The sequence below is a fragment of the Phocoena sinus genome, chromosome 21, assembly GCF_008692025.1.
Source record: "Phocoena sinus isolate mPhoSin1 chromosome 21, mPhoSin1.pri, whole genome shotgun sequence".
Lineage (NCBI taxonomy): Eukaryota > Metazoa > Chordata > Mammalia > Artiodactyla > Phocoenidae > Phocoena > Phocoena sinus.
In genome coordinates this window covers 22,111,329-22,367,661 of record NC_045783.1, presented here as the reverse complement: position 1 = coordinate 22,367,661, position 256,333 = coordinate 22,111,329, and the positions used below count along the sequence as shown (strand labels likewise).

General features: G+C 42.4%; 1 protein-coding gene and 1 non-coding gene across 3 annotated transcripts; one reads left to right on the top strand and one right to left on the bottom strand.

Annotated features, from left to right (window-relative positions):
* Positions 1–31,384: 31,384 nt before the first annotated feature.
* On the top strand, positions 31,385–151,363 carry MFHAS1 (malignant fibrous histiocytoma amplified sequence 1). 2 transcript variants are annotated; one of them, XM_032618376.1, is made up of 5 exons: positions 31,385–34,523; positions 129,427–129,553; positions 140,715–140,825; positions 145,589–145,787; positions 151,342–151,363. In XM_032618376.1, exons 1-3 carry the CDS (start codon positions 31,526–31,528, stop codon positions 140,740–140,742), a joined length of 3,153 nt encoding a protein of 1,050 aa, XP_032474267.1. In that variant the 5' UTR covers positions 31,385–31,525; the 3' UTR covers positions 140,743–140,825; positions 145,589–145,787; positions 151,342–151,363. The 2 variants fall into 2 exon arrangements, with proteins under 2 accessions (XP_032474267.1, XP_032474265.1); XM_032618374.1 differs by lacking the exons at positions 140,715–140,825; positions 151,342–151,363 and having other exon boundaries at positions 145,589–148,331.
* On the bottom strand, positions 45,894–46,028 carry LOC116746917. Its single transcript, XR_004347919.1, has one exon. It is a non-coding gene; the product is annotated as a small nucleolar RNA SNORA1 (small nucleolar RNA).
* Positions 151,364–256,333: the final 104,970 nt, after the last annotated feature.

The following is a 256,333-nucleotide window of genomic DNA, read 5'->3' as shown; positions in this document are numbered from 1 at the left end:
TTTATATTACATTATCTCACTTATGCTTCATCATAACCTTGTGAAATAGAAGCAGTTCTCTCCATTTGCTGATAGAAAAACAGACTAGTGGAGCTAACATGGTTTGTCTCGGATCACTCATGAAGTGTTCAACACATTGACCACAACAATTTAAAAACCATAGGCGTATAGATCAAGATTGGAAAGACCAGAAAACAAGTTGCAAATAGTTGCTCTGTTAAAACGGAGTGTTTTTCCTCTGTGAGTGTGTGTGTTGGGGGTGGGGGGGTTGCAGGTTTGTTTTGTTCGTTTGTTTGTTTTGGTAAAACTCCTTTAAACACTGAATACTTCTAAGATTATTTATCCTAATCATTGATGCCAAGTTCTTCATCTTCCTTATTAGACATCAGAAGCTTGAGATTACCTATGACGGGTTGTGTTTGCTTTTTGCAGATACACACTAAATCATATTCATGGCCTGCATTCTCATACAGACAGGAAGGTTCTCTGGGATGGCCAAACAAGTGGCTTTTACATCTCGCCCACCTACTACATCCCCAACTCCAATGCTGCCATGGCCACAGGGGAGCCCATTCCCATTGAATCTTGCTTGAGACATTCGCTTATATACCCACTAAAGTAGTTCCTCTCTGAAAATCAAGTCCTTGAGTCCTTCAGGGTTGGAAGTTTCCAGAGCTGCTTTCTGGAAAGGTGTCCTGTAGCCAGAGTGATTTGGTAGATACATGTGATCAAGCTTTCAGCTTGTGTCCCTGGTTTAATATGACAAATCTCTCATCCCCAATATTTTGTTCCCTTTGTTTCTCTTTGAGTCTCAGTGTCTTTTCCAGGACATAAACATTCTCCATTGGGAATGTTCATTCTAATTCAAACATCTCCAAAGCTGGAACAAGTAGCACATAAGACAGGATCAGGATTCTCCTTGTCAACACAGAAACGGACATCACTCCCATGGAGACCATCCCTAGAAACGGACGTCACTCCCATGGAGACCATCCCTTTTCTCGTACAGCAGGAACAATTTCTGGTGGAAAGTCATCTTTAAAGGATTACCGCCTGGCTGCAACTTGATTGTAAACACAAATATGACCAGAGGAACTGAAATCCCCAAATAGTTTTCAGTTATCAGTGGGCATCCAGGGGATACAGTGTGTACAGCATGTGTGTGTGTGTGTGTGTGTGTGTGTGTTTAAATTCTCAGATCTTAAGGACAGAGAGTACTTTCAGAGATCCAAGTTTGAAAACCATCGCTCTAACCCCGCAGCCTTTGGGGCTGTGGGGTTAGAGCCATGGATTCTCTCTCTCCTCCCTTTCAAGATCAAGCTTTCTGGAAGAATTGTCCAAACACATCATCTCCACTTCTTTCTCTGAAGCATTCTGGCTTCAGGCCCTGCCACTCCACTGACTCTGTCCTTCCAGAAACACCTTTGGAGGAATCAATGGGCACAGCCCTTACGTTGTCACGTACACTGTCCCTGGGGCATCCACCTGCAATGACAGATGGAAATTGGTGATAAGTAACTCACTCCCAGCTCTGAGGTGCATATTCTTCACTGTTTCTAGGATTCCTCCCCGCCTTGTCCCAAAAGATTAAACTTTAGTTGCCTGTAGGGTGACTTGCTTAACAATATACCCTCTTGTTTTCTTCTCTTCCTCATTTCCTTACCACTGTTTCTTAGGATCATCCCCCAAATAAACGGCTTGCATTCAAGTCCTTGTTTCAAGATCTGCTCTGGGACAAACCCCAAATAAGACTCAGTATTTCTTCTGGGAAGTAGTTACTTCTTTGGGATGCAGACATGTGGGGCTACCAGTCCTCCCATTGGCTGAACCCAAGCAGAAGGCAGGAAACCTGGGTGACACAGTGTGCATACGAGGCTCAGCCTCTAAAAGGATGGAGCAGCACAGAGGAGGTTGGGGGAATGCCTCTGGAGGAAATGGGGTGCAGGAAATAGGACATAACACAGCACTATTACAGGCAGACAGGCTAGCCTACCATGCTGCTTTGATGGAATTCCTTGTGGCCATTGGATTATGTGGAGCCCTAGGACTTATTAGGCCTACATGTATTTCCTGATTTTTCTATAATAGATACACTTTACTTTTGCAAGAGGGATAAAAACTTAAGACAATGTATATCAAAAGATAAAAATCATGCTTTTAAATGAGATACGTCTTTATAACAATTACACATCGTAAACATGTGACTCAGAAAAGCCTAAAAGTCTAATCTGGTCTTCATTTGGGGTCCATTGTGATTAACCCAGGGCACTGTAATTAGGATGGCAGTATCTCTATGTAATAGTTATCTCAGTGTTTCAGTTTTGGGCCCAGATAAGAAAACAAGCAAAACTAGTAGTATTGTCATTACATTGCTGAACAAGATCCATTACAAAAGCCATGTAGAGTATGTGAAAGTTCTGCTTAGGGGAAGCAACAGCAAAATATAATTTCAGTTCTAGTTCACTTTTAAATATATTTTGTTTAATTCTTCAGGAGAGACAAATTTAAATGTCTGGTCACTGAAGGAGAAAGAGCAAGGAGAAAACAACACGAAGGATATCTGTTAGGATACATGTTGTCAGCCCCTTCTCCCCTCAAAAGAGTCGTTCTTTCTTTCTTTCTATTTTTTTTTTTTTACTTTTCGTTCAGCCGATGTCAGAATTCCTAGCAAGAATCAGGTAGGATTTTACTCTTTCAATAACGTGGTTTATTCCTCTGTTCATGACATGATCCCCATAGTAGATTTTTATCTCGCTGTGATTATCTCCCATCAGGACACTGGAGCACAAGGAAAAATCAAGAGTATCATTAACATTGGTCTGGGCTAAAGAAATGCTTTTGGCTTTTTAAAAATTGTGGTAAAATATATACAAGTGAAATTTACCATTTTAAATTTAGCTGTACAGTTGACTAGCATTAACTACATTTACAAAGTTGTGCAACCATCACCACTATCCATCTCCAGAACTTTTTCATCTTCTCCAACTGAAACTCTGTACCCATCAAACAAAAACTCCCCATTCCCTGCCCCTACTGCCACCCCAGCCACTGGAAACCACCATTCTACTTTCTGTCTCTATGAATTTGACAGTTCTACGTACCTCATATAAGCGAAATCATACAATATTTATCCTTTTGTGTCTGGCTTATTTCACTTAGCGTCATGTCTTCAAGGTTCATCCCTATTGGAGCTTGTGTCAGAATTTTCTTCCTTTTTAGGGCTGAATACTATTCTATATTTTAATATATGCCACATTTTCTTTATCCATTCATCTGTCGATGGACACAGGTTTTCCACTTATTTTGAATAATGCTGCTGTGAACATTATTATGTACAAATATCTGTTTGTGTATATAAATATCCAAGTTCCTGCAGATTTGATTTTTAATAGATTCTTAACCCATAGAGCATGTGTGATGTGTATTTAAACCTTATCAAGAGGCTTTCCTTTTGAGAGATTATAGAGTTCCAGAGACTTTACAAAGAAATATTTTTCTAATTTTGAAATATAGTTAGAAAATAGGTGTAAACAAGGAGAGAGGCTTAACACAAAGGAAATAAAAGTGCAGCTTAATGACAGGATGTAAATATCAAATACCACAACCTCTGTAATACATCCTGCATTTCTCATTTTATAGATGTTTGTTTTAGTTTCCTGGAACCGAACATAAACAGATGAAAATGTGGGGGGCTGAGTTGGTTAGAGTGCTCTTAGAATGATACTTAACTCTAGTGAAAATTACTTAACACTGATTTAAACTCTTTGAAGTTACTTCTTTGCGTTTCAGGAAACTTAATTTTCTTGCTTAAAAATGGACTTAAAAAAAAATCTATTTAGGAACTCACATAGCTGCTACCTCTGGCATCTAGAAACTTTGAAAGAGATTTTGTTTTAGCTTCAAATACCACGAGATTTTTTTTTCTTCACAACCTGAGTGGTTTGCTATAAACACAGCAAGCACATTAACCCTGTCAGAGGGCGAGATAAGACAAAACAGATGGTCCATTGCACGTCAGCCCACATGACCCCAAAAGGTGATTCTTATTTTGAAAACCAGGCAGAGGAGATGTTTAGTGGAGGAAGTATGTAGCTCAAGCAAGCTTTTTAGCTGTAAGCTGCTGGCAATAGTCCTTGTAGCTACAAGCTCGGGCTGTTGCTAGGTAACCATTTTGAAATGGACATCTAGCAACTATTAACTGCCATCCTCCTTATCTGCTTCATTATTCCATGAACAGACTTGCAATTCCTAAATCCTGTTTAACATCAAAAGTCGGGGGTGGTGGTGGGGTGGGGAGAGAGATTTTAGACTGTTAGTGCCTATTTATGGAAATACCTGAAAGAAAAGCAACAATGCCAGTCATGAATGACTATTTTCTTAATAGTTCTACTGTTTTAGACCACATACTTACCACCTTCCAACCAACATGTTAGTGTTTTTATTTTGTGTTGCTTCACATTTTAATTTATTTTTATTTATTTATTTTTTTTAAATCTTTTTTCAGTTTTATTGAGGTATAACTGACAAATATTGTATATTTAAGGTGTACAATGTGATGGTTTCATGTGAATATACATTGTGAAATGATCACCACAATCAAGTTAATTAGCATTCATTACCTCACATAGTTACCTTTTTTTCACTTCTCCCCTCCCCCCTCCCCACCTCCACTCTGGCAACCACCTGTTTGTTTTCTGTATCTGAGTCTGTTTCTGTTTAGTTATGTTTGTTCATCTGTTTTGTTTTTTAGATTACACTTATAAGTCACATCATATGGTATTTGTCTTTGTCTGACTTATTTTACTTAGTGTAATACCCTCTAGGGCCATCCACGTTGTAGCAAATGGCAAGATTTCATTCTTTTTTGTAGCTGAGTAATGTTCCATTGTATATATATACCACATCTTCTTTATCCATTCATCTACCAATGGGCATTTAAGTTGCTTCCATGTCTTGGCTATTGTAAATAATGCTGCAATGAATATAGGCATGCATATGTCTTTTTGAATTACTCTTTCTGTTTTCCTTTGAAAAATACCCAGAAGTGGAATTGCTGGATCATATAGTAGTTCTATTTTTAGTTTTTTGAGGAACCTCCATACTGTTCTCCATAGTGGCTGCACCAGTTTACAGCCCCACCTCACTGTGGGGTGAGAGGATCAGAGTTAAGGTTGCTTTAATTTTTAAAGGTTATACTTCTTAACATTTCTCCCCAAATCCAGTAAGTGTGTAATTTTGATATAAAGGAAACAAAAGCTAAATTTATACTGTCATTCAGCTCATTTTAAAAACTCTTCTGTGAGGATAATGAGTTCATGTGAATTATGTTCCTGATCAATTATTGCTCCATTCAAGGGCATAATCTTTTTGTGAGCAAGAGTCCACTTTATTCCCCCCCCTTCATTGTCTAGAGTTAGGTGCTTAAGGAGACATCAGAGTGTCTTAGAAGGAGAGTTATATATTGAAAAGTTATGTGCCATCACTTTGTGAGGGATTCAGGGATTTGTGGAAGAGTAAAAGCCAGGGAGGAAAAGATACAAGTAAACTCTATATTAGTTGGGATTAGATTCCTTTGTGACAGGAAATTCAAAATAAGAGTGGGTTAAGCAAGGCAGAAGTTTCTTTTTCATTCCATGTAAATTTAGCTGGTATGGTGGCTCCAAAGTCATGAGAAGAAGATGGGTTTCTTCTTTTTGTTTCCATCATCATCAACCTTGTGGTCCAAAATCAGTGTTCCCACTGGGCATCGTGTCCTGTTCTACCCAGTAGGAAAGAAGAAAAGTGAGAAGGGCATCCCCTCCCTTTAAGGACACTCCTGGAAGTTTCACATCCCCCTTCCAACTAGACCACAATGTTCATGGACAGTTTCTTTTGCCTGTAGTCTGACAGACTCCACTCATTTCCAAAGTTACTTAGGTTAACACTTGATCCTCCCACCCCCCAGTGAGGTTGCTTCATACATTTATAATACAGATAAATTGTTTTGTCACATTCTGCATTCCATCTCAGGATCGCTCACCCTCCTAAATGATTTATAAATTTGCATATATTAAGATTCATTCTTTCTGCTATAAAATTCTATGGTTTTGTTACATATAATTTTAAATATTAATAAAATATATTGTTTAATGTTATTTTAAATATATCTAATAATTTAGTATTTTAATATCATTTGAATATAAACAATAGCAAATAGTTTGCCTAGGGTTGCACAGCTGTTAAGTGGCAGAGCTTGAAATCAAAGCCAGATGAGTGAACCTCCAAAGCCCCCATTCCTTCTGCCATGCCATTTTCTTCTTCTAAGAATCTTAACTCTGAATCTTCTCGTATGATAGGGAAAACTTTAGCTTTTCATGTGTAGAGTTTCTTGCTCTTTCCCGTATATTGGCTTAATACTTTCTAGATATCAGGTCAGGTCTGGAGAGTGACTATGGAAGGGTTTGTTTTTAGAATTGCCAAATGCCACTGGATGAAGATAGCACATTGACAACTGATTTGATAATAGATCAATGAAAGGGCACAGGCCAGTCAAAGCTGTGGATGGGGCCTCATTAATGGTCAACTGTAAAATTTCGTTCCATCACCCACCCATTTCCCCTTGTTGTTTTAATATTTTGGACCTGTCAGTACCTATTTGCAATCTCTGCTACCTCCAGCTGCCCAACAACTAGCTGATACTTCTGTTTATCCATCCCTCGCTGTCTCATTACCCTGCTGTGCCCTCTCACCTCGCACTTTGTAATATACTCGGTAAAGTTGCTCCCCTTCTGTTGATCATGGATGATGGCTGTGGAGGCTGAAAGAAGGTGGAACTGGTTCAGTGGCAAAGGAAGGACATGAGTGTTGTGTCAAAAGTTTGCAGTCCAAGGAGGAAAACAACTGCCCTTTTCGTAGAAACTCAGCTAAAATTCAAAATGAACCCACTGTATTTTTCTCTTCCCTGACCTGCCACTCCAATGTGCTATGTGGTGAGGACCATTCATTTTCCTCCCTTATTGATTCTGCCTTCTTCCTTGATAGAGAATCGTTGAATGATACCAGGCTAATGGCTGTCCAGAATAATGTTTTCCAGACTCTCTGGAAAACACTGTAGTTGATAAAGTTGCCTCCCACATGGGTGCAGGTTAACAACAATTCTGAAACTGCCCTGCATGTATACTGGAATTGAACAATTAAGTAAATAGATGTGGATGGTAGGAACCAGTTCTCTCACTGTTGAAGCAAGGGAAGTCAGCTATAATGATCAATATGGTAATGGATTTGAGTTGAAGATACCTGTATGAATTCATGTTTAGATTAATATAGATGCAAATGGTTACATAGAAATATTTATGGATATGTGTAAATACGTGGGTTAGTATATGTACATATAGTTTCTCTTTTAGCTGAGAAGCAAAAACATCCCAGTAACAGTCAGCATATTTATCATCCAGATCTTGATTTCTAATACCATCCTCCAATAAAAGGAACCGAGGCTTCTCAAGAAATGGCTAATCCGAGGACTGCGTCAGAAAATATGCAAGATGAGCCTGGAGCATCTTATAGAGCCAGAAATTAAAGAAGTGCTAAAAAAAAAAAAAAAAAATCCATAATGAAGGACTATGTAAAAGGGACAAGGACCCAACTGAAAGAGTCCCCAGTGGTCAAAGGTGGAAAAACTTGAGCAAGAAAAGAAATTAAAAAGTGTTGGATTATAACTCAAGTATATTTTAAAAACAAACTTTGAGTCCACACTGATATAGAAAATGACTGAATAAATAGAATCTTCAAATAATTAGTGCAGATAGTCTGCCCTCAAGGAGGTGGATCATAGCTCCCTACTCTTTAAGTGTGAGCTGTGCATAGTGACTTCCTTCTGAAGAGTACAGAATGGAAAAGGCGAAAAAGAAGGCAAAGTGACCGTAAAGTTACCATAGGGAAATCTGACACATGTTACCTCAGCCAGGTGATTAAGGTTAACATCAACAATGATAACTCATGTTGATGGTATATACCCTTGACGTGATATGATGAAAATGGCATTCTACCTCTGTGGTCTTTCTCTTAAGAATACTTAACCCCAGTCTAATGAGAAAAAAACTAGACACATCTCAGTGGAGGGACATTCTACAAAATATTTACCAGTATTCCTCAAAACTGTCAAGTTCATCAAAAAGAAAGTCTGAGGGCTTCCCTGGTGGCACAGTGGTTGAGAGTCCGCCTGCCGATGCAGGGGACACGGGTTCGTGCCCAGGTCCGGAAAGATCCCACATGCCGCGCAGCGGCTGGGCCCGTGAGCCATGGCCGCTGAGCCTGCGCGTCCGGAGCTTGTGCTCCGCAACGGGAGAGGCCACGACAGTGAGAGGCCCGTGTACCGCAAAAAAAAAAAAAGAAAAAAGTCTGAGAATCTGTCACAGTCAGCAGAGGCCTAAGAAGATACAATGACTAAATGGAATGTCCTATCTTGGATGGGATCTTGGGACAAAAAAGACAGTAGGTAAAAACTAAGGAAATCTGGAAATAAAATACGGATGTTAATAACAATGTATCAATATTGTAATGATAATGTAGCATTACATTATTGTAACAAATGTATCATACTAATGTAAGATAATAATAATAGGGAAGACTGGGTGTGGGATATATGGAAACTCTCTGTATTCTTTGTAATTTTTCTGTAAATCTAAAACTGTTCTAAGATAACACTGTTGATTTTTAAGATAATGATATATGAAAAGTACTTGGCACTCTGTAAACATTCAGTATGTGTGTGTTGACCTGAGCTCATTGTATTATTGGTACCGTTCCCCAGACTGAGGGAACAAATGTCTTCCCTGTCCTGGGAATTCTGTGTAGTGAGCTAGCGTTACGGGGATTTCTCCAAATTCCTGTGGAGTTAGTTCTTCTTAGAGGGTGTATAGAACATGCTTTTATAAATTAAACAAGCAGACTTTTTTTTTTTAAAGCATCTAGAGGCTGGAACAAATATGGTCTTGAACACCAGAGAGTAGGGAGTGACATATGAGCACAAAGCTTATGTTGAAACTGACTCACTTTGCAGAAAATAACAGAGTTGCAGTGAACTGACTGATTAGTCACACTCCCTGCTCTAATGGTGATTACAAAAGCCGAACTGTTTTTATGGGCAACACCCAATAAGCCAGACTAAACAGGAGGAATTAAGGGAGTATTTAAATAGGAGTGCTGAATGATGACACCAGCCTTGTAGCTTTACAGAACATATACCAAATGCAAGCCCAGCAGCCTGGAGCCAAGTAGACGAAAACAACTCTTTCAAAGAGCTTAGGTAATCAAGTGACAAGAGACCCAAGATCCACAGCCAGTGATGGGAGAGAGGGATGCAGGAGCACAGGGTTCTGGAAGCACCCAGCAAGATGAACCACTGATAGAGACAGGGTCTCTAGTCCTGGCTCTTATAGGTCTAAGCTCGTGTGTTTTTTTCGTGCTTTTTACAAAGCATTTCTTTTTCAGTAATTTTTTCCTCATTTACATCCATTTTTCTGTGTTGCCTTTGTTGCCATTCACAGTTAAGCAATCCACATAAGTACCAAGTATGAGAAGTTGATAGAAAACAAATGAAAACCATATATGGGTGTGACCCTTCATAATGCTTTCATGATGGAGAGGTCTGCGGTTGTTAAATGTAACAATGAGTGTGTTACCATAGGGTTCTGTTTTACTTGAAGCTGTAGGTATCAGGATGGGTAGAAAGATCAGGCATGAAAAACAAAATACATTTTTCTGCCAGTGAGAGTGATTGATGAAGAAGGCACAGCGTGTCCAAAATAAAAGTAGACACATTTTAAGTGGATTTTGTTTATTACTAAGAATGATTTTGGTGACAGTTTATATCATACAAATGGCCACTTTGGTCCTGTGTGGCTCATGTAGCATGTCAAAATTTTGATTACTATAATTGTATCTCACATTTTTATAGCTTGTTACAATTTTAAGAAGTGTTTCATACACTTCATCCCAGTTGTCACCTTGACATCGGTTTCATCTTAGTTCGAGGTAACTTAAATCTTAGATAAAGTAAAACTAGATCCTTCTAAGAAATAACCCCAGGATGAAGAATACTATAAGATATTTATAATAGTGTAATAATTTTAAATATCTAGAAATACATAGAAATCTAGAGACCATTACAAAGTCTTCTGGCTTTGCCTCCTTCCTGGAGTCCATTCTCGGGTCGTGTCAAGAGATCCGTGAACCAAGGCTCTTCTACAAAAGTCTCCATCTTGGGTGCACTTCAGAAGCTTCCATAAGAAATTACAAAGCCACACCTCAGATCAAATAAATCAGTATCTCTGAGGGTAGGATCCAGGTATCAGTATTTGTAAAGTTTCCAGGTGATTCTAAAATGCAGCCAGACTTGAGAACCACTGTCCCTATATAAAAAGGAACTTCCTGGGCTTCCCTGGTGGCGCAGTGGTTGAGAGTCCGCCTGCCGATGCAGGGGACATGGATTCGTGCCCCTGTCCGGGAAGATCCCACATGCCGCGCAGCGGCTGGGCCCGTGAGCCATGGCCGCTGAGCCTGCGCGTCCGGAGCCTGTGCTCTGCAACGGGAGAGGCCACAACAGTGAGAGGCCCGCGTACCGCAAAAAAAAAGGAACTTCCTGATGGAAAATGAGGTCATGTGATCCTTCTGGCATATGGAATTTTGAGGTCCCATTATTTCTAATAATGTTTGAAGAATCAAAAGCAAACTTAGACTTCGAGAAAATCTTTTACAGACACTGCATAAAGAATTTTCCCCATGTTTGCAATAGATTTGGGATGGTGGAAGCGTTTTATAATTAAATGAGGGATGGGCATAATTAAACTAATTAGTAGTTACTTACAGATCATGTATTTCTGCTAAGACAGCAACTTGCTTTGTGGGAATTACTGGCTACAGATTAAAGAACAAGATTTATTTATTTTTATCTATTTATTTTTGGCTGCGTTGGGTCTTTGTTGCTGTGCGCAGGCTTTCTCTAGTTGCGGTGAGCGGGGGCTACTCTTTGTTGCGGTGAGCGGGCTTCCGACTGTGGTGGCTTCTCTTGTTGTGGAGCACGGGCTCTCGGCGCACAGGCTTCAGTAGCTGTGGCACAGGGGCTCAGTAGTTGTGGCTCGCAGGCTCTAGAGCACAGACTCAGTAGTTGTGGCTCACGGGCTTAGTTGCTTCTCGGGACGTGGGATCTTCCCAAACCAGGGCTCGAACCCATGTCCCCTGCACGTGTAGGCGGATTCTTAACCACTGTGCCACCAGGGAAGCCCCAAAGAGAAAGATCCTGAAAGAACATTTACAGTAACTGAGTCACCTGCTGTCACAATAAACCAATTTCTTACCTGAGAGACTTTCAAATTCAGGAATAGTAAATGCTTTTAAATGAGTTGTAACAAGCAAGATATAGATAAATGACTCTGTAGAGTCAGGTGCGCAAGATTAAATATCCAAAATTCTTCTCTAAATCTGTCTCTGACATTGACTCACTCATTGATCTTTTGGGATTTCGTTTTTTGTGCTTTCATTTTCCCAACTATAAAACAGAGTATTAACATCTGTTTCATGGAGGTATTAAAGAATTATTTATAATGCACTTTGAAGGTGAAAAATACATGTAATTAAATTCCATGAGAGTTCCCATGGAAGTTGCTGAAGATATGACTGAAGCTCATTGTTCAAGCTGGAAGTTAGACTCTCTTAAATGGGTGCCTTTTCAACTCTTTGTCTATTCATTGATTCAACAAATATTCAATTGTGACCTACCATGTGCCAAGGCTTAGATTACTCAGTGGTGAAAAAAATCCCCTGTCCTCATGAAGTTATAGTCCTGCGTGGGGAAATAAACAAACAAGCAAACATATCCAGGTAGTGATAACTAGTGCTTGAGGAGTGGGTAGGAGGAGATGGGTGAAGAGATAGTTAAAAAGGCTAGGAGTGTGGAGCCAATTTAGTTGGGGTGGTTAGAGAAGGTCTCTAGGGAAGGTAAGAAGAAAAATTGCGGAAACGAATTTCATGCAAATGTCTTAGGAGAGAGATTTCCAAATAGAGGGATTCATAAGTGGACAGTGTTCCGGATCTTCAAGAATAATGCAAAGGCCGTCACAACTGGGATGGAGTGAGGAGATTTATTTTAAATTAATATCAATCTACGCATCGAGTCAAAGTAATACTATACTTCTTTTCCAAGTATGTGATGATGGTTTACAGATCAGCATAGGAACTCCACAAATATGGTTCCAAACATTCTTTTCTCTCCTTCCTTCCTTCTTTCCTCCCTCCCTCTTTCTTTCTTCCTTTCTTCCTTTCTTCCTTCCTTTCCTTTCTTTCTTTCATTTATTTCATTCTTTTTCTCTCCCAGTTTTATTGAGATATAACTGACAACAGCACTATGTAAGTTTAAGGTGTACAGCATAATGATTTGATATAGATACATCATGCAATGATTATCACAGTAGGTTTAGTGAACATCCATCATCTCAAATATATACAAAATAACAGAAAAAATAGGTTATTATAAAATATTGGGTAGAGTTCCGTGTGCTATACAGTAGGTCCCTGTTGGTTATTTTCTGTTTTAAAATAACAGAAAAAGAAAAAAATATTTTTTTCCTTGTGATGAGAACTCTTAGGAATTACTCCCTTTAACAACTTTCATATATAATGAACAGTAGTGTTAATTATATTTATCATGTTGTACATTATATCCCTAGTACTTATTTATCTTATAACTGGACATTCTTTTCTTAGTCAAATATTTTATTAGTACAAATATTCAGTTGTGACCAGTCTTATAACTGGACATTCTTTTCTTAGTCAAATATTTATTTTATTAAATAATAAAAGTATTTATCATTTTCTAGATTAAAAGAACAAACTTTGTACTCAAGAAGTATACAATTTAGAGAATTATATACCTCAGTTTGCTCTTAGATGAAACTAAATTAAATTAGTATTAAGTCTATGTTAGTGTTTAGGCAGATTCTATGGTGATACTACACCTTTTTTTTTTTTAAATTCTAGCCAAGTTGCATAATAAGAAAAAAGTGAGTCCTAAAAAATAATGACACTGGAATTAGACTCCAAAGGACTAATTTTTTTATTTTCTCTATGATCTCAAACAAGTCACTATGTTTTTTTGATTAGGCTGAAGGATTATTCAGAAGAACACAGTGAGTGCTTTCTAGAAGTTTGTATCTTGTAGAATATAGTACTGACAAACATATTAACATGTTTATAATCAGAATAATAAGAAAACATTTGAAAAGTATTGACTATTTTAGGCAAACCGAAAGGTATAGATAATAATGTAATGCATAACAGATTTTGGTTAAAAATAATCTAAATCTATATTTGATTTCATTTATGTAAAGTTAACAGCAATGCATGTTTTGTTTTTTGGGTTTTTTTGGAGTATTTTCACAGATTTTATTCTGTCAGCTTTCAACAGGGGTTCCACAAGCATTTTAAGTGGGAAAGTTCTTGGTGGGGAAGGACTGTCTGGCACATTGTAGGATATTAGATCCCCGGACCCTGCTCATTAAGTGCTAATTTGTAATAACCAAAAGCAGATAAGACATGGTCTCATACATTGTCAAACACCGCCTGGAGGGATGTACCGCCCCTGGTTGGAAACCCTTGACAGTTGATAGTGGCAAATACTGCCTTGGGGCTGGAGGTGAGGATGCAAACTCTCCCGCCTCCTCTGAAGTCTCCAAAAGCCAGACCCAGGGACCCAGGGCCTTCAGAGATGGCCTCCAACTAGTCAAGGTCCTCTCCTATGCTTTTTTTTTTTTTGAATTTTTGAATTTTATTTATTTTTTTAATAAGCAGGTTCTTATTTTTTTTAATTTTTATTTATATTTATTTTTGGCTGTGTTGGGTCTTCGTTTCTGTGCGAGGGCGTTCTCTAGTTGTGGCTAGCGGGGGCCACTCTTCATCGCGGTGCGTGGGCCTCTCACTGTCGCGGCCTCTCTTGTTGCGGAGCACAAGCTCCAGATGCGCAGGCTCAGTAGTTGTGGCTCATGGGCCTAGTTGCTCCGCGGCACGTGGGATCCTCCCAGACCAGGGCTCGAACCCGTGTCCCCTGCATTGGCAGGCAGATTCTCAACCACTGCGCCACCAGGGTAGCCCACAGGTTCTTACTAGTCATCCGTTTTATACACATCAGTGTACACATGTCAATCCCAATCTCCCAATTCATCACACCACTATCCCCACCTGCCGCTGCTTTCCCCCCTTGGTGTCCATACGTTTGTTCTCTACATCTGTGTCTCAATTTCTGCCTTGCAAACCGGTTCATCTGTACCATTTTTCTAGGTTCTACATATATGCATTAATATGAGATATTTGTTTTTCTCTTTCTGACTTCACTCTGTATGACAGTCTCTAGATTCGTCCACGTCAGCAATACATGTTTAAATAGCCTTGGTCTTCTTTTTTTCTTTTTTAAAAATTTAATCAACTCGTAGCCAAAACTGTATCCTCTATACCCAAATGACAGCTATCATATCATTTTTTAAAATTTATTTTATTATTTTTTTATTGTCTTCTCTTTTTATTTATTTATTTTATTTTTTGCTGCATTGGGTCTTCGTTGCTGCATGCAGGCTTTCTCTAGTTGCGGCGAGCGGGGGCTAGTCTTCATTGGGGTGCGTGGGCTTCTCATTGCCATGGCTTCTCTTGTGGAGCGCAGACTCTAGGTGCGCGGGCTTCAGTAGTTGTGGCGCACGGGCTTAGTTGCTCCGTGGCATGTGGGATCTTCCCGGAACAGGGCTTGAACCCGTGTCCCCTGCATTGGCAGGGAGATTCTTAACCACTGCACCACCAGGGAAGTCACTATCATATAATTTTATCTGTAAATATTTCATTATGTACCTTGAAAAGATAGTCTTAGAAAAAAAGCACTGAACAATGCTTCCTTTGTATATCTAGTCAGTGTTCAAATTTCCCTTATTGTTTCATAATTTTTAAAAATTCAATGGATTTTTAAAATTTGCGGTAAAATATGCATAACAAAATTTACCATTTTAATAATTTTTAAGTGTACAGTTCAGTGGTATTAGTCCGTTCACATTGTTATGTAATCATCACCACCATCCAACTCCAGAACTTTTTCATTTTCCCAAACTGAAATTACAAACCCAGTAAACAATAACCCCTAATTCCTCCCCCAGAAGTATGACAACCACCACCCCACCTTCTGTCTCTATGAGTCTGAATACTCTAGGTCTCTCATAGAATTGGAATCATACAGTATTTGTCCTTCTGTGACTGGGTTATTTCACTGAGCATAATGTCTTCAAGGTTCAGCCATGTTGTAGCATGTGTCAGAATTTCCTTTCTTTTTAAGGCTGAATAATATTTCATTGTATGTATAGATCACGTTTTGTTTATCTGGTTGTCTCATAATTCTTCTTAACTGTTTTATTTCCAGCTTTATTTACAAATTCACTGGATTCTTTGGGGGCAAAAGGACACATAGAATATGTGGTAGTGTTACTTTTCAAAACCCAAAGAGATGAGGAATCTAAGAATCAAATGACAGAATATAAAGCCTTTGTAAGACCTTTTTAGGAGCTCCAACAATCCAAAGTCAACCACTTCAAAAATAAAAACAAACTGCTTGGGAATTTGTTTTTCCTGCTTAGGACTTGGTGCTTTCAGTGCCGTGGGCTGGGGTTCAATCCCCGGTAGGGGAACTAAGATCCAGAGCGGCCAAAAAACAAAAAACCAACAAACAAAAACAAAAAACCCCTGCTTTCCACAGGGCCAGGCTGTTCTTTTGTTGTTTAGTGAATATGGTATCCGCCCCACAGTAAGACATCATTGTGGAGTGCTCTGAACCAGAGAGACTAGCTCTATGTGCCCAGCTTGGCTGGTCGGGAAAGAGGACTGTGCTCTGGCATGTTGATTCTGTGCCCCTGGCAGAGACGCTGCAGTGTTTGTTCCCGGACAGAATTTCCCAACACATCTGAAGTCAGCTTGTAGAGCAACAAGATGCTATGAGCCTGCACCGTCATTAAGTCACTTCTAATGCAGTCTCTTGAAAGACTATGTAAATGGCAGAGAGTTGAATGGGAATAGATATCTTCCATTATTGATGTCAAGCAGGGAATGAAAATCTGAAGATTCTGAACTCATTGTAGTTAATTATATGTTGTGGGGTTGGGATGTTGGAATCACAGTTCCAGGGCTTCCCAACTTCTTTGCAACCTACTCTTTAAAAATATTATCCTAAGGTCAACATCAGGATCATACAGAGATAACACTGTGTAAAAGTTTTCTTAACATGTATGAAATTTAAAATATTTTAATCACATCAACTAAACCAGCAAACTGTGTAATTGCAAAATTTCTACCATTGATGTGAAATATAATTGATGGTTAACTTTTTAAAATTGAAGTATAGCTGATTTACAACACTGTATTAGTTTCAGGTGTACAGCAAAGTGATTCAGTCATATATATATATTTTTTCTTTATATATTCTTTTTCAGATCTTTTACCTTATAGGTTATTATAAAATATTGGGTAGAGTTCCATGTGCTATACAGTAGGTCCCTGTTGGTTATCTATTTTATAAACAGTAGTATATATTTGTTAATCCCAAACTCCTAATTTATCTCTCCCCCCACTTTCCCCTTTGGTAACCATAAGTTTGTTTTCTCTGTCTGTGGGTTTATTTCTGTTTTGTATATAAGTTCATTTGTATCATTTTTTTGTTGTTTTAATAAGTTTTCTGCATTTTGTTCTCTTGCGGCTACATATATATACACACTCCTGTCACAAAATGCCTTACACGTGAGAGGAAATAATAATATTCACTTCATATTCCACTATTGGGGGAAATAATAATATTCACCAATTTGAAATCTAAGTAAACCAAGCATGGTATAAAATAAAGTTCTCTAATTAGGTGAAAGCACTATCTAAAATATGCATAAATGGAGAATCATGGAATATTAATGTTGAATGGAATTTAGAGATTGTATAACTCAGGGGGCTGTAATCTCTTTGGATACATGAATTGAGAATCCAATGAAAGCTATGGATCTTGTCTCTCAAAAAATGTATATAATTTTGCTTATAATTTCACATATTCATGGACCTTCTGATGCCTCAGTTAAGCATCTGATGTAATTCAAGTCCTTCCTTTTATGTTTAATGGAATTGAGAGTCATGGTGACTATGTGACTTGTAGCCAACAGCTACAGAGTGAGGGAGGGTAGAGAGTTCACTCTAGTTAAAAGCGATTTTTACTATCTTGGTTATGAAATTGCTAAGCAAGCGATTGATGTGAAATTCCTAAACAAAGCCCCATTGGCCCCAAGGTATCTCCTAACCAGCTTCTAACAGTGCCTTAAATTCTCGCACGTGTGGGTTTCAGGTAATATACAGTCAGCCCTTGGTATCCGAGGCGGAATTGGTTCCAGGACCCCCATGCATAACAAAATCTGCGGATGCTCAAGTCCCTTATATTAAATAGTGTAGTATTTGCAAATAACATACACGCATTCTCCACGCTACGTAAATAATAGCCTGCACATGACAAATTCAGGTTTTGCTTTTGGGAACTTACTGAAATATTTTTTCCTGAATATTGTCGATACGCATTTGGTTGAATCCTGAGATGTGGAACCTAAGGATAGGGAAAGCCTGACTGCACTTGTACTAACAAGGACAAGACATTAAGCACTGCCCTGCATTCAAATGCCAGGTGAAGGCACCCAGAGGATAACAGGGGTCACTAGCCCAGACTCCCTTTCTCTCATGCTGAATTCTCCTTTGAGACTCTTGGTCTCCTTATCTGCTGTTGACTTTGATGCCTTTATGCATTTGCCTACTTTTCCAACTGACCAGCTCTGCAGAACATGGAGGAGGAGGGGCTAGAGAAATATGGTGTCAAAAAAAAAAAAAGAAGAAGAAGAAGGGGGTGGGGCAGAAAACTCTTTATCAGGATTAAAGTTAAGCAAAGGCAGCATTTTCAGGAATACAACTGATTCAAAATTTTTTTGTAGCTAGAAGTGAGAGTTCTGGAAATGTTTTCTATTAAATTACTAGGCAACGTATTCTAAACATTGTTGAAATGTATTTAAAAATCCCCAGTTTTAGGAGTCTCGTGCAATTAACTTGGAGAAATTGCACATGCTGAATAAGGTTGCGTTAAGGGCAAGAAGGAAGCTTAGATCCATATTCCAGGAAAGAGGGGGATTTCCTTGTGAACATATTTGCTCTCAAACAAATCACAAATTGAAATATAGATATATAACCTTAACTGTAACTAAAATATAACAAGCACTTTTTGTGATTGCTTGAGCAAAATACATGTACTTTTTGGCATGACTTTCTTTTGAAATATAACTTATTCTGATGACAAAGATAATACCTATTATAGAAAATTCGGAAAACAAAAAAGAAAAGAAAAATTGTAATTCCAGCAAGTACAGAGAACAACTACTGACAACTTGATGTACTTTTTGTGATATTTTCAGGCTTTATTCTGTGAGGGTCCATTTATACCACTCCCCCCACCACACACACACACACACACACACACACACACACACACACACACATACATACAGGTATTGTAATCGAGCAGAGAAGAGCACTAAGGGGCCTTCCTGCCCCCTGCCCGCCCACCCTTGTTCTCCTCTGCCTGCCACTTGTTTGTGGAAGAACTTTAGCGTCCTAGGCCTTTGCCCAGTTCCAAAGAATAAATTTAATTACAGAAGTGAGAAAATGCAGAAACAAAGGAAAACAGTCAAGCAAGACAAAATAGTAATAGTTTAGCCATTAAAGTCAGTGACCTTTAGTTCCTCCTCAAGGGCTATAGATCATATTCTGAACCAAATCCTTTGAGCTGTTTTAGATACTGAAACCCCCACCAGGTGGAAGAAGTTAACTGCTTGTTGACCACAAGCACCTAGACCCCAGACCAGTTGGAACCAGAAAGTTGATAATGTTGACTCCAGATTACCTCATCACCAACCTATCAGAAGAATGTCCATGAGCTGATCACGTACCCCACAACCCTCTCCCTCACCCTGTCTTTTTCAGGGAAAAAACATTTCCCTGAAACCCATCAGCAAGTTCAGGCCTTCTGAGCACTAGCTGCCTGGACTGCTTGCTTGGCCCTGCAGTAAACGCTGCACTTTCCTTCACCTCAACGCGGTGTCAGTAGATTCGCTTTACTTGGGAGCAGACCCAAGTGTGGTTCGGTAATAGTATGTGTGTATGTATTTACATCAACGTGAGGTTATGCTTTATATGAAGAACTGTATATTTTCAACAAATGTTATGACATAGGTATTTTTTTAAGTTCTTAAATTTTCTTGGAAAGCAATTTTTAATGGCCACATAGATTCTATCATATAGGATGCCAACATTTACTTAACCATTACTCCACTGCTGTAAATCAGGATGTTTTTCGTTTTCCCCACTGAATATCCTTGGATAGATCTTTGGGGGCATGTCTATCTTTAGAACAATTCCCAGGAGTAGAACATTTCTTTAGGATTTTGCTGCATATTATTAAATGCCCTGCATGAAGCTGTACCGATACATTCTTAGCTGTAATACCTGAGGATGCCCCATTTCCTTATTCTTCTACTAATATCACATGTTAAAACATTTTTTCTTTTTTTGCTTTTACTTTTTATTGTATCTATATGAGAAGATGGATGCTAACTAAACTTATTAAACCTTAAACTTATAGAATTATGTATGTAAATTGTATCTCAACAAAACTGGAAAAAATAATGATATTCTATGCCAATTTTATAGGCTAAATATGGCATCCTATTTTAATTTGTATTACTTTGATTACTCTGGAGATTAAACTATTTTTAAAATATATTCATTACCTATTTGTATTTCTTCTAATGTAAACTGTTTTCTTTGCCTGTTTTTTTTTACATTATTCATGATTTGCAAACTGATTTGTAGGAACTCCTTATATATCTTGAATATAAACCCTATGTTGTATGCATTGAAACTATTTCCCATTTGTCATTTTCTTTAGCTTATGTTGGCACTTTTTTCCTCCAGTGTATAATATCATGAAATGTCACCTGTGCTCCCAAATTGATCTGAGCTGAACTGCTTTACAATGGGGACAGGCCTCACCACATTTACCTGTTGGGATAAATGGTGGGGTTGGAGCACATAGAGGATTTGGGGAGTTAAAGCTGGAGTTCGGGGATTGAAGTCCTTAGTGCATCTGGTTTTTCCCAGACATTCCCATTCTAATTGCCGAGATTATACATTTTCTCAATAAACACACCAATTTTAGTTTTAAAAACGATCACAATACGGAATCTAGTTGTATTGATCTATGTCTTTTTAGATGCTTTTTAGATGGACTTTGAGCAGTTAGATGTCTGGCTTTGGTAAGTAAAGGATCTTGGTACCCACTTGGATTCCAACTCTGCTTTTCTGTCTGCTTTTGGTTGGGTAGCCTTGGCCTCAAACCTCTCTCCTTCTTGCTCTCATTGTACTTCCTTGAAAGGCTGCAAGAACAGAACACAGTTTATCATCCTCTCTTTTGTTTCTAGGACTACCCACTTCTCACCCCATCTGCTTTGACAACCGTTTTCTTAGATGGTCTGTAACTTGCAAACTCACTTCCAGAAAACAGTTTCTATGCTAAGAGTGTTTTCCATTTCAAGGAAGAGAAGCCAATTCAAGGGTACTGTAGCAAAAGCAGGGGATTTATTATAAGTCTTTAGGGCAAGGAATGTAGCTAAGACTCAAGAATACCAGGCAAGAAACCAAAATGTTGGAAAACCAAGAAATATGATGTCTTGCTAAATCTGCAATCATTTCACATCTACCTTTTTCTTTCTTGGTGAATGGATTTCCTGTGCTCCCAAGTCCCTCTGATAGGCTAAGACAGCAGCTCACGATTTCCAATTTAACACCTGGATCCACAGAACGACTGACTTTTCTACTTTCAGTCCTGAAAGGTAGCAGAATATATCACCCCAGAATATGCCACTTTGGCATAGCAATTATTTTGAGCTGAAGGCAGTTGAGAAGAAATGGATACAAGAAAAGCTCCATCTTCCCCCTATTTGTCTAAAAGGAGGACATATATTTACAAAGGCGTCCCTCCCTTCTCTACCGGGAAGGACAAAGGTTAATCCCTGGAGACAACTTTAGACCCTTGTCAATGGAGAAGGCAATGACTTAAATGTTCATAACCCACTCCCCCATCACCCCCAAGACTGGTCTGCCCCATATCTCTCTTATGTCTTCAGTTGGAGATGTTATATAAGCCAGAGTTCTAAGACACCATTTTGAATAACTCATTTTCCGCTGGGTATCTCCCGTGTATACATGAGGTACACATGTTAATAAACTTCTGTTTGCTTTTCTCTTGTTACTCTGTCTTTTATTACAGGGGTCTCAGCTAAGAACTCAGAGTCAGAGGGGAAATTATTCTTCCTCCCCTACAAAGCTAAACTGCTAGGATAAAGCCCCAATAATCTTTTCGGTTTTACTTTGGGGCACACTGTCATTTAATTTGTACATCATGTTAAACTTGTTTAAACAAAAACTTATTTTTTAAAAAACCAAAGTAAGAAAAAAAAGAACAATAAGTTTAGTATTCTGCCCTAGAACATTACCCAAACACCTAATACAATATGTAAACTTAATACTCTTTGTTTTGAAAATGTAAATTAAGTGTTAATATAACTGTATTCAAGAACCACAAAACCATGGAACAGTGTCACCTTACAGAGGAAGGGAAAGGCGCTTTTGTGTATGTGTGTGGTACACGGGCCCACACTGTTGTGGCCTCTCCCGTTGCGGAGCACAGGCTCCGGACGCGCAGGCTCAGCGGCCATGGCTCATGGGCCCAGCTATTCCACGGCATGTGGGATCTTCCCGAACCGGGGCACGAACCCGTGTCTCCTGCATTGGCAGGCAGACTCTCAACCACTGCGCCACCAGGAAAGCCGAGAAAGGCTTTCTTAAATTCTTCTTTAGCATCTGAAGAGCCATTGTGGTGCGGGAACAAAGGAGCAAAACTCAGGCGTCTGCTAGACTTCCATCAAATCCTCTGAGAATTTTGAAATAGACAATATCTTTTTAACTGACGGGAGATCCACAGCTTTTGAAGACTGTCTTAGTCAACAGAAGACAATGTTTTATTTTTATACCTAGGCAAAGACAACAGAGAAAAGAAGCCTTCTCAAATTATCTTGTATCCAGGCACCGTGCACAGTCTTACATAAATATGTGTTGAATTAATAATGAAGTTATGACCAGCTGTGATGCTTGTGTTATGACACACCATTATTCCAAAGCATCTCACCATTTCATGGGATGAAGTGGAGCAGGTAGGGAGTCAGGTTTTATTGTTCTGTTCCACAGAAGAGTAAACAGAAACTCTTTTTTTAAAATACAAAAGTAATAAAGTATCAGGAAGAACATAAATGATAACTTTGGCTTTCTTGTCTTTTAATAAATACATGGCTTTATTATAATCATCATCAAAATTACAGTTCTTTGGGAGGACTTCACATTTGTGATGCTCTGCTGTGCTTTATGATATGTGTTATACTATGTCATGGTAGACTTTGTTTCTATCTTAGAAATACAGTGTTTCTCAAGGAGGAGGCAACATCCCAGGTGTCATTTATTTAAAAGCTAGCCGTTAAGTAAATTTGTTTTTTAAAATGGGAAATATTTTGTAAAACTGTGCAGACAAAAGCAAGATCTGAAACCATTTGTCTCACTGTCACCAAATCTCGTGAACAAACATTTCAGACCAGTAACTAAGACTCCACTGCCCGGGCTACACAGCTTGTACACTGCACACACCACCCTTGGAGGGAGGGACCAGAAGCTGAAACCACCTGATTCTCGCGGGTCTGCTGGAGGTGCTGCCTTGGTCCGCCTTTCACAAAGGCACACGTGGGCCCCTTTCACAAAAATGCACTCTATGGTGGCTCCCTGCCCATGGCTTACCTTCAACCTTAGGCACAAAAGTGCGGGTGGGTAGGGCTTCCCTGGTGACACAGTGGTTGAGAGTCCGCCTGCCGATGCAGGGGACACGGGTTCGTGCCCCGGTCCGGGAAGATCCCACATGCCGCGGAGCGGCTGCGCCCGTGAACCATGGCCGCTGAGCCTGCGCGTCCGGAGCCTGTGCTCCGCAACGGGAGAGGCCACAACAGTGAGAGGCCCACGTACCGCAAAAAGAAAATTAATAAATAAAAAAATCCAAGTGGGGAAACGACCTGTCTGCTCCCCAGCCTCCCTACCCCTTCCTCCTGCACAGGACCGCATCTCAAAGCGCCAAGTGAGCTATAGTTAGCTTCGTTTGTCCTAACTACCTCACAGATGTTTTTCATTTATCCTTCACTGGAATGATTTTCCTCCATTTTCTCATAAAGAGGATGTTTGCACCAGGATTGGGACTGAGAATGGTGGAGGGTGGCGTGAGGGGCTCGGGGAGAATGCTATTTACAGACCCTCAGGGCGAGTTCTGGAATTCTAGGTTGACACTGCTGCAAATCCTTTGGTTTTCAGTGAAATCGCCTAGATCCTGCAGAACATCTTCAGCTGAAAGTACTTCCAACGGATGCTAAAAATACAATGCAGTTTATTTTCCTCAGTAGGGAGCATATGTGTTCCCACTTGACCTGGAAACACAAAGAGATCCAATGTTAAATTTAATGCTGCCCATTCCAAGATAAATCTGTTTTCTGGAGAGAAAGGGAAAGAAAAAACAACAGACATATTGGTATGATTTTGCCTTTGCTCTCTGGGGGAGTCAGTGCCTTGAACACATTTTTTATGTTCCCTGTTGGTAGTTAAATGACCACTCTCAGACTTCTTAGCTATTGCTGATATAAACTGGTTTGCATTCAAATCAGATGGTGAGTCCAATGCAGATTTATTAAATTTGGGGAAAGCGGGGTGAGTTTGATTTTTTTTTTTTACCTAAACAAAAATGTCAGATTCTTTGTATCTAATCTTAGATTGATAATTTAGCCTTCCATCTTCTTCTTTCTTTCTTTTAATGCTCTTCTCAAAAGACAATCTGAAGTGCCCTCTAATTGAAGTATAGATTTTATGGACATTTGTATTAAATCCTTTCTCTCTAAAACAAAAAGCAAACAAACCAAATACAACTTATCTACAGATGGCATAGAAATTCTGTTTCCTGCTGTAACATTTAATAACAGATGTTCAATCCAGGTCTTGTAGTTTGGGGATACTGTTTGTTTAGAGCTTTTGGTTGCCCAATATGACATTCTTCAATATTGTAAGAGCAAAGTTCAATTTTTACTGAAGAGGAAGTCTCAGCCCTGCTCTCCAGCTGGTACCACACTCCGGAGCTTAAAATACACAGTCTGCTGACAGAGAACTAAGACTCATTCCCCTCCCCCCACACCCCCGTCCAACCCCCGCCCCCCTCAAGAAATAGCACAGCAATTAAACATGGACTCTGCCTTTTTTTGAGTCTGGATTCTGCCACTCAATAGTTCTGCCTTCACTTTTCTCCATCTGTAAAAGGAGGATAACGATGGGACCTGCTGTTCAAGGCTGTTGTGAAGGTTAAATGAAATACTGTGTGAAAAGCATACAGCACCTTGCCTGAGTGCGTAGAAAACCTTGAATCCATATTAGCTATTATTACCGGTGATGATTCTTAGATACCCTGGTTAGTCGTGCCCAATATCAAAGAGTTAACTGACACCACCTCGAAGATCCACTTCCTGAACTGTCCCTCATCAGTTCATTTTTTAAAAATTAATTAATTTATTTATTTTTATTTTTGGCTGCATTGGGTCTTTGTTGCTGCACTTGGGCTTTCTCTAGTTGCCGGGAGTGGGGGCTACTCTTCGTTGCGGTGCGTGGGCTTCTCGTTGTGGTGGCTTCTCTTGTTGCGGAGCACGGGCTCTAGGCACGCAGGCTTCCGTAGTTGTGGCATGTGGGCTCAGCAGTTGTGGCTCGCAGGCTTAGTTGCTCCGTGGCATGTGGGATTTTCCCAGACCAGGGCCTGAACCTGTGTCCCCTGCATTGGCAGGCGGATTCCTAACCACTGCGCCACCAGGGAAGCCACCCCCCGCCCCCCCGCATCAATTCTTAAGGCTTGATTTCTATCCAAGAAGGGTGTGGTCTGATGAAAATCATGGAGATGGATTTTCTCTTACTTACCTTTAACCACATAGTAAGGAGCATTTTTCTTATTTATTTAAAGCAAAATATTCACTGGATCTAAAATTATAAGGAAGGAGAAATATGAGAAGCCCTTTTATTATTTTCATGATAAAGGCAGCATATACTGAGCCTCTCCAAACTTCAAGGAGACAACTAAGTAAATTTTCTCATGAAATGTTGTAGCCCACCCTTGGGTCTCATTTACACTGCAGGCTTAAGGAATAGCCACATTTCCTTTTGATACTAGATGGGTAGTTTTGATACTCTAAAGTTAGTTAGAACCTCAAGCCCATGAATGTCCTCTCTGATAAGTTAGTAAGCATTTACAGGCATACCTCAGAGATGCTGTGGGTTCAGTTCCAGACCACGGCAATAAAGCGAATATCACACGCATTTTTTGGTTTCCCAACACATATAAAAGTTATGTTTACACGATACTGTAGTCTATTAAGTGTGCAATACCATTATGTATAAAAAACAATGTATGTACCATAATTAAAAAATACATTATTGCTAAAAATGCTAACCATCATCTGAGCCTTCAGCAAGTCTTAATCATTTTGCTGGTGGAGGGTCTTTCCTCGATGCTGATGCTGCTGACTGATCAGGGTGGTGGCTACTGAAGGCTGGGGTGGCCGTGACAATTTCTTTTTTTTTTTTTTTTTTTTTTTGTGGTACACGGGCCTCTCACTGCTGGGGCCTCTTCCGTTAAGGAGCACAGGCTTAGGACGCTCAGGCCCAGCGGGCATGGCTCACGGGCCCAGCCGCTCCGGGGCACGTGGGATCTTCCCGGTCCAGGGCACGAACCCGTGTCCCCTGCATCGGCAGGCGGACTCCCAACCACTGCGCCACCAGGGAAGCCCCGACAATTTCTTATAAGACAGTGATGAAGTTCATCATACCGATCGACTCTGTGTTTCACTTAAACACTTAGAGGCCATTTTAAGGCTAGTAACTGGCCTAATTTCAATATCACCGTGTTTCAGGGAGGCCTGAGGAGAGGGAGACAGGGGAAGGGCTGGTCATTGGAGCAGTCAGAACACAGACATTTATTGTTTACCATCATATATGAGCGCGGTTCATGCCCCCAAACACAAGAGTAACACCAAAGATCACTGATCACGGATCGCCATAACAAATATAATAATAAAAACGTTTGAAATAGTGCAAGAATTACCAAAATTTGACACACAGACATGAAGTGAACAAATGCTGTAGGAAAAATGGCGCTGATAGACTTGCTCAAGGCAAGGTTGCCACAAACCTTCAATCTGTAAAAGACACAATGTCTGCGATGCACCATAAAGTGAAGGTCAGCCTAAGTAAATACATAAGTAAATAAATCAGAACTATTTTGAAAGTCTAAAGTAGCTGAAGTAAGTAAAAGTCCTGCATTTCTGGGAAGCTATGTTTTCTGAACTCTTGAAAGGTAAAGGGAGAGTAAGATAAAGACCAAGTAGGTTAACTAACTGTACTAGTTTCCTAGGATTGCCCTGGTTTTAGGTGCAGAATGTCTCCTGTCCTGGGAAACCCCTCAGTCTTGTGCACGCTGGGACATTTGGTCACCCTAAAATAAAGACTTACGTTGTGGTTGATGAAATTAAAATTCAGTGGAAAGGTTACTTATATATTATTTTCCAAATTATATATCTTTAATATAAATGGAGTAATATAAATAAAAACAGAAAAAGCATAATGACTAAATACTCTCCTAAGAAACTATCCATATACAGGCAAATCCTGGACAGTTTGTCCATGCAGTTATAGAGGTTCATTTGGTAGCACTTATTCTAATTGCAAACTTTTTCCCTACAAGGAAATAATGAGCCTTTATAGGGTTCTTTTGGAAATCCCAAACTTTAGCATGACACCAGATATCCTACAGGCTGAGAAAGGAGAAAGTTTCCAAAGGAAATTGCTTAACATTTTCAACGATGGGAGGTCAAGCAAGGGAAAAGGATGCGGTGACCTTCCAGAGAACAGTGCTGTTGGCACAGTGGGGACAGAAGCCAGATTACTGGGCCCAAGGAGGGACCCAGCAGCGGAGAGGCTCCAGATGGCCTGAGACCACTTCTGTAAGATGTCAGGGAAAGGAAGTAAACCAATGAGCCAGTAGCTAGGGGGCAAGAAAAACGTCTGTCAAGGTGGAGGAAAGTCTAGTGTGCTGAAGACAGAACAAAAGAAACCAGGGATGGAAAGCTTGCTTGGAGCTTGTTGCTACCAAGAGCAGAGGACTCCTGCCACCTGGGCCATTCAGACTGTTATCGAGAAATATTTTAATGGAAGACTCTGGCCCACGTGTCCAGGATCCTCCCTTCTAGCTAGCCACATCTTTTAAGGCCCAGCTCAAGACCTGGCCTCTATACATGTGCTCTCCCACTCCTTTAAATGACTTGTGCCGTCGCAGAGGGTCTGGACTCTAGGAGCAAGCCAGTTGCAATCATACGGCAGCAGCTAAAATGAAAACAGTGTCAGAATAATAAAAATAGGATAAACGTAAAGGTTTTGGAAAGTTTATAGCTTGGGTCCATGACATTGAGTAAACATCCAAGACAAGAAAACCTTTTTTTATTTTTTAATAAAGAAAAGACTGACATTTTATTATATCAAAATTAAGAACTTTCTTTTTTTTTTAGAAAGACAAATTTATGTATTTTTATTGTCCTTCTTTTCTCAATAAAAGGTAGCCTTCTAAAAAAAATTAAGAACTTTCTTACATCAAAAAAATTTTTAGGGGGACTTCCCTGGTGGTCCAGTGGTTGAGTCTTCGCCTTCCAATGCAGGGGGTGTGGGTTCGATCCCTGGTTGGGGAGCTAAGATCCCGCATGCCCGGTGGCCAAAAAACCAAAACGTAAAACAGAAGCAATATTGTAACAAATTCAATAAAGACTTTAAAAATGGTCCACATCAAAAAATATCTTTAAAAAAAAAAATTTTTAGGGCTTCACTGGTGGCGCAGTGGTTGAGAGTCCGCCTGCCGATGCGGGGGACACGGGTTCGTGCCCCGGTCCGGGAAGATCCCACATGCCGCGGAGCGGCTGGGCCACTGAGCCTGCGCGACCGGAGCCTGTGCTCCGCAACGGGAGAGGCCACAGCAGCGAGAGGCCTGCGTACCGCAAAAAAAAAAAAATTTTTTTAAAGAAAATGAAAAGACACTCTTAGTAAAGATATTGGCATAAACACAGCAAGGGATTAATAACAAGAACACATAAAGAACTCTCATAAATCAATAATAAAAACAAAAGAAAAATGGGCAAAGATTTTTACAGAAGAATACGCACCAACAAAACTACAAAGAGATGTTCAACCTCATTAACGATGAGGGACATGCAAATGAGATACCATTTTATGGAATTCAACTGGCAAAAACTTAGAAGTCTAACGTGTTAGAAAGACTTCGAAGCAACAGTATCTTTTATACGTAAGACAAGAAAACCTTGAATAATCAGAGTCCCTATTCTCCAAACCGAGATTGTTTTTAGCTTTTAGGAAAACTCCAACACACGCAGGGCCACTTAACATTGGCAGGGTCTGGGGCAAGAGCACAAATGGAGGCCCATCTACCATACACCTAATCTTTAAATGTGCTACATCAGGCCAATAAGTGTGGCTCACCCACACCCCTTTCATCCTAACCTGGGCTCTGTGAGGAGCCTGTGGGCTCACAGGAGCAATCAAGCTCCAGCCACACCCTGGAGGCCCAGGGATGTCCACATCAGCAACTCCTGAATGACTATGAAATACTGCCCACCTTCTCCAAGCAGGCTTCAGGCTGTTTGCACTGGGAATTTAGGGTCCTTCATACCAAGTGTGTTCCAGAAGGCCGAGGGGGCATATCCATTAACCCCTTGGCCCATCAGAAACTTTACCACGAGGGGTGTGGTGTCGCAAGAGGAGGACCAGCTTGTGTGCCGAGGCCAGGGTCCTTCTCGCCTGAGTTTAACAAACATACTGGACACATTATCATTTTCCAGTTATGTTTTATCACTGCATTCTCCCAGTCTGACTTTCAAATAACTCTTGGACAAGACTTTACAATAAGGCTTCCCACAACATTGACTGTAACAGCTCAAGCAGGCTGAACAGCCCAGAAAGAATGTTCCTGCCGAGCACACTCAAACACAGCAGGCTTCGGCGCTCCAGTGAGAGGCCCCAAACGGGGTGTTCTCTGGTCCTATCCAGATAAAGCAAATTACAGATTATCTCCTGGCAAAGGAAAAGCAGAGTTTTTAAATACATTTGAGATGGAAATATAATCTTCTGACAGCTTCTGAAAGGGAGCAGTTTAGCCTGGGTTATTTAGATCAAACCCAAACCACTTCAGTTTACACTACGTGGGGTAGGGAGCTGATGCCTTCTCCAGTCTACTTCCCCAGGAACTAAAGCCTGGAGGAGGTGGCGTCTGACTCAAGAATACCTTGAAGGTGATGCTCTCAGGGGAATAACCCCACAAGGGGAGTTAGCACACCTGGCTCTTCTCTTCACCTGGCTGGTCAGTTGGGAGGTTGCTTCTTCTGGGCCTGTTGCCACCGCTGAGAATAAAACGGCCAGCCTAGATGATTTAGAATTTTCCTTGGGGCAGGAGGGTCTGGGGAACCCTTGAGCAACTTGATCTTCTAGGAAGCCCTGCAGGGTGAACACAGCTCACCTGTACCCTGTTAAGGTACTTGGAATATCTGGGATTCACCTGGCCCCGGGAGCGTCCTCCAGTTACAGGATGTACCATCCCAGGCTGGATAACCATCACTGGGGCATATTTCCAGCTTGAGGTGCTCAGTCACTCTTTGAAGAGGCAAACGATTACTACTGCACCGAATTTGGGTCCCCAAATGACAGCAATATCATGTGTAGGGGGAGAGCCACGACTGTTAACTGGTGCATTTCACCAGTTAAATTCGGCTTTGTGTCTCAAAACAATTTGCTTCATTATCAACCAAGCTGGAGTCAATGATGGAGGTGATATTCGGAGGCCTGATAGATTTCAAGGTTTGGGTAAATCTGAAGAAATTACTTGGTATAGATGTCATTTCAAAGAAACTTCCTCAACTAGTAAACAAACAAACAAATAAATAAAATAAACCTTCAAGTTGAGCACTGGGCTGCAAATTTTGCTTGAAATAGCTGCCATTTTCTTAAACCTACAGCATAACAAGTACCGTAGAGTTGGGGCTATGGTATTTGTTTTCCGGGGCTGTTGGGAGGATGAATGGGATACCCCAGATAAAAGGGTGCGTGGCCCCCCCTACCCCACCCCCAATCAGGCCGGTAAGGAGCCTGCTCAGAGCCTTCTGTCTCGGTCGGTCTGGCACAAAATAGGGCCTCAATAAATATTTACCAAGTGCATGAACGGTTGCCTGCTTTTCTCCTTTTGTTTAGTCACACTCTCCTTTTAAGCTCCTACAAAGAAACCCAGGGCCCTGCATGCTGCCAGTTCCACTAGGGTGTGGATGTAGAGCATGTAGAGGAAGGGGGATGAGGAATCAGTAAGGGAGGCCAGGGATCCGAAACGAGAGGGAGTAAGAGAAAGATATGATTAGAGGCGCAGGGCCAACAAAGAGCCAGACGCAAGCGAACCCAAGCGCTCTGCACCCGGGACGGGCCCCAGGCGCGCCTCCAGCCCAGCGCAGTCCACGCCGCCGGCGTGCACCGGGCGAGGCGCCCCCAGCCCGCACCCGGCGCGGGTCAGTGGCCCCCGCCCCCGGGGCGGTGCCGGGAACACGCGGCGCCTCCGGCGGTCACGTGGGGGCCGCTCCGCCGGGCGGCGCTGCTGCTTCCCGATCGCACCCTCCCAGTGCCGGGGACGCGGCGTTCGTGCTCCCGCCGGAGCGTGGGGAAGCGGAGAGCAGGAGGCGGCCCGGCCCTGCGTCCACAGGATGCCCGCCGCGGAGCCGGGCGCCGCCGTCCTCGTGGAGCAGGCGGAGGCGACGACGCTGCGGGCCGCGGGGCCGCGGCGGCAAGGGTAGCGGGGCTGGAGTTGGCCCCGAGGCGCCGAAGGCGGGCGGAGTGGGAGGAGGAGCGGCAGGCATCCTCCGCGGCGCGGCGGGCGGGCGGCGGCCCTGCTGCCCCGGCGCGCCCCTGGCCCGGGAGCCCGGAGAATGCGAGCTGCGCTCCCCGCCGGCCGCCGCCTCCCCCCGCGCCGTGCGCCCGGCGACCCCCGGAGCTGCTCGCGTCGCCGCCGCACCCCAGCTGCGGGCGCCCGGCCGCTGGCTGCGCTAGGACCCGCCGCCGCCGGTCGCCGAGGGCTGGTAGGAAGGGAGGAGCGGGAGCGAAAGGGCCCCGGAGACTGGCGCCCGCCGGGGCGCAGCGCGGCATGTAGCTGCGGGCTCCCGCGCGAGGGTGTCGGCCCGGCCCCGCCATGGCTGGGACGGACAGCGGGAACCTGAAGACGGTGAGGCTGTGGCGGGACGCCGCCCTGCGCGCCAGGAAGCTGCGGAGCAACCTGCGCCAGCTCAGCCTCAGCGCGGCCGGGGGCTGCCCGGGGACCGACCAGCTCGACTCTCCCGACGCGCCCCAGCTTGTGCTGCCGGCCAACATCGGGGACATTGAGGTGCTGAACCTGGGGAACAACGGCCTGGAGGAGGTGCCCGACGGGCTGGGCTCGGCGCTGGGCAGCCTCCGCGTCCTGGTCCTGCGCCGGAACCGCTTCGCCCGGCTGCCCCCAGCGGTGGCCGAGCTGGGCCATCACCTAACCGAGCTGGACGTGAGCCACAACCGGCTGAGCGTCCTAAGCGCCGAGGTGGTGAGCGCCCTGCGCGAGCTGAGGAAGCTCAACCTCAGCCACAACCAGCTGCCCGCCCTGCCCGCCCAGCTGGGTGCGCTGGTCCACCTGGAGGAGCTGGACGTCAGCTTTAACCGCCTGGCGCACCTGCCCGACTCCCTCTCCTGCCTCTCCCGCCTGCGCACCCTCGACGTGGACCACAACCAGCTCACGGCTTTTCCGTGGCAGCTGCTGCAGCTGGCGGCCCTGGAGGAGCTCGACGTGTCCAGCAACCGGCTGCGGGGCCTACCTGAGGATATCAGTGCCCTGCGTGCCCTCAAGATCCTCTGGCTGAGCGGGACCGAGCTTGGCACCCTGCCCAGCGGCTTCTGCGAGCTGGCCAGCCTGGAGAGCCTCATGCTGGACAACAACGGGCTGCAGGCTTTACCCGCCCAGTTCAGCCGCCTGCAGCGACTCAAGATGCTCAACCTCTCTTCCAACCTCTTGGAGGAGTTCCCTGCCGCGCTGCTGCCCCTGGCTGGTCTGGAGGAGCTCTACCTTAGTCGCAACCAGCTCACTTCTGTGCCGTCCCTGATCTCGGGCCTGGGCCGTCTTCTCACCCTGTGGCTGGATAATAACCGGCTCCGCTACCTGCCTGATTCCATCGTGGAGCTCACGGGCCTGGAGGAGCTGGTCCTGCAGGGGAACCAGATCGCTGTGCTGCCAGACAACTTTGGCCGGCTCTCCCGGGTGGGCCTGTGGAAGATCAGGGACAACCCGCTGATCCAGCCCCCCTACGAGGTCTGTATGAAGGGCATCCCCTACATCGCAGCTTACCAGAAGGAGCTGGCTCATTCCCAGCCGGCGGTCCAGCCCCGCCTCAAGCTGCTCCTGATGGGCCATAAAGCTGCGGGAAAGACCCTGCTCCGTCGCTGCCTGACCGAGGACAGAGTGGAGGGGAACCAAGGAGGAGGGGACAAGGAGAAGAGCCACCCGCCTTCACCTCCTCCCGCGAGCAAGGGCATCGAGGTGACCAGCTGGACAGCGGATGCCTCCCGGGGCCTGCGGTTCATCGTGTATGACTTAGCTGGGGATGACAGTTATGAGGTGATTCAGCCCTTCTTCCTCTCCCCGGGGGCCCTTTATGTGCTGGTGGTGAACTTGGCCACCTATGAGCCGCTCCGCTTTCCCACCACCGTGGGCTCCTTCCTGCATCGGGTAGGGGCCCGGGTGCCTCACGCCGTGGTGTGCGTTGTGGGCACGCACGCCGACCTCTGCGGGGAGCAGGAGCTGGAGGAGAAGTGTCTGGACATCCACCGCCAGATCGCCCTGCAGGAGAAGCATGACGCTGAGGGGCTGAGCCGGCTGGCCCAGGTGGTGGATGAGGCACTGGCCCGGGACTTTGAGCTCCGCTCCGCCAGCCCCCATGCAGCCTACTACGGTGTGTCCGACAAGAACCTTCGGCGGCGCAAGGCCCACTTTCAGTACCTGCTCAACCACCGGCTGCAGATCCTCTCCCCTGTGCTGCCCGTGAGCTGCAGGGACCCACGCCAGTTACAGCGCCTGCGGGACAAACTGCTCTCAGTGGCCGAGCACCGGGAAATCTTCCCCAACCTCCACAGAGTACTGCCTCGGTCCTGGCAGGTGCTGGAGGAGCTGCACTTCCAGCCCCCTCAGGCGCAGCGGCTCTGGCTCAGCTGGTGGGACTCGGCTCGCCTGGGCCTGCAGGCCGGCCTGACCGAGGACCGGCTGCAGAGCGCCCTCTCCTACCTGCACGAGAGCGGCAAGCTGCTCTACTTTGAGGACAGCCCGGCCCTCAAGGAGCACGTCTTCCACAACCTCTCCCGCCTCATCGACATCCTCAACGTCTTCTTCCAGAGGGATCCTTCCTTGCTGCTGCATAAGCTGCTCCTGGGGACCAGCGGCGAGGGCGAGGCTGAGAGCCGGGGTGAAAGCTCCCCGCTGATGGCGCCGCCCGCCCCAAGCCAGGATGCGCTCCGGGCCACCCAGCTCCATCATTATGTGGAAGGCTTTCTGCTGCATGGGCTCCTGCCGGCCCACGTCATCCGGCTGCTGCTGAAGCCTCACATCCAGGCTCAGCAGGACCTGCAGCTCCTGCTGGAGCTGCTGGAGAAGATGGGACTCTGTTACTGCCTCAACAAAGCCAAGGGCAAGCCTCTGAATGGGTCCACGGCCTGGTACAAGTTCCCGTGCTATGTGCAGAACGAGGTGCCCCACGCGGAGGCCTGGATTAACGGGACCAACCTGGCCGGGCAGTCCTTTGTGGCTGAGCAGTTGCAGATTGAATATAGTTTTCCCTTCACCTTTCCACCCAGCTTGTTTGCACGCTACAGCGTCCAGATCAACAGCCATGTGGTGCACAGGTCGGATGGCAAACTTCAGATCTTTGCATACAGAGGGAAAGTCCCTGTGGTGGTGAGTTACAGACCTGCCAAGGGGGTCCTGCAGCCGGATACCCTGTCCATTGCCAGCCACGCATCCTTACCGAACATATGGACGGCATGGCAAGCCATAACCCCCTTAGTAGAGGAACTGAATGTCCTACTTCAGGAATGGCCTGGACTGCACTACACTGTACACATTCTCTGTTCTAAGTGCCTTAAGAGAGGGTCACCCAATCCACACGCTTTCCCAGGTAAGAGGGGAGAGGGATGTGTCTCCCTTGCGGTATGTTTTAAGATGCATTTTGGGAAGATACTTGTTTCTCCTTTGGCAGACTGTTTGCTTAACCTCACTGGCTCCCCAGGAAAGCTTTTCAAGGAAAATAGAGGGGGATTTGGGGACAAGCAAAAGGCAGTAAGTATGTTAGCTATATGAACACAGTCCCCAGTATCATGTATCATACTCTTCTAATAGAAAGACTCAAACTTCCAAAGTGGGTTCCAGTCAGAACATTTCAGATCTCTGTTTTCCTCTTCCCAATTCAGCCCGCCTTTCCTGGAAGGAAATTTCAGATGGTTGAACAGATGAGTGGTGTCTGATGCCGAGCCCTGGGCTATAATGCTTATTAGACACATGTCGAAGGGGTGCTCTGAGTTTGAGATGTCTAGTCTCATATTCTTTTGTTTAAGTTCAGAGTGTGACCATAATGCAGAAATTATTGCTCCTTTTTCTTAAGAAATTCCACAGAAGAATGTTTTGTAATCGGGGTGAATGATGGATTAGTAAAGATAAAAGTGTCGGTCTGTAAGGCATGACTCAATCCTGGGATCACTGTTTCACCCACTGCACTCTAGGGCATGAAAGAGAGATTACTGAAATCTCTAAGGGGAGTTTTTTGGGTATTTCTTGGTGATTTTGTGCTTTACCAACATCTTAAGGCCTGGTTTTTGGTTAAGTGTTGGAGAGTGGAGCTTTATGGAGGTGCTTTGTAAGAGATGGAAGGGACAAGAAACTGACACGAGTTTTTGGGTTTTTGTTGTTTTTTTTTTCCTCTTTTGGGGAGTGTTTTCCAGCAGACTTTTTTTTTTTTAAACTGTTTCAGGTGAGTGGGAGAATTCCAGGACTGGTAGGATTTTTCAAGCCTGGTTAATTGGTATCTAAGTGTCTATTTGGGAACGGGTCCATTTCTTCACCCTTTGGAACTCTTCTCTAAACAGCTCTGATTTTTGTGAAGCAGGCTTAGTTAACATTCCAAGTGTCCTAAGGACAAACCCAATAATAGCATCACTGCTAGTTTCTCCCCTCGGTCCCCCACCTCTGGGTACATTGAGGGGGGTGATGAAATGGAAGACTGTACGCCACTGTCATCTTTGTCCTAGTCTGAATGCTGCTCGTAATAGTATCAGGAAGGAATTGGACACCAATATTTCCGAAGGTAACATCTCCCCGTTGCCCTAGATCTGGGCTGAGTTTAATTCATCAGCTGAAAAAAGCTACCATATCCAGTTACCAGTCAATTAAGCTGTCCATTCTGTATGATTATCTGGTGTCTCCTCACAGTTTGTGACTTGGTAGCCCTTTCAGTTTGTTTTATATTTGCCATTGTCTTTATTCATGAAAGCAAAATTCTTCTCTATTGTGCCACTAAATTGAAGAAAGTGGTTGAGAATTACATATTCACAGAGCATATTATTGAAGGAGCTACTTAAAGCCAGTTCTTAACACAAAGATGGAGCATTAATAAAACTGGTGTTATTAACAACAAAGGGGAACACACAGGTTATTGAACAAGTAAGGATCTGTGCAGAGGAATTCGAAGAACTTTGAAGAGTAAACAATGAGGCTGATTTTTTTTTCCTAATCTCAGCTCTTTATTTTTTAACAGTCATAAATTCCACAAACAAGCTGTCTCCAGATGCAGAGACAACCCCATTCTCTTGTTATTGTTTTGCCTTTTTGTCTTTCAAGGAGGTCACCTGGTTTGCGATCCAGGCTATAGGGAAGAGGTGGCTTTTTCAACGTAAAAAGCAATTAAATGATTGAAAATTGTCAAATTATCTTATGTAGTGAGTAGGAATAACTCATCAGCTGTTTTTATAATATGGACTGTAGGTTTCTGTCTTGTTCATGGTCAGAGAAAGTATCTTTTTTGCTTCGTTCAGGATTGATTTCTGTCAAAAGCAGCAGAGGGTACAGAGTAGCGGGAAAAGATGATTATAGTGTATTTATTACATTAAGAAGACAGAGAAAACCACATTTTCCTCTTTCATAATTTTCTGTGATAGCCATCATTTGTTAGTATTTGTCACAATTCTGAAAGATTTGAGAAGAGCTAAAATAATGAAAAGCTAGAAGGTGATGTAGGAACAAACATATAACGTTTGGTGTTGTTAGTGAGGGCATACATTTAAAAATATGCTCAATGAGTCCCTGGATTATTAAAATATATTGTAACTCAGCAGAAACCTTTGAATCTCTTGGTAGCCTTTTGTTTCTTTAAGAAGTCATTTTGCTTTTTAGAGACATGAAAAAAGTTGGTAGCCTTTTATTTCTTTAAGAAGTCATTTTGCTTTTTAGAGACATGAAAAAAGTTGGTTACTTAGTTTTACATTTTATTAAAGTGTCAGGTTATCTTGTAAATTAGCAATTTTATATACAATGGTGAAAAAACACTTAAATTTGTTTCAGCTTCAAGACATTAAGATTAAATAGGAAATTAAAGTGTCTCCTTTGATTTTATACGGAAGAAACAAAGTGGCATTATTATCTTAAAAAGTGTGTGTGGGGCTTCCCTGGTGGCGCAGTGGTTGAGAGTCCGCCTGCCAATGCAGGGGACGCGGGTTCGTGCCCCGGTCCGGGAAGATCCCACATGCCGCGGAGCGGCTGGGCCCGTGAGCCATGGCCGCTGGGCCTGCGCGTCCGGAGCCTGTGCTCCGCGGCGGGAGAGGCCGCAGCATTGAGAGGCCCGCGTAACGCAAAAAAAAAAAAAAAAAAAAAAAAAAAGTGTGTGTGTGTATGTGTCTGTGTAGCCCATTTTGGCCCTGTCCCTGTGGATGGGACATTGAATTTTCTGGCCTGAGCTGCACTGAGGTAGTTGACCCAGGGAAGTATAACGCTAGATTTCTCTTTTCTTATTTTGATTTACAAAAGAAATGCAATGTTTTGGAAAATCCTTAGTCACCAGGCCACTTGTTTCGAAAAGTTCTTGTAAAAAAGATCTAAGCACTGTGTCAGAGAGGTCACCTGTTTGTTTCATTTGAGAGAAATGTGTTGGGTGATAAGAGAGGCTTTCGGAAACTCAAAGAAGGCCCATGATGCAGCCTACATGTCAGGTGTGAGTCTTTATTACTTTCTGCAACTTTACTGCCTCCTCCTTAACGAGGGAACTCTGTGGAGTGTGATTGGCCTTGAGTAAGTTGCTTCTTGCGGGATATTTATCTATGTTCTCGTTCTTTTCCACCAACATGACATCTAAACCAGGAGAGCTGACTGCTCCTGAGGTTGGATAATGTGTGGCCTACGGATGTAAGATGTGGAGGTAAGGGCGGAGGTCCACAGCGAGATTCTGGTGCTTTGCTATTTCAGTATTTGAAAGGATGCTGTGTGTTTTTAAATTGGAAGAGTGCATCTTGGTGAGTTGAACTTAGGCCGCGTGTGATTTTTCATGAAATATCCTACTCTCCAAATTATTCAAGGTCACTCTTAAGAATAATTAGAAAGCAGCCCAGAGCAGTAGGCAGAGAACTGGTAGATGATCTTTTATGTATTTGATCCCTTTCATTCACTCAGTTGCTCAGCATCCTGCTGCTTCTCCCTAGTCAAGTGCCTTTTGTCCTTGTTTAATTTCTTACACACTCTGTACCTCTCTGAAGCCCTCAGTGAATTTTGCCTTGTTCTGTAGCTGTTTGTGTAGGTCATAATATCTCTTTGATTAGCTTGTTCACTTGCTTCCTCCAAGCAGGAAACATGCCTGAGGCTTTGTGGCTTCTGTAAGAGCCTCTCAACTGTCTGCTGGATGATTGGTCTTTGTGAGAAATCTCTTTTTTGTTTTCTTTGATAGTCACATACTCTGTCAGATTCCCAGGTGGTACTCTTGCAGTCATCTCGCTTTGTCCTGTGTCCCAGCTTCCCTCCCCCACACTTGTCCCTCTGGTGTTCTCATCGTCACTATATTACTGGCCTTGCCCTTGAATGGGCCCTTCACTTTGACCACTGAAGCAAAGCAAAATTCTTGCCTTGTTCTATCTCAGTTTTAGAGTTCCTGGAATTTGAGCATGACCTAGTTGCTTAGATTGAATTAGTCATTGTTTTTAATTTTGCAAAGGTTATTAAATATCTTTCTGGTTTGGCTTTATTAATACTGACGCTGCTCGGCTTTTGTTTTTGTGGAGAGTCCTCTTTGAACTCTCTTGGGCTTTGTTTCATAGAAACATCAAAACCTTCATCATGCAGTGGATGAAAGAAACTCCCTGCATAACAGAATTCAAAGACTTGAAAGGCCTTTGGAGTGTTCAAATTATTTTGAATATTAGGTGCCTCTTCTTTAAACTCTAGAATAAACTCTCAAGTCCATCCCTGCACAAGTTTAGAATTTCCTAGAGAAAGTATTTTTTAATTTGTTAACAGACATTTTGTGTCATCCTCTGCCACCTGCTCGTCTCATCCTCCAGGAAACCTCACCAATTTTAGTTCTTACTCATTTTCTTCATCTGAACACCTAGAACACGTATAGGGTGTACTTCACAGGGTTGTTTTGAGCATTAGGTGAGAGACTGTGTCGGGGAAAGCAGTTACCCCCCCCCCCCCCCCCCCCCCCCCCCCCCCCCCCGTGTCTGGAGGAAGTGAGGGTGGGGATGGCTGATATGGGAGTGAACATTTCTGGTTGATTTCTCCCTTCACCCACCAACTTGCTTCTCACCATGGGAGTCTGTTTTGATTAAGGATCTGACCATCCATCCATTAGGGAGCTTTTTTTTTTTTTTAAAACGCAGGGGACCAGTAGTGCTGGTCTCATCTCTTGCCCTCTCTTGTCTGCTGCAGCCGAGGCCCTTCGGGGCTGGAGAGGAGAGTTGTTTGTGTTTCAGGCTCTGCTTGGGGCAGGCCCAGCCAGGTCTCTGTTCCCGTGGTTCAACTGCTCTGATTGCAAAACCAGGTGTCAGGTTGCTGTCAGGTTTACTGTCCTCTGGGGGCCAGCTACCTTCACTTCAGTGGGGAGGGCTGTGGAGGCCTCATTTTGGCCTGCCTTCCACAAACCTGCTCTGGCACTCGTGAAGCTGACCCTCGGATCCCCATTTAGTGCCTCCAGTCTGCATGGCCTGTAGAACCCAGAGTGATTGACAGACATCTCAGACAGCCACAGCATACGTATGATGACATGTTTTTCTTGAACCACCAAGACCCTCTCTGTGAAGTGAGGTTGTACCCTCACTTCTCTGAGTTCTGATGTCTCATGTGACGGCACACCGCGCCCTGGACGGTGCCTGGCACAGGGCCGAGCAGGTAGAAGGGATTCAAAGCGGATTGGTTATTTTTCAAGAACTAAAAAAATTCTAGTGTTTCTTAATTGATTCCTTGGCAGAGTGGTGTTTTTTAGGTTGCTTGTGATGTTTTTTATCTCAAGTGTGTACTTCTTTTTTTTTTTTTTTTTTGTGGTACGCGGGCCTCTCACTGTTGTGGCCTCTCCCGTTGCGGAGCACAGGCTCCGGACGCGCAGGCTCAGTGGCCGTGGCTCACGGGCCTAGCCGCTCCACGGCATGTGGGATCTTCCCGGACAGGGGCATAAACCCGTGTCCCCTGCATCGGCAGGCGGACTCTCAACCACTGCGCCACCAGGGAAGCCCTCAAAGTGTGTACTTTAAGAGAAGAATGTATAATTTTCCCATGGGATTTTTCTGCCACATCAATCCCTGTCCTTTGTGTACATCCTCCTGACTCTTACAGAGATGGGGGAGGAGTGGGCGACGGGCAGCTTATCAGGATGAAGGTGAGTGAAGGGTGGAAATTGGCTACAGAAAGCTTCCACCACCTGACATCACAGTCGCTCTCCTTGAGGCAGTGGGCACTCCCCTCCCTCCTGTCTCATAGCTCTTTTTTTCTTTTATTTTTTTGGGAATTTTTGAATTTTTTTTATACAACAGGTTCTTATTTGTTATCCATTTTATACATATTAGTGTGTACATGTCAATCCCAATCTCCCAATTCATCACACCATACCCGCCTACCCCCTGCCCCCATTGTCCACTTTCCCCCCTTGGTGTGTCCATAGGTTTGTTCTCTATATCTGTGTCTCTATTTCTGGCCTGCAAACCGGTTCATCTGTACCATTTTTCTAGGTTCCACATATATGCATTAATATACGATATTTGTTTTTTCTGAGTTACTTCACTCTGTATGACAGTCTCTAGATCCATCCACGTCTCAACAAATGACCCAATTTTGTTCCTTTTTATGGCTGAGTAATATTCCATTGTATATATGTACCACATCTTCTTTATCCATTCATCTGTCGATGGGCATTTAGGTTGCTTCCATGACCTGGCTATTGTAAATAGTGCTTCAGTGAACATGGGCGTGCATGTGTCTTTTTGAATTATGGTTTTCTCAGGGTATATGCCCAGTAGTGGGATTGCTGGTAATTGTAGTTTTAGTTTTTTAAGAAACCTCCATACTCTTCTCCATAGTGGCTGTATCAATTTAGATTCCCCACCAACAATGCAAGAGGGTTCCCTTTTCTCCACACCCTCTCCAACATTTGTTGTGTGTAGATTTTGTGATGATGCCCAATAATAGTGGTGAGAGTGGACATCCTCGTCTTGTTCCTAATCTTAGAGGAAATGCATTCAGTTTTTTACCATTGAGAATGATGTTTGCTGTGGGTTTGTCGTATATGGCCTTTATTATGTTGAGGTAGGTTCCCTCTATGCTCACTTTCTGGAGAGTTTTTATCATAAATGGGTGTTGAATTTTGTCAAAAGCTTTTTCTGCATCTATTGAGATGATCACATGGTTTTTCTTCAATTTGTTAGTATGGTGTATCACATTGATTGATTTGCGTATATTGAAGAATCCTTGCATCCCTGGGATAAATCCCACTTGATTGTGGTGTATGATCTTTTTAATGTGTTGTTGGATTCTGTTTGCTAGTATTTTGTTGAGGATTTTTGCATCTATATTCATCAGTGATATTGGTCTGTAATTTTCTTTTTTTGTTGTATCTTTGTCTGGTTTTGGTATCAGGGTGATGGTGGCCTCATAGAATGAGTTTGGGAGTGTTCCTTCCTCTGCAATTTTTCGAAAGAGTTTAAGAAGGATGGGTGTTAGCTCTTCTCTAAATGTTTGATAGAATTCACCTGTGAAGCCATCTGGTCCTGGACTTTTGTTTGTTGGAAGATTTTTAATCACAGTTTCAATTTTATTACTTGTGACTGGTCTGTTCATATTTTCTATTTCTTCCTGGTTCAGTCTAGGAAAGTTATACCTTTCTAAGAATTTGTCCATTTCTTCCAGGTTGTCCATTTTGTTGGCATAGAGTTGCTTGTAGTAGTCTCTTAGGATGCTTTATACTTCTGCAGTGTCTGTTGTAACTTCTCCTTTTTCATTTCTAATTTTATTGAGTTGAGTCCTCTCCCTCTTTTCCTTGATGAGTCTGGCTAATGGTTTATCCATTTTGTTTATCTTCTCAAAGAACCAGCTTTTAGTTTTTTTGATCTTTGCTATCGTTTTCTTTGTTTCTGTTTCATTTATTTCTGCTCTGTTCTTTATGATTTCTTTCCTTCTACTAACTTTGGGTTTTGTTTGTTCTTCTTTCTCTAGTTCCTTTAGATGTAAGGTTAGATTGTGTATTTGAGATTTTTCTTGTTTCTTGAGGTAGGCTTGTATTGCTATAAAGTTCCCTCTTAGCACCGGTTTTGCTGCATCCCATAGGTTTTGGATCATGGTGTTTTCGTTGTAATTTGTCTCTAGGTATTTTTTGCTTTCCTCTTTGATTTCTTCATTGATCTCTTGGTTATTTAGTAACATATAGTTTAGCCTCCATGTGTTTGTGTTTTTTACGTGTTTTCCCCTGTAACTGATTTCTAATCGCATAGTGTTGTGGTCAGAAAAGATGTTTGAAATGATTTCAATTTTCTTAAATTTACCAAGGCTTGATTTGTGACCCAAGATGTGATCTATCCTGGAGAATGTTCTGTGTGCACTTGAGAAGAAAGTGTAATCTGCTATCTTTGGATGGAATGTCCTGTAAATATCAATTAAATCTATCTGGTCTACTGTGTCATTTAAAGCTTGTGTTTCCTTATTAATTTTCATTTTGGATGATCTGTCCATTGGTGTAAGTGAGGTGTTCAAGTCCCCCACTATTGTTGTGATTTCCTCTTTTATACCTGTTAGCAGTTGCCTTATGTATTGAGGTCCTCCTATGTTGGGTGCATATATATTTATAATTGTTATATCTTCTTCTTGAATTGATCCCTTGATCATTATGTAGTGTCCTCCCTTGTCTCTTTTTTTAATAAATTTATTTATTTATTTATTTTTTGGCTGTGTTGGGTCTTTGTTGCTGTGCGTGGGCTTTCTCTAGTTGCGGCGAACAGGGGCTATTCTTTTTTGCGGTGTGTGGGTTTCTCATTGCAGTGGCTTCTCGTTGCGGAGCATGGGCTCTAGGCGTATGGGCTTCAGTAGTTGTGGCACGTGGGCTCAGTAGTTGTGGCTGGTGGGCTCAAGAGCTCACGTTCAGTAGTTGTGGCACATGGGCTTAGTTGCTCCGTGGCATGTGGGATCTTCCCGAACCAGGGCTCGAACCCGTATCCCCTGTATTGGCAGGCAGATTCTTAACCACTGCACCACCAGGTAAGTCCCCTTCCTTGTCTCTTGTAACATCCTTTATTTTAAAGTCTATTTTACCTGATAGTATTGCAATTACAGCTTTCTTTTGATTTCCATTTTCATGGAATATCTTTTTCCATCCCCTCACTTTCAGTCTGTATGTGTCCCTAGGTCTGAAGTGGGTCTATTGTAGACGGCATATATACGCGCATCTTGTTTTTATATCCATTCAGCCCGTCTGTGTCTTTTGGCTGGGGCATTTAATCCATTTACATTCAAGGTTATTATTGGATGCATGTTCCTGTTAACCATTTTCTTAATGGTTTTGGGATTGTTTTTGTAGGTCCTTTTCTTCTCCTGTGTTTCCCACTTAGAGAAGTTCCTTTAGCATTTGTTGTAGAGCTGGTTTGGTGGTGCTGAATTCTCTTAGCTTTTGCTTGTCTGTAAAGCTTTTGATTTCTCTATCGAATCTGAATGAGATCCTTGCTGGGTAGAGTAATCTTGGTTGTAGGTTCTTCCCTTTCATCACTTTAAGTATGTCATGCCACTCCCTCCTGGCTTGTAGAGTTTCTGCTGAGAAATCAGCTGTTAACCTTATGGGAGTTCCCTTGTATGTTATTTGTTGTTTTTCCCTTGTTGCTTTCAATAATGTTTCTTTGTCTTTAATTTTTGCCAATTAGAGTACTGTGTGTCTTGGCATGTTTCTCCTTGGGTTTATCCTGCCTGGGGCTCTGTGCCCTTCCTGAACTTGGGTGGCTATTTCCTTTCCCATGTTAGGGAAGTTTTTGACTGTAATCTCTTCAAATATTTTCTCTGGTCCTTTCTCTCTCTTCCTTCTGGGACCCCTATAATGCGAATGTTGTTGTGTTTAATGTTGTCCCAGAGGTCTCTTAGGCTGTCTTCCTTTCTTTTCACTCATTTTTCTTTATTCTGTTCCATGTCATAGCTCTTTCTTTCTAACTAGCCTCCTACCCTTCCTTGACATTGGCCTTAAGGAGTGGGAAAGTATAAATGGTAAGGAGAGTGAAGGTCTGATGGTGGCAATGCAGGAAAGAAGGTGTTTTCCGTGGTGTGTCCCAGCTGTTTTGCCTTCTTCCAAGTGCTGTTGCTTTCCAGAAGCTCCTTCCAGGTTTCTTGCTGGTTTGAGTTCAGGGGAGACCATAGAAGAGTTGCTGGCCGGAACAAACGCAGCGATGGTTTGTGTGTGCTATACTCTGTGGTAACAGCTCCCAGACACCACTGCCAGTGGGCCTGACTTATTCATGGAGAGCGAGGAGAAAACATTTTCAGTTATTTTTATTTTTGGCGCAGAATGCAAGAAAACATTTTCTCGTTTTTCCTTCCTCGGCCTAATCTCTTAGCTGCAAATAGTGATGCCTTGTTTCTTAAAGAGTAAATTAGCGAAAAACCATCAGCAAACTTCTTTCTCTTTAGCTGTCGGTTTACAGATGGCAAGGAATACTGAAGGAGAAAGAAAGTGGGAGTGGGGAGCATGGGAGCAGGGGAGAGGCATTCAGGTCCTGGTGAGTTACTGAGGTGGGTTTGCATGGCCATTGCGAGCCTGGAGCCTGTTTTACCGCCTCAGGAAGGAACTTCCTGCCCTGGACTGGCAGTCCTAGGCACCCGGGCTGTCCCAGCTGTTTCCTTCGCTTTTGCAAATCTGTGCACAAGGGTGCTTAGGAGAAGGGCAAGGAGGAAAGGAAGTTGTGTAAGTTGTTGTGTTAAGTTGTATCAAGACTGCTCTTTGAGGGTTCCCTGTTTTGTGCCTGCCTTTCTGCTTTTTGGGTGGGGCGGCTTTACCGAGTCTAGCCCTGTAGCTTTCTGCCTCCTTTTTATCCAGGTGAAATTCACATACATGAAATTAACCTTTTTTTTTTTTGCGGTACGCGGGCCTCTCACTGCAGTGGCCTCTCCGATTGCCGAGCACAGGCTCCGGACGCGCAGGCTCAGCGGCCATGGCTCACGAGCCCAGCCGCTCCGCGGCATGTGGGATCCTCCCGGACTGTGGCACTAACCCGTGTCCTCTGCATCGGCAGGCAGACTCTCAACCACTGCGCCACCAGGGAAGCCCAAAATTAACCTTTTTTTAAAAAAAAATTATTTTTGGCCGTGTTGGGTCTTCATTTCTGTGTGAGGGCTTTCTCTAGTTGTGGCAAGTGGGGGTCACTCTTCATCACGATGCGCGGGCCTCTCAGTATCGCGGTCTCGTTGTGGAGCACAGTCTCCAGACGCGCAGGCTCAGTAGTTGTGGCTCACGGGCCTAGTTGCTCCGCGGCATGTGGCATCTTCCTGGACCAGGGCTGGAACCCGCGTCCCCTGGCAGGTAGATTCTCAACCACTGTGCCACCAGGGAAGCCCAACCGTTTTCTTTTAATGTAAAGTTTTTTGGTTTTTTTTAATGAATAGGCAAAATTAAAGTCAAAATTTTATTTAAAGAATTCACGTTATGATTCCCTCCACTGCCAATCACCTTAGTTCCTCAATGTTTGAGTCATAATCTTCAAGACAGCCCTTTTAAAAAGAACTTTTGCTCAGACCACAGTTGTCATATTAGTAAGTCCACAATTGTGTTTAGTTGGGATTCTTTGATCTCTACTTGAATACGGAGATGCTTCAAAAATTCCCCACCTGTAATCTTTGGGCTCCAGTTTCTTCAAGCAATTTACTTCAGGGCCCTGAAAGTTAAATTATAGGAAGTACATTGATATTTTGGCAGATGATCTAAAATATATTGTTCCTTCATCATTTCTAATATTGAAAAGCTTTGTGACATCCAGTTTTCACTCACGAGCCTAGCAAAACATGTTACAGATCTCCTTGTCACCACTGCAGTAAACTTACTGTGATGGAAACGAATCCTATGTCTCAGTGTGGCCACATCAGTAATACCTGGACACCATGCACAACAGTTCCCATTTGCATCTAGAATGAAGCTTGAAATGAACCATTTTACAGTGAACAGTTCCCTGGCATTTAGTGTAATCACAGTGCTATGCAGCCACAGCTGTAAGTCAGGTGCTTCTGGAGGGAAGGAGCCGATCAGGTTGGTGGTTTTCTTCCTGGGGCGAATGTTCTGGAATTCTTTTGCCAGACTCTTTGTGGCAGCTTTCCTTCTAAGACATGACTTGAGAAGGGATTTTTAAGCTAGGCCTTGAGATGCCACGTTGATGAACATCTTTTAGCACAGCTGCCATGAGAATCCTCTTCCTTAGTGTTGATGAGAGGACAGAAAGTAGGACATGGAGACTTCTGGTCTGTGCTGTGCATATGTGACTTAATTGGGGGCTGACACACAAAGGACATGTAGGAGAGAAGCACAAATAAGTACTGTGTAATTACTGTCTTCTGTACAGTGCTTTTTTCCCATATAGATTTTGAGTAGAGTTCTGGAATGATTGGCAAGGCCATAGGCAGGTATGAGGGTTAAGGGGATGGGGTTGCATTGGTTCAAAATTAGGTTGTTACCAGATTAGGCAGACAAGTGTACCATACGTTTATGAGCTGGATGCTGTCATCAATCACTGCTGAGTACCTTCTGTAAACAGAAGTCTGTACCAAACTGGGATTTTTAGGAGAATAAAATAAAATACCTGGCTGTGGTCATGAGGAGCTGAGATGGGATCTTGGTTGATGTAATTGTTGACTCTGGTACATGTGGAATCTGACTATATATGGAGAAATTCATTGCATGTTTGAGGAATGACTGGAAAAAACTGGCTTTTGATTTTCTAGAAGAAAATGTCATATGGAAAAAAATCAGGTATAATTTTGAATTTGCTTGACATAGTCATTCTTTTCAGTTATCTACAGTTTAGGTCATTTGTTTGCGAGAAATCTCAGGCAGATCTCGAGAGGATGCTGAAAAAGGAAAAGGCATTGTTTCTGAGGATTTCTCAAAACTTCCAAAACTAATCAGCCTTTTAAGAGGAGGGAAGTGCCTCCTCTTCAGGAATCTTTTACATGTTTCAGAGTCTTTTATGGATTTGCTTCTGTTTTGAGAGGGATTGCCATCAGCAATGATTTCTGAACCCCAAAGACTGCATGAACACTGCCTCCAAAGACAGTCTAAATTAAATCGGGTACTGCCATATTAAAAAGATATGGCTGCTATTTAGAGATGTCTTTGTTGAGGGACACTTTGTTGGGGTGGTTTACTATTCTTAGCATATTAAATGTTGAGAGAATTAAAGAGTTAATTTTCTTGGGTCCTCCCCACTCCTAAAATGAAGCATGTGATCTGAACATTGTATTAGTACTGTGTTACAGTAGTAGTGAATTTGGAGGTAGTAGAACACGCCTCCCTTTCTTTCTTTCTTTTTTTTTTTTTTGAAAAGAGGATGTTTAGAAAAAAGGTAATGGAGAAGGAAAATATAAAATCAAAACAATATTTCTCCTAGGTACTGTTGTTTTATCAACTTTATTACTGTTCCCATGAGATTCTTATTGTTCATGCCATAGAGGTTATTATTGTATTAATCATCACATCATTCTAAGGGTATAGGGTTGGGAGAAAATATGATAATCGGTGACACTGTTGAGTTCCTGTCATGTTCTAGAGACAGTGCTAAGTGCTTCTTATGGGTGATCTCACTGAATCCCCCCAACAACCCTAGGGGGTTGATATTGTCATTGTCCTGACTTTCAGGGGGAGAAATTGAGTATCAGAAAGTTAAGTGAGTCCCCCAGAATTAGAACACTCTGGGATTTCAGCCCCGACCCTCTGCTTCTACCCTCTGTCCTGCTCTGCCCCTCGGGGTCAGGTTGCCCACTACCCTCCAGGGTACACAAACTCACCTCTGTCCCCCTCTTTCCTAGATGTCCATTCTGTGTCACTGCATGCTGTTCACTGTCTCAGTGTTGGACATACAGTGTCTGGTAAGGCATGGGACCTGCCCACGCAGAGGTCAGCAGAGGTCAGCAGAGGTCATGGTCAGGTGCCAGTGAGAGGTATGGTCTCAGAGAGGGGTTCCTGAAAGGGCTGCATTGCAACTGAGTGTGATTTCCAGTCCCAGTCAATCACATGGAGAAGTGGGGAAAGGTATTTCAAATTAGAATGTCTCTTAAAAAGGCGGAGGGCGTTCAGATAGGTCAGCAGGCCGTGCCTGGGGATGGGTGTGTGTGCACAAAAGCAGTTAGCAGTTGTCATAAAGAAGCTTCTTGATGGTAAGTATCATTTATGGACTGGTCAGAGTTTGCCAGTGGCCACTGCTGCCCCATGAGCTAGAGTTTTGGGAGCTCTATCCTAGCTCATTCCTTGTCCATCAGGCAGGGCTCTGTCGAGACCATGGAGGGGATTTACGGCTCAGAGAGCTGGAGGGTGGTTTCAGATGATTTGCTCAGACTCGCGGTCAAGTTACTGTCGGGCTGACAGAGCACCTGTCCTGTGTGGTCCCTGGCTAAGCGTGCCCCTGGTCCGGTTCTCTGGTCTGAGTCCAGAGAGAACACGCACGTTGGCTGCTCCCCCAGCCAGATGGCTGCATGCCTCTGCGATCACTAGGAATGTATCCAGAACATCGATTTTCCTGACTTGAAATCTTACCATAACAGATCCTGCAATAAAGGCGAATTTAGCTGTAACACAATTAGCATTTTATTCTGGACTGAGTTTCCCTGTCTTTACTTTGGGCTTTCTTGTGACACCCCAGACTGACTGCAAATACTTTTCTTTTAATTAATTTTGCACCGATGGAACAGCATATTTTATGCACTTTATTTGTTTGGACTCCACTTACCACGCAGTGATGGCGTCTTCTTGCACCTTTCATCATATCACCACTGGAGTTTGTCTTCCCCTGCCTCTCAATTTATCAAAATATACTTAGTTACATTTTAGTTGAAATCCTAGGAGGTGCAAGGTATTAGAAAACTTCGTTTTGTTTATATTTGCTTAATAATAGTTTGACTTGAAACACTTGGAATTTTGTGTTGCATTTTAAAATGGAAGCATTATAATATAGTGGTTACTTGCAAGGGCTCTTGAGATTCTGCTGGGTTCGAATCCCTGTTCCACTTGTTAGCTGTGTGACTTTGGATGTCATAATAGTTTCTGTCTCATAGGCTTGGCCCTGCATGTTGAGTTAATACAAGTAAAATGCTCTGAACAATGCTTGACGCAGGGCAGGGCTCCCTTAGGTACTAGCTGCTGCAGCGGATGTTTCTACCATTATTCCAGAAAGCACAAGTCTAAAGATCTATTTGGAAATCTGATAAGCTTATGGATAAAGGTCTTTTTTCATAGGAGTATAGTACAGTGTGATTCCTATTCGTGAATACCTTATGCTTTTTTCAAAATGCATTTTTCCCATAATTAAAACATTTGCAAACTTGGAGTATAAAGGGGAAAAAAATACTCATAGTTGGTATCTAACATAATTACACATTTTGCTCTATTTCTTTTCAGTTTTTTTCCCTTTAAGTTTAGGTTTATTAAAATGTGATAATCATATTTTATAAATAATTAAAAAAAATTTTAACCTAAGCTACCATGAGTATGCTTTCATGTTATTAGTAGCTACACAGTAATTGTAAATGCTTGCATAATAGTACATCAAGGAAATGTTTACCTTTGTTTATTTAAACATTAGACGCTTGAGTAGTTTCAAGTTTTGTTATGAGTAATTCTGTGATGACGGTACTTCTTTATAAAAGCTCTTATTTGGGCAGTAATCCTAGAAACAGACTCATTGAGTCAAAGGCAAAGAATGTCTAAGGTTCCGTACTTGCTTATGTTGCTTTTCATTTGAGGAACACTGTGCTACCTGCATAGGATTCTAGAATCCTGCATTTGCATTTCCTCAGCATTGGGTGTCATCTTAAAGATGCACTAACAATGAATGGAAAACAATATATCACTGATAGATCAAATTTTAATTAGGGAACATGCATGTTTTCCTCTATGAATGTTGCCTAATTGTGTTGCTTCTTTTGTGAATTGTCTGATCATGTCTTTTGGGATCGTCTTATTGGTATTTTTTTTTTAATCACAGTGATTTCTTATAATCATAGAGTTCAGTTTACATTAACACTTTAGATATGAAAGATGATAACCTTTTGACTATCAAACTGTCAGGGAGGGGAACACTTCCCTCTACCCATTTTGGTTCTTTTGGTTGGTCTAATAATTAAGTTGACACAAGGCAGATTAAGAGGAGGAAAAAAACAAATTTAATTTCATATGGATGGGAGTGCTATAGATAGGGGACCTAAGAACTGACCAAAGCAGGCTGTGTATATACCTTTTAGACAAAGAAACAATAAATTTGTGAAGAACTGACAAAATAAACGTAGGCTTGGGTACTAATTAATGAAGAAGCTAAGCAGAGTTTGTTTATACAGCCTTCTCTACCTTGAATTCCCTATCTCTGGCGATTAGAATATCTCTACTTTCGGGGTTGGGACAAAGGAGGGTCAGAGTGTCCTTCTTGTAGTGGCTGTTTAACTGTAATTCAAAATAGTATGTCAAAGTGGCATATTTTGGGGTGGCCTGCCCTGACCCCCATCATCCTTAAGGTGTTTTTGCCTTTTCGATGTTTAAAAAACTTACGATGTTTTGAAGTTTTAAATTTCATTTGATACAATGTATTGATAGCTTCCTTTGTGATTGAATGAAATACCATTACTCTTTTTCTGAATACAGAGGAGTAACAGAAGGGATCACACAGTGAACCATAATTCTCTACCCATATAACGTCTACTGACCATAAAAAAGTAATACCTGTACGTGGATGGTATATTCAAAAGCAAAAGCCCCTCTCAGCCCCCTCCCCGAGGCCCCTTTCTCCTCAGTAAACTGTTTCTTGTTATTGCTTTCAAGGAAGATAAAACATGTATTTGCAAATATTTTAACCTGAAAGAGATCATGCTGTAGTCATTGCTCAGCACCTTGCTTTTGGTCACGTAAAGTATATTTTGGAGATGTTTCCATATGAGCAGTTATAAACCTATTGTGTGTGTGTACATACACATATAGCATAATATTCTACCAATGGATGTACTGTTTAGTTAGTCCTATATTGACAGACCTTTGATTCTTTCCAGATTATTTTATAGATTTTTTTTTTTTTTTTTTTTTTTTTGTCGGTACGCGGGCCTCTCACTGTTGTGGCCTCTCCCATTGCGGAGCACAGGCTCCGGACGCGCAGGCTCAGCGGCCATGGCTCACGGGCCCAGCCGCTCTGCGGCATGTGGGATCATCCCGGACCGGGGCACGAACCCGTGTCCCCTGCATCGGCAGGCGGACTCTCAACCACTGCGCCGCCAGGGAAGCCCTATTTTATAGATTTTAAACTAAGTTCTCCACCTTCCAGAATTTTGAGAAATACTCAATTTTATTTCCTTCAGGGTTGGTGACCCCTCTTTGTGTTCAGGACACTGTCGAGATGCAATTAGAAAAAGACAAATCTCTGAGTCAAATGATGGGACTTAAAAAGGGGCTTGGGAATGATAAAAGCTTAACTCTGTCATTTAAAATAAGGGTAATCTTTTTAATTGGCTTCTGTGATGCCTAGTGGAATACCATTGTTTGCAGCATAATTATGCATTTCCCAGCTTAATTCATCCATTCTAACATGATGTAATGTTTAGACATACATAGCAATAATTACAAATCTCTCATGTCTTCAGATAAATATACCATTGGTCAAAATAAGACAGTGGCAGCATGAATAGTGCTGTGTCCATGGGAGACATTAATGAAAACTAATTGATAATGAACCGTATCTCATTGGCTCAAAACATTGCTTGGTAGAAACATGCCTTTCTATCCCAACTGTCATGTAGAGGTCAGTCCACCTGTGCCAGCGGGGCCATTTTCACTTCTGCCCTGTAACTAGCCCCAGAGTTCCACACCATTGTATTTTCTAGACCTCAGCTTGGTGTGTTATGCACAGATGTGCCCTGGGTATTTTATCCTGGGACCAGTAGGGGTCAAAATTTAAGAGATTATCCGAACTGTCTGCTTCTCTGTGTGTGTGTCATGAATAAAGAATGGGTCTAACCCAGCCCACTAAAATGTGTTTGACCTGGAAGAACAGTAAACAATTAAATCCTGGTAGAGTGGCTTGTGTGTTTAAAAGCTACTTAGTTGTGTATTTTGCTTAAAGCAAACAAAATCATCATCAGTCAGGTTGTTGGAGAAAAGAGTTTGTTCACAGGGTCCAATGAAGTGTTTGGTCTTTAAAATCCTCCTTCTTATAGTAAATGTCCAGATTGGTTCAGACAGCATGGAGGGAAAGAGGAAGCCACGTTTTCTGAACATGTTATTAAGGCAAATATTGGCTGGGATTCTTGACTCACCTTAGCTGTACATCGACATGGCATAGCTGAGGTGCCTTTGATTCAGGGGGCTTGTTACAGGTGAATCACATGGGGAAGAGCTAAAAAGAGAGATGGGAATTTTCTAGAACGCTGTGATGCCCCAAACAGCTCACTGATCTGAGAGCTGGGTCATTTTGTGTCCAGGTTACAGAAACAAAAAATGAGATGCATCTGTCCCCTTTACTGACACTACTCACCCCCAGATGGCTAGTGAGTGGCATGGCCCTGGTTGTGCCCCCCTCTAGTTTGGGGCAGGTGTTCTTTTGAATTTCTTTCTTTTATTAAGCCTCTGCGGCTATGTATGCCTTCTCCCCTCCCCGAGAAAAACACACATGCTCACCCTCTGGTTACTGTATAATGTAATGTGCATTCCCACTGGCTAGTACCTTGTTTCCATCTTTTTATTCTTGGTGTAGGGAGAAGGAAAATTCACTAGTTTTCTGTTTGGTCATTTCAGGAATTTGCCTTTGGGGCTCTTGGACCAGGCTTTCCTGTAGCCACACAGAGTTTATCTGGTCTGTGTTAGCCTCTCAACGACTTCTTGAAAACTGTTGATGCCGCTGAGCCTTGACTGTGTGACAGGGCGTAGCATTAAAATCTCACCCAAATAGTGTCCCAAATGATGGCGTCTTGTTGATTACCAGGGCTGTTAAAATTTTTTTGCTGAGCCAAAAAAAACAGGTGACTGTTTCCAGGAATTGAAAAGCTGCTGCACACCCGGTCCCAGGTGTTCCGTGAAGGTTGGATCACTCATGTCATCCCTTTTTACAGTCCATAAATCTTCTGATTTATTTTGCCATCTGGGATTCAAGACATGTTTATTCGTGGGGGGATTTCCATTGAAATCAGAGCCCGCTGTCAAGCAGGAGAATCAGGAATTAGAATGGTGTACATTGTTCTTTGTTAGAAAAGAACCCTCGTTCTTTGGTTGTAGACAAATATTTGCTTTTGCGGAATCTAGTATGGTGACGCGTTGACCAGGAGGATGGCAGAGGGGGAAGGAGACAACGGACCCGCTGTGGAGTGAGGAACTCCTGTCTGACAGGGGGAGATGCTGAGAGAAGGTGGAAGGGGAGAAGCCCTCGCTCTTGGAGGGCAGGACAAAGCGGGGCATTGGGTGAGGGCCTCTGTCCCTGGGGAGGGGTGGGGAGAAACACAGGTGCAAATGCCACTCAAGGGGAGAGCTTCTGTGGAGAGAAGTGGCTTTTCTGAACATGATGTGTGTCGGTGCCTTTGTTCGCATCCATGCGACAAGCACGCTCTCTCGCCTTCTAAGGATCAGGTGCACACCGGGCGCAATCTGATAATGCTTGGAATCTGGGTGTGTGCTACTGAAAGCACGAATACCTTTCTGCTTCCTACTCCTCTGACTTAGCTAATTTCTGTGATGGGACAGATCTTTATCCCAAGGAGTCTACATAGTTTCCTACGGAGGGTGATATTGGAAAAAATGTCCCTTTAACTGTAGCTAGAGATGAATATTGCCATTTCTTGTGTTATGCTAAACCAGCATCAGAGCAAGAGGCCTTACATCTTTTTTTTTTTTTTTTTTTAAATTTTTATTTATTTATTTTTATTTTTGGCTGTGTTGGGTCTTTGTTTCTGTGCGAGGGCTTTCTCTAGTTGCAGCAAGCGGGGGCCACTCTTCATTGCCATGCGCGGGCCTCTCACTGTCGCCGCTTCTCTTGTTGCGGGGCACAGGCTCCAGACACGCAGGCTCGGTAGTTGTGGCTCACGGGCCTAGTTGCTCTGCGGCATGTGGGATCCTCCCAGACCAGGGCTCGAACCCGTGTCCCCTGCATTGGCAGGCAGATTCTCAACCACTGCGCCACCAGGGAAGCCCCGGCCTTACATCTTTTATCTTTCCAAGCCAGTGGATTAGGGAGGAAAGAAGCCTGGATCTCTGGGAAGCCACCCTGAACCTCAGTTTCTTCATCTGTCAATGAGGAGACATAATTCTAACACTTCCTAAGCATTCGCTCTTGCTATCACAGGCTCCTCAGATGTTATGAGTATTTAAACGAATTCATGCACGCCAAGGGTCCAGAGTAGTTTTTACCACATAGTATTGGGTTGGCCAAAAAGTTCGTTCAGGGTTTTCCTTAAGATGCGATGAAAACCCGAACGAACTTCTTGGCCAGCCCACTGCATGTTAGCTCATGATCCCTGTTTCCAGGGGAGGAACTTGGTTGGGTCCACGTGGCAGGGCCCAGGCTGTCCTCCAGAACCCACGTTCTCGGCCACCACCCTATACTGTCTCTCAGGAGGGTGATAGCTTTCCACCTGCCATGAACGGGTGGTTGGTTGAATGAAAGATGGAATAACGTGTGAAAGACGTGTGTTTAACTCTGCAGTGACAGACTATAAGCGTTAACTGGGAATCTACAGTGACGATAGGGCGGGTGATGGGGAGTCCGGGGTCACTAGGCCTTGATCCCAGGAAGCTGCAGTTTAGGGAAGTGGTGCACACGGTAAATGTACAGTTGCAGTGCTGTGTAATAAATGCCAAGTTAAAAAAGATCTCCAGGGGCCGGGAGAGGCCTGAGGAGGGGAGCTCTCTGGAACCCCATGGGTGGGGTTGGAGGGATGGGAGCAGGTCTCTAGCTGAGTGGAGGTGATGCTAGAGGACTTTCTGCAAACCACCAGGTCCCCTGAAGTGTGATGGAGCTGGGATGGGGAAGGGGGCCGTACAGATTATCAGCAGCCAGTTCTATTACTTATCAGTGCACATGCCATGTCAATATTTTTTAGCCTATCTACCTGATAAGCTAAAATTCTTGGCAGAATTCTTGGCAGCATGATATAAAGCTAAAATATTTTTAGTTGATTTGATGATTTTTTTTTTTTTCCCCCTAGGGTGAGAAGGACATATTGAAGGGTCAGATGGGGGAAGTGTCAAGTGTACCTTTTGTAAGACCACTCAGGGCAGCGGCATGGAAGATGGACGTGAATGGAGTGGGAATAGAGTCAGGGGATCACTCTGAGGTCATTCAGACGTTATATGATGCGGGACCGCAGGCAAGTCCCTAGGAATGAAGGAAACAGTCCCGGTTGTGAATGAGGGCCTCTCCGCCTGGCTGGGAGATCTTGGGCGAGCTAAGTACGTCTCTGGGCCTCACTTTCCCGTCAAGCTAAGTACCTCTTGGGGCCTCACTTGCCTGCCATGTCTCTTTGCTTGGGTGTACGGGATGGGATGGATTTTAACCACAGTGAGAAGAAAACTGGGGCGTTTATTTTTAAAACAGAAAGCAGAAGTGATTTGATAAGATTAATTTCAACAGAACTGATATATGTTGCCTGCTGGCTTAATAGTTTTATTAGGGCTCCCTCCCTGTGATGGAAACCAAGTGAATTCTAGTAGATGTGTAGTCTTAGGTTTGTAAGTAATGTCATTTGCAGAGGAGTAAAGTTCCCCATTTGTTCCTCAATTTGGAAGGATCGTGTAGAAATCAGCAACTTTAAAAATATCCAGCAACCTTTCACCACTTTAAAATATTGAAAGGATAAATGATGCTGATGGCGGCTGGCTGTGCATCATGAATTATGGATGCGGCGTGCCCTGGAGCTCTTTATGGCTGTGCATAACGAATCATCTTTTGTTCTAGCTTATTTTCATTGGGGTGCTTGTAAAAGAAGAGGTCAAAGCAGATGCATTAAAGAGATCTGTTTGGGGCAGGATGATCGTTTTTTGCCATCCTATTCTGTTAGTTGCTTTTGTTGGCGCTTTGTTTATTCATTATCAAATTGGTCCGCAGTAGGGTGGGATCTGGGGACAGTGGCGGAGGACCCCCTGTGGAGTTAACAGCTGTGGGTCAGGCTAATGATAGAGCAGGGGGCTCGCACACCCCTTGTTGGTTCCCTGCATCTCTAAAGCAATTCTCTTCCTGCTCCCTTCTTTCTCTGAGCTGCACCCTCTTTAAATTCTTCAAGGCAGTGGGCCGCCACAAAGTAAAAACGGGTTTATGCTCCGTATAAAAGCAGGTGAGGCCTTAAGCACTTTATAACCTGATAATAGTAAAATAAAATAAATTGGAATAAATTATTCACATGCCCATGATCTTTTCTCCCACTAATTTTCTCTAGACTCTCAATGCAATTAGAGAGGATTAAAAAAACATGAAACACAGCAGAAAATTAGTTTGTGCTCTTTTTTCCCCCTCCCCTCCCCTCCCCTCCCCTCCCCTCCCCTCCCCTGGCCAAGATTCCTTTAGAATCTGAGTGTGCTGTCAAAGGTACCGTTTAGATTTCATACATGAAGTCATGATGACTGTAAGTGGAAGCTGGTGGTCACATTGCTTATTTTGGTCATTCATATCTCCTTTCTGTAGTGAAAGCGCTACCTACTTTGTGAGGGCCGAGCCTCCCAGACACAGATATCAGGCCTGGCTCATCTAGAATCAATTAGAAAGGGTCTACCCACCGCATTTCGTTTGTGGTTAGGTGAGCTGTCTCATCTGCCCTAAGATGATCGATTGTGGGATGCTCAGAGGCAAACATCGAAATAGTTGGGAGTGGCTCCAGATTGAGGGTCCAAGGCCCACGGCTGCCTCTGGAAATGCACATCTACCGAGGGCTGGTCCATGTATTCATCAGAGTTCCAATGTAGTCAGATGCAAAATGTTGGGGCTATTCTGATTTCAGTGGTTAATTACGGTTTTAGCTCATACTGAAATTTAAAAAAAAAATCTTTGCAGGAAAAACTATTTGACTCAGTTTGTCTATATTATTAACTAAAAGACATAACACGGTGCGCATGCAATGTAGAGAAATGGGATAACGCCTGGAGGTTACACATAGGTAGAAATTTGTCTGGATACGCATCCACTGAACCTTTTTTCATTCAGCAGAAATTCACGGAGGCCTCCCAGCAAGGGCCGGGCACTGGGGACTTCCAGCAGGAATCCCGCTCAGGGCCTGTCCTAAAGGACCTTGGTCCAGAAAGGGAGATGAGGCTTGGGCACCACTATGAGACATTGTAAAATGGGTCTAGACCCTGTGCCATGAGAATTCAGTAGAGAAAGAGACTCCTTCCAACTGAGTGGGTCATGGAGAAGCTAGAATTCCACTTACAGGTGGTGGGAAAGGCATGTGTGAACAAAGAATTTACAAGTGGCCTTTTTTTCTTCTAGAGAGATCATCAGTCAAATCCCTGGGCTTTTAACCTGGTAGCTAAAAAAGTGCAGTAATTCATAATTTCTGAATTACTATCAGCCCATTCTCATGTAATGATACTTTGCATTGCTTTTCAAATCCTGGGATTGAAATAATAATAAAAGAGTAGGAACACTGGTTATTTAAATTGTTTTTCTACGCGATACATACAGGGGACATGACGTACCTCCTTTTATTTTTACGCTATTTTTGGAACGTTTATTTTCTTTGCTATCCTAGGAACAGTTAAAGGCATGCTTCCAGTAGTGTGAGATTACATTTTTAATTTGTGCTATTAACGTGGAACGGTTTATATGGTGAAGAATTCAGTGGGTCTACCTACACTATTAACCATTGTGATTTTAATAAACCATAGCCTTTGTTTAATTGCATTCTCTGCTAGCACAGACTTGGAGAGCTCAATCCATCTGCTTTATTGTCGTTTCCTTCTATCGAGTCCTGTTTTGTTTCCCCTTCTCTACTATACGAATGCGTCTTAGTAATACAGGAAATATTGTGACTGTATTATGTGAAGCTGAAGCGTATGGTGAAAGTAGATCATACCAAGCCATTTCTCTCTCTCTTCCTCTTTTTGCTCAGCGTCACCTTCTAAATTTATAGTTAGTTATTTGCAAATGATGGGATTATACTTTCAGGATTGTCTTGTATCAGATATATAGCTCCCCACTCTCTAAAGAAGCCTTATTATGCAAATTAGATGCACTTTCTTGATTCATGAATTCATATCGTGATTTTATTTGGGGATTCCTCGAAGTAATTGCTTACTCGGGTGGTTCAGAAGACCGGAGAGATCCAAGTCATACAGTGAACATTTTCCGTCACATAAAGGCAGTTCTATCAATGAAGCAATCACTTTGACAATATGTTGGAGACTGGAGAAAGAAGCTCAATCAGTGGTCATTTAGGATCACTGTTCCTTTTTCCCAACTCTAAGAGTGATCTTTACTGGGTAATCACAGAGCCCTCTTCTAAGTCCCCATTTAAACGCCTCAGTTTTATCTTCTGAAAAAACAATGATCAGGTAGGAGAGCGCTTGGGGCACGCAAAGGCACTTTACCTGGAAGTGGGTAAAGAGCTTCCCCAGGTTCCTTGGGAATATTTTTCTATTTTCCTGCTTCAAGAAAGAGCATAATAAAAATACTTCAGCAGGAAGTAAAGCTCTCCCAAAATTGCTAAGTCCCGGGAGACCCAGGATTGGAGCATCTTCGCTATCAGCTCCTTTTGAGGCTGGCACGTCGGTGCTTCCTTGCAAAAGTGAGCTCAGCAGGGCGTGGAGGATGCCAGCTCTGCAGTGGAAGTGGTCCCTGTCCTTATTGCCCTGTCTTCCCCAGTAAACTAAGAGGACACCAGCTCTCTATAATAACCAGGCTTCTGACCTTTTTTGGCCTTTTTGGACTCTGAAAATTTTGGGAACAAAAAGTAGTTGGATTAAGGGGCTATAGCTTAATAGCAGTAACTGGATTTTTTTAAATTGATGTATAGTTGATTTACAATGTTGTGTTAATTTCTGCTGTACAGCCAAGTGACTCAGTTACACATATGCGTTCTTTTTTCGAGTCTTTTCCATTATGGTTTATCCCAGACTCAATTTTTATATGTAATTACTAGGAATTTCAGAGAAGTCACAGGCAGCTCACCTGGAGCAGCCTAAGATTTGACACCTGAGTGACTTAAATTGCACTCAGCAGCCACTTTCTAAAATGAAGAGAAGGTGTCCAGAGAGTAATTGATATCGTGTCATCTGCTGTTTTTTGGCGTGACTCACCCCTGCAGGGCTTTCCTGGACCGTGGCCCTTGTTGAGTTAGCAGTCCTTCTGAATTAAGGTAACTCGTAATCCCTGCCCTTACCAGCTTATACCGTTTGTCTGCCTTCCCATTTTTTTTTTTAAACATCTTTATTTGAGTATAATTGCTTTACAATGTTGTGTTAGTTTCTGCTGTATAATAAAGTGAAGCAGCTATATGCATACGTATATCCCCATATCCCCTCCCTCTTGCATCTCCCTCCCACCCTCCCTATCCCACCCCTCTAGGTGTTCACAAAGCACCGAGCTGATCGCCCTGTGCTATGCAGCTGCTTCCCACTAGCCATCCATTTTACATTTGGTAGTGTATATATGTCAATGTTATTCTCTCACTTCGTCCCAGCTTACCCTTCCCGCTCCCCATGTCCTCAAGTCCATTCTCTACGTCTGTGTCTTTATTCCTGTCCTGCCCCTAGGTTCATCAGAACCACTTTTTTTTAGATTCCATATATATGTATTAGCATACGGTATTTGATTTTCTCTTTCTGACTTACTTCACTCTGTATGACAGACTCTAGCTCCATCCACCTCACTACAAATAACTCAATTTCATTTCTTTTTATGGCTGAGTAATATTCCATTGTATATATGTGCCACATCTTTATCCATTCATCTGTTGATGGACGCTTAGGTTGCTTCCATATCCTGGCTATTGTAAATAGTGCTGCAATGAACATTTTGGTACGTGACTCTTTTCAAATTATGGTTTTCTCAGGGTATATGCCCAGTAGTGGGATTGCTGGGTCGTATGGTAGTTCTATTTTTAGTTTTTTAAGGAACCTCCATACTGTTCTCCATAGTGGCTGTATCAATTTACATTCCTACCAACAGTGCAGGAGGGTTCCCTTTTCTCCACACCCTCTCCAGCATTTACTGTTTGTAGATTTTTTGATGATGGCCATTCTGACCGGTGTGAGGTGATACCTCATTGTAGTTTTGATTTGCATTTCTCTAATGATTAGTGATGTTGAACATCTTTTCATGTGTTTGTTGGCAATCTGTATATCTTCTTTGGAGAAATGTCTATTTAGATCTTCTGCCCTTTTTTGGATTGGGTTGTTATTTTGATATTGAGCTGCATGAGCTGCTTGTAATTAATCCTTTGTCCGTTGCTTCATTTGCAAATATTTTCTCCCATTCTGAGGGTTGTCTTCTCATCTTTTTTATGGTTTCCTTTGATGTGCAAAAGCTTTTAAGTTTCATTAAGTCCCATTTGTTTATTTTTGTGGTTATTTCCATTTCTCCAGGAGGTGGGTCAGAAAGGATCTTGCTGTGATTTACGTCATAGAGTGTTCCGCCTATGTTTTCCTCTAAGAGTTTTATAGTGTCTGGCCTTACATTTCGGTCTTTAATCCATTTTGAGTTTATTTTTGTGTATGGTGTTAGGGAGTGTTTTAATTTCATTCTTTCACATGTAGCTGTCCAGTTTTCCCAGCACCACTTATTGAAGAGGCTGTCTTGTCTCCATTATATACTCTTGCCTCCTTTATCAAAGATAAGGTGACCATATGTGTGTAGGTTTATCTCTGGACTTTCTGTCCTGTTTCATCGATCTGTATTTCTGTTTTTGTGCCAGTACCATACTGTCTTCATTACTGTAGCTTTGTAGTATAGTCTGAAGTTCCTTGCCCATTTTTAACCATTGTATCTAGGAGTTTCCAATTCTGCCTTTTGAGTTTAGTTTCTTCAAGGAGAGCTAGGTTTTTATGAGGAAAGAATTTCTAAGCTTCTCATTTTTTGAAACTTTTTTTTTTTTAACTTAGGTGGACTCTTAATTGACTTGTTTGGGACCTAGATATCCTTTTTAGTAGCTAATTCACACATAAAGGCAAAAGAAATCTCAAGTAATCTTTCGGATGAGAAAACTTCAGTGCTGTGTTATATAACTTTATGATATCTCATCTTAGTTCCTGTTTTTCTTCCCTCCCTCCCTCCTTCCTTCCTTTATTCCTGTTTTCTTCTCTTTCTTTCTTTTTTTTTTTTAAACAGAGCCTAGAGCCTGTAGGTGAGTTTATCTTGGTATGCAACTGGGAAAATGCACTTTACCTGATAAAGAAAATAAACTTCAAAAGCATCTGGTAGATAGCTGGTACACATTACAGGAAGGGAATAGCTAATTTTATGCTGACTGTAGTTCTATAAGACGATGTAAATATGTTTGAATATTTTAGGGGAAAGAAATGTAAAAAGTGATTTCACCCAAACAGTTACTTGTGGTCTTCTGCATTGGGACCTGTCTGAAACACATCCAAGTCAACAGAAGAATATTGGGAATGTGAATTTGGTCCAAGGAATGTTGATATTTTTGCTATGTCATTTTCAGTATGAAGGCACTGTGTCACTAATGTGTGAGCTGGAGGGAAGAAGGGGCGGAGGAGTGGGGGCAGGGCCATCTTGTTGCACAGTTCCACTGCAGGCAGCATGAGCGGTGCCCCTGGCATCATGCCCTGAACAGCCCTCTTGGCCATTGGCAACAGGCCTGGTTGGCTTGTAGGTAGAAATATCTTTGTTCACTCATTTATTCATTTGTGGTTATAGATGGTTAGGGGTGAAGTCCAAACTCAGAATGAACCAGGTCATAGCACCCCAGGGAAATCGGTCTCTAAGGCTGGCCATAGGGGTAGGAATCAGATGGTCAACACAGAGGTTAGCAACGTTTTGTTGATGTGGTCTGGAGAAATCTAAGGAGTAGAGACCAAGAATCCAGGGGGTCATGGCTGTTAGAACAAGAGCATAAGTGAGAGCCTGTTGTTGGTGAGGTCAACTGGGTAGGAATTCTTTATGCCCCCACCTAAGCAGGAAGTAGATGAAGGGCTTTGAAGTTCCCTGGAATGTGTAGAAGGAGCCACTGTCAATTTCAGAAAGGGATGCGGGGGATGGAGTGGGCAACAGCATCAATTGGAGGTCTTATGCTGTATCCATTGGGAGTGAATTGTCCCATAGAGAATCAATCATCAGTTATTAAATTATTTAAAAATAGGTATTCTAAGTTGAGAGATTTATACTACCTGACTTCCTTTGAAGGAAGGAACTGCTATGGTGACAGAAAGCAAATCAGGGGCTGATGGTGTGGGCAGGGGATGGGCTACAAGGGAACTTTTGTGGGTGATGGAAATATTCCACGTCATGATTGTGGTGGGGATGACAAGACTGGATTCTAAGTTGAGGGGTTTATACTGCCTGACTTCAAAACTTCATTTGACGCTACAGTAATCAAGACAGTGTTGTATTGGTGTAAGGACAGATAAATCAATCAGTAGAACAGAATAGACCCATATATACGGTTAATTGATTTTTGACAAAGGTACAAAATAATTCAGTGAGGGAGAGAGAATATTTTCAAAAATAGTGCTGAAACAATTAGATATCTGTATTCATAAAAATGAACCTTGACCTCTACCTTGTACCGTACACACAAATTCACTTGAAATGAATCATAGGTCTAAATGTAAGAGCTAAGACTGTAAAATCTTATGAAGAAAGCGTAGGAGACTCCTATGCTTATGAAGAAAGCATAGGAGAAACTCCTGTGCTTATGAAAATTTTGCTATATAGGACTTAATCAAAATGCAAAACTTTTGGTCTTCAAAAGACCTGTTAAGAAAATGAAGAGGCAATCCATAGTTCAGGAGAAAATATTTGCAAAACGTATACCTGATGAAAACCAAAACAGAACTCTTACCAGTCAATAACTATAAAACCAAATTAAAAACTGGGCAAAAGATTTGAATAAACACTTCCCCAAACAGGGTATATGAATGGCAAATAAGCATATTAAAAGATAGTAGCATCACTAGTCATTAGAGAAACACAAATTAAAACCCGTAGGAGATATAGCTACCCACCCGCTAGAATGGCAAAGATTAAAAAGACTGACCAAAGTGCTGGTGAGGATTTGTAACAGCTGGGGTTCTCCTCATAGCTGCTGCGAATGTAAAGTGGTGTAACCATTGGAAAACAGTTTGGTAGTTTCTAATAAATTTAAACATGCATTTACCATACAATTTAGCAATTTCATTCCTTGGTATTCACCCAAGGGAAATGAAAGTCTGTGTTTATAAAAAGATTTATACACAAATGTTTATAATAGCTTTTTTCATAATGGCCAAATACTGGAAACAACTTGTCTGCTAAATAGATAAATTGTGGTATATTACTTAGCAATAAAAAGAAGTGAACTACTGATGAAACAATGTAGATGAACGTCAAGAGCATTGTGCTAAGTGAAAGAAGCCAAACACAAAAATGTACGTACTTTTGGGCTTGAATCCAATTATAGGAAATTCTAGAAAGGCAAAACTGCTATGGTGACAGAAAGCAAATCAGGGGCTGATGGTGTGGCCAGGGGATGGACTACAAGGGAACTTTTGTGGGTGATGGAAATATTCCGCATCTTGATTGTGGTGGGGCTGACAAGACTGGATACGTTCGTCGAACTGCATCAAATATTACACTTAAAATTAGGGAATTTTATTATATGTAAATTATACCTCATTAAAGCTAATTTTAAAATAAGTTCTGGTTAAAATAATTCCTTCGATATCCTGAAACAAATTTTTTCACATTAATGTGGTATGTGCCTTGTGATCCTATCCTTTGTATATGAATTTTTTTAATTAATTAATTTTTAAAAATTATTTTTATTTATTTTTGTCTGCATTGGGCCTTCGTTGCTGTGCGCGGGCTTTCTCCAGTTGCGGCGAGCAGGGGCTACTCTTCGTTGCGGTGCGAGGGCTTCTCATTGTGGTGGCTTCTCGTTGTGGAGCACAGGCTCTAGGTGCACGGGCTTCAGTAGTTGCAGCACCTGGGCTCAGTAGTTACAGCACGCGGGCTCTAGGGTGCACAGGCTTCAGTAGTTGTGGCACACAGGCTCAGTAGTTGTGGCTCACAGGCTCTAGAGCGCAGGCTCAGTAGCTGTGGTGCACGGGCTTAGTTGCTCTGCGGCATGTGGGATCTTCCTGGACCAGAGATTGAACCCGTGTCCCCTGCATTGGCAGGCGGATTCTTAACCGCTGCGCCACCAGGGAAGTCCTGTATATGAATATTTTGATAAGTGGAACATGTTATGAAGATACATCCAGATTTCCCACCTATGTTTGTGTGATTGGTTATATTCTATTATGTTGAACCATATGAAATTGTTGATATCCAGTAATTTTTGAACTGTAAAAGTGGCAATTTCCTGTTGTTCAACTAAGAGAAGAAATTTTGTTTGTTTTCTGATTCATTGGAAAGACTTTTGGCAGTGGTTACAGCTCAAGGTTATGTGGCAGTGGTCAAATTTCAAGAGTTTTGTAAGCCAAAAAGCCTAAATTTTTGTTCTAAGTTATGCATTTTCTTTTCCCTCATTTTGCTTTTTCAGTTCAGTAGATATTTCATGTATCTATCGCTTTCAGGGCATTACACTTGGAATTACAGTGGATGGATATGAAGATGAGTTTGTTGCCCTTGCCCAGAAGAATTTAGGTGATGAAATTAAAAGACATGTATAGACTTTGCCATAATCACGACTGTGAAATGCAGCTCTTAGTCACTGCTGTCTCCATTGTAGTAATTATAGAAAGGTATTTGGATTTTCTTACTGAAGAAATAAGTGCTGTGGATGTGTATATATAAATCTATGTGCATATGGGCCTAAAGAAAAACTAGAAACAAGGTCAGCAATTTGCATAATATTCGAGTCTGCCAAGAGCAAGCATCTCTTAACCTTTTTCAAGAAAAGTCTGTATTGTTTGCTGTTACTTAGTGGATGACCTCACACTGACTCTTTCTTTAGTTATCCATTGACTGTATTGAGCTGTTCGTCATAAGTGAGGTGAGCACTGCTTAAGAACGTTTGCTTCTGGGTGTCTTTGTGGCCTTTTGTTTGGTGTGCAGAAGATGTGGGGAAAGTGGCTGTCACTTCATCCTAAGACTAAATTTCATTTTTTGTTGAGTTGGTGACAGGGGCCACACTACACATCAAATGAAGAACCCTGGGAAACTTCTAAAGACATATTCTAGAGCATTCAGTACCACACTGTGTCCAGGCTGGTCAACTCGATGCCCAGCTTTCTTAGGTTTCTGAGTGGAGACCCATCTGAGCAAAATGGAAAACAACAGAATGCACGCTTTATGTCTCCTAACTCTGGTGTATTTCCTCCTTCTCTTTTCCTAAATAAGTCCAGGGGACTGAGAGGGCTATTCTTTTTATGTGGAGTGAAGCTATTCTAGCAGTCAGATGAGATTGTTGATAGTTGACACATAGCACATAGGCTGTTATTTTTGGACCTCTGCCCCAGAAGAGCATGTACCCAAGAAATGATGTTATATAAGTGGGATGGGTTTCCATGTTTTGTTCTGTGCTCTCTTCATGGCGTCTCACAGCTGTTTGTGTGTGTTACCTCTGACAATAGCCTTTACTTTTGATCAAGGATTTGCAGTTCTCAGAGGGAGCAGGCATACTCAAATTAAGTAGTGCAGTAGTTTTTCTGGTGCCATTGTGGGGCAGTGGAAGAGAGTACATGGTTTGGAGCAGCCAGATGTGGATCAATCCTAGATCCTCCACCCTAAGGTGTATAATCCTGGGCAAGTTGTTTAATTTTGAGCTGCCACTTTCCTTATCTGAAAAGTGGGATTAATACTGCTGTCACTTAAAACTGTTGAAAAATAGACACTAACTGCCAATATTCTTTTTAAAATAGTCTTTTAAAAATGATCATATAGTAAAATTGACTTTTTTCAGCATATAATCTTGTGACTTTGAACCCATGTATAGATTCATGTAATCACCACCACAATCAAGGTACAGGAAAATCCTATTACCCCCCGAAAACTCCCTCCTGCTGACCCTTTACAATCACATCCTTCCTCCTTCACAAAGACTTGTTCTTGAAAAGGGTCATGGGGTACAAATCATGCTTAATTTATATTTCATATCACTCTAAACTTAGGGAAATCTTTAGCTTATGATGAAAAAAATGCATATGTCAGGAATCACTTTTCTATTTGTGACAGGAGAATGTGCGTGTGTGTGCACACGCGCGTGCACGCACAAAAAGAGCAACGTGGAATCTTTTTCTTCTCCCTTCACCCCTTTCTTAGGAAATACTTACATAATCCTGCACATCGGAGAAGCTAAACTCCAGAAAAGTCTAATTCCCAAACCGTGTCCTCTGCTTTGAGATTCTTTCTAATGAAATCATACATTAACATGAAATTTAACAAAATTGTGTTTGGTACCACATTTAACATCAGCTCCAACAAGGTTGTAAAATGTGCGCTTTGTCTATAAAATCCTTCCATCTTTTGAGGCAGTCAGAGTTCTTTGAAAAATGATCTCTGCCCTAAGTTACCTGCGGTCTAATTTAAGAGACAAAAAAACTAAGACAAGCCTTCCTGTCCCTTATGAGTTGAATTGTACCCCGCCTCCAAAAAAAAAAAAAAGATATATTGGAATCTTAACCTCCAGTACCTCAGAATGTGATCTTACTTGGAGATAGAGTCATTATAGAAGTAAGTAAAAATGAAATCATTAGGGGCCATTAGGGTGGGCCCTAATCCAATATGACTCCATGTCTTTATAAAAAGGGGAAATGTGGACTCAGAGACACGCACACAGGGGAAGGTACCATGTGAAGAGAAGGGCAGAGATTGGGGTGCTGCATCTATAAGCCAAGAAATGCCAAAGAACCAAAGATAGCCAGCACAGTGCAGAAGCTCGGGGAGGGGCGTGGACCAGATTCTCCTTCAGGACTCTCAGCAGAAACCACCCTGACAAACGCCTTGATCTTGAACTTCTAGCCTCCGGAACTGTGAGAAAATACATTTCTGTTGTTTAAGAGTAGTTTGTGGTATTTTGCAGCTCTAGGACATTAATACACTGTCCTTAATAAAAACTGCCAATTTTAAATGGCAGTTTCTTTGTGTATAGGAAGAAAGGACACTGGTGTTTGGTAAATTTGGAGTCTCAGTGCTAATGACCACTCAGTATATGATGTGGACGTTTCCTGGTGCTGACACCTCCATGTGTAGAACACAGTACTTTCTTGAATCTTTTTTTTTTTTTTTTTTTTTGTGGTGCGCGGGCCTCTCACTGTTGCGGCCTCTCCCATTGCGGAGCACAGGCTCCGGACGCGCAGGCTCAGCGGCCATGGCTCACGGGCCCAGCCGCTCCACGGCATGTGGGATCTTCCCGGACCGGGGCACGAACCCGTGTCCTCTGCATCGGCAGGCGGACTCTCAACCACTGCGCCACCAGGGAAGCCCTCTTGACTCTTTTTAAAAAGTGGTTTTTACAATTATTGCCTTCACCTCTCTTCCTTCTTCCTCTCAACCTCACCTCACTCCCTTTCTCCTCTCTCATGAGCGCCTTTTCTTCTTCCCCCCAGGCCTGCCTCTTCCTCCTCCTCTTCTCGCTCTCCTCCGATGCCTTTTCACTCATGGCTGCACAGATAAGATACGAATCGAATGACATTGTACCTTCATCGAGTCCTCTCCCTTGACGGGAGGAAATTAATGATTGATAGGTGGTTAGGGGAGACTGCTTCTTAACGGATTATGTTTTTTTCCAAGAAAACTCCCATCAAATACCAGCTTGAACTCTAGATAAGACTCTGCTTTACTTTTTTTTTTTTTTTTTTGCGGTACGTGGGCCTCTCACTGTTGCGGCCTCTCCCGTTGCAGAGCACAGGCTCCGGACGCGCAGGCTCAGCGGCCGTGGCTCACGGGCCCAGCCGCTCCGCGGCATGCGGGATCTTCCCGGACCGGGGCACGAACCCGCGTCCCCTGCATAGGCAGGCGGAGTCTCAACCACTGCGCCACCAGGGAAGCCCTCTGCTTTACATTTTTTTAAAATGTGATATTTGAAGGTCCAAATTCATAGGGCATATTTACATAATCTACTTAAAAATTCTCTGATCCCACTTAGATCTCCTGACCTTTCCACTTTTACACTGTCTTCCAGCCCCACTCATGTCCTCACTTCCTCACCCAGTTTAAACTGCGCGGCCCATTACTGACTATTCACCTCAGTTCCCTTAGCCCAGGTTCCATTCTGCACAGTCATTCTGGTGTTCATGTATTTGAACGCAGCAGCAGAAAAACAACCAAGGAAAAAGCAGGCATAGGAAGAAACTTTCTCACCTTTCCACCACTACATTTACCAGCTGACTTGTATGCACACCCATATGCCTGCTCCGCCTTGCCTGTTGTGATACATGAACCATCCCTGCCCTGGCCAGTTATTCGCAGGACACCTTCTACTCTCTCTACTCAGAAGCCCTTCATCCTACAGTGAGCGCTCCCCCCTCTCTCCTGCTTCACCAGTTTCCCCTCTACTTGATCAATCCTGTGATCTTTTTAAAATAGTCTTTTAAAACTTATCATACAGCAAAAAAAAAATTATCATATAGTAAAATTGACTTTTTTCAGCATGTAATCTTGTGACTTTGAACCCATGTATAGATTCATGTAATCACCACCACAGTCAAGGTACAGGAAAATCCTACTACCCCCTGAAAACTCCCTCCTGCTGACCCTTTATAATCACATCCTTCAGCAAATCATCAGACTGTAGCATGTCCTTTCTTAAAACAACCAACCAAAGCATGTTTTCACTTTATGGTCCATGCTAGCTGTTGTCTCTACCCTGTTTATAGTAAAGTTCCTTGAAAATGTTGTTCGTCCTCCACATTTACATCCGTACTTCCCATTCCTTCTCTGAATCTCTTTCAGTCCAACTTTGTCCCCACCGTTGATCCAGAGCCGCTCTTGCCGTGGTCTCCAGTGATGTGCGTGTGGTCAGCTGTCAGTTCTCAGCGTGCCCTCCACTTGACCCCGCTGTTGTTCCCTCTGTCCTTCTGGAGACACTGCCTTCCCCAGGCATCCTGTTTCTTCACTGCTTTTGGGACATCATTTGCCCAGCTGTCTTCTTATCTCACTGGGTGCTCAGTCCCTTTTGCTGGATGTGCTTCCTCATCCCAGCATGAAGTGTCCCAGGCCACCAGGGATGGCTCTGTCCTCAGACTTCTGCTCTCTCTTCTCTAGGAGAGATTGGCAGAATTTTCTGGAAAAAGGCTTTTTTTAACACAAATCTTTTGAGTTTTATGGGCCACATAGTCTGTCACAGTTATTCACCTGTGATGTAGCACCAAGAAAGCCCTAGATATTACGTAAATAAATGAGTGCGACTGTGTTCCAGTAAAACTATTAATCGACTCTAATATTTTAATTTCATATTGTTTTTATGCATCAAGAAATACTACTTTTTTACCATTTCAAAAATGTAAAAACCATTCTTAGCTCACAGGTTATATAAAAATAGGCTGTAGCCTGTCATACAAAAATCAGCCATAGTTTGCTGATAGCTGCTCTACATCACAAAGTGATGTCATCCAACCTTGGTGTGACTGTATCACACATACGTAGATAAATGAAGAATGTATACTTTCAGCTCTAACTATCCCTTGAATTTCAGACTAACATATTCAGCTCCCTGTGTTATATCTCCACTTGAATGTCCAATAGGCATCTCATGTCTAAAACAGAGCTCTTGATTTTTTTTCTCCCCTCTCAAAGCTACTTCTCTGAGTGGGTTCAACTTTAGTAAAAATACACGGGTAATGCAGCCATCCCAGATTGTGGTGGAAAGGAAGGGTAGGGATTCTGGAGTCAGACGTGTGTTCAAATCCCAACATTCTGTTCCTTGCTAGCTATGGGACCTTGAGAAAGTTACCTGCCTTCTCCCTCTCTTGAAATATGAAAAAGACCTACTTTAAAGGCATGCACGGATGGTGAGTACTGTGCCTGACCTATGATAGGCTCAGTAGATCATAGAAACCACAGTAAGAAGCCACCTATGTGTAGATACCAGATGAAGGAGAAAATTTTTGTAGTCTATTTACATAATAGAATAAAGATAGCTTACCAAAGCAGAGTTTAAATTAGAGAAAACAGAAGGACATTCAGATAGGTAAAATAATCGATCAGTTTCCAACTTGCACAGGTAGGGCAACCCTGAAAACGGGACGTCTCTTGAATCTCTGGCCAGTTTAGCTCTGTTGGAGGCCGCTATGGGTTGAATTGTGTCCTCCTCAAATTCATATATTGAAGTCCTAAGTCCTGCTACCTCAGAGTGTGACCTTATTTGGAGACAGTCTTGACAGAGATAATTAAGTTAGAAAGAATTCCTTAGATGGGCCTATTTCAATCTGTCTGGCATCCTCATTTTAAAAAGGAGAAATCTGGAGACAGACAAGCAAACAGGGAAAACACAGACATCTCCAATCCAAGGAGGGGGCCCGATTCAGATTCTCCTTTGAAGCCCTCAGAAGGAACCAACCCTGCGGACACCTTGATTTTGGACTTCTAGCTTCCAGAACTGAGACAATACATTTCTGTGGTTTAAGCCACTCAATTTGTGGTCCTTTGTTATGGCAGCTGCCATGGGGCACCGATATAGGAAGGATCGGGTAGACTTTGTTAGCTTGACTTGACTTACAATCTCTACTAACACTCTCAGTTGTTTTTCAGTGCCTCTAAGTTGTGCACCCTGCCCCATATGGCTACTGACAAAAGAGGGTCATGTCATGAGTTCAGAGCTGCAGTTACTCTCTGGGCTAAGTTCTGAGGTCCCCAGATTCACTGATCTCTAAGCACCCAGCCAGTGCAAACCTTAGGAGTCTGTGAATTAGAGCTGTGGTTCCCAAAGTGTGGAGTGTAGATTATCAGTCCCAAGAGATCCTCTGAAAAAGGGTTTCTGGTCAAATTAATTTCAGAAAAACTGTATTTTGTAGAGCTGTTTTTGAAAAACACCAAGTATCTTAGCATATGAAGAAGCTTCTGAGAAGTTCCACAGTTAAGAAATGTGATGAGCCTAGTTTAAGCAAGTATTCTTCAAACTTACGTGACCACAGAACCTGTGTGTGTGTGTGTGTGTGTGTGCGTGCATAAAACACTTGTGTATATCCCCCAGAGCTGGTGTTAATAGAATATATTCAATACTTTGAGAAATGCTGATAGAAAATTCTTGCTCACATTCATCGTATGGCTTTTTTTTTTTTTTTGTCTGCGTTGGGTCTTTGTTGCTGTGCGCGGGCTTTCTCTAGTTGTGGCGAGCGGGGGCTACTCTTCATTGTGGTGCACGGGCTTCTCATTGCGGTGGCTTCTCTTGTTGTGGAGCACGGGCTCTAGGCGCGCGGGCTTCAGTAGTTGTGTCACACAGGCTCAGTAGTTGTGGCTCATGGGCTCTAGAGTGTGGGCTCAGTAGTTGTAGTGCACAGTCTTAGTTGCTCCGCGGCATCTGGGATCTTCCTGGACCAGGGCTCGAACCCGTGTCCCCTGCATTGGCAGGTGGATTCTTAACCACTGTGCCACCAGGGAAGCCCCACTGTATGGCTTTTTTGACTCAGAATACTTTATCAGTTATGGATATTTTCACTTTTCTTTTACCTATTTGGGTCTGATCCATGAGCATAAACTTTTTTTTTTTTACTGTTTTATTGAAGTGTAATTGACATACAGTTAACTGCACATATTTCAAGTGTACAGTTTGATAAGTTTTGACCTATGTGTATTCCCATGAGATCATCACCACAATCAAGATAATGAAAGTATCCACCCGAAAGGCATGAGCATTTTTAATATAGTTGTAATCATAGTATCACATAATCACTTTAAGTAGCAGTGACCTAGTCTGTAGCTTTAGGTCCCAGTAAAATAAATAACTCAATATTGGCCTTTTTTTTTTTTTTGGCTGCGTTGGATCTTCATTGCTGTGTGTCAGTTTTCTCTAGTTGCGGTGAGCGGGGGCTTCTCTTTGTTGTAGTTCGTGGGCTTCTCGTTGCAGTGGCTTCTCATTGTGGAGCACGGGCTCTAGGCACGGGGCTTCAGGAGTTGTGGCACGCAGGCTTAGTTGCTCCGAGGTATGTGGATCTTCCTGGACCAGGGATCGAACCTGTGTCCCTGCATTGGATTGGCAGGCGGATTCTTATCCACTGCTCCACCAGGGAAGTCCCAGGATGGGCCATTTTAACAGTTTTCTCATATATCAAAGCATAATAAAAAGATGTTAAAAAAAAAGGTACTTTGATATGTTTATATTTAGATGACATGGGGACATCTCAGTGTATTTCCTTCACTATACAAAAGCTAGGTCTATTCCATAGAGCTATTGAAAGGATTAAATACGATACTAAAAAGTGTAAAAGTGCATTATTATGGCTGGCACATTATAGGCACTTACTAAACCATTTCCTTCCCTTCTTGGTTCTTTAACCACTCCCTACCCCCTTCTAGTTTGAGTTCACATGGCTATTGCTCTAGCTTGGGTTGTCAGGCTCAAAGGTGGGGAAATGACCCAGGTCATTGTATTAGAGCATTTTGTTTGATGCAGCTCAGGTATTGGAATCGTCTTGGTTTTTCTCAGTGTTTAGAAAATGTTTTACCAAAAGTTGGTGTTGGTGGGTTCTTGATGACAATGTGTATGTGTCAACAAATGGTGCAGTTCAGCAGATGGAACTTTCCTGACTGTAGAGGAAAACTTACCTTAGGTTTTAGGCTTTTTTTTTTTTTTTTTTTTTTGGCTGCACTGTGTGGCTTGTGGGATCTTAATTCCCCAACCAGGGATTGAATCTGGGCCCACGGTAGTGAAAGCACCAAGTTTTAACCACTGGACCACCGGGGAATGCCTTGTTTTAGGTATTTTAAAATTAGTTTGTAACAGTCACTTTTTGTTGGGTTAAAGATAGTTAAAAGTCATATATGTCTATTGAGTTCACAAAACAGAAGACTAATTTTGAACTCATTTTTAACTAAATTATTCTTAGAATTAATTTCATTTTAATTCATCTCACTTAACAGTTATCTGTACTCACTTTTGTTTTTAATTTTATATATGCACTAACTATATATTATACATATACCACTTATGTGTATCTATATTATGTTTTTAATTATACATTACTATGTATATTATTAAATGTGGTTGAGGTGACTAGACCATCTGTGGCTGAATAAGAGGAAGAAGAAAATATCTAAGCCCAGAAGATTCACGTGTTTATTTTAAGGCAGAAAATGTTTGCATATGTTGGCTTGAACAATATCTCAATTATGGAGTCAGAGATCTGAAAGGGATATTAAATTAGAAGTAAGCCTATCCTGGGTTGGTTAACTGATAAAAGTTGGGTTGACTGTTTAATAGATAAACAGTGGGGGCACATCTGGAATTTATTTATTTACCTTTCATGAGCTTTCTGTTTCAACCTGTATTGCTTTGAATTGATAAAGTTTTTGTTTGTTTGTTTTGTTTCATTTTTTTCCTGCTTTGTTTAATGGGCTAAATTTGGTTTTGGCTTTTTTATGATTTTTTTTTTCCCTCCCTCCCTCCCTCCCTCCCTCCCTTCCTTCCTTCCTTCCTTCCTTTTTTAGAATTTGGCAGTGCTTTCCAAAGTGTTTCCTTCTGCACTGCCTCTGAAACAAAATTATAAACAGGTTGGCTTCTTTTTTGATATAGTATGAAATAGTGTTTTTACTCTTCTGACTTGTAAATGTGTCTGGTTTGGAGTAAGTTTTAATGTTAGGCCTTGGAAGATGAGAACTTGAGTTCTACTCATTTCTCTTTAGCACCTAGAGAATCGTGTTTGTTGTTAGGAAAGTGTATGAGCAGAACTGTATGGCTGCAGGGTTCCCTGCTTGCAGTAATAACCGAATGCATGCCCGTGCTAGGGAATCTGGCTCATAGGGTTGAAGCTTCATGAACACCATCCGTTAACTCATCAACATTACAAGGTGTGTGCTAAGTGCCATGATGATGCTCTGTTCTGCGGATGCAAAGATGAATAGGCTCGGAATAAGAGGCCAATTTCATTTTTTAAAGTATTAGTGTTTTTAACACTGAACTATGAGACCTTGTGAGTAAAGTGATACAAAGCTAATTACCCAATTATAAGTCTTTGAATTATTGTCTTTTGTGTCATATATGTCCTTGGTTTCCCACCAATGAACCCCAGAGCCTTACCTAATGCCCTTGGCAATGATCACGCCCTCTTTTCTGTGATCTAAGGTAATTCCAGCCGGAAATACATACACACCACCTTTTTCTTAGCTTCCTTTTCTCCCAACTTGCCTTTTGCTTTCTCTCCTATGATCTCGAAATCAAGGGGTAATGAAGTGGCTCTTCACGAGAAGGTGCAGGAGACTTCTACGCCAGAGCTGTTTCTGTGCCAGGCGGTGCACATCACACCTCCTGGGCACCCTCTGAGGATGACATGAGGCGGGCAGGTCTCTCTGGCACCGTCCTTGCCTGACCCCACCTGACCAGTCGATTCTGTGCCTTGCCTAGTGCCTGTGGCTGCTGGTGCCAAAGACAGCTCGAGATAAAAGGAGAGCTAGTTTTCCAAATATGGGCCCAAAATCTTCCTTGCAGAGCTGTGCGCATGAGTTGTATGTGGGGAATCCCTGCTCTCAGCAGAAATGGGGAAGACTGTCCTCTACGCTGTGTTCGAAACAGACAGACTCCCAGCCTGTGGGAGCTCCCCAGGCTCCAGGATGAAGAGTATTTGGCTCTGTTAACAACTCAGTTTATTCTCTAATCTGTCTTTTCAAATCTGTTTTATGGCCAGTATCCTCTAACTCTCTCCAGATTACCTCGACAGTGACTTGCTTCAGGTGTAAATAATGGAAGAAAGCGGAATGAATGATCTTCACAATTGTTCAGCTTTCCGGGTTCCCACTTGGAGATGGTGTGCATTTGGTAACGTTCGGTTTCCTCATCCACATGACCCTTAGTGAGGAACCAAATTCAAGCCACGCTACTCTCTGCTTTCATGCAGGTTCCTGTGAGGTTAGCAACACAGCTCTGGGTCAGGGAGAGAAGTTTGTAACTCCTGGAAGTTTCGGAAGCTTCAGCTTAGCTCGGGGTTTGCTTCTTCCTCTAAAGGAGGAATGGTGGGTGATGTCCAGTCAGGGAAGAACACTTAGCAAGTTCATGTGTCAGGACTGTAGAATATAGAGAATTCTAGAATAAAAAAATGTTTACTTTCATTGCAAAAAATAGGAATATTTGTGTGCTACATTAGGATTTAATGGCTCCTTTGCCTGTGTTTCCGAAAGCACTTGGTAAGTGCCTCTAATCCTCTGTGGTAAGCTGTATTGTTCTGGTTCTCACCAGACTGTGAGCTCCTTGGGGTCAGATGCCATGTCTTATTCATCTTTGTTCTTACAAGCCGTAGTGCAATGTCAGGGTCGCCAGATAAAATGTAGGATGCTTAGTGAAATTTGAATTTCAGATCAACAGCAAGCAAATTTTATTCTAAGTATGTCCCGTATACACATATATTGTTAAATTTGAATTTTAGATAAGCAACAAATAATTTTTAGTATAAATATGTCTCATGCAATATTCAGATTTAATTGGCGATCCTGTAAACTTGCTAAATCAGGCAACCCTATGTAATGTCCCTTACTTAGAAACAATTTTTTAACCCAAATAGGTATAATTCTATAATGTGACCCCAACTAAGGCCAATCAAGGTGTTCACTGGGCTTGTAGGATGGGAATTGCAAATAGGAGTAATTCCCTCCTTCACAAATAGCATTTGGGAAGATGAACCATTTCACCTACTACAACTGCATAGCCTTGATGATAGAAAAATGTAGCTAGGACCTGAATTAATGAGTTTTCTAGTGCTTCTGGCCTTCTCTGAGCCAGGCAGTACTAACCCAAGTTTTTTTGTTTTTTTTTTTTTTTGCCGTACGCGGGCCTCTCACTGTTGTGGCCTCTCCCATTGCGGAGTACAGGCTCCGGACGCGCAGGCTCAGCGGCCATGGCTCATGGACCCAGCCGCTCCGCGGCATGTGGGATCTTCCCGGACCGGGGCACGAACCCGTGTCCCCTTCATCGGCAGGCGGGCTCTCAACCACTGCGCCACCAGGGAAGCCCCCTAACCCAAGTTTTTTATGGTAATAATGAGCAGCCATTTTGGGAGATTGTGCATATTAACTAATATATTTGTCTGGGTTTATGGAACTGTGGTTAAGAGGTACTGGCCTCTTCCTCTCTTTCTGCTGTTTCTGTTCTTCTGAGTACAGCTCTCCAATGCTCCCCTTCCTTCCCGGAAGATGGGAAGGGGCAGGCAGGACAGGAGTTTGTCATCTGTTGAGCTAGAGGGACATCACTTCATGGGATCACTTCATGGGATGTGTGAGTGTGTATGTGCGGGTTGGCGTATATCTACGGTATAAGTAAATAAGCATGAGTGGGTGTTAAATCCCCATTTTTATAGGAGGAGAAAGTAGAGCAGGTAGGGGTGAAGTCAGCAGCTTGAGAAGCAGACATATAGGCTGAGTCAGGCAGCTGCTGTTGCTGAGAATAGAATTGGGACCTCCTGCCTCCTTTGGGTTAAATGGGTTTTTTTAGGCTATCTTCCCATCTGCAAAGTAAGGCTCTGAAATAGGTCTGGGTATAAATGTTTTTGTGGAAATATAAACAGTTCTGACCTAAAGTATTTGGAAGTGAGGATTCATACCCTTCTCCCAGAATGTAAATTTGACTCATTAGGGCTAAAAGCAATTATAGCCTAATATAAGAGACGATTAACAGACTTTGTTCTGCTGTCAGCCACATTAGAGCTTTGCATGGTGGGGGGCGCTATGTTGGCTCTACCCTATTAGGGAAAGCAAAAATAGGAAGCTTTTTCTCTAGACTTGAGCACCAAATCAATGTATGGTTATTAAAAGCATCAGTGACAAATGGCCCTGACAGTTGGAATCTCAGCCTTAATGAGGGCGATGGTGTCCTGATAACGCCGAATTTGCAAAGAAACAAAACGCTCCCATTGGTTTTGAAGCCATGGAGACCCGCAAATGCCAGATAGAAAACTGGGTGTGGTCCCTAGGAGGAGGAGCTTCAAGATGGCGGAAGAGTAAGACACACCTTCCTCCCCACAAATACATCAGAAATATATCTACATGGAACAACTCCTACAGAACACCTACTGAATTCTTGCAGAAGACCTCAGACCTCCCAAATGGCAAGAAACTCCCCACGTACCTGGGTAGGGCAAAAGAAAAAAGAATAAACAAAGACAAAAGAATAGGGATGGAACCGCACCAGTGGGAGGAAGCTGTGAAGAAAGAGAGGTTTCCACACACTAGAAGCCCCTTCGCGGGCGGAGACTGCGAGTGGCGGAGGCGGGAAGCTTCAGGGCTGCGGAGGAGAGCGCAGCCACAGGGGTGTGGAGGGCAAAGCGGGGAGATTCCCGCACAGAGGATCGGTGCCGACCGGCACTCACCAGCCCGAGAGGCTCGTCTGCTCACCCACTGGGGCGGGCGGAGCTGGGAGCTGAGGCTCGGGCTTCGGAGGTCAGAGCGCAGGGAGAGGGCTGGGGTTGACGGCGTGAACACAGCCTGAAGGGGCTAGTGCGCCACAGCTGGCCGGGAGGGAGTCCGGGGAAAAGTCTGGAGCTGCCGAAGAGGCAAGAGGCTTTTTCTTGCCTCTTTGTTTCCTGGTGCGCGAGGAGAGGGGATTCAGAGCGCCGCTTAAAGGAGCTCCAGAGACGGGCGCGAGCCTCGGCTAAAAGCGCGGACCCCAGAGACGGGCATGAGACGCTAAGGCTGCTGCTGCCGCCACCAAGAAGCCTGTGTGCGAGCACAGGTCACTATCCACAACCTCCCCTCCTGGGAGCCTGTGCAGCCCACCACTGCCAGGGTCCCGGGATCCAGGGACAACTTCCCCAAGAGAACGCACGGCGCGCCTCAGGCTGGTGCAAGGTCCTGCTGGCCTCTGCCGCCGCAGGTCCGCCCCGCATTCCGTACCCCTCCCTCCCCCTGTCCTGAGTGAGCCAGAGCCCCTGAAATAGCTGCTCCTTTAACCCCGTCCTGTCTGAGCGAAGAACAGATGCCCTCAGGCGACTTACACGCAGAGATGGAGCCAAATCCAAAGCTGAACCCCGGGAGCTGTGAGAACAAAGAAGAGAAAGGGAAATCTCTCCCAGCAGCCTCAGGAGCAGTGGATTAAATCTCCACAGTCTACTTGATGTACCCTGCATCTGTGGAATACCTGAATAGACAAAAATCATCCCAAAATTGAGGCGGTAGACTTTGGAAGCACCTGTGGACTTCGGGTTTGCTTTCTGCAAATATTAAAAGTAGCAAGGGAAAAACAACAAGTAACACATAAGGGAATCCCCATAAGGTTAACAGCTGATCTTTCAGCAGAAACTCTGGAAGCCAAAAGGGAGTGGCAGGACATATTTAAAGTGATGAAAGAGAAGAACCTACAACCAAGATTACTACCTAGCAAGGATCTCATTCAGATTTGATGGAGAAATTAAAAGCTTTACAGACAAGCAAAAGCTAAGAGAATTCAGCATCACCAAACCAGCTTTGCAACAAATGCTAAAGGAACTTCTCTAGAGAAATGCAAATCAAAACTACAATGAGATATCATCTCACACTGGTCAGAATGGCCATCATGGCCATCATCAAAAAATCTACAAACAGTAAATGCTGAAGAGGATGTGGAGAAAAGAGAACCCTCTTGCAGTGTTTGTGGGAATGTAAATTGGTACAGACCCTATGGCGAACAGTGTGGAAGTTCCTTAAAAAACTAAAAATAGAACTACCATATGACCCAGCAATCCTGCTACTGGACATATATCCTGAGAAAACCATCATTCAGAAAGAGTCATGGGGCTTCCCTGGTGGCATAGTGGTTGAGAGTCCGCCTGCCGATGCAGGGGACATGGTTTCGTGCCCCAGTCCGGGAAGATCCCACATGCCACGGAGCGGCTGGGCCTGTGAGCCATGGCCGCTGAGCCTGCGCGTCCGGAGCCTGTGCTCCGCAACGGGAGAGGCCACAGCAGTGAGAGGCCTGCGTACCGCAAAAAAAAAAAAAAAAAAAGAGTCATGTACCAAAATGTTCATTGCAGCTCTATTTACAATAGCCAGGACATGGAAGTAACCTAAGTGTCCATCAACAGATGAATGGATAAAGAAGATGTTGCACATATATACAATGGAATATTACTCAGCCATAAAAAGGAATGAAACTGAGTTATTAGTAGTGAGGTGGATAGACCTGAGACTGTCATACAGAGTGAAGTAAGTCAGAAAGAGAAAAAAAAAATACCATATGCTAACACATATATATGGAATCTACAAAAGAAAAAAAAGATCAGAAGAACCTAGGGGCAAGACAGGAATAAAGATGCAGACCTTCTAGAGAATGACTTGAGGATATGGGGAGGGGGAAGGGTAAGCTGGGACAAAGTGAGAGAGTGGCATGGACTTATATACACTACCAAACGTAAAATAGATAGCTAGTGGGAAGCAGCTGCATAGCACAGGGAGATCGGTGCTTTTTGACCACCTAGAGGGGTGGGATAGGGAGGGTGGGAGGGAGGGAGACGCAAGAGGGAAGAGATATGAGGACATATGTATATGTATAACTGATTCACTTCGTTATAAAGCAGAAACTAACACACTATTGTAAAGCAATTTTACTCCAATAAAGTTGTTAAAGAAAGAAAACTGGGTGTGGTATGTTTTCATTAGTCATGCTAATGACACATGTAACACATCAGGCACTCCTGAATCCTCAGTGCTCTGGAGGAAAGGGTATGGGGGGGGTCACTTGGTTGCCGGAGCTGGCTCTCCTTGACAGGAAGCTGGCATCCCACCCCCACTACCTGCATCTCTACAACTGGTCTCTGCAGAGGTGTTTCTGAAGAACATTCAGCCCTTAGGAGGGATCTTGATGACCTGGAATTTACACTAAGCTTCCACTTTGCCCATAGTAAATATTTTCTCTCCATCACCGAGGACTTACTGGGAATGGAGGACGTGGTGATCACTTGAAGTCTCACAGGCCTGAAAACCTTTGTTTTATGGGAGGCATCAGAACTTCCTATTTTTCCATTTACCTTAGTTTTAACATTCCTGCTAGTGTTTTCACTCAGATTGACTTCCTGCGTTTGTTTTTATTTTAAGCGCATTCTTTGGTTAAAGTGTTACGAAGTGAATGGGAAGAGAAAAATAAGGCAAGGGGAAGGGGTACATTATTCAAGAATACAGTTTTGTTTCCAGTTCTGTTTGCAACAGTAGCTAAGTGTTTTCCACTTTCTATTCTTCGTTGTTTCACAACTCATTAAAACTCCATTTTTTAACGAATATGGTTAAACATTAGATGGCAGCTCCACATGGAGAGTTGGCAGAGGCTCTTTGGTGGAATCCAGACCTCACTTTTAGGAGGGTTCACGTGCACCTATGCATTCGTGGGGCATTTATTTGCTGACTGTCCATCGTGTCCCCTGAGACCCAGTGTCCTCACCTGCCAGCATACTACTCGATTCAGTGACAGAAACTTGGCAAATATTAAGTGCCGGAAGAATACTGCGTATCAGTATTTGAGATCAGACAATAAAATCTAGTTCCTGTTAATCAGACACCCAAGTCAAAATCATAGCACAAATGAGAAGTACAGAGTCTTGTCAGCAGAATTGGGCATCCTGAAAACAACCTTAAGTGAAAAAGGAAAGCAAAGCTGGTACTTTTAGTTCGCTGTAATTCACCTAGCTCTGGAATTTTCTTCTAAACCCGTGAGAGAAACTTACACACGTAACCCTGGGTGGGACTTTTGGACTCTGAAGTACAAAGGTTCTCTGAAGGAGAAGCTGATCGGCTAGAGGTGATTGGTTCCAAGCATGGTCAAACGGTTGATGGAGCTGTCGGGGTGGGTATGGGACCCGCCGGAGGAGGGTGGGGCTGGTTGGAGCCAGTCAGGGAGGGAGAGAAGGAGAGGAGAGAAGGAGATCACATGCGTGTTGAAGGGCCAGACTAATATGTAGTGCAGGGGCCTGGGAATTCAGGGTCTTGCGATATTATTTCTACTAATAAACTTTGTGACTTTGGACATCTCAACTCTCTGGTCCTGTCTCCTAATCTTTAAAATGAGGGTCTCTATTAAATGATTTTTAAAGTCTCTTCCAGGTTAAAAATTCTGCTCTCACTTGGAAACACAGTGTTAGGAAAATACCAGCACCGAAGTATGCTTTTATAATATGGGAAGTATATTTGGATTGGGTATCAGCAAAAATTACTATTGCTAATATTTTCTAAAATGTATAAAGTGGGAAGCTATTCGAGTGTATTGTGGCACCTGGGTTTAGCTATTTGTGTTTCAGTTAATGGAAGAGAACTTTAAGTGACTGTTAACTTTTACCAAGGGGTGCAGCTCAGAGTTAACAGTTTGTAAGGGCTTACTAGTTTACTAGCTGGTAGTTGCCACAGGATTTACAAGTTTACAGTCTGATTTTTAGTTTTGGTAGCTCCACACCGAGTCAAGAATAGATGATTCATGTAAAATCATCTTCGTAAGAACAGGCATATAATATTGGCTTTTCATTGCTGCTCAAGGGAAAGATTTTAAACTGTTAGGTTGAAGTAACTTAATTTCCTTTGCTTTTCTAAAAGTCTCTACCATCCTGAGAAAGTCTAGTGGTTTCTTCAGAGACCTGGCTGCTTTCTGTCTCAGAGTATTTAAGGAAAGTCCATTTTCTCAAAATGGAATTTTTCCTGGGTCACACCAGGCAATCAGGGCTTTGAGCCATAAACCATCTCCTAGGGTTTGGTTCCCTCTGAGAGAGAGGGAAAGGAGAAACTTTCACCCTTGCTAGAAAGTAAAGCTTGTCTACCCCTATGTGTTTGCAGTTTTTAAAAAGGAGTGGTTTATACAAAAGCCTAGCACCCTTGACCACAATAAAGCAGCACTCAGGCTTCTCATTTTGTGTCCAGGAGACACAGATGCATTTTTCAGCCCATAGAAGGCTCTTTTGGTACTAGATTTGGGCAGAATTCTGAGGGAACAATAAAGGTACAAATGTGTGGCTGGGTAAATATCTTTATAATAACCCCACATTTTATATATATATATATATATATATATATATATATATATCTCGAATAAAAAAATAGAATATGTAAAATATTCCTATATAGTAATATGTATTACTCTATGTTACATATTCCTAGATAGTAATATATATTACTATATATATTAATGATTAATATATATCATTACTATATATTATATATTATGCTATATCATTATAGTAATAAATGTTACTGACATAGAATTATGTATACATCTGTAGGTATATATAGATACACACACATACATATGTGGGTGGATGAAGGAATAAAAGTCAGTGAACTGTAAACTTTCAGAGTTAATTGTTTCAGAATGCTGTGTTTTCGGCTGTGTATCTTTACCATGATATTTGGGGAAGAAATGCTATACTCAGTCAGTTTGCAGTATAAGAGCAAAGTAAGTGTAATGGTGCTTTGAAATCAGAAGTAAGTCTCCCTCCCACTTCCAAAAAAAAAATAAGGTTGTTTGATTTAACCACTTTTTTCCCCAGCCAGTTTCATGTGGGGAGGCCCACACTGACTGTGTTTGATAAAAGTAGTTGTGTTTATTTGTGTTAAGTAAACTGTAGGTTGGTGGCTTACTCTAGTTGTCTGCATTTTTTAAAAGTCCTAATATTAGAACAAAAAGCTTTCTCATTTCTCTGTTGAATATTTTACTTATTGGTTAAAAATGAGCATCCAGCTCTGTTATTAGTCAGAGGGCTTTCCATCAGTTCATGAAGTGTTTCAGTATCTCAGTTTTCGGTTAAATGGTGAGGGGATCTTGAGTTCCCCGGGAGTTCTGTTTGGTGTTTCACTTGTGTCTCTTTATATTAATGGCTTTCATGTTTATTTCTTCGCTTGAGATGGAGAAGGAAATGAAATTGGATGACTTTTTTTTTTTTCATGCTTCAGCCCGACTGGCTCTTTATAAAATGGGGAGTAGAGTCACTCCCTCAAAATGGCTAATGTGTTCAACTGTGTGTAAATTGGGGTCATAGTCCTTTCTTTGAAGAATAGGAGGAGTGCTATTATGATAAACATGCTGGAAATGATTAAAGGTAAAATACAGCAGGACACAAGTGGCTGTTTCAAGCCTTTTGGTGGCAGGTGGGACACCCTCTGAGTCCAACTAAAAGAGACTGAGAAGAAAGGGATCAGCCAGTGCAGCCCTGGCCGTGGGGATAAAACACTAGTCGATGGGTGAATGTGCAAGCAGCCCACTTACATCAGTGTCTATGTTGCGTTCTGTCTTTTCTCACCTTTTATCATAGGATGGGGGAAGATATCCCCAAATAGGGAGAGATATTTGTGTACCGCTTTATTCAACCTGTGTGTGCCATACCAAATATACACCCCCCTCCAACGTCTGTGGATGTTTCTCTTAAGCATGAATGTGATAGGAAATTGAGGTTATTCAGCTCTACAGGCTATACTGAGTATTGCTTATACTAAGCAGGATATGCCATCAAAGAATGATTTGACTTTAGATGCCTCCTATTTGAAGTGGTTGGGAATAAAAATATTCCTTTCACCATTCATGATCAGGAAGAACTTTAGTCAGTACACGTTTTCTGAAGGGCTAGAATGTAAAGGGAATTTACTGCAAAATTTATGCCATGAGGTGTCTTTATTCAGGCAGTTAACTCATGACAATTTTAAAGATGGGGTGTTTGTATTTCTTAGTGTGTCACCACTCACTGTCTTATCAATAATGAATTCCTATTATTGCATATTATCTTTCTACAATTTAAGTGAATCCTATCTACTTCTGAGAATCTTGCTCTCTCAAGACATTTCTAACTAGTTTATTGGAAACAAAAACCCTGTGGTTGTTCTTTCCAGGGATGATAAAATACATTTATTGTCAATGCATGAAAGTAGAAAGAAGAAAATAAAAATCACTTGTAATCTCACCAACTCTATGAGAGCTGGGAAGCCAATGGGGGTACTGGAGCTGAGAAAAAAAAATTTAAGGAAATTTTTAATTAAATAATTTTAAAGGACCACAGAGGGGATGTGGTGAATACGCAAGGGGGAAAGCAGGGAGGGGAGGTAGGACTGTTGCAGTAGTCTGGGCAAGAAACAGTGGTAGCTTGGAATGCATCCTAGCAGTGGAGCTGGTGAGCAGTGGTCAAGTTCTAGATCTGATGGGAAGATGGAACTGAAGGGTTTATTGATAGGCTCTGGGTTATGAGAAAAAGAAGTAAAGAAAGACAAAGAGTTTTGTCCTGAACAGCCAGAATGATGGAGTTGCCACTTATTGAGCTGGGAAAGGCAGGGAGAGGGGGAAATTTTGATGGGAAAAATCAAAAGTTGAGTGTGTGCCCGTGTAGTTTTTTTATTACGGTACTTATTCAAAACTTTGTCTCATTCGGTCTCCCTGGTGCTTTTCCACGGGGATAAGTGTGCTTTTATTAATAAATCTCAAGGCAACACTAAGCTTAAGGTATGGAAACTTTAAATCAAGGAAGGAAAAATTCCGGATAAAGATCAGAAAAGGCCAGTGAGGAGAAGCATCCCCAGGCGCCTGATAGCGGCCCCAGCAGGAGGGTCTTGTAAAAGGCAATTTAATTAAACTGTAGGCGTCTAACTGAGAATCGTTCTCCAGACAGCCTCACAGAAGCCCTTTATGATCTTTTGTTCGTGCATTAGGCTCTAACTGGGTGTGTTTCCAGGTTTGTTCCAGGTTTGGACTTTGTTACCTGACGTGCTGTGTGATGGGGCTATTATTACTAAAACGAAGTATGGATTTTCCCATGCATCATAGATCAATTCTAATCATCTTTCCAATATTGGTTTGCACTGTGATAGTAGTTTTTTGTTTTTCTTTTTAATGGAACTCTGCCTTTTACCTGAACTAACCTAGAAAACTCCATTACTTGTTCTGATCATGCCTGAGAAAGAATGGCAGTTTATTTTTTTATTTTATTTTTTTGCGGTAAAGAATGGCAATTTTGAAGCAGAATCTTTTTTTTTTTTCCTCAAGCCACTTTATTATCATTGCATATGGCTCAAAGCAAGCTTGTTTAAATCTTTAAGGGCAAAAGAACATATGTTCATTTAAAATACCAAGGGAGAAAAAAAAAAAAAATACCAAGGGAGGTTACAGCTTACTTGGTTTTAAATGTCCTCGTAGTCTTTATTCCAGCTCAAATGAGTTTTTTTCCTTCCTCCTCCTTCATCTTTTATTGTTGTTGTCATTCAACCTCACCCAAGGGTTGCTTTATTAATGCTGATAGTATTTGGGCCTTCTTTTAAAAATAAAGCAACAACCTAAGTGCCCAGGATTAGAACTTAAATTTGCTGATTTAGCCGTGTTGATGGAGCCATCCTGTGCGCCAGGCACTCTTTGAGGGGCTGGAATGCAGCAGTGACAGTCAACACCCCGGCTGTCCAGGAGCTGAAGATCTAGCTTGGTGTGTGTGTTGGGGGGATGGGTAGGTGATCAGTAACCCAGTATGCAAATATACACGTTAAGCTTTGAGTGAATATAAGGAGAGTCAGGACATAGAGAGTGATGGGCAGTGCGTGGGATTATCTGAGGGGGCATCCGAAGCTGAGATCTGATCTTGCACCAGCCTCCTGGTTTACGACAGAGAAGGTGGATGGAAGCCAGCCCTGCCTCTGCAGAATTAAAGCATTTTAACTGTGTAGTTTTAGATCTTCTCAGATAAGAAGCCGGTGCAAGGGTCCTGCTAATTTTTAACAACGACAGGAGTGATGTATGTGCCCGTGCATATTTTATTTGTATTTTTGTAAAGAAACCTGGTTAAGTGCGAATAGAGCAGTATTTGAAGAAAGTGGTACTGTTTCCCAAAGGGAACAAATAGCACATTTGAAGCCAGCCTCTGGTGAGAACATCTGTGGGTTATTTTTACCATTTTTAAGAGAGGTAGTCATATCGGGACAGTGATCGTATGACTTAGAATCGTATCATTTTTAGGTCTGAAATGGAGGAACTTTTAGAGACTATGTAGTCTGATGTCTCTCATTTCTTTGAATGACAAAGCTGAAAAGGACAAGCTCCGCCCCGGGTTTCCCTGCTGGTTAGTGGAGGGGCTGACACCATGGTCCAGGGTTCTTTTCTTCTCCATCTACCATGCTTTTCCGTGTGATTAAAATCTGTGTCTCTGTGCCTTTCAGCAAGATGTCCATGCAGTTAGGGCCCCAGAGAAGAACAGACTTTCAGTTATTTTAAATTGATCCTACAATTATTTATAAAATGTCTCCGCTGTTCATAGTTTGTCCTCTTTATGCATAATTCTGCCCCAGATAATGATAAAACAGAGAAATAATTCTTCAGTTTCTACTTTTCCATTTTTGGTTTGTTTTTACCAAACCTTAGTTTTGACCTTAGTGTAAAAGCTGAATTTAAAAGAAATGCTAGTCTCTCATTTTCAGCCTGTAAGATAGGAGTGGATTTGCTAGTGTTGATGGGGAAGGGGCACGGGGTGACATCCAGGGGAGAAATGACCGTGTCTCTACCTTCCCTTCTCTCTCCTTTTCCCCTTCCCTGCCTTGCCCCATCCACCCTGTATCCATCCATCTTTCACTCTAATTCTTTCTCTCTCACACAGACCCCCTCTTTTTCTCTCTCACATTCTTATGTGCAAACCTATTTTTGTTTGTTTTCACGTTGGTTAAAACCATGCTGTTGTAAATCCAAATTGCCAAACCACAAAGAGATAGTAGAGATAACATGGAAGGGCATGCAGTATTCTTCTGGCTTATTTCACTTGGTATAATATTCTCGAAGTTCATCCATGTTGTGTCATGTGTCAGAATTTACTTTTTTTTTTTTTTGCGGTACACGGGCTTCTCACTGCTGTGGCCTCTCCCGTTGCGGAGCACAGGCTCCGGATGCGCAGGCTCAGCGGCCATGGCTCACGGGCCCAGCCGCTCCGCGGCATGTGGGATCCTCCCGGACCGGGGCACGAACCCGTGTCCCCTGAATTGGCAGGCGGACTCCCAACCACTGCGCCACCAGGGAAGCCCTATACCACATTTTGCTTATTCATTCATCTGTCAGTGGACACTTGGGTTGCTTCCACATTTTAGCTCTTGTGAATAATGCTGTTATCAACATGGGCATAGAATAGTTCTTTGAGATCTTGCTTTCCATTCTTCTGAGTATATACCCAGAAGTGAAATTGCTGGGTCATATAGTCATTCTGTTTTTAATTTCTTAAGGAACTGCCATAGTGTTTTCCACAGCAGCTATACCACTTTACATTCCCACCAATACTTGCTATTTTCTGGTTTTTTGATAGTAGCCATCCTAATGGGTGTGAAGTGGTATCTCACTGTGGTTTTGATTTGCATTTCCTTAATGATTAGTGATGTTGAGCATCTTTTCATGTGCTTATTGGCTATTTATATATCTTCTTTGGAGAAAATCAAGTATTTGCTTAATTGCTATTTAAAATATTTTGTCCTGAATGCATAGCAGGATAACTTATTTGGTCATCTGCATCAAGAATATATAAAGATTGTTATACAGGAGAAACTAACACACCATTGTAAAGCAATTATACTCCAATAAAGATGGTAATATATATATATATGAAGAGCTTGCCCAAATTAGCAGAGCACTTGCCTCATCGTTTAAGAACTGCAGTGTTACAGACATCTAGTTGCTGATTACTTATTGATAACAGTTTCTATGTCAAAATGCCACATGAATATTTAGAGATGCAGAACTTAGTTATGATTTGCCAGACTTACAGGCCACTGTTCCTGCATTGCTCTTCCTAACTCAGTCCAACTTGTACAAAAACATCTAAAAATATTTACATGGAACTATTCTTACTCTCTACATTGGGCAGAATGAAACTCATACACATGTAAAGAGGCAGTAGATAAACAAGGAGACGACTATTACTGTGGGGAAGAAAAAGGAAGAAAGATTGGTTCACCTACAGAAAAATGATAAAATTCAGAGGAGAAAAGCAGTCAGATTTTTCAGAGCCATGTGAGGAGAAAGGGGGACAAAAGAACGCCAGCTCCACTTTATTTTTTCTCTCCTGAATTAATCTTGCACGCAAAACTTTCGAGTTCATGCATAGATGAATCTCTACACCCAGGAAGTGTTTAAAATAGGAAGCTGGGTACTTTTTTCTAAGAAGTCTAGAGCCATTAATAGTAACAACTTGAAACAACCCAGAGAAGTAGACTTTTTTGAGTGAGACACAATCCAGAGTCTGGTACTACTCAAGCTACACCTTTTGTGGGAAACAACAGAGTAGCCTGAAATTTGCATTTGAAACAATAAACTCCCTCCTGCACCAGAGCCTGCACAGAATTGTTCAATTGTGTTTAAAAAGAAATCCCTTACTTAGGTGTTTGGTTTTCTCCTGCTCCTCTTCCTCCCTGACTTGTATATGTTGTTTTAGAGCAGGTACATCTTAGGTCAGAGTTCAGCAAACTTTTTCTGTAAAGAGCTACATAGTAAATATTTTCAGCTTTGTAGGTCATAGAGTCTCTCTGGCAACTTACCCAACTCTGCTGTTGTAGCAAAGTGGAAAAGCAGAGTTGTACCATCTTGGAAAGCAGCCATGGATAATCGTTAAAAGACTGGCCGTGGTTATATTCCAATAAAACTTTATTTACAAGAGCAGGCAGTGGCCCTAGTTTGGTGATCCCTGTTCTAACTAATTTCGGGAGGCCATGGGAAGTTTAATCTCAACGCATGGTTAATGAGAGCTGTCTCCAAACGTCTCAACATTTGGAGACAGCTCTCATTAACCATGCGTTGAGATTAAATGTCTCTTCTCTGTGGTATTTTTGGGGTCCCAAATATTTTTTTTTTTTTTTTTTGCGGTACGCAGGCCTCTCACTGTTGTGGCCTCTCCCATTGCAGAGCACAGGCTTCGGACGCGCGGGCTCAGTGGCCATGGCTCACGGGCCCAGCCGCTCCGCGGCATGTGGGATCTTCCCGGACCGGGGCACGAACCCGTGTCCCCTGCATCGGCAGGCTGACTCCCAACCACTGCGCCACCAGGGAAGCCCCCCAAATATTCTTAGAGGGTTAAATGATCTTTTAAATTTTTAATTTGAAACCTTATTCAGTGACTAGAATCTTGAGGGAGTAAGAGAGAAAAGCTTTATAAATATTTATAAATGCTAAAAATTAAATTGCTGAGATAAAATTTTGTTCTCATGAAAAGATAATTATATAACAAGTTTGGAATTCGCTCTCAGTTTTCATTTCCTTGTGGAAACATCTTCATTGTGAGGAAAATTAGGGAATTAATGAACAAATGTTTCCTGAGCATGAACTGTGGTGTTTAACTGGGCCCTGAGGGCATCTACTGGGACGGCTGTCACATACTTCATGCTCGAAGGCACTTACCATCTTGGAAAGATGCTCAAGGCCCGTGAGAGAGGATATTTTTTAAAATGTGTTTTAACTTTTGGGGGTATTTTATTTTAAAATAAACCTTTTTGAGGTATAATTTACATATAGGAAAAATGCACCTATTTGAAGCGTATGATAAATTCCATGAGTTTTGACATGCAGCCACCATCCCAATCAAGATACGGAACATTTCCATCTTCTCAAAAGGTGTTCCAACCCTCCCCCTGCCAAACCCCAGACAACCATTGATCTGCTTCCTGTCACCGTAGACTGGGATTGCCTGTTCTAGAATTCAGGTAAATGGAATCACAGAGTAGGTACTCCCTTGCGTCTGGCTTAGAGGTTGCCAAACTTTCTTGGCTCACAAGACCTTTAGAGAATCGATAATTTTTCATGGACTCACAAGTCAAAAGCAATACCTAGCAGTTCCATTAGGTCCAGAGAACACAGTAGAAGTACTTGGCATGGTGTTCAGTTGTTGCTGTGTTTCCCTCAAAAATTTAAAATACCCTCTGGTACCTGGGGGCCCTTGGGTGACATAGTGCAGAGTTTGGGAACCCGATGTCTAACTTCTTTAACGCAGCATAGCTTTCTGAGATATATTCATGTTGTTATATGTGTTAGTAGTTTGTTCCCTTATTGCTGAGTAGTAGTCCATTTCAGAAAATACCGTGGTATATTCATTCACTTGATGGGGCATTTGAGTTGTTTCCACTTCTTGGCTACTGTGGACAAATCCAAATAAGCATTCGTGTGTGAGTCTCTGTGAAGGCAGAAGCGTATTGTCATTTCTCTAAGAATAGAAGTTTTGGGCCACGTGATAAATGCATGTCTAACTTTATGAGAAACTGCCAACCTTTTCCAAGTGATCGCACCATTGCATTCCTGCCAACAATGTATGAAGAGTCTAGCTGCTCCAGTTCTTGCCAATACTCGGTATTGTCAGTTTTTAAAAATTTTAGCCCTTCTACTGAGTATGTTGTATATCTTAGTATCGTTTCAGTTTGCGTCTCCCTGAAGACTAATGATGAGCATCTTTGCAAGTGTGCTTACTTGCCATTGCGTGTGTGTGTGCGCGTGTGCCTGCACGTGAGTGGTGTCTATTCAGATCTTTTGCCCGTTATTCAGTTGGGTCGCTTGTCTTCTTATTACTGAGTTGTAAGATTTTTTTCTTTTTTTCTTTAACATATTCTGGGTACAAGTCCTTTGTCAGATATATGTTTTACAAAGAGTTTCTCCCAGTTTCTCCTTTTCATTTTCTTAACAGTATCTTTTGAAGAAGAATCGTTTAAAATTACAATTTATCACTGTTTTTTGTTTTTGTTTTTTTTCTAGTTAGTACTTTTTTATTTTTTGGCTATCTCAAGGATAAGATTTTCACCTAGGGCTTCCCTGGTGGTGCAGTGGTTAAGAATCCACCTGCCAGTGCAGGGGACACGGGTTCGACCCCTGGTCTGGGAAGATCCCACATGCCGCGGAGCAACTAAGCCCGTGCGCCACAACTACTGAGCCTGCGCTCTAGAGGCCACGTGCCACAACTACTGAAGCACACGCGCCTAGAGCCCATGCTCCGCAACGAGAAGCCACCACAATGAGAAGCCTGTGCACCGCAACAAAGAATAGCCCCCGCTCACCACAACTAGAGAAAGCCCGCACGTAGCAATGAAGACCCAACACAGCCAAAAATAAATAAATTTGTTAAAAAAAGAAAATTTTTTTCTAGAAGTTTTATAATTTTGACTTTTACATTTTGGTCTAGGATCCACTTCAAGCTATTTTTTGTGTATGCCATGAAATGAACGTAGAGGTTTGGTTTTTTTTCCATACAGACTTCTGGTTGTTTCACTAGCATTTGTTGAGAAAACTGTCTTTCCCTTTGGAATTAACACACCCTTTTGCCAAAAATCAGTTGACCATGGATGTGCTTGTCTGCTTCTGAACTCTGTTCTGTCCCGTTAATCTATGTCTATTCATGATACCTTGATTATTGTAGATTTACAATGAGTTGTGAAATCAAGTTATGGAGAAAGATATATTTTTAACTTTGATTTCTTTTATCAAACTGTTTTCTCAAATAGTTTATTCTAATTGCTTCTGAAAACGAAGTAAGCATATTTCTTTTTAGTCTTGGACGTTAAAGTGACGTCAAAGGCAAGGGAAGTACACTGAGAATATAGCACAGTGATCCTGCTTCAGCACCAACTTTGATGACCTTCAACGTCAGTTTTCTTGCCTGTCAATGAGAAGCTTTTGACTCCAGAATAGTCTCCCGCAATGTCCCACTTAAATCTAATAACCTGTCATCTTAGATGGATCATAAGCGATTTCCTCTTCTACTTGTGCGCTTTGCTGTGATTCAGGTTTTAAAATAGCCAAGCATTAACAATACTGAAAAACAGATAGCTTCGTGGAAGCAGTGCCTGACACTAAATAATAACTTAGTACGCTCTTAGTCGAAGTGCTTCAGGAAAATCTTGATGCCACTGGGACTCTTTCATTTATTTTAGGAGCTTTTACAGTCATTCCTTCCTTAGGCCTTTTATCTTGGTGTTTCCCAAGTCATTAGCTCTTGGTTATTAGGTCCGCAGACCAGAGGCTGTGGGGCTGCCTCTCCTATCAGGGTCCATGGATAAATCCCAGGATTGGAGAGAGCTAGAGGTGGTCTCGCCCCCTGATCTTCAAAGTGTGGTCCTTGGACCAGCAGCCTTGGCATCATTTTGTCAGAAAAGCAGAATATCGGGTTGCACCCCAGACCTCCTGAACCAGGTGTGCACAGGTATGTACCTTCAAGGTTGAGAAGCACTGATCAGGCTGGGCGGGGAGCATCGTCTCTGTGGCCTTCGCACCAGACTGTCTGGCCTCAGGACACCTCTGAGGGTGTAACCCCATTAGAGAACATCTGTTCCATTTGTGGATAGTTCTGTTCAAGTTTCTTTTTTCTCCTACTCTCCATCAGGCCTCCCATCTGCATTTCCAGGTAGGAAAAGATAGTCAGAGAAAAGTAGAAAGAAGGGATGGTTCCTATATTGTGAAAGTCAAAACATTTCCAGAAATCTTCAGCAGACTTCTGCTTACATTTCATCGACGAGACCAACTGTCCCACGGCTCCCCAGACCTTCAAGGGGACCTGCGTAGGCAAGAACGAGGCACACGGTCTTCCCTGACACATCCCCCAGGGTCCTGTAGTGTGGAAGTCTGTGTTACAGTGTTTCTGGAAGGTGCCTGAGAAATGGACAACAGTAGTTACCTCTTTGGAATAGGCTGGCAGTCAGAAGTAAGAGGGACATTTATTTTTCACTTTATACTGTTCTTTCCTGCTGAGAGGGTTTTTTTTTTGTGGTAAAGAAAACAATGTGTGTAAACTTTGAAGAAAGGAAGTTGACAGGAAGTTGACAGAACCCCTTGGGTACAGCTGTCCAACCAGTTCCTCAGAGCCTGGGGACTTCAGCCTCAGCTGTAAGATGAAAGGTTAGATTAGATCCTATCTTGGACTCCTGGGTCTGAGCCTCTTCCAGTTAATTACACAATCTCCAGGAACCAGAGAAGGGGATTAAGAGTCAGCTCCTTGAGTCACAAAAGAAACCTAGCATCTTGAACAGGTTCTTATTTAGACTTTGTAATGGGCTGAACTGTGTTCCCCCAATCCCCAAATTCATATGTTGAAGTCCTAACCCACACTACCCCAGAATGTGACTGTATTTGGAGAGAGGTGATAAGGTTAAATGAGGTCATGAGGTTGGGCCCTAATCCAGTATGACTGTGTCTTTATAAGAAGAGGAGATCTGGACACAGACACACACACACAGAGAGGACCATGGGAAGACACAGGGAGAAGACAGCCACCTACAAGCCAGAGAAGAAACCAACCCTGTTGACACTTGGATTTCAGGCTTCTAGCCTCCAGCATTGCGAGATAATCCTCTCTGTTCTTTAAGCCACCCAGTCTGTGGTACTTTGTTACGGCAGCCCTGGCAAACAAATACAGTTTTCTGTCCCTTTAAACTTTTGTGGGGATAGTTTTGTATTTTGCAGAATCGCCAGGATAGCTTGAGATTGCACTGGACTTGGTTACTTCAGCTAGTCCTGTCCCCAGGGAACCTGGAAGTACGGAACATGGGCTGGGAGCAGAGCTGGGTCTCTGGCAGGAAGAAGCACGTGTCTGTTACCGTGAGGCCAGCGCCAGCCTCTCCCCAGGGCCTCGTTGCCACGCACACCTCGCTTCTGGGTTACTTGGAACCCCTCCTTCAGCTTGCTCGCCTCTTTTCTGATCCATCTTCTATCCTCGACCTTCAAAACCAATGGATGCTCTCCTGTGCTCTTGATGTTTTGCATGGCCTCTGGCTGAGAAGTCCATCTTGACCACAAACAGTTTTGCCTTTTAGGGAAGATCTGCACCTGTGCAGCTGGTGAGATTCGAGGGCGAATCCTGTGTTATAAGAGTTACCTTATGATACCTATTGGCAAGAATATATTCTACTTTTGATGAAGCAGGAAGGAGTGTGTGTGAGTGACACACTCACACACCCACACCCACCCACTGGGGTCTCACACCTTCTCCAACCCAGCACTCTGTCTGAGCCAGATCTTGGCCTTGACGGGGGCCGAAGGACTCTGAAATGGCCTGCAGTCTTCCAGTTTAAGGGAGACTCGATCTTTCCTGGGGCTCGATGAGGGCCAACTTTCTGAGCCGGAGTGGGCAGCGACTGCCAGGCACCCAGGCGTGCCCTGGGAGGGACTCTCAGGCCTGCGTTTCTAGGAGATGCCCGGGTGACTGAAAGTGAGCAGAGGCTGGCCTCGGGGCACTCTGCTCCCTGCCGAGCCCCTCAGGAGGAGGCCTCATTTGTGAGTCTTTGCCAGCCTGCTTACCAGTTTCTTCTCCTGGAAGCAGAGAGCATGGGTAGGATGGGGCAGCCTGGATGGGCAGCGTGTCCACCTTGCAGACACACTGGTGGTGTCGGAGCAGGGAGCCCGCACAGATGGAAATATTTAGGTCCGGCCAAGTGGCATGTAGCTGTGAGATCCTGGAGGATACTGTACTGATTGTGGCTCAGTGGGGACTGAAAAGGACTTCTATTTATATGGAAAATCAAATCTCACCACTTTTTCTATGATTTACCGTTGTTTTCTCACGCCAGGGAGATTTGCTGTGATGAGGACAGAGTAACAGGCCTTTCATGCAAGCGCTCAGCTTTCCATTGTGCCCGACACTGCTGAGCTCTTTGAAGCCCAGGGAGGCAGACGCATCTCTGCGTGGAGCGTTTTTCTGGCCGTATAATTTCATCAGCCCTGACTCTGCTCTATGCTAAGCATGAGGCTGAGCTCGCAGATAACACTCCTCTTGGTGCTAGTGGGATTCAGTACCTCGTGTGGAAGCAGGGGGATGGATGAACTGGGGAAGTGATGGAGGGTGGCTGTGGAGAGCCCGGGACATGTTTGTCTGCCTTATTTAAGAGATTGTTCTACTTCATGCTGCATTTGCGAAGCGTTTAACTTGAGAAGCCTAGAAAATTCAGTAGAAAATACATTTTCACAGTATTTTAAGCTGGAACAGACTATTTTAAGCTGAACAGACCCTGGAGATGAACCATTTCAGCTTCTTCCTTTTGAAGCTGAAGGCCTGAGGCCCAGAGGAGTCGGGGTTTGCCAGGAACTGGCAGGGACTTAGCACAGCACCAGGGTCAGAACCCAGGGCTCAATGCCAGGCTCCTGGCGCCTTCCCTTCCAGCAGGGATGCTCACCCGGCCTTTGCAAAAGTGTTTCCCTGGATACCAGAGGGATATGTTGTTAATCTTAAAGCCAAGGTTTCAAAAGTGTTTTTCATAATAATTTATTAGAGCTACATAATTTGTGGCAAATAATAACATAGTTAATGCACAAAATGGATACTCTCAATAAAAGCCAATTATTAAAAGCCAATTATTAATTATTATGTTCTGGAGCTCCAGTGGTGCAATCGGTTAGTGCACGGTACTTATATAATTATTATGTTCTGGTAAGAGCTCTTGAGCTAACTTAAGGGGGAAAAGGCAGGATTATGTGAAGAGTAGAGCCATCCCCAGGATCCAGGGAAGCCCCTGTGTACCAGGCTCTCTCTGTGTCTCCCTCATCCCACTGCCTAGTCTGTTGGTACCCGCGGCCCGTCATTCTCTTCGTCCGTCACCCTGTCTCCCGTCTCCGGCCCCCTGACCCCGACTTGGCCCCCTCTCCCCGCCTCCATCCCCCGTCTCCCCTCTTGGGTTCCCTCGCATCTTCTGCCCCCCACCTCAGATGTGGTCGCCCCTCAGTGCCAGCTCCGTCTCTCGCCATGGACTTGCCCCGTTTTCCCTTCTGCCCTCAGACCAGCTTGCTGTGCAGCACACACGTGATCTGAGTGACTGTGCCCGCCTCACTCTGCTTCAGTCACCCCTCCCCACAGACCGGTTCTGTCTCTCACCCCGCTTTCCAGTTCCCAGGGAGCCCTCCGACACACCTCCTCCAGCTTTTCTCACCGGGCGGCGTGTTGCTGCCACACTCAGGAATGGACTGCCTGTGGCCAGGTGGCCGGCCCTGGTCTAGTTCTGGGGCCGGGGTCCTGGGGTCCTCAGGAGCTCTGGGGAAGGAAGCCGGCCTCGTGCTAAACACTTGTGCATATGTGACCTCATTCAGTCCTCACAGCGACCCTGTGACGTATCGTCCCCAGTAGGGATGTGGAAACTCGGGCCCAGGACCGGTAAACCCATTGCCTGGGGACCCACGGCTGACAGGCAGCCTCCAAAGGCCGTCCTGCACCCTCCTCCTCCTCGTGCTGGGCTGTCCTGAAGTTACTCAGTGGATCCTTAATAAGTCAAAACGCTCTGATGCTAAGTAAACGCACTGTCTTTTGCGTGAGTTTGGATGTTACTCCTAAGGCTTCTGAGTTATCAGTACGGGCTTGATATCGATAGGATTTTATAAAAACCTCACTTGAGCCCCTCGTGGTATCTACCAACAGCTTCACATGCTTGGGATCCAGGAGGATTTCTTTGATCTAGATCAAGTCCTTGTAGAAACACCTAAGTAAGGTTTAAACATCACTCGCTGGTTTGCAGCATTTTTATTAATTTTATTTTATTTATTTTTGGCTGCGTTGGGTCTTCGTTCCTGTGCGAGGTCTTTCTCTAGTTGCGGCGAGCGGGAGCCACTCTTCATCGCGGTGCGCGGGCCTCTCACTATCGCGGCCTCTCTTGTTGCGGAGCACAGGCTCCAGACGCGCAGGCTCAGTAGTTGTGGCTCACGGGTCTAGTTGCTCTGCGGCATGTGGGATCCTCCCAGACCAGGGCTCAAACCCGTGTCCCCTGCATTAGCAGGCAGATTCTCAACCACTGCGCCACCAGGGAAGCCCAGGTTTGCAGAAGTTTTAAAAGCTCCTCCATCCCTTTTAAAGAAGGTGTGAAGCTCGTGGAAATCAAATTTGAATAATGAGTGGTGATTGACTTGTCTCTTCATAACCGCTGGCATCAGGAAAGATTTCATATGGACATGAGAACTGTATGCCTGTCTGCAGCGAGGTGAACATTCCTGGACTATCCTCCTTGCTGAACAAAGGTTGTAAGTACTTCGCTGCATTCCGTGAAATTTGCTGTGATGAAATCTAAGAACCAGGCGGTGCCGGTGGGGAGAGGCTTAGTAGTAAGTGACCTTCCATTTCCACTTCCTCCTCGTTATTTGACCTCCTGCCACAGGGGCCTTGGAGGCATCCCGTAAGGGAAACCCCTAATCCCCCAGCAGTGCATTCCGGCTCCACCTGGCAGCTGCTTCCTCTCACACCCAAGGCCAGGCAGGCAGTGGCCTCGGACCTCGATGGGCGGCCAGCGTGAACGCATGTGTGACTGACGCCCAGATCCGGTCCTGTCCTGACTCAGCGTGTTCTCGCATCTCCTCAAGAGAGGAGAGCTAGGGAAGGATGCTGAAACTAGAGGCCTTTACTTGCTGGAGAGCTTTTCTCTGTCACTTGTGCTACTTTTTCTTAATCAAATGTATGCTTTGGGTTTGTGAAAGCTTCCAGTAGCTTCTCCTACTAGATTGTTTAATGCCATGATGCAAATGGCACCTCGGCTGGAGTCTGGAATCACACTTGACACTTGGCCAGGGCCCAGATTCCCTGACTGTCCAGCAGGCTGAGGTTTGCCACAGGGCACCCCCGAGTTGGAGGTGCCCCCAGAACAGGAATCAGCCCCCGGGGTGGGCCTGGGGAGACCACAGGGTCCCTTGTGGGCACACAGACCCACCCTCCAAGGGGCCACGAGATTGTTTAGGAAATGGGGGTGGCCGAAACAAAAGAACCCCATTAAAAAAATAAGTGTGTGACATGAGTCCGTTTGTGTACAGTTGTTTGTGGGAGTGAGGGAGGGGCAAGGAAGAGAAAGACATTGAGATGTGATGAATAAAGAAATTGGGAACAAATATAGTTCTCACTCTTAACACAACTGTCAGATGAAAGAAAGGAATGTTGCACTCATGCTTCTGGTTTGATTTTGCCTGGTGGAAGAGAAATCAGTCCCAGAAATCCCTGCTGTGTGTATATGTTTTATCTGCATGTCTGAGCCAGGAGAAAGGGAAGGAAGGGTCCACACCAATCCATCCCTGGATACTTGGGAGGTGGGGAAGGGGGGAAAGGGATTATAGCCTCTTCTTTATACATTTTATGTTAATTTGCTTATTAAAACCAGCACATGGTAACTTTCATAATTCAAAACAATACATTTAAAGAAATCTTTAAAAAACAAGAAAGCCGTTCTAGGCGGGAAACAGGGCAAAAATTAATTTACACTGGGGGTAGATTATTTTAAGTTTTATGCCTAATGGGCAGTCTGTGTAAATGGTATAAAACTCAAAGGGTACATAAGGCTCTATGGGGAAAGGAAAGTCTCCTCTCCACAGCCATCTGTCTCTCCTGAAGGCAGCCAGTTTTGCCAGATTCCTGCACGTCCTTACAAGATGCTCTGTGTTTTTACAAACATACATTTGTAAAAATAGGGCAAGAGAGAGTCCTGCCCCCGCAAAAAAAAACAGCAGCATAATATAAACACTGCTTGGGTCTTTTTGTTGGACACGTTGCTACATATAGAGCTGTCTGACTCCTTTTACACTGGTTGTATGATATTCCATTGTATTAACTGGTCTTATTTAACCAGCCTGCTGCTGAACAGGCATTTCAGTTGTTTTCAGTCTCCTACTTTGGAAACAATGCTGAAGTAAATACCTTTGACATTTATGGGTATATCCATAGAATAAGTATCTTGAAGTGGATTGCTAAATTTCTCTCCAGAGAGGAGGGACAAATTGACACTTCTTCAGAAATGTGTAAAAGTACTAGATATTCTTTAGAGAACACTGCTGCCTTGGAGGTGGGTATAATATAAAGGCAGCAATAGGGATTTTAGGGAAGGCATTAGGAGAGTCAGGACCTTTTCAACTGTTCCTCTGAGGTACTTCTCTTTCCAGAAGTTACTTTTGCTCAAACCTTGGTTTTTGTTTCAGATGAATAAAGTCGTGAGGAAGAAATAAACATACAGTGAGCTGCTATTATGTGCCAGACATTGGGTTAGGTCAGTTGCAAATATCATTTAATTCTTGTAGCATTCCCATGAGGTATGTATTTGACGTTTACTATCCACAGTTCACAGATGAAAAAAAATGAGGCTCAGAGAGGCTAGGTAACTTCCCCAGGGTCACACAGTGGATATGTGGCAGAGCCAGCTTTCCGACTTTGTCAGAGCGCTCATGTTCTTTTCATCTTTCTCCTTCTCTCTCTCTTAGAAATTTAGTAATCTCTGTAGCTCTAGCATTGCAGAAAATCTAGGGATGCACTGAACAATGAACTAGGTGTATAGAAGACTGGTGTCACTTATGGTTGAACTAGGAATACGTGTCACTGCTTGTGCCTCAGGAGTCTTTTTTTTTTTTTTTTTTTTTAGGAGTCTTTTAAATAGATTTGTGGGGTGTACAGAGGAAGTTTGCTGTTGGATTATATGGATTGTCCTTAATGTACAAAGGGCTGTGTTGCAAAAATTCTTTAACTCTGAAGGAGACGACACAGCCTAAGTAGGGTCTGCACAAAGCCAGTCAGCTTTTGCTGAGCCCTGGTTATAGTAAAGGGCAGAGGAAAGAAGAGGGGCTGAAAACAAGGAGACAAAAGTCATTTTAGGAAAAAAAGTCCATTTAATGAGCTCCAGGGAACACTCAGCCTGCTGCCATACTCACTCATGAATTACAGTGGATTGTTGGTAAGCAAGACAAGAAAACAGGGAACAAACAAAACAAACAAAAATCAAGAGATTGTTTCTTACTGAACTCTTCTCAAATGAGATCAAGGAATTATGGTTAAATGCCACAGCTGTAAATCATTTCTGCTCCTGGAGGGGTTAGAAAGGGCTTATACTATTTACCCTTTTTTTTTCAGACAGAATTTAGGTCTGAGCAAAACCTTTTGTGTCTTCCAACCTCAAAGTTTACTGGGGATGGAAGTCCAAATTTGCTTTGACATACCATAAAAAGAATCTCATGAGCAGAGGGTCAAACTAATTTTGTAATATATGAATTATGCCCAGTGTTATTTTAAATAGATTTTTTTTCCAGTACGCGGGCCTCTCACTGTTGTGGCCTCTCCCGTTGAGGAGCATAGGCTCAGCGGCCATGGCTCATGGGCCCAGCCGCTCCGCGGCATGTGGGATCTTCCCAGACTGGGGCACGAACCCATGTCCCCTGCATCAGCAGCCGGAGTGTCAACCACTGCGCCACCAGGGAAGCCCTTTAAATAGATTTTAAACTAAAATATATAAATAAATTTTTACTGAACCATATGATTCTGAGTTCTGAAACTTCTGCATGTCACATGCCTCATACATAACACACAGTGTCAGCCCCAGGAGACAGAAAACACTCCAGTGAAGCAAGCCAAAGAAACAAGATTCAAACAAGGTAAAGTGATGTGTAGACCAGGATTTTTCAGTTCTTTCCTGTCATGCTGAAGCTTCCAGCTCGTGAATAACAACACGTTTCCCTTGTCCTAGACACGCAAGAGTATGTCTCCTCTCTTGGGCATAAGAATCTCTACAGTTACGTATGTGTAGTAAAGAGTGGACCCAGCTGGCATACTCACAATGACCACATTGTGTTGCTCGTACTTTAAACTAATACATTGCTCCATGATGAAATTGCAATAAATGATATATTTGCTTTCTAGACATGAATGAGATGCTTTATTGGATATACTCCAGGAAGGCCAGAGAAGCTGGCTTCTAATCCATACAGAATAATTCACTGGTGAATTTCTTTCAGGATAGCCCATGATTTATCTAGAATATAATCTTTACATATCTGGATCCTTCAAACTAGACCAAAGGGAAAGTCTGGGCTGCAAGCCTCAGTTAGAAATGTGGGATGGTGCTATGCTGACAGCTGGTGGTCCCTGACCTGTATCTTCTGAGACTAGAACCCAGTGTGGTGGATGACCAATTCATGAGTTGAACAAAAGAAGACCTCCTACAAGGCAGTGTATGTGTTCATTACAGGTATGGCACTTAAGGCTAAGTACCATAAGGACTATAAGAAAAAAAAAAAAAGGTAACACATGAAGCATATATGATAAGGAGGCACCACAGTCCAGAGCACGAGCTCTGGAATCACACAGGCTTGGTGCGAATCCCGGCTAAGCCACTACCATCTGTATACCCTGAAGAACAGTCGAAGGTTTAAATGCTGTTTTACCAAATTTCGAAAAAGAAGTGAAGAAAGAACCTATCTGCCGGGAAGGGACATCGTGGGGTGCAGCATCCAGTCGGGGCAGGGCTCTGCATCCCCTGCTCAGAAACCTTCTCCGCCTGGCTCATGGTGATGCTGGCAGCTGAGCAGCCCTGGAGAAGGTGCTCCTGTCTCCAGGCCTCGCAGAGAAGCTGGGGAGGTCCCCGGAGGAGGCGGCCACGCCCTGACAAGATCTGGGTGGCTCCTGCGCTCAGCTCTGAGCAGGCTCTGGACTCTGAGCCCCCTCGGGGGGAAGGGCTGGCCGATACATACCCAGGTGCTGAAGGGCCTGCAGAGCCGGTGCCCAGGCAGGGTGAGCTCTGAAAGAGAAGGCTTCCACAGTCCCAAACAGTCTCCACATGGTGGCCCATCCAGTGCCAAACACCTGCCACCCACAGCAAGAAGTCCCAGCCGCTAGAAAGTCCAGAAGGGGTCGGGCTCTGGGGCCCCGCCCTTTGCCCAGGTTTCTACACGGGCTGGGCTTGCGTGTGCCCCCACCCCTCCCCCCGCCCACCCTTTGTGACGTGTACAATGGACATGTCATAAGCGCCAGGCTGAGCCATCCAGCGTCCAGTGCGTGCTAGACCTCGAGAGGAATTAGAAGCTAGGGAGAAGCTCTCCCAGTTTCACACTCTAAGATGGCTCGGCGCACAACCAGTTCTACGTGGGCAATTTACTTTGTCAGTTTTGTACCTGGCTCCGCCGCCCCGCCGTGGGGCTCTGGTGGGCTGTCACCCGCTGGTTTTGCCCTCCCGGGAGGCTGCCACATCTGACTGGGACCACCCCACTGCTCCAGCGCCTGCCTTCTGCCCTGGTCCCGGGCTGTCCTACTGGAATCGAGTGCCTTTATCGTCTGGCTTTTACACGCACCAAAAAGGCAGGATCCCATCCAGCAGGCCAGGTACTCCCATCTGGGGATGCTTCCCTCGGTGAACTGGAGGGACTTGCCAAAGAAGCTCGTGCTGTCTGCTCATGATTCCGTGATGTTCGGCCACTCGAGAACCCTCAAGATTCTTCCACCGGGGCGCAAATTTACCCTCCTGCGTTCACCACCTGAGCGGGCAGTCAAGGTTAGGAAGCCGGTACCATCCAGTCACCTCCCACTTCCTTGCCCAAAGGAGAGTGAGGTAAAGGTCCAAGAAGAGCCCCAAAGAGGCATGGCAAAGATGGAGGATCACACAGAGACTGAAGGAGAGGACGATTGGAAGAGGGGCCACCGTAGCAGTGGGGATATACCATTGACATCTAGGCCCCAGGAGGCCAGTGGAGTCCTCCCTTCCCTCAAGTGCAACGCTGAGCCTCTGGACCTCCTTCCTGAGCACCCAGAAGACAAGTACTATTCTAAGTGCTTAGCAAATATTAACTCAATCCTCATAATTGCAACCCTATATGTAGGTATTATTTGTAATATTCACCTTTTTTTTGGGAAACTGAGGCCCAGAGAGGTTGAATAGCTTGTCTAATGTCACACAGTAAGTAGGTGGCAAAAACCCAGGATTAAAACCAGACCATCTAGACTTTCTTCACGTTGCTGTGTCGCCTTATTATAAGTTGTGTTTAGGGAAGGGGCTAAGTTGACAAGACTCTGAACTAAAAGGAGAAGGGAGAAATGAGAAAATGAGTGATCCTAGAAACTAGAGAGGATTTAGGCTCAGAAATTTCTGGTGATGAGACCCAGAAGAACAAGAACTTGGTTGGAATATTAACTTTGGGTAGTATCTGAATCCATTGAGAAATGCTTTTGTTTTCTTTAAAATTTAGAAAGGCCAGTTGGATGAAGATTAATGAAAAAAAAGTAGAAAGGAAAAGAATAAGTGCCTTAAGTGAGACATAACCTCTTCCCTCTAAGTAATAGGGGTGGAGGTCCTGTGGGAAAGGATGGAGCTCTCTCTACCAGGTTTGTTAGCCAGGACAAACAAGGAGAAAAATGGCAGCTATTGTACCGGTTTTGATGATCCCTCAAAACCAAGGCTTCAGTTTCCAAGAGTGGCAAATGGTAGCATACCTACCGTGTGTCAGACATGCCACTGTGTTTCCAGTTTCTCCAACATTTTAATTGGAGAAATAGTTCCTATGAGGTACGCATTAGTTCCCTATGGCTGCTGTAACAAAGTACTACAAATGTGGTTGCTTACAACACACTTATTTTCTTATGGTTCTGGAAGACAGAGGTCCAAAACCAGTTTCTGTGGGCTGGAACCAGGAGTTGACAAGGCCATCCATCCTCCTTCTAGAGGCTCTAAGCGAGAATCTGTTTCCTCGCCAGCATTCCTTGACTTCTGGCCACATCAATCCAACTTCAACTTCATCATCACATTCTCCCTGGAGTAGAAACTCCCTCTGCCTCTCTCTTACGAGAACACCAGTGGTTACATCTGGGTCCATCCATGTAGTCCAGGAGAATCTCCCCATCTCAAGACCCTTACTTTCATCCCATTGGCAAAGTCCCTTCTGCCATTTAAGGTGACATTCACAGGTTCTGGGGATTAGAATGTGGACATTTGGGGGCAATGGTATTATTCAGTCTACTACAAGGTAGATGCTATTATCTTTCTTAGATGCAGGAAACGAAGTTTAGGGAAGTAATTTGTCTCAGGTCTATAATTTCCAGAGTAGAGATTTAAATTCTGGCAGTGAGACTTAAGGACACACTCTAAACAACTTTAATCTGTGTCCTTAACTACTGCATAATCCTTGGTTAAGAGTCACACTTAGGTATCAAGACCCAATTGAATAAAACACTATGTACTGTCTCCTCTTTCACTTTGTTTGTCTGGTGTATTTATGAATCTTTCCCAGAGCAGAAGAGTTCAGAAAATTGTTATGCAGGTTTACTAAGAGAAAGCATTTACTGTTTGATATGCACTGAGTAATGGAAGGCTTTTTTTAAAATAGAATATGCCACCAAGTAGTGTTATCACCATTTTACATATTTAAACAACTAGACAACGACAACGAAAAGCTACAGATGCAAAGGTGTCAGGGACATGTCTAAAGGCAGCCTGCCAGAAAAAGGGCTGGTACCAGATGCCAGATGCCCAGGTCTGAATTCATCCTATCCAGTTCTGATTAAGCACCTGTTCAGAGGGATTGTGGCTCATCACTCAACACCTGAGTCTTTATATCCCAGCTTCAAGACAGAAATATTGTACTGACCACTAACTCATAATCTTCTATCCCCATCCTTTGTGGGACAGAACTTGGCACTTCTAAGATCCTTTTCTGCTTGAGAAAGAGCAGAGCAGGCTTTGCTCCTCTGGCTGTGACCTACCATTCTTTGCAAAGGTGATTTGGCAAGTGCAGCTGCAAACCCATCTCCAATATCACACATCTATGGAAAATTCCAGTCAGGTTTTAGACCCAGTCACAGTACATTTTTCTGAGGATCAGTAATGATTTGCTGAGGATCAGTAATGCTCTCCGTATGCTGGCTGACAAGGGCATGATCTCTGTGCTTACTATACTCCATCTGTCAGCTCCTCTCTGACACAGTTGTCCGCGGGATTCCTTAGGAATATTTGCGGTATTTAGGCACAATTTCAGGAGCTGCTCTTTCCTGTATCCTCTCATTTCTTAATCAACGTTTCCCAGTTGAGACTATAAATAATTCAACCTGGGTGGGTTATCAGAGGCATTCTTCCCTACTCTACTCCATTTGAATCTCTCTGCTCTTTAAGTTTCACATACGTGGCATCACATATTTCCCATCATTGCTATTTTCAGCAGTCAGGGCTACAAAGGTAATTGGCAAGTTCATTAGCCTTTCCATTTCTTTCCCTCTTGGTTGTTTTAAGAGATTTGCGGGCTTCCCTGGTGGTGCAGTGGTTGAGAGTCCGCCTGCCGATGCAGGGCACACGGGTTCATGCCCCGGTCTGGGAAGATCCCACGTGTGGCGGAGCAGCTGGGCCCGTGAGCCATGGCCGCTGGGCCTGCATGTCCGGAGCCTGTGCTCTGCAACGGGAGAGGCCATAGCAGTGAGAGGACCGCATACCGCAAAAAAAAAAAAAAAAAAAAAAAAAGGAGTGATTTGCTAAAGACTGTGCGTTTCGATGTTTTGCAAAGCTCAGTGGTACAGAGACAATATTGGAATTCTGCCCTGGAGAAATAGACCTTCTGTTAATTGTTCTCCTTCTCTTATAGAACAGAAGAGAGATTCATCTTTCACACAGTTACTCAAGGTTTCTCTACTTGCATTGCCAAGGATCTGGATAAGACTGGTAGTACTCCACATTTTCTGTTGGAAGGTACTTTGCATTCCATAAAATTAAATCCACACCATATGAGAACTTTAGTCTAACCTCTCATCTATTGATTCATGAAGTTTGACTGAGATTTCCCCTCCTCATACTATTGTGAAGAAAAGAATTGTTGGCCAAATCCATGGTCAAATGTTTGTATTATGTTTCCTAGTTTGTCAGTTATCTTTATGTTTGGATTGCCTTTTGTTGTGCAGAATTCTTTAATTTTTATGAAGTCAAATCAACTCTTTTTCTTTATGATATCTCAGTTTCATGTTCTGCTTAGGGACAGACTTCCTCATAACAATATGATTTCTTATCCTATTTTACATTCTTCTAGGTATTTGTTTCTTGCGATAGAATATTACCAAATGTATGCTGCACATGCAGTCCTCACTCTGAACAGTTTGCCCATGCATGAATTTCAGTTACCATGATTTAGTGAAATAATCCCAGGACCCCAACAAAACAATCAAATTTCAGTTACTGCCATATTAACTGTGAGGAAGTGCATAAAGTACAAACTTCACAGCTAGTTCTTAAGTCCACAAATCTCCCTGGATATAACAGATGTGTATCATGCTCAGTGAACAATCAGGTCCCTTCTTTCAAAGTCTGTAGGTGCTTGGTCACTGTGCATGTTATTTGGTTGACGTATAGACAGCAAGATCCATGTATTGCTTAGAATTGAACCATTTAAGCTTCAAGTATTTTGGAATTTTTCAGCTTTGTTTTTGTTATTGATTTCCAGTTTGACCTCACTGTGGTCTGAGAACAGACTTTATATGATTTCTGATGTTTTAAATTTGTTAGAGTGTGTTTTATGGCCCAGAATGTGGTCTTTCTTGGTGTATACTTCATGTGAGGTTGAGACAATGCGTATTCTGCTCTTGTTGGATGAAGTAGTCTGTAGACGTTTATCATATCCATTTGGTTGATGGTGTTGTTGACTTCAGCTATGTCTGTACTGATTTTCTGCCTGATGGATTTGTCCATTTATGATAGAGGGGTGTAGAAATCTCCAACCATGATAGTGGGTTTATCTCTTTCTCCTTGCAGTTTTATCAGTTTTTGTCTCACGAATTTTGATGCTTTGTTTTTAGGCACATAAGCATTAAGCATTGTTATTCTTCTTGGAGAACTGACCCCTTTTTCATCATGGAATGCCCCTTTTTGTGCCTGATAATTTTCTTTGCTCTTAACTCTGCTTTATCTGAAATTGACACAGCTTCTTAAACTTTCTTTTAATTAGTGTTAGCATGATGTATCTTTCCCCAGCCCTTTACTTTTAAGCTATATGTGCCTTCATATTTAAAGTAGATTTCTTATATTTGGATCTTGTTTACCGACCCTCTGTGACAATCTCTGTCTTCTCATTGGTGTATTTATACCATTGGTGTTTAAAATGATTACTGATATCATTGGATTAATATCTACCAGATTTGTTACTGTTTCATATTTATTGCCATGGTTCTTTGTTCCTTTTTTATATTCCACTCTTTTCCTGCCATTTCTGGTTTTAATCAAGCATTTTATATGATTCACTTTTCTCTTCCTTGAAAATCCAGACACGATGGACTGGTGAAACTAACTGCAGTGCATAGTCCTTTAGTGATGTAGTGTTACAGAAGCATTGCATAGTCTTATGATTAGGTCTCAGTCTTATAATGAGCATGTGCTCCTCAGCTATGAATGTCACAGTTGCCTCTCAGTATTTTCCCTCACCTTAGGTGAAACACAGTGGCTGGATATTTCCCTTCCCCCAGGTCAGTTAGGCTCTGACAAAACCCCATAGGTTAGGCCTCTGGTAAAACAGTTTCTCCTGAGGGCAGGCCTTATGAAGAATAGCAGAATGCTCTGGTGTTTTCAAAATTGCTCCTTTCACCCTCCCCCTGCCAGAATTCCAAGGGGACTTTCCTTTGACCCTCACCTGGTAGTCACAACCTGGTAGAGCTCAAGAGACAAAACTCGCAGAAGGATAGGGGCTTCCCTGGAGTTTTTACCTCACAGACTTTTCCACACAAGCCTCCAGCAATCCGTCAAATACAGTTCAGGTTTTCCTACCTCACTATTGGTTTCCACAGAGATTTCTGCTCTTGGGTTTCTGTTCCGGTAAGTTGTTATTCTCTGTATCTGCTATTCTGCCTGTCCAATTTTGGGCACAGTGATTTTTCCTGTGACCTCACTTCTCTAATGAATCTAAGAAGAACTGTTGATTTTTCAGTTTGTTCAGATATTTACCTGTTAGGACAGAGTGGTAACTTCCAGGCTCCTCCCATGCTGGACTCAAAACTAGAAGTCTCATAAGTCTTTTTACAATGGAATAAAACATGTTAATTCTCAATATTTCTAATGTTTTAGGTTGCACTGCATTAACTAAATATAAGGTTTACTAAATTTTTAAGTCTATCTGTAACTTTATAACCAACAAGAGAGTTTCTATTGCTTTTGTCAGAAAGATTTTAAGGTCATAGAACAATAATATTTCCCCAGTCGATCATTAAGATCAACTTTGCACAGTTCAGCTTGTATGATCATTTTTGTAGGTCACAGTGAGGACAGCCTGTATTTTATTTACCCTATATTTTATTTCTCATATATACATGAGTTCCTATTCTGGTTTAATAATATACTGATGTACTGTTACAGCTTATTAGATTTTTTTTAAACTACTGAAATTTGGAGTGTGTTTTGATATTGGATAAGGACATTTCTTTCCTCATTACAACTTTACCCTACTTTAAAATATCTGCTTTATGGTGATAAATCCCTCTTGATCATTATGACTTCTTAAAAATACGTTGCTGGAATCTATTTGCTAATATTAGTTAGAACTTAAGATCTTAAAAGAAATGTGCTTCTAGTTATTTTTGGGTAAATTTTCCATATCTGATTTTTGTATTAGGACTCTTCTAGCTTTTTTAATACATTGGAAAATAACTGATGTCTTTCTAAGGTGTATATCTTTGATTATATTTTCTAATTTCATAAAGCTACTTGTATTCTCTACTCAAAATATGAATAAATATTGGCTGCATATAACTTATCAATAATCAGCCATTTTGTCCAGATTTTCAAGTGTGTTGGTATAAAGCTAGCATAGTATTCTTTTGTAATCAAAAAAACAAATTCTCTCTGTTTTATAGCTAGTCCCATCTCTATCATATTTGCCAAATATTGCTTATTTTACTGGTCTTTCTTTTGGTTTTATTTGTCAAGTTGACTGCTTTTCTTCTTTATTTTTGACTGTCTCTCGATTAATTTTGTCCTCCCACTCTTTTGGATTTACCTTGTTCTTTTTCTACGTCTACTGTCCATTTCCTGTAGCTTCAAGAGCCATTTTCAACAACTCAGTGAGCTCTGCCGGCTGTGTCACGGCCACTTCATCATATGCCATTAAAACCTAATCTCATACACTGAAGACTCAGCAGCCTTATCTTGCTTTCACAAGTGTTCTATGGCCTTGCGTCCTTCTTCTTCTCCTAAATTAGCACTATCATCAGGGAAGATTCTAGTGGGCCGCATGCTACTTATAAGGCTTGCCTTTCCTCCAGTTTCATAATAAAAGAAAAAACATTTCCACCCTTTTTTTGATGTTGATCGAAAATTTAGCAACACTTCTCTGCACTGTATTCAAATCCAGAAATATAAGCAAGTCTTCATGCACACGGGCTCACCGAAATGTCATCACTTTAAACTATGTATGACCTTGGACAATGACCTTGCCAAATACTCCATGCTCCCCCTTTCTTCCTAGGTGTTCGGAGTTTTTCATTCCTACAACATCTTTTACACACGGTCAATTTGTGTCATAAGCTCTTCCTCCCTCCCACTCTGAGTCTATATCCAAAGGAGACGTCACCATTATTTGAAGAGATATCTGTACTCCCACGGTCATTGTAGCATTATTCACAAGAGCCAAGGTATGGAAACAACCTAAGTGTCCACAGTAGATGAATGGATAAAGGAAATATGGCATATATATATATATATATATATATATATATATATATATATACACACACATACACACACACAGACATATACATACAATGGAATATTATTCAACCTTTAAAAAAAAGATAATCCTATCATTTAAGACAACACGGATAAAACTGGAGGACACTATGCCAAGTGAAATAAGACAAATAGTGCATGATATCACTTATATGTGGACTCTAAAAAAATAACTAAATAAACTCTTCCTTCCCTGGACATTTTCCTCAGCAGACTCTAGCAGCTTCTACTATGCGTCTCATCTCTTTTCCTTTGTACCATATCACAACCCCAGGGAACCTGGGGTAAATACAGGGAACCTGTATTTACTGATGTGTATCTAGATTATAGTTTACCATTGTTCTTTTTCTTCGTACTTCATTCCTTCCACTTCTGGCATCAGAACCTCATTTTTCCTTTGGAGAAGTCCTTGTGATGACTTGGCACTTGCAGTCCATAGCAGAATGCATAGGTGAAGGATGTACGGCTAGATAAAGGCTAGAGCCACAGTGAGGAGGAAAATAGGAGGGCGATGGCTCCCACATCTGTGAGCTGGGGTGGGGTTTGGGGGCATGGCTGCAGCGAGGATGAGAGCTGACACCAAAATACAGGGCAACAGGAAGCTTGCTTAGGTGGAATTGTTAAAAGCGTCACTGCTAAGAGGAATGGGGCCGTTTATTATTTTTGAAAGTCGAATGTTTGTAGATTGGCAACTGTCTATACTTTTTGTTTCAAATGGCTTCATTAGACTAATAACCTCTGATACAAATGGGCTTCAATTAAAAAGCTTGGATATAATTTGGTATAATATCTCAGCTCAAGAAATAAGGAGATTTTTCCTCCCATAAAAGCCAGGGTAAATTTTCTCGTAAGTGGTAGAGGTTATTATGGTACTTACTCAGTTTTTCCGTTCATTTAATCAAAAGTGGTGCAATTTCCACTTGATGGAGATTAGATGGTGCTCTTTTGAGCTAATGTTGTGAGTCAGTCGCTAGACTACTTTGTGCTTCAAGACTGAAAGAAGCCATTGTCCTTATGTCTTCTTGCCCTTAGCCTTGTCCTCTCCGGGAAGTTCTGGGGGATAGTGTTGGATGAATTGAAGCTTATGTCTCACCTCTAAGTGATGATACTCTTCAGCTTACAATAGGCAGAGAGTAATTCCCTGAGATGGAAGAGGAAGCCAAGCTTACAGGTCTCTAGATGGTTAGAGATGGAAGGGAGTATGTTTACCTGGACTTACCCTGCCATAGGTGTCAGCTCTTACACGTCTGTCCCTCAGCAGCAGACGCTGGTGTGTTTCCATATTACTGCTATGCCCTGAAAGTTTATAACCATCAACTGTGTTTAACCACTTTGATCTATTAATTTAATAGCCATTGGTAGGTAGTGTCACCTGCCAATTATTATTAGGTATTAGATAGTATCTACTATTATTACTATTAGAACTTTCTATATGATTGAGCATAGCTTCAGTTTGAGTTTCATCTAACAGAATATACTTTTTTGTTTTACAAATATCACGTGAGACACACATGAAATAATCATAAATAAAAGCTGAAAAAAGAATCTCAGCAAAAAAGATGCATGCTTATGTGACATTTCTGCCTTCTAGGGCTTTGATCTGAGATTCCTTAATTTTTCAGTTTGGAAGTCATGGGATATGGTAAATGAAATGTATCCTTCCCAAATCTGTCAAGCATTTCATTTTGGTGGGGAGGGTGGTCATGCTGTAACACCAGTTGGTGTTTCTTGCTGATAGTTTGGGGTTTTAGTTAACTATAGGGTTTGTTTCTAATTGAGATATAGTTGAGATGTAATTGGCGTACAGGAAAATGCACAGTCTGAAAGTATACAATTTGGTAAGTTTTGAGCTGTGTATTTACCCATAAAGCCATCACCACAATCAAGAAAATGAACAAATCCCCCTCCCTTGGGAGTTTCCTCTGGGTCACTCTGATCCCTTCCTGTCTGCCACCTCCACCCCAGATAACCACTGATTTACTATAGATTAGTTTCCATTTTCTGGAATTCTATATAATGGGATCATACAGTATGCACTCTTTTCTGGTCTGGCTTCGTTTCCTCAGCATAGTTATTTTTGGATTCATCTGTGTTGTGTATACCCATGGTTCATTCCCTTTTATTGCTGGTCCGTATTCCATTGTATGGATATACCACAGTTTATCATCTGCTCACCTTTTAATGGACATTTGGGTTGCTCCTGGATTTTGGCTACTTCAGATGAAACTGCTCTGAACATTTATATATAGATCTTTGATTGGATTTATGCGTTCTTTTCTCTTGGGTAAACGTTTAAGAGTGACTAGCTGGAGCACAAGGCAGGTGTATGTTTCCGCTTTTCAAGAAATGCCACCAGCAGTGTTGAGAGTTCCAGTTCCTCCAGTCCTCACTAACGCTGGGTGTGGTCAGCCTTTTTTGTTTAGACACTCTAATAGATGTGAAGGGTATCTCGTTCTGGTTTTGGTTGCATTTCTCTAATGAGTAATGATGTTGAGCATCTTTTCATGTGCTTATTTACCATTGGTACACCTTGTTTGCAGAAATGTCTGTTCAAACTTTTTTTTTTTTTTTTTGTGGTACGCGGGCTTCTCACTGCTGTGGCCTCTCCCGTTGCGGAGCACAGGCTCCGGACGCACAGGCTCAGCGGCCATGGCTCACGGGCCCAGCCGCTCTGCGGCATGTGGGATCTTCCCGGACCGGGGCACGAACCCGTGTCCCCTGCATCAGCAGGCGGACTCTCAACCACTGCGCCACCAGGGAAGCCCTGTTCAAACTTTTGCTGCCCCCTTTTTATTGGTTTTTTTCCTTCTTACTGAGTTTTTAGAGTTCTTTATATATTCTGTATACAAGCCCTTTTATCAGATACATGCTTTGCAAATCTTTCCTCCTAGTCTGTGTCTTTTCATTCATTGTCTTCGGAGGAACATAAGTTTTTAACTTTGATGATGGGCTTATCATTTAGAAAGAAACTATTTTATTCACAATATCAAAAGTACTTTAAGACATAAAAACACTTCCACTTTCAGCGAAGACAGAGTAACAGAGACTGTATTTACTCTTGCACCTGGGAAAAAACTCCAGCAAAGTATATAAAATAATGATTTTCAAGACCCTGAGCATCAGGTGACAAAGGACAATGGTCCCGAGATATGGAAAACAAATGAGGTGAGTCCCTTAATTGGCCCAGCGTAGTGCCTTGAGAGTGTCCAGGCTGCGGTGCAGAGAGGGTGGAGCTGAGACAGATCCTCTGAATTAAGGAGCCCAGGGTGACCAGAGTTTGCAGGACACAGGACCGGAGAGAAGAGACCTCCAGAGTGTTCCCTGGAGAAGCCAGCAGGGTGCTGATCAGCGCATGTGTGTGAGCAAACTCTCTGAGACTGGGGAAAGGGAGTGGTGCTAAGCTCTCATTTCAGCTCCTCCTACCCACCCCCAGAGTGCTAAGTAACTTGTGGCCTCTCTGTTCCTTATTCCCCACCCCCACTCTCTAAATAACCCATTTCCAACGACAGTTCAGAAGAGGGCATTTTTAGCTACACTTAACAGGTCTTCCTAAAGAGTCTCTGAGGGGCTTCCCTGGTGGTGCAGTGGTTGAGAGTCCGCCTGCCCATGCAGGGGACACAGGTTCGTGCCCCGGACTGGGAAGATCCCACATGCCGCGGAGCGGCTGGGCCCGTGAGCCATGGCCGCTGAGCCTGCACGTCCGGAGCCTGTGCTCCGCAACGGGAGAGGCCACAACAGTGAGAGGCCCGCGTACCGCAAAAAAAAAAAAAAAAAAAAAAAAAAAAAAATTGCAGAGAGTCTCTGAGTCTTGTAATTCTCAGAATTTAGAAAACCTTTCAAGATGTTGGCAATAGAATCTTCCCAAATGGGTCGAGCTTAGCATGACTTTTAGTTTGTAAAAGATGCGAGAACCAGGTAGGACAGAAAAGCACAGTTCCAGAGCAGAGCACTCCTGGGTTGTGTGCCAGGCCTGGCGTGTGGAGGAAGCAGTGGCCGAGAAGTCTTGACACCTGCCCAGCTGGGCCTTCGTGTGCCCTTGGGAAGAAGAGGGTGTAGACTGTGGCCCTGATGACCTGACTGTGTGCCACACCGGTGTCAGATTTGGAACCACAGGCCATAGGGAGCTTGAGAAGCCACCTTGTATATGCCGTCCACTTAGGGACTCATCATCCCATGATCGATTCTTCTTCACCATCTGTCTCAAGCCTGCTATGGTCCAGGCACTGTGCTGGATGCTTGGATCCAACAGTGAGCATGAGAAGTGCCCACGCCCGTGACTCTTACACTCGAGTAGAGGAGGAGACACACCGTCAACCAGTGTACGTCAGGTGGACAGGAGTACCATAAGAAAAATAAAGCAGGTGATGGGATGTGGGTGACCAGGAGGTTGGGGGGTGCTATTGATACAGAGTGGTCAGGGAGTTCTTTCTGAGGTGGTGACATCTGAGCGGAGACTTGAATGAAGCTTGTATGGGGAGGGGGATGGGGACCTAAGTGGTGAAAACGGGGTCCTGAGGTGGAAGTGTGCTTTACAAGGAGGCCAGTGGGGCTAGAGCAGGATGAGGAAGGAGCGAGGGGCAGGAGAATGGAGCAGATGACACTGGACCCTGCAGATGTGTGAGTGACAAAGGAGGTGGCAGAGGATCTGAGGAGATGAGTAACATGGTCTGACGTGCCCCGGGAGGGAATCCCTCTGGCTTCAGTGGGGAACAGACTGTGGGGTTAGGAGACCACCATACATCCGGGTTGATGGTGGCATGGACCAGGGAGCTGAGGAAGTGGTCGGATGCTGATGGGTTTGAAGCTGGAGCAGCGGGACGTGCCGATGTATCCAGTGTGTGGTGTGAGAGAAGAAGGGCGTAAAAAATGACCCCATGTGTTTTGTTCAAAGTAACTGAAGGACAGAGTGGACACTCACAGACACGGGAAGCCTGGGAAAGGAGGAGCCTGGTGGGGCGTGAGGCCAGTGGGAATCAGGAGTTCGATTTTGGTGTTTAATCAGTGTTTAATAGGCAATGAGATCTCAGCTGATATTCAGGCCGGAAGTCAGGACTGGAGGTGACCTGAGACCACAGCCAGGGGAGTGGACTGAGCTACCCTAAGAGATGGTTCTTTCCCCTGATGAAGCCAGTTCCGTTTGGGGGTCCCACACTTTCTAACGGGTGTCAACACTTTTCGTGATTACATTTTCTTTGCACGGAGGCTTCATTTGAAAGCCAGCTGCACCTGCCGGCAGGAAGGTGTACCTGAAAAATAAGGAAAAATAGACTTAAATAATTAAGAATTCTTTCTTGTTCACAGTTACAACTTTGCAGAGGCTGGAGGGTCTAAGGGCTCGGTTTCCATCGGTCGTGTAATGTAACATTTTTCAGGACGCCAGGGATGCTTTTTGTTTAAAATGGCCTCAAGTCCAGGCTGGATCTTCTGGGAATGAAACTTGGGTGGGGGGAGTAGATAAAGAAAAGCTGGTGTTGGAAGAGGGTCCTGGCTGGAACACGGTCCCAGTAGTGTCTGTTTATGCAAGTGGGAGATATTCATGTGCAAAATAAGGGGGCTGAACCATCTCAAGCTTTCTTCCAGCCTCAAGGCTCTGTGGGTCTGACCCTAAGTCTGTGGGGTCTCTCAGCAACCCCTCACCTAGAGGAATTCATTTCTCCTGCCCCCTCCCTTCCTCCAAGAAAAACCGATTCGCAGGAATTCTTAGCTTCGTTCTGAGACCTGAAGCCAAGATACGGTTTCTGATCATCCTTCAGGACTTCAGGTGGCTCCCGCAGTCCTTCAAAACCAGGTCGATCTTGACAAGGCTGCCTGGCCAGTGTTTCAAATTTCAGTTCAGGTCCTAAAAGTTCCTCCCGTTTTTCAGTTGAAAGGAGAACTCAGGTTGGAGGGAGACAGTTTTAGTCTGAAGGCTTTTATGAAACTGTCTGTATTCACTCACTCCTCTGAGCCTGGAGCCGTTTCCAGTAAGAAGGAGGTGACAGGCTCTCCAAATAAAAGAGTCACCTTTTGAAAGCACTCCAGCCCAGCAGCAGCATGGGGGCTTTTGATGATCCTGACTTGCGTCTTGAGAAGAGGGCAGGCCAGCGCTGGGTTTGGGCTCTCTTCACCGCCCCCCCCCCCCGCCCCCTTAGCGTACTTTGATCTGTGAAGCATGTCTAATCCTCAGCCAAGTCTGCTAGAACTTTATCCAGAGCCGGAAAAGGGGAAATATTTTTCCTTTCTTGGGTGGATTTGTATTTATATAAACCCTTAGCAACGCTGATGGAGCCAAGTGGCCAGCACACACGTCTGAGGAGCTGGAATGGCTGAGTGGCGGGAACAGGCAGGGCAGCGTGTCCCTCTGTCCCTGGTCAGCTTTGACACGGGTCAGACCTACCGAAGGTCAGGAGAGGGTGGTATAAGTCGTCACGTGCATTTTGCTGAAGGATGTGCTTGTTCGTAAGGCCGTTTATACAACGGCTTGAGCTGAGCCAGCAACCCATCAGTTAACTCCAGATCATAACTCCAGTGAGACACCTGTATGTATATGAATGATTAGGTCACTTTATTTCTTTTGTCATCACTAAGAATATAGGGTTGTGGAAGGCCTTAGCTGTCCTCTGAAACTTTAACCTCGGAAGCTTGACCTTTTCACAGTGTGTCCCGTTATTGATTTTACTTGCATGAATTTGTCTACATCTTTTTGGTCAAGCCCTTGCCATTTCTCATGGGTAGTGAGTTTTTACTCTTCTTTTATTGAGGTAACATTGATTTATAACATTATATAAGTTTCAGGTGTACATTATATTTCTACATCTGTACACCCTACAGTGTGCTCACCACCAAACATTCAGTTTCTATCCATCACCATCTATTTCCTCCTTTTTACCCTCCCCCATCCCTTCCCCTCTGGGAATCACTGTTCTGTTCTTTGCATCTACCTGTTTTTGTTTAGTTTGGTTTGTTCATTTAGTTATTGCTTATTAGTTTTTTATATTCCACATGAGTGACATCAGACAGTGTTTGCCTTTCTCCACCGGACTGCTTTCAGGGTGGTGAATGATTTAATTATTTTTAATTCTTTTATTCTTTTGGCCGTGCCGCGCAGCATGTGGGAGCTTAGTTCCCCTGACCAGGGATTGAATCCGTGCCCCTTGCACTGGAAGCACTGTGTCTTAACCACTGCACCACCAGGGAAGTCCAGGGTGGTGAACTTTTGAAGCCTGCTTACCATCGATATGAAGGCTTTCTTGTCCTAAAACCACCTTGTTGAAGTGGTACCTCACTGTTCCACATTTCTAGGATATAGCACGATTCGCTTTCAGATATTCTCGAGGAGTCTTGTACAGAATCTAAAGACAGGCTCTCTTGTTCTTGTGATATCGCGATTTGTATATTATCTGGGCTAGTCTGGGACTGGTATAAAGGTGCTGACAACAGCCAGTGTATAGAACGTTGATATAAAGCAATCTATTATTTTGCTATTTTGGGCTCTTTTAGAACCAAAAGCAAACCCAGTGTAGGCACCCCAGTTTCTGGCAACTTCCCTGGAGTAATCCTGCTACATATTAATAAACACCACAGGAGCCACGTTTACCTGCTGTCTCGGGATGTTTATCCTGGTCTCCAGGAATGTTTATTTTGTGTCTGTTGGGGTCTCATACTTCAGCAGGGAATCTTCCTAAAGTTTCTCCCTGGCATCTCATCCCAGTTCTGTGATGGACACTTGGGGAGGGAAACTCCTTGGGCACCCTGGGACTCTTTCAGCAGGTGGAGAGAATCCAGGTGGAAAAGCAGCCTGGAGGAGGAGGAGAAGATGGGGACTTTTGTTCCACCGCAGGTGATGGAAATAGGGGGGCTGTAGAAGGGGAATTTCAAAGCACTGAGTTATGAGGAAGTGGTGGGGAAGAATGGTACAGAGGGTTGCATGTGGTCAAATAAAAACACAAAAAAGAAAAAAACGACATTAGGAAAAGGAAGTGTAAGCTTGTAATGTGAGGGAAGAAGATTTACAAAGAAATTTTGTCAGCAGTTTCCCCACCCCCCGCCTTGGTTGAACTTTTGCCAAGTGCTTGATCTGAGGTCCCAGCTCTTTTGATCCAGAAGAGACCTATGTGATGATCCATCCAGGAGGGGCCCTGGACCAAATGCCACTCTTCTCAGTTTAGCATACCTGAGATGTTTAGTCACCTCCTGTTCCTCAAACAAACAAAAAGCTTTCTGAAATTAAAAGCAAACATTACTATGAGGACAGTCATCTTCTGTCAGGAATTGGGTTAAACAAGGAAAAGCTAGGCTTGTCTGCTCCAGATGGGCACCTGCCATAAAAGGAAAAATTTCAAAGTGTCCATCATGTGTGCCCGGCTTGCGGGGAGGCTTGGCTTCCACTGAGTTACTCATCAGGAAGGTCTGAGTGCTTCACAGGTTAGCATCATGGAATGAGTCAGAGAAGAAATCAAGAGTGTGGCCTTTGTCTTTCCTTCTGCCTGTAACTGTCACCATTGTCACCACCTTGTAGGATGTTGGGAAGACGCTGAAGTGTTGAAATTTTGTTTGTTCAGTGCAGCCCAATGACAAGCCATGAAGACTCACTGAAGATAGGTACTGAGTTATACCCTTAGTTCAAGGTCATCTCTAAGAACCCCAACTGGCCTGCTTCTGTTTTGCTGATAGGTTGTCCCCTCTTAATGATAAGACTTTACAAATTGTCCCCAAAGCTTCAAGGCACAGAAGGGCATTTCTGAGTGATTTTTTTAAAAAACAACAAAGTCCCAGCATTTAGAATCAAAACTGGACTTGAGAATTCAACAAATCTGGGAGACAGAAATACCTTTACACTGTTAAATTGCCTGGAACTCAGTGGATTCCTACACTTTGAAGAACTGCAGGGCTATATGGCGAAAGTGAAAATAGTTCTGGAAGACAGTCACAATGTCTGAGGGTGTAAGTTTTTGCAGCTACCTTTGCACTTCATAACTTAGGATGTATCCGATTATTAGGTGGCCCTATCAAGTTGACTTCTTTCCAAGAGGAACAAGTTGAGCCAAAAGCAAACTGCTCACAGGGAGAACACAGCATCCCTGCAGTTTGGGGGAACCCCTCTCGGAGTCCCAGAGCTCCCTAAGAGTATATGGTGAGGCCCAAGTGCTGGATGGTATCTGTGGGCACCCGAGCTGACCTCCCTGTGGCCCAGCAGGGAGATGCCTGAGAATCTAGGGGTACCCCAGCCAATTTCCTGGCGAGTTCAGCAGTATCCCCCAAGGCACATCCCCAGAGAGTTTCGAGGGTGGCCTAGCTGGCTTCCTCGTTGATTCAACAGCAACCCTGGGGGCGGGTAGCTTTTCAGGGACTCTAGTTGGTGCCCATCTAGCCTCAGTTCAACAGCGTGATCCCCACCTTCCCCCCAAAGACAGCTTCCTGGGGAATTTTGTCAGCACCCAGGGGACAGTTCCCTGCTGGCTTTAGCCAGCTGACTGTGGACTAGTCTGGCCTGGGCAGCCCAGCAGCCTTTTCCCCTACTCAGAGGCTGTACCACACCCCATCCAACCAACAAGGTCTGAATCTCAGCTTTGCCCAGGGCTCTCCCACGCCCAGGTTCTTCTTCCTGGGCAATTTTCCCTCAGCCTTGGAGTTATCCTTTAGAGTTTTCTTTCCTCTTGGTAGTAAATTCACTGTAATAGGTTAATAATTATTTCTATTAAAGCTTACTCTGTGGTCTCCTGAGGAGACCCTGACTGATCCACACAGCCAGTAACTTTTAGCCAGGATTGCAACTAAGGCTATCTGATTCCAGAACCAAACTAATTTGTATTGTTTCTCTATGACCAGCAGTTTCATATACATTGATTGCTGTGATTAAAGTGCTTTAGACTAATTTTTTGTTTTTTAAATTTTTATTGGAGTATAGTTGATTTACAATGTTGTGTTAGTTTCAGGTGTACAGCAAAGTGAATCAGTAATACATATACATATATCCACTCTTTTTTAGATTCTTTTCCCATATGGGTCGTTACAGAGTATTGAGTAGAGTTCCCTGTGCTATACAGTAGGTCCTTGTTAGTTATCTATTTTGTATATAATAGTGTGTACACGTCAATCCTAGTCTCCCAATTTATCCCTCCCCTGCCCCTTCCACCTGGTAACCATAAGTTTGTCTTCTGCATCTGTGGCTCTATTTCTGTTCTGTACCTTTTTTTTTTTTTTGCAGTACGTGGGCCTCTCACTGTTGTGGCCTCTCCCGTTGCAGAGCACAGGCTCTGGACGCGCAGGCTCAGTGGCCATGGCTCACGGGCCCAGCCGCTCCGCGGCATGTGGGATCTTCCCAGACCGGGGCACGAACCTGTGTCCCCTGCATCAGCAGGCGGACTCTCAACCACTGCGCCACCAGGGAAGCCCTGTAACATTTTTTTAGATTACACATATAAATGATAATATGATATGTGTCTTTCTCTGTCTGACTTACTTCACTCAGTATGACAGTCTCTAGGTCCATCCATGTTAAATGTCCTCATTCTTTGTTATGACTAATATTCCATTGTATATATGTACCATATCTTCGTTATCTACTCCTCTGTTAGTGGACATTTAGGTTGCTTTCATGTCTTGGCTATTGTAAATAGTGCTGCAATGAACATTGGGGTGCATGTATCTTTTCGAATTATGGTTTTCTCCAGACATATGCCCAGGAGTGGGATTTTGGATCATATGGTAGCTCTATAAGTCTTTTAAGGAACCTTCATACTGTTCTCCATAATGGTTGTACCAATTTACGTTCCCACCAACAGTGTAGGAGGGTTCCCTTTTCTCCACACCCTCTCCAGCTTTTATTGTTGGTAGACGTCTTGATGATGGCCATTCTGACTGGTGTGAGGTGATATCTCATTGTAGTTTTCATCTGCATTTCTCTATTAATTCATGTGCTTTTGGCCATCTGTGTATGTCTTCTTTGGAGAAATGTTTATTTAGATCATCCACCCATTTTTTGCTTTTTTTTCTTTTTCTTTTTTTGTATTGAGCTGCATGAGCTGTTTATATCTTGGAGATTAATCCCTTGTCAGTCGCATCATTTGCAAATGTTTTCTCCCATTCTGTGGACTGCCTTTTTGTTTTATGGTTTCCTGTGCTGTGCAAAAGATTTAAAGTTTCATTATGTCCCATTTGTTTATTTTTGTTTGTATTTTCATTACTCTAGGAGGTGGGTCAAAAATAATCTTGCTGCAATTTATGTCGGAGAGTGTTCTGCCTATGTTTTCCTCTAAGAGTTTTATAGTATCCGGCCTTACGTTTAGGTCTTTAATCCATTTTGAGTTTATTTTTGCATATGGTGTTAGTGTTCTAATTTCATTCTTTTACATGTAGTTGTCCTGTTCTCCCACCACTTACTGAAGTGACTGTCTTTTCTCCATTGTATATTCTTGCCTCCTTTGTCATGGATTAGTTGATCATAGGTGTGTAGGTTTATTTCTGGGCTTTCTGTCCTGTTCCACTGATCTATATTTCTGTTTTTGTGCCAGTACCATACTGTTTTGATGACTGTAGCTTTGTAGTATAGTCTGAAGTCAGGGAGCCTGATTCCTCCAGCTCCATTTTTCTTTCTCAAGATGACTTTGGCTATTCGGGGTCTTTTGTGCTTCCATACAAATTGTAAGGTTTTTTGTTCTAGTTTCTGTAAAAAATGGCATTGGCAATTTTCTAAGTATTGCATGGACTGACTTTTGATAAAAATCTGTTTTCAGTAGCAAGCACATGTTATTTCACCATTGTTGTTTTTTTTAGTGGAAATGTCTACCATACAGATGGCTTTCTTACCACATAACCCACTCTGGAAAAGACGTGGACACCCGTTTATCTTTTCAAAAGAGCAGTTCATCACGTTGGCCTCCAGGGCCTTTGCGCTGGGCTCTTTTCTCTTTTTACATTCTTTTTTATAATTAATTAATTTTCATTATTTATTTATTTTTGGCTGCGTTGGGTCTTCATTGCTGCACGCGGGCTTTCTCTAGTTGCGGTGAGTGGGGGCTACTCTGTTGTGGTGCGTGAGCTTCTCATTATGGTGGCTTCTCGTTGTGGAGCACTGGCTCTAGGCACACGGGTTTCAGTAGTTATGGCATGTGGGCTCAGTAGCTGTGGCACATGGGCTTAGTTGCTCCACAGCATGTGGGATCTTCCTGGACCAGGGTTCGAACCCATGTCCCCTGCATTGGAAGGTGGATTCTTTTTTTGTGTGTGTGGGGTACACGGGCCTCTCACTGCCGTGGCGTCTCCCGTTGCGGAGCACAGGCTCCAGACGTGCAGGCTCAGCGGCCATGGCTCACAGGCCCAGCTGCCCCGGGGCACGCGGGATCCTCCCGGACCGGGGCACCAACCCGCGTCCCCCACATTGGCAGGCAGACTCTCAACCACTGCGCCACCAGGGAAGCCCAGAAGGCGGATTCTTAACCACTGGACCACCAAGGAAGTCCCTCCTTTCTCTTTTTTATCTTCTGAGCCTTGTGATCTTTCACTCATTCTATTACTCACTCCTCCATCTACCCACCTGTTCATTGTAGTAGTTCAGACACGGAGACTTAGAGCTGGAGAAAACTCAGAGAGAAACAGGGCCATTTCCTTAATTGTGTTTTTCGGGTGTGGGATACCCAGCTCAGAGTACAAGTGGCAAGTACAACATAATTCACCGCTTCGTGGAAATCTGTCTCTGGCTGTGGTTCCCACTTCTGCCTCCCATTCTTTCCTCAGCCCTCTTCAGTCACACACCCGTCCCCACCCTGCTGCTTCTGTCAAAGCCTCCAGTCACCTCCAAGCCCAGTGGTCCCGTCTCCGTTGTTACTTTGCTTGTCCACTCAGCAGAGTTGAGCACAGCTGGTCACTCCCTTTTCTTGAAGGAGTTTGGTTTCCTTTGTGAAGCCACGTTCTTCCTGTTCTCCTTCTGCCTCCTTGGCAGTTCCTGGCTGGCCTCTCTCCTTTTCAGCCCCTAAACTTTCAGTGCTCTAAACTTGGAGCACCCCAGGCTGTTTCCTTTTTCTTCTTTATCTACTCAATTTCCTGGGTGATGTCATTCACTCGTATGCCTTTCCAGATCATGTGTTTGCTGATTCCTCCCAAATCTCTACCTCCAGTCTTAACCTTTTCCTGCAAATCCAGAACTGAATGTGTAATTCCACAATTAATATCTATCACCCTGTTGTCTAACAGTCAGATCTAACTTGGCCAAAACAGAACTCCTAATTTCTCCCCTTCCCGCTAACAATCTTCTCGCTTAGTCTTGCAAGTAGTACCACCAGCTGCCGTCTTCCCATACCAAAGATTTGGAATTATCCTTGGTTCGTCTCTGCATCTTACCTCCACATCCAATTCACTGGCAAGTCCTGCTGACCGTCTATGAAACATAACGCCAGTCTCTCCAGACCAGGCCTCCACCACCTCTCACCTGGGCTCCTCTGTGAGCCTTCTTATGGTTTCCTTGCCTTCATTTTGCCATCCCACACAGCACCCAGAGGGATCTTCTTAGATCAGATGTCATTACTCCATTTAAAACCTTCCATATGGCTCCCCACCACTTAGAATCAAAACCAAACATTCTCCCCTGTCTGCAGAGTCCGTGATCTGGGCCTCACTGTCTTGCCTCTTCATCTTGTCCCGTTTCCCCTTCACCCCATGATCTAGATTCTTCTCTGGGCAGCCAAGCATCTTCCTACTTTCATGACTTTGCATTAGCCTGGAATGTTCTTCCCATGGCTTGCTTTTCCTTGTCATTCAGCTTTCAGCATAAACGTCACCTCCTCAGAGAGGCATCCTGGGCAACCCAGTCGCTCCCTGTCTCATTAGCCTGTTTTAATAATCTGTGTAACAAGTTTTTAATAAGTTACGTAGTTGGTTCCTTACTAATCTTCCTTCTAGACTGTAAGCGCCACGAAAGCAGGGGTCTTCGTGTACCTTATTCGCTGCTGTTCTCTCAGAGTCTGTGGTGCTGTCTCACATTAGTTGGTGGTTGTTATGTACCTGTTAAATGAATGAGTGAACTCAGTGGCAGAGCCAGGCCTAGGACATAAGATTTTCCTCTTTCGTTTCACATCTAATTTATACCAGGATGTCTTTTGCCAGTAAAGTTATCCTAGCTCCAAGTTACTGATATCTCCTGTTTACTTAAAGGTTATGGTAAAATTTCCAAAAACAATTCCAAAGCCAAATTACCTTTAATCCACTGTGATCTTAAATTTACTTTTAAACTTCACCTTTCATTTCAATATGTTGGAAAATACCACGATTCAATGACATTTTATGACCTATATCCTTTAGTTTTTAAACTTAAAATTGTTGCCATTTATTCCAAGTGACTATTATAAAATGGTACTCTAAGACACTTTTAGAAGTTGGGAAGATCACACTTCCATAGTTGTGCATGATTTTCACCTCTGTGAAAACGATGTCGGCCAGAGATGGGCCCAGTCCTGGTCTCGGAGATGGAAGGGCCAGGTCTGTTTGTGCTCTTGACACACGCTCGCTGTGCTGCTTCCTGCACATCAGTTTCTCTTCTAAAAAAACGTCATAATTCATAGTCACAAAATGGATTTTTTTTTTAAAGAACAGGACTACCAAAAAGTACAGTCTAGTCTATTTATTTTATTTCTTTGGAACAGCAGCCAAGCTGGAGCTGCCCAACCCTGGTCCTGAGGGAGGTGCTGTGCTGTGCTGAGGCTCAGCCATGGGGACCGTCCCCTAAAACGGCATGAGGTGGCCAGGTCTGCAGATGTTGGTTTTGTGGGAACCAATAGGTACTGAGAGATCTCTTCTGCTCCCTTTTCTCACACTTCTAAGTGTGCACAGTGGTGCATTTTTCTTATTTTTTATTCAAGTGTACTTGGTTTACAGTATTATGTTAGTTTCAGGTGTACAGCACAGTGATTCATTTTTGCAGCTTATACTCCATTATACGTTATTATGAGATAATGGCTATGATTCCTTGGGCTGTACAGTATATCCTTGTTGCTTATCTATTTTATGTGTAGTACTCTGTATCTGTTAATCCCCTACTCCTAAACTGTCCCTCTTCCGCTTTGGTAACCACTAGTTTGTTTTCTGTGAGTCTGTTTCTGCTCTGTTATATACATTTGTTTGTATTATTTTTTAGATTCCACATATAAGTGGTATCATACAGTATCTGTTTTTCTCTCTCTGACTTATTTCACTAGGCATAATATTCTCTAGGTCCATCCATGTTGCTGCAAATGGTAATATTCCATTGCATGTATATACCACATCTTCATTATCCAGTTGTCTGTTGATGGGCACTTGGGTTGCTTCCATATCTTGGCCATTGTAAATAGTACTGCTGTGAACACTGGGGTGCATGTATCTTTTCAAATTAGTGTTTTCATTTTTTCCCAGATACATACCCAGGAGTGGAATTGCTGGATCCTATGGTAGTTCTATTCTCAATTTTTTGAGGAACCTCCATACTGTTTTCCATAGTGGCTGCACTAACTTACATTCACAGTGTTTACCTCTCCTTTGTATATACTTTCTGGCCTTTGTTTTAAGACAAGATGTCCTTTTATCTCTGTCTGGCGTTCGTCTTCATATAAAAGGGACTGTGGAGTTCTCCCATCTTTGCTGCCTTGATAACTCAGTGGGCTTGCAAAGTGGGAGCCTTCCTGCTCATCAGTTTCTGAGGGTGCTGCCTTTGCCCTGAGGGGATGTGGGAGGAAACATGCGTTTGTGTATCACTGCATCTCATCCAGAGTCACACTTAAAATGCATCTCATCCAGAGTCACACTTAAAAGACAGCAGTGAACTTTGCGGGGTGGAGGAGTGAGCTTCAGAATATTCAAGCTGAAAGAGGCCTTGAAGAAATCTAGATAATTCCTTATTTAATAGAATCTATATAATTGCTTGTTTTAATTTCCAGACCACTTTTGCTGTTTTGAGGGATGTTCATAACTCAGATCTTTACCCTGGATCAGGAAGTGGGTTTTATTTGTACTGAAAAGACATGTTTTAGGCTTTTAGTATTGTGGTTTGGGTCGTCAGAGTGATACCTTTTTAGTATTTTGCATAATGTGCCCAGTATTTGTGAATTCTGATGATTAGCAGAAAAAGATGAGCTCATTTCACTCATCTCCTGCAGTTTAGAAATAAATCGTAATAAAACTTGGTGTTCTATTCTTCCACAGGGGAAAAACAACTAATGAGCGTTCACTAGCATTTTAATGCCAGAAATCTTGAGACAGTGATTAAGTAAGAATAGCTTTTCATAACTTTAATAGGCACAGGGAGACTGTGTAGTGGCCTAATACAGCCTCAGTAGATGCAGTGGTCTGTTCGTCCAGCCAAGTTTCTGCTACTTCAGGAAGACTGTGTAAAAACCGCACACATGAATAGAGAATTTCCAACAGAGGAGAAAGCACCTGCATTTAAAGCTGGCGTCTCCCTTCAGCGTGAAGCATATACTTAGCCTTTTTTTTTTTTAAATTGATCCAAGCATAAAAATAAACAAATAACCTCAGGACCATTTAATCTTGAATGACCCATTTCACTCCAAATCCAGTTGTGTTCCTTATCAGTTTATGTTTCTAATGAGAACATACTTTCAAATTTCCTTTCTACACAGAAATATTGGTCTCATAATTTTTAATGACTACAGAGAATTCTGTCTTCTGAATTGTGTCATAGTTTTTAATCATCCCCTTTGTTGAATATTTGAGAGGGTTACTAAGTTTTCACTGTTTTATGAATAGTGTTGCTATGAGCAAATCATTATATAATTTTTGTAAGAAAGGCCCACTTCCTTGAAGCGAATTCCTAAAAATGGAAATATAACAGGTCACATGAATATTTCTCCTTCCTGTATTGGTAACATTTTCTGTAAATATAACATTTTTTTTGCAGCTGCCACCAACTTTGGGATTTATCTTTTTTATTAGCTTTTGCCAGTGATGACAGATGTGTAATAAATCTAAATCCCCCACACTTCCAGGTCTTTTCCAGTCCTGGAAATCAGTATTAGTCTGGCCTCCTCATTTGTTCTCTAGCATCTCATAACTTCCTAGGGGGCATCCACTGCACAGTACCATAGTTCTTTTTTTGTGCACTTGACTTTCTCCAGTGCCGAAGCCCTCCACATCACAGGCCTTGCTTTAGACTCCTGTATCCCTGCAGCTCCTCACACAGTGATATCTCCCTAATTAGGTGCTCAACCAATAGGCTGTGCTTTAGTTTGAAAATCAAGTTTGTGTTACGGAAATCAGAGCCAATTAGCTTCTATTTTAGTAGCCAACATGTTAGGAACCACTGTTTGTGTTACTGATAAGATAGTTTTTTGTTTTTTTGAGAGAAAAAGTCCGTTTGTCTTACTTTCTTAATTTAGCAACTGGGCACGTTTCCAAAATCCTCAGAATCTGGCCCCAAGCAGTAGCTTGTCGGAGTGCACGTATGTCCTGGAGCTCGTGAACCGTTCTGTTTCTTGCATCTGCACAGCACCAAGTGAATTTTTCGTATGCATGAAATTTCTCAGTGCCTTCGACTTTCCTGCTGTTTCAGTGGCTGGCAGTGCTGCGAGGGGTAAGACCCACACAAAACCAGTTCCCTGGACCTGGGTGATTCTGGGCATCTGGAGCAGGGCGGGGGGCACTAAAGCTCTTGGTTTAATAGAAATTGATAGCCAATGCTTAATAGTCAACTGCGAATTATTTCCAGTTCTCTGGCAAAACCTACACTGTTCCCAGCAAGGAAGCCAGCGGTGCAGGAACGGGAGCCTGGGCTTGGGGCTTGACATCTACATTTGTTATCCTGGGCCCTCAGGCACTTGCAGGAAGGAGGAGCAGAGGCCTGTGTGAAATTCCCACCAGGAGAGAGTTCTTGGGGGAAGCCAGAGATTCCCAGTCTGGGTTCAAGCCTTGGGGGTAATCTTGGGACAGAAAGTAGAAACTGAAAGTATCAGGTGAGGAAGCAGGGGAGGGCGGTCTGGGACTGGGGTGGGGGGGGTGGGGGTGTTAACAAGCCTGGGTCGTTCAGAGCATTCTCTTGGTGCAGTTCTAGCCCCGTGGTAGGTGGTGGGTTTAAAGCTCTCTGTGAGACTCCGAGCAAATCTGTTAAACTCAGAGACCTTCTGACTTGTAAAGTGGTATTTGGACTGGATGACTTCCAAGTCTCAGTCTGGTGCAACATGCTCTTACTTTGGTTCATTTTATGACTTCGAGAGCATTTAATGTTTACGTTTTTAATTTGCCTTTTTATATTTTGAGATCTTTTCCTAGCTGGTGTCGGAGCAGAATTCTGATACCCATGTATCCATGATACAAGCTAATGATGCTAAATTAACTTTTGCAGTCATTTGGTGTTTACATTAGTTTGGTTAAGGAACTCAAATTACATTTGGTTCGTATTGTGCAAAGCCATATAAAATTGTTCAAACCAGGAAACAGCTGTCTTTCATAAAAGTACAAAGATGTCAATGGTTAGTTCATTACTGAATAATAGCATTTTTGGATTACTTTTCTAGGAGAGATGTGTTCTGGAGTAAAGAAGCAGTCCCCACTTTGGGGGGATGGGTATCAGAGGGTGGCAGCAAAAGGTAAGGGCCCCAGAGATGTTCCCAAGGTCACACAGCCTCAGTCTGCCCCTTGCTAGCCTTGACTCTGGGTACATCACATAACCTCCCTGAACGTTAGCTTCCTGATTTGCAAAATGAGGATAAACCCTTATAGTAACATTGTAAAGATGAAATGAGATGTACATTTAAAGCTGTCTGTTCAGTGCTAGCACATGGGCATGCTCTGTCAATGTGAGTTCGCTGGAGGTGAGACGTTTAGATACACGGCATTTTCAGTCAAAGGATTTTTTGTATCCTCACGTGAATGGCATATACTTTGGGGTCCCCAGAATTTCAAATCAGTAATACAAGTGATGGCTGTTGATGTTTTATTTCCAGTAGCATCTTTCCCCAGTTGGCAGATGTTTTGTGACCTTGGTTTCATTTATTTACTTTCTAGGTATAAGTAGGGGAATTTAGGCAATAATGCACCATTGTCCGCCAAAAGCTATTTTTTGAATTTTCTGAGCAAGAGCTGGCCATGAAAACAGAGAAAGGGCAGAGGGTGCTACTGGGTAAGCGGACAGTGGGGAGGAAAGCAAGAAACGGAAGGCATCACTGCTCTTGGGGATTTGATGATCTGGTTGGAGAGATCGTATCCGGGGCAGGCAGAGTACGCAGGTTTCCTTTGGGGTGACTTACTAGCTCCCATTACTCATAAGAGAGCATTGTGTTGGTCCTTTACAAATCCGCACACACACCTACCCAGGAAATCCTCTTGCCAGCATGAACCAGCCTGTTTACCTTGATAACACACCTTTAGTCAGCTGCATTTCCAGATCATTAATACGGGGCTTTGTTGCAAGGCTGCTGTGAATTCCATCTGCCCCCATCCTCATTATGAACACCTCCTTGGCAGCCCTGCTTCTCCGGGCTCGAGGGATCCTGGCTCAGTTTGCTGCGACGTCTAGATAAAGATCTCTGGAGCCCATCTGGGGAAAGGAAGGTGAGGAAAAGAGTGGCAGATGCTGTCTTTGTCCGGAATGGTAGCCTTCCTGCCATCACCATTAGAATGTTCTCCACAGTGATGCAGATGAGCCAGTGAGAGCAGAGCCGGTTCTGCTCTGGTTGCACATTTGTTCTCTGATTCCACTGTCTGCAGACCCTTCCCGTCGTCCTCACCACCTGCCCTGCTCCGTGCTTCCTCTACCCCCTCTCTAAGGTGGCCTCATTTTTGAAGGCAAATCTCACTAATGCATGTTTCTCTCTCCTGCAGGGGAGTTGCTGAGTCAGCCCAGACCAGAAGGCGTGGCAGAGATCATTTGCCCCAAGAATGGCAGCGAGCGAGTGAATGTTGCCTTGGTTTACCCACCCACACCGACTGTGATCAGCCCATGTTCCAAGTGAGTTCTGAACCCGCAGCCCCTGTCCCTCACTCCTGAGAACAAAAATCCAGGTTAAAGTACCTTTCATCAAACCTGGAAACGCTCCCCCAGGGCAGACCTAGTTATCTGGGCAACAGCAAAACTATGGCTTATACAACAAACTAGGAACTTTCATTTTTTGTTATTTGTGATTTTTTTTTTTTTTTTTACTTTTGCTGATAAAAGAACATTTTAAAACAGCTTTTTTGAGATTTTGTTCACATATTATACAGCTCACTTGTTTAAAGTGTATGATTCATTGTTTTTTAGTATATTTGCAGGCATATGCAACCAAAAAGAGCGATTTTTTTTTTTGATAGTCATAATTCTGTCATTGTAGTATGAAGTGGGCCCTCATTTTAGAAAACAGCGAGGGCTCATTAAATAAGGAAAGCTGGCAGAAAATCTGTAGCAGATCCTTTTTTCTTGTGGGTCTCTGATTCTCTATCAGTCCTCGACAATCAGAAGCTGTGTGGTTTTTTTTCCCACCTTCCCCAAAATGGACTTAAAGACACAGAACGTACCCGTGTGAACTAACTTTTGGATACAAGGTTAGCTTAGCATTAAACTCAGATGATAAACTTAGGTTAAACTCATCTGTTTGGTTTCTTCTGTAGTGTTAAGAACTGAACAGGCCACTTTAGACTGAGATGAAATACCTTTCTACTGCAAATCTTGAAAAGCAGTAAGTAGTCCCTGGTCTTCTGGGTGATATCAACAAAGTATTCACGAAGGAGACTTAAAGCATTTTTCTTCCTAGTTGACCACACAGAATATTTTTTCCATATCTAAGCTTTGTATAGGGATGTTGGAAAGTTCGTATTTGAGAATGGTGACCTGTTACGACCTCTTGAGAAACTTGCTGTCAGGCTGCTGTGTGATAGGAACTTATGTCTCCGACCCTCCAAGTATCAGCTTTCCTGCCCTTGATATGCTGTCTGCAGAGCAAGGGTCTGCTGGGGATTTCTCATTCATTAGCAGCTGTCCCTTTTCTCCAAACTGGGTGACTCATTAGACAGAACATCCCTAATCCTTCTTTGCTGCAAAATGTCACTGAACACCCAAGGGAGATTCTTTTCTCATGCTCTTCTATTCAGAATGCTTTTTAAGGTTAGCTTATCACTAACATATGACCCTATGACATTGTGAAACCTTGAAATGCTTCTTAGGATTACCCAGTAACTAAATATGAACCAGAACATTCCCCTGTCCTGAGCATACCAAACATCAGAAATGTTACCATTCTCTGAATTGGTATACACTGGTGCCTTTCTTACACATAGGGTAAGGATAAAGGGATATTATAAAAAACAGGGTCTGGAACGGAGGGGAACAATTGTGCAATAGGCTTTGCATGGGTGTAGATTTTCCTGAGCCAGGAGAGACGGTAACCTATTGTTTTGCCATAGCCACGTGGCATTTAATAGACGAGATAGAGGTTGGAGTTAAAATATCCACTTGCACGAGAAACCACAGTGGCACCGAGCCAGAGTTAGTGTCTTCTCACCGGCTTCTGTTGTACTGCCACAGAACGACATTTATACCAAGCTGCAGAAATGCTATCAGCTCCTCTCTCTTCCAGTTTATCATACCTGAAATGAACAAGCAGCTTTAAAGCCCTGGGTAATCAGAGCCACATGACCTGAGACTTCTAGATGCTGGAGGGGATACCTTTAGGGACTGAACTGCTTTTGACCTAGCTCTGTGAACAGTTTTATTTTGAAATGGATTTTTAAGAAAAGGTCTCATACAATGGATGGCAGATTTAGAGGGTAACTCTCAATTCTAAATGAAGGAATATCCTTGAGAACAAAATGGAAACAAACAGTCAGGCCCTGCACAGCCCAGTGGAAACTCTAATTTACAAGTGGATGGCAATGTGTTGGAAGTGGGATTTGGGGATCGATGAGGAAAGCTGTCCCAGGAGGTGGTCGTTAGGTCCAGACAGCTTGGGTCTGAGCCTGAGAGCTTCTAAGAGTTAGACTTAGGGTCTCAGCGGACAGTAGAAATTGGCAGACTGGAGTTATTGCCCTGGTTTTGCAACTGCAGCCCCAGTTAACTTAGGCAAGTCACTAGGGAGTGACCTTTTACTGCTCTCTCCTCCTCTAAAATGTAGGTCGATGGTCAAGATCAGACTTCTTCATCAGGCACGTGTATATCAGAATTTCCAGGGCCAGGCACTAGTCTTTAAGAAAACGAGCCACTCAGGTGATTGTCATGTGTGTGCCAGACATTCTGCTCGTTGAGATCCCCTCCAGGGCTCCCAGGCCAGTGAGTCTCATCTTCAGGAGAATTCTTAACAATTTTGCCAGGACGATAGGCGGCAACCAGAGCCATCCCAGGAAAACCAGAATAATCACCCTACTCTTAGGTCATTGATCCAGATCTTACAGTGGTTTTAAAAAGGCATTCCAAGCTCTTCGTTGACCAGTTTACCCCTCTCCTTTATAGGTCAAATGAGACTTGTCATTAACGGCCTGCCTTTGACCATGTGTAAAATAATGGTGCTACTATGAGCTTTATAAGGAAAAACCATTGATGACTGTTATTTGATTGGATCTTCCTTAAGAATTCCAAGCTTCTCTATTTCTCATTTTTTAAAATTTCGAGGTGTGTTATTCACCTACAGACAGAGAATAAAGAGCAAGTAGTGATTTTTTTTTTTAAAAAGTGAGTTATTCTCCTAATTCACCTTGGATGATGGTGAAGTCTCTGCCAGCGTTCCACGGGGAAGAGGTTACATGAAGTGAATGGAATGCCCGGCCTTCGGCACCTCGCTCTCCAAGGAGAAGCGTATCAACTGAGTGACTTCTTGGTCCCTTGGCTGATATCAGATAGAAATACGAGTCATTTCCATACTTTGGCGATCCTGGGCTGATTTTCAAGGATATTTGCCTTGGAGATGAGATGAAAATTCATCTAGTAGCAGATTTGCTGGGTTGCTTTGAAAAATTCTGACCTCCTTAAGGATATTCTGTCTGATAAACAGGTTTTTAAAGCGTTGGTAATACTTTCCTACCATCAAGCTTACCCATTCGGTAATGGTTCATATATTTACAGTCACTGTGTCTAATACAATACCTAGTTCCATGCAGAAAATAAATAATTTTTAGTGCCACTTTCAGGAATGGTTTTGCTCCCTGGTGTGTTGGTATTAAACAGATTTGTGAGTTTTAAGGAAATTCGTACAAACACTTGTTATCCTTGGCCCAGTGCAGTCTGAAGGCAGTGGAGTGATGTGTACCCCTGCTCCCAGCCCCCTGTTTACTGAACAGTAGAAGGGAATTGGAGTTTCTTGGAGGGAAATCAGCCTCCTTCAGAACTCTACCTATACCTAAAGTATAGGTAGCAATTTTTAAAAACAAAGACTTAGTTGTTAAGAGCAGTTTTAGGTTCACAATAAAATCGAGCAGAAGGTACAGAAAGACCCCATCTACCCCCTGCCCTGGCCACACACAGCCTCCCCAACCAGACTGGAACATTTGTCACAGGTGATGAACCTACACTGACACCTTGTTATCACCCGAAGCCCACGCTTTACATTAGGGTTCACACTTGATGTCGTACGTTTCATGGGTTTGGACAAATACAGAATGACATGTATCTACCATTACGGTATCTTATACAATATTTTCATTGCCCTAAAAAATCCTCTGCATTTCCCTCTTTATCCCTCCCTCCCCTCTTAACCCTTGGCACCCACTGATCTTCCTTTTTTTAGCTTTATTGGGATGTAATTGACAGATAAGTAAGATCCTTAAAGTGTACACTGTGGTATTTGATATCCGTATGCACTGTGAAAGGATTCCCACCATGTAGTTAATTAACACATCCATCTGTCACGTATTTATCCTTCAGAACTTCTGAGCGGCAGCCTAACTGACCTTTAATATAGACAGGGATACTGAGCCTTGGACTTTAGGGATCATAAAGGGCAAAAATATACTTTCAGTGGGAAAAGCAAGGCAAGTACAATAGAAGGATTTTTTTTTCATTAAAAAGTTATTTGTGAATTCCTGTCTCATCCTGTTGCTTTACAGGTTGAGACACTTTAAAATTCCAGCTCAGAAGGGAAGTGTGAACTTCTTTGGGCGAATTGCAGCTTGCTATTTGCCTTTCATTTTTAGATAACTTATGGACTATTTCTTTCTCATTTCCAAAGAGATTTTCCTCCTTTACCAATTAAAATATATATTCTGAAACACTGCCACTTGACTCAATTTGTCTACTGATTTTCATTTAAAAGACATGATTCAGAAGGTTAGCTATGAAAATGTTTTACCTTAAGAAATACTGGAGATACATACAGTGGGTGGGGACAAAATGGCGGAGTAGAAGGACGTGAGCTCACCGCCTCTCGTGAAAACAACAAAATCACAACTAACTACTGAACAACTATCAATAAAAAAATGATGGAACCTACCAAAGAAGATCCAAAGACAGAAGAAACCACAACAGTACAGTAGGAGCCGTGCAATCACGATAAAATCAAATCCCATACCGGCCAGGTGGGCAAACCACCAACTGGAAAATAACTGTATCATAGAGGTTCTCCCACAGGAGTGAGAGTTCTGAACCCCACATCAGGCTCCCCAGCCTGGGGGTCTGGTTTCAGGAGGAGGAGCCCCCAGAGCATCTGGCTTTGAAGGCCAGTGGGATTTGATCACAGGAATTCCACAGGACTGGGGGAAACAGACACTCCAGTCCTGGAGAGTGCACACAAGGCCTCATGTGCACTAGGACCCAGGGGAAAAAGCAGTGACCTCACAAGAGCCTGGGCCAAACCTATCTGCTGGTATTGGAGGGTCTCCTACTGGTGGGGGGAGGGGGGACGACTTTGGCTCACTGTGGGGACAAAGACACTGGTGGCGGTAGTTCTGGGGAGTACTCATTGGTGCAAGTCCTCCTGGAGGCTGCCATTTTCTCACCAAGACCTGGCCCCAGCCACCAGCCTGTAGGCTCCAGTGCTGGGAGGCCTCAGGTCAGACAAGCATCAGGGTGGGAACACAGCCCCACCCATCAGCAGACAGGCTGCCTCAAGTCTTCCTGAGCCCACAGCTGCCCACTAAACACACCCCTTGACAGGGCCCTGCCCACCAGAGGGACAAGACCCAGCTCCACCCACAAGTGGGCAGAAACTAGTCCCTCCCACCAGGAAGCCTGCACAAACCCCTTAGATCAGTCTCATCCACCAGGGGGCAGACAGCAGAAGCCAAGAAGAACTACAGCTCTGCAGCTTATGGAGTGGAAACCACAATGACAGAAAGTTAGACAAAATGAGCCAGCAGAGGAATATGTCCCAGACAAAGGAGCAAGATAAAACCTCAAAAGAACAACTAAGTGAATTGGAGATAGGCAATCTAACTGAAAAAGAATTCAGAGTAATGATAGTAAAGATGATCCAAGATCTTGGAAAAAGAACGGAAGCATACATCGAGAAGATACAAGAAATGTTTAACAAAGAGCTAGAAGATCTAAATAACAAACAAACATAGATGAACAATACAATAACTGAAATGAAAAATACACTAGAAAGAATCAATAGAACAAATGAGGCAGAAGAACGGATAAGTGAACTGGAAGACAGAATGGTGGAAGTCACTGCTGTGGACAAGAATAAAGAAAAAGTGAAAAGAAATAAGGACAATCTAAGAGAACTCTGGGACACCATTAAACACACCAACACTCACATTATAGGGGTCCCCAGAAGGAGAAGAGAGAGAGAAAGGTCCTGAGAAAATATCTAAGGAGATAGTAGCTGAAAACTTCCCTAACATGGGAAAGGAAACAGTCACCCAAGTCCAGGAAGCACAGAGAGTCCCAGGCAGCATAAACCCAAGGAGGAACACACAAAGGCACACAGTAACCAAACTGACAAAAATTAAAGACAAAGAGAAAAAATTAAAAGCAACAAGGGAAAAGCAACAAAACGTATAAGGGAATTCCCATAGGTAATCAGCTGATTTCTCAGCAGAAACTGCAGGCCAGAAGGGAATGGCATGATATATTTAAAGTGATGAAAGGGAAGAACCTACAACCAGGAATATTCTATCCAGCAAGGCTCTCATTCAGATTTGACGCAGAAATCAGAAGCTTTACAGACAAGCAAAAGCTAAGAGATTTCAGCACCACCAGACCAGCTTTGCAACAAATGCTAAAGGAACTTCTCTAAGTGGAAAAGAAAAGGCCACAACTAGAAACAAGAAAACTACAAACGGAAGATCTCACTGGTAAAGGCAAACATTACAGTAAAGGTAGCAACTCATCCACACACAAAATGATATGAAAGCCAGCAGTCGTGAAAAGAGAATTCAAATGCAGGATATCAGAAATGCATTTGAAATTAAAAGACCAGCAACTTAATCCTGTTTTTATATAGATTGCTGTATTAAAACCTCATAGTAACCACAAACCAAAAATCTACAATAGATGCACACACAAAAAAGAATAAGAAATCCAAACACATCAGTAAAGTTAGTCATCAAATCACAAGAGAAGAGAACAAAAGAGGAAAGAAAAAAAACCTACAAAAACAAACCCAAAACAAATAATAAAATGGCAATAAGAACCTACATATCAATAATTGCCTTAAACGTAAACAGACTAAACGCTCCAACCAAAAGACATGGACTGGCTGAATGGATACAAAAACAAGACCTGTATATATGCTGTCTACAAGTGACCCACTTCAGATCTAGGGACACATACAGACTGAAAGTGAGGGGAATGAAAAAGGCAAATGGAAATCAAAAGAAAGCTGGAGTAGCAATGCTCATATCAAACAAAATAGACTTTAAAATAAAAACTGTTCCAAGAGACAAAGAAGGACACCACATAATGATGAAGGGATCAATCCAAAAAGAAGATATAACAATTGTAAATATAAACGCACGCAGCATAGGAGCACCTCAATATATAAGGCAAATACTAACAGCCATAAAAGGAGAAATCAACAGTAAAACGATAATAGTGGCAGATTTTAACACACCACTTTCATCAATGGACAGATCATCCAGACAGAAAATCAGTAAGGAAACACAGGCCTTAAATGACACATTAGACCAGATAGACTTATTGATATTTATATCCATCCAAATGCAGCAGAATACACATTCTTTTCCAGTGCACATGGAACATTCTTGAGGATTGATCATAGGCTGGGCCACAAATCAAGCCTCTGTAAATTTAAGAAAACTGAAATCCTATCAGGCATCTTTTCCAAACACAATGAGGTTAGAAATCAACTACAAGGAAAAAACTAAAAAGCACAAATATGTGGAGGCTAAACAGTATGATACTAAACAACCAATGGATCACTGAAGAAATCAAAGACAAAATCAAAAAAATACCTAGAGACAAATGACAACAAAAGCATGACAATCCAAAACCTATGGGGCACAGCAAGAGCAGGTCTAAGAGGGAAGTTTATTGCAATACAATCTTACTCAACCTCAGAATCTTACAATCTTACAATCTCAGAAAACAAGAAAAATCTCAAACAACCTAACCTTACACCTAAGGCAGCCAAAGAAAGAACAAACAAAACCCAAAGTTAGCAGAAGGAAAGAGATCATAAAAATCAGAGCAGAAATAAATGAAATAGAGAGGAAGAACACAATTGAAAAAAAACCAGTGGAAAAAATAAATAAAAACCAGTGAAACTAAAAGCTGGTTCTTTGAAAAGATAAAATTGATAAACCTAAACAAAATTAATAAGAAAAAAAGGCAGAGGAACTCAAATCAATAAAATTAGAAATGAAAAAGGAGATGTTAACAGCTGACACCACAGAAATACAAAGGATCATAAGAGACTACTACAAGCAACTACATGCCAATAAAATGGACAACCTGGAAGAAATGGACAAATTCTTAGAAAGATACAATCTCCCAAGACTGAACCAGGAAGAAAAAGAAAATATGAACAGACCAATCACAAGTACTGAAATTGAAACTGTGATTGAAAAACTCCCAACAAACAGTCCAGGACCGGATGGCCTCACAGGTGAATTCTATCAAACATTTAGAGAAGAGTTAACACTTATCCTTCCAAAACTCTTCCAAAAACTTGCAGAGGAAGGAACACTCCCAAACTCATTCTATGAGGCCACTATCACCCTGATACCAAAACCAGATAAAGATACCACAAAAAGAGAGAAAGTTACAAGCCAATATCACTGATGAACATAGACACAAAAATCCTCAACAAAACACTAGCAAACCGAACCCAACAATGCATTAAAAGGATCATATACCGTGATCGATACACCATGATACTACACAGAAAATCCTAAAGATGCTACTAGAAAACTACTAGAGCTCATCAATGAATTTGGTAAAGTTGCATGAAATACACAGAAATCTCTTGCATTCCTATACACTAACAACAAAAGATCAGAAAGAGAAATTAAGGGAAAAATCCCATTTATCATCCCATCAAAAAGAATAAAATACCTAGGAATAAACCTCCCTAAGGAGGCAAAAGACCTGTACTCAGAAAACTATAAGACACTGATGAAAGAAATCAAAGAAGACACAAACAGATGGAGAGATATACCATGTTATTGGATTGGAAGAATCAATATTATCAAAATGACTATACTACCCAAAGCAATCTACAGATTCAATGCAATCCCTATCAAATTACCAATGGCATTTTTCACGGAATTAGAACAAAAAATTTTACAAACTGTATGGAAACACAAAAGGCCCCAAATAGCCAAAGCAATCCTGAGAAAGAAAAACAGAGCTGGAGGAATCAGTTCCCTGACTTCAGATTATACTACAAAGCTACAGTAATCAAAACAGTATGGTACTGGTGCTGAAACAGAAATACAGATCAATGGAACAGGATAGAAAGCCCAGAAATAAAGCCACACACCTATGGTCAATTAATCTATGACAAAAGAGACAAGACTACACAATGCAGAAAAGACAGTCTCTTCAATAAGTGGTGCTGGGAAAACTGGACAGCTACATGTAAAAGAATGAAGTTAAAACATTCTCGAACACCATACACAAAAATAAACCCAAAATGGATTAAAGACCTAAATGTAAGGCTGGATACTATAAAACTCTTAGAGGAAAACATAGGCAGAACACTCTTTGACATAAATCGTAGCAATATCTTTTTGGATCCACCTCCTAGAGTAATGAAAATAAAAATAAACAAATGGAACCTAATTAAACTTAAATGCTTTATCACAGCAAAGGAAACCATAAACAAAACGAAAAGAAACCCCAAAGAATGGGAGAAAATATTTGCAAACGATATGACCAACAAGTGATTAATCTCCAAAATTTACAAATAACTCATGTGGCTCAATATCAAAAGAAACAACAACCCAATCAAAAAATGGGCAGAAAACCTAAACCGACATTTCTTCAAAGAAGACATACAGATGACCAAGAGGCACATGAAAAGATGCTCAACATCACTAATTATTAGAGAAATGCACATCAAAACTATAACGAGATATCACCTCACACCAGTCAGAATATGGCCATCATTAAAAAGTCTACGAACAATAAATGCTGGAGAAGGTGTGGAGAAGAGGGAACCCTCCTGCACTGTTGGTAGGAATGTAAATTGGTACAGCCACTATGGACAACAGTATGAAGGTTCCTTAAAAAACTAAAAAGAGCTACCATATGACCCAGCAATCCCACTCCTGGGCATATATCTGGAGAAAACCATGGTTCAAAAGGATACGTGCACCACAATGTTGCAGTGCTGTATACTATAGCCAAGCCATGGAAGCAAACTAAATGTCCATCAACAGAGGAATGAATAAAGAAGATGTGGTACATATGTACAATGGAATATTACTCAGCCATTAAAAAGAATGAAATAATGCCCTTTGCAGCAACATGGAGGGACCTGGAGTTTATCATATTAAGTGAAGTCAGACAAAGACAAATACATGATATCGCTTATATGTGGAATCTTTAAAAAATGATACAAATGAACTTATTTACAAAACAGAAACAGACTCACAGACATAGAAACCAAACTTATGGTTACCAAAGGGGAAAGGTGGGTGGGAGGGATAAATTGGGAGATTGGGGTTGACATATACACACTACTATATTTAAAATAGATAACCAACAAGGACCTACTGTATAGCACAGGGAACTCTATTCAATACTCTCTACTGGTCTGTATGGGGAAAGAATCTAAAACAGAGTGGGTATATGCATATGTATAACAGTTTCACTTTGCTGTACACCTGAAACTAACCCAACACTGTAAATCACCTATAGTCCAATATAAACATTTTTTTAAAAGACATACTGGAATGCAACTCACACTCCCATGTGGCTTCTTAATGGACTGGCCCTTGAACATGCAGGAAACAGAAAAGTATCATTTTTATCTTCTGGCAGTTGCCATTTCTTCTGTGGTGCTACCCTATCTGTCTGTGGAGTGGTGGAACTGAAGAGGGAAGCAAATTCTGATTTTGGCAGGTCGTGTGTTACAGAATTAGAAAAAATGGGCTGGTTTGAAAATTGCTGGGCAAAGCTTTCTCCTTTCCAGAAAGTATTACCGATAATAAAGGACAAGGCTCACACTGCATTTCAAACTTGGATTTTTGTGTATATACTATAGCGTTCCAATTCAAGTAAGATTCCAGCTACTTACTGTTTGCACATATTCTCAAACCCATAGTGATTACTTTGCATAGGAATTTTGGCAGTTACATTGTTACGACATAAGGATATTTAAGACCAACTAAGCCTTTTGTAAAAAGTAGGATGAAGATTCTGTGGCCTTTACCTCACCAAATAAATAGGCAAAGTATGTTTAACTGCACTCAGATTCGTAAGGACTCGATTAAAAAACCTTTTTTTTAAGGAATGGATGAATTTGGCTTAATCACCATGGAGAATTTTTCACTGATCTCAGAAGTGTAAAGCTTGAAGGGTGGGGATGGGATGGAATTTCAGAAGGAAAGGAGGCTTAAATGTGGAGGTTGCCTGTGGGGTGTATCACAATGATTTGCATTGATGTGTTTTGTTCTTTGTAAGGAGTAAGACGGCTCCTTGCCTTGTTGCTTTCACGACTGGGAGGAACAGTGTTTCTTTGATTATTTAGTCTCCCGTCAGCCACGTTGATACTGGAATTTGTTCCCTCTCTGCTTAGGTATCTCCATACTTTCTTGGACAATTAAGTGGAAAAGATAGTGCTTCTTTCCCTTATGCCATCATTTTTACTGTGCCCAATCTGTGACTTTAGGAGCACCAATTTTTAAGGGTAAGTCTCTGGGAAGCAGAGAGGGTTTCTTAAATAGGTAAGGGCCTCCTAAGGACTTGGAGAGTTTAGGGAAAAAAGGGGGAGGATGGGCTTGGGACGAAGAGATTCCATACAGCAGGACATTTTAAGATTACAAATCTTTTACTTATCCAGAATCAAGACATATTGGAGAATTAAAAATAAGAAAACTGCTCAATTCTTTTGCCTAATTTACTATACTGCATATATCAGTCACCTCAGATCCTTTTTGGAAAAAAGAAGTCATTTTAAAAAACTCATTCTAACGTAATGCAAGAATATAACATCAGGAAAAGCTCAAGCTGATTAACACAGCAAACCATTTTTTTAAAATCCTGAGTTTCCCACTTTGTAGCTAATTGACTATTTATTTATTGGCTGTGTTGGGTCTTTGTTGCTGCGTGAGGGCTTTTCTCTGGTTGTGGCGAGCGGTGCACTGGCTTCTCATTGTGGTGGCTTCTCTTGCTGCAGAGCACAGGCTCTAGGTGCACGGGCTTCAGTAGTTGCAGCAAACGGGCTCAGTAGTTGTGGCTCGTGGGCTCTAGAACACAGGCTCGGTAGTTGTGGTGCAAGGGCTTAGTTGCTCCGCAGCACGTGGGATCTTCCCGGACCAGGGCACTGGCTCCGGACACGCAGGCTCAGCGGCCATGGCTCACGGGCCCAGCCGCTCCACGGCATGTGGGATCTTCCCAGACCGGGGCATGAACCTGTGTCCCCTGCATCGGCAGGCGGACTCTCAACCACAGCGCCACCAGGGAAGCCCGGCAGGCGGATTCTTAACCACTGCGCCACCAGGGAAGTCCCAGCAGACAGCTTTTTAAAAGCAGTGTTGGTATTTATTTTCTCAAGGCAGTTTGACAGGCTCTGCAGTTATGCCCTCTGAGTTTGAATCCGGCTATGTGTTAGCGCTGTGACAGGTGCAGATCACAGCAGCACTATCTCCTGAGCTCGTTCTGTGCATTTAGAGACAGTTTCAGGGGAAGCATTTAGCATTATTCCTTACACAGATTAAGTAGCGCTCAATAAATCCAGTTGCTGTTATTTCTATCAGAAATACTAGTATGTACACCATGCATAACATATAAAGGTAATAATAGAAAACAAAATTTCAAAATCCAAATATAGATGCTAGAGTAAAATCCACTCACTGACTTACCTAGGACTGTTTTGCTTATTAACTGAGGTACCTGCGCAAGGCAGGTAAATGTGTGTGCTGAGTAGGCAGGAGAGCATGCTGGCTCACCTTCCCCTCCACCACCACGAAGGGGTCAAGGTGAAGTACATGCAGATAGAGCTGTTTATGAGGCCACCTGCAGCTACTTCGTAAACGTCAGTGTCCTAAACCCATCTTCCTGGGATAAAGAGATGAGTGGGATCATTCCTTTCATATTGTAGATGCCAGTGCCCATGTGCCTGGACAAACTCCTTATACCGTGGGAATGGAAGATTGGAGATACATGAGGCCAACAGATCAGGAAACGACTGCTGGAGAAAAGACAGTTTATTACAGTTCCTTCGGGGAAGGGCACGCCGTGCCCCGGGGCGGGGGCGGGGCTGCGTGGGGAAGCACCTGTGGGCCAGGAGGCGGAGGGGAGGGGCCTGTGCTGTGGTCTCTGCGGGAAGGTACGGGCAAGGCAGGGGAACACATGTAGGATGGGCCAGTTTGGGTAGTTTCTGCGGGCTCTGGGGCACAAAGACAGTCTCGAGTTGTCTGGAGCCTGGCCCTGGTGTGATCAGGGCAGGTGGAGAGTGGCCTGGAGTGTGAGAGCCTGGTCAACGGGGTGGTCAGGGGTGTGGACTCCGGACTCGCTGGTTTGCATGAGAAGCACGCTCGCGTCTGAGTTGTTCACTACGTGTGGGCACTAACTGGCTGACCCTGGGAGGGGCAGTCTCTCCACGGTGGGCAAGGCTGCAGAGGTCAAAGCATCAGAGGACAGAAAAGACCCGCTTAACCTCAATACAACAGGGTGTGGCTTCACTGTCAGCCAGAGCTTCTAAATAAGCTGAATGCGTTTGCCGCGTCCCAGGAAGAGCAGGCTCTGAAACCTGAGGGGATTCTGGGGCGAGCCCCCCAGCTGACTCCTCCCTTCAGCTGCGGGCCTGTTTCCATCGTCCCGCCCGGCTGCTCCCTTGGACGTGCCGTGGCTCCCCACAGCGCACATCTCGTCCCCCTGCCCCGGAGCTCTTCACTGCCCGTGCCTCCTCCTGTCTCTGCGCGTCTGTCCACTCAACCCTTCCCGCTCCCTCTTCCCACGCGCAGTCAGCCTTCCACTGCGACCTGCTACCCCACCTCATCGCGTGTCTTGAATGAGCGAATCTGGCCATGGAACTTTCTCTTTGGCCCGTGCTTTCCTGTAGGTCCTCCCGTCTCTGCCAAGATCCCTGTGATTGAGTCTCACCTGGCCTCCTCCTCGCTAGTCTTTGTCCTTGAAACCAACTGATTTTTCAACATCAGACCCCATCAATTTTCTATTGAAAAGCCTTGAATGGCTTCCTGGTGATTATGGTGCAAGTTCAAATTCCCGGGCATGACACACAAGGCTTCCCAAGCAGACCCCAGCCACCCTTCTGACTTGTGACACTCCCTTAATGTGGAGAGTCAGCCACACCTGACCTCTGGCCGGCTCTCGGTCCACAGCTAGCTGCCACCCCTTCTCTCCTACCTGATGAAGGCCCATTGTCCCTAAGACTCAGGACATGTGTCACCTCCTCCGAGAAGCCACCCCCAGTCCTTCTAACTGTACTCAGACCCTCTTTCCTTCACATTTCCTTAATACTCCTCATCCACCCCCTTACAGAAATGATCTCCGAGTAGCTTGGCTGTTTTTGCCTGTGACCTTTTCATCACATCTTATTCCTTATTCATTAAGCAGATCTTTGTTGAGTATTTGCCCTCTACGAGGCATTATGCCAACTGTCGAAGGTAGAGAAATAATAGAGATCCGCAAGAATCTAATAGCCTCCATGGGGAGAATGGGAACCAAAGACACAACCAGAGAAACTTGCGAATGTCTAATTCCAATGAAAATGTGATACCTGCAGCGACAGGTGTATCGACAAAGTCCTGTGGACACAGAGAAGAAAGAACTCTGCCGGACAATCAGGAAAAGCTCCAGGAAGTAGCATTTGAGGTGGATCTTGACAGATGAGGGCGAATTTCTTGAGATGGAAGAGCAGGGAGAGGTGGGGAGGGTTGGTGATTCGATGGCTCTTCTCTTTCCCTAAGCGCCCACACAAGAAAAATGATATCCACGTGGAAAAACGCTCAAACCAGTTTTCCTTTTTCTCCCTTGAACACTGGAATATTCCCTCTAGGTGCCCTTGATTATGTATCCTCGTGTTTCTCAGTCTTACTAGCGGCTCAGGGGAGCAGACAGCCAGACACAGCTGCCTGCATTTCTCAAGGTTAGACTCAGTGAGAAAAGCGTAATGCAGCATCTCCCCCGCCCCCATGAAGCTGGAACTCACTTCACCAGAGTTAACTGCTTAGTTGGGTTGAGTGTTCACACTGCCATCCTCTTTACACTTAGATTTATGATTACTTGAGTCTGAGGCAGTTTTCAAAACCTTCTCTACTGGGAAGTTTACTCTATTAACAGGCCTTCCAAAAGTCCATATGCCTCAGTGCCATAGAAATGTGAAACTACCCCTAGGGCCCCCAATATTCCAGCCTTGCTTTTCGCTGTCAAGCATACTTCAGAGTCAAATAACCCTCTTTAAAGGCCCGGCCCTGCTGCTCACTGGTGCGTGCTCTTGGGGAAGTTATTTAACCTCTTGGAACCTTAGCTTCTTGGTGAATGCAGAGCAGAGCTTACCTGATAGAGTGTTATGAGTTAGGATTAATCAAATAATGCAACATGGTGAATGATGTGATTCCCAGTGTATAGTAAGTACTTAGTAAGTGGAAGGTGCCTGTTTTTGGTGATGTTATTAATATTATGCTCAGCCAGTTCTTATGTGGGCTAGAGAGATGTCTTAGATAGATACTGAATTAGCAGTTTCCAAAAAATCAGGCAGCATTAAGACAGATGTGGGGTGGAGGGTGGGAGAAGCAGGTAATAACCCCTTTATGTCTTTGTATGTTTTCTTAAATGTTGTCAAAACACTTTAAAAAATATCACATCATGTGTCATTATAGGGAAGCTAAAATAAGGGATGGGAGCATTTGACATGTTTTCGTCTAACCCTTTTGTCTGAATTGAATGCCACTTGGTTTAATTAGTTGATGATACAACAGTTTCTTCATTTTATTTTCATCCAACTCCGGCTTTTAGTTTGGCAGTCTATAAGTAAAATCATGCTTTTTAGTTCAGATAGACACTCATTCTCACTTCTTAGTACTGATCTATATTCCTACTGGTAGAGGGTTATTTAGTGTGTCTGTGTGTTTCCTGAAAGGAAGCAGTGCTGTGTTTAGAGTTCAGGATTCTTAATCAGAAATCTAGTTAAGCTGTGAAATTACAATGGGATAGGTAGTTATAGCTAATTCGTCTAGTTTTCTCTTTATGTCTGATCTTAATGCCATAAACAGAAATGTTTGACTAGGTTTCTAGTAAAAAGCCTCTTTCCTTTGTAGGAACATTGGTTGCCTGCATTTACAATTTTATACGGAGCTCTAGAAGTAGACATGAAAATCAGTGGTGCAAAAAAAAACAAACAGTATGACTTGCTGTTCTTATGGTTGAGAATATCGTTTCCTATTTCCTTTGTTCATTTCTGTGCTTTCTTCTCATCTACCCACATAGGAAGAACGTTGGTGAAAAGCACAGAAACCAGTGACTTTTATGGCTGTGGAATTTCCATGGAGAAAAGAGCATCAGAACGCACCTGGACCATCTTTTGTACCCGGAAAACCCTCCACACTCCCTGGCGTGTTCTGTGAATTTGAGTGCATGTGTGTTCAGGGTGCTTTCAGGGAGGAAGCACACCTAGCCTGTAGGCAAGGTGGGGAGAGGTGGGGCGGGGCGGGGTGGGGGGGGAAGATGAGAGAGAATGTGGAGCAAATGTTTTACAACCTGAACCTCAGAACTGTGATCCTCCAAGGAGAGCGCTACTTGAAGAAAAAAAAAAAAAAAGTCGAATGGCTTCTCAGGGATTTTATTTTCCGTGCACATATAAGCCATAATTCCAGTACAGGTGGCAGTATTTAGAGCACTCAGATTTCAGTTCTGTTAAATGTGAAAGAGAGATCGACTGACCATTCATTGCTGTTCCGTAACTAGTGTAAAATATGTATATGTTTATCTTTATTTTTATAATATGCAAATACATTTAAATTTATACAGTTTGAAGCTTCTAGAGTTAGTTAACACTGGGTGCAATATTCTGATGAGAACTGTGCCAAGATGGGGCTGGTTTCTTATTTTAGTATAGGACCTTTTGTTTATTCTTTAATTCTTTGCAGATTAAAAAAAAGATACCTATCTCTCTGCCCATGGATTAAGGGTTGGTTCATAGAGTCTGACGATAATCAGCAAGAACTTTAAACATGGATTTCAGGTCAGGCAGTGTCCGTCCTTTTAAATAAAGGTCCCTGCCTGTAAACTGTTGGGCAGGGTAGGAGGATTTTTCCTTTTCTTTGCCCCCACATATCACTAGTGTTGGGCAGAGTCTTCCTTGCTCCAGGCTTTGTGATGACTGTGAGTTGTTACTGGGTGATAGTCTGACGGAGGCCTGGGGATTAAGATTCTTCAGGGGACAGGGATTAAGGGATCCACAAATCCAAGGAAAAGCAGAGTTTTGTAATAGCTTCAGATAATCAGGAGTCAGTTCTGAAGCATGTAAAGAGCTCTGCTAATAAGTCCTTTCTTTTCTGCCCCCAGAAAAGAGTCTGTGAAATTTAGCAGAGCACTCTGAAAGCCCTCCACATCTGGTGTAAGATAGCGAGTTGCCTAACTGGAGAGCGTAAGCCCACATTGGTTATTTTATAAATACAGAGCCTCTGATTGGATGGTCTACTGCCAAGAACTAGTAAAACCCTGGTTTTAAAATCTCTGCGAGGTAAAACTTAAAAAGCCAACCGACCAAACTGCTCTCTCTTCTCCTCCTCACCGGGGCCAAACAGCATCTGCTACAATAGTAACACATTCTTTGAAGAGCGTGCCTGACTCTGTTTACATCTGCCTCCTCTGCGTGTTGACTGAAAATGTGTAAAACTCTTTCTCACCCCTGTGAGGCAAGAAAAGTGAGTCAGCTGGTATTATTCTTTTACTTCTTCTGTAAAGTATTGACTCTTGGAATGCCACAGTATACGACATCCCCACATATTTTTGAAAGAAGTAACAAGCAAGTAGCTGCATTGTGAAAAATCGCGAATCAATTTTTGTAGATTATCTTGTGCCCCAGGAGTTAACTTTATTAACTCCAGAACCTCAGTTAAACAAGTATGACTTCTTATAATCATAAAATCAAATGGGATCAGACTAGTTCTGCATTTTAATACTTGAATAGGACACCTCAAATTGGCATTTTCTTTTGGAACAGTCACGAGATTCACCTTGTTAATCCTTTTGTCACAGTTCTCCTGTGTGTGTGTGTGTGTGTGTGTGTGTGTGTGTGTGTGTGTAAACTGAATGGTAACATTTAATTGCTTTATGGACCATTGAATTGTTGGGCATAAATGTTTTTTCAATCGGCACAAACAGTTCCTGAATGTCAAATTAACCGACTTTGACCAGGAAAAGACTTGTAAATGACTTCAGGCTAACTCCCCAGGGGATCATATTAAATGAAAATAAAAAAGCTCCTTTGGGTGACATACCCTGCAAAGTATGTGCTCTTGTCATGAACATAGATGCCCACATTCTTAATATCTGCTATTTTTGGACAAGTGATGTTTTGTGCTGTCATCTGAACCCTAGAGAAGCAGTATAAGAAGAAAGTTTGGTGTCACATATATTTTAGCAAAAAGGTCATCATGATAGAGGGTCATGTGACCAAAAGCAGCTCCAGAAAAGCTTGAGAACTTGCTTCACGGTTGGGGGAGGGTCGGAGATACAGAAAACATTCTGCTCTATAGGAATTTTCTTCATTTATGCAGGAAATTCCATTTTCTCTTTCAACACCTGGGAAGACTCAGCCGGGGAGGCTGACAGGCAATTCATAAGCACAGGGGGAATCTCTTCCAACCAAGACGTCCCTGCCTCGCAAACAAAAGCCCTCCAAGTTTGTTATGGTTTCTATTCCTGCATCTTGTGGTATCAAAACCACTTCCTGGAATTGTAAAAGCGCTGCCAGAATAAATGTTTTTCCCTCTTCCAAGAAAAAACGACAGTGCTTATATTTCACACTTGTGCACTGGACTCTTTTGAATGAATAAAATGGAAAGGGTTTGGTGTCATTCCTGATGAGGTGTGTGTTCTCTTTCATGCCACAGTTTGTGAATTGTAATTGTGGTTTCCTATTTAATTGTCATAACCAGGCAGAAATTTAAAAAAAAAACAACAAAAAAGTTTAATAAAAACACAAAGAAATGGTTAAGCAGTTATATTTCCAGAGTTGAGTTACTTCTGTCTGTTTTTGTTTGTTTCGGTTTTATCAGTTAGGAACTCACTACATTCCATTTTTAGTTCTGAAGGCACTTTTGAGCCACAGGAGGTAGATGGTGGCAGCTCTGGTTGTGGACTGAGCTCCCAGGAAGGAAACGAATGAATCTGTTTCATACTCTGCCTCCACCTTCAGGCTGGAGATTCAGGTCTTGAATATCGACCGTCTCTTAAATCAGAACCTTTTTTCAGCGATCTATGTTCCTATCAAAGCTTATAAAATTATGATTGGTCTGCAAGTTCCCTTCTCCTGGCCTTTCTTTGCCCCGGGGGAGGGGTGGGGTCTGTATTTGCTGGCTGAAGGGGCTGACCCTTGGGCACTGATTCCCACCCCAACCCCCGCCCCAGCTTTTTGTTTGTTTGTTGCTGTTTCTAAAGGACTGTTGAGATAAAGAAAGGAAAAACGTGTGGCTACTTCTTGCAGAAGTAACAGCCTCTGCGGAAGGACCTGGTGCACACGAGCCCTGCCCTGAGGCGCTGGGGCACTGGGGACAGGGAGGAAAGGGCCCCCTCCACTAGGAGGGGCCTCATCGTGAGACTCCTGAGAAGGTACTGGGGCCACTGCGTGCTCTGAATCCACGTCTCCCTCTGCCAGTGGAAAAGCTGAAACCATGTGCTGACCAGAATTTTCCAGAGTAGCAAAGCATCCCAACGTTCACAGCAGCACTATTTACAGTAGCCAAGACACGGAAGCAACCTAAGTGTCCATCGACAGAGTCATGGATAAAGAAGATGTGGTATCTACAGACGATGGAATATTACTCAGCCATAAAGAAGATCGAAATAATGCCACTTGCAGCAACATGGATGGACCTAGAGATTATCATACTAAGTGAAGTGAGACAGAGAAAGACAAATATCATATGCTATCACTTATATGTGCAATCTAATAAAGAATGATACAAATGAGTTTATTTACAAAACAGAAACAGACTCACAGATCTCAGAAGCAAACTTATGGTTACCAAAGGGGAGATGAGGGGAGCGGGGAATGAGAGATTAGGAGATTGGGACTGACATATACACACTACTATATATAAAACAGATAACTAATAAGGACCTACTGTATATATAGCACAGGGAACTCTACTCAATATTCTGCAATAACCTATATGGGAAAAGAATCTGAAGAAGAATGGATATATATGTATATAACTGATTTCACTTTGCTGTGTACCCGAAACTAACACAACACTGTAAATCAACTATACTCCAATAAAAACTGTTTTTAAAACAGTAGGGAAAGAAAAGGTATGGCCCGCATGGACGGGCTGGCTCTTACAGCTGTGTCCAGGTAAAGCAAAGTCCTCAGATTCAGTGCCACCACTAACCCTCCTGAGTTGGAGAGAACACAAGGAACATCAATTGCCTCTTTGGGCCTCGTTTCCCTTCACCAGGAAGCTTGGGGTTCTTTAAACTTGCTAAGTAGGTCACAGACAAGCAGACGTCCCTGGTGACACTTTGAAACGCATTATTCATCACATACACATATCCTTCCCTCCCAAGGCTACATCTCCTGTTTCATTGTGAGCTCTCTGAAGTAGATTCCTGGTTTGCTTTGAATACAGTGTCCCACAAGTGGTGGATTCAAAAGCTCAGGGTTTCCCTTGCCCGTGAGTTACCCGGCAGTGCTGGGAAGGAGGAACATCACCTGGCAGAACCTGCACTGTTGCACCCAGTAGGGAGGGATGTAGAGTTACTGGAAGACGTTTAGAAAGCACATGACCCTTTAAAATCTGGGTCTGACAGCATGAGAAAATTCCCCTGGTATCAGAAACCCTATTTGAATATTTAGGCTCAAGAAAGAAATATCTGCATCTTTATACACAAGAAATAACTCATTATTGCCCAAACGGCTCCATGAAACATTCGTGTCTCCTGAGTGACTAAGAAATGTTCCTCTGTAAAAGGGTTCTGAGAACTAATAAGTTTGAGAAGGCTGCATTAAATAAAGCTTAAATTTTTGCTGCAGGATTCAGAACCGTTTAGATGCTGAGATAAATTGTGAGTGTCCAAAAGGGGCACAGAATGCATTTCCACAGGTGCTGGAGTGTGGAGGGATGTCTGTGGACATTCTCTGAGACCAGCATTTCCAAAGTACAGGTTGTCTACTGCCAATGAGACCCGGGGCACTTGTAGGTGAGGCAGATGTAGGCTCAACCAATAGAGAATCACTTTTCTCTGGAGGCCTTTTACTTTCTTAGGAGGTGGGATTGTACGGTGGTTAAGAGCACCCCTCCAGACTGCCTCCGTTGGAATCCTCACCATGCCATCTAGTTACCTTGTGCCTCAGCGTCCTCATGTGTAGAATGGAGAAAACCATCTACCTCATACAGTTGTGATAGATATCAAATGAGCCTCTATGTGTAAAGGACTCAGGACAGTGCTTAGTACCGGTCATCAAATACAGCTAATGTTATTCTATTAATGTGCATAGTTCTCTTTTTTACCGGGAAAGCTGGTCTCAAGTTCTTTGTCTTTGACTGTATCTAACTAGAATTCTTAACATTGTTTGTCTTCATCATATTTACTAACTGGTTATTCGCACTGGTGATAAAACAGCTGCTTTAAAAATAAATGCATTTAGAAAGAAATACTTCAAATGTATGAAAAAGAAAAATATTAAGTGAATAAGTGCAGGTGGTACACAAATATAGAAAAAATGGTGACGATATGGCAAAAATTATCAAGATGGTATGTGAACATCTTGGTAACGTAGTGGAGGGACCCAATCTGGGACCCAGCCTAATGCCAGCTACAGAGGGACCAGGCAATTTCCCCGGAAGTCTGAAGGACAAGCCCACCACAAAAGCTTTTAAAGCTTCTTCCCCCAGTTTTAAAATTTCTGCTAGAAAACTGTACAGAAAGATTACAGAAGAATGATTATCAGGAAATGAATATTTCTTAAATTTGAAATTTAAAGTAAGTTCTGCATTCTTAAATGTTTCTTTCAGTGCAGCCGAACTTTTCATACAAATACAACTCTGAAACTCGGGAAAATTCGATTTGTGAAAATGTTAATGTGCTTTCGGGAAGCCCTTATAGGTATGACACTTTTTCTCTGAATATTTTACTGAAGGCAAACTGAAAAAGTGAACTCACATGTTTCACTCATCAGAAATCAAAGCAAAATCTCGCTAACTGATTTAGTACACATCAAACAGAACAAATTGCTTGGATTCATTTTATAGTCACTCAGTCCTTGAGAAATCATGGCATGAAATTAAGTTGGGTACAGGCCACATGCCCAGTGAGTGTTGAGGGGTAGATGTATAATGCCTGGCAACCCAGTAACATTCATTTTCTTTTCTCTCCTGCTCCAAAAAGCATGTCAAGATGGCAGCTGAGCTCAGTGGAAATTCTCCCCAGCAAAACAAAGTGGGGAAAATTGTTATTTTTTTTTAAAAAAGGACCACAAACAATTATTTTTAAATCTCTGACAAGGGGCTTCCCTGGTGGCGCAGTGGTTAAGAATCCGCCTGCCAATGCAGGGGACACAGGTTTGAGCCCTGGTCTGGGATGATTCCACATGCTGCAGAGCAACTAAGCCCATATGCCACAACTACTGAGCCCATGCGCCACAACTACTGAACCCACATACCACAACTACTGAGGCCCGCGCACCTAGAGCCTGTGCTCCGCAACAAGAGAAGCCACCACAATGAGAAGCCCGCACACGCAACGAAGAGTATAGCCCCGCTCGCCGCACTAGAGAAAGCCCACGTGCAGCAACGAAGACCCAACACAGCCAAAAATAATAAATAAATAAATTTATTTTTTTAAAAATCTCTGACAATTGTCCTGAGGACATACAGCAAATGGAGAAATAGTCATTCTAGAAAATCTATGAAGTATAAGCTCAGCCAGCACCTGTGACCTTTGAGCCATGACCTCCCTAAACCCTCCCCGCCCACAGCTCCATGTTCTGGAAACGCTACCCTGGGTCCTCTCTTCTGGGCAGGCGTGGCCAAGAAGATGGAGGTTCTCTCTCTTCCGTCAGTGCCCCATCTGGGGCTATGGTTTCACCTTGGGAGAGACAGGCTGCCCACATCTCACATCCTCCCCAGTACTTTATTGCAGAAGCTCTATTCCAGGCAAGAGTGGCCAAGAGACTAGGGCCTCCTTGCACTCATAGCGCTAAAGCTCCACCACAGGCAGGACAGGCCAAGGCTACCGGGGGCTTTAATGCTCCTGCCCCAGCTCTCAAGTAGGGTGGAGATTCCACCCAGGAGGGGCCAAGAAGACAAGGGGCTACCGTTTCTGCCTCCCTCAGTGCCCACTTGTAGAGCAGGGGTGTCACTCCCAGAAAAAGAGGGTCCCCACCCTCAGTTCCAGTGTAGGGCACAGGGGTTTGTCCAGGGGCAAGGCAGGCCATAAAGATGAAGGTCTCCACCGCTCTGCCTGAGGAGGCTTTCTTTGGAACAGAGCCCAGAGAACTGCATACCTAAGCGTGTTGTCAAAAGCAATGGCGATCTGGTGGAGAGCATTAAAGGAGGCTGGTAGCTCCACGGTGCAAGTAAAACAGCAGAGCGCCCGGAAGTTCAAGAGAACCAGAGAAAGAGCCCAGGAAGCGTCCTCCTGGGATCCCAGTCAATCTGGGGGTGCTCAGGCTGCACCACTGAGGAGTAATCAGAGCAGGATCGGGACAGACTTCAAAGCACCCCCAAACCAACACACAGACCCACCAACACGGCAGAAGCTCCACTGGCACAACACAACCTCTGAAAAAATACTGACTGAACAGTAAGCTACTCCAACCCAGGGGGCTACTCCGAGGAAGCCAAGTTTGTAATAAAAATCACACTTATTCCTGGGAGCCTGGAAGACTGCATGTCCAAGACGGAGCCCTCTCAGAAGTGATCAGAGAGGGAATTCCAAGATGCTAGTCCCTGGCTGAATGTGGAGCCAAAAATGTAAATTCCCTGAAGTGTGATAGCAACCTACAAGCTAGACACACACCCAACAGTAAAGGGTAAAAAGCTAACTGAGGAAGGGGCTGAAGCACAACTTTTGACCAACAAGTGACTTATGCAGAACTGGAGCAACCCCTTGGAAACTAGGCTAAAAGATAAAAATAAGGGGGAAAATCTGAGCAGGGGCATCAAAGAACACCCCCCCCCCCCAATAAAGGAAATTATGTAAGTAGTGATAGAAAACTGTATAATTGCATACATCTTCTCCTTTCTTCTCTTGACTGGTTTAAAACAATTGCACAAAACAATATATAATATGTATTGTTGGTCCCATAACATAATGATAATAAAAGCACAAAGGAGGTGGGTAGGACTAAGCTGCATTGAAGTAAGGAAATGATACCAGATGGTAACTGAAATTCAAAGGAAGAAACAAAGTGAGCCAAAAGGGTAAATAAGAAAGCTTTTCTAACAAAAGTTATAGTGTATACTCCTTTCTTCTCTCTGCTTCTTTAAAAGGCATGTTAAAGTGATGATTATAACAATGTATTGTTTTGTAATATGTATAACAATAATAGCACAGAAAAGGGTGGAGGAAATGAAGTTATTTATATAGGAGGAAAGTTTCTATATTTCACTGGAACTAAGCCAGTATAAATCTGAGGTAGACTCTGCTAAGTTAACGTGTTTATTGTAAGATTTAGAGCAATCCTTAAGAAAGTAATTCAAAATTATATTTAAGAAACCATTAAAGGAATTAAAATGTTACACTAGAAAATACCCACTTACTGTAAAAGCAGGCCGTAAAAGGAGGAATAGAGGAGCAAAATGTTATGAGACATAGAACAAAAATCCGTATGGTAGACATAAATCTACGTACATCATTAATAACACTAACGTGAATGGATTAAGCAACTCAACCAAATGAGAGACTGTTTGGATTAAAAATTATGCTTTCTGGGCTTCCCTGGTGGCGCAGTGGTTAAGAATCCACCTGCCGGGCTTCCCTGGTGGCGCAGTGGTTGAGAGTCCGCCTGCCAATGCAGGGGACGCGGGTTCGTGCCCTGGTCCGGGAAGATCCCACATGCCGCGGAGCGGCTGGGCCCGTGAGCCATGGCCGCTGAGCCTGCGCGTCTGGAGCCTGTGCTCCGCAACGGGAGAGGCCACAACAGTGAGAGGCCCGCGTACAGCCAAAAAAAAAAAAGAAAAAAAAAAAAGAATCCACCTGCCAATGCAGGGGACACGGGTTCGAGCCCTGGTCTGGGAAGATCCCACATGCCGCGGAGCAACTACGCCCGTGTGCCACAACTACTGAGCCTGTGCTCTAGAGCCTGTGAGCCACAGCTACTGAAGCCCGTGCCTAGAGCCCGTGCTCCAGAACAAGAGAAGTCACCGCAGTGAGAAGCCGGAGCTCCACAACAAAGAGTAGCCCCCGCTGGCTGCAACTAGAGAAAGCCTGTGTGCAGCAACGGAGACCCAATGCAGCCATAAATAAATAATAAATTTATTAAAAAATAGTTTATTAAAAAAAAAAATTATGCTTTCTACAAGAGGCAGACTTTAATTTAAAAATACAAATAGGTGGAAGGTAATAGGATGGGAAAAGATAAGCCAGGCAAAAAAACAAAACAAACAAAAAAACCACCCAAAACAAAGAACAACCACCGCAATAGAGCTGGAGTGGCTACTAATATCAGACAAAATGGATATTAAAATAAGCAAACGAAATGTTACTAGAGACAAAGGCACATTTGATTATGAACATTGGTCAATCCATCAGGAAAGAAAGGAAATTTGAGACATGCACAAAAATAGAAAGATTAAACAACACAGTACTCAATAACCAATGGTCAAAGAAGAAAGCACTAGAGAAATTAGAAAATGCCTTAAGATAAATGAAATTGAAAACACAAAATATGGAAATTTATGGGATATAGCTAAAGCAATATGCTAGAGAAATTTAGAGCTGTAAATACCTATTTTCAAAAGAAGAAATATCTCAAATCAATAACCCAAACTTCACCTTCAGAAGCTAGAAAAAAGATAAGCACACTAAACCCAAAACAAGCAGAAGGGAGGAAATAATAAAGAGCAGAAAAAGAGAACAGAAAAACAACAAAAAATCAACAAAACCAAAAGTCGACACTTCGGAGAGGTTCATGAAATCAACAAACCTTTGGCAGGACTGATCAAGAAAAGTTCAAATTTGAGAGAAGACTCAAATTACTAAAAGCTGAATAACAGGACATCATTACTGACCTCACAGAAATAAAAAGGATTGTAAGAGAACGCTATGGACAACTGCATGCCTATAACCTAGAGCAGTGGCCCCCAACCTTTTTGGCACCAGGGACTGGTTTCGTGGAAGGCGATTCTTCTACAGACTGGGGGTGGGGTGGGGTGGGGGGTAGTTCAGGAGGTAATGCGAGTGATGGGGAGAGGCAGATGAAGCTTCACTCACTCGCTGCTCACCTCCTGCTGTGCGGCCTGGTTCCTAACAGGCCACAGACTGGTAGCGGTCTGCAGCCCGGAGCTTAGGGACCCCTGACTTAGATAACCCAGACAAATGGACAAATTCCTACAGGCACAAATTATCAAAACCATCTCAAGAAGGAATAAGAAATCTGACTAGATCCAAGAAAAGGGACTGAATTTGTAATTTAAAACCTTCCCACAAATACTAGGACCAGATGGCTTCACTAGTGAAGTATACCAAATCTTGAAAGAACTAATACTAATCCTTTCCAAATTCTTCCAAAAAATAGAATACCACTCTTGTGCTGCAAACAATACCATCAATAAAGCGAAAAGACAACCCCAAATAGGAGAAAATATTTGCAAATCATATAACTGTTAAGGGACTTCTATCAGAATATATAAAGAACTCTCAAGACTCAGTAAGATAAATAACCCAATTTAAAAATGGGGATAGGATTTGAATAGATATTTCTCCAAAGAACATATGCAAGTAGTCAATAAGTACATGAAAAGATACTCAACATCACTGGCTATGAGGTAAATGCAAATCAAAATCTCAGTGAGGTACCGCCTCACACCCACTATGATGGCTATGATAAAAAAAAAAAGATAGACAATAACAAGGGTTGACAAGGATGTGGAGAAATTGGAACTCTCACATATTGCTAGTAAAATTGTAAAGACACTTTGGCAAATAGTTTGGCAGTTCTTCAAAATGTTAAACATAGAGTTACCTATGACTGGATCATTCCACTCCTCCACTCCAAGTTTATACCCAAGAGAAATAAAAGCACACATCCATCCAAAACTTGTCAACAAATGTTTATGGCAGCACAACTCCTGATAGCCAAAAAGTGGAAACAACCCAAATGTGCATCTACTGATGAATGGATAACTGAGATGTGGTATATCCATACAATGGAATATCATCTGGCAATAAAAAGAAACAAGGTACTGACACATTATCACTTGGAGGAACCTTAATGCTGGGTAAAAGAAGCCAGTGACAGAAGGCCACATATTGTATGATTCCATTTATATGAAATATCCAGAATAGGCAAATATGCAGTGGTTGCTTAGGGCTGGAGAGAGGAGGGATAGGAAATGACTGCTAATGGGTACAGGGTTTCTTTTGGAGGAATACATTGGTCACAGTTCTCTAGAGAAACAGAACCAGTAGCATATATTGGAAAGATTATAAGAAAGTGGACTGTGTGATTATGGAGGCTGGCAAGTCCAAAATCTGTAGAGCCAATGTCCCATTTTGAAGGCCATCTATCAGGAGAATTCTGTCTTATTCAGGGCAAAGTCAGCCTTTTGGTCTACTCAGGCCTTCACCTGATTAGATGAGGCCCACCCACATAATGAAGGGCAATCTGCTGTTGTAAAAGCCGAGGGTCCGGGCTTCCATGAGAACAAAGGCAGAGCGTGATGGGGTCAAATTGAGAATAGAATGATGAGTCTTTCACATGAAGACACAGAACTGAAATAAAGGAAAATATTTGGGGGCAATGAGTTGTTAGGCAGCCGGCCAGTGGCACGGTGGAGTCCGAGGACATGAAAGCACATAGAGCCAGCAGCCTGTGCCCTAACAAAAGCCCTTCCACAATACTGCGTCTACTGGATACAGTTCCAATTCCTTGGTCAATCGGCGTAAATCTCAGGTCACTCTATTCCCTCTACAGGTGTGCTTGAGACAATCAGTGCAACCACACCCAATTCTGAGGGAAACACCTGTACCCACAGCACCTGCTGCCCCTTTTCCAGTCCAGCATCGCTGGTTGAAGTAGCCATGGGCAACTGGGCACCCAGGATGCAAAAACTGTCCAGGCCAACCAGCGTCCTGCTGGAAATGCAGAAGACTGAGCCAACCAACAGCAGGAGCAGAGGGAGTGTCGTGCCATGGAGAGCCTCGTCAGGGTGGCGATCACGGCCACTTCCAGACCAAGGTTAAGATGGAGCACACAGCTGGCTGAAGCAGAGGAAGCTGGCGGAACAATGCAGAAAAGCATGCCAGGGACCACACCCCTGTGACTGGGTCTGGACACAGGGGTCCCTGGAGTCCCCTCCACTGTTCCAGTCCAAGTATATTCCTAAAGTGGCACACCTCCTCTGAGTCCCACCCATTCCTAGAGGTAATTCAAACTGATCCCTGCATTTGCACCCCAAATACCCAGCTGCAGCAGTACCCCTTTCCTAGGAATTCCTTCACTCAATTATTGGGCACTCTAGAAAACCAACAAAGACCCACAGTACAGCACAGGGCACTATACTCAATATTTTGTAATAACCTATAAGGGAAAAGAATCTGAAAAAGAATTTATATATATATATAATATCTATTATAAATAACATTATATAATGTTATTCATAATATATACAAATTTATATAAATTCTTTTTTCATATATATACATATATATATATAACTGAATCACTTTGCTGTACACCTGAAACTAACACAACATTGTAAATCAACTAGACTTCAATTTAAAAAATGTAAAATTATTGGGCACTCAATACATGCTAGGTGCTATGCGGCACTGGAGGTTCGGCACTAGATAAGGCAGACTGGGCCTCTGCAAAGAGCTATTTTCTCGTGGTCAGAGCCCACTATGTTTGCTACTCACGCTGCATTACCCTCCTCCAGCCCTGTGCCCTGCACTCCCACACTCCCCGAGAGGTGCCTTTGGCTCACACTGTTTAGCAAGGTTCCTCTCCATAGAAATCCCTTCACCTGCCAAATGCCGCCCCCTCCCTGCAGCCTCCCAGGATCTCTCAGGCAAAATTAACTCCTCTCTTTTCTACACAACTTAGCCCTTCTGTGGCCATCATGGCACTTCTGCCATTCTGCCTCAGGGTTGCAGTTATTTACACTCCTCTGTCATCTTCTCAACTTGAACTCGTTGAGGACAGGAACTGGGCCTGATTCCTATCACTGAATCCTCCCTCCAATGCATATTGGTTAAACCAAACTAAATTCAACTTGTGAGGAGCTGGGGAGAGAGAAAGTGAGGAGGACATACACGCTTTGCTGATTCTCAGCTTCCAATCCAAGCATACAGTCACAAGTCCCTCATTGTCACCCTGTCTCCTAGAGTACAATATAAATGGTGACATGTATCTAAAGACTTTGGTCCAGGGCCATCCCTAGCTCATAGACGAGCTAGTTATTTTTTCAGCCCTCGCACATGGTCAGTATCGCCCAGCCAGGAAGAAGGCATAATGAACTACTTCCAAGTGCTTTGAACGGGCAAAACTGTGTTTACACAATTACATGCAAACAAGCTAATGTGATGGCATTGCTGAGATTTAATAGTGCTGGGTCAGGAAATTATAGCCCCCGGCTTACACGTTTCACTGCAGATTGGTTTACGTGTCATCGGAAAAGAATCTCGATTTGGAGCTATTCCTTCGTGCACAGGGGGCTTGCTATAAACAAAGGGGTGGAGAAGGGAGTCCTTAAGTGAATTTTATTTCCTCCTGAGAGATGCATACAAAGGCAAGGGGATGACTGTCTCCATCTGGGCTCCAGCAGAAAATTCCACTAACTACGTGCAGGTGGCAGCAGCATAAATAATAATAATAAAGGAGGTTTTCTCATGTGTCCAGGCTTCTCTCTCAACCAGTTCTGCTAAGTGCTGTTGACCTTGCCAAGACTCTATGGACATAGGCCAGAGACGCAGCTAACACAACATTAGAAAGAGCCCTGAGCTTGCAATCCGGAGGCCTAGTTAAAGACCCAGAGAGCCACTAACTAGCCATGGATCTGGGGCATGTCCCTGGGCTTCTTTAGGCCTTAAACTGCTTATCTGCATACTCAACAATTGCTTAAAGTTCCTTCCAGGGTTAGAGTTGAGTCTTTGCCAGGTCATTAGACTCTTGTCCCACAACTACAAAATTAGTGAGCTGACCCATCCACACGAGGGTCATTTTCTAATCACACGGATCCATGCACACGTTCTGACCCAGTTCTCCACGTGACTAACCGTGTGTCTGCCACACGGTGGCCTAAGGTAATGGGGTTTGGCTGGGGTGCTGACACTTTGCCTCTTACTCACACATGGTATTAGGGGAACGGCCTCCAGAACCGCCGTCTCCTTAGCTACAGAGTCTAAAAGACAGTTAATGAGCCAATTCATGAGATCACTGGCCTTCCAGTATTTTATCACTGGGTTATTTTTAAATTCAAGTGAAAAGAACTAAATGTTCAAGTTCTTAAGTGGAGAGGTTGGAGGAGTGATCCATTTTCTGTGCAAGGGTGATCCCTTGTAAAAATGAGAGGGCATTCAACACAGCTAAAGGGAAACAGTCAATCTGGCTTCACCAGAAATGTTTACAACCTGGGGCCCCTATAGAACGCTGTTCTTGGAACCTGTGTTTTGAAAACGTGGACTGACTGGACTATAATGTGAGGCATTTCTGAGGCCAAACTCCCAGACAGAATCCAAAACAGACTTGGGTTGCATTGTGAGGATTGTAAACTACAGATGTTAATCAAGTTGCTAAGAGGGATCGTATCAGTAAACAAGTTATTTTTGACATCTTGTGTCATCTGGCGCTATAAACATTCCCATACAGTGTGCTTTTCAAGTTTGCCCCTTTTGCACATATGCTGAGGCCATGGCAGTGGAAAGTGGACCACTTTGGAGAGCAATTAGGAATAGCTATCAAAAGGCATCAATGTGTCCGAATTTTATCCCACTCTCAGCAATCTATCCCAATATCATAAAGATATGGCAAAAGATCTATGTATAAGAATGTTTCTAGCAAAACTTTAAAGCAACAATGGGGAAGTAATTCAGTAGAAATATATGATAGTAAATATCATTAAAATGATGCTCAAGAATGTTTTATAATAACATAGAAAAATTTTTGCAACAATTTTAAGTGAAAAACAGAGGTTGTAAGTTTTTTTGTTTGTTTTGTTTTTTGCAGTATGCAGGCCTCTCACTGTTGTGGCCTCTCCCGTCGTGGAGCACAGGCTCCGGACGTGCAGGCTCAGCGGCCATGGCTCACAGGCCCAGCCGCTCCGCGGCATGTGGGATCTTCCCGGACCGGGGCAAGAACCCGTTTCCCCTGCATCGGCAGGCGGACTCTCAACCACTGCGCCACCAGGTAAGCCCTATAAGTTTTATATATAATATTTTTTCAACACTTGTGAGGACAAATAGACAAAAAGATGCAAGACAAAATGCTAACAGATTACTTTAGATTTGGGAGGGCAGATGATGTTTTTCCCCCCCTCCTTTCCACTTTACTCGGCTTTCCAAATTACCCACAATAAGTTTTACCTTGAAATTATAATATCATTACATAAAACTGAGTGTCCCTTAGATGACAACCCCTTCCCTCATTGGTGACCTTATTTCCCTGTTCATCACCACCATGCCTTTCTCCCTGCAGACGCAATGGACACCAGAAAATCAAAGCCACAGAATTCACTTCTGCAGGTGATGATTATAAATGTCACAGCCCACATTGACAAGTTTGATGGAGAGTTCCAAGATGGGTGGGTGGGGGCAATATCCTATCTATTTTCAAACCATTATTTTGAACACAACAGGAAGAAACATGGCAAAATGGGCATCCATGGACCACTGCTTAGTTCTGAAACCCTAAGCATCACCCAAGAGCCAGATGAACACAGACTAACCCAGCACATCTCCATCCTCCAGGAAGGCCCTGGTGACTTCACACTTTCTCTTGGAAGAGGCTTTTTACTTGGTGAAAGCCTGGAACTACAGGAAGGTTCCAGCATTCTGTCCCCTAAATTAAACCATCCTGAAAGAAGTCAGGGTAGGAGATTGGTTCAAGATGGTTCAAGATTGGTTCAAGATGGTGCTCCCTCTTGCAAGAGCACCGGAATCACAACTAACTGCTGAACAATCATCGACAGGAAGACACTGGAACTCACCAAAAAAGACACCCCACATCCAAAGACAAAGGAGAAGCCGCAGTGAGATGATAGGAGGGGCGCAATCACAATAATATCACATCCTGTAACTGCTGGGTGGGTGAGTCACAAACTGGAGAACACTTATACCACAGAAGTCCACCCACTGGAGTGAAGGTTCTGAGCCCCACATCAGGCTTCCCAACCTGGGGGTCTGGCAACGGGAGGAGGAATTCCTAGAGAATCAGGCTTTGAAGGCTAGTGGGATTTGATTGGAGGACTTCGATAGGACTGGGGGAAACAGAGACTCCACTCTTGGAGGGCACACACAAAGTAGTGTGCACATCAGGACCCAGGGGAAGGAGCGGTGACCCCAGGGGAGACTGAACCTGACCTACCTGCTAGTGTTGGAGGGTCTCCTGCAGAGGCGGAGGGCACCTGTGGCTCACCAAGAGACAAGGACACTGGCAGCAGAAGTTCTGGGAAGTACTCCTTGGCATGAGCCCTCCCTGAGTCCACCATTACCCTGACCAAAGAGCCTGTAGCCTAAAGTGCTGGGTCACCTCAGGCCAAACAACCAAAAGGGAGGGAACTCAGCCCCACCCATCAGACAAGCGGATTAAAGTTTTACTGAGCTCTGCCCACCAGAGCAACACCCAGCTCTACCCACCACCAGTCCCTCCCATTAGAAACTTGCACAAGCCTCTTAGATAGCCTCAATCACTGGAGGGCACACAGCAAAAGCAAGAAGAACTACAATCCTGCAGCCTGTGGAACAAAAACCACATTCACAGAAAGATAGACAAGATGAAAAGGCAGAGAGCTATGTACCAGATGAAGGAACATGATAAAACCCCAGAAAAACAACTAAATGAAGTAGAGATAAGCAACCTTCCAGAAAAAGAATTCAGAATAATGATAGTGAAGATGATGCAGGCCCTTGGAAAAAGAATGGAGGCAAAGATCGAGAAGATGCAAGAAATGTTTAACAAAGACCTAGAAGAATTAAAGAACAAACAAACAGAGATGAACAATACAGTAACTGAAATGAAAAATACACTAGAAGGAATCAATAGCAGAATAACTAAGGCAGAAGAATGGATAAGTGACCTGGAAGACAGAATGGTGGAATTTACTGCTGCGGAACAGAATAAAGACAAAAGAATGAAAAGAAATGAAGACAGCCTAAGAGACCTCTGGGACAACATTAAACGCAACAACATTCGCATTATAGGGGTCCCAAAAGGAGAAGAGAGAGAAAGGACCCGAGAAAATATTTGAAGAGATTACAGTCAAAACTTCCCTAACATGGGAAAGGAACTAGCCACCCAAGTCCAGGAAGCACAGAGAGTCCCATACAGGATAAACCCAAAGAGAAACACGCCGAGACACATAGTAATCAAACTGGCAAAAATTAAAGGCAAAGAAAAATTATTAAAAGCAGCAAGGGAAAAACAACAAATACCCTACAAGGGGACTCCCATAAGGTTAACAGCTGATTTTTCAGCAGAAACTCTACAAGCCAGAAGGGAGTGGCATGATATACTTAAAGTGATGAAAGGGAAGAACCTACAACCAAGATTACTCTACCCAGCAAGGATCGCACTCAGATTCAAGAGAGAAATCAAAAGCTTTAGAGACAAGCAAAAGCTAAGAGAATTCAGCACCACCAAACCAGCTCTACAACAAATGCTAAAGGACCTTCTCTAAGTGGGAAACAGAAGAGAAGAAAAGGACCTACAAAAACAAACAGAAAACAATTAAGAAAATGGTAACAGGAACATACATATCGATAATTACGTTAAACATGAATGGATTAACTGCTCCAACCAAAAGACACAGGCTTGCTGAATGGATACAAAAACAAGACCCATACATATGCTGTCTACAAGAGACCCACTTCAGACTTAGGGACACATAGACACTGAAAGTGAGGGGATGGAAAAAGATATTGCATGCAAATGGAAATCAAAAGAAAACTGGAGAAGCAATACTCATATCAGATAAAATAGACTTTAAAATAAAGAATATTACAAGAGACAAGGAAGGACAGTACATAATAGTCAAAGGATCAATCCAAGAAAAAGACATAACAATTAAAAATATATATGCACCCAACATAGGAGCACCTCAATACATAAGGTAACTGCTAACAGCTATAAAAGAGGAAACAGACAGTAACACAGTAATAGTGGGCAACGTTAACACCTCACTTACACCAATGGACAGATCACTGAAACAGAAAATTAGTAAGGAAATACAAGCTTTAAATGGCACAGAGACCAGATAGATTTAATTGATATTTATAGGGCATTCCATCCAAAAACAGCAGATTATGCTTTCTTCTCAAGTGCACATGGAACATTCTCCAGGACAGATCACATCTTGTCTATGTGACCAAGCCTCAGTCACAAATCAAACCTTGGTAAATTTAAGTAAACTGAAATCATATCAAGCATCTTTTCTAACCACAATGCTATGAGATTAGAAATCAATTACAGGGAAAAAAACGTAGAAGACACAAGCACATGGAGGCTAAACAATACATTTCTAAATAACCAAGAGATCACTGAAGAAATCAAAGAGAAAACCAAAAATTACCTAGAGACAAATGACAATGAAAACACGACAATCCAAAACCTATGGGATGCAGCAAAAGCAGTTCTAAGAGGGAAGTTTATAGCTATACAATCCTACCGCAGGAAGCAACAAACATCTCAAACAACCTACGTTACACCTAAAGGAACCAGAGAAAGAAGAACAAACAAAACCCCAAGTTAGTAAAAGGAAAGAAGTCATAAAGATCAGAGCAGAAATAAATGAAATAGAAACAAAGAACACAATAGCAAAAATCAATAAAAATAAATGCTGGTTCTTTGAGAAGATAAACAAAATTGATAAACCATTAGCCAGACTCATCAAGAAAATGAGGACTCAAATCAATAAAATAAGAAATGAAAAAGGAGAAGTTACAACATCGCCATAATTACAACATAGTTAAACCACAGAAATACAAAGCATCCTAAGACACTACTACAAGCAACTCTATGCCAATAAAATGAACAACCTGGAAGAAATGGACAAATTCTTAGAAAGGTATATAACCTTCCAAGACTGAACCGGGAAGAAATAGAAAATATGAACAGACCAATCGTAAGTAATGAAATTGAAACTTTGATTAAAAATCTTCCAATAAACAAAAGCCCAGGACTACATGGCTTCACAGGTGAATTCTATCAAACATTTAGAGAAGAGCTAACACCCATCCTTCTCAAACTCTTCCAAAATATTGCAGAGGAAGGAACACTCCCAAACTCATTCCACGAGGCCACCATCACCCTGATACCAACACCAGACAAAGATACTACAAAAAAAGAAAGTTACAGACCAATATCACTGATGAATATAGATGCAAAAATCCTCAACAAAATACTAGCAAACAGAATCCAACAACACATTAAGAGGATCATACATCATGATCAAGTGGGATTTATCCCAGGGATGCAAGGATTCTTCAATATACACAAATCAATGTGATACACCATATTAACAAACTGAAGAAGAAAAACCATATGATCATCTCAATAGATGCAGAAAAAGCTTTTGACAACACCCATTTATGAAAACAACTCTCTAGAAAGTGGGCATAGAGGGAACCTATCTCAACATAATAAAGGCCATATATGACAAACCCACAGCAAACATCATTCTCAATGGTGAAAAACTGAAAGCATTTCCTCTAAGATCAGGAACAAGACAAGGATGTCCACTCTCACCACTATTATTCAACATAGTTTTGGAAGTCCTAGCCATGGCAATCAGAGAAGAAAAATAAAAGGAATCCAAATTGGAAAAGAAGAAGTAAAACCGTCACTGTCTGCAGATGACATGATACTATACAGAAAGAATCCTAAAGATGCCACCAGAAAACTACTAGAGCTAATCAATGAATTTGGTAAAGTTGCAGGATATAAAATTAATACACAGAAATCTCTTGCATTCCTATACACTAATGATGAAAAATCTGAAAGAGAAATTAAGGAAACACTCCCATTTACCACTGCAACAAAAAGAATAAAATACCTAGGAATAAACCTACCTAGGGAGACAAAAGACCTGTATGCAGAAAACTATAAGACACTTTTGAAAGAAATTAAAGATGATACGAACAGATGGAGAGATATACCATGTTCTTGGATTGGAAGAATCAATATTGTAAAAATGACTATATTACCCAAAGCAATCTACAGATTCAATCCAATTCCTATCAAATTACCAATGGCATTTTTTACAGAACTAGAACAAAAAATCTTAAAATTTGTATGGAGACACAAAAGACCCCAAATAGCCAAAGCAGTCTTGAGGGAAAAAAACAGGGCTGGAGGAATCAGACTCCCTGACTTCAGACTATACTACAAAGCTACAGTAATCAAGACAATATGGTACTGGCACAAAACCAGAAATATAGATCAATGGAACAGGATAGAAATCCCAGAGATAAACCCACACACCTATGGTCAACTAATCTATGACAAAAGAGGCAAGGATATACAATGGAGAAAAGACAGTCTCTTCAATAAGTGGTGCTGGGAAAACTGAACAGCTACATGTAAAAGAATGAAATTAGAACACTTCCTAACACCATACACAAAAATAAACTCAAAATGGATTAGAGACCTAAATGTAAGACCGGACACTATAAAACTCTTAGAGGAAAACATAGGAGGAACACTCTTTTACATAAATCACAGCAAGATCTTGTTTGATCCACCTCCTGGAGTAGTGGAAATATAAACAAGTGGGACCTAATGAAACTTGAAAGCTTTTGCAAAGCAAAGGAAACTACAAACAAGACGAAACGACAACCCTCAGAAGGGGAGAAAATATTTGCAAATGAATCGACGGACAAAGGATTAATCTCCAAAATACATAAACAGCTCATGCAGATCAATATTGAAAAAACAAGCAACCCAATCCAAAAATGGGCAGAAGACCTAAATAGACATTTCTCCAAAAAAGACATACAGATGGCCAAGAAGCACATGAAAAGCTGCTCAACATCACTAATTATTAGAGAAATGCAATTGAAAACTACAATGAGGTATCACCTCACACCGGTTAGAATGGGCATCATCAGAACATCTACAAACAACGCATGCTGGAGAGGGTGTGGAGAAAAGGGAACCCTCTTGCACTGTTGGTGGGAATGTAAATTGATACAGCCACTATGGAGAACAGTATGGAGGTTCCTTAAAAAACTAAAAATAGAACTACCATATGACCCAGCAATCCCACTACTTGGCATGTACCCAGAGAAAACTATAATTCAAAAAGACACATGCACCCCAATGTTCATTGCAGCACTGTTTAAAATAGCCAGGTCATCGAAGCAACATAAATACCCATCGACGCAACATAAATGCCCATCGACAGACGAATGGGTAAAGAAGATGTGGTACATATATATATACAACAGAATATTACTCAGCCACAAAAAGGAACAAAATTGGGTCATTTGTAGAGATGTGGATGGATCTAGAGACTGTTATACAGAATGAAGTAAGTCTGAAAGAGAAAAAGAAATATCGTATATTAACGCATATATGTGGAACTTAGAAAAGTGGTACAGATGAACTGGTTTGCAGGGCAGAAATAGAGATGGAGATGTAGAGAACAAACGTACGGACACCAAGGGGGGAAAGTGGCGTTTGGGGGTGTGGTGGTGGTGGTGGGATGAACTGGGAATTTGGGATTGACCTGTATACACTAATATGTATAAAATAGATAACTAATAAGAACCTGCTGTATAAAAGATAAAATAAAATTCAAAAATAAAATAAAAGAAGTCAGAGTAGTGCTAAGGTAAACCAGAGAGCAGATTCAAGCCTTGGGACTTTGGGCCATGTCCAGCATAGGAGCTTTTCCTGGAAGTTTGCCTCATGGGATAACCCTGAATGTGCTTTGTAAGTTACACAGCACAGGAAGAAATCACATATGAAATGCTGGGGGTGGAATCACAGAGGAAGAGGAGGTTATAGAGCATACACACGGGTTTTAAAATACATACAAAGACAGAGTCTGGAGGAAGATCCCCCAGAGTATTAACATCTCTGAATGACGAAATTATTGGTGGTGTTATTTTCCCTGTGATGCTATCCTGTATTTTCAAATGTTTGTATGTGTTGTGTTTGTAAGGAAAAGAGTTATTTTAACATGATAATTGAGGGATATGCATAAAAGTCCATAGAAAAGACTCAGAAGGTGGTGGAGTAAGAGATCAATCTTCGTTTTTTTATACTTTCTTTGCATTTTCTAATTGTTTTGCAATGAAACTGCATTCCATTTCCCATCAGAAAAAAAAAACTTTTTTAAATGCATCCTCAATGGATTGTGGAGAAATGTTTTGTTTTCACAGCTAAGATGAAACAGGGTGGGAGGGGGAGGGATTTTCTCAGTGATTTGTTAGGTCTGGCTCCTTAGAGGTCCACCTCAAGCCCAATGCTGTCAAAATTATTTACTAAGCATTTATTAAATAGTTAGGACTGTGCAAGAGTTCATTTGCTTCATTCATTCATTCAGAAATATTTTTATAACTGTTTGTCTGTCCTGAAGAAACTTTCTGTCTTGCTGAGAATATAGGTAAATTAACAAACTATTACAGTCCTTCCTCAATATCCACAGGGGCTTGGTTCCAGGATCGCCCCCCGACCCATGCCATACCAAAATCTCAGGATGCTCACGTGCCCTATATAAAATGGTGCAGGGACTTCCCTGGCAGTCCAGCAGTTAAGACTGTGTGCTTCCACTGCTGGGGCCACAGGTTCAATCCCTGGTTGGGGAACTAAGATCCTGCATGCCATGCAGCATGGCCGAAAAAGCAATAATAATATAAATAAATAAATAAATAAAATGGTGCAGCACAGTTTGTGCTCTGTATCCGAGGGTTCTGCATCCACAGATTTGGATCTGCAGTTGGTTGAATCTGAGGATGCAGAACCGGAGGATACAGAGAGCCAACTGTATAGTACAGCAGTGATTCTTAAAATCTAGCATGCATCAGGATCATCTGAGGGGGTACTTCTTAAATCATAGATTGCTGGGCTCTATCTTCAGACTTTCTGAGTCAGTCAGTCTGATCCCAGATGATATTGGTGCTGCTGACCTGGGCTTCGCCCTTGGAGGACCACTGCATTATAGATGTTTGAAAGAGAGACAGTAGGTAGGGTGCTCTGGGAGCTCTGAGTTGCACCTCCATCAGATGGTGCGTCCCTATTGAAAGCTTTGAAAGTGGAGATGGGGGGAAAGGGAGAGGACAGGCCCGCAAGGCAGGATTTGCAATTAGTCCATGGAATCCTTGAAGCCTTACCAGGTAGATCTCTAGCCTACCGTGCTGCCTCTTTCTGGATCTGACAACAGCCATTAACTCTTTTCCTGCTACTCTCTGGGACAGAATTCTCCCAACTCCATTTCTCTCCTACCTCCTCCCAAAACATTTTCCAGGCTCCAATGAAATCAGATATTCTACCTCTTCCAAAAAAGGATAGGCTTCCACCTGTAGGTGGCTAAAAATTGGCCTCAAAATAAAAAGGATCCCAAAGTACTAAAACCGTGTTGAAGCCATGATGTAGGCTGAATGTTTGTGTCCCCCCAGAATGCATGTGTTGAAACCTAACCCCAAATGGGATTGTATTAGGAGGTGGGGGCCAATGGGAAGTGATTAGATCATAAGGGTAGAGCCCTCATGAATGGGATTAGTGCCCTTATAAAGAGTCCCCAGAGAGTACCTTTGCTTTCTCTGCCACATGAGGACCCAGTGAGAAGCTGACCTGGTCTATGAACCAGGAAGCCAACCACCATCAGACACGGAATCTACCAATACCTTGCTCTTGGACTGCTAAGCCTCCAGAACTGTGAGAAATAAATTTCTATTTTATATAAGCCACCCAGTCTATGGTATTTTGTTATAGCAGCCTGAACGGACTAAGGCACACCATTAGACACATGAAAGCATAAACTCGCCACTACTGAGACAGATCACTAAAATTCAAGCCCTTTAAGAAGGAGGCTTTGATAATAATATGAGTACAATTAGGGCCTGCAGAGACTCTTCTGGGCATGGGAGGAAGACAAGGACCAACACCCACAACACTGGAAATGCTAATAAAACTGACCATGTTGGGTAAAGCCTTTGCTGAGGATGCAGTGACCCTGTGTAGTGACTCTGTTTTTAAGTGCATAATGTAGCCAATGGTTTATCCAAGCCTGTGATCATAAAATGTTACAAAGGCTTCCTATATTATTAAAATAGCAAGGCCACTTATAAAATACTTTATGGATGAAGGTCAAAAAGATGATTACAGTGTTCCCTGGGTAGAAGTTCAGCTATATACAGGCTAAAAGCCAAACAGGAATGTCACAAGCTTCATTTTCTGCACCCACGAACATTGTATTTTGTCAACTAGGGCAGAGTTTAAATGTACCAGGACAGCTAACTCTTTAGGATCCATAGAGCATATAATATTGCAGTAGTATACATACTCTCTAATTTATATTTTATATAAACTTGAAGTTTTACATATTAGGTGTCAGGGGTTATATCTGCAAATCTGAACATCTGTAAGAGAGTCAGTATGTCATTACCTCATTTTTTCTCTTGAACAAATGTGTGTGTTTAAGGACCAAATATGAGAACAGCATAGAGAGGGGAAATTTTGGAGTCAAATTCATGCAGGTGAAATGATTTGTAGATCTTTCTTTTAATCTGGTGAATATTACTACCCACTTGTTCTTGTTGTTTCTTTCCCTTTCCTTGTCTTGCAGCTGATCTGATTTCTACTCCTCTATGTCTTAGGATACTACTTAGGGCAGTGAGAATACCATCCGTGAGAACGTTTTTCCCCAAATGCTTCATTTTACATTTTACCTCCAGATAGGTTACGGATAGAGTTGATTTAAGCTTTTGTTTGTACATTAATTCAGGGCATCAGAGCTTCATGATCCTCTTTTAAAAGTGCTTATCTTGCATGTAAGAACTAGCCTGGTGAGCAAAAGATGAGGTGGAAATTATTATACCCAGTTTACAGATAGGAAAACCAGGACAATATAAATAAAAATCTTTGTTTTGAAGTGGCATTTGTTCTTTAGAAATACCATCAAAATGGTCCTGGAAATATGTTTTACTACTTGTCAGAAAAAAAATAAAGATTTTTTTTAATACACACCTAAATAAATTCCAAAGAGGAATAAGGAGGTTAAACGTAAAAACTAAAATGAAACAAACACTGGAAAAACAGTGACTATTTACTTGATTTCAGAATAGGGTTGGATTTTCTAAGAGCCATAAAGGAAATCACCACATTTGATTATTATGTATATCTTTTAAAAGTTCTATCCATCTAACAATACTATAGGCAAAATAAGAAAGTGAAAGACAAATTTAAAAAAATATTTGCAACATACATGAAGCGATGGTATACAATAAAAAGAAACTGTAAAAATCAATTAAATTTAGCAAAATTATTGAACCTGGACAATTCACAAAAGGAGAAATGCAGATAGCAAATACACATATGAAAATTTTGGACTACATTATTTATGAAATGCACATTATGACTGTGCATACCCAACTAGCAAAGATTTTTAAAGATGCAAAATTCCTGCTAATGAGTGTGGTTTAGTGGATGTACACATACACAGCTGTCCCTTGGCATCCTCGGGGAATTGGTTCCAGTCCCCTTGCCATACCAAAATCTGCAGATACTCAAGTCCCTTATATAAAACAGTGCAGTATAGTCTGCTCTCCATATCTTCAGATTCTTCATCCACAGATATAGAGGGCCAACTGTACTATATAAAGTATAAGACTTTGTGGGCAACTGGCAGTAAGTATTAAGTGCCTTAAAGGTGCCTATTACCTTTTTTCCCCCTGGTCCCCTTGGCCTTGTATCTTTTTGGTTTTACAAATTTATTGGGGTATGATTGATATACCAAAAACTGCACATATTTTAAGTGAACAGTTTGAAAAGTTTGATACACATATACACCCATAAAACTATCATCACAATCAAGCAAATGACCCCCAAATGTTTCTTTGTGTCCCTTTATGATCTATTCCTCTTTCCATCTCCATCCCCAAGTAAATGCTGCTGTGCTTTCTGTCACCATAGATTAATTTACATTTTTCAGAATTTCATACACATTAAATAATGCAGTACATCCTTTTTTTGGTCTCTGCTTATTCACTCAACATAATGATTGTGAGACTTATGCATGTTGTTGCATGTGTCTAGTTAATTCATTTTTTTGCTGAGTAATATTCTATTTACGAATATAACCATCATTTATTCATTCACATGTCAACTGGCATAAAATTGTCCATTATCTTTTTCTAGATGTTTATTCTAAGGAAATAATAAGAGATTTGTTCAAAGATTTACATACAGGGATATATATTACAGCATTATTTACATTATCAAAAAATATTAGAGGCTATGTCCAACAGTAAGAAATAAATCAAGCAATTATAATCAATCCATTCAAAGAAAATGCAGCATTTAAAAACCACATTTTCAAAGAATTTTTAATCAACACAGGAAACTCTTCATATATAATGTTAACTTTTTAAAAAGGGATAAAAAATTCATTATCTTAATTTTGTAAACTTAAATCATTGAAGTACTATTAGAAAGCAGAGGTGAATTCTATTATAACATGTATATGAGGAAGGTTTTCTAAGATTGAAAATCCAGAAGCAAAAAAGAAAAGAAAGAAAAAGATTGATAAAAATCGTTTGATAAAAATCTTTTGCCAAAGAAATGAATGAAATCAAAATACACCTGATAAACCGGGAGAAAGGGGACTTCCTGGCAGTCCAGTGGTTAAGACTCCGCGCTTCCAGTGCAGAGGCGCTGGTTCAATCCCCGGTTGGGGAACTAAGATCCCACATGCTGTGTGGTGCAGCCAGAAAAAAACCCCAAAAAACAAATGAAAAAACCTGAGAGAAAATATTTGCAATATTTATCACAGATAAATGGATAATGTCCCTAATACATAAAGAACTCTTTAAAATTAAGGGAAGGAACACCAAAAACTAGATAGAAAATGATACTAACATAGTTAATAATAAAAAAAGAAATCTAAAAATAGCCTAAACATGTGAAAAATGTTCAGTCCCACTCAATTAGGGAAATGCAAATTACAACTTCACTGAGATGCCATTTCTCACTTACCAGATTGGTGACAACTAAAAAGCATGGCAACACATTCTATTAAAGAAATTGTGGGAAATAGATATTCTCATACTTTGTTGGTGGGAATGGAAACTGGTACACCACCTTTGGAGGGGATTTTGGCAATATCTAATAATTGCACATCTATTTAAAACTATTTAAAACTATTTTTTGATCCAACAATTCTTCTAAGAATTTTCCCTGAAGACAGAACTCCAGCAAAATGAACATACATATACATATATTTATCGCAGAATTGTTTGTAATTGCAAAGTATTGGAAATAACCTAAATGCCTGTACATAAGAAGTTGAATCAACTATGGTATATTTATACAGTGTAGTACCTTGCACCTGTGAAAAAGAATGAGGGTCTCTCTGAACTGAGAGTGTCCAAGACACACTGCTGAACAGAAAAAAAAAAATCAGTGTGCAAATGAATATCATACATTATTTTCTGTGTAACAAAAAAGTGGGGGAAATAAGAAAATATACTTGTATATGCTTATTTTTGCAAAAGGAATCCCAGAAGGATAGACTATAAATAATTGAGATTGGTAACCTTCAGGGCAGATGGATGGGAACAGGGTAGAATGGATGAAGGAAGTGACACTTTTTAAAGTAAGCTTTTTGTACAGTTTTGATTTTTAGAACCACATTTGTTTCACATACTTAGTGAATAAGTAAACAAATGATTAATTAATAATCAGAATCAATGAGGATATGGAATAAAAACTGCAAATAGAATATGAAGAGAAGCAAATAATCCTATTAGTAATTAAAATAACCACCATAGTGAAAGAGAGCTTGGGGAACCAATCAAGTAATTTTTGAACACAGTAGTCTGATTTTATACCCTTAGGCTAAAGACAAAAACTATAAACAATTATTGCAGTTAGTAAGTTTGTTTTCCATAGTGGTGTACGCTAGCAATTCTGAAACGACTTTATGTATATTCTTGGATTGAGCAAATAAAGGGATTCAGGCTTTTACTATCAGAGAACGGAACTACAAATACACAAAGCACGAGGCTAGGATGCGCTCTGTGGTGTTGAATTGTAATTGAAGCTGTTAGCATAAACATATGGTTTTAAATATATAAATATAGAAATCAATACGAACCTCAGGACATACACATATATCCCTGCTCTGTTTGCCGAGAACGTTGGAGAGCAATGACATCCCAGTAACAATGAATGCATTTAGTGCCCAGATCTGGTGTCTAAATATCATCCTCCACTAAAAGCAACTACTTCCTTGGAGAACTGGCTAGTTCCAGGGCTGGTGGAGCATCTTGCTATGCAGATAAGGGTGTGATCAAAGGATGATGGGGACTTGTCAAAAGAGCCATATCAAAGGGGCTCCCCCTGACCACCTGTGGGACAATCTGAGCATCAAAATAAATCAAGACAGCAACAGATTATAAATCAGACTCAAATGAGAATCTATGAGTATCTTATATCTTATAGTATTTATATTTTACACTGATGTAAATAAGTGGATAAATAAATAAGTGGGGAGGAAAGAAAGTGATCCCTTATAGTAGAACACAAACTAACAAATGAGGGATGGTGGAATTAGAAAATCGCTATTTGGTAACCATCATAATAATATTTGATTCAGGCAAGAATCATCAAGGATGGTTAAAAAAAAAAAAAAAAGTAGGTAGGGCTTCCCTGGTGGCGCAGTGGTTGAGAGTCGGCCTGCCGATGCAAGGGACACGGGTTCGTGCCCTGGTCCGGGAAGATCCCACATGCCGCGGAGCGGCTGGGCCCGTGAGCCATGGCCGCTGAGCCTGCGTGTCCAGAGCCTGTGCTCCACAATGGGAGAGGCCACAACAGTGAGAGGCCCGCGTAACGAGGAAAAAAAAAAAAAAAAAAGTAGGTAAAAATTGGAAGATTAATAGGATTGTTACATAGTATCAAAGTTACCTCCCCACAAGATAGTTTTTTTATTACAAAGGACAAAATGGTATCATTTATGGTAGAGCATGTTGGCAGACACCACCTTAACTGACTGACCAAGGTTAACATCCCCAGAATGTGTCAAAACCACAACACGTGCCCTTGATAAGATGCCTGGAGGAGAACTCCCCCTTGCTTCTGTGCATTTCTGCCGAAGATATGTGGCATGAAACTAATCATGAGGAAGCATCGACAAACCCAAACCTCTTTCACAGAGTAATTGGCCCGTACTCTTCAAAGATGTCAAAGCCAGACAAGAAAAGCTGAAGAACCACCCAGATGAAAGGACACCAAAGAGACTAAGCGCCGTAAGTGATGCGGGGTTGGATCCTGGACAAGAACTTTTTTTTTCTTTCGCTAGAAGAGCAATAAGGAGACAACTGGTGAAATGAAATAAATTCTGTAGATTGAATAATACAATAGTATCATTGCTAATTTTCTGATTTTGTTAAACCTAGTATGGGTATCTATAAGACTGGTCTTGTTTTTAGGGAATACATGCAGACACTTTTTAGGGGGCATCAGTTTGCATTGTGCCATTACATGGTGCAAAAAAATATATATATACGTATGAGAGAGAGAGGAAGCAAATGTGATAAAATGTTAATACTCGGGGAATCTGGGTGAATGGCATTTTGGAATTCTTTATACTATTTTTATAACTTTTCTGTAAACCTGAAACTATTTCAAAATAAATGGTAGAGATAGTGAGAAAAAAAAAGAAAAAATCTTCTTTCTCAACCTCTTCCTCCCTCTCTCCTCTCTTTGTCTCTCTGACTATCACTCCACAAACCCACACACAGAAACATGTCTGAAGGAAATGTAGCAAAACTGTTAATAGTGTTTATATCCAGATGGTGGGACATTACGTTTAGAATTAATCTTCTTGCAAAGGCAGCAAAGGCAAAAATAAACAAGTGGAACTACATCAATTAAAAAGCTTCTGCACAAAAGGAAACCGAATGAATGGGAAACAGTAAAATGAAAATACCACCTACCAAACAGAAGAAAAAATTTACAAATGATATATCTGATAAGGGATTACTATCCAAAATATCTAAAGAACTCATAAAACTCAATAGCAAAAAACCAATCTGATTAAAGATTGGGCAGAGGAACTGAATAGACATTTTTTCAAAGCCGACATACAGATGGCCAACAAGTATGTGAAAAGTGCTCAACATGGCTAATTACTAGAGAAATGCAAATCAAAATCACGAGATACCACCTCACACTGTCAGAATGGCCATCATCAAAAAAAACAAGTGTTGCCAAGATGTGGAGAAAGAGTAACCCTTGTGCACTGTTGGAGGGAATGTAAATTGGTGCAGCCTTTATGGAAAACAGTATGGAGGTTCCTCAAAAAATTAAAAACAGGGCTACTATATGATCCAGCAATTCCACTTGTGGGTATTTATCCAAAGAAAACAAAAACACTAACTGGAGAAGATACATGCACCCCTATGTTCACTGCAGCGTTATTTACAATAGCCAAGATATGGAAGCAACCTAAGTGTCCACTGATGGATGGATGGATAAGAAAATGTGTTATACACACTTGTGTGTGTGTGTATATATATATATATATATATATATATATATGCATGCAATAGAACGTTATTTAGCCTTTAAAGAAGAAGGAAATCCTGCCATTTGTGACAACATGGATGGACCTTGAGGGCATTATACAAAGTGGAATAAGTCTGACAAAGAAAGAGACATACTGTATCTTCTCACGTATATGTAGAATCTAAACAAACAAAGCCAAAAAAAATCAAACTCATAATAACAGAGAGTAGAATGGTGATTGCCAAGGGCTAAGGGGTGGGGGAAATGGGGAGATGTTGGTCAAAGGGTCTAAACTTCCGGTTATAAGGTGAATAAGTTCCAGGGATCTAATGTACAGCATAGTGATGATAATAAACAATACTGTATTGTATACTTGAAAGTTGTTCAGAGAATAGATCTTAAATGTTCTCAGCATAATGGGTGAGGTGAAGGATGTGTTAACTAAACTAATTGTGGTAAGCATTTTGCAATATATACTTGTATCAAATCATTATGTCATACACCTTAAACGTTACATGTCAATTATATCTCAATATTGGGGCAATAAAAATAATAATAAAACAAAATTAATCTTTTTTATGCTTTTATGTTTACACATATTCAACCATTAGTATGTATTTATTCTCATAATATACATACATTTGCAATTTCAAAAAGCGCTAGCAAGGGCTATGGCCCTTAATCTGTCCTGACGGCACCTTGTCAGTGTCAGTTGTCTTGTCCATATCACTTCTCTCCCAACTCGTGGTTACACCCATCTGGGCTCTGCCAGCAGCTGCAGCAGTGCCAAAATAGTTCTCAATGGGATCGTGATAGTAAGACAGCTGTAGTCTCTAATGACTTCAAGTGTCACATGTTTTTCCCCTGAGGCCATGACTATACCATATGACAGAAGAAATTCTAAAAATGGCAACGTGCATACTCTTGGGTGCAGAAACACCCTGTCACTTTCTGGTGGAAGAAGAGTTCCAGAGTGACAAACTTGGAGTCTGTCTGCACTGTTAACATGTCACTGATTGTTTTTTAAGCAAATTATTATTTATTACAGACTGATAGAACATGCCGTCTCAATCTCTGGGTGCCTAGGAAAACCCAAATTCTTTCCGTTACAGTTTTTAAAATAATTTTTGAAGCAGCACTTTTCACAGTGTTGGGCATACATAATAGCCAAGAAATGTTCCTCGGATGAGTTAATCAGACAAGTCAAAAAGGTGTGAGTGACTGGTGTGACTCTGTAGTCCGGGTTTTAAAGTTTGGATTATGCAATAGCTTTGACAGTTTCTGACCAATTTATTTAACCGTTTTCTGGTTTCTGCCAGTTGGAGGTGACTTTAGTGGGTCACTGCGTTTTCCTCCGACTTCAGGCAGGAAAGTGTCAACATGTCAGCATCTCAGAGGGTTAGGCTGTGCGCCAACATTCTGCAAAACTTCCAGAGGGAGGTTTCACAACTTTATGCCAAAAGACAGCCTACATCTTTTTTTTTTTTAAATCATCTGGAATACCCTTATCCAGAGATAACCATTATTAACATTTGACGTTAATTCCCTCATCTTGTTCTATGCTTATTATTTTGTTTGCTTTTTTTTTATATATATAGATTTGGAATTACGGTGCATATGCAATTTTGTATCCTGCTTTTTTTTTTTTTTTTTGCGGTCCGCGGGCCTCTCACTGCTGTGGCCTCTCCCGCCGCGGAGCACAGGCTCCGGATGCGCAGGCCCAGCGGCCATGGCTCACGGGCCCAGCCGCTCCGCGGCATGTGGGATCCTCTGGGACCGGAGCACGAACCCGCGTCCCCTGCATCGGCAGGCGGACTCCCAACCACTGCGCCACCAGGGAAGCCCCCAGCCTAAATCTTATATCACTGAAAATTCAGTCCTAACAGATCAAACTCTTCATTTCACAAAGCTGGGTCTTTGTGATTTCAGACTGACTCATGTGTTCAGTTATTCTAGATTCTTCTCATTCCCTTCTGTCACTATGAGATCATTCTCTGAATTTATTCTCAAAGGTTGCCACCATTCAAATATGGAGACAAATCTTAACCCCTCATTAGAAGAATTAGACATGGATTTTCTATTAACCCAATTTCTGAGCAACCTCTCAGTTTGACTCAACCCAAGATATACACTTGTGTAAGATGGTGTGCTCTTTGGGAAAACCCAACTTATTTGTTGATTATTTACAAAATATTTAAGAAACCAAGATAGTCTTTAGAAAACTTGGAAATTTCAAATTAACTTTCTAAATATTAAAAAGGAAATGTATGACAGTAAACATTTATTATTCTGTCTTGAAATCTGGCATTGTGTTTAGTCTCTTTCCAGAAAATAAATGTAAATCATGATGTGAAATTAAATGTAAAAACCTAACAAGATTGGAAAATGGCTTTAGGGTCTTACAATTCAAATGTGTCTCTGCTGTTTGCATCAACATTCCTTCTCTCATGAGTATTCATAATCACACTGCCTTTCAGCAAACATAATAGCCAATACGTATTATAGAGCCATGTAAGGGGATTTATATGTATTGACTCATTTAATCCTTATAATAATCTTATGAAGAAGGTACTATTATATTCTTTTTACATATAAATAGGCACTGAGAGTCAATCGCCTAAAGTATACAGCTAATCAATGGCAGAGCACAGACTCAAAGCCTTGATCCTGACTATAGAGTGTAAGCTTTCAGCTACCGCATTTTGTCGTGTGAATTATTATTAGAGGCAAATTGCAATTATTTGGCAATTCCAAACTCCTTTCCCTTGCCTCCCAGCATAATATATGGGTGATCACCCCTTTTCCTCATCCATTGATATTTGGTAAATGTTTAACAACCAGCCCTCTGAAGAGCTGATGCGTAGCATTTACCAGTTTCCACAGCCAAGTTCCAAGTGGTTAATTTCAAATTACCAAGAGATGTGTAATATAATCCCATTATACAGTATTTTTATTATAAAGATACAATATAACCTCAAAGAGCACAAAGATAGTAAAATGTCATAAAATAATTAGATAACAATGCGTTTTAGTATTTAATACCTTTGGGGTTTTAAAAAATTTTTATTTATTTTATTTATTTACTTTTGTCTGTGTTGGGTCTTCGGTGCTGCGTGCAGGCTTTCTCTAGTTGTGGCAAACGGGGGCTACTCTTTGTTGCAGTGCATGGGCTTACTGTGGTGGCTTCTCTTGTTGAGAAGCACAGGCTCTAGGTGTGTGGGCGTCAGTAGTTGTGGCTCGCGGGCTCTAGAGCGCAGGCTCAGTAGTTGTGGCGCACGGGCTTAGTTGCTCTGCGGCATGTGGGATCTTCCCGGACCAGGGATCAAACCCGTGTCCCCTGCATTGGCAGGCAGATTCTTAACCACTGCACCACCAGGGAAGCCCTGTTACTTTTGTTTTAATATAATCTACTTAATTGTAAATTTACATGATCTAATTCTAATTAAAAAAAAATTTTTTAATCCCTGAAAATTTAGCAATTGGCTCTCAAGAGCCAGTTCTATCAGATAATATATTTTCTGGAAGTACTTTTTAGTGGAAAATTGGGAGAAGGGTGAAATTAAGGTATTGGGCTACAATCTCAATGGTGTCTAACTCTGAGCCCTCCTCCGAATTTCTGGGGTTACCAAACTCTTCTTTGTGGAAAACAGCCCAAGGGGTAGGTTTGCCCTGGCCTGCTGAGAGTTTTGCGGTCTGCCTCGCCACCTGGTGGTTGCAGCTTGCAGTTGCTGTATTCCCTGCGGCTGACTTCAGGGCACTTCTCAGATGGGGAACATTCTTTACCCTCCAGCATTTTCAGCTACTAAATTAAGCTTCCAGTGAGTAATTTGACTGCTTTAGTTTACAATCTCCTATTCTAAGACCTTTAATATAAACTCCCAGGAGTGGGTCAAAGGCCATCTGACATTAGGAGGATTTTTGTCCTCCACTGAGACTACCACCCCAACTCCAGAGTAGCAGGGAGGGTCTCCAGCCTTGTCTTATAAATGTTAATCAGAATATCCAATGGACTAACAAATATCCCGAAGTTCTTGTCACTATTCTCTACGAGGCTTACAGGGTTCTCAACAAATAGATCTTCAAGCATTCCATCCTGATATCTCACAGTTCCCGAAACTGAAGGCGTAACCCTATCCTCTATCCCATAATCCCTGCTCTTTCCATCATGGACCCTATCTCATTACATAATTTTAAGATAATAAAAATACACGGAGTGAGACAGAAATGATTTGGAGGCTACCTTGTAGTTGTGCTAATCCACATCACGAATCTCTTTAGTGTAACTGATTCTAATGCAATTGAGCCCTAACCCTACCTGGGGGGCGGGTGTTGTCAACCATTCTTCCCATCTTCTTCACTTTTGTATCCCCTACTTGGGTATTAGTTCATTCACACAACTAAGGTCTATCAGGCACAGGCATGTGCTGGCCCCTTGGCTGGGAGACGTGGATGAAAGAAGAAGAAGACCCAGACGCAGACCCTGCACTTGAGGGCTCCTCAGGGTTGTGGTGCAGGCAAAGGAATATATTTGGAAGCCTCAGCCGAGCAGCATTCCGTGGGTGCCAGTGACCAGGGCAATCAAGCCGAAGCAGAAGGACTGGGGACAGCTTCCTGGATGAGCACCTAAGCTGATCGTGAAGTGTGAGTAGACTTTGGATGGAGGGAGAAGACAGGGAAAGACGAGTCAAGGCATGAAATCACAGACTGGAGGATTTTCAGCAGAATTGGCAGGGCTCGTTGGCCAGAGGAGAGCATGTGCATGAGGCAGAAATAATGAGCGATGACTCTGGAAACCAGGCTGGGGACAGCTCTTAATGGTCTCGATTACCATGTGGGAATGTGGACTTCATGCAACTGGTAATAAATTGTGAGCCTTTCAGTGTTTTTAAGCAAAGGAGAGAATCAGATCCACGATTCAAAAAGTTATCTGTTTGAGCTTTGCTGGGCACATGTGCCAAATGTGGGTTTATTTTCTACCTGGGGACATGGGGCAATTCAAGCTCCTCGTCTAAAAATGGTAAGGACGTGGACACTTCTAGCAAGGGATAAAGAGTGTTGCTCGTTATACTAGTCACTTCTGGAAAGTCCTGTCCCGTGGAATGAACAGCTATTCACCAATAAAAGAGAAGGAAAAGGTGATGTGAGCAAAGGGAAAGCAAAATTACTAAAAAGAAAAATTATCCAAATTAAAAAGGAGGAGGGGATGGAGATAGAGGAAGAGATGAGGGGGAGGAGGAGGGAAGGGTAGCTGGGGAGCGGGACCTGGGGACAGGGAGGTTCTCCCCACAGCCAAGGTGGGAGACAACAGGACTTGAACGTGGGCAGCAGGAATGGAAAAAGGGATCTGCAGAAGGAGAACTGATGGGTTATACTGCTGTGGAGCTTGGGGAGCTGGAAAATTCAAAACGATTCAGAGAGCATTCCTAGAAAGTGACTTGGTAAACTATCCACAAGAACAAGATTTAAATGTTCACCCACTGATCTTGTATCAATAATTTTACTTCTAGGAGCTTATCCCAAAATAATCACAAATGAGCATAAAATGTGTGTAAAAGATGCTTATCACAGTATTGGTATAGCAGAAAATAACTAGAAACAACCAGAGGAGATATATACATTTTGATACATCTAGAAAAGGGATAAAGTTTTAAAATCATGTTTATCAAGGAAGTTTAATGACATGGTTAAATGCTTTTGATAGATACAATCATGTGACATAAAAAAAAATCTGGATTCACAGTGTATAGTATGATGCCAAATTTGTAAAGAAACGCCATATGTATAGAAAAAGAAAAGAAACGCAAGAAAATGTTAACCATGGCTATCTCCGAATTGTAAGATTACGGACCAATTCTTCTTTATACTTTACCAAGCTTTCTACAGTTTTGTATAATTAACCTATATTATTCTAATAAACAAAAAATAATAACTGTCATAAAATATAGAAAGGAAATAACTGAACTTTCTGGCCTAAGTTACTTACAGAAAGTCTGGACAAAGATTTAGATTTGAATAGAGTTTATTACAAAGGCACAGAGAATTACATTTTTTAAAAATGAAGTAAAAGTTCAGAATCAATAAAAATGAGAATAGGCTTCTTTTAATTATTAAGTTCAACATGGCTGTGATTAAACTTGACATTAACTTATGAGCTCCTGGCAGTTAGGGCACAGAGGAAAAATGGGACCAGCACAATTTTTATTGTGATAACTGGGTCTCACACCAGACCAGCAAGGGAAATACAATATTTCTAAGCACTGCTTTCTAAATTAAAATCTTTAACAGGCTTACAGTAGGGGAAACAGTGATACAGACAACAAGAAGAACTATGATATTTTAATAAATGGATACAATAGCACCAGCAGATATCTGGTTTGTGATGTTTGTAAAATCCTAGGATGTAAGGTGAAACCTCAGTAAAGACAGCTATGGGCAAAATATGTAGCTAAGTACGTACCCTCCTGATGCTTCAGCTAGATCCAAAAGTATAGAAACTAGATTGCCTAGAGAGTATTTCTCAAACTTTGCTCTATTAGGAAACACATACGTTGCTTGATAAACAAAGAGCTTCCTAGGTCCCTCTTCCTAAAGATTTCAGTTCAACTGGTTCAGAGCAGCGTCTAGGAATCTTCATACGAAATATATTAAATAAACACCCAGATCGTATTTGACACAGGTGGTCCAGGAACCCCATTTAGAGAAACATCCACTTAGAGGTGGACTGTTTCCAAGTCCCTTTGGCATCTTGCCTAAATAGCCCTTTTCTTAGCAGCCTGTACTCTTAGCAAGAACCTGTAGTCCTGGAATTCAGAATCAGTAGTTTTTTCTCAGGGCATTTGTTTATAGGGGAGTACCCTTCCCTTGTACTTTTTTCTAAAATCCTTCTGCAGTGGTGGTGCGCGGCCACCAGGGGGCTTCTCTTCCCAACCAGCCTTCCCCACCCCGCCCCCAAGTCTATTCATTGCCTTGGAAAACCTCTGGGAGGACCAGCAAAAGATATAAAGGACTCTAATGCCCGGGTAAAAGATGCTTTTGCAAGTCAGGAGCAAAGTGAAGGAGGATCTAATTGATTTGTCAGCTGATAGATGATTGGAAATAACTTTTATGATATACCAAGAGCTACAGAGTGATCTATCTTTCCAAAGGAATGTAAAGACTTGAATAACACTGCAGTAACAACATACGTTCCATTTCACTTATTTATATGAATAACGTTTCTCATCACTTAGATCTTCCATAAGAAAAAATAGGAAGAAGCTGGATGCTGAACCTGGCCTAATTTGAACTAACTTTAATCTATGGATACATGAACTTAGCAATAAAAGCCACATTCATTTAATTAAATGATGTATTTCCAATGCAATTTCACTTATGTTTAATATTTATCATAATTTGAAAGATATTTAGGCTATTTTGGTTAAAATTATGTACCACTAGCTATAATCAATCCAAAAGAGAAATTTTTAATACTTAGAGGCCTTTGACCATAGAAAACAAAACTTAAAATTTCTGTGTGGGTACGTATATTTTTGTGGCCAAGAAATATGAAGCACGGTTGAAAGAAGACTTTTGAGCTTACATCAAGATGGCAGAGTAGAAGGAAGTGGAGTTCACCTCCCCCCTACAAATACATCAAAAATACATCTCTGTGTGGAACAATTCTCACAGAACACCTACTGAACACTGGCAGAAGACCTCAGACTTCTGAAGGGGCAAGAAGAATCTCCACATAACCGGGTAGGACAAAAGGAAAAAAAAAAAAAAGAAAGAGAAAGGAATCAAGATGGGACCCTCACCCTTGGAAGGGAGCTGCAAAAGAGCAAAGGTTCCTGCGCCCTGGGGAGCCCCCTCACCAGTGGGGAGATCAGCCAGGACGGAGGGGGAGCTTTGGAGCCACAGAGGAGAGAACAGCAACCGGTTTGCAGAGAGACCTGCACAGACAGTCTGTGCCACCACCCTGCACTCCTCAGAATGAGATGCGCATCCACCGGTGCAGACTGGGGTCTGGGTGCTGAAGCTCCGGCTTTGGAGGTCAGACCTGGGGAGAGGGCTGGCATTGGCTGCACGGAGACAGCCCGAAGGGGCTGGAGTGTGGTGCAGCTGCAATTGAGGGGACATGCAGAGGGAGCCCAGGCCTGCTGTGAGGAAAAGTGCCATTGCTGGAGGGCGTGTGAAGCGAGGGGTGGCGCCCACCACACAGCCTCTTTCTCTACCCACGTGATCTCAGCCAAGAGCGCACAGCCTCCACAGGCTATTGCTGGCTCCGAGAGCAGGAGCAAGCAGCCAACTTCACCACCACTGTGGTTCCGGAGCGGGTACCAGCCTCCGCCATCTACACACCCCCTATCAAAGGGGTAACACTGAGGGAGAGAGGCGACAGGCATCCATACCAAAAACAGCTCTCGCACCAAAAATATTAAACCCACACAAGCTACACAGGGACGTTCTCACATCAAGATAGACCTCCAAGACCACAGTAGATTATCATTTCTCCTAAACTCACAGAGTAAGAGAAATATAAGTAAAATGAAGAAGCAGGGGAACCACTCCCAGTTAAAAGACCAAGAGAATTCCCCTGAAAGAACAAACAATGAAAAAGACCTCTTCAGTCTAATAGACACCAAATTCAAAAAGGAGATAATGAAGATACTGAAGGAATTCAGAAAGGTTATTGACAGAAATGCAGATTACTGTAAAAAGGAGCTAGAAACTATGTGGAAGAGCCAAGAAGAATTAGAAAATTTATTTGCAGAGATGATAGCTGAACTAAAGGCAATGATAGCAGAATGAATAATGCACAAGAATGAATAAGTGACCTGGAAGATAGAATAATGGAAATCCCCCAATTAGAACAGCAGACAGAAACCCAAATAAAAAAAAAGAAAGCAATATAAGAGACCTGTGGGATAATATAAAGCAGGCCTACCTATGCATAGTAGGGATTCCAGAAGGGAATGAAAGAGGAAAAGGGACTGAAAATGTATTTGAAGAAATTATGGCTGAAAACTTCCCAAACAAGATGAACCCAAACAGATCTACACCAAGACATATTATAATTAAAATGGCAAAAGTTAAAGAGAGGCTTCTAAAGGCAGCAAGACAAAAACAAAGAGTTAATTACAAGGGAACTCCCATAATGCTATCAGCTGATTTCTCTACAGAAACACTGCAGGCCAGGAGGGAGTGGCAAGATATATTCAAAGTCCTGAAAGGGGAAAACCTGCAACCTAGGATATTCTACTCAGCAAGATTATCATTTAGAATAGAAGGAGAGATAAAGAATTTCTCAGACAAGCAAAAACTGAAAGAATACAGCAATACTAAACCTATCCTAAAAGAAATACTGAAAGGTCTTCTCTAAATAGAAAGGAAGCAAGAAGCTATAGGAAAGAGAAAATCAATCAGAAAGAAAATCACTTAAATAAGCCAGTATACAGATTAAATTCTTTAAAAAAAATTTTTTGTGAAAGCAATGATAACCACAATGAACAGCAAAAGGAAACATGAAGATGTAAAAAAGGACATCAAAATCATAAAATGTGGGGGAGGAGAATTTTTTAAAAAATGTAGATTCTTCATTCTTTTGTTTTAGAATTCATTGGCGCCTATATGATTATCAGTCTAAAGCAAGCAGATATAGGAAAGGGCTAACATATTTGAAAAACAGGGTAACCACAAGTCAAAAACACACAATGGATTCACAAAAACCAAAAAGAGAACACAAGCATAAAAGGAAATCATCAAACCACTAAAGGAAAAAAAGAAAGGAACAAAGAAGAAATGCAGAATCAACTAGAATACAAGGTTTAAAATGGCAATAAATACTTATCTATCAATAATTACCTCATATGTCAATGGGCTAAATGCTCCAACCAAAAGACAGAGAGTGGCAGATTGGATTAAAAAACAAGAGCCTACAATATGCTGCCTACAAGAGACCCACTTTAGGGCAAAGGCCACACATAGATTGAAATTGAGGGGATGGAAAAAGATATTTCGTTCAAACAGAAATGACAAAATACTCAAATCAGGGTCGCAATACTCATATCAGACAAAATAGACTTTAAAACAAAAGCCATAAAGAAAGATAAAGAAGGACACTATATAACGATAAAAGGATCAATACAAGAAGAGGCTATTACTCTTGTCAACATATATGCACCTAATATAGAAGCACCCAAATACACGAAACAAAAACTAACAGACATAAATGGAGAAGTTAATGGGAATACCATAATAGTAGGAGACTTTAAAACCCCACTCACATCAAAGGACAGATCTTCTAGACAGAAAATCAATAAGGCAACAGAGATCCTAAATGAGACAACAGAACAGTAGACTTGATATTTTCAGGACATCACATCCAAGAAAACCAGAATACATATTCTTTTCAAGTTCACAGGGAACATTCTCTAGGATTGACCACACACTAGGGCACAAAATGAGCCTCAACAAATTAAGAGTACAGAAATTATTTCAAGCATCTTTTCTGACCACAACAGCATGAAATTAGAAATTAACCACATAAAAAGAAATGAGAAAAAAATGATTACATGGAGATTAAACAACATGCTACTAAAAAGCCAATGGGTAAGAGACGAAATCAAAGAGGAAATTTTAAAAATACCTTGAGACAAATGACAATGAAAACACAACCATACAAAATCTATGGATGCAGAAAAAGCAGTTCTTAGACGGAAATTCATAGCAATAGAGGTCTTCCTCAAAAAAACAGGAAAAATCTCAAATAAACAACCTAACCTACCACCTAAAAGAATTAGAAAAAGAACAAACAAACCCTAAAGTCAGCAAAAGGAAGGAAATAATAAAGATCAAAGAGGAAATAAATACAATAGAGATTTTAAAAAATAGGAAAAAAATCAACAAAACCAAGAGCTGGTTCTTTGGAAGGGTAAACAAAGCTGACAAACCCTGGGCCAGGCTCACCAAGAAGAAAAGAGAACCCAAATAAACAAAATAAGAAATGATAAAGGAGAAACTGCAACCAACACCTCAGAGATACAAAAAAAAAAAAAAAAAAAAAGAATATTATGAACAATTATATGCCAACAAATTTGACAACCTAGAAGAAATGGACAAGCTTCTAGAAACATACAGCCCACCAAAACTGAATCAAGAAGAAATAGATAATTTGAACAGACTGATCACTAGAAGTGAAATAGAATCTGTAAAAAAAAAAAAAAAAAAACACCACTCCCTACAAACAGAAGTCCAGGACCAGATGGCTTCACAGGCCAATTCTACCAAACATACAAAGAAGAACTTATGTCAATCCTTCTCAAACTCTTCCAAAAGATTTAAGAGGAGGGAACACTCCCAAAGACATTCTATGAAGCCACCATCACCTTGAGACCAAAACCAGACGAATATACAACCAAAAAAGAAAATTAGAGGCCAACAACTTTGATAAATATAGATGCAAAAATTCTGAACAAAATATTAGCAAACCGAATCCAACAACACATAAGAAAAATCATACACTACGAACAAGCTGGATTCATCCCAAGTTCACAAGGATGGTTCAGCATATGCAAATCAATATGATAAACCACATCAAGAAAAGACAAAAACCACATGATCATCTCAATAGATGCAGAAAAATCATTTGATAAAATTCAACATCCATACACGATAAAAACTCTTACCAAAGTGCGTATAGAGAGAACATATCTCAACATAATAAAAGCTATTTATGACAAACCCACAGCCAATATAATACTCAATGGTGAAAAGCTGAAAGCCTTCCCACTAAAATCTGGAACATGACAAGGATGACCACTCTCACCACTTCTATTCAACATAGTATTGGAAGTCCCAGCCACAGCATCAGACAAGAAAAAGAAATAAAGGTACCCAAATTGGAAGGGAAGAGGTAAAATTGTCATTATACACAGATGACATGATACTATATAGAGAAAACCCTAAAGACTTCACACAAAACTACTAGAACTGATAAACGAATTCAACAAGGTAGGAGGATACAAGATTAACATACAGAAATAGGTTGCATTTCTTTACACTAACAATGAAATACCAGAAAGGGAATGTAAAAAAAAAATACCTTTTAAAATCACATAAAAAATCTTAGGGATGAACCTGACCAAAGAGGTGAAAGACTTAAATACTGAAAACTATAAAACATTAATAGAGGAAATCAAAGATGATTCAAACAAATGGAAAGATACCTATGCTCTTGGATTGGAAGAATATTGTTAGTATGTCCATACTACCCAAAGCAAACTACAGATTTAATGTGATCCTTGTCAAATTATCCATGACATGTTTCCAGAACTAGAACAAATAATCCTAAAACTTATATGGAACCATAAAAGACCCAGAATGGCCAAAGCAATCCTGAGGGAAAAGAACAAAGCACAAGGCATAACTCTCCCAGACTCAGACAATATTACAAAGCTAGAGTAATCAAAACAGCATGACATTGGTACAAAAACAGACATATGGATCACTGGCACACAATAGAGAGACCAGAAATAAGCCCACACACCTAAGGTCAATTAATCGTCAGCAAAGGAAGCAAGAATATACAATGGGAAAAAGTCTCTTCTGCAAGGGGTGTTGGGAAAGTTGGACAGCCACATGTAAATCAATGAAATGAGAACACATCCTCACACCATTCACAAAAATAAATTCAAAATGCCTTAAAGACTTAAACATAAGACATGACACTGAAAAAAGACATTCACAGAAAGACAGACAAGATGAAAAGGCAGAGGTCTATGTACCAGATGAAGGAACAAGATAAAACCCCAGAAAAACAACTAAATGAAGTGGAGATAGGCAACCTTCCAGAGAAAGAATTCAGAATAATGATACTGAAGATGATCCAGGACCTTGGAATAAGAATGGAGGCAAAGATCGAGAAGATGCAAGAAATGTTTAACAAAGATCTAGAAGAATTAAAGAACAAACAAACAGAGATGAACAATACAATAACTGAAATGAAAAACACACTAGAAGGAATCAATAGCAGAATAACTGAGGCAGAAGAATGGATAAGTGACCTGGAAGACAGAATGGTGGAATTCACTGCTGCGGAACAGAATAAAGGAAAAAGAATGAAAAGAAATGAAGACAGCCTAAGAGACCTCTGGGACAACATTAAACATAACAACATTCGCATTATAGGGGTCCCAGAAAGAGAAGAGAGAGAGAAAGGACCAGAGAAAATATCTGAAGAGATTATAGTCGAAAACTTCCCTAACATGGGAAAGGAAATATCCACCCAAGTCCAGGAAGCACAGAGTCCCATACAGGATAAACCCAAGGAGAAACATGCCAAGACACACAGTAATCAAATTGGCAAAAATTAAAGACAAAGAAAAATTATTGAAAGCAGCAAGGGAAAAACGACAAATAACATACAAGGGAACTTCCATAAGGTTAATAGCTGATTTTTCAGCAGAAACTCTATAAGCCAGAAGGGAGTGGCATGACATATTTAAAGTGATGAAAGGGAAGAGCCTACAACCAAGATTACTCTACCCAGCAAGGATCTCATTCAGATTCAAGAGAGAAATCAAAAGCTTTAGAGACAAGCAAAAGCTAAGAGAATTCAGCACCACCAAACCAGCTCTGCAACAAATGCTAAAGGAACTTCTCAAAGTGGGAAACACAAGAGAGGAAAAGGACCTACAAAAACAAACACAAAACAATTAAGAAAATGGTAACAGGAACATACATATCAATAATTATCTTAAACGTGAATGGATTAAATGCTCCAACCAAAAAACCCAGGCTTGCTGAATGGATACAAAAACAAGACCCATATATATGCTGTCTACAAGGGACCCACTTCAGACCTAGGGACACATAAAGACTGAAAGTGAAGGGAATGAAAAAGATAATCCATGCAAATGGAAATCAAAACAAAGCTGGAGTAGCAATACTCATATCAGATAAAACAGACTTTAAAATATTTAACAAGAAACAAGGAAGGACACTACATAATGATCAAGGGATCAATCCAAAAAGAAGATATAACAATTATAAACATATATGCACCCATGATAGGAGCACCTCAATACATAAGGCAACTGCTAACAGCTATAAAAGAGGAAATTAACAGTAACACAATTTATGTGTTATGACAGTAACACATAATAGTGGGGGACTTTAACACCTCACTTACACCAATGGACAGATCATCCAAAATGAAAATTAATAAGGAAACACAAGCTTTAAATGACACAGTAGACCAGATAGATTTAATTGATATTTATAGGACATTCCATCCAAAAACAGCAGATTACACTTTCTTCTCAAGTGTGCACAGAACATTCTCCAGGATAGATCACATCTTGGGTCACAAATCAAGCCTCGGTAAATTTAAGAAAATAGAAATCATATCAAGCATCTTTCTGACCACAACACTATGAGATTAGAAATCAATTACAAAGAAAAAAACGTAAAAAACACAAACACATGGAGGCTAAACAATATGTTACTAGATAACCAAGAGATCACTGAAGAAATCAAAGAGGAAATTAAAAAATACCTAGAGACAAATGACAATGAAAACACGACGATCCAAAACCTATGGGATGCAGCAAAAGCAGTTCTAAGAGGGAAGTTTATAGCTATACAATCCTACTGCAGGAAGCAACAAACATCTCAAACAACCTAACATTACACCTAAATCAACTAGAGAAAGAAGAACAAACAAAACCCAAAGTTAGTAGAAGAACAGAAGTCAAAAAGATCAGAGCAGAAATAAATGAAATAGAAACAAAGAATACAATAGCAAAAATCAATAAAACTAAATGCTGGTTCTTTGAGTAGATAAACAAAATTGATAAACCATTAGCCAGACTCATAAAGAAAATGAGGACTCAAATCAATAAAATAAGAAATGAAAAAGGAGAAGTTACAACAGACTCCGCAGAAATACAAAGCATCCTAAGAAACTACTACAAGCAGCCCTATACCAATAAAATGGACAACCTGGAAGAAATGGACAAATTCTTAGAAAGGTATAAGCTTCCAAGACTAAACCACGAAGAAATAGAAAATATGAACAGACCAATCATAAGTAATGAAATTGAAACTTTGATTAAAAATCTTCCAATAAACAAAAGCCCAGGACTACATGGCTTCACAGGTGAATTTTATCAAACATTTAGAGAAGAGCTAACACCCATCCTTCTCAAACTCTTCCAAAATATTGCAGAGGCAGGAACATTCCCAAACTCATTCTAGGAGGCCACCATCACCCTGATACCAAAACCAGACAAAGATACCACAAAATAAGAAAATTACAGACCAATATCACTGATGAATATAGATGCAAAAATCCTCAACAAAATACCAGCGAACAGAATCTAACAACACATTAAAAGGATCATACACCATGATCAAGTGGGATTTATCCCAGGGGTGCAAGGATTCTTCAATATACGCAAATCAATCAGTGTGATACGCCATATTAACAAACTGAAGAATAAAAACCATATGATCATCTCAATAGATGCAGAAAAAGCTTGACAAAATTCAACATCCATTTATGATAAAAACTCTGCAGAAAGTGGGCATAGAGGGAACCTACCTCAACATAATAAAGGCCATATATGACAAACCCACAGCAAACATCATTCTCAATGGTGAAAAACTGAAAGCATGCCCTGTAAGATCAGGATCAAGACAAGGATGTCCACTATCACCACTATTATTCAACATAGTTTTGGAAGTCCTAGCCATGGCAATCTGAAAAGAAAAACAAATAAAAGGAATACAAATTGGAAAAGAAGAAATCAAATTGTAACTGTTTGCAGATGACATGATACTGAACATAGAGAAAACTAAACATGCCACCAGAAAACTACTAGAGCTAATCAATGAATTTGGTAAAGTTGCAGGATACAAAATTAATGCACAGAAATCTCTTGCATCCCTATACACTAATGATGAAAAATCTGAAAGAGAAATTAAGGAAACACTCCCATTTACCACTGCAACAAAAAGAATAAAATACCTTGGAATAAATCTACCTAGAGACACAAAAGACCTGTATGCAGAAAACTATAAGACACTGATGAAAGAAATTAAAGATGATACCAACAGATGGAGAGATATACCATGCTCCTGGATTGGAAGAATCAACACTGTGAAAATGACTATACTAGCCAAAGCAATCTACAGATTCAATCCAATCCCTATCAACTTACCAATGGCATTTTTTACAGAAGTAGAACAAAAAAATCTTAAAATGTGTATGGAGACACAAAAGACCCCAAATAGCCAAAGCAGTCTTGGGGGAAAAAAGTGGAGCTGGAGGAATGAGACTCCCTGACTTCACACTATACTACAAAGCTACAGTAATCAAGACAATATGGTACTGGCACAAAAACAGAAATATAGATCAATGGAACAAGATAGAAAGCCCAGAGATAAACCCACGCACCTATGGTCAACTAATCTATGACAAAGGAAGCAAGGATATACACTGGAGAAAAGACAGTCTCTTCAATAAGTGGTGCTGGCAAGACTGGACAGCTACATGTAAAAGAATGAAATTAAAACACACCCTAACACCACACATAAAAATAAACTCAAAATGGATTAGAGACCTAAATGTAAGACCAGACACTATAAAACTCTTAAAGGAAAACATAGGAAGAACACTCTTTGACATAAATCACAGCAAGATCTCTTTTGATCCACCTCCTAGAGTAGTGGAAATAAAAATAAACAAGTGGGACCTAATGAAACTTAAAAGCTTTTGCACAGCAAAGGAAACCATAAACAAGACGAAAAGACAACCCTCAAAATGGGGGAAAATATTTGCAAATGAATCGATGGACAAAGAATTAATCTTCAAAATATATAAACAGCTCATGCAGATCAATATTAAGAAAACAAACAACCCAATCCAAAAATGGGCAGAAGACCTAAATAGACATTTCTCCAAAGAAGACATACAGATGGCCAAGAAGCACATGAAAAGCTGCTCAACATCACTAATTATTAGAGAAATGCAAATCAAAACTACAATGAGGTATCACCTCACACCAGTTAGAATGGGCATCATCAGAAAATCTACAAACAACAAATGCTGGAGAGGGTGTGGAGAAAAGGGAACCCTCTTGCACTGTTGGTGGGAATGTAAATTGATACAGCCACTATGGAGAACAGTATGGAGGTCCCTTAAAAAACTAAAAATAGAATTACCATATGACCCAGCAATCCCACCACTGGGCATATACCCAGAGAAAGCCATAATTCAAAAAGACACATGTACCCCAATGTTCATTACAGCACTGTTTACAATAGCCAGGTCATGGAAGCAACCTAAATGCCAATCAACAGATGAAAGGATAGAGAAGACGTGGTACATATATACAATGGAATATTACTCAGCCATAAAAAGGAACAAAATTGGGTCATTTGTAGAGACATGGGTGGATCTAGAGACTGTCAAACAGAGGGAAGTAAGTGAGAAAGAGAAAAACAAATATCATATATTAACGCATATATGTGGAACCTAGAAAAATGGTACAGATGAACTGGTTTGCAGGGCAAAAATACAGACACAGGTGTAGAGAACAAACGTATGGACACCAAGGGGGCAAAGCAGAGGGGGGTGGGGAGGGAGTGTGATGAATTGGGACATTGAGATTGACATGTATACACTGATGTGTATAAAATGGATGACTAATAAGAACTGCTGTATAAAAAAATAAAATTCAAAAACGTAAATAAAAATAAAAATGAAAAAAAAAAAGACATGACACTATAAAACTCCCAGAAGAGAACACAGGAAAAACATTCTCTGACATAAATTATACCAATGTTCTCTTAGGTCCATCTCCCGAGGCTATAGAAATATCAATAAAAGCAAAGATAAACAAATGAGACCTAATCAAACTTACAACCTTTTGCACAGCAAAGGAAACCATAAACAAAACGAAAAGACAACCTACAGACTGGGAAAAAATATTTGCATACATTTCCAAAATATACAAACAGCTCATACAACTCAATAACAAAGAAACAACCTAATCAAAAAATGGGAAGAATAGACATTTCTTCAAAGAAGACATACAGATGGTCAACAAGCATATGAAAAGATGCTCAACATTGCTAATTATTAGAGAAATGCAAACCAAAACTACAGTGAGGCACCACCTCACACCAGTCAGAATGGCCATCATTAAAAAGTCCACAAATAACAAATGCTGGAGAGGGTGTGGAGAAAAGGGAACCCTCCTACAATGTTGGTGGGAATGTAAGTTGGTGCAACCACTATGGAGAACAGTATGTAGGTGCCTCAAAAAACTAAAAATAGTGTTGCCATGTGATCCAGCAATCCCACTCCTGGGCATATATCTGGGCAAAACTATAATTCAAAAAGATACATGCACCTGAATGTTCATAGCAGCACTATTTACAACAGCCAAGACATGGAAGCCACCTAAATGTCCCTCAACAGATGAGTGGATAATGAAGATGTGGTATGTACTTACAATGGAATACTACTCAGCCATAAAAAAGAATAAAGTAATGCCATTTGCAGCAACATGGATGGAACTAAAAGTAATCATATTAAGTGAAGTAAGTCAGAAAGAGATAGACAAATACCAATATGATATCACTTATATGTGGAATCTAAAATATGACACAAATGAACTATGTATAAAACAGAAATGGACTCACAGACAGAGAACAGACTTGTGGTTGCCAAGGGAGAAGGGGGTAGTGGAGGAATGGATTGGGAGTTTGGGGTTAGCAGATGTAAGCTATTATATAGAGAATGGATAGACAACAAGGTCCTACTCTATAGCACAGGGAACTATATTTAATACCTTGTGATAGACCACAATGGAAAAAAATAATAAAAAAAGAATGTGTATATATATATATATATATATATAACTGAATCACTTTGCTGTATAGCAGAAATTAACACAACATTGTAAATCAACTATACTTCAATTTAAAAAAAGCATTACCAAAGGATAAAATTCTGGTAGAAATGAAACGGCGTCAAGGAGAAAAGAAATAATGACAAATATCTTAGAAGAGTTCACATGTATATCTTTAAAATGGATGCTGATGGCTATTAAATCTCTATAGTATTTGGATTCTACTGAATAGATTAGAATTAAAACTAATACAGTATTTTAATGTCAATATTTACAAATACATCACAAATGACATCTTGTGTAGCTATTTAAATGTGATGAAAAATATTGATATCAACTTAACCAAGTGCAAGAAGTGTGTAGATTTTACCCAATTCTATAAGTAAAAAAGTTTGAGGATCACTCTTTGATCAGTGCAGCTCTAGCATGTCTCTCTGGGATGGGCTTGGATACAGCCTTGAGGGTGGGGTAGGGGATGTGGCTGAAAGCTGCATTTATTTGCATAAGAAATATATTGTTTTTATATTGCATATTACAGATCACAAAAAACAGTAAAGTTTTCTGGTAGCTGCTTTTGTTCTTTTAATTCACATTTTACAAAAGGTTGAAAAGGCATCACTTGTCCATATCCCAAGAATATATTTAATAATTTTATTGTGGATTTGTGAGGACTGGAAGATGATTAAGTCTGTTTGAAAGGAGATGTACCAGGAGAAGTTTTCTCATGAAGCTTCTACTGATTCATTCCAACAAATGAGCATATGCTTGAGGGAGCACGAAGCTTTCTCACTGAAACATGACATAGTTCTTTGTTGAAACACTTCTCACATATCCGTAATCAGCTGCTCATCCTCCTAGAACTACCTCAGTAACCCTCCACAGATCAGCTAATTTGGAGCAGCAGAATTTCTCCAGCTACACAGTAGGAGGGATCAGCCACAAAATGTGCCCCTAAATCACTGAATAAGCTAATGCCCTATATGGTTATTTGATAGATACTGATTGGTTTTAGAGAATTCTGTAGGGTATTGGAAATGTGTGATTAGAAGAAATTAAGGGAGAAGTTGTGGCTGGAGATTTCAGATTCACCCACAGAAAGATCACAGATAGTTGGACATTATATGTATCTGCTCTGCCTAAGGCATGCTGACTACAGAACCTTTAGCCAGTACTGAAAAAGCACTAAAGCAAAATAAAACAACACAAAATAAAAGGAACATCAATAGCAAAAACTGACTGTAATCCCATCACTCAAAGGCAGCCCCCATGAATATTTTATGATATTTTCTTCTATTTGTCTATATTTTTTAATATTTGAGATCACAGACTATCTGGGTTCGTGATGTGGTCTCAAACCAACACAGCTTGAGAACCACCCAAGAAACCGAGATGGAATCAGCGCAGGGGTGGACAGTGGGGAGACAGTGGAGAACAGAGATATTACTCAGGGCTCCCTAGGCACTGCCCTGACCTTCTACATGGAAGAGGAGGGGGGCTTGTGGGCGGTAAGTCAGGTTCAAGAACAAGGAAAGATCAAATTTCATAAGTATTTCTTCCAATGGAAGCACATAGATGATCAGTGTATGTTATTCTGGCTTAATGACACAAACCTGAGTGTCAGAGGGCAGTGGTTCTGCAAGGACTTAGCTGTTTTCTCAACTCTGGACAGAGGGTGACACCAGCCCCTTCAGAACTTCTGGGAAGTCAAGGACCAGGACACACCTCTCACGGTCTAGCACCTGCTGGGAGCCACCTCGTTTCTGTTCATTTCTCTCTGTTTTGGTGAATTAAATTGGGAAATATAGCAGGTGTGTGGGTGTGCCTGTATGTATGTATGTATGTAGGATGCCACTTCCTACCGACCTAAAATTCTCCATAAACACAGCAATACTATATCATGAACACTGTCCCAGGACAAAACAACCACCACCACCACTCAGTCTATTCATACACACAATATTCTGTTTCACGGCTAGGCCATACTTTTTCTCTAATGCAGTACTGTATATACTAAGTTTCTAAATATTATTACTGTTAAGTGCCCCATGATTCAACATTTAGAAAATCTTTCTACAAGTCTTATATATTCATTCAAAAACTATTTATTGATATCTACTAAGTGTAAGTCACTGGCCTGGGTACTTTAGCGGGTCCAAGGATGAAAACACACCGCCCCAGACTTTAGAACTTACATGGAAATTAGTACTCTATTGATGGAAGCTGTTTTATTTTACCTTAACAAGGACGCTGGGAGATGGGCAAGGTGGGTGTTACTTCTCCATTGTTTTTATAGGTGGGAACACGGGGGTGCAGAGGTTATGACACTTGCCCGAGTAACAGAAACTGTCTTTAGTATAGGCTGACCCTTGATGGGTAGTTTGGTTGGGTCTTAATTTCTGGGTTGAAAAAAATCACTTTCATTCAGAATTTTAAAGGCATTGTTCCAATGTTTTCTTGCTACTAGGGTTACCGTTCAGAAGTCATACCATTTGGATTCCTTTTTATTATCTGTGTCCTGGTTAATCTGGAAATGTTTAGAGATTTCTTTTTATCTCCACCTCTGAAGTTTAGGAGGATGTGTCATGTGAACCTTTATTTATTGTCATGGGCAGGCAGTGGGTCCAGAATCTGTAAAACTATGTCTTTACTGTAGGGAAGTTTTCTTCTATCTTTGATAATTTCTTTGCACTGTTTTCTACACTTTTCTGCACTCTCTTCTTCATCCTCTCCTTTTGGACTTCTGATACTTTTGCTGTGGCATCTACTACAATGATCTTCTAATTTACTTACCTTTAATCTTCTGTTATCTTTTTTAAAAAATTTATTTATTTTTTTATACAACAGGTTATTAGTTATCTGTTTTATACGTATTAGTGTATATATGTCAATCCCAATCTCCCAATTAATCCCACCACCACCCACTCCCCCCACCACTATCCCCCGTTGGTGTCCATACGTTTGTTCTCTACATCTGTGTCTGTATTTCTGCCCTGCAAATTGGTTCATCTGTACCATTTTTCTTGGTTCCACATACATGCATTAATATACGATATTTGTTTTTCTCTTTGACTTACTTCACTCTATATGACAGTCTCTAGATCCATCCACGTCTCTACAAATGACCCAATTTTGTTCCTTTTAATGGCTGAGTAATATTCCATTGTATATATGTACCATATCTTCTCTATCCTTTCATCTGTTGATTGGCATTTAGGTTGCTTCCATGACCTGGCTATTGTAAACAGTGCTGTAATAAACATTGGGGTGCATGTGTCTTTTTGAATTATGGCTTTCTCTGGATATATGCCCAGTAGTGGGATTGCTGGGTCATATGGTAATTCTATTTTTAGTTTTTTAAGGAACCTCCATACTGTTCTCCTTAGTGGCTGTATCAATTTACATTCCCACCAACAGTGCAAGAGTGTTCCCTTTTCTCCACTCCCTCTCCAGCATTTGTTGTTTGTAGATTTTCTAATGATGTCCATTCTCACTGGTGTGAGGTGATACCTCATTGTAGTTTTGATTTGCATTTCTCTAATAATTAGTGATGTTGAGCAGTTTTCATGTGCTTCTTGGCCACCTGTATGTCTTCTTTGGAGAAATGTCTATTTAGGTCTTCTGCCCATTTTTGGATTGGGTTGTTTTCTTAATATTGAGTTGCATGACCTGTTTACATATTTTGGAGATTAATCCTTTGTCCGTCGATTCGTTTGCAAATATTTTCTCCCATTCTGAGGGTTGTCTTTTCGTCTTGTTTGTAGTTTCCTTGGCTGTGCAAAAGCTTTTAAGTTTCATTAGGTCCCATTTGTTTATTTTTGTTTTTATTTCCACTACTCTAGGAGGTGGATCAAAAGAGATCTTGCTGTGATTTATGTCAAAGAGTGATCTTCCTATGTTTTCCTTTAAGAGTTTTATAGTGTCCAGTCTTACATTTAGGGCTCTAATGCATTTTGAGTTTATTTTTGTGTATTGTGTTGGGGAGGGTTCTAATTTCATTCTTTTACATGTAGCTGTCCAGTTTTCCCAGCACCACTTATTGAAGAGACTGTCTTTTCTCCAGTGTATATCCTTGCTTCCTTTGTCATAGATGAGTTGACCAGAGGTGAGTGGGTTTATCTCTGGGCTTTCTATCTTGTTCCATTGATCTATATTTCTGTTTTTGTGCCAGTACCATATTGTCTTGATTACTGTAGCTTTGTAGTATAGTGTGAAGTCAGGGAGTCTGATTCCTTCAGCTCTGTTGTTCTTCCCTCAAGACTGCTTTGGCTATTTGGGGTCTTTTGTGTCTCCATACAAATTTTAAGATTTTTTGTTGTAGTTCTGTAAAAATTGCCATGGGTAATTTGATAAGGATTGCTCTGAATCTGTAGATTGCTTTGGGTAGTATAGTCATCTTCACATCTACATATTGATTCTTCCAATCCAAGAACACGGTATATCTCTCCATCTGTTTGTATCATCTGTAATTTCTTTCATCAGTGTCTTATAGTTTTCTGCATACAGGTCTTTTACCTCCTTAGGTAGGTTTATTCCTAGGTATTTTATTCTTTTTGTTGCAATGGTGAATGGGACTGTTTCCTTAATTTCTCTTTCTGATCTTTTGTTGTTAGTGTATAGGAATGCAAGAGATTTCTGTGCATTAATTTTGTATCCTGCAACTTTACCAAATTCATTGATTAGCTCTAGTAGTTTTAAAAAAACTATGCACGTATGCATATTTGCTTATTCCTCTGAGCATATATGTTTCTATGGAATTTTCTTCTGCTTCCTGCATTGTTTCTGTTTCTTCTGAACACATGGTTCCCATTTGTTCGTTTGGTCTCTTTTACTTTCCTTTTTCTTAGACCATCTCCTCAAATATCTGTCAAGTTGTGCCTGGCCTTTTATGAGTGAGGTGCATTTCTGAGCTGATTTTAAGTTGTGTGTTTCATGAGACTAGTGTCTGGCTGGCTTTACTCTAGCATGACTGGGAAGGGACCTCACTGGTGCACTGGGCAACATCTCAATGTTAATATCCCCCAGAAGAGGATGCATGTCCCCATTTGTTGCCAGAAGGGTGTAAGTCTGGCTGTAGATGTATGGAGCTGGGCAGAGGAAAGGACTGGGTGGGGTGAGTTTTCACGGTTCCATATATAGACCTTTCACATAGTTCTTCTACGTTTTGATCTGCCGTTCTCATTCCACCCCCACCGGAGACGTTTTGATAACCACCTCTAAAGATACTTGTGGCTGTTCTTAGGGTTTCTCGATAACTTATTAAGTTATTAAGCACTGCCCTTTATTCCCTCATAATCCTGTGACTCAGAGGGAAAGCTGCTGATTCTGCGGCCACGTATCAGGGAGCTAAGAGTTACAGCTCAATTAATATTTACACTCTGAGCTGCTTAAATTTTAGTCATGATATACAAGAAAAAAAAAATCAGTAATATGAACATCTTACTGACAACAGATCAAACACTTGTCACTATAAACTGTCAACAGCAATTATTTATAACTGATAAACTAGAAAGTCTCATGTCACTAGAAAGACAAATTTACGTAGAAATCTTTTTCAGTGACACTGCCAAGTATTGGCAAATACAACTAGCCTAGCATCTCTTGGCCATTGAAATGAAAGTTTGAAATGACGGTCATTTACGGGGTTTTACTGCATTTAGTTTCCTGAAACTGAGGCTCCAAGTGGTAAAATAATTTGATCATTCTCCCCAATTAAACCTTACAGACTTGACAATACAGATTACTTTTTAAGTTGGGCATCTCTGCAGCAATTACACCAGATCTCTTTGTGTTTTGAGGAATGGTTGCCTAAGTTGAATTTCCAGGCTGGGAAAATTGTGTGGTCCCAGGATTACTGACTCTGTGGTCATCTCAGAGCCTGGCAAAGGAAGATGCTCCTTCTGTGAGTTAATCATCCCACTGCTTTCCGTGACATGTATATATATGCCTGAAATTCCTAGAGGAAATACTCACCATATTCTTGGAGTCTTCATATTTGTATTCACTGTGCAATTTGCAACATATACAGTATTTAAGGGACCTTTTGGCAAGTCTGAAAAATAGCATTTTTCTGGGCAAAGTGCTGTGCCCAGACTGAGCCTGCAGGTGGCAGCAGAAACTCAGGCATGGAAAAAAGCCAGCCCACAAAGGCTTCTTGGGAACTGTGGACCCTCTATTTGCTTCCAATGACTTGCAAAAAAGGACCTGGAAGCTTTAGCAGCCATAATTTTAGTGGATTTAACACACCATTTGAAGCCATCCTATCTGTTCTTCAGCGTGAATGGAGATATCTGAGACCACTAGCACAAACTGCAAAGAATCATGTATTCCTGGTTAAGTTAAAAAAAAAAAAATTGGAATGTCCTTCTTAGCAATAAGGCATTATTTAGGCTAAGTTGGACATTTAATGAGCGATAGCTTCCAAATTATGGCCTGTGACAGCTATTATTCATGTTACTTATGCTGGAACAAACTCTCCCCGTTTGACTGGGTTGCTAAGGAAACAACGCAGACCCTCCAAGGGGTAGGCAAGAGATGGGGGCATAAAATGACTCATCACTTGTAAACTCATGGCTCTCCCACAGCCGATATCACAGTTGCTGCTGTTGTATCTCATTTCATCTGATATGATTTGGTTTGCATATGCCTGATTTATTTTTACCCATCCTTTAATTCTTAAAATTTCTGTTCAGCTTTACAGTTTGTGTCTTCTAAGGAATTTGCCTATTTTATCTAAGACATCTTTTTAATGTCTGGAGGTGGGGATGGTCTCTAGTGACCCCTTCTTCCCTTCACTCCCAATGTTGGTAATTTGTGTCCTCTCTTTTATTCTTGGTGAGTCTGGCTAGAGTTTTTATCATTTATTTGGTTGAGCTTTTCAAAGAACCAGCTTTGAGTTTCACTGATTTTTCTCTATTATTTTTTCTATTTTCCATTTAATTGTTTTATGATCTTATCTTTATTATACATCTAGCACATATATTTGTGTTTTGCATAATTTCTTGCATTTGCATTATAATTTAAAATATACATTTTACAGGAATATATATGCTTGTCACAAACTTTTGTATTCTTAGTTTTTTCCCCCCTCTCATTAGCTCTTAGATTTAATTTTTCCTTTTTTTTTTTTTTTTTTGGAGCATTGTGGATCTTCCTTAGTAATGAAGGGTGATCCATGTTCAAGAATTCAAAAGTGTAAAAATATCCTTTCTCTGCCCTCACATTTGAATATTATGCTTCTGGACAAGATTCACAGATCACAGTTCTTTTGTAATCAAAAGTCTGCAAATGGAAGTTTGGTACTAGCCTATATTCTCTTCTTATGCAAGTACCTGTTTTTCCTATCTGAATGTTGTATTTTCTCCATCCTTGGGGTTTGGAAATTCAAGTGACGTATAGCCATGTATGTCTGTTCCAATAAATTTTACTTGGGTATTGGTGAGCGTTTGCTAATAGAAACAAGTCTCTCCTCAGCTCAGAAAAATTTTCTTATATAGTTACGTGAACATTAATTTTTCTTCATCCAGTGCTTTTTCTCCCTCTAACACTCATTTTTCATGTAATAAAATCCCAGGCCAGGTCCATTCCTATCTATTTGTATCTTCTATTTCCTTGTATTTTGTTCAGCATTCTACTTTTTCCATTTCTTCTCCCCAAATTCCAGTTCAGTTCTAGGCCAGGTCTACTGTGTGTCTCATACCCTCTATGGAATTTCTAAATTTGTAAATCAGTTTTTGAATTTCTGAAAGCCTTCTTTTTGCTCCAGTGACATCTCCTGGGAGATCTTTTTATGCTTTTATTAAAGTTCTCTCTTGTCTTGTCTGCTAGCAGAACCTCAACAGAAACAAACCTACTCCCATTAGCCAGCCTGCTCGCCCCTCCGCACCAGATGCCTCTTCTTGGGGGGGTTCCCTCCGCCCCACAGAAGTCAGGTTGTTGAAAAACCACGGCAAATGGTGAACTGGCAGGAAGTGGTGAATGAGACAGCAAGTTCATTTTATGGTGGATGGGGGTGGAGCTTATTGTTTATAGGATGGGAAGAGATGCAAGTTCGGGGGGAGGGGCTCAGGGGAGAGAGGGAAAGTCTCTGATGAGCACAGGCTGCAAACAATTCATTCCTCAATGTGACGCAGGGTCTTCATTCTCTTCAAAGAACATGGACAGCAAACATGAAGAGTGCCAGAAAGATCCTTTAGAGTCTTCAACTGGGCTCCCTCAGATGCCCCGGCATCAGCATTCTGTATCATCTAGAGTCTCAGTTGAAGAGGCAAATGTACCCCATTAGCCTGCACTTTCTGCTCTCCACCTAGCGAGCGCAACAGTGAGTCTCTGCACCTGTCCTTTCTCTACAGCATTCAATCCTCAGATGCACCCAGGAATCCCTCTATATACCTACACACCAACCTTACTTGGGAGTTTAATGTAGAATCTCATGCCCCACCTCAGATCTACTGACAAGAAATGTTCATAATAACAAGATCCCCACGTAATGTGTCTGTACCTTAAAGCATAAAAAACATGCCCTGGGCCACTGCCCCCAGCTACAGACACTTGCTGGCATGTCACACTTATCTTGGCTGTTGAGTGGCCCTAGCAAGGAGGTGGTAGGATGCTGGGTCCAGAAACACATGCTTAACCTGACATTTTCTCAGAATCCTTTCATTATAGATTTTCAAGTGTGTTTTTAGATGTTTGTAACAATATAGTTTTAGACTTATAAGAATGCTGAAGTTTAAAAAGACCTGAAAGAGGACCAATTTCCACCATCTGACTGTATAAATGAACCCATAGGCTAAGAAGCTTAATAAATATCATAGAACTAATAAGCATTGGGGCAAGAAAAGAATGTCTAGAACGCTGCTTGCTTTCTTCATTTCACTGCCCACATCTTACTGAGCAATAATTTTTGTAGTTGTTCTATAAACAAACAAGTACCAGTCTTCAAATATAACTGGGACAAAGCTAAACCAGAACCAAATCAAAACAACAAAAACCACCACAAAAAAAAAAAAGAAAGAAAGAAAAAGGGAAGGGGAGGGGAGGGAGGAAGAAGAAACATCTGGTAAATGAAGTATGAAGCCACACTTTCAAAGTCAGAGAGCTAATAAACTAATAAAATCAGATAGCTGTAGCTTTCCCTTGGTCACGATCTGGCAGTATTTGGTAAAAAGCAGAAAAAGAAAATTGCTGAGTAAACCAAGATCTATCTTTCATTAGGTGAAAAGGAATATAAGAGCTCTTGTGGCCTTACCAGAGAGTAGCCTGTGGTAGGGAAATCAATGGCTCCCCAACACTCTGATCACAGACATTGAAGGCAAACCCATGGAGAAGGGCGTGTGGGAGGGACTGAGGGCAGAGCCTGGGTGGGACCAATGGGTGTAAGGAGGAGGGGCAGAGGTGAGAGACAGCAGGTACCACAGATGGGATCACAGCTCCTGGCGAACACCTGACCAAAGAAGCAAGGCAAAGGTTAGCACAGTACAGAGGAAAGTCACTAACTGCCTGTCTTTCTTGTTAAAAACTTAACGTGTGAACAGAACACGCAGACCTTGACCCCAAACCTTTGGCTGCGGCTCTGAAGTCTTTGTCTGTACCACTGGTGGTCCCTGCTGGTGATCCACGCTGACATCTGCCACTGTTCTTTTTTAAGATGAAGAATAAGTGAAACAACAGTGAGGTCCATACTATTTTTTCCTGCTCTTTGACTTCGAGATCTTTTACTCTGAATCTCAGGTTGAGTCCCTGGGGTACACTCTTTGGAGAAACAGCAAAAGGAGTTAGGACGACTCATTTTTAACAGTGACAACAACATTTTAAAGGCTATTTAGAAATGACAAGTACATTTTAAATTGAAATCATAAGTGACACAAATTTGGGCAAGAAGTGAAATCAAATGGATCCATGCAATGGAGACTCCCCAAGAAACATGGTTAAATCAAGAAGCAGGTTGTCACTTAGGATGGGACAAGGATAGCAGTTTTTAAAATGTCTCGTGTCACACCAGAGTATATTAGCAATCTGTTAATCAGATGGTCCAGATGGACACAAGCAAGGGAGGCTGGGAAAAGGTGATTCTCTGGTATTTGTACTCAGACGGGTTCTTCCAACGTAATTCAGTTTGCCACATTGCCAAATCAACAGCTATGAAAATGAATACAGATTGGACTTGCTGCATAAATGGTCCTCTGTAGCAGGCTTCTTTTTTCTTCCAAATTGCTGCTTAAATGTCACCTCTTTCCTGAAATCTTTTCAGGCTAATATCTCCTGGCATGTCATCGTTTAACATTTCTTCCTTTTGGCTGTCTGATACACAAATGGACACCCACACAATTCTCTGCTACCCAGCCTGAGGATAAGGTGTTGGTGAATCAACTTGCTGATGGAGATTCACTACGCTTAAATATACATAAATTAGCAAATTCTATAGTTAGAAAATAAAATGTACCTAACACCAAATAAATCATTTTAGCATCAATTTTTAAAGTATTAAGCTTCATCACAATTTACCCTATCATTTTATTACTAATTACACATTTTCGAACTTCTGCCAGCACCCAGCATTCACAATGGTCACAGTATTTATTAGATTACGGTTTATATGTATATACTGTGCTAACTACACACTCATGTTCTCATGAGTCAATGGGAGGGGTATATTCCATTAACCACGCTATATTTCTTTAGTACAAATTTATATTTATGACCAAGTGGGATGGATTTATCCCAGGAATGCGAGGATGGTCGTAGTGCAAACTCCTGACAATTATGCCAGCAGGTCCGGGGAAGGGCCCAGGGAGCCAACGGAACCCCCGCCAACGAGGCTGATGCAACCGACCGGTCTTCCTGCTCCCCGAGGGGCGGAACCAACAGCTCTGAGGCTGGTGCAACCGACACTTGACATTGCAACAACACCCGAAAGATTACCAAAAAGGGGGCTGCTTCACAAAGCAAGCACCTCCCCTGCGTCCACCCCTATAAATTTCGTTCGCGCCCGTACTCGGGCGCGACTTCTCTGGCCCCTTTCTTTCAGACCAGTGAACCTCGCCCGGGAGCGTTCCCAAATAAAGCTTGTTTAAGCTCTCCTCCGTTTTCGGTGCCATTCCTTATATTAGCTGTTTTTTTTTTTTTTTTTTTTTACTGTACTATAAGCGCCTGACATTAAGCTTTTGATGGCCAAGCATCCACTTGGAAGGCTGCTATCTCGAATAAACATATTGCCAGATACATAACTACACAAAGAGCCAGGCTACTCCATGCACACAGTTCCCCTTTATAGAAAGCTCTAGGTGACTTAAATAACTGACCACTTGAGTGACTCTACTTTTCCTTTCCTGCGCTTTAATTCCTGCTCTTATATTTAAAATTCACCGATAAAGGATGAACCCTCAAGACTGTGGGCACCCCACTGTCAACCTCAATAAAGGCAGAACCCCAGATCCACATTCGCTGTCTCTACCATGACCTCGCTGTGCCTCCAGGACCCGTGAGTAATAAACCTTGTCTTCTCAAAGTTCTCTCTCTTGTGGTTGTTGCTGAGGTGCATCCTTCAATCATAAACCCACAAGGGCCGGTCCAGCCCCACATTGGCTCCGGCCTGGGAAACGCCTGCGGGGGCTGCCTCGGTAGTACAGCCCAGGTGAGTGGCCCAGGCATGTCGAGCCCACAGCATCACTATTAATAGGCTGAGACTGACCCAAAACATTGGTTTAACATCTGAAAGTAGATCAATATAATGCACCATATTAACAAAGGATCAAAATCACATGATCATCTCAATAGACACAGAAAAAGCATTTAACAGAATCTAACTCTCCTTCACAATAAAAATACTGAACAAACTAAGCATACAAGGAACTTCCTCCAGCTGTTAAGGCGTCTTGAAAAACCCACAGTGAAGACCTCATGTAATGGACAAAGACTGACTGCTTTCCCGCAAGATCAGGAATATTACTGGCTCCAAATTCCAAGTCCCAGTGGGACGCATCAGCCCAGCTTGGGTCACATGCCTGCTCCCTACTGGGCTGGGGCGCACAGAGCAATGCTCTGTCCATGGGCACTGGTGGGAGGTGGGGACTGGCCCCCACCAAAACACCCCACGACAGGGAGGAGGTAATTCTCCACGAGGAGATTCAGGTGCTCTTGGGAAGGGCCCGGATCCCAAACGGCTGAAAAACAAACCCCAACAGAGTACTGTTTTATAGTACTATTTGGGTCTTCTCACTCCAACTGGCATGTTCTTTGTTTGCCATTTCACAATATTTCAATATATCTTTGACAATTCAAAATATATTTTGAGGTCCTAATTGTGAACATTAATGTTGTTAAAGACTATGGCTAGTGGATTTTGAAATGAAAGTTGTTGCCGGTTCTTGCCTCCAGACCATTTCTTTCTTGGCAGATCCCGTTTATGGTGGCTCTACCCTTCTCCTGGGGTGAGAGGGAAGCCTGCAGTGTGTGTGGTTTTTTGTCTTCAACTGCTGGACCACTGCCCCATCTAATTAGAACCCTAGCTATAATAACCCCAGCTGGGTCCCCTCTTTACCTCTTGACAGCTCAGCCTGGACCTAGTTGGAATCTTTGTACACCCACTTGGACGTGGCTTTAGAATGCCAGGTTATCAATTGGAATTGCTCTGCCTCGGCCAAGCTGCAGCCCTCCTGATTCTCTCCTTCCTTCTTCCTCCCCTAGGCTCAGTTGGCTTCTCCTTCCCAAGATGCTATGGAAAAGACAGCCAACGTGTCGTCTTTAAACCACTGCTCGTGGGAAGTTATGAGGAGGCATCCAAGTAGTCCTCCCGGAAGGCTACGGATTTATTTTAATGATGTTTCCGTAACATAACGTGTTTATATTTTGTTTCTTGGACTCCGAAAATTTTCTGCAGGACCAGTTTATAAGTCACATAAGGAAAGAAATTCCACTATGCTATTACTATACCTTGAATACTAAATGTTCTTAGGAAAATGTGAATTTGATTAGGTCCCCTCCCTGCTAAAAATGGTCCCAAAGGTTCCCAAGAACTTCCCTTGGTTTGGCCCATCAGGTACTTCATGCCCTGGGTGGGATCTGCCCATTTGCCCAGCTTCAATGCCGGCCATCACCCCATGAGAACCTTCACTCCAGTGATTCTGCACTGACACCAAGTTCTCACAACATGCCTCCAGGCCTTGGTGTTTTTCTATTCTGTCTGCCTGGAATGTTCTTCATGTGGATAACATATCTTTCAAAAATTAGCTCAATGTCATGCTCTCTGTGAAGCCTGCCCAATCAGCCTATCCCAGGCCCATCTCTGCTTCCTCCTCTTTGCTTTCACAGAATGTCCATACATCCCTCTGTCACATGTATCACACCGCACTGCAGTGATGGGGATGGGAAGTTGTAGGGCATGTATCTTAAATTATTTTGAATCTCCAGTGCTTGGTGCGCCATAAAGTTATGGAAGTGCCTACCGCATAGGGAGCAGAGTGGTGCACTTAACATTTTTTTCTTTAAATCAACAAGAGCTGAGAGTGCGTGCAGATTTATTATTACTCATGACGGTCATGAGACTTTGAAAGATTAGTTTCAATCAACTGAATTCATAAAGCATCTTTTAGTTTTCATAACAACACTTATTTTCCAGATCTGATCAGAAAGTTTAGGCATTAAATTTAAAAGTCAGAATTAAGGAAAAAACCCTCAACAGCAGATCACTAAAAGCAGTTCAATTCAATTTAACATTTGTTGTGTATATCCTATATGCAAGACACTGGTTACTAAGATATTGGTTCACTTTCACTAGACACTGAATTTCAGAAAAACAGTGAAATATAAATTTTCAGAATGAAAATACTTTAGGTTTTTCTGCATAAATAGATTCCCAACTCTAAGTGTCCAGCACTGCAAATTATATTACATGATTCTTCTGTCTTGTTTTGTTTATACAAGTTGAAATTTTGGGATATGACCAGAAATGCAAATGTCTTATTGGCATATGTATAAAAATAAGAGAACAAATATAAATTTTTTCTAGGCAGAATCCTGAACGTGCAAAAAAAAAAAAAAATTACCTACTAGAACTCTAGAGGCCCAGGGGCTGACGTCTAGATTTTGGTTTTATACACAGTTCAAATTCAGAATGGCATCCATTCATTTCATGACACCGCTGTATTAGTCCAGGTTCTCCAGAGAAACAGACCCAACAGGATATATTTAGGCTTATAAGAGGTGATTCATTATAGGAGTTGGCTCACATGATGGGGGCTCAGATAAGCTATGATATGCCATCCACAAGCTGGAGAACCAGGAAAGCCAGTAGTATAATTCAGTCCAAGTATGAAGGCCTGAAAACTGGGGGTCTGCTGGTATAAGTGCTGGAGTCCAAACGCACAAGGACCAGGGGTTCTGGTTTTGGAGGGCAGGGGAAGATAGACATTCCTGCTCAAGGAGAGCAAGATCATTCACCCTTCCTCTGTCTTTTTGTTCTATGGTGGCCCTATATGGATTGCATGATGCCCACCCACATTGGTGATGACCGATCTTTACTCAATCTACTGACTCAAATGCAAATCTCTTCTGGAAACACACTCCTGGACACACACAGAAATAATGTTTTCCCAGCTACCTGGGCATCCCTTAGCCCAGTCAAATGGACATATAAAATTAACGATGACAATTGGTTCAGGAAGCCCCAATAGGAGACTGCAAGATGCACGCTGTTGGTCCAAACCAAAGGACAGTTAAGTATTTGTACACCAACTTTTTTAGCTGTTACAGAAGGAAGCTGTCCTCAGCGGGAAGAGAACAGTTGGCTCCTCTGTTTAGAAATCATTCACTCACACAACAATCACTGATTCTTTGTTTATCACATAGCAAAAATGTGCTAGATGCTGGAGCTCAAAGATTATTAAGACAACGTTCTTGTCTTGAATCTCAAGGGTATTAGGGAACAGAAACGTAAAGAGATGAACACTGTGCAATAACATCAGAAGCAGTGGTTAGCGCGACCCCATGAAAACTGTCCGGCTGCTTCATAAAGTCTTCCAATATTTTGAGGATATTGCTCATCAGGTAATCAAAGAAACATTTACATAATTAAGGTCTTCATATCTCAAAACATATACATTTTATTAATATTTATAGAAATATATCTAATATATTACACTTAATATTAATAAAATCTGGTAAGATTTTATAGTTTTAATATACATCATGTACCCTTTTTATTCTAAGTATTTTATAGGTTTTGTTATTTCTAAATATTTTTTGCTTTTCCATTTCAACTGCTTTTTTGCTAGCAGAGAGAAAAAGATACTGTTATACTGTTTACAGGCATGTTAGCCAATTCTCTTATTTCAGTATAACTTAGTGTTTATTAAGTTTTTTGGATATAGTGACATAGAAAAGAAAGAAAATTTTTTTTTATTTTTTATTTTTTTTTTTTTGCGGTACACAGGCCTCTCACTGTTGTGGCCTCTCCCGTTGCGGAGCGCAGGCTCCGGACGCACAGGCTCAGCGGCCATGGCTCACGGGCCTAGCCGCTCCGCGGCATGTGGGATCTTCCTGGACCGGGGCACGAAACCGTGTCCCCTGCATCAGCAGGCGGACTCTCAACCACTGCGCCACCAGGGAAGCCCGAAAGAAAATATTTTATTTATAAAATACATTTTATTATACTGCTTGTTTTGTTTCCTTGCCTTGCTGCATTAGCTAGGATCTCCAAGACAATGCAGAGTAATTATGAAAGCAGTGTTTTAGCATTTGTTTATCATGATGCTTGCTGCTGCTTTCATTTAGTTCTTAGACTATCTGTGAAGATTTCTCTATTCCTATTTTATTTATACTCATAAAAAATTAGGAATGGCTGCTGAATTTCACTGAAGGTTTTGAGCATATATTACAAATCATGTGGATAATGTAGTATTAATCCTTCAATTTTTAAGGTAACTAATTTTACTAATAAACTTCTTAACGTTGAATCAACTTTGCATTACCAGAATAAACCCTACTTGTTATTCAGTACTATGTTTTTTTAAGTACCTAATATAATTTACTTTAGACTTTTGTCTCCATTTTCATGTGTAATATTTGTCTGCTATGAAGTACTAAAATTATACTAATTTCATAAGACAAACTGGAGTTATTTTCAGTTTTTTCCTCTGAGCTGTAATAGTCTTAATAGCTTCCAAATTATTTACCCTTTAAAGGTAAGCTGGAACTCAGGTTAAAAAAAAAAAAAAATCACCTGAGTCTAATACTTAAAAAAAAAAAAAAGCATCTATTTAGGTATAGCTTACAATGCCTCCATTTTACATGAATAGTTCAATGAGTTTCAGCAAATCAACATGCAATCACCATTCCATGAAAGATGCAAGATATTTCCATCAACTCCAAAAGTTTCCTTGTATACTTTTGTGTGTGTGTGTGGTACGCGGGCCTCTCACTGTTGTGGCCTCTCCCGTTGAGGAGCACAGGCTCCGGACACGCAGGCTCAGCAGCCATGACTCACGGGCCCAGCCACTCCAAGGCATGTGGGATCTTCCCGGACCGGGGCACGAACCCGTGTCCCCTGCATCGGCAGGCGGACTCTCAACCACTGCGCCACCAGGGAAGCCCCTCCTTGTATACTTTTTCAGTCAATTCCACCAGCCTCAGGCAACCACTGGTCTAAATTCTAAAACTATAGCCTAGTTTTGCCTGTTCTAGACCTTCATATAAATAGAACCATACAATATATACTCTTTTGTGTTTATCTTTTTTGCGTAACACAAACGTTTTTGAGATTCATCCACATTATTGGACCTATCAGTAGTCTGTTCTTTTTATTGTTGAATAGTATTCTGTTGTATGGCTGTACCCCACACATTGTTGATCTACTCATCTTTTGATGAACATCTGTGTTATTACAGTTTGGGGCTAGAATGAGTAAAGCTGCTGTAAAATTAGTGTAAATGTCTTTTATGGACACATTCTTTCATTTCTCTTGGTTAAATCTCTAGAAGAGAGATTGCTGGGTCATATATTAAGATGTTTAATTTTATAGGAAACAAACTGTTTTCCTAAACTCGTTGTTCTACTTCCCCTACTTATCAGCAATGGATGAGAGTTCCAGTTGCTTCACATCCTGCCTAACACTGCATACTATCAATTTTTTAAAAAACATTTTAGCTTTTCTAAGTGCTTGTAAGCTATATCTATCTGTGGTTCTAATTTGTAGTTCCCTGACAACTACAGATACAGAAATCTCTTTTTATGTATTTAGTGCCCACCCATATCTACTTTTATGAAGTGGCTCTTCAAATCTTTAACCACTTTAAAAATATGGTCATTTGGTTTCTTGTTATTGAGTTGTAAGATTTCTTTATATATTCAGGATATGAGAACTTTTTGAGATGGTCTATGGATACCAGTGAGTCCATAAGGTCAATTATTTTCAAAATAATACCAAACTATTATGCACCCTTTTTTGTGTGTGCTGACATTTGCACTGATGGTAAAAAACAAACAAAAACCTAAAGGTTGGTAAAACCACTGACTCCTTTGTGTGAATCAAGGTGGTGGCACCAAGCTATACTAGTGATCATTTTACCCTTTACCACCATACACTTGTAATTTTATTGGTTTGGCCAAAAAGTTCGTTCGGTTTTAAGTAAGAATAAGACATTTTTCATTTTCACCAAGAACTTTATGAAACATATTCATTAACTGAACGAACTTTTTGGCCAACCCAATAAAATATGCCTGTTTCACTTAAGAATGTATTTGATGATACAATGAAATAGTAAAAATTATTAATTTTATTACATTTTAACCCTGAGGTGCATGGCTTTTTAATACTATCTGTTACTACATGGGAAGTTTGCATAAGCCCTTCTGCTGAATGCCAAAGTTTGAGGAGGAAAAAACTTGTGCAGTTGTCCAAGTTGCAAGCATACCTAGACACTCTTTTCTCAGAATATCATTTTCACTGGAAAGAATGACTGATAGACATCTGGTTATTCAGCCTCGAGTGTTTGGCAGACATGTTCCTCAAAAATGAACAGTGTGTATGTGTCATTTCAAGGAAAACGACTGACAGTGTTTGTTCCCAATGATAGAATTTGAGCTTCCAAGGTAAAATTAGAATCCACCATCATGAGCTTGATAGCTTCCCAATAGTTAAAATCGTTTCTGATGACATTTGTAGTGACGTTAACAAGTAGGATTTTTTAAACATTGTATAATAGAAGGTGTCAACATTTGGAATATCAGCATAACTTAATGAACCAATATTTTCCAGATGAGCCACACCTGGTTACAGCTTTATATGGGAAGATCCACTCAAAGTACAGGACAGGCCAACAGATTTTAATAAGGACAGTATGAAATGCTCGTTGATATGGCTTCAGGTTCCACACTACAGCTAACCTTTAAGAAATTATCATTTCTTGGGCTTCCCCGGTGGCACAGTGGTTAAGAATCCGCCTGCCAATGCAGGGGACACAGGTTCGAGCCCCAGTCCAGGAAGATCCCACATGCCGTGGAGCAACTAAGCCCGCGAGCCACAACTACTGAAGCCTGTGCACCTAGAGCCCATGCTCCGCAACAAGAAAAGCCATCACAAGAGAAGCCATCGCAATGAGAAGTCTGTGCACCTCAACAAAGAGTAGCCCCTGCTCGCCATAACTAGAGAAAGCCTGCTGCGCTCAGCAACAAAGATCCAACGCAGCCAAAAATAAATAAATAAAATAAATTTTTTTAAAAATTATCATTTCTTAAATGTTGGCGTTGGTATCTGTATTAATTTCAAAGGGCTGACATAAACAACCCACAAACTGGGTGGCTTAGAAGAACATAAATGTATTACGTCACAGTTCTGGAAGCTACAAGTCTGAAATTAAGGTGTCAGCAGGTACATGCTCTCTCTGAAGGCTCTAGAGGAAGAATCCTTCCCTGCCTCTTCCGGCTTCTGGGGCCCCAGATGTTCCTTGGCTTGTGCAGCACGATTCCCATCTGTGCCTCCGACTTCACATAACATTCTGCCTGTGTCTTTTTCTCTTCACGTGTTTCCCTTCTCTATATGTCTGTGTCCGAATTTCCCTCTTATAAGGACACCAGTCATACTGGATTAGGATCCACTCTAATGCCCTCATCTGAACTTGACTAAATCTGTGTAGAGCCTATTTCCAAGTAAGGTCAACTTTCTGAGGTCCTGGGAGTTAGAACTTCAACATATCCTTTTTGGGGGGAGCACTACTGAACGCATAACAGTATCAAAGAAAAGTATTTGCAGTGATCTGGAAAGGCTAGTGAAATACTTCTGTGGCCAACACACATCTGTGTGAGGCCAGCTTTTCTTCATATACTGTAATCAAAACAACATCGTAACAGATTGAACGCAAAACCACATGAGAATACAGCTGCCTTCTATTAATCTCATTAAAGGGATTTGCAAAACTGTAAAATACCACCACCACTCTCATTAACATTTTTGTATTTTGGAAAATGTGATTATTTTTCATAAAAATACATCATTTATGTTAACATGTATACATTTATTATTATATTGACTGAATTAAAGTGTTTAAAATTGTTTTAATTTATGATATAGTAAATATTGATAGGTACAGGTTAATATTGATAAACAAAATCTCTTTGGTTGGAGGGGGTGTCCTTAATAATATTATGAGAGTAGTCTTTACTAAGGGCTAGTGGCCTTGTAGGCATCTACAGAATGTTTCAGGTGTTCCATAACTGCTCCAAATGTCTTTGAACTCTGTCAAGGTCAGGAGTTGTTCAGCTTATAACTAACTCTTCAGTAGTTATTCTTCACCTGTACCCATGGAGTCTCACTCCATACATGTCCAGCTTAGAATTCAGCGAATGAACCCCTCTGCAGAAACTCTTTTTCTGTGTAGCACCCTATTCTCCAGCACTCCGCCTCAGACAATCCAGCTGCTTCAGGCTCCCTGGACTCTCATCTGTCCCTCTGTCCCCTGAGACCACTGTGTTCCCCCTCCCTTTCCAGGTTTGGTAAATGCCTCCCGGTAGAATGCTTTTTCAACCTAGGTGTTTGGAAGATAGAGCACAACGTAGATTACTTTCATCATTAGGCCTACTGTTCTGCTTTTTTGTCAAACTGCACACACCACTGCCCCCCTGAACCATTACTGGAACGTACGCGCCATGAAGGGACGTAGTTTTGTTTGTTTTGCTCCCTGTTGTGTCCTCAGTGCCTCGAACAGTGCTTGGAACAGAGAAGGTGTTTGATAATTTGCTAAATGAATTCAAGGAAGGTGTGAATTTTAATGCTTGTCATTATATGACCTGGATTAAAACATTTGACAAGGAGAATATAATAATTTAGAGATAAAAGTCTTATTTATATTACTTATTATTTCTATCACCTGTGTCTGGGGCTTCCTCAGATGGTATGCGTTGAGAGCTGATGCTGGCTGTTTATAACAACAATAAAGCTGCTATTTCTGTGTCTATATAATCTTGTTTAGTTGAGATTTGAATGCAGGTCTACGGTACTGCAGTCCCAGGTACCTTACCACTAGCTTCAGTGCTTTCTTGAGGACCAGTGAGGAAAACTGGTCTATATTCTTATACCTCTGAGTTACTCTGTGTCACTGAACATCATTAAGCAGCTCAAACAATCTGGTTCCAAAGCAGCAACATTTCAGTAGAAATTGATACATCTAGATTTTTGTTAAAAGCAGAAGGGTCCTTTTAATTGGATTATGCAATCAGAGCATACAGTGACTTTAAAGAAAGCTCCAGAGCATATGGCATTCAAAAGTCTTCAGAGTGTGGTTTGATGGGACCAGCAGCGAACATGAAGAGGAGGTAAGATTTAAAAGAAAGCTGTTGGAGTACTGTGTTGCAAATAAAATCTAAGAAGGCACTTGGCAATTCACTTTTCTATTTTTTTCCTGCTGTTTTCCTGCTGCCTTTCATTCCCAGACACTATAAGTGTTCCTTGCCAGTTTCTATTCTAAATTCAAACTCCATCGTGTTCTCTCCAAGAATCTGACACTTATTTTTCTCAGTAGACTGGAAAGAAGGAATGTCACAGCTTAGCTAAGTAAGGGGGTGAGAGGGTGGTCTGTGCCTCCCTGGAAGGTGTCACACGGTCTCATTTTTATCCACAGTCTAATCCCTAAATGGCAGCACGTGGGTAAAATGACCTCTAAATTCTTCCAGTCCTGTAAGTCTACCATCCTACAGGGATTATGCTCGACTCCAGTTCATACCCATTAAATTTGATACACGTCCATGTCCAATTGCTTGTTAAGGCATTCCCCTCCTGGCTGTGACACAGGCTGAAAGGGGAATAGTGTTTTTTGGGCTTTTGTTACCCTGTATTTACAGTGTGCTGATCACCAGCCAAAGAGGACTGCAATCTCAGTGCTGTCGTTACAGACCCGGGGTCAAGAAGGCCTATACTGCCCAAGTGGGAACACAGGAGGCAGCGAGGGATCCATTAGGACAGGAGCCCAGGGGTTTGAGTCACAGTGATGCCCTCAGTTTTGGGCTATCAAGCCCTTGCTTTTCAAAGTGATGTCTGAGGGCTGGCAACAAAGGCATCACCGAAGAGTCTGTTAGAAGGTCAGGCTCCTCCCCAGACCTGCAGGACCAGAGTCTGCATATTCAGGAGGTTTCCAGGTGTTTTGTGGACACACAAAAATCACAGCAACAAAAAAACTTAGGAATAAGCCTGAACAAGGAGGTGAAAGTTCTTATATGTTCAGAACTATAAAACATTAATAAAGGAAACCAAAGATGATCCAAAGAAATGGAAAGAAATCCCATGTGCTTGGCTTGAAAGAGTTAATATTGTTAAAATGGCCATACTACCTAAAGCAATCTACAGATTTAATGTGATCCCTATCAAATTACCCATGACATTTTCACAGAACTAGGATAATCCTAAAACTTATATGAAACCGTAAAGGACCCAGAATTGCCAAAGCAATCCTGAGGGAAAAGAACAAAGCAGAAAGCAAACCCTCCCAGACTTCAGACAATACTACAAAGCTACAGTCATATAGAAAACAGTGTGGTATTTGCACAAAAACAGGCATATGGATCAATGGAACGAAACAAGAGAGCCCAGAAATAAACCCACATACCTACAGTCAATTAATCTTCAACAAAGAAGGTAAGAATATACAATGTGAAAAAGTCTCTTAAGCAAGGGGTGTTGGGAAAGTTGGACAGCCACACAAAAATCAATGAAGTGAGAACACACCCTCATACCATGCACAAAAAGAAACTCAAAATGCCTTAAAGATTTATGCATAAGACATGACACCATAAAACTCCTTGGAGAGAACATAGGCAAAACATTCTCCGACATAAATTGACATAAATTTTATTAGGTCAGTCTCCCAAGGCAATAAAAATAAAAGCAAAGATAAACATTGGAACCTAATCAAACTTACAAGCTTTCGCATAGCAAAGGAAACCACAAACAAAATGAAAAGACAACATACCGACTGTGAGAAAATATGTGCAAACAATGGGACTAACAAGGACTTAATTCCCAAAATATACAAACAGATTATACAACTCAACAAAAACAAGAAAAACCAAACAGTCTAATCGAAAAATGGGCAGAAGAACTAAATAGATATTTCTCCAAAGAAGGCAAACAGATGGCCAACGGGCACATGAAAAGATGCTCAACATCACTAATTATTAGGGAAATGCAAATCAAAACTACAATGGGCTATCACCTCACACCGGTCAGAATGGCCATCATTAAAAAGTCCACAAATAACAAATGCAGTGCAGAGAAAAGGTTAGCCTCCTACACTGTCAGTGGGAACGTAAGTTGGTGCAGCAACTATGGAAAACAGTATGGAGGTTCCTCAAAAAACTAAAATAGAGTTGCCATATGATCCATCAATCCCACTCCAGAGCATATATCCTGATAAAACTATAATTCAAAAAGATACATGCACCCCTACTATGTTCATAGCAGCACTATGTACAATAGCCAAGACATGGAAGCAAGCTAAACGTCCACTGACAGATGAATGGATAAAGAAGATGAGGTACACACATACAATGGAATACTACTACAGCCATAAAGAACCAAAATAATGCCATTTGTGTAACCCAACGGGACCCCATGGGGCCTTCCCAGAACAACCCCCCACCCCATGTTAGTCAGAGTGTATTTAATCAGAGAAATGAGAAAATGCAGAGAAAGGAAAACAGTCAAGCAAGACAAAATAATAACTGTTTAGCCATTAAACAAAGTCAAGTTCCTCCTCAAGGGCTATAGATCCTATTCTGATTTAAGTTGTTTTGCAGCTACTGAAACCCCCGCCAGGTGGGAGAAGTTAACTGTACGCTGTCCACAAGCACTTAGACCCCAGACCAGTTGGAACCAGGTTGATGATGTTGATCCTGATTACCTCACCACCAACCAATCAGAAGAATGTCCAGGAGCTGATCACACACCCCACAACGCCCCTCCCTCATCCTGTCTTTAAAACCCATTCCCTGAAAGCCTTCAGGGAGTTTGGGTCTTTTAAGCACCAGCTGGCCCGGACTCCTAGCTTGGCCCTGCAACAAACGCTCTGCGGTCCTTCACCACAACCAGGTGTCAGTAAAGAGTAGGTTGGCTTTACTGCCCCCAGCAAGCAGACCCAATTTTGGTTCAGTAACATTTGCAGCACTGTGGATGGAACGAGAGCTTATCACACTAAATGAAATGTCAGAAAGACAAATACCATATGATATCACTTACACGTGGAATCTAAAATATCACACAAATGAACTTATCTAGGAAACAAACACTCCCACATACAGAAGAGACTTGCGATTGCCAAGGTGGAGAGGGGTAAGGGAGGGATGGAGTGGGAGTTTGGGGTTAGCAGATGCAAACTATTATGTATAATGGATAACAAGGGCCTACTGTAGAGCACACAGAACTATATTCAATATCCTCTGATAAACCATAATTGAAAAGGATATAAAAAGGTATATATATATAACTGAATCACTTTGCTGTACAGCAGAAATCAACATTGTAAATCAACTATGCTTCAATTTAAAAAACAAGTTTGAGAAGCTTTAAGTATTGTCGACCGTCCCTACCTTAAGTGTGGCAAGGGCTTTGAATCAGCTGAGCGTCTGCTGTCCCACTGCAGGAGGGGCGCCAGGTCCCAGGCCCCAGGCACTCATGGCCGCTGAGCACCCCCGGAGGAGAGGCATGCGAGGTACCCCAGCTCCGTCTACAGCCCCGCTCCTTCCCGGCAGCTCTTCTCTGGGATCTGGAGAGGCCAACTCCCCGCGCAACCCGCCCACCGGCGCCGGCGTTCCCAGTGCGCGGCGGCAGCGCGAGTTAAAGCCGCCCGGGCGGCCCGTGCGCTCAGCCAGCCCGCGGCGGCCTCGCGCAGCGCGCCTCGCGCCCGTGGCCCCGCGCTGTCTCCTCGCGGCCATGGGTCTCCGGTCGCTCCTTCGGCTCCTGCCGCCCGTGCTGGCCGCGCTGGGCGGCCTCGGGGGCTCCGCGACCGGTGAGTGGGGCCCGCGGGTGGGGCGCCCCGGGAGGGACCGTATCCAGCTCTGCAGGCTGCGGGGCGCGGGGCTGCCCGGCTGCCGGGCGGGGGCGGAGGAGAGCTTGGGGCGCCCTCGCTGGGTGTGCGCGGCTTGTCCCCCGTCCTGCGGTGACCTTCTGTCTGGGAGGGCGAGCCTAGACTGTCTGGAGGGGCCCCCTGCTTCTCAGCCCTTTACTCCTTAACAAGCCTCCCTGGTGGGTGGGCTCAGCGGATGGATTGGATGTCTTTTCCTCTCTGGCCCTCAGGCCAGTGAGAAAAGAAGCTCGTTCCGCACCTGAGTGCAGGGTGCACGCTCCCTTCTAGGTTCTTCCTTTCCTCAACATCCAAGGGAGTGGGATTGGCTTTCTAGCCCTGGTCTCTGATGGGCCCGCCCCCCAGGTTTAACCAGGCAGCAAATTTAGCCTCTTGGAGGCCCGGGACCTTGGGAAGAGGTGCTTCCCTCCAGAAACAGCCCGGGGGAAACGGAGCTTGGGCCCAGGTGCGATTAGCAAGCAACTTCCAGCGGCGCTTGTTAATACCACTCAGGTGTAGGCGGACCCCAAGGCAGAGGAGAGCTGAGTCGGGGTCCCAGGGTGACTGAGACACCCTGAGTTCCCGTAGGGCTGGTGGCTGGTGACCTGGGCAGGTGCAGGAGGTGCCCAGTGTTTGTCAAACGACCTGGCCTGCAGGATTGCCCATCTCTCCTCACAGGTGCTCCCAATTGGCCCTCATGGATGGAGGCAGATTTTAACTCATTTTTTAACTTATGCAGACACGTTGTTGGTCAAGGTACTGTTAACTGGTTTGCAGGAGATGTCACTTAGTCTCTGAGCTGTTTGCCCTCCAGGAGGGATTCTGACCCTCAGGGTTTTTGCCTAACCTGGTGGGGCGTCTCTGCGGCAGGAAGCCCTTGCCCTGGGTGGTCTGTTTGCTCCACCCCGGAAACACGGTTTAAAGTTACTTGCCTTTTTCACTAAGCAGTGTTCGCCCAGGCCTTCTGGTATGAAGACATCTTTGTGATGTCTGTTGTAGAACAGCCCATGATCATCATTGTACTTTGTATATTGACAGACTCTGAGAAAGCTACCATGAACTTAATATGTAAATAGATTAATAAATACATTTTTAATTTATTCACAGCAAGTATGTACCTAAATTTGAAAAGTAATGTTTGAGACCCATCTACAGATGGTGTTCAGAATCCATGTGCACACTGGGTCTCCAGACTGAGCATCACCAGGGCAAATAGTGTTCCAGGTGGGACTCACCTAGCAGTGTGAGTCTTTGAGGGTTGACTGCAGCCCTAAATGGGACCCTTCTGGAAAGATCTGCTAGAAGAGGTAGCAAAAGAGCTAACACTTTGGGAGCATTTATTTGGTGGGTATTGTGCCCAGTGACTTTGTACTCTTAATCCTTGCATTTTCCTCTTAGAACCACTTATTTACTAGCCTCACTTTACAGACAAGAAAAACTGAGGTCCAGAGGGAGGCAGTAGTAACTCTCCCGAGGTGATGTTAGTACGTGGTCTAACCAGAACTCCAACCTAGTAATTAGCCTGACGACTGAGCCTGGGGTCCCATCTTAGGGGTTGCTGACCTCACCTGTTCGCAATTGAATGGTTTTGGTCAAGTCAAGTGGGATTGCCCAGATGATATGTGAGTATCTGGCAAAGTTGTTAGCTATTCATTAATAACCGGTGCCCCTGAGTCTTTCATTTATAATGCAAATTATAAGCCAGCCTTTTAAAATCAAGCATTGAGTAGCTATGCTAAAAGCACTTAGAGGGATGCAAGTAAGACTGAGGTCTGGTTCCTTACCAAAGAAGGTGTAGTCTACACGGTGGGCTTCCATTGTCAACTCCCATCACACAGCTTTGCACACGACTTTCCATCCCATGTGCCTACATTGTCCCTGGGGTAGGGTCTTCACTGCGTCGTACAGAGACTTCTGCCAAAGGGACATGTGGCTTGTGTTTTCTCGGAACCAAGGATTGGCTTTTTCTCTTTGAAAGTTAGGCAAAATAGTAAACTAAGTACAACCAGGCCTTCTCTGAGCACCACATCCATAACAGGCTTGTTTTTGACCATAAATCATTCAGGGTTGAGAAACACAAGTTCATGATTTGAATAAAGCTGATAATATAAATCAGTATCCTGCAGATAATGGAAAACTTAAGTATTTATAACCAGGCTATTAGAAGTATTCTTATAAAGATGGTATATAGGACCCCAAACCGTAACTTCATTTGAAGCTGTATCGACCTATGTTTAAAAGGAAACTAAAGTCAAGTGCTTTGAGCTTAGACCTCTAAACTTGCAACGCTTCATACTCTGAGTCTGTAAGACCGAATCAGGCCTAGAAGAATAGTTGTATCTTTTTAAGCACAAGTAAGTCTGAGCCATTCTAACAAGACAACGGGGAGGAGATTGACAACTCTCCAGCAACAATTCCACAGCATCAGAAAGAATGGTCCCCAAGGATCGTCATGGCAAACCTGCATGGGTTTTCAGGGTACTGAACCCCTTAGCGTTCTCCTAGATGATAGTTGAAGGAAGGTCTTCCAAAGAGAACAGTGACTGCAGCTTATCATGAAAAGGTCTCCTGGACCCAAGGAATCCAGGAACTCTGATGGCTTTGCTTCTTGGTCCTTCACTGCAGATGAAATACAGTGTCAGATGACAAGGCAAGCTGCATGTGGTGGGAGATGCATTCCTGTGGCCTGGCTCTGCAACGGAGAGCAGGAGTGCCTGGATGGGGCGGACGAGCAGTGTGGTAAGTGGTCTCACCGCCGTGTCCTGTTGTGTATCATGCACTCACCCACACCTGGCCCTTATTGCTACACGTAGCAATACACATAGGTTGACAGTTCTCATGGTTTTCACCCTCTTAGGGGGTGTTCGGAAATGTTGGGTGTTCTGCATTGTTGCAGGCTTTCAGTGGGGAAGGCCAGGCATGTTTCTTTAATTGTTGGCAGCACTGTTGTCCAAACAAGTGTGGAGGGCGAGTTGGGATGGAAAAATCCAGCAAAGGTCTGGCTCCTCATCTTAAACTCAGACCTAAACATCTATGACAGTGTTACTCAAACTGGAATAATACAAGGATTCCTTTATAGGAAATCCCTGCAGCCCCCAGTGCACACAATTACTTTTATATACAATAAACTAGTTCAACTCTTATATGCTTAGAGATTTTATACAACTGAAAAAACAGCTTTCAAACTGGGGACAAGAACTATAAAACCAACAGAAATCAGCCATTTGGTAAATATCTTCCTGAAATAAAGTTCAAGTAATTCTCTATGCTAAGAGAGCTCAAAACCCCAGAAGGGAGGCCAGAGCACCTGTATGTGAGGAAAGCCTCTCACCAGGTGCCTTGCCTCCCTGTGCAGTGAATGTGGAAGGGAACTTTCCTCATTCAAAGAGGAGAAGCCCCATAAGCACTTGGTGAGTGCTACCCCTCACGCACATTCCTGGGGTGGTCACTTACTGTAACTACTTTAACATGACACCGTGGATATCAAAATGTGTACTATTACAGGTTACAGTAAAATTTCAGACTTGCAGAAATGCCTTGTGCTTGGACCCCCATACACTTTAGCCCAGCTCCCCAAGTTTACTAGCTTCAGCCAGTAGGCAGACTTAAGTGGAAATACTTGAACGTCTTACTAACCCCCAAACCCCAGTTCGCAGGTTGCCATAGATCTTAATCATCTCCAGCACCAAAGGAATTCAGAGAAGTGAACTCATAAAACTGGACTAACACAGGGGCCACTAGCCACATGTGAGGATTTAAATTTATTTAAATGAATACAATTAAAAATTTTAGTTTGTGTGTCAAACTAGCCACATTTCAACTGCTCAATAGCCACGTGTGACTGGTGGCTGCCATTCTGGACGGCATAGATGGAAAAGGCTTCCATTGTCACAGAAGTTTTTACTGGACAACGGCGTTCTAGAATAATGGGAGGAGATGTTTATCGATATGCTAGGTGATTGTCCCTAAGGTAGGGGTACTGAGTGATATTGTCAGAAGTAATGTGAAAAGGACGGGCAAGTTTAGGGTTGACTCCAGCGGCAAATCAGGAATTAATTATTCTTTTGCTAATGAAAGTACTTAATATGAAATCCAAATTTAAAAGGTGCTAGTGCCCTGACAAACACCTCTTCCTTTCTGCCTCTTCTTGGACACCGCCACTGCCTGCAGAGGAAGTATGTCACGGACACCCACAGGCCTGGCAGTGTGATGATGGGAGATGTATTTCCATTCACTGGCTTTGTGATGGTGTCAGTGACTGCTTAGATGGCTCTGATGAGGTTAACTGTGGTACGTACAACTTATTTTTACCTTCAGTGACACTCTCTGTTTATTAGCTGCATTGATTAACATCAACAGTGAAACAAGCCCGTCACTAAATAGCCTTACGCATACATGCTAAACCCAGACATTAAATTGTCTCTGGTATTACGGGTAACTGTTTTCATCACTTCTCCAGTTTCCAAAACTACTTAAAATTAAGAAGATTATTAGCTTTATTGACTTAAACAAAACCTATTCGGGGTGAAACTTCAGAATACAAAGTTGTGGCCACCTCTCCGATGGCTCCCCTCCTTTCTGTTCTTGGTTTTCTATGGATTAAATTCATGAGCAAACCACAAATCCCTAAATAAACAAGGCCGTGGTACAGGGGTTCTACCTCACCAAGCCAACTCCTGCCTTTTAGAGAGAATGACGGCATGTCCAGACCCAAAAATCCCGTGTCCAGGAGATCCTCAGTGCCGTGATGCCTGGGAACCCTGTGATGTAGATGAGGACTGTGGAGGTGGGTTCGGGGAAGCGCACTGCCCCCGGCACCGGTGCCTGGCTGGGCAGTGGCAGTGCAGGAACGAGGTGTGTGTCCCGGACCGCCGGCGGTGTGATGGCATCGACCACTGTGGGGACTCCTCAGACGAGGAGGGCTGTGGTGAGTCTTGCCCCTCACCCTACCTTTTGTTAAAGGGAAGGTTGGACTATGTGGGCTGCTTTCTGCAAGTCGTGTTTTAATTCCTATGACTGAGACTGACATCCTGTATCTAAACATGGGATGTTTCCTAGCAATAACCAAGATTGTCTTATCCATGGAAATGTAAAGCAGTGCTTAAATAGTAACTCTGCAATGGACACTCTAAGCATTGCCTAGAATGTTTCCACTATTCAAGTCTGGCCAACACACAGAACACCTGAGCACCAGTATCTGAAGGAAGTCTCCTGCATCCTTCTGTAGTGAATATGGAAGGGGAACATTCCTCACGAAAAAAAGAAAGCGCCCCCCCCCCCAAAAAAAAAACTTGGTGAATGCTACATTCCTTTTTTTACCCTCAGTACACAATGTAGTGGAACCTCCAACTTTTTAGTGAACCACAATTCCATTCACTCTTTCTTCCCAGAGTTAAATTTGCAATATCAAATGTGTTCAGATTCTAACATTTTAACAATAATTTATAACCTGGTTTCTTAAGAGAATACTTCTATTAGGGCTAGTGTTATCTGACTTAAATACGATTTCAGTTAGAACTATTTAATACTAGTTCAGTTCAATTTTAATACGATTTCAATCTAGTGCCCTGATGTCTTAACATAGTTGCTATCAAGTCTTAAGTCCCAGTTCCTGATTACTCTGCTTAAAAAGATAACTTCCTTTCCTACCTAGACTTGCCTTGGGTTATGGAAATACTGCTACCTTCCTGACCCACTATAAGAGTTGTCTATTTTTACCACCACCCCAAGTATTAATGAAAAGGAATGCTTAACTTCCCGCACAGCTTCCTGTCCACAAGGCACGGTTGGATGTGATGAGGGGAAATGCATCCTAGAATCCCTGATGTGTGACGGGAGCGTGGACTGTACAGATGGTACCGATGAACCCACTACGTGTGGTAAGAAGTCAATTGCTTGGCTCAACATGGGAGAGGGAGAATAAGTGAAATAACTCAGGGCCTTAGTTAACATGGGGGTCTCCTCTCTGAAACAACACTTGGGCTCAAACTCCTCCAGAAGCAATTATCCTTCAGTGATGGATCCCTTATATTTTGCAAGTTCCAGCCCTTGGCTTTGGTCTCCTGAATGTGAGCAAATATTACCTGAGCTGTAAAAATTGAGGGCCATCCTCACGTTGTAGCTTTATGGAAATAGAGTAGCTAAAGCCCTCAAACTCCATGGCTCCTAAAATTCTGTAATAAGGAACATAAACTTTGCCACAAAGAAGCAAATCACTTGTTCAAGACAAAAAGGTAGATTCTCTAAGGATTTAACCAAAGGAGGACTGAGGAAGACTTTCCTGTCTCTGAGCAGGCAGCTCTGACTTTTAAACCCTTGTGGTTCTCACTATGAAAATCACTGTCGGTTCCAGCTGGGGCAGAGGGAGAGTGGGTATCTGTCCCCAGTCATTTGGTCATCTGTCTCTTATTTCCCCCCAAATCTGGTCTTAGACATTATGATGAAAGCTCTTTAGTACTGTTAAAGGCCGTGAAAGAAGTTTTCATGAAGGGGGCACAATAAGAGATATTAAAAGCATAAACAGTGGGACACAAAATACAGGTTTCTGGTCCTGTATAGATAATTCATTGGGATTAGTAAATTATTATATCACTTGCTGAGCTAAGAGTACCAGCTGTCCATAAATTCTAGAGAAAATAGAAAAGAGGTCGCTGGTTCCTCCACAGGTGAACAATACACAAACACTTGAAATGGTCCAGACCGTTCTCCTTTCCGCTGCTCCAGGATTCCTAACTTTCCCTCTTCTCTGGTCTTCCCCCAAAGCCTCCAGTTTCCTAGGTAAGAGAGCAGGGTCAAAAGTTATCTTTAAGCAGCCATCTACTCCTTACTCAGTGTGGAGGGCTGTGACACAGTGTGGTTTATAAAACGTTTGCTCTTTACCATGTTCAACTGTAGTGACCACTGTCCTGTCTCTACCAGGGAAAAACTGCTCTCTGGCCAACGGGGGCTGTGAGGGGCAGTGCAGGGACACAGCCTGGGGTGTCCAGTGTTCATGTGGAACCGGATGGCGATTACAGCCGGATGGTTGGAGCTGTGGAGGTCAGAATTCATTAGGCTCATCTTTACAACTTTTTATTGTAGTAACATAAAATTTACCATTTTAATCATTTTTAAGTGTGCAATTTGATGTACGTTCACAGTGTTGGGCAACCATCACACTATCCATTTCCAGAACGTTTTCATCATCCCCAACAAAAACTCTGTACTCATTAAGCAATAACTCTGTCCCCGCTCCCTGGTGAACTTTATCAACTCTCTGCCCGTGCATTCACCTGCTCTAGTAACTGCATATAAGTGGAGTCATATAGTGTTTGTCATTTTGTGTCTGGCTAATTTCACTTGGCCTGTCTTTAAGGTGCATTCGTGTTGTAGCATATATCAGAATTTCCTTCCTTTTTTAAGGCCAAATAATATTCCTTGTATGTATACAGTTTGCTCTTTGTATATTCAGGTTCCACATTGGCAGAGTCAACCAACTGCAGATTAAAGATACTGGGGTGTGTGTGAGGGATTCTAGAAAGTTCCAAAAAGCAAAACTTGAATTTGCTGCATGCTAGCAACTATGGTATTTACATTGTATTAGGGATTCTAGGTAATCTAGAGATGATTTAAAGTATATGGGAGGATGTGCATAGGTTATATGCCAGTACCACACCATTTTATGTAAGGGACTTGAGCATCCATGGATTTTGGTATCCACAGGGGGTCCTGAAACCAATCCCCTGTGGATACCGAGGGATGACTGTTGATGCACACTTGGGTCGTTTCCACCCTTTGGCTATTGTGGACAATGCTGCTGTGAGCACTGGCGTGCGAGTGTCTGTTTCAGTCGCTGCTTTCAGTACTCTTGGGTATATACCAGAAGTGGAACTGCTATGTCACATGGTAAATTCTATGTATAACTTTTCGAGAAACCGTCACACAGTTTCCTGCAGCGGCTGTGCCATGTGACATTCCCACTAACAATGCACACGGGTTCTGACTCCTCCACATCCTTGCCACTCATTCTGAATTAGGCCCTGGCTGGCTTGGCAAGGGGCTTGTCCCCAAGAATGTTGCTAGGAATTAGGCCCTGGCTGGCTTGGCAAGGGGCTTGTCCCCAAGAATGTTGCTAGGGTAACAGAAATAAGTATTCTGTGGCAGCCACACATCTAGGGTCCCTGTATTGACGGTTCTGCTGAAATATATTCACATTTGTGGGAATTCGATGGAGGCAGGGACTTTCTGTCCCAGCACCACAGAGCGATCTCCACCTAATACACGTTCCATGAGTATCGGAAAAGTGGCCCAAAAGAACAAAAGTACTTGAGATTGTTCCTTGTTCTTCTCTAATTTCCGACTGTCTATCATCAGATGTGGATGAGTGCTCTATGGCATACAGCCCCTGTGGCCAGCTGTGTCATAACACAGCAGGGTCTTACTCCTGTGGGTGTATTCGAGGTTACCAGCTCCACAATGGCACCGACTGTCGAGTTACAGGTGAGTTTCAATACCAGAAGCAAAGCCTAAGTCCTGCTCTATTCTTAGCAGCATTTATAGGTGTGGGTGATATAGATGATGCACTTCAAGGTCTGGTATTAGAGGTGATTCTACTCTTTCCATAAGGAAGCTGCTATCAGTATTATGACATTAGTTGATCAATTTTGAGTGTCAGTTCCTATTATGTGTCTTTAAAATGACTTAGTTTCTCTGCAGGATCTACAGCTAGGTGCTCCAGAGACCCAGCTGATGATCGTAACTTGTCCTGTGCTGCTCTCACAATGGGACACTTAAGTTGGCTGCTGTATACAAGGCATGCAGAGGACCTCTGTCTAGGGGAGAAGGGCTTAATCTGAAATCAGGCAGAAAAGTTCCAAAGATTCATTTCAATGTGCTGGAGTTCAGAGGAGGAACTGAGGCTTCACGTGGCCAGCCAGGTCTCCTCTGGATCCACCTTAGTCCAGATTTCAGGGATAAGTAGGTTTTGGCACGGGCCGTGAGCCAGCATCTTTAGTTAAGGAGAATGGTGTGAAAGGAAGTTTCATAGTCACACGTCACCCCTTCTACTTCTGTTGCAGATGATGCTATTAAGATTCTTATCGCAGCAGACAGAGAACTTGGGGTACTGGATCGAAGGACAGGCATCTATGAGACTCTGGTACCTATAAAATCAAGGCCTACTTCTGTTGCATATGATCTGGAGAGAAGTATGTACTTCTGGGTGGATGAAGTCTTAAATATGTTTGTTCTTGGGAAGCCGAACTCTGTTCCTCTCTATCCAGGTATCTTTCTTAATATTAAGAGCCCTAGCTTCTTCAAGCTACTTGAACATAATGTAAGAAGCATATGTGTTCATCTGGACATCTTCTGTGACTCACTTGTCATGAATCATGAGAGTACATAAAATCTTGATTTGAGATAAGTCTGTGTAGTTTGGTTCTACAGGAGCTTTGTGGAGCGTAACCTGATATGAGATTGCTATCAGGCAGTACTGGAAGTAAGGGGGGTGTGGGCTCTGGCCAAGGTTAGTCTCAGCCCCATAACTAGGTGTGTGACCCTGAGCAAGTTGTTAACTCCTTTGAGCCACCGTGTATAGGATGAAGGTAATAGCACTTGTCTCACTGGGTTAGTGTGAGGACTATGTTGGACAGTGCAGGGGAAGAAGTGCTTAGCATAGTCCTGGGCACACAGAAATCCTCTGATAGCAGTTAAGAGGTAGCATTCATTAACAGTTCCCCGGAGACTTCTATAATGAATATTGTCCCAAACTGAGGTCACATTCTCTTGGATTTCTTGGCTATGCTTCTACTGAGGTCTTACTCTTTCCTTACTGCCCACTGTATACTGGAAATACCTCACACGGCTGTGGCTCTCATTCATTCCTTGTGTTGCCTTATTGTATGGCTTGAAATCAGAAGATGTAGACAAATTTTGTCTGAGTCTCTTTTTTCAAGGTAAGGTGGATATAGAGGAACAGAGAAACATAATACTGTCTCCTGTATCCCCAGAACTTAAAGCAATCAACAGCATCGCTTTGGACTGGTTCACGGGACAGTTGTATTGGGCTAGCAGCTTTGCCAGGGTCATCTGTGCTGGTTTAAGTGATGGCAGAGGCTACGTCAGAATCCTGGAAAAGGATCTTGTGCCAGAGCAGCTAATAGTGTTTCCTGCAAAGAAGTAAGTAGCGCTTCTTTTGGAATATATCCAAAATCATTGGTTATCCTAGATATTTAAATTGATGAGAGCATGTCAACCTTTTCAACCTAGGTCTCATCTGCTCCAAAAAATTCTTAATTTTGAAGTTTAAACTGAATACCATAGAGCCAAACTTTTCAAAGTCTACTGAGTCTGAGAGCAGCTTTCTTAGCAGTGCAGTGAAATGAGGTCTGTGCAAGAGACCAGGGGAGCCTGGCTGGTCAGAGTGTATACACACTCCTGAGGGGATTCCCTTAACACTCGTGCCTTTGCCTTTCTCAGGTACCTGTACTGGGTAAATAGAGGAGGGAAAGGCCTGAGGACTATTGAAACGGCAGGGATGGATGGCTCTGATAGGAAGGTGCTGGCAGTGGTGAACATGGAGGAACCCTCAGGGCTGACACTAGACCACGTGGCTGGCAGGCTCTACTGGATCAGTGCATATAAAGAGGTACTGCGATGGGTCAGAAAAAGGTAAACCCATTTAGTAGGGGCTTGGTATGACTGTGGGTAAGTACAGAGTTCTCTTATGTCTTGCATCGTCTTAGTAAAATATCTCTGGCCATGAAAACCGAGAAGAGCACAGAATCTTCAAGTAGAACCAGACTGTATCAACGTAGGTTGGGAGACTTAGTGTGACTTTCTTAAACTCTCTACAGTCAAACTCAGCACCGGACTTTCCTGGTAGTCTAGGTTATGTTCTGTGTGGTACCTGGGATACGGAACATCTTACGATGGCAGACCTCTTCCTTGAAAGCATGCAGTTACTTAAGTACTTCAGTGTCTCGTACTCACATTTCTAGGTCTTCATATTACAGTTCATGCTTTCTCATTTTTGGAATCATTAAACTAAAAGACCGGTAGGACATGGGGGCTGAAAACATAGGTTTGGAAGTTGTAGTTTTAAGCCTATTTCTTCCACCTGTGGTTTCTGGCTACTTAGGGTACCTCTTTGAGCTCCCACTGCCCTCTCTGAAAAGAGAGAATGCCTACCTCAGAAGATGGTTGGGGAATGTAGTGGAAGGATTTGGTACACTGTCTGGATGCAGATGCTAAGTTACAGTAGCTACTTGTACAACATACGTGACTCCAGTTTATATAAGAAACAGCCCAATCCATTGGCTTTGACATTAGCCTCTGTGGATCCCAAGATGAGTTCATCTCTATCCAGTTGATATCAGATAAAGGTGTTTAATCAGTGTCCAAGAAACTGAGGTGCGCTAAGGGCGTCAGCTGCTCTTGCTAACACTGCCCTGCCCTCACGAGACCCTCTCACCCTTCAGTCCATAGAGACGGTGAACGTGGATGGAGCTGGGAGGCACACCTTCCCCAAGGTCTTCTTGGAAGGTGAAGATCCAGTGGGACTGGCTGTATTTGAGAACTCTTTCTTCTGGACAAATAAACTACAGCTGTTTCATGCTTCACCCCACAACCCGCAGGAGAGAGTGGTGCTGCTAAATGCTTCCATATCTGCCTTCTCGGTGCTCCACAAATCCCAGCAGCCTAAGAGTAAGTTATTGCTTGCTTTCAAAATGCTCGTGAACCAGAATGCATACTGAACGGAAACCCCCTAAATTACTCCCTCCGTCTGTTGGAACTTGCTATTTTGGGGGAAATGTTCTGGGTATCATTCCAGACCTATCCAGGACTTCTGAGTAAGATGAACGGAACGAAAATATCTGCTGGGAAACTCATTCCAGGCATGTACCTGGCTCTTGTCTAATGTAGCAACCAGAATTTTAATACACAAAACCTCTGAGATACACAAAATGGGGAATACGCTGTTCACAGAAGGGCTAGAATAGCTTCCTCACTGACATGTCAATTGATAACAGAAGATGGAACCAAGCCCAACATCCTGTTTATAGAAGGAAGTCAAATGTTCACTGACTAGGAGTTAAAAGCTTGTTAATCTGAAATTGTATGTCAGCTTCAACTCAGATAATGCTTCTTCAATGGGTCCAAGAAACTAACCAAAAGGGAGAGCCTAGAACCACTATCTACTTCCTATCAGCAAATTAGACAGTCATTTTGTCTTAACTCCAAGGGGGAAGATGCTGTTGGTTGAAGCTTTCTTGGCCCAAGCTTCATACAGAGAGGTCATTGTCACTGTCTGAAAGACACGGGGCTCCAGGAGTTCAAGGTCAGCCTGCCTAACCTAGAGGGTAACAAGTATATTGGGATCCTCTTAAAGCAAAAATGCCTTAACTCCCCTTGAGTCTTAGGTTTTGAACTAGTTTGGATAAATACATCTGAAATTGTATCCAACCTAATTGTATCTGTTTTTATTTTAAAACAGACAGATACCCAGCATGCGTTCCAGGTTCTTGCAGCCACTTATGTCTCCTGTCCCCCGTCCATCCCAAGGGCTATAAGTGTGTTTGTCCAGAGGGGATGTTTCTTTTACCTTCAGGCACATGTAGTGGTAAGTATGCTGGGTGAAATGGGTTTGGCTTCAGAAGGCACATTCCATGGTATGTCTGGAAATAATGTAGCTTCTGTTTTTGGATCAATCGCTTTTGACCTGACAACCTACTTTGATAATGAGAGTTTTGTTATCAAAAGATCTTGATTAGTTTTTTATCGTGCTAAAATATACATGACAAAAGGTACCATTTTAACTGTTTTTCAGTGTAGTGTTCAGTGGCATTAAGTATGTTCACATTTTTGTGCGACCATCACCAGAGCTTTTTCATCTTCCCAAACTGAAATTCTATTCCTGTTAAACAGTAACTCCTCATTCCCCTCTCCCCCCAGCCCCTGGCAACCACCGATCTACTTCCTGTCTCTATGAATTTGACTGCTCTAGGGACCTCATATAAGTAAAATGGTACAATATTTGTCCTTTTGTGACTGACTTATTTCACTTTGCATAATGTCTTCAAAGTTCATCCATGTTGTAACATGTATCAGAATTTCCTTTTTAAGGTGGCTTCCATTGTGTGTAGATACTACAGTCTGTTTATCCATTCATCCGTCAATGGATATTTGGGTTTTATTAGTTTTAAAAGAAGAAAAAATAGCTTATACCACTCAGTTTTACGTGAAAGATTAGTGACTTAGTATAAGAAAGAAACCCTCTACAGTCTTATGTCTGTTGTGTATTCTGACTTAATGTTTGTAGGCAGAGCGTGTGCATTAACATAATTCCTCATGCTGCTGTTCCATCTTTTGAAGTAGTAAAGCCTGCATAATCCGTTGAATATCACTGTCCAAATGTCTTGACTTCTTTTCTATAGAACACTGAGGTTTTAAGAAGAATAAATGCTGTGAATGTGTTGATGTTCTAACCACCTTTGAAGAATGCAATTCACAATGGGTAGCCATGGAACGTGATTATGGTGTAATAAGCCATTGTGCCAAACTCAAGACTTAGCTTAAAATGTTTTTAACATGATATATACAGTTAAATTCCCAGGTAACTTTTCTTTACATCGGCAGTAGAGTTTAAAATTCTTTGTATTGAGACTTGTGTGCTACAGGCAAGAATTTGATGACATTACTGAGTTAAATGGTGCAGCCCTGCAGCCCTAATCCTCAGGATTCTGTGTTAACCTTTCAGCAGAAATTTAAAAGACTTAGTGCCTTGGGAAGGCTGAACAATGCTTTCATTTGCCCAAATGACTCCCTTCTCTAAGGAAGCCAGGGCATTCGTGGTGAATACCTGCTTCAGAAGCAAACTTTATAAGATCCCTTCCTAGGGCAACCTCAGCTTGAGAGAGGGGCACTGCTCCAGAGGGGAGTATGGGGCTTCTCTGACAAATGGTCAAACAGGACATCTCTCCTTTTTCCTTGGTAGAGTTAAAACTACTGTTTTCCTCTGGCAAACGTCTCTACTTGTTGAAAGTTGGCTTTATGGGAACTGCTATAGAGAGGAGCCTAGTTCAAGAGCATCCAGGGAACATCTATTTACTGGACATTGACTGGAAAAGAAACCTCGTCTACTGGACAAATACCCAGGGACATCTGTTCTGCTCAACCGGCTATTCAGGGGAAAAGCAAGAGATTTGGACAGAGCATACAGGTAAGTTGGGGTGGCTATTATTTTGGATTTTTTCCTTTATTTTCTGGCTCTAAATTTAAGTAGGGCCAACCCCCACCCCCACCCCCTGCACCAGAAGACCCTACCTGTCCCTGATCTGAATCAACCTTAATACCAAAGAGTGGTTTTTAACTCATTTAAATATTAAGTGTCTCTGATTTACCCTTGTTCTTATGAAGGGTATGCAGACTCTTAAAAGGCTTCCATGATTTGGAAAATCCTAGGTTTTTAAAATTCTATTTTTCTGGCATTAAGTCTGGATAGGATGGAAATGGACCTTAAATACTTCAACTTTGCATTGCAGATTTTTCTTACACTAATTTAGAAGCAATTTGCAATGCAGATTTCAGAGAGAACTAGCAAGATATTTTCTTAATATGATAATATATACTTTCTCTCCCCTCCCACACTCCTACGTGGCATACCCCACCCTTAGCTCCCTGTACTCAGCCTAAATGCAAATATCTGTTTTATAAAAGAAAACTGAGACTTGAGTTCCAGGGTGAGTAATCTGATTTCTGAGTGCCTGTGCCATGGGTACTCTAAGTGCCAAGGATCTGCTTTACTACAGGAAGTGCTGTATTGGAATCCATGTTCCCGAGACATCCTTCAGAGCAGTAGACTCTACCCAGAGCCCTGTGGGCAAGAGCAAAGCCTGGCACATTGGAGCTTTCAGTACCTGACTGAAAGAACTTTGGGGAGAAACTGAAATGGGCAGTGATCTTGCAGTACATCTGATGGCTGTCTAGGAAACCCTGATCGTGGATTTCCTCCTGTTTAATTCAAATGCTACCTACCCCCACTGGCTAATCTTTGATAATTGGTTTCTATGTTATAATTATACCAAGGATTCGTAAGAGACTGACAATCTCATTTAAGCTGGCTCTGTGGTGAATACTGAGTCTCTGTAGTAGGTGACCCTGAAATAATAGAAAAAAAGATAGATTTTGCTCTCTGTCCCTGGTTACAAGCACAGAGCTTCTAAGACCTTTGTAATTTCCTAAGTGATGGGAGCATCTGACACAGAGTTCCTAAATCCATTAGAATTTCCTGGGTGATAGGAACAGCTTTTGTTTTAATGAGACAACTCTTGGTGGGTTTTGCAATACAATGCAAAATTGAATTTAAAGTCCACTTCTATCTTACTCAGATTCAAGGCCAGAAAAAATTTTAAAACCTTATCATTGCCTCTAGGAGGTTGGTCACCAGAAAGACCAAGCCGTGATGAGAAGCTAAGAAATTTCAGCCCCACTCCTTACTCTCTAGAGAGGGGAGAGGGGCTGAAAATGGACTTAATAATCAATCATGCCTATGTGATGAAGTCTCCATAAAAATCCCCGAAGTATGGAGTTCAGAGAGCTTCAGTACATCTGTGTGTATTGAAGCCCAACTCCACAGGGACAGAAGTTCCTGCACTTGGAACCCTTTGGACATTGCCCTATGTGTCTCTTCATCTGGCTGTTCATCTGTATCCTTTATATAATAAACCTGTAAACGTGTTTCCCTGAGTTTTGTGAGTCATTCTAGCAAATTATTGAACTCAAGAAGGGGGTTGTGGGAACCCCGATTTAGAGCCAGTGGGTCAGAGTGACAACCTGGGACTTGTGACTGGTGTCTGAAATGGGGGCAGTCCTGTGGGACTGAGCCCTTAGCCTGCGGGACCTGATGCTAACTCCAGGTCGAGAGTGTCTGAACTGAACTGAATTGTAGGTGTCGACTTGAAAAAAAATGCACAATGTTAAGAGCTATGAGTCCAGTTTATTCAGTACCTTACTGAAGACTATAGCCCAGGAGACAGCCTCTCAGTAGCTCTGAGAAACTGTTCCAAAGAGCTAAGGGAGGAGCCAGGATACATATGAATTTTTTGGCTGGAAAAACATGTAGTCAAGCATCAGAAGATTACTACTAATCATGAAGGACAGCTACCTCGTGTTCATGATTTTAGTGTTTTTCTGTGCATGGGAAGATGCAGGAATCTGGGGCTGTTCGAAATTTTTCCTTAAATAATGCATCTTAACTACCTAGCGGCCAGTATCCAAAGCACAGAATGCTTCCTATTTTTCTCCATCCTGAATTCCTCTAGGGGAGCACTGCTGGTGGGCGACTGTGGTGGCCGATGGCTTGATCCTTGCAGAACTGGAATGGCAGCTGGCAGCATGGCTTTTTTTCCTTACATAGGACATCCCACTTGTGTTGCAGAATTGCTTGGTGTGGGGGGAAAACACACATCTGGTGTCACAAGTATTGATGTATAGTAAAGGAGACACACAGGAGTGCTTGTCCTATACAGTTGGCTGGAAAGCTTGACAAAGCCAGGCAGGCCTTTTCTAGGTAGTAATCAGCTTGACCTCTGCTATCAAGACCTGTTTGCACATCTCAGAGCCTCCTTACAACTCCTGGGCCTGCAGCTTTCAGATTATTCTTAGCTCAAAGTGCACTGACATCTGTGGTTTTTTCTCTTGGATGTGTTAATCTCGCTCTCATATTGAAAATTGAGGACTTCCCTGGTGGCGCAGTGGTTAAGAATCCGCCCACCAATGCAGGGGACCCGTGTTCGATCCCTGGTCTGGGAAGGTCCCGCGTGCCGCAGAGCAACTAAGCCCGTGTGCCACAACTACTGAGCCTGTGAGCCACAACTACTGAGCCCACATTGCTGCAACTACTGAAGCCCATGTGCTCTAGGGCCCATGTCCCGCAACTACTGAAGCCCGCGCACCTAGAGCCCGAGAGGGAGTAACCACCGCAATGAGAAGCCCACGCACTGCAACGAGGAGTAGCCCCCGCTCGCCACTACTAGAGAAAGCCCGCGCACAGCAACGAAGACCCAACGCAGCCAAAAGAAAATTTTTTTAACACATAAATAAATAAATAATAAAAACATTTACATAGATCTCAAAAAAAAAAAGAAAGAAAAATTGAGGCTGGAAAATACTGATGAAATTCTGAATCGAAAATGAGAGGGCCTCAAATTCTGTTTTAGGAAAGAGTACATGTTTTTAAGAACCTTTGTGGAATCGTTCTAAGAACATTCTGTGATGCTGGCATGCTGGGCTGGCCATTGTTGAATCTGACTCCAGAGGAGACCACGTGTTTCCTGCAGAGGGCAGAGCCCAACGAGGATGAGAGAAACAGAGCCCAGTGGAGCCAGTGTGTTCTTAGGAACTTGCCAGTCTTTCACTTAGCTACTAACATAAAATGCAGTGCGTGTCTACCTTGCCAGGGGTTGTCAAGGATCAGATGAGCTCATAGGACAGAAAAGGTGCTGGAACCAGAGTAGGCATTATGGGACCATCGTGCGAACAAGGTGTGTAGGCTTGTAGGAACTGATCTTTGCATCTCCCCAATTGTCTCCCTTCTATCCTTGACCCAAAGTTTAAGACAGTATGTGAATGCATTTGAGTGTCCTTTCTAATGGGAGCAACTTGTCCTCACAGTCTGTTCAGCAAATGTGGACATTCCGACTGGGAACTTGTACTGGCTGCCCTGTGACAAAAGTGCTATTCAGAGGACTAGAATCACTGGCCCAGACACCCACACCCTGTATAGAACGGGCAGAGTTATACTGCATCTCCTTCTCGATTGGCCGAAGAGGCTGCTGTACTGGGTGGAGAGTGGGGAACACTTGCAAAGCATGACCCTTGATGGCAAAAGCAGATGGGCAGTCTGGAGAGGAACCTGGACGGCGGACACCCATGTGACCTTAGACCTTGGCTCGTCTAGCATCCTCTGGACCACCAAAGGGTTAGGTAAGCACTGCACAACGAGTGAGGTTGGAAGAAGCTTGAGGGGATGAGTGAGGGTCTTGTTTTTAGTATAATGATTCCAGTTTTAGAACTAGTCAGACATAGGCTCAAACTCTGATTTTCATAGTTAAAGCTTGGGCACAAGTCACTGACCTCAAACTCTGTTCTCATTTATAGTTTCTAGATTTATGATTGAAGAGATAGAAAACTTCAGAAATAACATAATTTTGAACACTGCAAAAAGCTATTTGTTTTTACTTCCGTAAGTAGAAGTAATGGAACCAAACTTCCATTGCAAATGAAGTACAGGTGCTCCAGTTATAACTTGCAGCAGGCACCAATGATACCTTTGTAGCAGACTGTGATAGTCTTTTCACCCAGAAGTCATCCTTGAGACCTGGCAGCTGTGTGCTGATGACCCGGGGTTGTAGGGCTGTACATGGAAGGTGGTCAAGTCACATCTGATGTTTCCATGCAGCAGACCTCACTTTCCTGGAGCTTTAAACGCTTCCTTGGATTATCTTTAACTATAAAACTAAAACCTACAAAACTCAATAGAAGAATCCGTGCTGATTTTACCTTTCAATCCAATGGTGGCCTTGCCTCCTTGCTGTCACAGGTTACTTGTTCTGTATCAGCTTATAAGAACCTGACTCTTCCTTAGGGTTGCAAAGTCTGAGTCTCCGAAAAAACAGAACCTACATTTTGAACAAGACCTGGAGTGATGGGATGATCGTGGCCCACGAGCCCTACCTGGTGACCCTGAACAGAACAGCTCTCATGCTGTGGAACAGGAAGATGCCGGAGCCCTTCTCAGTGTTGAAAGAGCCCTACATACAGAAGATGATCATCCTGGCAGAGAACCTGGAGGTGCCAGGTGAGTCTTCCCCTGGGAGGTGATTCTTGGGGATCCACTTTAGCTGGGTCCCCTCGGTGTGTTTTTCTAGGAGAAAATCCTGGGTATCTTCTAGTTCGTATTGGCAGTGGTCCCAACCCACAGTTCAGCAGGCCTTCTCCCCGATGTGTCCTTGTCCTGGAGGAGTGAGAATCTAACACGGTTCTCAAAGTTGCTAAATGACACCAGTTCCCGAGTCACACCCCAAGCAGGGTGCACACCGTAGCCCCTTTTGGGAATCATCTTTCACCTTAGCATATTAAAGCTCTTAGTCTGGCAGTAAAGAGATCCATTTAACTTGCTCTAAACCCCTTTCCCAAGCTGGTTTTTTACCAAGGAACCCCTTTTCTCATAGCAGTGACACCTTGCAGGGGACCCTCTGCTCTGGGTCCTGGTTACCAGGAGAAGCAGCTCTTCTGTTGAAGCTGCCCCTTGGTCATTCACGTTAATTGGCTTAACCCTGGTTTAACTCTTTTCTTCTCAAATAAGCCTTTGGCATGGCACCAAAAACTCTGATTCTGGACCTTGAGGCAGAAGAAGAAGAAATCCTATCACAGGATTCAGGGGGCTTTCTTGCCAGAAGCAGCTGGAAATCCCAAGGAAGAGTAGAAACAAAGATGGACAGAACTGTTCCTCCTCCTATATACCTGCTCCCTAGAGGTCTCTAAACTCCCCCTGCTGTCTAAACTACCTTAATTTTTGATTCACTGGTTTAACCTGACCTGGGGGGCTAAGAAGCGTTAGGCATAGGAACATAGTTCTTAGGTGGTAAAGTATGCTAATAAAAAGTTAACTGTTTGGTAAAAAATCCAAGTTTGATTATTCTACTAACAAATCTATTACGTTGCCGCGACAGTTGCTGAAGAGGACTAAATGGAAACTTTCGGTAGCGTAACTTAGACATCTCAGCATCTCTAGGCCCCTGTCCTAGACCATCAGGTGCTACAGCAGGAACCAGACAGAACAAGTCCCTGTCTTCAGAAACTTACTTTATTTTGCATGCCTAGAATATAGTTCCAGGCAGTGAAAAAATTAAGGTTAAAGTTTATAGGCCTGAAAGGAGAAAACAATTTGCCCAAATTCAAAGCCATGAGATGATGGGCCAACACACCACACACGTAGTCAAAAGATCAAGGGTCCTTATTCTTTTTTCCTATGAGATAGAAGAACGTAGCCACCCAGCCATGACATGGGTTTTCGGGGAGGGGGGCAGTGGAAGCACATCTCCATTGCTGAAACCAAATGGACTGACCTGCTGACACACTGTTTATTCTAGATCCTGAGGTCAAAGGAGCTGCCACACCCACCCCTCCTCCACCCCCTCCGCCACCCCCTCTCCTCTGCACCCGATCTTCTGTGCCGTGTCGGGATGGGCTGGAGTGCATCTCCCGGGGGTACCTCTGCGATGGCAAGCAGGACTGCGGGGACGGCTCGGACGAAGAGAACTGTTCCCGCTTCTGCAACAGAGCAGGTGGGTCACCGTCTCCTGTTCTCAGTCTCCTGTTCCAGGTATGCTGATTCAGCCTTGGGGGCATGATGTGAATTGCCAGAGGGTTTATTATAATCACACTTGCTTTCCCTATAAATTCTCACAGGTAAAAGTCCCAGTCTGTCAGAACATGGATCCTATGATTGCCCATTTTATGACATTTAAGTCCACAGTGTTTTGCCAGGTATAATTTGACTATTCCTTCCTTGCTCTCTCAAATTTGCCTAAGTATTCCAATATCTGCCTTTATATTGGCACAGAGTGACCGAAATGGACCGCTTACAACCGACTTGGTAGTGTCTTAACAAGTTGTTAAAGTAACCAAACCAGTATGAGGCCTCAGTGTTTCAAGAACCTAGTTCAGCTTAATAGCCTTAGTACTTTATTAAAGCTCACTTATGGATCAATTAAGATATAGAACTCAGACAAGTAAGGTCAGTCTACTTACGCCTCAAACTCCAGAATGAGTGTGAGTTAATCTAATTATAAATCTTCAGTATGATGAGCATATGGTGCTAGCTTTTGACCCTTTCTATTGAAGGGGTCTTCCAGTGTCTGGATGGAAACAAGTGCATTGAGGAGAAGTACCACTGTGATGGGGCCCGGCAGTGCCTGGATGGCTCGGACGAGTTGGGTTGCTGGAAGCCTGTTGAAGACTGCTCTCTGCGTTGTGACAACAAGACCCGCTGTATCCCCAAGAGCTGGCTGTGTGATGGCAACCCTGACTGTTCTGACAGAAAAGATGAACAAGGATGTAGTAAGTTCCATGGGAGTTCCTTGGGAGTATTTCCAACTGCATTACAGTCGATTCTCCTTATTCATCATAGTTATATCCTATATAACTATATATTCTATAAAGTTGCCATGAACATTGAATTCAAGGATATTGAATCATTGCTCCTAGATAAAGTACAGGGTGGGTTTCTTTGAGTCTCTGGTCACAACATTTTTGTCAACCAATCAGTATATAACCTTATTTTACGTGTGTTTCTTTTGAAAGCCGACTTAACATAGAGTGTTTTTTCATTAACAGCAAACTGTAACTCATGCTGAACAAAGCTTATCTAATGCACGTATTTTCTCCATAAGACACACCGTAGACTTCTTATCCTTAGGAGCACCAGACAGCAGTTGAGAACTATGGTTGGGGCCATTTTAAACAGCAAAATCATCCAAAAGTACAAAAATGTGAAAACCACGGTCCGAAACGGACACTTTTTTTATATGAGTATGAGAACGGAAACAAGAAGGCAGAATGGTGCCTCGTTCAGCCTCAACTGGAAAGACGTGTGTTGGGCAACTCACATTTTTGCTGCTTTGTGTTATCTCTTCACATGACCATGGAAGTGTGGGAGTGTTGATTTGGGGGGTTACAAATTTTAGCAAGTAGGTGAATGAGCAAATACTGAATCCACAAATAATTAGGATTGACTGTACTTAACTACTTCGTTAAGACTAAGATGAAGGTTTCTGAGTTAGAGGGACCTTGGTGATCATGCTGTAACACTCCCCTTTCCATGACAAGAAGAAAGAAGAATTATATTAGTGGAAAACGAGTCTGCATATCAAAATAAAGTATTAGTTCTCATTGGGCGAAAAGCTACCTCCTTGAAGATTTTGATTTTGGTCCTGGGTCTTCTCATGGGATGGACCACCTCATTGTAGATGTCATTGCTTTCCCCTCATTTTTATGGGATGCACATCTTTACCTTTATTATTCCGAAAGACATGCTTCAAAGACCTTAATCACGTTGTGGGATCAGGGTAGAAGAGGGAATTTGGAGAACTGAAGTGAAAAGAAGAGGAGGCCGGGTAAGGCACCATGATGGATTTGGATGTGAAGGTGGCTGAGTGGGTAACCAGAGGATGTGACTGCACTTGGGCTTTAGGAGAACATCAGGAGGCAAGAAGTAGGGAGGAACCCAAGGTATAACTTACTTTTCAATTCATATGTATAGTTTTGCCTAGGGCCTGACTCTTTTTCTTGAATCAAGCCAATGAACTTCTGTCTGGAGGAGGAACTGAGTCCAAGAACATAAGTTGTAGGGTCTGTTGGGTATTATGGGAGAATCTCTTTTTTCGTGCGTGACATTAGGGTTTCAGAGGGGAATCCCACTACCCTGCCCATCCCAGCATCCTTCTACAGTCCTCCCATCCCTGCCCCTCAGCCCTCGTTCTCCAGGGCAAAGAGGATTTTCTGGGCTAGCTTAGTAGGCCTTTTCTGCCCTAACACTCTAGTTGAACCACCTTCCTGCCCTAATACCTGCTGGGGCTTAGTTCCCAAGGTGACAGCAGAAGACTGGGAGTCTTCAAGTCATTTTGTTTGCCATCAAATTGCTTCTCCATCTGGCTGAGTTCTTACCTACAGCTTTGTTTTTCAGTTCACGAAAAATGCAGTGCATCTGAATTTAAATGTGAGAATGGCCAATGTATATCTTCTTCCCTGCGTTGCGATGGGAACCGGGACTGCCTGGACCACTCAGATGAAGAGGGCTGTTCTGCCTGGCCCCTGCCATGCCCGTCAGGGGAGGTGAAGTGCCCGAGGAGTGGAGAGTGTGTGTTGGCAGACTGGATATGTGACCACGACTTAGACTGCAAAGATGGAACTGATGAGAAGGTAGCCCAGTCTCTTTCAGAAAAACACAGTAGACTTCTAATTGTAACAGTGACACATGCTTCCTCGTAGAAAACTTGGGGAAACGCAAGAACAGAGAAGTCTCCCACAATTCCTGCCCAGAAAGCCACTCATAACTACATCAAAGTGTCCAAAGTGTTACGATCCTCTTGTTGAAAGTCAAACCTGTAAGAGGTCTTTATGGGGGGTCTGCAAGTGTTAGGTCTTGATGGTCGTGGCTTAAGTGTCGTGCTTAGAGCGACGCTTTGAAGCTCCACTAACAGTCCTCAAGACGCACAATGACGCTCCTGCATCGTAGGCAGTGCAGCCCGGGCTTGAACCTACTGCTTGCATTTGACCTTAAGAAAGCACTTATACCCTGATGCTCTGTTTCCTCATCAGTAAACCGAGTAGTGTCTGAGGGGCTGAGACTGTACCTCAAGGTGCTGGGGTAGAGCAGATGCACAGGTCTGAGATATCCTTCCCTCCTGTACCAGACATCCTGCACCAGATCTGAGAATCCAAGTCAGATTAGGTGCAAAATGCTGGAGTGTGCGTTAGAAATGGTGCGAATTCTAGAGAAGAGTTTCTAGAGCAGACATTTTTTGCTTATGCTTCTTAAATGAAATTAAGACTTCCTGGATGCTCAGTTTGCAAAACGAGAGATCTCCTTCCACTTTCCCACCCACGTTGGTATCACCTACGGTTCCTTGCCTAAACTCCAGCTGCAGAAGGAGTTTCTTATAATCCATGTCACCCGAATTTTCCGGCTCTGGTCTCGTTGCAGAAGGGACTTCAGGGCTGTCTTGTAACCCAGGCTTCCTCGTCCTCTGAGGACCCTTCTGGGCTCTGAATGCAGGTGGTGTTGACCAGGTCGCTTGCTGTCTCCTCAGGACTGCGACCCTGAGGAGCTTCGCTGTGGCTCAAGGCAGTGGCCCTGTGCCAGTGGAGACCAATGCGTGCCTGAGCCCTGGCACTGTGATGGGCAGAGTGACTGCAGGGACGGCAGTGATGAGGCCGGATGTAAGTGCAGGGGGAGAAGGCAGACGGCTTCAAAGGGGCGCCTGCCGCTTCCTGCGTCTCGGCGTGGGAACCCAGCTCAGTGAGCAAATGCTGCAGGACCTGAAATCCATCCCTTTGCCAGGATGGAGGCATCCTGATTGTACACACGGGAGAGAGCCTTGCTGTGGGAGGGATGTTTGGCGGGGAGCGGGGTCGGGGGGGTGGTTTGACTATAAAGGCAGAAAGTCATCCTCTCCAGGCCCCCCGGAGAACTGCGGGAGTTCCAAGTTCCAGTGCCGCTCCTCTGCCTGCCTGGACCTCAGCCTGGTGTGTGATGGGAAGGAGGACTGTGCCGACGGCTCCGATGAAGGCGAGCAGTGCTCGTCCGCGTGCAGCCAGAGACAGTGTTTCCACACCTGCTACCCATCTCCACGTGGGCCTGTGAGTTGCTTCAGTTCCTGTGCTCTGGCAGCTAGAGACTCGGTGTAGGGAAAGGGGCGCTGTCCTCATTCAGGGTGTCTGCTCTCTACGCGCTGAGTCTTACACGGCAGAGCCGTGCTGACCCGTCCACCCATGTCCCTGTGCTTGAGCCTTTCTGCTGAGTCCTGTCTAGCTCCTTTCCTATCTCATGTCTTCTGGAACCCTACTACCCGGCTCCAGAAACTCTCCTATGGTGGTCCTTCCCACACCATCTATGAGCACCGGGTGACATTTAGGGTGAAGCAACAAGTTTTGGGGGAATAGTCCCAAGAGCCAAGCAACTCCCCACCATGTTGCAGCTCAGGAAATTGAGTACATACCCATGTGGAAGTCCTTTCCGTGTGGGCATTTAGAATATGACTTGCCCTTCGATGGAGGACTGTCCGTGTTCTGGTCTGGCATTATTGAGTGGCTAGACACGGTGAACTTGATTCTGATGGGCAAGTGGAAGAAAACTGTGCTGATGTCTGGTCCTGGTAACATCTCTATTGGCAGAAAACCAGTTCAGTGAAGTCTACGAGTCTCCTCACTTACGGATTCTGCTGGGGTCTGGGTGTCCTGGGCTGAACTGGGCACCTTTGTTAACTTGGGGCCCCTGGTGGTGGCAGGGGTGTGGGGTGTGCGGCAGGAGATCGAGAGAGTGACTGCATTCGAGATGAAGTCGGTTCCAGGAACGGTTTGAGTTGCTGACATCGGTTGTATCGCCGTGTGATTTTTATATCAAGGCTGAGGTCCTTTTATCAATATTGTACTTGTCTTCAGAAAGTCTTCATGTTTTCCAACCTCTCTCAGGTATGTGCTTGTGAGCGAGGCTTTGATCTGAAAAGCGGTGGCCGAATCTGCGAGGATGTAGATGAATGCCAGAGATTGGGTGGTCAGCCTTGCAGTCAGACCTGTATCAACACCAAGGGCTCCTATAGCTGCACCTGTCATCCTGGCTACTCGCTGGAGCCTGATGGCCATACCTGTAAAGCAACAGGTAAACTGGAGCTGGGAGTATCTCCTAAGCTGTGGGTCGAGAGTTTGGAGGTCCTAAATCGTCCAGGAAAACCAATGCACATCTCTCTTTCTTAGGTCGTAAGTGCTCCTGCCTGCTTTATCTGTCTTCAGAACAAGACTTGCACAATCCCAAAGCTCCCTTTTTATACCTCATATTTCAGACTGAATTCAAGTCTGAAAGTATCTACCAATAAGGCATTATTATAAGAAAATCATAACTTGAACCTCTGTAGGCATGGGTCAGCCTTACCAGCAGTTAGAATAAATACCCAAAGCCCTGAAAAGCACTTCTTTCCTACCCAACTACCCCCCAATATTTAGTTATAAATGTGGTTTTCAATTTAAGCTAATTATGCCTTTATTCTGAGTATCTTCAAACCATGGTTATTAGCTTAACCATTACATGAAGGAAAGAACTACTTAGATGCCAGCTAGATGGTTTCACAGCCTTGGCAATGAGAAGGCAAAAACTACTTTGTCCTCTGATTCCTTAGCAGTGCTGGGTTCACTGTTCAAACTCCTTAAGAAAGCAGTTCTTTTTTGACAGGTACTGAACCGATCCTGCTTGTGGCAATTCAGTTTAAGCTACTCCTCTATGGATTGAGGAGCTTAAAAGAAGATATTCTGGCAACTATAGACAAGAACCTGATTATTTTCTCTATTGACTATGACTTAGTGGATCAGAAAGTCTTCTGGACCGATACCAGTGCGGAAAGTATTAGATGGATAAGCATGGACACGAAGAAGAAAGGGACTGTGGTGAAAGGTATGTCCCCTTATAGAGACTCTCACCTTGCCCTTACTAAATACATGTAGCATGAAAAATAAGATGAGTGGCCATGAACTTTCTAAACATTGGTTTATACCTCCGTAACAAAAAGGGATCAAGCCTTGCTAGTTGCTTAGAAATGAGAAGATGCGTCTCAATAGATATGGGGTCCAACGATAAGTCAGTGATCATTACTCGTAATGGTCATCTTCCTCTACAAATAGTACTTTGGGAACATTTAAATGAAGACTGCTCTGATGGAGATGCATATACCAGTTGGAAAATGAATTAACATGGCATGCAAGTCTGATGCCTGTGAGCTTCAAGCTTGTAAAAACCTGTAATTTAACCTAAGTACACATGTTGAATGGTTTCCTTTCTTCAGGAATAAAGTCAGACTATATAGCGGTTGACTGGATTGGGAGGAATCTCTACTGGACAGATGGGACAGCTGGTCAGATTTTAGCAATTCAGTTGACTGCTGTTTGGAGAGGAAAATCTGAGTACACGATCGTCCTGGACGATGACTTGAACCAACCACGGTCTTTGGCTTTAGATCCCCTAAATGGGTGAGTCCAGGTGTCACAATGCCTGGTCAAGTCTGTTAAGTCTGTTGTTCTTCTTTAGTTCTACTTTGGTTGTGTTCCCTCAACACAGAACGAGTGAATAGAAACCTTATCTGACTTTATTTTAGATCTTATGACGATGTGAGTCAACCATACATAGTCGTTTTGAAAGCTCCTGGAAAAAGTCCTTTATTTCGGGACAGTGAGATGTAGGTGTGCTCACCTGGTGGCCCATCTATACTTTCTTTTGCTAAAATAAACAAATATACCTCAGAGTGGAAAATTATTATGGCTTTAAAATGGCAGGAGGAGGGAGAATGAAACTAAGGATTGTGTTTAATTTACAGTAATGTGATTGGTGGTGGTGATGGGGGCAGAGTAATTGGGTGTGTGGGTGGAGCCTGGGCTCTTTTGTCTAGAGCCCTTCCCTCTGCAAGGGCCAGGAACTTGTAGACAGCATTTCCAGCTTGTCTGAGCTAAGCCCTGATTGGGATGGCCACGTGTATCAAATGTAAGAACAGGACAGAGCAAAACTCGGGATCCAGAGGTGACCCAGATCAGTTACCTTCCCTCTGCTTTTCTCACCTTTTCAATACCTCCAACCAGGAATCTGGTAACATTCTCAGGAAATTGGCAGGAGCTTCCTGATGCATCTAATGACTTGTGGCCAAGAATGAGTTCTGAGGCACACATCTGCACGTGGAACTAGCCTACTTGCTAGCCCAGAAAAGACTGGCAGGTTCCCGAAAGATTGGCTAGCCCAGAAAAGATTGATATTTTCCAGGCTAGGGACTAATATATTTCTTAGACTTTTTGTACAGCTGTCATTATAGATATTTTATCCCTAAATGATAAATAAACAGTCACCATAAAATTTCAAGGAAAACGTTTTACTATCTTACAAATTATGCTTAAGGCACAGACCAAGTTTAATTTTGAGGGAAAGAAGTAATTAGGCTGTAAATCAGTGTTTTAAGGAATGAACGGATGTTATTTCCCATGAGGTAATGCTTTATCTCAAGGCTGACTTATCCACATAGGTTAATGTACTGGTCTGAAATTGGAGGAGAACCTCAAATAGAACAAGCTGGAATGGATGGGAGCAGCAGAAAAATACTCCTCAATCAAGGTCTTGGCCGGCCAACTAGCATAGCTCTCGACAAGTTGAGTTGGAAGATATTCTGGTCTGATGACAAATTTCACTGCATTGGCTCTGTCAATCTAGACGGTACTGGTATTAGCGTAAGTGTTCTTTTGGTATTAGGCTTGTGTGAGATGTCGTGTACCTTGTGTAAAACTCACCCCGGGAACCTCACCATCACCATTTTAGATGTTGCAGCTAACACAAATCAAGAGCCCCTTTTTGGTTGCTGTGTTTGAAGATGAAGTCTTCTGGTCTGAAATGAAGACGAGAACAGTACAGCGCATGAAAAAGACGACAGGCAAGAACAGGGCTGTCCTCATCAAGCGTTTGGAGCAGCCTTACGGACTTAAGGTCTATAGTTTACGTTTCAAAATATCCCCGATCCTCCCTGGAAAGGCTATATGTATGAGCTGCCCAAGGACAAACTGTAGTGACATCCATCTATAATGACTAAAAGGCAAGATTGAGCCACTTGCCATTTTGAAGGATTCAGCAATGCAGAGTGACATCTAGCTGTTTTCTTCCAGATAATGCACGAAGTGCTACAGCCCAGGTCTTCGAATCCTTGTCTGGACACTGGATGTTCTCACTTGTGCCTTCTGAGCCCGCAATCCAAAGGAAGCTGTCGTTGCCCAGTGGGACTCCTGCTTGCAGATGATGGCATCAACTGTGTTCCACTCAAAGAGTCTGCGTTTCTGTTCCTTGGGTTGCCCACAGTTATCATGCAGGTACTGTCCTATCCTGTCACATGTCTGTGCTTGGGCCTCAGTCTGTTTCAGACTTTGAGTAACTTGAATTCTCTTGAATTCAAGAGAATTCCCCTTGGAATATTCTTCAAATGCAATTTAAATTTGAATAGTCACTGTGTGCTGGGAGCTATGATGACCAAAATAAGGTAGCTATGAAATGAAGACCACTTCTACTCAAATTCCTTAAGAAATGCTTAGTACCTCAGAACACAATGAGGTTAGGAATCTGACAGCGTGTTTAACTCGGTTGAGTTGTCCAAGCACCTAGCTGATGATGTAGAATAATTCCAAATACAAGCAACTCCGCTGGGTTCTAGCCTAGGGGGCAAGTACATTTTGTGAGGGAATTGTTCTTAAATCATAGGAGGATAAAAGGTACTAACAAGCAATTCACCCCTACCGTCTACCATCCAGAGGACTTGTCGACTTTGGCATTTTAAAATGACAAAACATATTTCGGGGTTGGAAGACCGACTTCAGTTTCAGTAAGATCTTAAAAGTGGAATCTCATTTAAAGAGGAGGGTCTTTAACATATGAGTGTATCAAATCCACATGTTGTACACCGTAAACTCACACAGTGTTATACGTCAATTTTATCTCGATAAAAGTTTTAAAAATTAAGGGGAGGGCCTTTCACAGAGGAGTAAATCTTCAAAGCACATGGATTCCAGGAATTTTAAGTGCTTGAAGCTCCAGGAAGGGAGAGAAATACGATCTGCTTTTAGACTACAGACTATATGAAAATCTGAATTTAAGTATCTTAACAGCAAGATCAAGATGAAGAATTAAATTAGACTCAACTGGTGCCATCCACTTAACTTTTTTCCCATAGATTTATCTGAAAAATCTAGAAGCTTCAGGAGGACAAGCAACCTTACCAGAACATAGGCTTCTTCCCTTTACCAATGTGAACCAGCTTGCATCAATGGACTACCTTGTCCAGGAGAAGGTACTCTACCTGTCTGAGATGAATAAGGGTGATATCTGGCTACTGAGGCTCAAAGAATCTGGAAAGCTCTCTTGGAGGAAAATCGTATCTGTGGAGGGCACAGTGATTGACCTTGCTGTGGACTGGTTGAGTGGACACATATACTGGATTGACAGTGAGAATCCTTACATCAACGTAGCTTCCTCCAAAGGCCAGTATGCCACGGTCTTGCTCAGTGAAAGTCTTTACCGCCCAACCTCTGTCGTGCTCCACCCGCCAAGTGCAGTCATGTGCTTTGTGGACCTGGGTCCCCAGGATGATGGTAGGCGTGGCTCCAGCATTGAATGTGCCTCCATGGATGGCAGCAAGAGGAAGGTGCTCTGGCAGAAACCCCAGGTCCCTGTGGGCCTGACCTTTTCTGATGCAGGGACCCGATTGTACTGGGCTGATCCTGGTAAGCAGTTATCTTCTACACCCTAAATCTGAGTGTGAGGGAACCTGCCAGAGAAATAGAGATGTTCTGCTTTCTGGTCTTCAGCTATAACTTCAAGTAGCTTTTAGGTCTGAGTTTACATTTTCTGCACCACCTTCTAAACAAATACAATCATTCCCCATCCTGAGCAGCATATGGTAGCCCAGAGAGTCCTGCCGTTGCCTTTTGGTGAAGGAATGAAATCAAGAACTTAACAAATATGCATGAGCAAATCTTTGTGTATTACTGTTAGAGTAGAATAAATAAGAACTGGTCTTCAAAAAATGCATGGCGGACAGTGATCTCCTGGAGGGGAGGCAGGACAAGACATAAAGAGCTACAGGATGGAGTACAGCTGTTTGGGCTCCGAGAAATTAACTGAACCTCTCCTTCTAGGGAGAGGACTCATAGAAAGTATTCAGCAGGATGGCTCTAGATACAGACTAGACCGCAGAGGAATTCAGGGCCTTAACCTCTTTACGTATGGCCAAGGCATGATGTTCTGGAGCACAGTGGATGATGGTAGGTCTTAACTCTACAACTGATTGTCTTTGTGAGCTGAATTAACTAGTGGGTATCTAAAGCGAAGCTGCTACTGCTTAGCACTGATCTTTGGCAGTGCCTTTCTTTTGGAAGAATAGCTAAGCAACTTCCCTAATTTAACATGTATGTGTTAATAGTGATTCTGTGATTTAGAGGAGCTTTTACTTATTTGGTTATTCTTTGTATAGGAATATGCTTAATCCTGTTCTGGCTGTCATATGAGGCTCTTGGCTTTGGAGGACACCAGGGTATGGTACAGACAGAGCTGGGTCAGGAATTGGGAATAGGTGGTACAACTGCTTTGTCAGTTAGTAGCTGTAACACCTTACCTATAACATGAAGGAAGTGTACCTGTCTCAGCTGACTAAGTACACATGAAAGTACTAGATGAACTATAGAGCATTCTATACTTGCAAGGTATTTCTAGTATTCAAAGAGATTGTCTGAACCACAGTACTCTAGTATATTATTTCCGACTAGTCTAGATTTGGTAAAACTGGAAAATGCTGCTTAAAGTAAATCTGTCTCTTTATATTTCCCAATGTTGGTCCATTGACCAGTTGGGCTGGTCTCATGAAAATTGCAAAAATAAGTTGTCAGATCCTACCCCAAAGATGCTAAATTATTAGGTATGTGGTGAGACCTTTGTCATTTATTTTAAGATCCCCTGGTGACTCTTGTTGCAGACAAGCCATTTTCAGAAATATTGTTCTGGAGCAATGTTTAAAATCATTATCCATCAATTGCACGAGCTGCATTTAGGTATCTCGTATCCTAATTTTCTGTCTTTATATTTGGATGTATATCAATGTGCTGGATGTAACTTCCACCGGACTTTATTCTCAGCAAAGCCATAGAACTGTTTTTTACTGATCTTGAAGTTTCTTCCCAGAAACAAGATTTAGAAAAATGCATGTCTCTTCTTAAAACTCTTGTTATTCACCTGGAATTTTTGCAGATGAGTGACAGTTTTCATACTGAGCAATGGTCTTTGCCTAGGAAATGGTCATAAGATAAAATATCACTCCTGTTAATGATTGTTCACTGGCTTTTGTTTCAGCCCAAATCAATAAAGTTTGGTACAGCAAAGCAGAACTTTCAGAAAACCAGTGGTTCCAAGTAGACCAGAAGATTGTGGATTTAAAAGTTTATAGTAAACTTAGCCAACAGGGTAAGCAACCTTGCAGTGATTATAACAACACTGAAGTCTACTGAATTTTCCCATGAAGGGATTGTTCCATCCTGCAATATCTCCTTGGAATATCTTTGTGTTTCCCATTAAAATATTTCTCTGGCACATTCCTGTAGATCTGCATAACTCTCTTATCTTTATGCATTATGTATGGTCTGGTTCTGGTATATAGCTAGTCCTGTTATGGAGCTAGTAGACACAATGGTGGTAAGGATGTTGGGCTGGGGTTTGGTATACTTGGGTTCTATTTTAAGTTCTCTTACTGTAGACCGAATTACAGCTGTGATATAATCGAAATCCCCTTTTAGTTCTGAAGTGAAACTGGTCTTCATTCTACTCATTGTCACTTGTATCTACTTGTGATGTTAACTTTGAAATATCAACTCTGGGCGCTCAGATGTGTTTCTCCACCTTTCTTATAGACACAGATGCCTAACTGAGTGTTTGAGGAGGGTGCTGGGCTTAACGTAGTAATAGATGAAATCTGCTCCTAGTTGAGACAATAATTGGTGTTAAATAGTTAACCATACCTATCACTGCCATATATGATGGGTGTGTTAGTCTTAAGGGAGTGTGCTGCTCCACTGGTTGGTTTCTGAAAGCTAAACTTTATAAACCAGTACGAGTCATGCTTAAACTCCTCACGTCTTGGCTTTGTGGGGAGAACCTTTTTAGAATTCTTCAGTGTAATAAACAGTCATCCAAGTGATGATGATCTATTACTTACTTCTGAGAACCAGAAGGAGGGTCCCTGTCACCTCTGAAGTACATTTTATCTTCAATATATCCATAATCTATTCCAGAATTCCTGGAATATGTCAAGAGGTAAAACCACTAGAAGTCAAGGCTTGAGATAGAAGCCTTAGATATAAATGGCTGACTTAATCAGATTCCTGTCCCCCACCCTCCAGCCCCCACCCCTAGCAACCACCAATCTGTTCTATGACTCTCTGTATCTATGACTCTTAGAGGGATGAGAGAGACCACAGCCTCCATGTTCTCATCTAAAGAGAGCTTTATTTCTAAGGCCCTTCTAGTTCCGATGTTGGCTACATGGTGCAAAGGGAAAAGAGAACTTACAGTGGATCTTGGATGGGCCAGAGTTCACCTCAATTTTTCTTAAGCTGGTCCTTTGTCTGAACTCCTGGCCTTCTAAAACCATCCTTATCCATGAAGAAGAATCACCAGTCACTTGGTACTTAGTTGGCTAAAACGAATTAAATTGAAAAGCTATCTACTCTGGGAAAAAACATCTGGGTCCTCTAACTCTGATAGTCTATTTGCAGAAGTTTGCAGAAGAGCCTTCTGAAATAGTCTAAATCAATATTTTTTTGGGGGGCTGGGGATCCACAGGTAGTAACCGTTGCTCAAAAGACAATGGAGGATGCAGCCATATCTGTTTACCAAACCCGGAAGGACAGACTTGTAAATGTCCCAGTGGGTACTACTTGGCTGACATAAAGAAGTGTATTGAAGCTGTCCGATGCTCTGCACCGTCACAGTCCTGTAAGGATGGTCAGAAATGCATTTCTGTGACGCAGGTTTGTGACGGTCGTGCTGACTGTCTGGATGGATCTGATGAAATGGACTGTGAGTAACTCCTACCCAGGACCCACCACTGGTCACCATGGTGATTTACCTTTAGTAATATCTAATTCCACAGTGTCCCTCAAGATTTTATCCTTTCAACTGTTACTTCCTTCTCACTGTGTACTCTTGAAACGGAACAATATGAAACTTCTAACTGTGGGCAATCGGATATAGATTATGTGGACTCTTTGTGAAAAGCTTATGTCCCCGCTGATTTGATTTTAGAGTAGGGTGTATGAGAGTGTGCTCCACAGGGCTCAACAGTGTCTTTTGTCTGAAAGAGCACTCATCTAACCCAGATCTGATTCAGTCCATGGAAACTGATCACAATAGTGAGCATCGCCTAGGGGGGTAAGCAGTTGGGCAAACTATTTGACTTGTCTCGGTTCCCCCTTTTTAATGTGGAAATAGCACTTTCTATCTCACAGAGTTGTTAAGGAATCCAAGAGAATGTGTAGAAAGCTGTCATATTAGTATACAACACCGCCATGTTAGTACTTAAATGCTAGCCTCAGATGGTTGTTACAGAAATATTGTTCCAAATCGTGCCTTCGCGGGAAGATGTCACCGTGACCATTCAACTGAGTGACCATAACACCTAATTCTGCTGGAACCACCAGCTATAGCTCCATTGGTATCAAAGTCCCCTTCACTGGAGAGTCAAAGAGACAGTGGGCTTGGTACCGAAACTGGTCATAACCAGTAAAGGAAGAGATTTGGAAAAGGAGCCTTACAGTGAAGAGTTCTCCTTGACTTCTCAACTTAAATTCTTGTTTCCCTAAAACCTGACTAACTGGAAGACCACTTATTACCTCTAAACATTTCATCTTAAATAGCAAAGACAAGTGATTTTGATTCCCAGAGTTGATTCTATTTTTTAGCAAATAAGGGTGGTTTTGTTGAAAGTCCTGTGTTGGCAGTGACTCAAGGGTGGGGGTAAATGAGTGAGAAATTCATCACCTTTACCCTTTAGGTTAGGTTAGGTTTCTGGTTTAAAGCGAAACCAGAAACCTAACCTGACCTAGCCTTCTCTTGCTCTTCCTTTCTTGATGACCCGGGCCCAAGTATTGACTCTGCTTCTTAATGATTTCACCCTGACTTTTACATAAAGCGTTTTTGGGGGAAGTGGCACGGGGTGTATAAAATTAGGCTGACTTCCTCTGGATGTACCCTGCCATCAAGGACCCTAAATGCCCAGGAGTGGAAATCCTCCTGTGATGCCAGCTTAGGGCAGAGGCAAGAAGTAGTTTTTTTGCTAATTCTGCTGTTTTCACTCCTGGTACTTCTGTCTTCCATGTGAGGAATAATACTTGTGCCAACAATGATGGAGAATATGGTGAAATGCCTTAAACACAAACTTAACTCTTGGATTCCTCTTTGGTTAGAACCCTGTTACCTACTCCCTGCTTTATGAGTGCCCCTCCCACACTGCCACCAAATCTGGTTCAATATTTGCAACTTGTACATCTTGATAAACCTAGTTTACTTGGACTCAAAAAATTTGAAATATTTACCAATAAACGTAATCCTTCTAGTCTGGATATTTACTACTTCGATCTACTACACTCATCCTTATAAAACATTTTTGTAACTGGTGGGATCGACCTTGGCTAAAATTGGGCATATCATCATTTGAAGACAGATTGGCATGATAGACTACACTGGTCCTGAAACCAAGTATTTTAAGTGCCTGAAGATATGTAGTTTTTTATCAGCTTTTGATAGTTTTTTTGTTTAGCCGAAAGTAATGGTAGTGATCATGATTTCATAAATTCAAACTTATCTGGTTAAGTTCACTACAGTTCTTGTTCTTCTGAAATAGTTCTTAATTGACAATGACAAACTTGTGTATGTACTCACACTCACACCTACTGTTTTTGTAGGTACCTATCCACATAAAACCCATTCGACACCAACACCTAAGATGTCAGAGGCTGGAAAAAGACTGACACCAAAAGCTGCCCAACCTCTCCAGGGCACCAAGTCTACCAAGGCTAAATCTCCAGGTCCAGAGGCGATGAATTATCCTGTCAGAAAAACGCTAACCCCTCTGATGCCTGCTGTAGAGAGCAAGACACCAGAAACCAAGGAAGGAGTTCAGCCCAAGGACTCACAGAAGGGAAAACTTCTGCTCTGTAGCAGTGATTTCTGTAATGGGAGGGGAATCTGTACAATGGAAGGAGAGCTGAGAAAATGCAGCTGTCTGATGGGATATGGTGGAGAGTTCTGTGAAGAAGCAGCACGTAGACCTGCCCCTGGCCACGTGGCCCTCAGCTTAACCATAGCCCTGTCAGCTGTTCTGGTCGTGCTGGGAGCATTTGTATATTTCAGAAGAGAACACAAATTAAAACGGTGAGCAGCTACTAATGTCCTCATGGGAGAATTTTATTCCAAAGAAGGCTTATTAAATAAAATTAAAACAAGATTAACGAGGTTGGAGATATGAATCCATTCTAGAAATTTGCCCTCTGAGAAAAGATTTGAGCAACAAAGCAGCCTGGATGCTGACCTGGAAAAATCATACTTGGGACCATCTCTTTGAGTGAGACCTGGGACAAACAATATTGTAAGGGGTATGTGGCATTTATGCAGATTAAATCTGCCTCAACAGCAGTCAGTGACACAGTCTCAGGGATGATGTGAGGAGAGTCCCCTCCAACGAGGCAGAGTTAGGGCCAGTGACCATTTGGAGGAAAATTTTGTTAGGTGTGTTAGTTTGCTAGGGCTGCTTAAACAAGTACCACAGATTGCGTGTCTTAGACAACAGAAATTTATTTCCTCACAGTTCTGGAAGCTGGAAGTTTGAAATCAATGTGTCAGTGGGCTTTGTTTCTTCTGAGGCTGAGGTTTGCTTTTCTCCTTGGATTGTAGATGCAGACTTCTCCCTGTGTCTTCACATGGTCTTCTCTCTGTACATGTTCATGTCCTAATCTCCTCTTCTTATAAGGACACCAGTCCTATTGGATTAGGGCCCACACTAATGACCTCCTTTTCACATAATTACTGCTTTGATGACCCTATCCCGAAATATGGTCACATTCTGAGGTACTAGGGGTTAAGACTTCAACATAT

Bases quoted from the DNA above. Each gene is read 5' to 3' on its own strand.
- MFHAS1 (XM_032618374.1), top strand. From the start codon at position 31,526: ATGGCTGGGACGGACAGCGGGAACCTGAAGACGGTGAGGCTGTGGCGG. The intron at 34,524-129,426 runs GTAAGAGGGGAG...TCTCTCCTGCAG, and splicing joins CAATCCACACGCTTTCCCAG to GGGAGTTGCTGAGTCAGCCC. The intron at 129,554-145,588 runs GTGAGTTCTGAA...CTACCCACATAG, and splicing joins GTGATCAGCCCATGTTCCAA to GAAGAACGTTGGTGAAAAGC.